Below are 251,123 nucleotides of genomic sequence, written 5' to 3' on the forward strand. Positions count from 1 at the left end.
GGATTCTTTGGGGCAGTCGTTCTTATCACAATATATGGCGAATGACATGAACTCAAAGAATGTTATATGAATCAACAAGAATCACATTTGTCGACACCTTGCTCAAAGAGTTCATCAGGGAACGGATAGTCCTAAAGCACTTTAATATATGGAATCACATCCTACCACCTTTTTAAGTTCTAAATCTAAAATAAATTTACTTATAAAGTTTTGGCATTTAAGAAAATGTGCCTGCTTAAAATTTTGTAGCAAAGCACTGTGTGTGTGTGTTTTAATGGCACACCTTAGTAAATTGGTGTAAAAAAGTTCTCTACTTCAGAAACTCTTAGTCTTTCCAGAAGTCTGGGCCCCATTTAAAGCCTGATGAAAAGTGTGGATCTTCCTCCCCCCTCCACACACACACAAACACAATAATTTAATTTAATTCCAGTATCTACAAACTCCAAGTCAAAGTCTAAAAGATGGTGCAGGCCTTACCTTGCATTGTTCTAGAGTTTTCCACAGTGTCCTGGAAACAAAAATGTGTCTGTGACCATATGACACCTTTGACAGCAACCTCATTTCTCTTGCTACAGAAACAATCCCAGCAACCCACTGAAAATCATGAACACTTTAAAAACTTTTACCATCACTGGCTAAAAAAGTGTTTTTTTTTTTTTTTTAAGATTTATTTATTTGAGAGTGTGCACACGCACATGCACATGAGTGGGGCCAGAGGCGAGGGAGAGGGAGAGAATCTCAAGCAGACTCCCAACTCAACAGGGAGCCTGAGGTCATGACCTGAGCCAAAACCAAGAGTTGGATGCTCAACTGACTGAGCCCCCCAGGTACCCCTAATAAAGTGTTTTAAATTCGGATTAATCCCACAGTTCCTATCTATGAGTCTAGAAGACAGGAAGTCAGCACTAGAATCACATTTGGGGCAGTCACAAAGGAGACACATGGGCCCCAGCAAGGAGTGAGTCCTGTCCTCAGTTGCCTGATCCAAACAGTATTTTATCAAGCAGCTTCCCCCCACCCCTTAAGACATGCACAAAGGTCCTTGGTAGCAATCAGAAGAGCACCCTTTGGGAATCTTTTAGTCTGTTTACAAGCACCCTCTAAGTACTACATGGTGTAAGCATAAAAAACATGTAATGCCCAAAGGAATCAAGAGATGGGAGGAGCCATCTGCCTAAGACTCCGGTGATGTAAGAAGTCCTGATCCTAAGGTTTAACTCCTCCAGGTTGGTGCTTATTTGCCTCAATGCCCAAGAGTGCAATGCCCACGCCTCTCGGTGAGTGGCCCTCAAGCCCTTGGGGAAGAGCACCACCTTCCAGAAGTACTCACTTCCCCTGACATTGAGCCTTTGTAGTAGAATAACAGTACTAATATGATAATGAGCATTTGCACTGTGTTCAGCTTTGCAAAGCTCTTTCACTTTGTGTCGGTCTAGCATTTTAATTCTGTTGCCAGAAAGAAAGAGGACCCTCTTTCTCCACTGAGGCCCTGGGCCCCCCTAACAAGCCGTTAGAGGAACCCCCAACCTGTGTGGCTCTAGATTAGTGCTGAGTCATGGGAGCCTAGGCTGTTTGTGGCCTTGTTTGTGTGGAGCTCTCAGATATTTGTGAAATGATTCCCTGGGGACATAAGTCAGCTCTTCCTAGAATCAGAGTGAGGTCAGAGGTTGATTGAAAAAGACAGAAATTTTTAAAAGATCAGAAATTTCAAGCAGGGAAGAATTCAGGAAAGAGGGTAGCCTTTCAGAAGAACAACCTTTCTCTCTGGGACTCATAATTAAAAAAATCTGGAAATAAAGTGAAACTTTGAGTAACATTTCATTTTGGATTTTGATTTACTGTAAGTATTGCATGGATGTTTTAAAAATAAGCCAACTTCGTCAAAATAATAGAGGTAAACTATGGTGGTGGAACTTGCTTTCACGTGTGGCCAGTTAACTAAATTCGTTGACACACGGGAGAGTCCATGCGGTCCTTTGTGGGTTATCTGGTTTCACCCTGTGTTATCCATCCCTCCACTCGCTATTCACTGAGCCCCTACCAGGCACAGAATATGAAGGATACACAGTTGGGTCTTCAGAGATTTCGAAGTCTCTGGGAGGAAGCCTATTTTAATACATGTAGGCTATTTATTTTCAGAGAGATAACGTAGGAGAATCATCAAAGGTAAATGAAAATCCATCATTTCTGCTAAAGGGGAACATGAATGATTGCATATCAATTGTTTGGCTATTGATCAAGAGGTATTCGACACAAATTCAGTTTCCAGGGAGGCAAGCATCAAGGATGTCTTACTGGGAATCCGAAGAACTGAGCCCTAGTCCCTGGCTGACGTCTGATGGACTCTTTGATTTAGGTCAAAGGATTCCATTTCTCTGGGGCCTCAGTTTTCTCTCCCAGAAGAGGAGGCTTCAGGTAGGTGACGAGAGGTTCCATTTACCTTCATTATCTGTTATCATTCAACAACTGTATTTCCTGCTTGAGAAAGGGAGCAGTCATATTTTGTTATCCTGCAAGCAAACCAGGTGTGGTGCATTAGCAAATCAGTAACAAGCCCAACCCGGAAGGAGCTGCTCCTTCCCCTCTTATATTTTGATCACCCACCAATGGTGGCCACCTACGGGCAGCTCTTGAAACAAATGAAAAGAATGTCCTCCTTGCCCTGGGCAAAAGTGCAAGTGGCTCTTTGCAAAGCTACATAGAGGCCTTAATTAGCGTGAGTTCACACTTGGGTCTACAGCAGAACAGCATCTCTTAGCAACAGAGAGCTTGAAACAGTGAAGCTCAATGCCAGTGTAGACACTTCCAGAAGGGAGTGAGGAATCAACGTTGAAGGGGAAAATGAGAGCCATCTGATGGAGTCCAGAAACCGTGGTAGCTAGAAGAGGAAGGGGGGCCACCTGAATCCTTTTCCCTAAATGGCCTAAGTAGCTGATCAGCATGCCACCCGGAACCAAGGATCCCTATCAAACTACGGATAAAGGTGAGTTGCTCTTGAAACTTGCCAGCTCACCATCAGGGAGCTTTCACACCCTGGGATTTCATTAGGTGGGAATGAATGTGAACCCATCACACGTTTACTCCTTTGAGAAGGGAAACATAAAAAAGGAAGAGAGAGTGCAGAGGGAGAGGACTTTGTATGCTAACCTTTCATCTTCCCTCAGTTAGAAAGCAAGGCCCATCCGATTAAAGGCAAATATCAAACATGCCTTTATATGGAGGACACATGGGCAAGGAAAGATTTAAATTCTTCACCAATTCCTCCTGGGGCTCAGACACTCCTCACTCTCGTTAAATGAAAATGTGAATGATAAACACTCGGCAAAGATCAAAAAGGGGTGGTATTGTGTAGTGGAGACGGAGAAGAAAGAAAGCTCTGGAGCAGCTAGCCGGAGCCTGATCTCAAATTGCCTTGTCACAGGGTGAGGGTTTCCCTCCCGAAAAGCTTTTGTGTGCCTCAGAAGAGAATCATTACCGTCAGAGCCACCGTAAGGACAACAAAAGACATTCTTCCTCTTTATTTTACACTCACACATCATTTTTAGCCTCAAATACTATTTTTCAGTTTAATAGGTAAACTTGGTTTCAATTGACTTTTAGCTACTTTTTCTTAAAGTCAAGAGCGTAAAAAAAAAAAAAAATCACAAGAGAGACTATTCAAAAGGTTGTGCCACAGACTCCAAATGCAATTTCCAGAAGAGAGGGCCAACAAACGTTTGAACAATGGCTGCACTTTTTTGTAAGACTATTGTCCTCCGTTGAAGAGGAGAGAGATTCGTATGTACACATTCAGGCCTGCTCATTGGAAAAATATCTATTTTTCTACGTCAAAGTCTCATCTGATGCAAGGCATTTTTAAATGAATGAGGTGGGGGGAAAGGGCAAAAACAAAAAATAGGTTCATTCGTCGTGGAATTTGGTTTCTCCTTTCTTGGATCTTTCCAGTAGGAAGCATCCCCCAGGATCTCGAGAGGTATCCTCGATGACTCAAACCAGCTCTGGCTCCAGCCTGAGGTGGTGAATCCCCAAGGCCTGGTGAGAAAGGTGAGGGATTGAGGTGCTACACCTGTGCTTCTGGTTAGTTCTGTTTGCAACAGTGGGATTTTCTGAGCATCTCACACAATGAAGACAGAGAGGGAGACACAGAATTTTGTATTCCAGAGTCTTTTCAGTGGGAGAATGTTCAGAATGTTTCTGAACCTGAAACAAAAGGGAATCAGGCAAATGTATAAGAAGCTCTCATTGCGTAGAGTTCTGTTTTGTTGACTGGCTAAAGGTTAATGCCGAAATCACCCCCTTGACTAGGTAAACAATTCCAGGAGAGCTCAAAGGGCTCAGAGATGTCTCCCGGGTGGGCAGTGGGTGACAGTAACGGCCTGAGGATCTATCTGTAAGTGGACATTTTCCTGTAGGGAAGCACTTTGGGGTTTCCCAAGGCCACTGGCGTTAGAGCAGAGAGGAAGCTGGTTCCAGAAGCAAGGGCACTCACAGGGGCCAAGGAAGCCCAGTAGGTGTGACTTGCTGCTGAGAGGATGCGGAGAGAGAGAGGGGCAGCAGCCTTCTGGCTGGGGATGAGCCCTGTGAGATCTGGACATTCATCCAATTGAATCGCAGAGACCTGGGGGTGGGGGAGCTCCCTCCTACCAAAGTTTGGGGCGGGGGCCTGTAGTGGACTAGGATCCTGAGCTCTGCCACAGGGCTGCTCTGAATTTCGGGCCTGAGTCCTGGTTCTGCTACTGTGTGACCTTGGGCAACTTACCTAACATCTTTAAAACCAGCCCTCCTCATTCCAAAATGGCCCAGTGGTGTGCACCTCCATAGACGTGCTGGGTCCTTTAAGTGAGGGAACACACGTGTGGTAGCTACGATCATTATTCAGGTTATTAGGAATGGCTCAGATTTCGGGTTCTGTCAAAGATGCAGAGCAATGCGTTTGCAGCAAGATAAGGCAAGCAGGATGAGGTAAGGCCAGGACCTAGTATCAGATCTGCCCCGTGGATAAAATCAGGGGCAGGGAGCCGGAAATGCTGGGCCGGATGGACGAGACACGGTGTCACGATTCTCCACCCTTCATGATGTTTATTTAGTCTAGAAGACAAGATGGAGGAGCGGCTCCTCTGCTGCTGGCCCAAGAGAGCCAACCGGGGATTCAGGACAATACACAAAGGTCTGGGCCAGCAAACGTTCGCTACCAGGAAGTCTGACCACAGGCAGCAAACTCAAGCTCTGTGTCTGTCTGACTCTCCCGTAGAATTATTTAGCAGAGCTAATGGAATGAAATGTCTGCTGGGGATTCCAACCTCCTTCTCTATTTGATTGCTATTGAAATCTGACCTTGGGCTTGTGGTGATGAAGCGTCAGATACACTCAGTAGAGCTATCTCAGGTGGTTGGGGTCAAGATGACTGCCTCTGATAGCACCTAAATAATGCTGGGCGTTTGTGCCACTGTTTACATTCGCAAGTCCCTTGGTTCACATGATCTCATTCGCTCCCACAGCAGCACTGCGTGATAGGCGGGCGAGGCAGATGTTACGATTGTTCCCATTTTACAGTTGAAGAACGTGATATGGCTTGTTCCAGCTCACATCACCAGACGGTTATGAGGTCTGGACAAACAGTCAGGAAGTCTGACTTCAGATGTTCTGTTTTCCTACCAAGCATTTCTTGGGCTTGAGACTTTTATCCTCACGTACTTGGGCTTTGATGACTAAAAGTCGACCCTGAAATGAGGCTTCTTGCACAAGGAAGCAAGCAAGGGAATTGGGGGTTTTGTTGTTCCACACTCACCTGTCACAGGTCAAGGGGGAACTAACTCCCAGAGACTTCCTCTTTCCTTGGCAAGTCAGCTTCAATAATCCAAGAGTGATGCTTTGCGGGGAAAAAAGTCTGAGTTGTGGGATGATGGAAGTAAAAGCCCCTGAAAGCTGGCCTCCCTCTCTCCAACCCCCAGACCTCCAAAAATAGTTGAGAGGTGCCTGAGGGATCCGAGCAAAGCTCTGACGTCATCCCCCATCGTCATCCTAGCCGGGAGGGCCTTGGAAGTCCCTTTCCATCCCTTTCACCTAACGATGGGCCGTGTTAATAGTGTTCTCATATTTGCTTTAGATGAAAGATAGGGTTTAACTTGGAGTCCTTGGGGTTTTTATGGTAACAGTTCCCTCTAATTTCTTCACTGTGTTATCCTGAAAAGGAGGATGCTTTCCTGACACAGTTTGTAACTAACAGCTCACCTACTTTCTGCTTTAGCCTGGAGGCCCACAATGATTTCTAAATATTTAGAAATCTAGAATTTGCACATAATCTCTAACAGGAACGATGGAAATGGCCATTGTTGTTTCTCCTTCCCGTACCGTGCCTGGGCTAGTCTACTATTCCACTTCAATCCTCATGGTTCGCACTAGGCTACGGCCACCTCTGTGACATGTTGGCTACGCCTGCCCAATCAGAGCATCGTAGGCTGGGGACCACAGTGATAGTGTCAAAAATAGTAATGACCCAACTAGCCATAAATCAGAGCTAATGAGATTGGCTGTGATATCGTTGGAGCTTTTAGGAGAGAGGCATTCTCTTCCTGTTGGAACTGCCAAGCGTGAGCAGGGGAAACGCAGCAGCGAGCCCAAGAATGAAGGTCACAGAGAAGAAAATAAATCCAAGAGGTGGAAACAGACCAGAACTCGGCCATGTCTAAAGCCACGCAAGCCTTGGTCTTCCCGGTTACATTAGCTAACGTGTTTGCCCTTTTTTACATAAGTCAGTTTGCCTTGGGTTTTCTATAGTTTGGGTATGAAAAAGAATACTAATACTTGTCCAGTATTGGTAATTTCCTATACATTGTTTTGCTATGTAAGAAAGTATGATGAGACCCCAGCATGCCACCTAAAAGAAATCAATTCTCAGATACTGACACGTGAAGAATTCACTTTAGCTTTAGACTCACTCGCCAGCATATCCTGTGGCATCTCTTCGTTGTTACTTGCGTCCTCAAAGAATACAAGCATTTTTCTGATTTCTTAGATGCGTAAGCTGTTCCATGCTGGCTCAGATGATGCCCTCGCCAGCCCTGGGTTCTTTGTTTAATAGTGGTCATAAGGACCGTTCTTGTGAGTTGGTGACCTCCCAGGTATCATTTTCAAAAAGTGAGATAGGACTTTCTATACAACGCACAGTCTTACTCCTGGATCTATGCCCAAGAGAAATTTAAATATATGCCTACATGAAGAATCACATACGAAGGTTCTTAGAAGCTTTATTCAAAGTGGCCCCAAACTGGAAACAACCCAAACATCCATTAACAAAATGGATAACAAGTTCTAGCATAGTCACGTGAAGGAACAATTCTCAGCAATGAATAAAAAAGAATAAAATACTGGAACATGCAACAACACGTAGGTGAATCCATAGGCGTCATGCTGAGTAAAAGAAGTAGACACAAGAGAGCACATGCTGCCCAGTTCCTCGTATTGTAAGTTCTAGAACAGGAAAAACTTATCTGTAGAGAGAGAAAGCAGATCAGTAGTTGCCTAAGGACGTGTGTGGGGTTGGGGAATTTGTTGCAAAGAAGCACAACAGAACTTTTTTGGGTGAGTGAAATATTTTATATCTTGATTGGGGTGATGGTCTCACAGGCGTGTACACACTATAAAACTGCACAGTTAAAATGTGTCTATGTAAAATCTAGCTCAACAAAATTTTTTTTAAAGTGAGGTATTTCCCTAGGATTTTCTTAACTTCAAGGCTCAAAATGTTTATGTTTAAAATAGTATCATCAAATTTCAGTCCATCAAGTATAACTAAATCATATTATAGAAATGCGTGAGGTCCATAAAATTTTCTAAACATGCAATTCTTGCTACTACTTTTGTATTTTTATTCCTGCTGTCCCTTCAACTTGGAATACACTGTTCCCTATTCTTTCCCTGACAAAATCTTTTTTTTTAAAGATTTTATTTATTTATTCATGAGACACAGAGAGGGGGGTGGTGGGGCAGAGACACAAGCAGAGGAAGAAGCAGGCTCCATGCAGGGAGCCCGACGTAGGACTCGATCCCAGGTCTCCAGGATCACACCCTGGGCTGAAGGCGGCGCTAAACCGCTGAGCCACCCGGGCTGCCCTCCCTGACAAAATCTTATCTATTATCCCATTCTTCATTTATTCATTCATTCATTCCCCAAATATTTATTGAGTGCCAGGCCCTGTGACAGGCAGTGGGGCTGTCGAGGCATATAAATCAGGGACCGGGACCTTTAGGGACATATACTAGAAAATGGAGTTTTACTTGAATGTCCTTAGATTTATATTCCCAGCATTTTCTGGCTGATAAAAAGACTTTGTCAAAGACCGTTAACCTGGAGGCCACAGGCTTCTCTATTACATTTCCTAAAAGTGTGCTGGTTATCCCATACCCACGTATTTTGCAGGCTCCCTTAATGTTCTATGTTAACTTTAAAGAAATGGAATCTTTGAGGAGGTTAACATGACAGGAGGAAAACATCTCTGAGAAGTTAAAGGGAAATTTGAGTGCATTTCTAGGTGTACGGAGAAAACATAGCAAACTATGGACGTGAACTCAAATGAAAGGGGAATCAAAACAAAATTATAGTTGTCGACTTTCTCAGATGGGGCTTGAGGCTCACCCCGGCTTGGTGGCCTTTCAGACAGACCAGAGCCTGGACCACAGCTGACAATGTTTTCTGGTAGCATCTTTTAACATTTTGGAGTATTTTTAAAAAATCAGTCACTATTACAAGACTTTATTAACATTTTTCAATTATTTACATTTTCTTCTGCTCCCCCATCAACTCTGGGTTACAAACCATTAGATGTTTACTCGATTCAAAAGATCATCACAAAAAAAAAAAAAAATCATCATAGGGCAAAATTACTGATTTACACTTAAATGAAATATTGATGCTTGAAAAGACTTAAATCCTCTTTAAAAAAAAAACCAGGTGTTTATTTCAGAATAGTTTTAGATTTATAGAAAAAGTTTCAAAGATAGGACAGGCAGTTCCTATATGCCACTTAACCTCATTTGCCCTATTGTCATCTTACATTTGTCACAACTAATGAGCCACCACTGATACATTTCTATTAACTAAAGTTTATAGTTCACTCAGATTTTCTTAGTGTTTACCTAATGTCCTCTTTCTGTTCCAGGATCTCATGCAGAAACCACTTGACACTTTGATCGTCTTGGCTGTGATAGTTTCTCAAACTCTCCTTGTTCTTTAGTACTGGTCATGGTCAGGTATTTTCTATAACATTCTGGATTTGGGACTCATCTGATGTTCTCGTGATTAAACTGCGGTTATGGGTTTCAGGAAGGAAGATCACAGAGGCAAAGAGCCATTCTCATCACATCATGTGGAAGCTACATGCTATCAACATGTCTTATCACTACTGATGTTGATCTTGCTCACCTGGCTCAGGTAGTGATTATCAGGTTTCTCCACTGAGCTTTTCTCTTTCCCGTCCCTCCCCTTCCATACTTTCTGCACTGGAAAGAAATACCCAGTACAGACCACACTTGAGAGTTATGTCTGACCTCCTCGAGGGCCATGCATCCACTCACATTATTTGGAACTCTTCTGCATGGGAAATATGTCTCCTCCTCCCATTTCTTTCTTTATTCAATCATTTATTTATATCCATATGGATTCATAGTAGTTGTTTTATACTTTGGGTTACTATACAACACTATTTTGTTGTTAAATTAGGAGCTCTTTTCCATAGGCTCCTGTGACACAACCCTGCCACAGTGGGGGATAGAGGGGAGCTCAGCAGTTTCTCACTTTGAGGCATCACCAGGTGCCCTGGGCTCAGCTTATATATTTCCCGGCCCAGTCCTAGAATCAACCATTTCTCTCAAGGAGCCTTGGTTCCTTTTATTGGAGAATGGTATTAGAAACCAAGAACCGGTACTAGGTATGCTCATTGCTACTGGGGTGTTTGACCTTTTGAAATAGCAAGGGTATTTTGCTCAAGTTTAAAAGCTTAGTTTCGTGTTTAAAATATTGTTAACAAAAAAGATGCTTCAGGGACTTTATATGTTTATATATTACTTTGCTCCAGAAGCACTACATTTCTATTCAAAGCTCTATTCGGTGGCCCACAATGTACAGTGACAATCCTACGCATATATGGCTAATTCTTTACAAACAAAGGTCCTTCAGGACCAGAGCCATAAATTCAAACTAATTCAATTCTAACCTTATTAGAGACAAAAAAAATTAATCTAAAAAAATTTTTTTTAGTCAAAAGCTCTTGCCTCAGAAAACATATTCTGGGTCTATAATTTACCCCATTTAGAATTATTCCTTACTCTCATACTCTTGTAGCCTCTAGTCATTGAAGGAAATAAGCTTAATAGATTTAGATTTGGCTAGAACACCTAAACCATGCAGTTGAGAATTTTTCTTCATCTTCATTTAGAATTAGTAGAGAAAGAGTTGTTGTTGTTGTTGTTGTTTTAAGATTTTATTTATTTATTCATGAGAGAGGGGCAGAGATACAGGCAGAAGGAGAAGCAGACTTCCTGCGGGGAGTCCAATGTGGGACTTGGACTCAATCACAGGATCCCGGGATCACATCCTGAGCCAAAGGCAGAAGCTCAACCACTGAGCCACCCAGGAGTCCCAAGGAAAGAGTTGTTTAAAGAGCATCATTTTACCTGTTTTAGGAAGTGGCAGTCTCTTTCTCTAAATCTTTGTTATTTGATTGTTCCCACACACCCTCCTGACAATGATGATCTTCAGATTGCCCCATTCATTGCTGAGAGCCCCAATCCATACTTGACAGCTGAAGTTCATTTGCAAATTTTGGGAGGATTCTCCCAAGCAACAGAGGCTGTTTCCATGCGGGAATGAAACATAATGCTCACCTGTCAGTCCTGCGTTCTATCCTTTTTCTGTGTGTGTGAGAGAGACAAAGAACATTGTGAAGTACAATAAAGCAAATGTAAAAAAAAAAAAAAAAAAAAGTAAAAATCTGTGATTTTTTAGCAAACAGAAGCCAACATCAAATTCTAGATCAATTTGTTATACTAATTGTTTTTTAACTCAATTAAAAGAGTTCAAACTTAAATTTTGACCAAGATTTTAAAAGTAATTTGGATTTATCAATCACATTTACAATTGAATAGCCTTTTGTGTGGAAGTCTTATCTTCATTTTGTTATTTATTTTACTTGGTCTTTTGATCAGGAAGGATGAATTTGGCTGTACTCACTGAGTAAGTTCTTAAGATATTACCTGTAGTTTTCTTTTGGATAGGTTATGTGACATTTTTATTACTTCTGCCACTGAACAAAAGTAGCTTTTTCATTTTCATTTATGATAGGTCTTGTAAATGTCAACTTCCTTGTTAGAAAGTCAGAGTTAACATTCCAAAAGTCAAAGGATGATATAAGTCATGTTCAACTACACACATGTAGAGTTTGAGGTAATTTCATACCACTTTTTCCTGCCCTCCCCCCCCCAAATCAAGATAACCCATTTTCAAACAATTATTTGAAAGCGAGAAATCAAACTGCAGTAAGAAAAAAGAAAGACACCTGATATTCCAGACTATGGTATCTATCTAAATTTCGAGTATAAATAAAAAACATGAACATACAGAGGTGCCTGGCCGGCTCAGTCAGAGGAGTGTGTGACTATTGATCTCAGGGTCATGCGTTCAACCCCTATGTTGGGTGTAGAGATTACATAAATAAATAAACTAAAAAAAAAGTGAACATACAAGTAAAACTAATGTGAAACCCATTTGCTATGACTAGTAGTATATATTCTAGGTTAATTAACCCTGACACCAACCCTTGGAACTAACTTTTACAGAATTATGGAGGACTTAAAATTAGATCTCTATCAACTTTAGAAGGAAGCTAATTTTTTTTCCCTGCCATCATCTCCAAGGAAATAAAATTGTTCAAGTTATATTCATGATTAGGTTGTATCTTTCCTTTATTTTCTCCATTTTTAGGAAATTGCAAACTGATAGATTATCTAACATGGTTCCGGTTCCAAAGCAAGAGAGAAATGGCTCAGCTTCTTTACAGTGTTAAATAACAAAAGTTCAACACAGTACATTTTATTTTATTTTATTTTATTTTAAGATTTTATTTATTTATTCTTCATAGAGACACACAGAGAGAGCAAGGCAGAGACACAGGCAGAGGGAGAAGCAGGCTCCATGCAGAGAGCCCGACGTGGGACTCGATCCAGGGTCTCCAGGATCACGCCCTGGGCTGGGGGGCGGTGCTAAACCGCTGTGCCACCAGGGCTGCCCCAACACAGTACATTTTAAAGATCAAACAGGCCTTCTTAATTCATTTATGAATTGGGCTACAGATTCATGCTCACAGATGAGAGCTCCAAAGGGCTATAGAAAGGAAAAGGTTTTCAGAGATGGCAATGAAGTCATAAAGAAGTTTCTTCCAGGTGAAGATACCTTCTTTCGGGGACAAAAAGTCTTCATGCATGGATTATCTCATCTACCTCTGGAGGATGGGAAGGGTCCATGTGACAGATGACCTGATTGGTATTGACCAGAAAATTCTTGAGTGACCAGCTAAGACTACATTTCTGGAGGAGGCTCTAAGTGCAGGTAGGTGAGATGTTAAGCCCCAGTGTGACGACATGCCCTAGCATAAGTGACTCCATTTGGGTCTGTGGTTTTCTTTTTCATAATGGAGATGAATGAGTTCAGGATATAATATACCCTAATAATATAATATAAATAATATTATAATATAATAATAATAATATAAATAATATATAAATAATATAAATAATATAATATAAATAATAATATAAATTATTATTTATAATAATATAAATTAGGGTCACAAACTCAGATGCTTTTGGGGGCCAGACAAAGGAAAAATGGGGTTTAACAAAGGGTGGTAAAATGAAATTCTATTTTAAGAAACACAACCCCCTTTAAAAAGGGGCCCCGGGCCAGGGTTTAAATTTTATTGTTTTTTTTTTTTTTTTTTGTTTTTTCTTTTTTTTAAAGGGTTTTTTTAAAGTTAAAATATTTTTTTTGGGAAACATTCTTGGCTTACCACCCACCCTTTTAAAATTAAAAGTGCAAAAACTTCATTCTGGGGGATCCTAAACCAAAACCCCTTTTTCCCCAATTTTTTTTTCCCGTCCCACCTGGCATCTGACCTTATTAAAAACCCAACAGATAGAAAAATTCTCCTGTTAAAATTTAAGTAAACGAGTTTTTTGGGGGAACTATAAGGAAAAATTAAATGCAAGAACCCAAATTGGTTGCGAGTGTGTTCTTTGAGGGAAGACTGTTTTTCACCAAAAACAGGCCCCCCCCCCATCTAGATTTGGAAAAAAAAACTAAAAAATAAAAAAAAACTCCTATAGTATTATAATCTGGCCCTGCATGTTAAAACAGAGACACCCTGGAATGTTCAGTTAGAAGCTCTGGGTTCCAAGTCCGTCATTTGGCTCTGCTGTAGGCCAGCTCTTTGATCTGATAGGCATTTAACCTCTGGAGCCTCATCTGGGAGACCACCTCTTGGGGGTTCCATGAGGACAGAATGAGATTGTGTATTTGAATACTAACCCTGCAGAGTTCAATATTGTTTATTATTATGATTGGAATGGCCATCACGATCACTGGCAATGCTTATTTTGTGATGAGTTCTAAGAAAACAAACAGGTCCTTGTGACTTTTGGGTACAGAGGTAGAGCCCAACACAAAATAGAAGTCTCCTATTCTAACCAGCCACCAAACAGGAAATAAATATCTGTAAAGTCATATTTAAATTCATAAATAGAATGTAGATTTTATAGAATAGTAACTGTGGCGGTAATAAGAAACAGCTAACATTTATTAAGCACTTTCTCTGTTCCAGGCATGGTAAACACTTTGCATTGATTTTTTTTTTTTTTTGCTTTTTTTCTTTTATCTAAGAGGGAGAGGGGAGAAAAGAAAAAAATCAAAGTAATAAATAATATGAATTTGGAATAGAAATCATTACAATGTGCCCTATCACCCCACCCCCACCCCCTCCCAAAGCTCTTTAAACATGTGCAGGTTTTCACATCCATTTCTCAGAGGTTTGGCATCTTCTGCAGCCCAGTGGGCCCCTTGCGGCCCACAGTTATCTAATCTCCCCTTGTCAGCCACTTGGGCAAGTCCATGACCTCCTCCCATCCCCAAGGCCCAACTCCCCTAACTGACTTCAGAAATAATCCTCCCCCATGTGCCAGTATTTTAGTAGTAAGCGCACGATGCCCACAAACAGGTTAAACATATAAGCAAATGATGGAAATGCACAGGAACGCGTTCAGCATTTGTAGCCCAGAGTGTGTTCCTTTGTAAAGCAAGAAGGAGCCTGTCTTCCACCCCCCCCCAGCCCCCCCCCCCCCCCCCCCCCCCCCCAGTCCTACTGGAAATGGATTGCCCTAAGACTCCCATCAATAAACTTCTCAGGATGTGAAAATGTCTCCAGCATGTGGGGCCGCCGGGGTGAGAGGTGCTGCACTCTCCTCGCTCCTGCAAAGGGGGAATATGCTAATGCAGCCGGGTGCCGCAGGCCTGGTGTTATTTATACAGCGCCGGCTGGGCAAGGTTCGAGCTGGAGCCCCGGAGAGGGGGGAGAGCCTCGGCTCCGTGCGCGCGCGCGCGCGTGTGTGTGTGAATGTGGATGTGCGCGCCTGTGCACTTGGCGTTGCGGACGGGAACTCGAGATGCGGGGGCGGGGGCGGGGGCGGGGGCGGGGGCGGCCACCCCGGCTCGCGGCCGGGTGCGCACCGTGTCGCTCGCGCTGGCGGGGCGCTTGCACCGCACGCGTTTGGGAGCGGGGGAGAAATGGCGATTTGGGGACCCGGGGACCGGCGGCCTGAAAACTGGCCAATGCGCATTCCTGCCACGGACACACACACACACACAAATTCAACCATCATCTGAATGTCCCCCCCCCCACCCAAAAAAAAAAAATTAAAAAAAAAAAGTGCGAGGGTGTTGCTCCGGCACGCCGGGCACTTGGGGCTCCGGGAGCAGGGCGTGGACCGCGGGGAGCGGGGGCCCCCCCTGGAGCGCGCAGAGGTCACCACCGGGACCCGGGGTGCAGGGTGCAGGGCGCAGAGCGGGGCCGAGGAGGCCCCCCCCCGTCTCCAGCGCTGCTCCCCCGCCTCGCCCTGCGCGAGCCCGGGATCCTCCAGCCCGGCAGGCGCCCCGCTTCCCCGCTTCCCCGCCCCCCCCGCCGCGGAGCCCGGCCCGGCCCGGCTGGAGGGGGCGCTCGCGCGCCGGAGCGGGGCGCAGCAGGTGCCGCGGTTACCTCCACGGCGGCGGGGGGAGAGGGGGCGGGCCGGGAGGAGGGGGAGGCGGAGGAGGGCGAGGCGGAGGGCCAGGAGGAGGAGGAGGAGGAGGCTCGCGGAGCCCGAGCGCGCGGCGGGCTGGGCAGCGGGGACCCGAGCCTGCGGCTTCCGGGAGCGCCCGAGGCCGGGCAGATCCGTCGCGGGCTCCCGGGGAGCGGCCGCCGCGCCGCGCCGCGCGCCCCCGCCCCCCCCCCCCCCCCCCCCCCGGAGCTCGCGGCCGATGAGCGGCGGCGGCTGAGGCCCGGGCCGCGTCCGCCCGAGCGGGGCCGCAGGGTCCGGGCCGCGGCATGGGGGCGCACTGAGGCCCCTCCCCCCGCGCGGGCGCGTCTATGCGCGTCTGCGGGCGCCCAGGGCCCGGGCCATGGCGCTAGAGCGGCGGCGGGACGCGGCGGGCGGCGGGCCCGGGCGGCAGGCGGCCCCGGCCGAGGAGGGCGGCTCGCGGCGGCCCGGGGACGCGGCGGCCTCGGCGGCGCGCGGGGGGCGCGCGGGCCCCGCCGGCGACCTGCAGCCGCTGCCCGCCCCGCACCCCGCGCCCCCGGGCTGCAGCGCGGCCGCGGCGCCCAGCCTCCTGCTGCTGGACTACGACGGCTCGGTGCTGCCGTTCCTGGGCGGCCTGGGCGGCGGCTACCAGAGGACCCTCGTGCTGCTCACCTGGATCCCCGCGCTCTTCATCGGCTTCAGCCAGTTCTCGGACTCCTTCCTCCTGGACCAGCCCGACTTCTGGTGCCGCGGGGCCGGCAAGGGCGCGGGGCCGGCGGGGGTCCCCGGCGCGGCCAACTGGACCGGGCCCGCGGCCTCGCCCCCCGCGCCCGCGCCCGCGCCCGCCCCGTGGGCGCCCCCGGGCAACGCGAGCCGCGGCGGGGCCGACGCGCCGCCCCTGCCGTCCCCCCCGGACAGGCCGGACAACGCCTCCCACTGCGACTGCCACGCGTGGGACTACGGCATCCGCACCGGCCTCGTGCAAAACGTGGTGAGCAAGGTAAGGGCTGCGCCCGGGGCTCGCGGGGCGCCCGAGGGGGGCGCCACCCACGGCCCGCGCGGGCTTGCACCTCGCCGAGGCTTGGCCCCTGGGTGGGGAGCGGGGCTGCTCGGCGCCCCCCGGACACCGCCTCCCAGCCCTGCACCGGGCTCCAGCGCCCTCGCCGGTGCGCACCCCAGCTCCGGCCCCCGTGCACGTCTGGAAGGCGGGCCCCCTCCCTCCAGCAGGACTCGAGCCCCCTTCCCCCTCCCCTGCGAGCTGTCACCCTGGCTCGCTCGCTGCCCCGGGTGAGGCCGCCGACCTGCCGAGCGCTCCCCTGGCTCAGGGTCCGACGGCCGCAGCCCGGGCCAGCCGCCTCCTGCACGCAGACACCTGCCCGGGACTGCCCTGCCGTGGCCCCAGGTGTGCTGCTCCCTGCGCGGCCTCTGCACCCAGGCTGCGCGTGCAGACTAAAGGCGGCCAAAGCCTCCCCCTAAGTTACAGCCGCAGAAGCAAAGAGCTTTTGCAAATTCTTGTTCCCTCCTCATCGGGCTCATTGCTCCCCAAGGATGGGTATTTATCGACTTCACATTTTGACACTCAAGGGGAGTGTGTCCCCTCAAATGTTTCCTCGCGACTTGAGCAGCGTCTCTCTAGAGGGCAGGAAGGAAACTAGGAATTTGTTTTGTCCTCCCTGACACCGAGGCTCTTACACAGCAGCTGCTTTTGTCTGAAACACTGAGCCCCTGGGAAGCTTCGGCTGAGCAGCGGCCGCCGTGCCCAGAGTCCAGAGGAGCCCCTCGGGCAGGGGTATCGCATTGTGTGAAGTGGAGCAGCAGTGTTTTTTGAGAGATGTGGGGCCCACAGGACAAATGGAGACTGGGCACTGTTAGACAGTCAATCCCTGACATGTCTATATTTCCCAATTTTTTTTTTTAAACGTGTGAGAGCCATTTGCTAAGCAATGTGTGTGTGTGTGTGTGTGTGTTTTTTTTTTTTTTTGCCCCTTCTGTGTTTTAAATGACTGATTTGCATTTCAAAGTAAGTGTAGACCTTCCCCCCTCCTTCTGGGCAGCTCCGGGCAGAGTTTTAAGTGCTTTGTTTAAATGTGAGACTGAAATTTGACAATGTGCGTGCGCTTCCCCCCCCCCCCCGCCCGCCCCACCGCCCCAAAATGAGTGTTAGTAAACAGTTGTAGCTCATGGATGTGTAAGATGAAACTCTTACATCATCATAATCACTGTTTTAATCTTGTACCAACCTGGCAAGAAATGATCTGTCCTGTGGGAACTGACAGGATTAGCTGTTAATGGGGAAGATCCTTCAGGCTTGGTTCACCTTGACACCCCCCACCCCTACCCCCACCCCCACCCCCACCCCCCAGCTCCAGAGCTTCTTTGCAAATGTGTTGCTGTGACTCTGTTTCCCATCCGTGCTGGGCAACATTTGTTTTTTGTTACCAGCATGGAAAAATTCAGAACAATGACTACAGTGACTATTTTAATACCCTTTGTATGTCTGTGAAAGTAAGGATTTGGCAACATTTTCAAATACTTTAAACCCCTTTTTAAAGGAGAGGAGGAATAATAGAGATCAAAGCCAATGTGTTTAGAGGGTGCTCTGTCCTGAGGTCAGAGGGGAAGGGAACTTGAAAGTTAGGAGGTGTGGGATAGAGCATCATTATCCTGGTGGTGGGGACCCAGGAGCAGCTATTCACACTCTGCCACGGATGGCAGGATGAGAGAACTAAAATAGTCCTTGAAAACAGGCTTTAAAGGCACAGTGGAGAGCTGGACAGTTTTTCTAAATTAGCTCTCAGGAGAGTCAAAGATGGCAGTAATGGGTGCACTATGTTTTGGGGCTGCTTCGTGGCTATGTCACCGTTACCTGCAGCTGGCGGGACAAAACTGGGAGCTGAAGACCCCGGCACAACAGTTAGAGACACATTTTCTTGCAAGATAAAGGCTAGAAAGGACATATTGATTTTCACGCACAAATAAGATCTAAATAAAGGACTGTCCTTCTACAATGTTCTATTCCGTAACAAATGCCTTGAGGAGCCCTTTAAGCGCATTTGGCAGGTACTGAGGCCCATATCGCTTCAGCTGGCTGTGGGCACTGGACGCTGTATCAGGTGTACAAATACGGAACGTGTACCGTGATGGGCGCGGTTCTAGAGGTCAGGTGCCCGTCAGCTTCGTTTCTAAGAGCAGAAGCAGAAAGGCTCACCTTCCGTCAGTGGATGAGAGTTCAGAGTCTGAGCCGTTGCCTTTTGTACCCTCTTTCCCCACTCCATACCACGATCGATCCACCTGCAGATAAACTCACGCAGTGTCCTTGTCATTAGGTGTCCCTCAGCCTGTATGTGCCACTCCAGTCTGGGTCCTGTTCCTTCTGTCCCTAAGTGTTCAGTGGGCAGGGGATACAGAAAAACTGCCGGGCGTACGTTACGTCGTATTGTGAGTGTGTGTTTTATTATGAGTCCGTGTCGTATTACAAAGAGAGCGTATTATAAATCCATATTATTAATGTATACGCGTGTCCTGCTACATAGCGTGTATATATATGTTGCATATTATACTTTTTACGGCCCATCACCTGTAGGCTGTAAGTAGCACCTGCACAGGTGGAACTGCCAAAGCCAGTTAGAATCTCCAGTTATGATAGTTCAAAGGGATCTTGGGGCCGACAAGCCTGTCTCCCCAACTGGTTACTATCCCTGACATGGGCACCCCCCTCCAGGCTGGGAGGAGAGGGCCCCGCTGGCTCGGCGGCTCACTCCGCGGTCGCTCTTGCTCGCAGGCAGGCGTGCTTTTGGGTGAATATAGCTCAGGTCACCTCACGCCTCTTTGTGTGGCTTGCTCCCCTGACGGGTTCTTTTTCCTCTACATAATACATGTTCAGCTATCTGAGAATACCCAGGTTTCTTTCCCGGCTAAAAAGTCTCCAGCTACTTCAGCCGTTGCACACATGACACAGTCGGCCATACAGATTGCTGCACTTGCCATATGCGTCTCTTTAACGGGACACTGAGAACACAGCCTGGAGGACGCCGTGTCTCTAATCAAGAGCGTGGACGGACACTCGGCTTCCCCTGACGAGGCCTGCAGCTGATGCATGAAGGCTTTCAGTAAACATGACAAGCTGCTTCTATCTGGAGACCACAGGCACCAAATCTTTATGGGATTGCATCGTCCAGGATTTCTCAGGCTACACCTCTGCGACGCGGCGCACGATTTAGGCCTCATCGTAACAGTTTTGGGTTATTAGATCTCTCCTGTTAGGATCTACTTTATTTCTGTCGTGTGCCTTGGTCTTCGGTATTTCTTATCTGTTCCAAACCTTTCAGTGCCTTCAAAATAATAATGATAATAATACCACCTTTCTTTCCGTGCGACCCTATAAAGTTTTCCAAATGTTTCCTTTTATTATGTTACTTCCTTTCGTTAAGAATGTTGAATAACCCAAGGCCGGTCTGCACACAGAGCATTATCTTGGATAATCAGTTAACACATGCCTGAGTGGGCCTGGTGCTGTGTACCTTGAGCCCTGTGTTCAGCTTCCTAGTGACATTCATACTTCCGCGGTTTATCTCCCTGCCGTGCCTTCCTGAAACAAATGCTAACGGAGCTCTGCAGTCAGTTAGAGGTCGGCTCTGGGAGGACCCAGGCTGGCCATGGCTCCCTGTCCCCGCACCAGCATCCGCTGGTGGCTTGGATTGTCAAAGATTTTACACGAGGTTAAAAAAAAAAAAAAAAATACCATGCTGCTGACCTTGCAATATTCCTCTTAGTAATTTGCATCATTACCCTGCGTTGTCCTGAGTGAACCCCCTCCTTGGTTTCCAGCGCTCACCACTTCCTTGAAGAGTCCTTGGAGTGTGGCCAAAAAAAATCAGTGTCCGCTGCTAAACTTTCTAAGGTCCACTCTCTTTCTGTATATATAAAGTTTGGGACGTTTGTCCCCAATCTTCTGTTCCTTCTTCTGTTCTCCATGAGGTCTCAAAGATTGCTGGCTTTCATCCTGTAAGTACATCTGAGGGTTGTTTAAATATCCTGGGAAGTAATTTGTATTCTTTTTCTGGGGCTCAAGTCTAAAAGTATTTAAAGCGATTCGGTACAATTTAATTAGGATTAAAAATAATTACAATTTCATTGCAATAGTAATATCTTAAAAATAACCCAGTGTCAGGTCATCCTAGGGGTGTTTTACTTATTTTGTCTGGTGTATACAACACGACGGTGAACATCTTTATGCCTGTCTGTTTTTAGAAACTAATAGAGAATGCATGCACGTGGTGCAGAAAGCAGACAGTAGAAGTAGCGTTGCCTGCCATCTCTGCCTCCGGCTTCCCTCTTGAGAAGCAACCATGGTTACCAGTTTCTTATGTATCCTTCTAGAAATAGCCCAAGTATATTTTCATTTGTATATTTTTCTCTCACAAACAATGACATGATCTGCGCATTGTTCTGTGCCTGTTGCCACCAGTGTTGGGGATGCGCACCTGTCACTACGTGGAGAGCCCCTCCGTCCGCGTCGGTGACACGGTGTCCGAGCAGCGGTCCTCCACGGCGTGGGCAGGCCGTAATTGACCCCATTAGGCACCTAATAAGGGGGCGCTGAGGTGGTTTCCCCCTCTTTGCCGTTGTGTACTGTATAATGAAATCTGGCATGCGTGAAATTCTTCGAAGTGGAGGGTCAAAGTTGCGACGTTTTAATTTTGATAGATGTTGTTCAGTGCTGTCCCTAGGGATCTTACCAATTTACACTTCCATCGGTAATCCTGGAGCTCCTGTTCCCCACACCCTCCCCAACCAAGGACTTAGCACACTTTTCAGCGTCTCCTAGTTTAACCTGGGAGGTGTGTTCCGTTGTTGTTATAATTTGCATTCCTCTTGCGAAGAAGGGGGTTAAACACGTCTCTGAAGTTTTTTGAGCCATTTGCTTCCATTTCTTTAAACTGGCTCCTGAGGTCCTTCGCCTGTGTATGGTTTTTTTGTTTGTTTGTTTTTTTGTGTTTTTTGTTTTTGGGCGGGGGAGGAGTATACAAACGTTTCTGTGGAAGTACTTCAGGCATAAAGTAAATTAACTCTCTGGATGTCTGGAAAATGTTTTTGCCCTGGCTTTTTGTTTGTCTTTTTATTTTATTTATGGTGGTGTTGTTACGCAGAAACTTTTGGTTTCTTTAGAGTCAAATGAATCTTATCCGTTTACAGTTTCTGGGTTTTGCGTTAGATGTAGGGCTTCCATAATCCTGGGATATTGGAGGGGGGGATCCCCTACTTTCTCCCAATACTTTTTGATCTTGGTATTTCTGTGATTTGGTGTTGCAGATGCCCATTTTGCTTTTATTGAGCTAGTAGGATAAATTGCTAGAAAGGGAAATAAATATTAGGTCCCTGGATATAACCAGCATTTCATGCAGCTTTTGACTTGCTACAACAATGTCCTCAGCGCTGCATTTGGCAGCGGCGCCAGTGGGAAGACCAGAAGCTAAATGGCTGTGAGGCAGCCCTTGTCATCTTTGGGAGCCAGCACAGCAGTCTTCCTGCCCAGGCAGCGGGGCTCACCTTTCTGCATCTTCTCATTCTGATCCAGCTGTGAAACCTCTTTTTTCTTCTTCTTCTTTTTTTTCTTTACCCCCTCTTTTGTCTGTAGCATTCTTTCGCAGGCCTCAATTCATTTTGGCCTTCAGTCCAAAGTAGGATTGAGTCAAAAGTTGATGTCATTTAAAAACATGATGGGCTTTCTGAATGTCAGCCGTGGCGTCACCACAAGCCAGCAGTGTGCTCGAGCCAGCTTGGCCTCTGCTGACTCGGAGCCAGTGCATCTCTATCCAACTGCGCACTCAGGGATGTCTCGTCGGTGGCTCCCGCTCCGCTGTGGTGGGAGCATTTACACCATGCAAGTGGCAAACGCTACACATCGAGGTTTTGCAGACAATCCAGTCGTTACAATGATTCTTATGCCACTAAGTGAGACCCAGGCCACTCCTTTCCTTTCCTTTCCATTTTTTTTAATAGACTTTTCCCTTTCCTTCCTTTCATAGATGAGTCCCTCTGTTGGGCCAAGCTTTGTGCTATGTGTTCGAGATACAATGATAGAGACAGCTCCACTCCCATAGAGCTTCTAGACTAATGAGGGGGGACACACCTTAACTAATTAATAATAATCCTTTAATTACACACAGAGTTAAGTATGTGGAAAGTAAGGAAATGAAGGAACAAAAAGCCCAGCCTACACCGCCTGGTCTCTGAGTACAACTGACATCTGAGTTGAGATCGGAGGGCTGAGCTGGAGAGAAAGGAGAGGGAATGGCAGTTGCAAGGGCCCTGTGGTATGTGAGAGCTTAGAACTGGTAGGAGGCAGTGAAGGTGGGAATGTGGGGAGGGTGGCCGGGAGTCACGTTCAGAACACCAGCCATGAGGTGAACCAACTCAGCTAGGAGGATGAGTCGGGATGGAGGGCCGCAAGGCAGACCAGGGAAGTGAGGAGGCCTAGGATGGGGAATGGGGCCCTGTGGAGAAGCAGAGGGCACGGGGGACAGAATTTGATGGGGAGATGCAGCCTCATCAAAGGTCCCGGGGAAACCGGGTGGTTGGGGCTGTGGGAAGCAGGCCGGCCAGCCCAAGGAGAGGTTCTGGGGGGGAGCTGTGGGAAATCACAAGGCAGCTGCAGGTCCAGGCCCGACCTGGGGTAAGTGGGCCTGGAGCATCTTTCCAGGGCTATCGAGAGGAAGCAGCACTGGCCCTTTGGAATGTTCTAGAATTTTCTCCTGCCCTCCTGTTCGAAGGGGGAGAGTGCTGATGGACTTTGCACCAGGCTGAAAGACCCTGATATGGGAAACCATCAGTCTAGAGTTTACTTTGATTCAACCAGCTTTCCCTGTACCGAATGCCAGGTGAAAAATCATCCCGGGCACGACTAGGGAATAATATTACCTCCTAGTCCAACGTCCTCAGCTTACAGATGAGACTGAGGCTGGAGTGAGTGTGGGGGGTGTCACTGACCCATCCAGAGCCACCAGCTCTGGGAGGGCTAGAACCTAGTTCCCCTCACCCTGCAGGGTCTTCTTGCCCAGGAGCAGCCCCCACAGGGACAGGGGCCGGGAAGTGCCGGTGGGTGCTCCTGCCCGTTCACTTGGGCTCGTTCCTTGTAACTGGTCTGTCCGGGAAGGTCTTCCTGTCGCCACCTAAGAAGGGTCACACCTGTTAGGAGCTGCCCAGCAGGGTGGGCTTGGCTATGCTGTGGCTTGTGCTGTGGCTTGTGCTGACGGCCTCTCTGGCCACCTTCCCTGACCTCTGCTGCATCTGCCTCATTGGCCCACTCACCTGGGACGCCCTTTCCTCCCTCCTCCAGCCAGCCGATCCCTGTTCCTCCTTCAGGTCTCTCATCCTCATTTCATGCCCCGAGCACGTGGCTGTGTCTCTGTCCTGACACGAGCTGTGTGGTGGCCAGAGTGGCACCTGCCCGTTTCCCCACTGGGGCTGTGTCGTCCTCGTCTTTGACCCACAAAAGCCTTCACCATAAATGTCTGAGCTCACCTGCATTTGATACCATTTAGAGAGGAGAAAGGGCTTTGCAGTTTGGCGGGAGTGGGTTCGGGTCTGGGACACTGCTTGGGACCAGCAGTCGGAGGTACAACTCCATCAGCTTTGTCTTTGGGAGCAGCAGGACGCTCATCAGGAAAGTGGGTCATCGCTCACCTGCCCTCCGGGGCCGTCGTGAGGCCAGAATGAGGACAGCTGGGGAGAGCCCACCACCCTCCCTCCTCCCAGGTGCCTGGGAAACCCTGAGGAGCCTGGGAATCTCGGGTCCCTCTGTCCCTCCTGTCTGCGGGGTGAGGACCAGCTGAGTGAGTCATCTGAGAAACACTTAGGTGGGGAGGAGCTGATAGGCCACACCTGAGGGTGATTTATTCCTTGGGCTCTCCAAGGCGCCTGTTCCCTCCTCTCGGCCCCGAAACTGATAACGTGGCCAGCCGAGTGTGCCCTTCACACAGGACACCGGAATCCAGTGTGGCCTCAGGAATCTGACCAAAGAGGACCTCCAGTCGGGTGAAAAAAAAAAAGACCATTTAATGGCTTGGTTTGTTTTCAGGTCATTGGTCACAGGGCTCCAGAGGACCTGAAAAGGAAAATGCTTTCCTGGCCGACCTCGAGGAACGGGGAGCAGGGCTCTGCTGGGGGCTTCACACCCCCACGGAGGCCTTGGCTCAGAAACCTGAGATGATGCCATTAAATGGAGAGCGAGCTAAACGTGTTAACAAGTCCGGGCTAGCCGTGCTGGTGAAAGCGGGTGGGAGAAACTGGAGCTTTAGGGGAGTGGATGGTAACTCTGGACCTCACGGCAGGGAGGTTGAGGCAAAGAGCCAACCCCAGGAGCAGGTGCCCCCGGAGGGCAGGTCCCCCCACCCCGAATGCTGTCCTTGCTGACTGCTCACGGGAGGGCTGGGACCGGCCTCAGCAGCCTTCAGACTTTGGTCATCTGTGACTTGGGGCTTGTCCCTTCATGTGCTCAAGGCTGCTCAGTGCTGCTCGTTACGTACGGGCAGACCTTCCTCCGGACAAGTGACCCGGAGATTGGCAAGGCCTGTATCTCTAGGAGAGAGAGGCGGTGGGTATTGACTGATTTAGCTGGATTTCCCCTAAAATACACCATTGCTGGAACAGAACACGGCCCGAGGGCTCTCCAGGCCGCTCTGTTTGCGTAGCTTTATATTCCGCAGGACCTCTTGTGTGACTCTTGGTTGCAAATAATGAAAAAAATTTCACATTACATTAAGAAAATAGGGAAAGATGCAGGAATGGCTCAAGGAAGCTAAGGTGGGATCTGACACGAGACAATTGGGGTGGGGGTGGGGGCTGCGTGTAAGTCTTCCGGGAACTCTGTTGCCACCGCCCTTCTGTCAGAAGCCACATGTGCTCCCAGCCCTTTCTCCAGAAGTCAGCTTGTTCCCCTACAGACTGACTTTGTCCATGCTTTTGCTTACCTGGTCGGGCAGCGGTCACCACAGAGGCCAGCATTCCTCTGTGAGTTCCAGATTCCTGGGGGCAAATCAGATGTCCAGGCAGGTTGCAGAGCAGGGGATGCAGTTACCCCGTGCTGGGGGTCTCCTCCAGACCATGTGACGGGGGGGGGGGGGGGTAGGAGCTATTCTTCACTGGCGTGGGAGGGATTAGAGACGAATCTTTTTGCCAATGAATCGAGAATAATCGAATCTCGAGAATTTAGCCATTAAATGCTTTAAACAAAGCATTCTTTTTCTTCCCAAAGACTCAGAATATAACTTAACTGGCCACTTAAGCTTAGTATGGAACTGGCAAGGATACTCTTTCTGAGGCTTCTTTTCTAGAAATAATGATAAACGGTCTCAGTTATTAGCTCCAGATCACAGAGAGAGCTTGGGCTGTCACTGCAGCAGGCTTACAAATCGTTGCCCCCACCCTCGCCCTACCCCACCCCCCCACCCTCAAAGAGTGAGTATCTTTGTTTTTCCAAACCTTCTGCTGGTCAGGACCAGCGACATAATTTGCAGGGCCCAGTGCAAAATGCAGAAAATGCAGAACCCCTTGTTCAAAAAATTATGAAGATCAACACATGACAGCCTAGCATTAGGCCAGACGTGGGCCCTTCTGAGTCGCGGTGCTTCTGGTGACCTCTAGCCTGTCATCTTTCACCAAGCCAGCTGTTATCTGCTGCAGAGCTAAGCAAGTATCCCCGAGCTCTTGCAAGTCTTTCTTCCTGATTTTTTTTTTCAGTGTCTTCTCTGCTTCTCTATTCTTAGGTTGTGCTTTGTATCTTTTTTCTAGATTTCTTGTAGTAAAAGTGCAACATACTTCTTGTGGGTCTCTTTTTCCCAGGGAACAGCTTCACAAAGCCCTAGCCAATTTAGTTTTGAACGTTTAGTTCGCTCAAGGTGTGCAACAGCAAGAAGGATCCATGGAGCCTTCTTATATTTGAAAACACTGCCCCAGAAGTGAGACAGTTGGTTTACTTATCTGAGCAGTGAACCAAACAGCTGAGTCATAGGAATGTGTGGTAAAGAATGTTAAGTCATAGGAATGCTAGTTAAGTGTCTATCGGCCATTTTTGTGTTTTTTGTTTTTTGTTTTTTTTAAGTGGAGAGGAAGGTCAGTCCTTCCTCTAATTCAATTCTGCTAGCTAACCGCCACACTTTATTTCTTAGTATCATTTAAACCAGAAGAGCAAAGAAGATGATGCTGGCGTACAAGAGCCACAAGCGTCCCAGTGGTCATATTAAATTATGGATGGGTTATGCACTCCGCATACTAATTTGCACTACAGAGTGTTTCCTCCCAGATTAGATTAAAAGCTGCTTTTTTTCTGTGTGTTTAAAAGATGCTTTACAAATTAGGCACCCTTGATTGTTACATACTGAGGAACTCCACGGTTCGCCAATGAATATACATGAGCGTTTGCAGTGAACACAAAGTTTCTGTCCTACTTTTTTAAAAGTTTTTTTTTTTTTAAATTGTGATAAAATACACGTAACATAAAACTTGGCATTTTAACCATGTTTAAGTGTACAGTTGAATGGTTTTACGTACAGTCACAGTGTGTACAACCATCACCATCATCCGTCTCCGGGACTTTGTCATCTTTCCAAACTGAAACTCTTCCTGCATTCACCACTAAGTGCCCTCCTCTTCCCCGGCCCCTGCCAACCACCACTCACTCCACTCTCTGTCTCTGGATCAGACCAGTCCAGGGACCTCACATAAGTGGAACCATTATAGTACTTGTTCTTTTGCGACTGGCTGATTTTACTTAGCGTAACGTTCTCAGCGTTCGTCTGCGCTGTAGCATGTGCCAGAATTTCCTTCCTTCTTAAGGCTGAACAATACTCCATTGTATATATAGACCACGTTTTGTTTATCCTTTCATCTACTGATGGACTCTTGGGTTGCTTCCACCTTTTGGCTCTTGGAAATAACATTGCTATGCACATAGGTATTGTCCTATTTTTGGAAGACAGTTACATACAACCTCTTCGTCCCTCCTCTCCCTGCTTTTAGAGGTGATTTCTGCAGCCACTTGTGTGGTGCCTGGCCCTGGTCCTTCGGCCAGAACATCTGCTCTGTAGGCAGGCCTCCTGCTCCGCCTTAGGTGGGTGACACAGATGGGCAGAAGATGGTCTCTGCCCTGGAACAGGAGCTCGTGGTGGAGCCAAGACACTTGGTATATGGAGGATTCTAGGCCCAGCATGGGACCAGCTGGGACAAGTATGTGAGGGCCAGGAGCTGAGGGTGTGTGATGCAGAGGTGAGCATGCCCGAGAAAGCCCTCAAGACATGTGCTTAGCCCTGGAAATGCCCATCATAGGCAGGGAGAGCCGGGTGCTGTGGAAGTTTAGCTGGGCCCTGAAGGAGGGCTGGGGTCTTGAAAGGGCCTCATCTGCAGAGGAGCTGACAAAGGCTAGGAAGAGAGTAGTGCAGGGCCGGGGCTGGGGGACACGTGCAGCAGAACATGGAGCCCAAGCGCACGGGCCCCTAGAATCAGTCCTTGGGGATTTGTTTGATTTTTCCCCCAGTAGACAGTGAGTTATCTGAGGTTGTGGAGAGACAGTAGAGACCCAGGGCAGAAGTATGCCCAGGCCCAGGGTGGGTCTGTGTGGCACCGTGCCCTCCTGGCCTCTGTCTGGCTGCCACATGCTACCCCTGTAGCACACATACTGGTTTGGGCCTCTGTGAAGAACCCTCACCAAGCCCCCATCACAGGTGTGGCCTCATCCTAGGGATTGGTGCTCTTGGAAAGTGCTGGCTTTGTCCAGCATCCCTGCCTTGCCCGCTGGCCCTCATGGTCTCTGTGGCACAGATACGGTCAGCTAGCAGCCTGCTTTGGTGATCTCCATCAGCCTCTTCATGGTATGGCCAGTGACTATTCAGTCCTTGATGCTCCCTCCTTATGATGGGGGAAGGCTGCTTGTCCTGATTTTTCTCCTCCACTGGCTGCTCTTCAACTTTGGGAATCCTTTTCACCACCCACTCCCTTCAGATGGTTCCCTAGAGTCTCAGTCAGCTCGGGCTGCATAACAAGTACCACAGACGGGGTGGTGGTGGTGGTGGGGCTTAACTAACAGACATTTAGTTCCTTTCAATCCCAAGGGCTGGAAGTCTGAGATCAAGTGTAGGCAGGGCTGGTTCCTTCTGAGGCCTCTCTCCTTGGCTTTTGCATGCCGTCTTCTCCCTGTGACCTTCCACGGACTTCCCTCTGTGTGCGTCTGTGTTTTAGTGTCTTTTTACAAGGACACCAGTCCTGTTGGATTAAGGCCAATCCCAATGACCTCATTTTAAGTTAATTACCCCTGTAAAGCTCCCATCTCCAACTACAGTCACATTCTGAGGTCCTCAGGGTCAGGACTCAACATTTGAGGGTTTGGAGGGGGTTTTTTGTTTATCTTGGGAGAATGGGCACAGGAGGATGTAGTTCAGCTCATACCATCCGAGTTCCAGCACACACCCTGAGTAGGGCAGCACCAGATCTTTATCTATAACCCAGATGTTTCCTCAGAGCCCTGGCTCTGTGTATTTGGTTACCCACCAGACTGGACTTCTCATCTGGCTCCTGATCTTATCTACCCCCCCCCCCAACCTTGCATCAAATCCCAGTGTTTTGGTCCTAAATTGATGATGATAAGCTGTTTTTACTTCTGTGCTTCAAATCCATGACCTTCAGGATGAGTTTGGGCTTGGTTGGCTGGTTTTCAAGGTCCTTGATTGTCTGTACCCTCCATGCTTCTCCTGTGCTGCCCTCATCATGGCCATGCAGGGACCCTGTTCCAGCCCTCAGTTTCTCAAGCAACCTGACCTTTGCAGGTGGAACTCCTTCAGTCCAGAATCCACCTCCCCTCCCCATCATACTCTCACCTTCTTAAAACCTTCCCTGGCTCCCTATTCCCATCCCCCTCCAGTTTTCTGCCCCTGCTTTCCTGGCCCAGATCTGTATCCCCAGAACCTGGACCTAGTAGGTGCTCAATTAACATTTGTTGAATGGCAAAGGTAAAGAGATAGTAGAGGGGTCCTTACTCTCATCTGGGCAAGGTAAGGTGATTTAATTCTAGGATGACAAGAAGAGGAAGAGGACAGGTGTCACATGGGTCAACTTAGACCTCAAGTCAAATTTCATAAGTTACTGAAAACTAAGAAACAGCAGCTAATCAAACTTGAATTCCTACTGGGCTGTGGAATGGGTTATTATGTTTACACCAAGTCACTGTTTTTCAGGACTAAGTTCCAGAGCCTTTTCTTCTCATGAAAGTGATATAGTGAACTGGTATGAGTCTAGGATCACAGTGGTGGTGGCTGGAGCTCTTAGAGTCACCTGGGAGCTTTTGGAACTACCCACGGGACCCAGGCATCGGTTGTTTTGAAAGTTCTCTGGATGATTTCCAAGTGGTAAAATCCCCACCCCCACCCCCGACTAGGGGACATTTGGCAGTGTCTGGAAACATCTGTGGTTGTCACAGCTGAGAAAGGGGATGCTACTGGCATCCAGCGGGTAGAGACCAGGGATGCTACTGAATATCCCACAATGCACAGGATGGCCCCCGCAGCAAAGAATGATCCAGTTAGGCGTGCCAAGTTTGAGAAACCCTGGTCTAGGCTAATACAAAAGTTCATTGTATTTCCTGACCTTACCCAACAGATGGCCGGGGTCAGCCCGGGTGAGACCTTGGCTCCTCTGTAACCCACAAGGGAAGCATTGGTATGAAGGCTCGGGAGCTATAGAAGGGCGATTCATCCCGCCAGGAATGATCACAGGGCAGCCAGGGCCCCTTCGCCCCTGCAAAGAGAGGGTTTGCTAAGTGGTGTAAACTGCGTGTCCGCGGGCAGGTGGAGCCTACCTAGGGAAGCACTTTATGAAACGCCGCCTTAGCGTATTTACGTACAAGTGAATGTTGCCAATGACCGAGTCACTCATTAAAGTAGGTCCTTTGAACCTCTGCTCGGAATAATGGTTAATTACTTGAAAAGGAAACATTTATTTGGAAGTAAAAGGTATTTATTTTCAAAATGTCTCTAATTCAGACTAGCCTTTTCCATAATTAATTCCCATTAAGGTGGTTTGATAATGTTTTCAGCAGCAGGAAACGAGAACTCCCCCAGGGGACACAGACACCAAGTACTAGAGTCCAGAGTCGAACACAAACGCTATTTACATTCCCTGAGTAACAGATCGGGCTTGACCTCTCCCTTGGGCACAGGCAGTGAACGTGAAGTGGTCCTGGCGTGACACCCACCTGTGCTCAGGGCCAGCACCTGTGAAAGTAAGAGTGAGAGGGGTCAGCCGGGGCTGCTGGGGAGATGCTCGCCTTCATTCGCCGAAGCCAACTGTCCCACGTCATGGAGGTCCAGACCCCGGCAGCCTCGGCACCTTCCCCAGCGAGATCTTTCCTTCCTTGGGTGCTCATGGTATCGTCTGTCTGTCCTGCTCATTTGTGTTACTTTTTGGGAGTTTGTGCTTGTGGTGCTGGGTATCCCTACTAAGGAACCGTCAAGGGCCACAGATGGTGAGACAGCTGAGTGCCCTGGGGCTGCACAGAGGGTCTGCTCCGGCTCTCAGAAGGAACTTGCAAGTAGTGAATCAAGATTCTTCAGCTAGAGGTCAGCCAGCAAGAGGTGGTAACGTGCAGGAGGCTGGTGTGGCTTCATAGGGGCCTGGTTGTCTCTGCAGCCAGATTGCTTGGTGAGTCATGAAACCTGTGTTCCCAGGTGGGGCTTTTATTATTTCATTTTAATAGAAGTTTTATGTTTAGTCTTTTGCTGGGCAGTCCCATAAGAAGCAGCTTTTTGAAATCTGCGTATCATCTAGGCGATGAGGGTGTTGGGGTTTGTTTTTGTTTTATTTTTGGTTTTGTGTATCTCCTGATAACACGTTTGAGTTGTGGTTTAAGTAGAAGCGGTGGTTTCGCTCTGTAATTCATTTCTCGTCTGCCGTCGGATTCTTCCCCATTTATGATTCTAGTTCTTTTTCGACAGAGTCTCAGATAAGCGACTGACGGGAGGGATGGTGAAAGGGAAAACCTCCATTATGAATCTCATCTCCAAAAGCAATTTTGGGAGAAACGGAAATGACCTTGAACAGGCAAGGAGGTTACCGGGGAATTTAGAGCCTCATAGTGTATCACACTGCAAAATCTGCAAAAGGCATTTTCTCCTTTCGTGTGGGGAGGCAGTGACACACGGTCACCTCTTCTTGAGTGATGCGTGTGAGTCTACAGGAGTCTATACAGTGGCCTAATCTCGTACAGTGCAAAGCAGATGCAGGGAAAATACTACACAAGGAAAGCCCGGAGTCGTGTGTGATGTCCAGGCTCTGGGGGCAGGAGCCTGCGAGTCGTGCCTTGAAGAGCGGCCGTCCCCGTGGGCAGAGGTGGGCAGCAGGGGAGCGGTCTGTGCGCAGGGAGGCGTGGAGCAAAAGAATGGTGAAGACGAGGGCGGCAATGAGTGGGGAATAACCAGAATGCGCGTCCCGTGGAAGGACGGGGAGGGAGCACTGCTCCCCTTCCGTTAGGAGGGGACACGTACAGTATTGACAAGGCCTTGGAAGCTTGGCGGGGCCATTAGGGTGCTGTCTGCTGCGTATCGCGGAAAACCTCAGATCAGACGGGCTTAAAACACATACAGAGAAACACCTGTGATGTTTCTAGAAGTCCAGAGATAGGAGAGGCTCCACTGCATGCTTCCAGGCCTTGTGCGGTCTAATGCTAGAGGGGTCTGTACCACAGACCGAGTGGCTTCAACAACAGAATTTATTCTTCATGGTTCCGGAGGCCGGGAGTCCAGGACCAGGGTGTTGGCAGGTTGGTTCGTTCGAAGGCCTCTGTCTTTGGCTTGCGGATGGCCTTCCCTCTGTGTCCTCACACGGGCCGTCCCTTGCATGTGTCTGTGTCCTAATCTCTTCTTATAAGGACGCTGGTCAGTGACCTCATTTTATCTTAAACCACAGTACAAGCCCTTTGTCCAAATGCAGCTACGTCCTGAGAAACCAGGGGGTTAGGACTTCAACAGATGTATTTTGAGGGGATGCAATGCTAAGCTCCTGGTAGTGGCAAGGTGGCTTCCCCTGGTGGCAGCTGATTTGATGCCTCACCACCCCCGCCCGTGACTTGGAAAAGAGGGAACAGCAGCCTTCTCCTCGAGCATTGAGCACGGTCCCGAATCCTTCTCTGTCGTCTGCCCTCTGTCACTGCATACCCGCCCCCAGAACCAGCACCGCTCACCGGGGGATGCCATCTGTGCCCTCGGATGGGCCACTCACCCCGAGTCACATGGGAAGAGGCTACCCATGCAGTTCGGTTCTGCAGAGAACGGCGCTGGCGGGAAGAGGCATGTAAATGACCACACAGCCCGTCGCTCTCTGCAGAGCAGTCCGGACTTGGGCAGGAGATGGAGGGCACGGAAGGACTTCGAGCAGGGCCACGGCGGTGCCCTTCCTCCCCCCGCCATGCGCTGGCTGCTGTGAGCAGGCCTCTTGTTTCCCCGTGAAACAAGCCAGTGGAGCAGCCCGTGCGCCGCATCTGCCAGGGGAGGACCCTGAGGTGGAGCCGTGAGGGAGCTCGGCCAGGGAACGCGTTAGCGAGAACTGGGGGTCATCACCCCGGCTCCAGCATCTACGTGCGCCTTCCAGCACCCCGGTGCCACGTTTTCAGAAGACAAGGCTGGCCACGCTGGGGAAGGCGAGGGGATGGTGGCAGCTGGTCCTGGAGACTCAGGCAGGTGCGCTGGAGAAGGAGGAGCCAGGCCCACTGGAGTATCAGCGAAGGCAGGGGCCGCACGAAGCATCCAGGGGCTGTGAAATCAAGGTGTCGGTGGTGTGTTATTTGTGCTGTTGGGACCCTGCTGGGGACAAGGGGGCAGGTACAGAGAAGGGGTGGCTGCAAACAGGGTGGGAGTGCCTGTGGAGCACCTCTCGGCAGGGGGGCATGCGGGGGAGGCCAGGGCAGGTTTCCTGGGCCGGGGGTCTTCCACATGTCACCACGGAGTCCTGACAGTAGCCCTCCTGAGAAGTGGGCCTGGCTCCCGCTTACTCGTAAGGAACTTGGGTCCAGGGAGGCTAGGAGCATGTGGCTAAGCAGCCCCGGCAGGCCAAGTGGCAGGGGCGGCCTTGGGTCCCGGAGCATCTGCGCTCCAGCTCCTGCCCGGGCCCACGGCCTGTGTGAGTGGGGTGGGCTCCGCGGCTCCTTCCTGGGGTGCCTCTAGGCCTGGGGCTCCAGGGAGCAGCGGACGCCCAGGGTAGGGCTCTGGATTTGCTTGCCTTTGATACGGTTACAATCACGCTCTTGTTTGGGACGGATGGACAACCCGTAACCGCGCTTGTTAAGAACCACAGGCCTTGAAAAAGCAACTGTGAGAGTCGTGCGCCCTCTGTTCCCCGAGTGCCCGGCCTGGGGACCTGCGGGGACAGAGGGAAAGTGCAAACAGATGCCTCCTCTCCTTGCGGTTAATCCAGCTCTTGGAGCTAATCTGGCAGCGAGCGGTCCACGCACCTGCAGCCCCTTGCCCTTTGCCGCCGCCTCCGAGAGCCGCCAAGGAGGGAGAAGCCGGGAGGCCCCAATCGGGTGGGTATTTCTGTGTCATCTTTGGGGACGCATTTAAGACAATTGCCCAGATTTTGGGAAATGGCAGTGTAATTCACATGCCGGTCAAAGGCACAGATTTTCAGTGTCTGGCGGCTTTCGCGCCTGTTCCACCCGTGAGCCCCCGGGGTGGGGGGAGATGGAGATCGTGGCCTCCAGCCCGGCGGAGGCCCCCACGGGCCGCTGCTGCTTCACGGGCCCGCAGCCGAGTCGAGCTGAGCCGAGCGTAGGGCATCGCAGAAGCGGAGCCACGCGGTGCGCAGGCCGCTGCATCTGCCCCTTGCTCCAGCGCCACCTCTGAGCATAGGGACACCAGTCACACTGGGTTGTGTGGTGGGAACCTGCAGCTGTCCCCTCCGCGGCCCAGCGGAGACCCTCCGCTTCTCGCCTCACCTGTTGGCGAACCCCGTGCATTGCCCCCCCCCCCCGCCGTCTGGGCTGTCACACGGGGATGCCGTGAGCACCGTGACCCGAATTCTGTACGTCCCTTCGGTCCTCACTACCTCTCAGCTCTCATGTTGGAAAGTCGATTGACAGAATCAGAGCAGCTAGTGAGAAATCTGGTTTATCATCGAGGTAAGTGTCCTCCTTTGTCTTTTCTTTTTAGGGGTAGACGCTGGAGTGACAGAGAACCTGGGCGGAGGTTCTCTGTGGGGCGGGGACCTCAGGACGGTTTCCCTGGCCCTTGAGAGCTGGGCCACCAGGGCTCCGGAGACTTGCTCCCCGGGTGGAGAAGGAGGCCCTAGGAATGAACGGGGAGGGGGGTGCGGTGACAGCCCAGGAGTCAGGGCAGGCGGGGTGAGGCCAGGCCGGGGAGTGATGTGGCCAGCCAGCTGCTGTCCTGTCACCCAAAGGGCGAGTTCCCGGCTCTTGTGACGCACGGCTGACCCGTGAGCAACAGAGCTTTGAGCTACAAGGGTCTCCTTGTATGTGGAGTGTTTTCAAGAAATACAGAACAGTGGGGCGCCAGGGTGGCTCAGCGGTTGAGCCTCTGCCTTTGGCCGGGCGTGACCCCGGGGTCCCGGGATCGAGTCCCGCGTCGGGCTCCCTGCATGGAGCCTGCTTCTCCCTCTGCCTGTGTCTCTGCCTCCCTCTCTGTCTCTCATGAATAAATAAATAAAATCTTAGGGAAAAAAAAGGAAACACAGAACAGTAGCCGTATTTTCCTTATGATTTCCCTCGCACTCCGTTCCCCTGGCTTGCTGAATTAGAAGAATGCGGCTCACGGTGTGTTTGCGAAGGACGGTCATCGGCCGTCGAATGCCCAAGCTTCTGGCCAGCAGTAGGGCTGGGGGAGTTAGAGGCGAGGCAAGGGTTTTCGGCTGCATGGGGAGGGGCGCGGTCAGTACCCCACGACCCTCGCGCTGTTCAAAGGTCGGCTGTGGTGTCGTCCTGTCCCCTGTGACACACACAGCCCTTCCGAGCAGCCGGGGCTCCCTGGCTGTTTCGGGGCCACCTCCTGCTGGTGGGGACCTTGCCGCCACCCCCTTCCCATCCGTGCACAGGGAGGGAGGCCCTGTAAGGCCCGTGAGGGCAGGTCGCTGCAGGGTCAGAGGACCTCGGGGCAAAGCCAGGCCCGGTGTGTGGGGACCTCAGCCAAGGGGATCCCCTCCCACAGAATCCTGTCGGCTCCCTTCCTCGGATCAAAGGGGGAGGGGGGGGGGTTCTCGGCGGCCTGAGGGAATGCGAGCAGGAGAATGGAGCCCCCCCAGCGGTCGCCGCCGTCTGCACCTTCCGGGAAGCCAGGACCTGTAGGCAGACACCCCCGCGCTTAAGCACACAACAGTGTGGCGGGTTCACAGGGTCTTCACGTCCTCTGTGTTCGCGAAGCGGCTGGCACGTGGTCGGGACGCCCTGTGGTGCTCGCACACCCGTGTCACCCACGTGCACCGCATTTGCTCGAGCAGGCAGGTGAGGCGACGTGGGGCTCCGGCCGCCCCCATCTCCCCAGGGCCGTGAGGCGGGAGCGCTGCGGCCCCACGCGGGCCCCAGGCCTCCTCGGGGGGCTGTGCGGGGGCCGGGGGGGCAGGTGGAGAGCTGACACTGCCTGTCCCCTGGGCCAAGTGCCAGGCTGGGGGGGACCGAGTCGCCGGGCAGAGAGGCCGCCCCGTGCGGGCCTTCAGTGCATCTCCGGCCCGTGGGCCTCGCGCCGCTCCCGCATGAAGCCCGCACTGCAGCCCAGGGGCCGGGCGGCCCGGCGGCCCACGGGGACCTGCACAGCCTCGAGCCGGCGTCCGGACAGCCAGCGGCCTCCGGGGCAGGGCCACCTGCTGTCTCGCCATGAGGGGCCTCTTGCCTCGCCCCGGGCCCCCCCTCTTGCTACCTGCCAAACTGTGCCGCTCTGTAGCAGGCACGGGAGCGCTGGTCACGCCACGGGGTAGATGACTGCTGGGGCTAGTCCTCCTCCTCTTGGGGCTCATCCACGCCTTTTTTTTTTTTTTTTTTAAGATTTTATGTATCTATTCCTGAGAGACACAGAGAGGGAGAGGCAGAGACCCAGGCCGAGGGAGAAGCAGGCCCCATGCAGGGAGCCCGACGCGGGACTCCATCCCGGGACCCCGGGGTCACACCCTGTTATTTCCCTGGGGTGTGGCACTCGGGAGATGAGTAATAAAGAGTCATTAACTACTGAGGCCATGCCACCCTCTGTGACCTGCCGAGGAGCTCCCCGTGGGCCTGGGCCAGCCACCGGCCGTGGGGCCGAGGCTCGAAAGGAGAAGGAAAACCAACTTGCGTGAGGACGGGACCCAAGCACTTGGGGTCACCTGCCTTGAATGTCCTGTGAGCTGAAGGCAAAGGTTGAGGGGCACGGGTGACTATATGACATAGGAAGGTACAGTCATGCTTCCTTTCCTGAGAGGGACTTTCCTTTCCACTCTTCCACTCACAGGCATGTTTGAGGAGAACGTCTGTCTCGCTATAAGGTTTGGTCACTCTGGTGGCAAGAGGATGCCACGCCGGGGGTCTGGACCTTGCAGATTTTCTTGCGATTATTACCCATAGGACTGAGAATATGCAGGAAGGAAGAGAGGGCACCGTTACTTCCTGCTAAGACCTTAATTTGGGGTTTTCTTGAAAGTGGTAGTGCCATCTGTGTCCGAGTGACGAGCCCGTCTCCCCTGTTGCACATCTTGGGTTTGTCATTGATGGAAGTGGAATACAGCTCAATGGTTCAAGCTAAGACTCGAAGATCCATTAAAAAAAAAAGTTTTTAAAAGTCGTGTTAAAATATACGTAAAATAAAAATTAGCATTTTAACCACGTTCAAGTATATGGGTCAGTGGCATTGTTCACGTCATTGTGCAGCCATTGCCACCACACTTCTCCAGAACTTTTGCATCTTGCCCGACTGAAACGCTGCTCCTTTGGGGGAACATAGACTCCTTTGTAAAGGACGAGGGAGGGTTTGTAGTTTCCTTGAGTACGCAAGTGCCGCTGACCCGGGCTGCTGCTGAAGCGGCCTCCTGCAAGAAAGGCAGAGATGTGCGGGGCAGTCACACTGCTTTTCGAGGAGGCTGAATTTTTACACAGCTGAGTGCCTCTTGTTGTGGTTGACCTTTTGCCTATCATTTCCTAAGAGTGTTTAATGTTTGTCCATCTGTTACCAATTAGCCTTTATAATCTCTTGCAAAGACAGAGGAAAATAGTTATCATTTTTATTTTCTCTAAAAAAAAATTTACTTATTTATTTGAGAGAGACAGAGCATGATGGGGAGTGCAGAGAGGCAGAGGGAGAAGCCGACTCCCCGCGGAGCAGGGAGCCATATGGGGGACTCGATCCCAGGACCCTGAGATCATGACCTGAGCCAAAGGCAGGCGCTTAACTGACTGAGCCACCCAGGCGCCCCTCCCCGTGCTTACTTGCAATGTCCTTGATTCCCCCCGGCTAGCACCCTGCCTCCCCTCGTGTGGATTGCCAGGGGTGACAGGACCGTCTCACTCCAGCCTTAAAAATCCCAGAATTGTCACGTGTTGTGATTTGCATTGCAATGAGATAGTAGGTCGTGAAGGGCAAACAAAATATACAATGCAATGTCTCTGAAATCCAACAATCCAAAAATATACCCTCTAAAGGACAAGAAGGTTTCCCAAGTCAAGTAAGTCGGGGAAGTGCCACCTTCGGATCCCCCCTCCGCAGAATTCATGAAGCATGTTACCAGAAGGCTCTGAGACCTGCAAACGAGACCCCCACTTCACCTTGTTTAGCTGGATGTCACATTATTTGGCCATCCCTTCGGGAAACGAACACCTGCTGGTGCCCTTTGAGGCATGCTGCCTCCAGAAGATGCTTCAGCTGCTGACTCAGAGGTGACTGTGCTTCAAAGATGCAGTTACACAGGGGAGCACGGTCCAGGGGCAGGGTTTCACTTACGAACCATTCACCCTGTCATCTTTTTCTTCCTATTTGCCGTGGAGAGAGGAAGAAGGAGGCACACCTAATAAGTGGACTTGGTTGACGTGTGACAAGTAGGTGCATGGCACAGCAAGCACAGAGCTGTAAAGGCAGCTCTGTTGCGTCAGCAGTTTGCGGAGGATATTAATTTGGGTTGTCGGAGTCGTGCCTTTTCAGAGCACACCGTAGGGGTGGGATGGAGTTCAGGTGCCCCGGCTTCAGGTAAGCAAGGCCACGTTCATGACACTGCAACCAGTGCTATCGCACAAGGACCACAGGGTCCCCAGAAGCAGAACAGCTGCTTATTGTGGTCACCGGAAGAGGCCTCTCATGACAAGCTCCTAGGTCCTGTCATTCCAGTCCATTAGCAGCAGGATGGTGACCTCTCTGCAGCTGGCCATCCCAGGCCTGCCGCCAGCCTTCAATCTTGCATAATTGTGACCTCGTGGCGGTGGGAAGACGGAAGAGGGCTGAGGACATCCAGCAAAGCCACACTGGGGCACCACTGGTCACTTCGCACAGCCCGGTCACAGTGCAGCTACCTTGGCGTGGAAGGGCCCCGGTGCCCTCTTTCTCCTCCTGCTGAGGTTCAGACTGTCTAGCACACTCTCCGTTTCCCTCTCCCACACACGTGGCCAGGCCCACATGGGCTTGTGCCAGGTGTCCTGGGGAGAATTGATCCACGGTGGGGAGCAGGACCCCCCGGGAGGTGAGCCCAGCTTGGACTTGAGGATGCTTTGGAGTTTTGTTTGAGGCCGGAGCTTGGAGAACCGCCTGCCCGGGGTATCCGAGGCCCCCACAGTGGAAGGCGAGGGATCCCTCGCTGGCTGCCCGTCCCCGCTGGTCCCCCTGGGCTCTATCTGCATGCTCGTGCTCCCCGCTGGGCTCCGGGCAGCTGAGGAGACAAACTGCACAGTCACACTGTGCTGTCACGTTGCCAGTTCGGCACAGTGGTTTTAGCAGATTAATAGTTCAAGGGGAAAAAAAATGTAAACACTGTTTTGGGTAGGATAGCATCGTCTGCTATCTTCCCCCCCCACCTTTGGTCAGAGGAACAGTGTATCTAATAAATGATCGTGGGGTCTGGGAACTGGAGTGGTGTTGCTGCGCCGCTGACAAGGTCAAAGTAAAGGGCACTGCGCCCTGAGGCCTGGTGCCCCCTGCACCCACGTGCCCCCCTGCACCCATCCCCTGGGGGCCCTGCCCGCCCCCTGGGGGCAGCTTCTACACCGGCCACTCCTACTTCGTGTGCAGGTGCCGCCTACGCAGATGGGACTGACACCCCTTCATGTGGATCGGGTGGGGAGAGGCTGCAGGATAAGCAGACGCGAAATATCGGAGCCCCTTGAGAAAGTAGCTGCTTGATTTCACCCACGTTCAGATGTTACTCGCCAACAGAGGGGGCCCCCAAGGAGCTGCCGGAATGACAGGCAAAATTAACGAGTGATGACCACCTTGTGCCCGTTACTGCACGAGGCCCGCTCTCTGTAGGAGTCTGGTTCCTAAGGAGGCTACGTTACAGGTCTTGTGACGCCCACATCACAGACACTGCAGCCCAGGCCCCAAGAGGTGAAAGGACCTACCCAGGGTCCCACGAATGTCAGAGGGCAAAACTGGAATCTCACCTCAGGTGCCCCTGACCCAGAATCTGGGCTGTCAGCCCCGCCGCCAGCTGCTGGCAGGCCCATTCGGGGCCTGGGCTCAGCCCCGCCGTTGGGTCCTAAGTCTCAACCTCCCTCCAAGGCTCTTCCTCTGATGCTCTTCCTCAGGGAGGATGGTGGCCGGCAGCCCTGCCCGAGTGCTGGGAAGACAAAGGTCAGATTGGTAAAAATTCAAAAAAGTCGCACTTTCCTCTCGTCAGACCATTTGTGGGTTCAGTAGGCTGGGCCAGGGCATGGGGCAGGTGCGGCCCCGACCTGTATGAGGTAGCTGGACATGGGAAAGGGGATCATGTAGATTCACAGCTGTCCTGCCTTCCAGTCTGAGTTGGACGAAGGAAAAACACCCTTGTTTGAAGAGACCTTTTCACCTAACGTTCATGTCCGCTCAAGATGGTGAGAGCAGTGTTGAAACAGGGGAAAGGCCGGGTTAGCTTCTCAACTCCTCTGATTCATATATTATGAAAACAGATGACTGTGACAGGAAGGACAAGATTTGGTCTCAGTTAAGATGTTGACCTTGGCTTTTCCTAGCATTTTGGTGCTAACATTTCCTAAGAAAAATAAAGACACCGGGATATTTTTATTTTTAACTGCTGCCGTTTATGAAACACCTGCTATTCACAGGCTCTTTACAGGTTATTTTTGTTTAGTCACCGTAATGATAGAATGACACCAAAGCCTGTCCTACTTCCGCTATGGTACCGTGCTTCCGTACGGCAAGTGGTGTAGCCCCGGCAAGACGAATGCTGTGTAACCCATGGCAATGTAATAGAAACCTGGGGATTGTTTGTATTTGCATGAACCAAAGCCATTTCTTTAAATTTATGGAGGGGAAAGAATGCGAGTTTTCATCAGACGAGGATTTGTAATCTCCTATGGGAGAGCCACTTGACCTTTTTGACTAGTTGCTTCACCTCTCTTGGCCTTGGTTTCTTCGTCTGTAAAATGGGCACACAGGTGATAGAATCATTTTGATGCCTGAATGTGAGAGTCTAGTCAGAGCAGCTAGCAGAATGCTAGACCATGGCAGGTACTTAACAAATGTTAGTTCCTTTCTTCTTAAAACAATGCTAACTTCATATAATAGATTAGTTCTATTAAGAGAACTATTCGTTGTTTTAAACAGATTTCTCACATACCCACTATTCTGTTGGCTTTTATAATAAAACTAGAACGATCTCTCTCCCTGGAGGAAAATCGCTAATAGTGGAAAGGTAAGTGGAAACGTTTAAAACAGTATTGCCTACTTAAATTTTGTATAATAATTATGTATTAATTATTTAAGCTATAGTCAAAGAAATAATCACAGGGGAAAAAAAGTAGGTGCATGGCACAGCGAGCACAAGCAAACACAAGGAATGTTTCGACTTCTGGGAGTGGGAGCTCCTACACAAGATACACCTTTGTACCTCCTGCCACATGAGCTTGGGGACTAGGGCCCCTTTCTTCCAGGGACTTACAGTCTAGTTCCAGGGTTTGCAAGATTTAACTGTGAAGGGCCAAATAATAAATACTTTAAGCTTTGCAGGCCATATGGTCCCTGTTGTAACTACTCAACTCTACACAAGCAGTGGTAGTGCCAGAGCAGCCAACGGCAATATGTAAATGAATGAGTGTGGCTGTGTTCCAATAAAACTTTATTTACAAAACAGGTGGTCTGGCCATATTGGGCCTGCAGGCTGTAGTTTGCTGACCACCCCCCCCTCCCCAAGCCAGCGAAGAGAAACTTATAAACAATAGGCAATTACAAGGTATCGTGATCCATATTCTGGGTCTTTATCATGATCCAGGATGCCATAGAAGTACAGAGGAGGGGTACCAGACCCCGTTTAGGAAGAAGACTCTCTCCGTTGAGTTTATTAAACTTGATAGAGATACGGAAATGTGTTCATTTGAATCTTTGTGACTTTGTACCCTTTTGCCTCTTCATTGTTTACAGAGGTAATATATGCTCATTGAAAGGAAAAAAATGCAAGCTGTACAGGGAGTCAGTGTACTATGACCCACAGGTGATCTACAATGTTAAATGATTTGGGTTGGAATGAGTCTTGTCCTTGGAATAGGCATTAAGCCAGAAAAATTGGGGTATATGTGGATATTGTGGGGCAGGTGCAGAAGAGCAATGCGGCAAAGAGCGTGAGGCTTTTTAGGGGCTGGAAGGGGCTTTGGTGTGGCCGGATCACGGCAAGGGTTGGCAAGCAGGTGGGGCAGGTACGTGAATCGGGGGTGGGGGCAACTTGGCTCATAAAGGGAACTTCAGGGGGCTGTGTCAAGTCAGAGCATAGCCCACCAGGCAGGGGGAAGGGATGGAGGCGTTTGTTCTCAGCCAGTGAAAGATGGTTTTCCTTCTGCCTCAGAATTCTTCTGTGATTGATCACCTGGTCATCAAATTCTTCTCATTCCAAAGCTTCCCTGGTCCCATGGTGCAAAGTTTCCCATGCTTGGCTCCTTCCAGAATTAGTGGCGCTATTTTCAATGTTAATGTTACAGTCCAGTTTTGCTCATGCATTAAGTAGCACCAAAAGATACCCTCTAGTAACATAGGAGGCAACTTTTTAATTTTGCAAGTCCAAGTTTTCCAGTTACTTAGTATAATTAGTGAGCTAGAAGCCCGTGTTGATTTCACTCGGGGCATTAATAGTTCCTCCTGTTTAGTGCTTAGGACTGCGGGGGCCTGCCTTCTTTCCTTCCTTCCGGCCTTCCTTCCTTCCTGGTTTTGCAACAGGCCTCTTTAATTTGTAGGGCTTACTCTTAATTTCCCTTTTTGGAGGTAGTTGGTGAGGGCCATTAGTAGAATATGCATTGCAGAATTTGGAAAGACTCTCCATGGTTTTGGATAATAGAAGGACATTACTTATTTATGATCTTTGCTGCCTTATGGGATATATTCAGTTTCCCCAAATGCCATAGGGGGCATTATACCAAATGAATAAGAACACTCAATCATGTAAACCTCCTCTTAGAATACATATCTTTATTTCCTTTAAGAAAAAGTCAAGGAGAAAGCATGTCTCCCGTAGATGATGCTGCATCAGTTAAAAAGGGCCTGTTCGGGTGGTTCTTTTTCTGGTTCCTTTTAAAATCCTCTTCGACAGAGATTTTATATTTCTAGCCCTTTAAAAATAGTTGAATTCAGGAAGAATTGGGGAAGTCCCCAGTATCAACAGCTGAAGCATCGTAGCTTTTGTTTCTCTTCCAGGGAAGGTGACAGCCAAAGGGCAGCCGGCAGTAACAGGTGTCATTAGAAAAAGCAAATAAACAAGACTGACATCACCGCATGAAAGATAAAATGAGTCTAAATTACTGTATTAGCCAGAAATGTGACTATGTCAAGTTTAAGAAGTGTAAGCAACTTCAGTGCTGTGGTTTGAGTTTCTTGCAAATAATTGGAAATGCGGGATTTCGAGGCAAAGTGTGCCTCACCTCTAGCATGAACGGGCTTGCAATCGATTTTCAGCGCAACTGTTTCCTTTCACAGGCCACATTTGGTTTTTCGGAATGAAAGTGAAGAAAAAAAGTTGAAGAGCAATTTGAGTAGGAATTAATGAAAAACAGAGAAACAAAACTAAAAAAAAAAAAAAAAAATTCTCCCAGAGTACCTGGCAAGGGCATCCATTATGTCATTTAAGGAAGTTTGCAAGGATGCCAGCTTTAATTGGCAGTGGTGTTGGCTACTGTTGACAGTGAATCTCCTAAAATTGGAGGATGAGCTTAGAGGCAAAAAGCAGAGAGCAGTTCGGGGTTTTCAAAACATGCAGTGTATCTTGAATTTTGCTGGAATCTTTTAGGAAAAAAAAAATCCACGTACTGCTAGATTAAAAAATATTTATGTTTAAAAACACAGGATGGCCTAGGCTGCCTAAACATGGAAAAGCTCATTGTAGCTGCTGTGCTTTATCAGTCTAGCTCACGCGGGCTGTTTTCTTCTGTCCATCCCTGCTAATCTTGCGAGTGGATGTGTGTGTGTGTGTGTGTGTGTGTGTGTGTGTACCATTTCTGTGGTTTCCAGTGAAGAAACGTGGAGATGGCCAGTCCGTGGTAGAGAAAACAGTGGTTCATGAGAGGCCGCTGAAATGCCACCTTGCAGGGAGCGACTGTGGCAGACGAATGCTCACCCTATATTTCTCTAATTCCTATAACTCAGGAGGTTTGTTTAAGCTTCTGAAATTTTAAGTGGCATTATCCCCTTTGCAGTGCTGAGCAGAAATGTTTCCTTTTATCTCAAATGACTGTCCTCAGGTTTAGAACAGAGGCCTGATGGGAGGATTGGTGAAAGCGTGTGGTTTCCAACAGAGTCAGCTCAAAGGGGGATCTCCACTACAAGAGATGACACTTGGGGGGAAATTTTCTTTTTTTCCCATTTCTAAGAAATGTTTTTTGCTTTAGTCAATGAGCGTTAACATGAGTAAACTTCAGAGTCTGAAGATCTGGTTTGCTTCAAGTCAGGTTCCAAACAAGCTTCCTCTAAGGCTTCAGTTCTTAGGTTGTGTTAAAATGCATATCCCTGAAAAGGTGGCAAGGTTTTTTGGGTGTTAATTTTAATCTTTAAAGATTTTTGTCTTACCCTCACTACCACCAGTTCCACTTTTCACCGTGGGAGTTTACGGCATATTTACCCATATCTTTTCTCTCATTATAAGATACATAGGTCAATTGTAGAAAATTTGAAAAAGTCCAGAAAAATATGAAATCAAAAGATAAAACTCCAGTCTTGGGGTGCCTGGGTAGCTCTGTCGGTTAGTGGCTGACTCTTGCTTTTGGTTCAGGTCATGATCTCAAGGTCATGAGCTCGAACCCCATGTCAGGCTCCTCGTTTAGTGGGGAGTCTGCTTGAGATTCTCTTTCCCTCTCCATCTGTCTCTCTCTCTCTCTCTCTCTCTGTCAAATAAATTAATTAAAAAGAAAAAGAAAATACCTCTCTTTAAAAAATAAATAAGTAAAAATAAAACTCAGTTTTAATTCAACCCTCCAGAAATGATCACTTTGAAGAGTTTGGAATACTTTCTAATAATTTCCCCTGTGTACCTAAATGTCTCTTCTATTCACTGGCAGTTTTTTAATTCTGAGGTTTTCTCATACCATTAACATCATGAGCGTTTTTCTCAGTCATTAATTTCCAAAGGCAAATTTTGCTTTAATTGAAGTATAGTTGACATACAGTGTTATATTGGCTTCAGAGTGCAACGTGGTGATTCAGCAAGTCTGTACATTACTCAGTGCTCATCACCATGAGTAAAGTTACCATCATCATACACCATTATTATGATATTATTGGCTCTATTCCTTATGCTGTACTTTTCCTTTACGTGATTTATTTATTGTCTACCTGGAGGTCTGTACCTCTGAATCCCCGTTCCGTAATTTTACCCATCCCCCCACCCACATCCCCTCTGGCAACCACCACTTTGTTCTCTGTACTTATGGGTCTGTTTTTGCATGTGTCTGTTTGTTCATTCATCTGTTTTGTATTTAGATTCCACATATAAGTGAAATTATATGATATTTGTCTTTCTTTGGTCTGACTTATTTCACTTGATATGAGATCCTCTAGGTCCATCTCTGTTGTCACAAATGGCAAGAGCTCATTCTTTTTTATAGTGGAGTAATATTTCATTGTGTATATCAAAAGCAAAAATTTTAATGGCTGTACAGTATCACTACACATTTAGTCAAATTCCTGCTTTTTATTCTTATAAGTTAACAACCAGTGAACATCATTGGCACTGGGATCTCTGTGGGGCATCTCTGATAATGTCCTTGGAGAAAGTTCCAAGAAAGGGAGTTGTTGGGATAAAGAGTGTACGCTGTTTGAAGTAATGTGATGTGTATTGTTAAATTGCCTTCCAGAAACACAGTGTCTAGTTTACACTCCCAGTACGGATTTGTGCCTCTGTGGGTCTCCTACATCTTTGGCCAATTTAGGAAAAAAAACTTTTTTTTTTTTTTGGAAAACAAAATATTGTGCTTTGATTTTCATTAGTAGAATTGAGTTAGACACTTCACCGACTGCGCCACTGACGTGTCCCTAACGCATGGAAGTCTTAAACAATAAGTTAAATAAATAGTTTAAGCAAAATTCACATAATTTAAATAATAATTTAAATGAATAGTCATTAAATAGTAAGAGGTAAACTGTTTCTCCCCTTAGTTCTTATCTTTAGGGATTTTATCTCTGCGTCAAAATTGGATAAGTTATCTGTTTTCTTCCAATATAGTTATGTTCCTGTTTTACATTTGCTTTATCGTAGGATTTATTACTGAAAATGGGATTGTTTTCCTTATGTCCCATTTATTTTGCATCTTCTTTAGAAATTTCATTAGTTTCCTTGAGGAGTATTTATCTACTCTGGCAAGTCAAGCAGTTAGATCATTCCTTGGAAAGTAATGTAAATTTTATTTCTTTTAGCTTATCCTTGAAATGTATAGGTAAAAAAAAAAAAAAAAAAAGTCTGCCAGATTTTCCATAACTTCTGCCCTTTTTTTTTTTTTTTTTTTTGGAAACAACATGTGCAGCTAAAATTGAGACCACTTTTTAGGGTCATCTGTCTCACCATTTAGTCATGGCTAGCAAGTGTCACGTGGCCTCACCATAGAATGTCGCTGGTCTTGGGACAATGGCAAAGAAAGCAAGCCTAAGATTATGAAATGGGGCCATGACTTTAGCACTTTTGTGGTTGTGTTAAACCTGCTGATGAAGTGTTAACATGTTTAATTAGAGGATTGTTTTCATTGTTCTGTGGGGAATGGATTTGAGGGAAGCCAGAGTTAATGCACAGAGATGCTTGTATTAGTTCTGGAAGAGAGGATGGTGGTGTGGCCTACATCCTGTTCTTACCCTGCAAACTCCATCCCAAGGAAGTTTCATCAGAAACTAGGGTTTAACTTGCAGACAACAGAAACTAAGTGTTTAAGGAGACAGGGATTGAATATGGGGAAACAGTATTCCCTGAAATGCAGGAGCAGCTGTAGGCTGGGCCTCCAGAAGATTTCCTAAAACAACTCCGTAGAACTAGCCTGCCCAGGGGGCCGGGTCACAGGGAGGAAGCTAGGGAGTCAGGAGGTCACCGTCCAACTGCTGGTTCAAGATCACACCTGAGCCTCCTCCAGACCAACCACCGCCAGCTCTGAACAGCAAAGTGGATGTCCCGTGTATTCCTCACTGAACACTGATTCAAGTCATCCCCAAAACTGAGATCTAGCTTGTGTACTACAAGTTATTTTGGGCTGTGCAACTGATTGACGGAACCTAAGTCACATTCAAATCCTTAGCTGGAAGGGAGTCCGGAAGTGGTTTGTTTTTAGCCTTCTAGCTCACCCTGTGGAACATGCACCAGGATGATGAGTGCCTCCCTGGCGTGTCCAGATAAGTCAGATCGCCTGTAGTCAAGATGGAGTATGGGGACAGGTGCAGGATATGTTTGAAAGGGAGAACCCTCTGGACTTGATGATTGATTTGATGGTGTGCAAAGGGTGGAGAGGCAGGCGTAGTGTCCTGGTTTTGTACACTTTAGATTTTTTTTAAGTCTCTCAGTCTTGCTTAGCAAAATGACCAGTAGCTGTATCTTATCAAGAGTGGCGGGAACAAATTTCAAGAGCGAGGGTGATCTCAAGGCTTCCTCATACTTCTGAAACTCTTTTGGAGATATTACCAGGTCTGAACATATTTTGTCTTCCCAGTTCATTTTTGATCAATACACGAAGTGGAAGTCAGAGGGATGTCATCACAGTGGATCGCTCTGGCCCCACTCTCCCCAGCTTCTAGAATGTGCCTCAAGGCACGTTGAGGGTGTACAATGTGTACCTTGGGTGTAACACCAAGGGTGGTGTTACAGACAGATCCCCAGGCACGAGGAACCTTATCTTGCGGAGTCTAGAGTTAGTTTGTTAGCTTGTTGAGTCAGAGATGTTTTCTCTTCTTGTGCCCGATTGAGACGCTGGAGCCCCCACTGGCTGCCCCGTCCTGGGCCCCCCTCCCCGCCAGCTGAGGACAACAGTGCCCGCAGATACTTCTGGCCCAGCTTCCTTTCCTCACCAGCCGTGGGAACAGTGCTGTCTGTCTCTCTCATCTGTTTTCTCAGCATTGTTATTTTTTTTTATTGGAGTTCAATTTGCCAACATATAGCATAACACCCAGTGCTCAGCATTGTTAATTGATAGAAGTTGTGCATTGAGGTGACCGCAGGACGTCGTATGAGGTAGCAACTAAATTGAGTCGTGGCTGCCCAAGGTCAGGTGTGGTTATCACTCACGTGGCTGAGTTCACAGCAGCATCAGCATTTCCCCGTCTCCCTGAATGCTTTTATTAAAATCTCTTTTGTCTCCTGGCCATCGAATCTCAGCATAATGTGCTCTTTTGCATCTCTTAACCTCAAATAAACTCATCAATGGGAAGTCTGGGTGGAGACGAGAGAGGGTGGTGGTTCGCCACCGCCACTGAGCCAGCAGCTGGTGCCCTCCTCCTCCGCAGCAGCCAGGGGACCAGGTCACTCTCCTGCCAAGAATGTGCCAGGCGGAGGCGCGGGACCGTGTGATGTGATTGGGGTCCTAATGATTACAGGTGTTGGTGTTGTCAGCACCTCTTCTTCAGATTAGCCAGATGCGCTTAGAGACGTAGCTCTTACTCTTGGAACTGATTACTTTGTGGGCAGGGTCCTGGGCTGGGCAGAGAGGAGAGAAATCGACTCAGAAATGGCTTCAGAATGTAGGAACCTGGCAGGGGAAGCAGAATATTGCACATGCAGTTAGTTCTGACGCTGTAACTCACACGAGAAAGCAGGACCTGCATTTCTGAAGCCGGGCTGTACCTCGCAGGGTGGTATTTTTTTATTATTAAAAATATATTTACTCCTAGAAAACAATATATACATGGATGTTGGTTTTCCAGAGTTGCCTCCAAAAGCGCACATACAGTCTGGTTTTTCAGTCCTGCCTCTGCAGTACAAAATAACGGACAGGCCTGTTGTGCATGCTTCGTGTAGCATCTGGCCGCTCCCGACTCTTGGTGGGTTGGTTGAACCCCAGCCCAGGACTGCAAAGCTCATTCATCGTCTTCAAAATGAGAGGGAAACGGCGGGACAGGGCTGGCCACTGGTTCTCAGACTTGAGCAGGCCTCAGAATGGCCTAGAAGGCTTGCAAATTACATTCACTTCAGCGGGTCTGGGACGCAGCCCAAGAAATTGTATTTCCGACCTGTTCCCAGGTGATGCCGAGGCTGCTGGCTGCTGGAGCACATTTTGAGAACCGCTGGAACAGACACAGGAGGATGTTCACCTCCTAAAGAGCTCCTGTCTCTGAATTCTTAACGATGAGATCTGTGACACCGGCAGCGCCCGTCCCCAAACACATGATCTTGACAAGAACCAAACCCAAACCGCCCATTGTTGACCAGGCCCCGTGGGGTCTGTGCTTCCCTTTCTTCCTGAGCCTGGCATTGGACATCACTCTGGAAGCAGATCAGTAGAGGAGTCATTTCCCCAAGTCTCTGGAATCTGGAAAGTCAAACGTGCCTTGGGGGCATCAGTGAGCAAATGTGTGTCCCGAGGAGTCCAGGGAACGGTGGGACAGGCGGCTGCCTTCCTGCTGCGCTCAGGCCAGGCACTTCAGTCCCCAACGGCAGGTGCAGAAGCCTGGTGTTTCCCAAAGCCCATGAAGTGGAGACCCACACACAGCTAAGGGCACCCCTTCCCAGGGTGGGGGGCTCCATCACCCTGACCAGAAGTTTGGAAATGGGGCAGGACCCGAGCTTCAATGCCTTGTAAGGACCCCCTTGCATTCTACTGTGGGTCCCAAGATGGGCAGACAAGGGCGCAGGGGGACATAGTAAGACAAAGCTAAGATCAGGTTTCACCCCAACAAATCCCGCTTCTGCTTCCAGAACTTCTGACATTTCCAACTCCCCTACCTCCTGGTGCGTCTCTCCACCTCCACTGACCTGAGGTTCTTTAGCCACTTCTTTCAGCCAGCAGGAGGGCGTCCAGCGGGGTGAGGTGGGGTGGGGGGTGCGGTCTTCATGGCATCACCGGCCGAGGCCCTGCCGGTTTGCTCCTGAAGCCCACATAGAAGCTGCGTGTAGACTTGAGCGCCACGTCCTCACATGTCTTCCACTTGGACACACATCGCTTCCAGGGAACAAACGTGGGTTTGTCTCCTGCTTCTGCAAAAGGACAAAAAAATTTGGAGACTTGTTTTATTTTTTTTTTTATTGAATAATAAAACGGAATTGTAAAAAGAGTCTCAGTGTTGTATTTACTAATCGATTGGCTTCCCCTCCAGGTGGAGCAGGTCCCTTTGGAACGGAATGGGGGACACAGAAGGGATATTTCCAAGGGGGAAAAAATCAGAATGCTTTATTAGGTGGCATTTCGACATTAACTATTAGCTCTATTTTTAAGACTACTTACGAAGCGCGGGGGAGGTCTTGGGGATGCAAACACAGAGGCTGCTTTGAATTGCCTCGTGTCATGGTGCCCTGTTTGAGGAGTTGGCGGGGCCTTCCCTTCTGCGGGCGCGTGACAGCTCCGCGGGTGGGACCGGGTGCCGGCGATGAGGACCGCCCGGCCTCCTTACGGTCCCCGTGGTGGCTGGTGCAGAGGGACACACGCCCCCACATTTCCTGGGCTACTCCCTCAGACTTTTATAAAACTGTCCCAGACTACAATGTTATGCTGCCTTTTGTGGGCAAATTCTCTCTCTCGTTGTTGGATTTCCAAACACACTGAAGGGAATCTTAATGGTGTGTGTGACTTGGTGCCACAGACGGCGTCCTGCACCTTACCGTAGTGACTGTATTATCCTTGTGATTAACTACAACTGGCATCTGTATATGTTTCTCTCTGATTTATTTTCTATTTGCCCCCTCTAGTGGGATCTTGTGTGTGATAATGCCTGGAAGGTCCATATCGCTAAGTTCTCCTTACTGGTTGGATTAATCTTTGGCTACCTAATAACTGGATGCATTGCCGACTGGTGAGTACCAACGTGCCCAGTGCACGAACCTTTGGAAGCCACAGCAAGCCTTTGCTGGCTGCAGAAGAGTGGCCAGTGTTAGCTTACTGTTACCGAGTCTTTTCTCAGCCCCGGTGTTGGTGCTGGCACAGAGGGCCGAAGCTGTCACCTGGACAATTCAGAACTAAAAGGATTGGCCAGTGCAGATGACAGAATAACAGAATATTTGAAGTGAGAATTTAAATTCATTGCAATGTTCCAGCTGCTAGAATCTAGCAAAACCTGCACGTGACCTACAGTCCCATCTGCTCCTGATGTTTGTTGTTTAGTCGGGAAGAGCTGGAGGGCAGAGGTTCAGGGCTCTGTGGGCTGGGCCCCAGGAGGTAGAGGTACGAGATGCATCCAAAATCAGGAAGAGGAGGAGCTAGGGATCCTACCCACACGAACTGAACGGGTAGGGCTGTGCCGATGGGCATCTCAGAACTCCACAGATTTCAGAGAGGCACAGTCCCGTAGCTGGCTTGGCCAGGAGATGCCTCTGCAGGGTCCGTGGGGAGCTAGACCTTGGCAAGTGGGCAGCATTTGCATAGCGGATGCTTACTGCAGGCAGAGGATGGGTGGTGGCCAGAGGGGAGAATGAAGACGCGGTGTTCAGACGTGGGTGGGTAAGGGGTTCCTAGTCCTTCGCTTCCTGGAGCGAAGTGTGTGGTTCATGATAAAGCCACAAGGTTAGAAAGACGGAGAGAGGCCCTGGAGAGAATCATAGTAATAATAATCATGATGGCAACGATATCAGCCCCTAACTCACACTGATGGACTGTGGTTGCCAAGCACCGTGCTGACCGCTGCCCCACATCAGCATGCCCCATCCTCCCAGCACCCCGTTAGGTAGGTACTGTTTAGTATCTGTTTACAGTGGAAAAGCAGAAGCCCAGATGTCTAAGTAAAATCCCCAGGTTGACTCAGCTTTACGTTGGTGAGTCCACATTTGAACCCAAGCCCAGTGGCTCCAGAGCCTGCCTCCTCACGAGTGACTGCGTCACAGCACTTTTATTCAAGGGGCCCTGTGGTCACAAGGTCACAGCTCACATCGGAGCAGGGAGCCCAGTGCCCCGGCGTGGACGTGGTTTTCTAGTACCAGGGCTGCCAAGTTGAGAGGTATGTGGGGTAGTTGTCCGCCCCTCCCCCCACACACACGCACACCTTGGTGTTCTTTTATCTTTAAGGAAACTTTTTGTGAATAAGAACATCTTGACCCAATGTCATAATAGCCAAGAGTGATATGGAGCAAACTCCTTCCATCGGTGGCTTTGCTCTGCGTTGCCCCCTGTCCCCTGGTTAGCTGACAAAGCTGGTCGAGGCACTCTGGCAAGAGCCTGGGGGCGGCAGGCAGGGGGGCCCAGAGGGGTTCTGAAACCACTTTCAAGTTCTGGAAATTTCTTCCCGAAAGCAAACATCTATTTGCGAGTTGCTTTGTATTCACGCGTAAGTGATTTCCTGCGTGTTCAGAATTTGCTTAATCATCCTTTGTAAATGCTTCTTCTTAAGGACACATTCCCTGGGAGCAGTGATGGAGAAGCTGTCAGTGACCCCTGAAAACCTATACCAGGGCCCCCTTGAGGGTTTTTTGTTGTTTGTTTTTGTTTTGTTTTGTTTTGTTTTTTGTTTTTTTTTTTTTTTTGGCAGGGAGCCAGGGAGTGAAGTGGGGAAGTAGGGAGAGTGTAGGGTTTTGTTTTTTTTTTTAACGAAATGCTTGAGCTTATATAGGTTTTCAGAGTAAACTACACTAATCTGAAATACCCAATATTCTACATTGGAATAGGTGGTAAGGATATAATCATATAATCCATGTCACTTCTTTCTTAAAAAAAAAAAAAAAAGGCAGACTTGGGTGAGGTTTTTAGGGTCCTTATTCAGAGACACAATCAGGAAAGTAAATCTGGCCTTCGGTGAATAGATCAGTCTGTAATGGTTTAAAGTGCTTAGAAGCTGCTTTTTGTAATTTCTTGCTTCTTGCACATACCTGGTCACCCCCCAGGCCTGGGGACAAAAGACAGAGGAGCTTGGAGGGCTTCCTCTGCAAGTGCCCAGAGTCTGGTGTTGGAAAGCCACAGCTCTGCGGCTGCTTTTCCACAGTCCGCAGTGCGTGGGCAGGGGCACCCAGGGAGGCAGGCCAGGCCGCCTTGTGCCTCGGTTTTTGAACCTCTTGAGTGGACCTCAGTTCTAGTTTGAAAGTTTGGTGTTTTCCACCCTGGATTTATTCCTTTATTTTTGGCCCTTTCTCCTTGCTAGAGCCTTGCTGAAAGGGAAATAAGCACATCTAGAGGGAACTCCAAACTTCACAGCTATTTGCACCCATTTCATGGCTGCATGGGGAAGTTGATCAAGTCACAGGTTGAGCTTTTTATTTTTTTAATATTATTTATTTATTTATTTATTTATTTATTCATTCATTCATTCATTCATTCATTCGAGGCAGAGACAGACACAGGAGGAGGGAGAAGCAGGTTCCATGCAGGGAGCCCGACGTGGGACTCGATCCCGGGTCTCCAGGATCAGGCCCTGGGCAGAAGGCAGGCGCTAAACTGCTGAGCCACCCAGGGATCCCCTAGGTTGAGCTTTTTAAAACCGAAGTCAGCATATAATGAAACTTTAGCAATAACACTTTTTTATTTAATTTTTAAAAACTAATGTCTGCACCAGCATGGGGCTCAAACTCATGGCCCTGAGATCCACATTCGTGCTCTATTGGCTGAGCCAGCCAGGTGCCCCAGGACACTTTTTTCTTTAAAAAAAATCACCTTTCTTCCACACAAGCCCTGTTTGGGGATATACTCCTGCCCTGTGACGTGTTAGTTGAGATGTTTGAGAGGGAGCAGCCCAGGGAGCGCTCTGGCGGGATGAGCTCCCTTGCCTCGGTGTTGGTTCTGTTCTGGATGGTGTGCGCTGCTCCCTCCAGAACCCCTCTGCATCCTCTCCAGCTGGCCCTGGGCCCTGGCCTTTCTAGACTGCCCCAGAGGACCCCTTGCCCTCTCGCTCCTGGCCAAGCCCGGGCCCAGGGACAGAGCACCAGCTGGAGGTCTAAGAGAGAGACCAGAGTAAGGGGGTCGGGGTTTTGCGCCAAACTGGGCTTCCACAGGGCCTGCAGGGGCTGGCTGCCTCCCTCTCGCTAGGGGCCCCTCCACACAGCACCTCTCTCCCTGGGTTCCCAGACCATCCTCCCCCCAACACCCCTCCTGTGGCCAGTCCCACGGTTTCTCTCACAGCTTGCCCAGCCTTTTGCAATCAATCCCTTTATTAAAATCTCCTCAAATCACTCTGAGTGGGCCATCTGTTTCCTGGTGAGACCCTGTGTTATTTCTCTACGGCTGCCGTGACGAATTAACACACACTCGGTGGCTTAAGTTAATGAACTTGCAGTTGTGCAGTTCACACTAGGCTAGAGTCAAGGTGCGGGCAGGGTGGTCTTTCTGGAGGCTTCAGGAAGGGATCCTTTCCTGTGCTATTTCCAGCTTCCAGCAACCGCCCGTATTCCTTGGCTCGCAGCCCCTCTCCTAGCCTCAAAGCCAGCAGTGGCATTTGGGTCCTGCTCACACCGCCTCTCTCTGCTCCCTGAAGTCAGAAGAGGGTCTCCAGGTACTGGAGATTGGATCCACCTGAATCATCACCTGGTCTCAGGGTCTTTAACCTTAATCGCATCTGCAGAGCCCCCTTTGCCCATAAAAGGTGACATACTCCCAGGTTCTGAGGAGTAGGACGTGGACAACCCTGAGGGCCACTACTCCACCCACTTTAGATCCAAGCTCTGTGTTACGGGTTTAGGAGTGTGGTTTTGTCAGTCATCTCCGAGGGCATTCTGCTCTGGAGGAAGCCAGTTCGCACTAAAACTCCGATGATCATCACACTGGTTGAACACTTGCTACATCACCTGCACATATTCACACCTGCCAACAACCCCGCTCGGCCAGCATTAGCCGGTCCTCCTCCAAAGAAGACTCCAGGCTCACCTGAACAAGCATACTCTTTCCCAAGAGCTTGCGTTCGAGACCAAGGTGTCCGCTCTTAAGTGGTGAGCCTGTATTCAAGACTGCGCTGGCTGCTTTTATTTTTTTTATTTTATTTTTTTAATTTTTATTTATTTATGATAGTCGCAGAGAGAGAGAGAGAGAGAGAGGCAGAGACACAGGCAGAGGGAGAAGCAGGCTCCATGCACTGGGAGCCCGATGTGGGATTTGATCCCGGGTCTCCAGGATCGCACCCTTGGCCAAAGGCAGGAGCCAAACCGCTGTGCCACCCAGGGATCCCCGCTGGCTGCTTTTAAAGGTCACATCTGCCCCATAGGGACTAAAAATAATTTTTACTTACTGATCTTAGCAGCCATTTGGGAGGGAGAGATTTAGAATAGTTTCTTCGAGTTAAAAATAAAAAATCAAGGATCTTTTCTAAAGTAGCAGAACAGGGCAAACCCTGCTTGGTGGGCATCCAAACTGTAGAGATGTAAGAAGGAATCATGCGAGCTAGACATTTAACCGTTTGCTCTGTGGCAGGCATCGTGCCCACATCCATCATCTCCCGTAGTGATCTCAGTAATGCTGTGAAGTCAGACAGTTATCCCCATTTTACAGATGAGGAATGGGAAATAACTGAGAAGTTAGATCTCATCTTTGCTTCTCCTCATTTCACGAGGCCAGCCAAGCCATATCCTAAATTTATTTCTTTATAAATTTTATAAATTTTTTTAAATTGATTTCTTTAAGTGAATTGGGTTCGGATGAAACTACCTATAGGGTCCTAAGTGACCAGGGCTTAATGGCCCCAGCACCAGTCAGGAGAAGCAGTGCCTAGTGAAAGCACAGATGAGAGTGGATTCGCATTGGCGTTGAGTTCATAGTCCTGGCCTCATTACATTAAACCAGCGTGACTAAGAATTTATGAAAGAAATTGTGCTCTGCAGTTTCCTCCCCCAAATTTTCTTGAAATTGCATCCATTCCTTTCACAGGACACAGAGATGCGTTACTAATTGCTTTTTTCTTAACAGCTTTATTGAGAGAGAATTCACATACCCTAAAGCTCACCCATTTCAAGCATGTAATTCAGTGAGTTTTAGTCTATTTACAGAGTCGTACGACCATCACCACACTCTACGTTTATAATATTTCCATCACCTGAAACGGAAGTCTCTCGTTCGCTTCCAGGCATTCTCTATTCTTATTCTCAGCCCTAGGCCACGAATCTACTTTCTGTTTTTGTCACGAGAATGTCACAAGGATGTCTGGGCCACTCTGAGCCATTGAGCTGCTCTGTAGGCATTTGGGGTACCAGGTGCAGAGGTTTTTCCCTTGGCAGAGAGTCCCCTGTTCCCATTTTTCTGTGAGCTATCCTTCCAGTTCAAACTGAATTTGTAATGTTAATTTGTGTGATGGAGAGTTGGGGTTGGTTTTTTTTTTGTTTGTTTTTTCCCTACTGAGTTGATGAAGCAAGAGATGACAAGATACCTCTGGAAGGATGGAGAACTAGTGACACCCCCTGCCCTGGGACCCCCCCCTTCTGTCCTGCCTGCCACACTCGAAGCGCATCGCCCCCTAACCATCACCAGTCTTGCACCAGCCCCTCTGTAACCCCCGCCAACCTAGCATGCGCGCTGCCCTTTCCAGAAACACAGTAGGCCGGGTCCTTTCCAACCCCGTGGCTACCTGCCGGGGCGGGGCAGGGGTGGGGGCTTCACTTTGAGGCCCATGCTCCTTAGTTATTGTTCAAACTCTCTGGGTTTAGTCTGCGATCCCTTAAAAAGTATTTCTCATCATGTAGTTGGAAGAGACCAGGAGCCATCAGGGCCCCGACTGACGGGCCGCACTGAGCTCAGGTAGGACTGGTTAGCGGCCCAGAGAAAGGACGCGAGGCGACTTGGCTCCCCGAGCTGACTCTGGAGCAGATTCCAAGGTCTGGGTGTGCCGAGGTCTGGGCTTGGGGAGCTGTTATGATGCTGTCACTCTTGCCTTGAATCACCCCCTTATCCACACTGTTTGACCTGTGCCCCCTTGAATGCAAAGCGAGGTTTTGGGGCTGAACCTGCTCCAAGGGCCCTTCCCGGGCTCCGCGTCGCTGGGCCTGGAGGCCGCAGAGCCTGCTGGGCTGCTCGTCCCGCGGGGTGGGCGCCGGGGCGAGCGTCTCCGCGGCGACCACCCCTAACTGTCGCCCTCTCCGTGTGCAGGGTCGGCCGGCGGCCTGTGCTGCTCTTCTCCATCATCTTCATTCTGATCTTTGGACTCACCGTGGCCCTGTCCGTGAACGTGACCATGTTCAGCACCCTCAGGTTCTTCGAAGGGTTCTGTCTGGCTGGAATAATCCTCACCTTGTACGCACTACGTAAGTCGGAGCCCCCCTGCAGGACGCTCCGGGCCGGAGGTCACGGGAGGGGCCGCGGGCTTTGGGAGGCGCCAGCTCCAGGGGCCCCGGGGCGCCACCCGCACCCCGGCCCAGGTGCAGCCTCTGCGTTCCCCGGGGTGCTCGGTGCTCCCCCCACTCCGCGCTTCCAGGCCCGGCTGCTGCGGCCTGGCCCAGCTCGGGGTCCACCGCTCCCACGGGTTGTCCTGTTTCCTTTGCCTGCGGTCACGCCGAGTCGAGTCCACGCTGGCTGCACTCACGTGCCACCTGCTGCGCTCTGCGCGGGAGCCTCTGCCCCGTTCCCGGAGAGCAGCGGGCAGCCTGCGTTAGCATCTGCCCTTTTTAGGGGAAAGAGAAGTTTCCTCCACTGATCGAACGTGTCTGTTGGCTGTATTAATGCCCTCATCAGGTGTGCTTGTATCTCATTTCCTGGTCGTTGGTGTTGACCAAAATAGCCACAAACCCACAGTGAAGACAGAGGTTTTAGGCTCTGATGTTTTACTGATTTTTCTGGGTTTTTTTATTTGTTTTTTTGGGGTTTTTTTTTTTCTAGATTTTTAAAAACCTATTTATTCATGAGAGAAGTTTTAGGCACTGAAGTTTTACTTATTTTCTGTTTATTTTTATTTTTTTATTTTTTTAGATTTTTTTTTAAACTCTATTTATTCATGAGAGATGCAGAGAGGGAGGCAGACACCCAGGCAGAGGGAGAAGCAGGCTCCATGCAATGAGCCCCAAGAGGGACTCGATCCCAGGACCCTGGGGTCACGCCCTGAGCCGAAGGTAGACACTCAACCATTGAGCCACCCAGCGTCCCTTAATTTCTGGTTTTATACTTTTTCACTACTGGGTGGAAATGTCTGTTAGGAATAACATAAAATGATTTATAATGTATTTTGCCTGCTTCTTCCTCTTTGACAACAGGGGTAGGAGTCACACACGGAGACAGTGCCCAGTCGCTCTGATTCTCAGACATGTGCCTGTTTGAGACTCAGAATCAATTTATAACATCGTTTCAGAGTCACAAAGCAGGAATGAGCTTGGGAAGGTGACAGATGTGTCCTTCCACATCTACAATTGGGGGTTGTGTCTTCTTCTTCCAACCTGGAACCGAATCGTACTTTCTTATAAATCACCATTTCCACTTTACTAGTGTTTATTTGAGGACCCTTGTGTCCAGCAGGGAGGGATTCCTGAGGATTATGTGAGTTCAAGGTCATCGGGTCCGGGTGATGGCTGTTTGCAGGCTTTGTTTCTCTGAACAAACAACACGGGCAGCGAGCTTGAAGGTCCCCAATGCCAGTGCCATTATTTGGCCTTGCCCTGTGTCCATGCGTGCAGAGGAGCAGCTTCCATGCTCTTTTCTGGAGGAGAGCTGACTTGCCCCACACATGTGCAAGGCCTGATGGGTTTGCCCCTCAGGCAGCTGTCCTCACGAGGCTCCTGGTTCCCACAGGATGGCAGGGGGCCAGCACATCCTTGCAGATGCCACTCGTGGAGATGGCTCTGCACATTGAATGAGTAGAAGAGCTGCGCTCAGGAATGTAGCAGGAGCATTACCTCCTTGTCACCAGCTCGGTGCTTCTCAGACTCAGGGTGTTGACGGAAAACTGCCTCAGAGCAGTCCTGCCTTGCATGCCAGCCGCTAGCGGTTGGCCACGGCTGCCAGAGAATGCAGAGAACACTAAGGAGGATGCTTCAGGGCTCCCTGGGAGAGGGCACCCAGAGTCCTTGGCCGTGTCTGCTCTGCGTAAAGGAGGGGGGTGATGGCACTTGCCACCTCTGCAACTCTCCCTGAATTAAGCCAGAGCTGGAGAGAATTGCCCCTCGCCTGTATTGTTCTAGCCTCACGTAGGGCTGTTTCGCTGGCAGGTGTTGTGACATCATGCCATCGGCCCCGTGAAACCCCTTGCTGGGTTGACTGCGGAAAACGAAGCTACAGATGTGTTTTCACGGGATTGCACAGCGAGTGCTTTATCCTAGAGCGTTCTCTGTCAAAGAGTGTGCTTATCCTCGGAAGGTGCTTTGCTCTGCTCCCGTGTGCACAGAATCACAGAACCTGGTCCTCTGCAAACGTTACTGCAAACTAAACACTTTAGACTTTGCAGGTCTCCGTAGCAGCCCTGGACTCCGCCGCCATATGGCAAAAGCAACCATAAGTCATACCTAAATGAACAGGCGTGGCTGTGTGCCAATAAAACTTTACTTAACCGAAACAGAAAGTGGGCCTGGTTTGACCTGTGAGCCATAATATTTCAGCCACTGAAAGGAGTGAGTCTCTGTCCTTCACTGGCCTCTAGGAAGCTCAAGAGCTTAGAATTTAATCCAGGCATGTGTGTGATGAGCCTGATGAGCTGAGCTTTAAATTCAGGCTTCTCTCCTAATTTCACCTGAACTTTCCTCCTTTCATTTTTCCTTTGTCCCATTTTCCTGTTTCCATAATGCAAGGGCTACTCTATCCCCCGTGTGTGTGCAAGGAGCCTTACGTTTCTTTCTGAAATAGACTAGGGCATAAATAAATAATTATGTTTTCTTAAGTTGGGGTTACCAGTCAACCATCGTGACCACCATCACGGCAACGAGGATTCCCGGGTACCAACCAGCAACCCACGGCCTGAGCGGATGCAGTATGTGATAGAGCAAAGTTAGAATAAAGCGAGAGGGAGCCAGTGAGGACTCGGGGTTCACTGAGGGGATACTGAAGCTCAAGTGTAAATTAGGGAGAGGTTGGCCAATGGCAGGAGAGCTGAGACTGGCAAGGGCAATCGAAACTGGAAATGAAGTCGTAGCGGGCACTGTGATTCGGGCAGGGTGCGGGGCGTGCTGGGCGAGAGGAGCCCACCTCTCTGGCAGCTTTAGGCAAAGACAGAGGCTGGTGCTGAGAAGCGAAGAGGCCGGCTCCCGGCCTAGGGCGCAGGCTGGGTCTGGATTTCCAAACTAGCGTGCACGCTGATGTTCCATACGCGGGTAGTATATGCGCTTAGTTAGAGCTCGGGAACTGGTTTGGCTTAAAGGAAATTACTGAGAACCCCGGTCACGGAGTCCAAGTATTTATTGACTCTAAAGAAAAGTTTTTTAAATTGGGGGCATTGATTATTTGGAAAATACATTTTTAATGGTCCTGCCGTTCCCCAACCCCTTCAACCATAAGGTTTTTTTGTTGCTGCTGTTGTTTTAATCTCACTTAATGCATCTGCTGGAAAGGCCTGTGTTTTCTCAGGAGAGAACTGAGTATCCTTCTTTAAGTCCTGCAGGTGCTTGGCAATGGAAGTAGGGGAAGTAATGATTTGTGCAGATTTTGTTTCTTGTGTAGCTTGCCGAGAGGGTGGACTCTTCGTCTTGCGAAATGCTGCTGACTTGTGAAAGTTTTCAGCTTTATGTGCAAGGCTGCCGGAGGGTTTTTTTTTTTTTTTTTCCTGCTTTGGAATTTTTCTAAGGTACATTGCAGTTAGATACGCTCTCCTTTAAACTTTTGTCTCCTTGGAGTCATCAAAGGGAGACATGGTCGTGTAATTAGGACATAAAATAGAGATTATTGGCATCTTCCCCAGGAGCCTTTACATGGGAGCAGGGTGCACACCGGCGTGAACAAGAAGAACCCGTGAAGGCGGATGGCGTGGTGTAGGGATGCCGTCGTGCTTCCCATCTGCCCGCGAGGCCGTCGGGAGACACCGAAATAATTAAACACACTCAGGCTACATCAGTGGCTTAATTGCATCCGTTTACCTTGGGACTAGGGGAAAAAAAAGTGGGGGAGAAAATGTTGACTCTGCTGGGCAAAAGGTGGGGAACCACAGGCGGAGAAAAGAAGCAGTGGGTCATGTCTCCTTATTTGTTTATGAAAAGGAAGCCTTATCAGCCACTAAAGAAATAGTCGCTTTTCGGTACAGGCTGACACGATACCTAACATCAGAGGGTATGTTCTTCTTCAAAAGAAGCACATGAGAGATTGTTGCCTTTTAAGTTAACTTGATGTTAGATGTACTAAGTCCTATGGGAGACCGATTTTTCCAATATAAATACTTTTTCTAGTTTCTCTCTTCATTTGATCTATCTTCCCCCTTCCCCATCATTGACAACCTCCCCTAGTCACTGCCCCCCTCTCCACTGCCACCCAAATTTGAAATAATGGACTCTGATCTACTTTTTGCTGGGGGCAGAGACCATATCTTAATTTGGGCAAATGAACAACCACTTCTTTTTTTTTTTTTTAAGAGAATTTTTTTTTAATTTTTATTTATTTATGATAGTCACACAGATAGAGAGAGAGAGGCAGAGACACAGGCAGAGGGAGAAGCAGGCTCCATGCACTGGGAGCCCGACGTGGGATTCAATCCCAGGTCTCCAGGATCGCGCCCTGGGCCAAAGGCAGGCACTAAACCGCTGCGCCACCCAGGGATCCCAACAATCACTTCTTTAATTTTGTTTTGGGACCCAACAACAGTGAACAACTGTTGTTGTTGTTGTTGTTTTTTAAACTTCTCTCAAAGCTTCATGTTCTCATTATAATGACCCTCCTTAAGCCCCCACTGGCTTCACTGGATGAATTTTCACACATAATCAAGCAGTGACCAGAAATGTCACCGATGACTAAGTCACTGAGTATTTTGCAAAATCAGAAGCCAAGTCTAATTGGCAACGAGACTCAGGAAGGTCTTGAGTTTGCTCTGGGCGGGGTGATGTTCTATGCCCCGCACGACACTGATGGCTTTAGCCTCTCACCCAAGTGGTTGAGTAATTCCTAATGTGCTGATGCAGGGTGACTCTTCCTCACTACTGCACGTATTTCTATGACTTGAAGTCTTTCTGAACTATTACTCCTCAGAACATATTTCCATCAACTGGGTTGTTAAGCATCAATGCCATGCTGTACAGTAAAAAAAAAAAAAAAAAAAGGACTGAACCAGAACTCTTCACATAGCGAGCAGCTGAGCTATGGAATGAATAGAATGGTGATTACCACCGTCAAGTACTAGTGGCTTCCAGTGGCTTCTGGTTCACTTCTTCTGAGGAATAAATATTTGCACTGCATTTGGGTGAAGGGACAGTTTTGCACAGAATGCGTGCTTGGCCTTCGTCTTTCCTCTCTCAGTCCTCCCCGTCTTCAGATTCCTGAGCCCTCCCCAGAGCAGCATGACGGAGCCAGAACCCCGTTCTTCTGGTGGGACCGGCTCTACTGACATGGCTTTTTTTCAACCAAGGAAATGAGTCAGAGTTTACCAAAAGCCTTTGACAAAGCCTCTTTTTTTTTTTTTTTTTTTTTTTTTTAAGATTCTATTTATTTACTCTTGGGAGACATAGAGAGGGAGGCAGAGACACAGGCAGAGGGAGAAGCAGGCTCTGTGTGGGGAGCCTGATGGCGGGTGTCGATCCCGGAACCCCGGGATCACGCCCTGGGCTGAAGGCAGATACTTAACCGCTGAGGACCCCCCACCCCCCGGCGTCAAGATGGAACATGGGGTCTCACTCAGAGGAAGAGTGAGGGGCACGGTGCCATCCTTGTAACCCATGCACCCCGTGTTCCTCCGTCCAGATGTTAGGGCAAGACAGCAGGTATACGTTGCCAACATGTATAAGTATGCTCAGAGCACTTTTTTTTTAATGTTTTAAATTTGCTGAAGATAATCCTGTCTCCAAATTGGAGGGAAAAACAACAGATACTTTGATATCTGGCATTTTGAAATGAGACTATTTGGATGCCTTTTCCACGTAGTGGAGGGTGTTACAAAAGCCATGCGCATCCTTCAGGACTGGGTTTTTCCCAGAATAGAATTTCAGTGGTGCTTCCTTTGAAACAAAGCAGTTCACCACACTAGCAGGAGAGGTAAAAAGATCTGGAAATCAGGAGATCTGAGCAACGGCGGACCATATGCCGTGGACCTACTCCACGTCAGTGACAAATTGCTTTATCTGAAAGCTTCTGTCTCCCTTGTCTCTTAAGTCAAGGCACATGGGCCTTCAAATTACATCCTATGGAGCTGTGAGATCCCTTCCTGGAACTGTTTGTGGGGAAGATGGATGGAAAGCAACAACAAAAACCCCCAATGGATCCTAAATGACAACATTTAATACTGCTGTAACAGTAAGGACAAAACCACATGGAAATCCACTGGTCTCTACTGCACCTTCTATGGCATTTTTATTTTTTTAAGATTTTATTCATTCATGAGAGACACAGAAAGAGGCAGAGGGAGAAGCAGGCTCCCTGCGGGGAGCCTGATGCGGGACTCGATCCCAGGACCCCGGGGTCATGCCCTGAGCCAAAGGCAGATGCTCAACTGCTGAGCCACCCAGGGGCCCCACTTATTTGGCTTTTGAGTTCTAAGCTTAACTTCAGCATTGGAGGGACATGAAACCAGGTGTACTCAGCCCTGAATCATGTGACTGTGCCATGCCAGATAAACTCTGCTTTAGATAGTTTATGTTTTGGGTTTTGGTGACGTTGATGGAAACACAAGACTGCTTTCTCCTTCACACATTCACTCGGGAGACATGCTAGGGCCTATTAGGTGCCAGGGGAGGAGAATGTCCTGAGCACTTACGGGGCACTGTCGGGTGCTGAGCACACAGAGGCACACATACTTCTTGCCCTCCAGGACACTCAGATGTTAGTGAGTAAAGATGCAGGGACAGGCCTGGTTGAAGGGAGAGTGTCAGAAGGCAGCCCCTGAGCTGTGAGCCTGGTGAGGTCAGGGAGAGTGGGTGTTTGCTATTTGCAGTGGGTGCTCAGAAGCCAAAGAGCCTAGTATATTCTGGGCCCCGTGCTTGGGGCAGAGGCTGGGACAGCGTGCAGAGGTCCTGTCCTCCACAACCCTGGGACAACACCAGGCTATCCAAGGGTCTCAAGCAAGACAGGCGAACTGTTGTGCGCCTTGGGGGATCACTCAGGCTGTGGCAGAGGAGAGCAGACCAAGGAGGAAGGCCAGGCTCAAGGCTGGGAGGCTGCTGCATGATGCAGGTGAGGGAGAAGAGCCTCACGACACCGTGGCCACAAGGAAGGAGAAATAAGGAGGCATGGCCACAGCCTAGCTGACCGAAGAACGGGGGTGGGGGGAGGGCAGGTGACCAGCTTGGACAGCTGGATGGATTCCCCTCCAACTGGAGGGCAAAGGGATGCAGCCCTGGCACTGATTCCAAATCCTGTAGATTTGGAAGCTCCTGACCACTGCCTTCCTCTGGCAGGCTTGGCGGGAGCAGATGACGGCTGCAGTTCAGATATGATGACTTGGTGGTGCCTTCAGGATATCCGAGGGCTGATTTAGCAAGTGGTTGGCTACTCAGAAGTTCAGGAGCAGGATCCGTGGGTCCTGAACATACAGGTAGCAGTCAAGGGCCGGGGAATAATAACTGACATCACCCAGGGACCGTGTAACACGAGGACTAAATGGGTGGAGGTAGAAGAACCAGTTGGGGAAGATGGGAGGCGATAGCCTGACTAGTCAGCGGAGAGTCCAAATAGGCTGGTACCTGGGGAGCTAGGGAAGGGCCTACAGGGTGGGACATGATGCAAGACCGGGCTTGGGAAACGCCCATTAGATGTAGCAATGACCGCCCGGTAGGTCGGAGGCGACTGGGCAAAGGCAAGCACCGCTCAATTTAGTGAGGAACCTAATCTAGTGACTCCAGTACAGGCTTCACTTTACATATTCTGCGCAGAATCCTGTCCTGCCCCCATGTCAAAAGAAAATGGCTTTTTTATTGTGGTTAAATGTATATAGCATACAATTTACCATTTTAGCCGTTGAGGGTCCCATTCAGTGGCTTAAGTACATCCTTGCTGTGCAAGAACACACCTTTTTAACAGTGGCAAATGTTCATTATAATTGGGTAGAAAAATTGAATCGGGGGGCAAATCTGTAATGACTATTCTTCCTTGAAGTCACCCAAAACAGTACATTTTCACGGCCCAACAACGGGGCCTTCTGAGCCACGGTGAATCAGAGATGCGGTCTTGCTCTCCCCGAGGTGTTTCGTGGCCCGCCCGGAAGGCCAGCTCGGAGGAGCGCACCCCAGCCTCTCAGCACCGACACACGTGTGCGCGAGCACGTGTCAGCAACGGAAAAGCTCCTGGGGGGGACCCCAGGGTGGGGGCGAGCCGTGCCCCCACTCACCCACTGTGGTCTTGGCCACAGGGGACCTCACAGCCCGATCCATTGTCTCACCCATGAAGGATCATGCACAGAAGGTGGATGTGATCACCACTGGCAAACCATGGTCCAGAGAAATGGGGGGCATGTTGCTTGGGTGTGAGCTTTTTTTTTTTTTTTAAGATTTTATTTATTCATGAGAGACACAGAAGACAGAGAGAGACAGAGACACAGGCAGAGGGAGATGCAAGCTTCATGTAGGGAGCCCAATGTGGGACTCGATCCCCTGACCCTGGGATCATGCCCTGAGCCAACGGCAGATGCTCCACTGCTGAGCCCCCAGGTGCCCCTAAACTTGTGACTTTTGAAAGTCTATCTGCCCTCCTCTATATCGGGACGATGGCAGCTCTTGTTCTTGATGTGATTGGTGTGAAAAACGTACGCACCCAGGACAGGGGTGAGTGGGGCATGAAGAGGAGCTTCACTTCGAAATGGCACAGGGTTTTCTGTTGTTCTTTTCAAATGACTCTTTGGGAGGAAAAGCTGTCCAGAGCCACCTTCCAGTCACTGGTCCAAGAGCGTGTAAGACCTGCCCTGTATTTGGGGTGAGATGATGGACGGCACCGTGTTTAATTTTGGTTTTGCTGCCCCGTCTGGAGAAGTGTTCCTTCCACAAGAGCTAGCCCCCCAGCCCAGCGTCCAGGCTCTCTTTTGGGTTGCGGGGACCCATTCAGCTCTTCTCCCTGGAGCCCCCCAAACCTGTGGCAGGTGGGCCCTCCCTTGGCCAGGTTTGCGGCTCCCGCTGGCCGTGACTGGATGTGGTGCTTCTCTGTGACATTGGACTCCCAGGGTCTCTGAGCATCATTAAAGCTGTGCCCTCGACCCTGAGAGAAACCAATCTCGGGGCATCCGAGGAGCCAGGAAGCATCACAGCTGGGTCTGGTGGCCCGAGGGGGACAGCTCAGAGGCCAGCTGTGGGGCTCCTCTGGGCCTCCTGCGTGGAACACGGTGCCCGGAGAGTCACGGGTCTCCCAACCGAGGCTGCTGTTCTGTTCAAGGTCCCTTCCTCCTACCCTGGGGCCTTTGATGATTCTTGGAGAAAGGGGTACTGTGTGTCCAACCAGAGCTGGCCTCGCCCGCCCTTCTTTGAAAGCTGAAAGGTGCCTGTGTCCCTCCCAACCTGTGCCTTTTGAAAGCCTCAGGGCTTGATCTTTTGTTTTGTGCAAGTTCTGGGAAAGGGCTCAGAACTCTCTGGAAACCTTTGTCAGAGTGGGGGCAGGGCAGGAATTAGGGCCCCTTCTTCCGCCCAGCCCACCACCCTTCTGCCATCGCAGCAGTTTTGCATAATAAAGAGAGGACGGTTGCAGATCCTGGTGTGACTTGGAATTTCTGACTATTCTTCCCTGACATCTCTGTCATTTGTCAAGCTGGCATTGCTGTCTGCACATATGAGGCCCTGGGCTGCAACCACAGAGGCTCCTGAGATGGAGCAGCAGGTGAGGGTACAAATGATTTGTCTTGTTGATATATATTATTGGCCTCTTTGTGGAGGGTGGCACCTGTGACTGCTTTTCCTTGGTATATGGGAGGTGGTGCCGGGAGGCCACCTGGCCCTCTGTCCCTGGTCACTGGCTCACTGTTTAGCTGGCCTCAATGCTTGAAGCATGATTTTGTCTGCTATCTCATGATACCTCACTTGGATGGATGGATGTATGGATGGACAGATGGACAGGTGGATGGATGGGTGGGTGGGTGAATGGATGGATGGGTGAATGGATGGATGGGTGGATGGATGATGGACGGACAGATGGACAGGTGGATGGATGGGTGGGTGGACGGATGGACGGATGGATGGGTGGATGGGTGGATGGATGGATGGATGGATGGACGGACAGATGGGTGGGTGGACAGATGGACGGATGGATGGGTGGGTGGATAGATGGGTGGATGGGTGAGTGGATGGTGGATGGATGGGTGGGTGGGTGGGTGGGTGGATGGGTCGATGGATGGATGGAGTGGAGGGTAGGTGAATGGATGGATGGGTGGATGGATGGACAGACAGATGGACAGGTGGATGGGTTGGTGGGTGAATGGATGGATGGGTGGGTGGGTAGAGAATCTCTCTTCTTTCCTTTTAGAAAGAATCACAGGCAGCCCTGACGAGCAAAGGTAAAACAGAATAGTTGAGGGAAACCTTGTGTGCTGACCTCCCTCCTCGTGTGCTCCAGCACATGCCTAGTGTGTATAGAGCACGGTGAGTAGGCCTCTGATGTGAAGGAATGAAAAGGAGAAACTGAAGAGTCATGACTATAGTTGTTTGGGGACAATCATAAGGTATTGAACGTTTTCTAATTTCAGATACTATGCCAAGTTACTCATTCATACACACACATACCCCTCCACACATATATTTTAAATTTCATAGCAACTGTATAAAGTAGAGCCTACTCATGGCCCCATTTTGCAGATAAGGAAACTGAAACCTCTAGTCCCTAGACCTTGTCTAGTTCACTAGGGGGTCCTTTAAGCAAGAGCTAATACTGGCCTTTACAATGCACACTGATGCTGTGCTAATGCAACATAAATCCTTCATTTCACCCACCCCACAAGTCTATGTGTGGGCACCATTACTTTCCCCATTTGACAAATGGAAACCTGACTTGTAGGTGAGGTAACCTGTCCAAGATCCTACACCAGAGTTAAAGGAACCAGAAGGGATCCCTGGTTTAGTGCCTGCCTTTGGCCCAGGGCGAATCCCACGTCGGGCTCCCAGTGCATGGAGCCTGCTTCTCCATCTGCCTATGTCTCTGCCTCTCTCTCTCTCTCTCTCTCTCTCTCTCTCTCTCTGTGGCTATCATAAATAAATTTTAAAAAATTAAAAAAAATTAAAATAAAGGAGCCAGAAGTGGAAGCCAGGTCTGTGTGGCTCCGGGGTCTGTGATCGTCGCTGTTGGGTTGTTTCCAACAGTCCTCTTTTTCTTCGTCTTAAAATATGTTATTATAAGCTTATTTAAATGTGTACAGAGTATCCCGTAAGGAGTTTGCGTTAGTGTCTATGACTTCTAACCAACTGTAACGTCAAAATGTTAACAACATCCAATTTGGAAGCCAATACAGTCCAAATTAATAGCAGTACTTTAATGTGATGGATGAAGGGCTTTCCATGAAACAGAATCACGGCTCGCCCTTGTTGGGTTAAATAGCGAAAGACCAAGCTTCAGATTCAATTCCGTATTTAATCTCCTTTGGCCTCTGGACTTGAAAAATTCCAGCGTACATGATGCCTCTCCACAGAATTTTGCTGTCTAAAGTGATGTTACCCGTTCTAAGGCTTTGCCGGCTCCCCCTGCTGCCCGATGCCTCACTCGCTCACACTGAAGGGGAGCCTCCTTGATGCTCTGCTAACCTGCCTCCTCCTCTTGAAGATAAAGGTAGATTCATCATTATTGAAACATTCATTAAATTGGTATTTAATCCATTTATGACTGGCATCGAGACTAGAAACCTTCACGCCTGCCTGTTCCTGGTACTCCAGTGCCGACGAAGTTGGCCTTCACAGAGACGGCAGGTGCAAAACTCACATCCTCTGCCTGACGCCAGGCCCCGCCGAGGTCCTTATGCCTGTCCCGTCGTACACGTGCGGCCACGCAGTTCTCCTGCCACTGTATGCAGACCACTTGCAGCCAGCGTTCATGCAGCCTTCGGGAGTGGACCTCTAGATGCGACGTGGGCTTGAGCATCTCAGGCCCACCCTGGGTTACAGGCAGCTCATCCGCATGAGCCAGGTTATACTTGATGTTAACATAGACTAACATTTTCACTGACAGTAGGACATAAAATTTAGAAATTCTTGTAGATTGCCAAGAATGCATCCACAGATGACCATGGTCTTCCCACCCCACTTCTGAAGTCGGTGTCCTCGAGGGTGGCCCCACCTGGGTGACCCACTCTCCCTGGTCCTCTCTCCTCCTGCTCCCTTTCCCACTTCATGATGGTGCAGACGACGTGCTCAGGTCTGCTCCGTGCTCCCCTGTCCCTTTCACAGGTCAGCTTCCGCCGTGGCTCTCTGGCCTTGCTCCCAACATGCTGAGGGGAAGGCACCTTCTCAACGCTGACCTCGCCCCTCTCACTGGGGAGCCTGGCCAGCCCGGATCTGCCCTCTTGACGGTGGGAGCCATGCAGAGATGCCACAGAGGAGGGGCTGGGAAGGCTTTCCCAGAGAGCTCAGGCCAAGGAAGCAAGATGTTTGGGCTTTCTCTGTGGGCAGTGGGGAGCCATCGCCAGGTTTTTGTTCTCTGTTTTGGGGAGAGAACTCTAGGGGTCCTTCCCTTCTTGTGCCACGGGCTGCCAGAAAGCAATACTAGTTTGTGCAGTTTAACAAGTTTGGCAGAACAATTTCCCCCTTTGAAGTCTATGGCATCCCGGGCGAAAGTTGACTGCAGAACACATCTTCTTAATCTGTGGTTCCCATAAACGAGATTTACCAAAACCACTCCTCTTCTTGACATTTTGTCACTGACTGGATGGTCTTTGGAATCATCATACAACTTCCTCATGTTCTAGGTGGTTTCTCGAGGCTCACACACTAGAGCCTGCTAGCCACATAGAAGGATTATTGTTAGAACGTTCACGTGAGCTCGGAATTGGCGGAGAGAAGCAAGTTACTCTACGATACGTGAATCTTGCTCTTTAAAAAGGTTTAATTGAATTACGGAAGGCGCCACCCAGGGAGTCCCAAGCTGAAGTCCCAGGGTATCACGGTGCCCAAATCCCGTTTTTCCCTTTGTAATCATTACCCAAGGACACAGTGGTGTTCTCTGACCTGTTCGTGGTTGGATCTTATTTTCCATTTCCTTTGTGAAGTCACTGGAGGGTCTTATTTCATGTTCTCTTCAGGGGATAATTGCTCTTTTGCTGTTTTTCCAGATTCTCCTTTTTGGCATATTTCCTTTTGGTCTTGTGACAGTGGAAGCAAATGTTTGCACAGTTGGCTCTTCCACTCCATCACGGCTGCTCTGGCGTCGGTGTGGAGTGCAGAGAGGGGGCCGTGAGGCCAGGCGAGGCCGCCTCCAGCACCCTACGGCAACTCAGAATGAAAGAACGAATGAAAACCTAAAGTTGTGCAGCCCTATGATTTCCTCAAATCTTGAAAATTATGACGAACAGTTTATAAAGCTGAACCAGAAGCATTTGGGCAAAAGAGGAGGAACGATAGCTGTTGCACGTCCGTTATAAAAGAAAAAGCCAAACGGGAAAATGTATGCTTCCTTTTTTTCTGTCTCATTCTCTTTCATACATAATCCCATGAGGCAAGGCAAATAGATCGGAATACTATTTCTTTCTTTCTTTCTTTTTTTTTTTTTTTTAAGATTTATTTTAGAGGAAGAGAGAAAGAGCGAGCAGGGGCAGGGCCAGTGGGAAAGGGAGAGCGAGTCCCAAGCAGACTCCAAGCTGAGCAGGAGCCTGATGCAGGGCCCGGTCTCATGATGCTGAAATCACAACCTGAGCGGAAACCAACAGTCGGGCGCTTAGCTGACTGAGCCACCCAGGCGCCCCATAAACTATCTCTAAAGAGGTTCGGACCAGCGCTTCCCAAACCAGCTTCTCGTTGCTGTAATGAGGGAAGCATTGTCTCTGTGCGCTGGCCAGGGCCGTAACCGCTGATCACCTTAGAGATGTGGCTCCTGCGACTGAAGAGCTGAGTCTATAATTGTTAATTAAAATCTTGTTCATTTTAATTAGTTAAATTTAAGTAGCTGCAAGTGGCTGGAGATCTACTCTATTGGTAGATCTGCTAGAAACACGACATTAAATCATCTCCGTATGATTTATATCATCTGTTTTGACCTCCCCACCAAGTTCTTTTTTTAAAAAAAAAGATTATTTATTTATTTATTTATGATAGGGAGAGAGAGAGAGCGAGAGAGAGGCAGAGACACAGGAGGAGGGAGAAGCAGGCTCCATGCCGGGAGCCCAAGGTGGGACTCGATCCCAGGACTCCAGGATTGTGCCCTGGGCCAAAGGCAGGCGCTAAACTGCTGAGCCACCCAGGGGTCCCTCCCCACCAATTTCTAAACTCACATATCCAGCTGCCTGGTGGCTATTCCAGAGGCATACGGTTCCACCGTGGCCAGCATAGTCCCCTCACCCTCCCACATCCTCGGGCCTCCTGCTGCCTGGTCTTTCCTCATCGCAGTGAGGAGACCCACCACCCACGCAGGTGCTCAGGCGGGGATGTTCGAGTCCCCCTTTCCTCCCTCTTCTGTGGTCAGCCTGTCCCCTGAGCTCTTCCTCCAGATTGTATTCTGAGTCTCTCGGTTTCTCTCCACCTCCACAGCAGCCCCCTGAGGCAAAGCCTTTCTTGCCTGGCGAATCACAGTAGCTTCCTGACCCATCTGCCTGCCTCCTGCCCGCACCTCTTCAATGGATTCTCCCCTTTGTCACCCAGGGTGACACTTCTACAGCGTGAATCACACCTCATGCTCGCCTGCTTCAAGCACTGCATGTTGGTTCGCAGTGGCTTCACGGTAAAAGACTGAAAACCAGAACAACGGGGATTTAAACAGAGTAGAAGTTTATTTCTGCCACCAACGTAGTCTGTCCGGGGCTTCCAGGGGGCATCTCGTGACACTAGGGCTGCAGACTCTCCTTGTTTGCTAATCCGGCCACCACGTGCATCCATGTCCAGGCAGCAGAGGAGTGGCCAAGAAGAGGAGGGAGCACTCCTTCCCATTAAGGTCACTTCCCAGAACTGGCAGGTGCCACTTCCTACATCCGTCTAGCCATAGCTCAGTGACCTGCCCAGGCCCAACTGCAAGCTGGAAAATGCTGTCTTGTTTTGTACAGACATATGCCTGCAGGAAGGGGGCAGGGGGGGTCAGGGATGGCTGGTGGTCTTTGCCACTCCCTCCAACAGCTTTTATCGTGCCGTGTAAACTCCGGACCATGGCCCGGAAGGTTTTGTGTGGTCTGACACCGGTTGCTCTCATACCATATTCCAAATTGGCCTTCTTTTGTTCCTTTACATGCTAGCTCTCACTTGTCCCCTAGGTCATTTATACAACCCTTTCCCTCTGCCAGAAATGCTGCCTCCCTGACCTCTGCGGGCCCAGCCATGTCTTGTCACCTTGATTCTGCTCATATGACATCTGCAGAGCTTTCTCAGACCATCTGTCCAATCAGCAGGCCACAGTTCCTTTAGAATCATCTGCCTTGTTCTCAACACCTACCACTCCTTGAAAATACACCTATTTATTTGCATTTCCACGCATACCGCTCGCCCACTCTAGAGTGAGCTGCACAAAAGCAGCCCCTCACCATTCTTTTTCTCTACTATGTCTTGTGTCTCTGGTACAGAAAGGTTATTTCAATATGAGTTGGATGCATTGAATGAATTCATGGAACATGATGGAAATCTATACGCAGTACAGAATAGATGTAGGTGTGTGATCGTAAAAAAGTAACGCCGGAAGGGCCGGAGCTTGTTAGTTCAATTCCCACGTAGTAAGCGTAAGGGTGAAGGACAACTGAAGTTGTCGTTTGGCGGTTGTAAATAGTAGAGATAACGTGCTCAGATTTCTCGTGACCCCCTCGTGTGCTAGATCGATTTGGGCAGGACACCAAAAGAGTTGGTTGGATTTAAAAATGAGCTCAGGGATCCCTGGGTGGTGCAGCGGTTTGGCGCCTGCCTTTGGCCCAGGGCGTGATCCTGGAGACCGGGGATCGAATCCCACGTCGGGCTCCCGGTGCATGGAGCCTGCTTCTCCCTCTGCCTGTGTCTCTGCCTCTCTCTCTCTCTGTGTGTGTGTGTGTGACTATCATAAATAATAAATAAAAAAAAAATTAAAAAAATTTAAAAAAAAAATGAGCTCAACCATGCCCCACCACCATTGATGAAGGAGCTGGTAGCAGTCACAATGAGGCCTCGGTGACTTGGTGAGGACATTGGTGTGCAGATAATGTTTTAACGGGCGTAAAACTTGGGGCTGGTCAAGAATGAGGATGTTGGGTCACCAATCATCCTTTCCTCACCGTTCTTAGTCGATTTCTCCGTGGTTCATTAGCAGTCTCTTCATCATTTTCCACAAGACGGGACAGAGCTGATCTCACATCCTCTATGTGTCCCATGGTGCCTGCCCAGTAGACCAATAACCCAACAAGAACTTTGGAGGGATGAGTAACACATCTCACTAAAAGATGGGAAAAGACATCTCATCGGGTTTCTCATAAGTTTGAGGAACTCTTCATCATAATAAAGAGTCAGGATATTGTTCCTCCATATTCCATCCATGCAGTTCAGCAAATTCATTTAAGGAGTGGAACCAACATCAACAGTAAGTATTCTGGTTCACTCGTACTGGCGTGTGGGGCTTTTAGGCAGGACTCCAGCTTCTTGGTTCTAATGTTGTCCAGCCAGTGGTTTGACCCACAGCCAGCATTTAATTTAAGCCCATAGAACCCGAAACTAATGTTTTGAAAATAAAGAAAGCAGAATTCTATATATCCTGCCTCAGGGTCCGGTGATGTATCCCAGACTTGGGAATGCCAAGTGTCCAGTGGGAGGGGGCACATGCCAGCTCCCTGGTTTTTATCCAGCCTTTCATATAGAACACAGGTTGATCATGAATTGGAGACAGGGTGGCTGCAGGGGGATGTCTCTTCGGCTAGGGCTCTCCTTTGCAGATATTTATACCTGCAGGTGAGCGTGAGGTAGACCCCATCACTCTGGCTCTGGGGGAGAAATAGGTTTGCTCTGGGCTCTGAGGACATTTCCTCATGGAGGAGCCTGTGGACTGAGGTCAGTGCAGATGTGAATGGGATTCTGGGCCTGCCCATGGAGGGTTGATTGGTTTGTTTGTTTTAAAGATTTTATTTATTTATTCATGAGAGACACACAGAGAGAGAGAGAGAGAGGCACAGACACAGGCAGAGGGAGAAGCAGGCTCCATGCAGGGAGCCCGATGCAGGACTCGATCGCAGGACCCCAGGATCAGGCCATGGGTCGAAGGCAGATGCTCAACCGCTGAGCCCCCCGGGTGTCCCCCATGTAGGGTTTGAATGGGGACTTGGCTAGGCTTCGGGCCTGGAGGAAAGAGGCAGCGAGGTGGATGGAGGAATGCAGGATGTGCCTCGATCCCTCTCCGCTCTCCTGGAGGGGAAGCTTTACAAGTCTGGTTAGTGCCTCCTGTGATTTGAAGCCAGTTGAGATGGCTGAGCGAGCGTGTGTGAATTTTCCAGGCAGTCACGGGTTTTCCTTCCAGGCCTCTTCTTCCTCAGTGTCCCTGGATGCAGGATTGAGTTTAGGCCAAGAGGTTGTGGAGGGAGCCCTATTCCCTGGTGCCTGGCTGTGGCTTCCAGGCTGGTACCCGTTCCAAGTGAGCCACCAGACAGACGGTGGTGGCTGGCCTGGTAATGCCATGCCAGCAGAAGCCGGATCATTTCATCCCAAACTGGGCACAAAATTACGACGTCACTCTCGTATATTAGCTCCCCCTTTGACTGGCTGAGTGTCCTCTTCTGAAGACAAGTGACCACAAGTTCACAGAGTTAGGAGGAAAAATGCCACCAGCAGGGCAGATCTCTGCCACCAGTTCTGGCGGGTACTTGTTCCTCGCAGCTGCTAATGGGGGGTTCCCAGCGGTGGCCAGGACTTCGGTGCACACCTTCCCGCGAGACTGGTGCACACGGCGTGTGCGACGCTGTCACCAGTCACCCCCCACCCCCACCCCGGGACCAGTGAGGTGCCTTAGCTCCATCACCCTGACGAGTTTTGTCCTTCCTGAGGTTGGAGGCGGAGGCGGTTGCCCGAAAACAGCCTGAAGAGGTAAACCTGTGGGGAGTGGCCGGGGAGTTGTGGAAACGAGAGGGGCCGGAGCCCTGCGTGGACACCTGCCCCCCCCCCCCCCGCAGGGAGGCCTTCCCTGAGGTCCACCCGGACGCCCCAGGTCGGTTCTCTGTTCGCACTCTCATTCTTTGCCTATACTCTAAAAAAATTTTTTTAATTGTGGTGGAAAAATGCGTACGATGGACGCTCTCAACCGTGTCTAAGTGTGTCACGTACGTTCACATTGTGCGACTGTCACCACCATCCATTTGCGACAGAGCCTCTGTCCCCGGCGGACAGGGACCCCCCCTGCTCGGCTGCCGCCCTTTTATTTCCCGTCCCCGTGACCCTGACGACCCGAGGGCCCTCCGGGGGGACTCCTCCAGCGAGCGGCCTTTGGTGACTGGCCTGTCGCACTCAGCACGACGTCCTCGGGGCTCCCCCGGGCCGCAGCCTGCGCCGCACCGTCCCTTTCCGGGCCTCGGCGGTGCTCCAGCACGTGTGCACACGGCCGCGTGTGTGCCCCGCCATCCGGCCCGGCCCCGGGGGCTGCACGCTCCGGGGTGAGTCACGCCGCGGTGAACGTGGCTGCACACGTTCTGGGGGTTTCGGTCCCTTGGCCTTCCCCCCAGAAGCGGGCTTGCTGGGTCCTGCGGACGCCCTTTCTTCACCTGAGCCCTGGGGCCGCCTCCAGCCACGCTTGGCCTGCCTGTGGGGGGCCCGGGCCGTGGGCTGGGGGGGGTGCTTGAGGCCCTGCCCCCTCTGGGGCCCTGAGAACGGGGCTCTCACATGGACCTCGAGCCTCCCACGCCTGCTCTGTCCTGAGCCCCTCCCCCGACCTTCCGAAGAAGCCAACTTTTCCTGGCGGAACAGGGAGAAAGCAGTTACAAGGGGCCCCTCGCAGAGTTCATACATGTTGGCCCTATTTATGGTTTCTGGGGAACAAGTGAGTTTTTCCTTTTTTCTTCTCTCTCTTCAGCTGGGAGGCCTGTCTGCCCCCTCCCTCCGAGGTGCCTGCGAGGGCCGCCTCCTCCAGGCAGCCCTTCCTGCCTCCCCCCTCACCTTCCTTCCAGCCCCTTTCTAAACCCCTACCATGCTTTCTGAGCCTTGGTGGCATCGGTGTCACACTTCCACCTAATGTTGAGTTGGGTCATTTAAGAATTCATCTTGCCAGTAATTACAGATCTAGGAAAGGTATTTTCCTTAAAGACTTTTTATTTATTCATTTGGGAGAGAACTAGAGGGGAAGTGAGAGCATGAGCAGGGGGCAGGGTTAGTGGGAGACGGAGAAGCAGACTCCGACTGAGCGGGGAGCCCGACAACGTGGGGCTCGACCCCAGGACCCTGGGATCAAGACCTAAACCCAAAGCAGATGCTCAACCGACTGGGCTGCCCAGGTAGCCCTAGGAAAGATACTTTTAAAAACGTATTGACCTCTCTTCTCCGTGTCCAGCAGGGACTGGTGTTTCGTGGGCAGCTTGCTTGCCGTGTCGGTGAGAGTGCGATGCGTTTAGTTTGGCAGCAGGCTGCTTGAGCTCAGAGCAGGGTCACTTGTTGCTGTGGTTTGGCAGCCTAGTGGATTCTTCTGTGGATGTTCTCTAGAGAAGAAATTAAAAAAAAAAAAAAATTGGCGACCAGATTTTGCCCTCACAACATCCCACCTCGAGTGCATCCTGGCAACTAAGTGTTCTTGGAAGACAGAGGTTTCTGTTTCCCATATGGGCCGGTAGCAGGTGTGCGTGTGGGAACCATCGCTAGGTGGATCGGGAGGCCCTGACCCCTGGCCGAGCCCTTGCCGTGACCTTGGGAGACTCCCCCGAGGAGCCCGCAGACCTCTAAGGGCACCAAGACAATGAGGTCCAGCAATGAGGGACGAGGCTAGCCTATAACAGCCTCAGCAGTTGTGTGGTTCATTCAGGCATCCGTATTTTGGAACTCTTTGCTTTATTGTGATAAAACACACATAACGTAAGATTTAGCACTCTCACCATTTTGAAGTGTACAGCTCGGTGACGTTAGGTGCGCTCTCACCGTTGTGCACCGTCACCACCATCTCTCTCCTACACCCACGAAACACTAACGCCCCCTCCGCGCCCACCCTGCCCCTGGTCTGATGACCACCCTTCTGCCTTCTGCATGAGCTTGACCAACCCTAGGGACCTCATGGAAGTGGAATCATCCAGCATTTGTCCTTTTGTGACTCACTTATTTCACTTGGCAAAATGTCTTCAGGGTCCACCCCGTGTGTGAAGTTCCTTCCTTGTTGAGGCTGAATAATGTTCCATTGTACGTCCACACCACGTTTTGTTTATCCGCTTACCTGTTGGCGGACACTTAGCGTTCGTCTGCCTCTTGGCTGTGATGAGTAACGCTGCCGTCAACGTGGCTGTCCAACTTGGAGGCCCTGCTCTCAGTTCTTTTGCATCCCCTGGACCAGAGTCGCCGGTCGTACAGTGTTGAGAACTCCTCTTCGGAGACGATCTTTGGAGACCCGGCCTAAAGTACTGTCTGCATTAACAAATAAAAGATGATTTTGACTTTTTTTTTTTCCAAATAGAAGTAACAGGAGGCAAAAAACACAGTCATTATTTAGTAATTAAAGTACAAGTTTGGACGGAGTGGTGTGATGATGAAACCAGGAGTCAGGGCTGGTCTTCTGTTTTGTTTTCTTTGTAGCATCCTGTATACCCATGTTTGTTCTTGCTGCTAGAGAACCGTGGCTGTTAACTGATTTTCCTTTGCTATGAGTTAAGAGCACTTGGAGTGCTTATAGTCTTCACTTAGCTATACTTTCAAAGAATCAAGCTTTTTAAAAATATTTATTTATTTACTTATTTATCAGAATTAGGCATTTTGAGACAGAATGCTTGTTAAAAATGAGAATGATAGGGACGCCTGGGGGGCTCAGCGGTTGAGCGTCTGTCTTTGGCTCAGGTCGTGACCCCGGGGTCCTGGGATCGAGTCCCCCGTCGGGCTCCCTGCATGGAGCCTGCTTCTCCCTCTGCCTGTGTCTCTGCCTCTCTCTCTCTCTCTCTGTGTGTCTCTCATGAATAAATTAAATCTTTAAAAAATAAATAAAATGAGAATGATAGATTTAAAAATCTATTATTATAAAGTTGACATATGGTAGGAGATTATTTTAGGGAGGGATCATCTGCTCTGAAAGAGATTCACCGTGGCGCTTCTTCACCATTGTAAGCTAGTTTACTGATACTTGCTTACCTATACTAGTGCACTAGTATTTATTTCAAAGTACAAAAAATTGGCCTACCCCAAACTTCTACATTTCTGCTTATCATGGTCTATAGTCAATAAGCATCTGCTATATTAATGAAGCACCTGGTCATTTTGGCCTTGACACTGTCTTGGTTTTGCTCATTTAAGTAGTAGGGGTGCAGGTCATTGCTACACACACACACATCCAGGAACGGGCATTGTCCTCAGCCCAGCAGACACCGGAGGGGACTTGAGGGTAGCAGAGTAACCTGATGGTGCCCCAGCAAGAACAGTCTTTTCAAAAGAACAGCTCTGATCATGTCTCTACACTCTCTGGCTTAAATCTTTCAAAGGTTCAAGTTGCTTTTGGAATAAAGTGCACACTTTTCCGCCGTGGCTGGCAAAGCTCACTAGCGTGGGCCCTGGGGACCCCTGCCAGCCTGCTTTCCCTACGCAGCACTTGGTTTGCTGGTTTCAGTTCCTTGAGAACTTTGTAATCTGTTGCATCTCTGGACTCTTGCACGGGCTAGTCTTTGCTAGAACATGCTTTCCAGACTTTTTCTCAGGGTGAAATTTGCTCCAGTCCTCAAGGGGCATGTATTGTTTTCTCTAGGGATTCCCCTACCAGCCACAGCATCCGAGTGAGTGGTCCCTCCTCTGTGTGCCCACAGCACTCCCCAGGGTCTTTCTTACCGAACGCTAGTGCTCATCACATTGATTCTCCTTGTAAAACTTAGTTCGCTTCAGTATCTAGAAGATACAAGAGAGCTAGCGAAATACAGATCAGACATGAAGGATCCTGACACCATGCACATTTGCTTGCTCATCACTCAGTTCTAGGAAAGGAATATGGTCGTGTCTTATGAAATACCCTGTATGCCCCTCCGGGCCACCTCTGTCTCCTTGCCACCCTCCCGCTAACCCTGAGCCTGGCTTTGGTGTTAACTCCTTACCTTGCTTTTCCTTACAATTTGCTTCATCTTTTAGGATCCATAAACAGTATATCATTTCATTTTGCATGGCTTGGGGCTTTTAGCAAGTCGAATCATACAGCACTGTTTTGCACTCTACATTATTCCCCAGATGCATGTGTGTTGACCTTTATAGCTACAATTCATTCGTTTCACTTCCCTGCGAATATACCAGCGTTATTTGGCCCGTAATTGCCTTTTTACATATTTCTGTGCCTTCTCTTTCCCTCATGCCCCATCTTTATCCTGACACACAATTTTAAATTCCTGAAGGGCAGAGATTGAGTTTATCTTGCCCGCTGTGATGTCCTAATAACTGGCATGGAAGAAACATTTGTTAAGTGAGCCCTGTGCCCTTTGGTCTGAGGGTTTGCCCATGAATGGTAATCAACGCAATCCCATCCTTTTGTTTTGTTTTATAGATATTTATTTATTTATTTATTTATTTATTTATTTATTTATTTAATTTTATTTGAAAGAGAAAGAGAGCATGGACACTCACACACACAAGAATAAGACAGGGGAGGGCAGAGGGGGAGGGAGAGAAAGAATCCCAGTCAGACTCCCTGCTGAGTGCTGAGCCTGATGTGAGGCTCCATCTCAGGATCCTGAGATCACGACCTGAGCCAAAACCAAGAGTCAGATGCGACCACCTGAGCCAGCCATGGGGGTGCCAGCACAACCCCATGCTTGCTTGGCAGAGGCTTTTGCTCCCTGCACCCTCCCTTACTGCAGCACTCTTTTTCTGTACCAGGCCAGGTGGTAACTGTTTTAGGCTTTGGGGCCGTATGGTTTCTCACATAACTAACTCAGCTCTGCCGTTGTAGCATGAAAGCAGCCACAGATGATACATAAACAGATGGGTGGTCCAGTAACACTGTATTTACAAAAATAAACATTGGACCGAATTTGGTCCACAGCCTATGGTGTGCCAACCTCTGCTCTAAAGGACTTCCCTGGTTCCATGTATCTAGTTCTGGCCCGTGAGTTGTGAGAAGTGACACATCGCTACTGGCCCGGAGCACTTAATTACCTATCGATCGGTACTGCTACTTGATCATCCTGTACCTTCCAGAGGGACCCTCCCCCCCAAGTCTGGTACAGAGAAGGACAAACAGAGTGGGCTTATGGCACCTTATCAGGCCCTAAGGCAAAGTGATATGGCTGTCGTCAAGGTGGAAAAGTAGCACCTTTCAGAGTAGAACCAAATGCCCCTTTTAGGTTGTCATGTGTGCGTATAACATATAGACTATGTACGTGCATAAGACATAGACTAAAGGCACGAATAAAAATACTCCTGTAATATTTGAGTTATAGGCTGGGACAGAGTTTGCATCTCTACGTTACCATCTTTCACCCCAACTCTCTCTTTCCTGGTTCATTGCTGGCGACTGAGGCTTGAGCCTGCCTGGCTCTGCACACAGAGAGTGAGTGTGGGTGTCCTAACTCTACCAAGCACACTGCATATAGCCTGATGGAGAAAATAGTGACTTCTGTTTGTTGGGTTGGGCAGAAAAGCTTCTTTGGGGAGGTCCAGGTACAAGTGGAGAAATAACACATGCTGGGTCATCTTCCATACCTTGACGTGGACGCCACGCCCTTGAGTTCATGATACGGGAGCAAACCAGGTAGGACATTGCAGTGAAACAAGGCAGCTTCAGACAGATTTGAAACCTGAGTCAGTTCTGGTTTTCTCATGATTTAAACGGGGCTACTTACACTGACCTCGCAGGATGATTGTGAGGAATGCAACTTGCTTGTTGTGGTAGCCAGTTATTTTGAAAGAAAGATGGCTGAAGGGAGGTGCAAATGATGAGGTTAAGAAAAAGAACAGGATTGACAAAAGCGAGTGCTTACCGTGCACTGCCAGGTACTGTTCTAGCTCTTGGCTCCTCATTCCACTCTTACATCGACCCTGGGAGGAAGGTACTATTACCCCCTTCACAGATGCTGAAGAAAGCACGGAGAAGGAAGGTCACTTGGCCAAGGTCGCTTGGCTAGTAAGCGGTAGAACCAGGATTGCTGTACATGTGTGTAGCTGGAGAGTCCCCACCCTTCGCCGGGACACTGCTTCTCCTGGTATTGGCACTGACCCTTTTTTTAAGTGTGGCTGTCGTTACCTTCTATTGGGGAATGCCCCTGAAGCCCCTCACCACCGAGGTGACTTGGTCAGCCCCGTTCTGCTCTCCTGTGTTGACACACAAAGTGGCCTAGAGACGCCAGCCATTTCTCTTAAGGACAGAACAGCCCCGAAATCGCCTCGGCGTCTTCACATACGATGTGTATATGAAACATCTTAAAAGAGTCAGCTGCACATAACAAAGTGTGGATGTCATTGGTGCCTTTTGGCAGAATTTCCCTTGAGATCAGTCAGGTCCGTGTGTCTGCTTCTGCCCAATGAGCTATAAGCAGAACTGACATGTCCCTTCTGGTCCGGAGCATTTAATTACCAATGAGACAGCCTCTAGGCCTGTAACACGTCAACCAGGAACATTCAAGATGGTCTGATCTTTGAACCCATGTCCCGAGTGACCGTGATCAGCAGAGCCCCCTACCAGCCCTCAGTGGGCATGTAGTGTGAGCAAGAAATAAACTAACGATGTTGGAAGCCTCTGAAATTGTTAAGAGCTGATTTTTGCTGCACCATGACATAGCCCGTGACTACTACACAAACCTGCTGCAGTTTTCTGTCCTGGCAAACAACTCGTTTGTACAATTTTTTAATTTTATTATTATTATTATTACTTGACGTGAGTTCGGACTAGCATGAAAGAGTATTAGCATTAACCTTGGGTGTATGGAATTTTATAGAGAGTAAATAAGTTCCAAAATTGGGGTCCAGCTCCATAAGACACTACAAAGTCTTATCCCAAAAGAGCTGACTTCCTGATAGGGTCAAGAAGTGTTTGTTTCATTGGCAGGCGGTCGTCCGGGGACTCCAGTGTATAGAAATACTGTTACCTGATATGTGCAAGTTATTCCCTTGATAGTCTTTCTATCCATTCCTTATTATTGTGGTTTGAGAATTATTTCAAACTGAAATAATTTTGAAATGATTCTCTGTAGGAAGACCTTCCACTCACCTCTCACCCAGCTGTGTCAGACAGTACAGGGTAGGCCGGCACAGGTGTGTGTTCAACAACATCACTTCCATTTGCCCAAACTGGGCAGCTTCCACCTAAATTCTTTTTTCATTTGCAACTCCCGCCTAAATATTTCCCAAACCTGCTTAACTTGTCAAGTTTGGGCAAACCATTCACCCCCGTTGGCCCTGTAGAGTTAGTACATTGTTGGCATATCAAGCATTGTCCCAGCCAGAACCTGTTTTCTTATCAACGGTGTCTTAGACATTTAGGATTTCTATGTCTCTCACCTTCTCTCCTCCTTCTCCATCATCATGTTCTTTATAGTCTTCTCTTTCTCTTGCTCACACACAGGCATTCTCTCTCCCTTTTGCTTGCCCCCTCCCCAAAGATTTAAATTGATCCTGTTCTAAGTTCCCTGGCCCTGGGGAAAGGTGTGCACGTTATTCATCAACCGTAATGAGCAAAACGGCAGGAACCCTCTGAAACCCGTCTGCTGGGAACTGGGGGAGGCTGGAGCAGTCATCAGTAATCCGAGCCCACCCGGCTGCATGACTTCAGGTGCGAATTGCATGAGTTTCTGCCTTAAACACAAACCCCAGAGATTTAGGTTTTCAACTTGTGTTCAAGGTGATACGTAGCAGGGGTAAAATTAGTGAGAGAAATTTAATATTGAGGGAAAAGAAACATGGCAGCGTTCCAGTCCCCACGAGGTATGTTTGCCTTTCTCTTTCACAGAAGCTAAAATTTCCAAAATAAGTAGAACTGCCGTCTGTCCTCCCCATCTCCCACCCCACGCCAAGCCAAATGGGACACCTTGAGCTTGGTGCACGGGGTCCTCGGCTTCCCTGACAGCGTCCCAGAGCAGGAGATAAAAATTTCATCCTTGAAAATGAGAAGCACCAGCCTGAGCTTCCTCAGAGAGCATCTGATGATCTTTTAAGATTTAGAGATTATCATTAAAAAGTGGGCCTTCCCCTCAGAGAGCTTCTAATCTAGCAGATTAGAAGACGTTTGTCCAGAGGAGAAAGAGCATCTCTGGGGGGAAAGATGCTCAGGCCCCTTGGGTAGAAGAGAAAGATGGTTTAGCTTTCTGCTCTAGTCTACACACAGCACTGGGGAGTGGAACTTGTCTCAGAGGCAGGCCAGGTACAGGACGGACTCTCCAGGGAGCTCATTAGGGGACTCAGACTTACATCATGGAGGAAACAGCGCAGTCAGGGGCGGGCTGGCGGGGAGGCCCAGGCCAGGCTGTCCTGTAAAGGCGGGCTTGCTGGAGCTGCAGCAGCGTGGGGCCAGACCGCAGCCCCGCTTGTCCTTCCTGCTAAAATCCAGCACCCCGAGAGCTTAAGAGAGGTACCCACGGCCCGAGTTAGAAGGGAGACCTCTGAGCAACTCTGATGGCCCCCCAGACGGTGAAGGGGGTTTGGAGCCGTCAGGGAGCGTGCAAAGGGGAGGAGCTGTCGGCTTCTCCAGGAGGATGGAGGCCTGCGGCCTGGGGGGTAATGACAGCAGTGGCAGTTTGTAGGAGGTCCTGTTCCAGTGCCCCTTGAGTCTTGCCGGATGCTGCTGCTCACGGGCTGAGGGGCTCATGTCCTGTCGGCCTCTAAGTCCTAGGAGAACTGCCCGGCTACTCCCTGTGCACAGTGATGCAGACAGACCCCGTGGTGGTGTCACCTAGCCCTGACCTGTGTGTGCTAACAGTGGCAGAGGCAGGCCATGTCCCCTGCTCTCCAAGTGGCCACCGGCCCGGGCCGCGGGAGGGCCCCACTGTGCTCTCAGAGCACGGGTTCCCTGGAGGAGACGGGACCCCAGCTGTGAGGCACCCACACCTCCGGCCCGCCTGTGGGAGGTTCCGCTCGCCTCCCTGGCCTCCTGACTCTTCCCCCGCCCCAGCCTCTTCCTTGGCCACTATGGCTCTGGGCGCCCGTGGTCTTTCTGGAGCACAGTGTGACTGACTGCTCCGACTCTGCAGCTGAACCAGTTTGCTGCAACCCACAGTTGGAGGAGCAGCCTGACCTCTGGTACTGTGGGCTGCCTTGAACGTGACCCACACGAGAGCCAGGGACGCTGGCACCTGCCCATCCTCGTGTTGCTTACAGACCAGAGGGAGGGAGAGGCATCCGCACCTGGTCTCTGCAAAGTTTGTACCCTGTGGGGGCAACTGGAGGAGGTGCCGTCTGAGCAGTGGGAGGGCCCTCTCACCCCATCCCCTCTCACCCCATCCCCGGGCTCTCCTTCCTGCGGACTCCCCCTCTACTCTGCTCCCCACCCTCTTCTCCACACCCTTATTTTTGTGCCCTTTCTTCTACCTGAAATGCTTTCTCCTTCATTTACCATTTGTATTTCAAAATCCTGCCAGTTTCTCATTGAGTCAAGTCAAAAGGCCTTTTTATCTTTTCCCTCTTTTAAAATATGGATTGCTTCGTGAATTTGCCTGTTATCTTGTGCAGGGGCTGTGCTAAACTTCTGCTCATCTTCTCTGTGCCACGGTTTTAGTACACATGCTGCCCGGGCGAGCACAAGACCCCCCCTTCCCAAACGAGTCCTCCATCTCCCCACCCCCCATGCCAGGGTGCAGTTCCCGGCTCTCGGAGCCCCTGCCCCACCTGACTTTGCCTTTTGCACCATCAGCGTCCCTTCCCTCTCCAGCCAGGCTGCAGGGTGAATGTGCGTCCCATCGGGTTTTGTCCGACGGACCCAACACGGTGTTTGCGCAGTGAACTGCACCTAAATACACTGAGCTGCATTTTGCAGACACTCGGATGTTTGTAATACAAGTGCATGAACTAAAGATTGATTCAGGGAGGCTAAAAGTCATTGGAAATTTAGGAGCAGGGAAGGACATGAGCGTTGAGGGCTGGGAAGGCCTTCCTGCGGGGGAAGGAGGGCTGGAGGTGTTTCATGGCAGGGACAAGAAGGCACATTCTAGAGCGAAAGAGGATGCATGGTGACAGTATCAAACGCAAGCTGGAGCGGGAGCACAGAGGCGGTGGCAGGTGGCGGGGCTCAGAGGGGCTCGTTCGTGGCTCAGAAGGGTCGGCCGAAGAGGAGAGCTCTGGGGGGATTCACTTAGCAGCACAATTTGGTGTTCGCCTCGTTTGGCCAGGGCACGGCAGTGCTGATATGAATTGCTCAGGTCGGGCCGTGGAAGGAAGAGGGAAGGGAGGAGGCTGGTGTCCAGTCTTTGGTCTGGCTTCTCGCTGGCGGGTGCCACTCTGAGAGGATCACACAGTAAGCATTTGTATTCTGAAGCCAGCCAGCAGTATTTACGGCTGTGCTCTTACTGGCACGATTGTTTAATGAAATCTGCAGCATCTTCAGTTCCCCAAATGCCGCGTGTTTCCCTAGAGAAACATATATGGCTATAAGGCATTCAAAGACAAAATATAGAAAAAAACTTCCTAATGTCTGCTAGAAATGGAATTGAAATACCAACAGCACCAAATGAAGTCATCTCCACTCTTAAAATTCCTAGTCTACCAACTACTTAAAGGGCAAATTCAAGTAGACAGAAGAGGCATGTGCTTTCCTCTAAGGGGAATATTATAATCAGAAGAGAGACATTGATAGACATTTATGTCTGGATCTCTTCTTTCTGCCCCAGGAAGCCAGAAATTGGTCTTTGCCAGTAGCGACCTACTGTGTGTGTACGGGGCAAGGTAATTAGTCGGCAGGGGGCCGTTGTGCAGAAATGCGCGTCCTGTCCTATTTAATGCCAGCCTTGTATATCGGATGCAGATGCACACATCAGAGGCTTTACGTGCCCTCCCCGGGGAGAGAGACCGTACGCGTGGCCGTAGCTACAAATGCCAACCGGTAATTGCACCGTAGGACGCAGCCGGTCCTGCCCTGAGCTCCTCTGTCTGCCACACTCGGGGCCTCAGCCCCGGCCCGCAGGGCCCGTGATGCTCCCCCCGCGATCAAGTTCACTATCGTGCAGCACCACCGTCGTGGCGAGTGGCTTAGCTGGATGCGTCACCGGGCAGGATATGTGGAAAAGCAATTAGCTTCCTGAGGGTCAGTAACTGATATTCTATTTCCAAACACAGAATGTGCTCAGATATAATCATGAGAATTAATCAGACCCAACTGCAGTTGTATAAGCAATATTTTGACAGGGGGTGGTTTGTTTTGAAGCTGGGCGTACTGGAGACGTGACATGATGAATAGGGGTGGATAAAGCAACTACCAACGAATACATTTCCTCTTGGGCTTGATTTTACATTTTTTTCTGCTTTTTTTCTTGAAGCTTATTGTCATTTAAAGTCTCACTTCTTACAGCTCTTAAGACGGTTCATATAAACATATTTTGTGTGTGCAATAGAGAACGTCTGTATTTTATTCCCAGGCTTCCCTACGGGTGTCCGTGTCACCATGACTCGCTCGGTTGCCCGCACCCACCTTTGACACCCCTGCCACTGTAATTAGCTATCAGAGTCCACCCATTCTCTCTTCAGAAACAGTCCTTAAAACCCCACAGTTCCCATCCTAATTCCAACCCAAATCGATTGGGATCCTAAAGGGTCAGAGCGGGAAGGAGTGTCTGAGATGGTCAAGGACCAGCAGGGCACGTTGTCCGGGACCCTGCTCGTCTTCCCAGCAGACCTGGCCCTGGCCCTGCCCTCGGGCTCAGGCTGCGCCTCCTGCGGGGTGGCATCACATCATCCCCAGAAGATTCTCGCCTCCTTACCTGGCTCCAGGGCCCTGGCCCATCAAGCCATCCATCTCTTCTTCCCCAGCTTTGTCTTACCAAATGGCCCCTTTGAACGCTGTCGCTCTCTTCCTCACTGGCTGCCTGTAGGTTTGCATCTCCAACTTCTCATACAAGGTTGTCATCACTGGATTTCACTCTGTTTTACCAAGGCACACCCCTCACTCCAGCCAGTCTTCTCTTGGTCCTTGCACTATGCCCTGGTCATTGCTGGGTCCACCTCTCTGCTCACACTGCTACCGCCACGTGGATTACCTGTTTTCTCTTCTGACTCTTCAGAGCTCACCTTTGAGCCTCCCTCAGTGCTCCCTGAGACCTAGCTCTAGGCTGTGCTGACCCCGCACTCCTGAAGGGTTGTCCTCTACCTTCTGTGTGCCCCTGAGTGCTTACCATATGCCAGGTGTGGTGCCGTGGAAGAAACCCAGACGTGCACCAGGCAGGAGCCCAGCCACGCAGCTTGGAGTCTAGCACAGGCATTAACACATGCATACAGATAATTTTACTACTGAGGAGTATATAGTAAACACTATGGTTGTTAAAGATGTAGGTACAACTGAGCCTGTTTATGTTCAGATTTCTCTCGTGTCCAGGGAGCAAGACGGTGCAGCATAATAGTTAAGTCAGATTCTGAAGCCAGAGGATGTGTTGCCAGTGACTAGCTGTGGGACCTGGGGCGGTGCTTCCCCTCTATGTGCTCGGCTTCCTCATCTGTAAGGATGGAGGTAGTAGGAGCACCCAGCTCCCGGGGCTGCTGTCAGAATTATGTGAGTTGACACTGAAAGTGCTCAGCAAAGGGCCTGGCATGTGGTAAGCACCAGGGAAGCATTAGCTGTCACCTCCCCCACCTACCATCACCCTCATCCTCGTCGTCCTCCCCATTGTCATCTCTTACACTTGACTGCAGATTTCAAGGGCAGGGATCACAAGGTTAGTATCTCCCTGAGCATGTGATGGGTGCTTGGCCAACACTGAATGGGACAGGAGGTCATCTGATACCTGGTTTCTCATGCCTCGTGCTTCAAGATCAGGAGAGTAAGTGGCTGTGTCCCTCCCCCAGGCCTTCCTGTGCCTGGCACAGCACCATTGCTTCAATGAATTGGCTGAGGACGGTTGTGTCCAGAGTCCCCAGGACCACCCCTGGGATTGATGGGGGAGTGAGTAGACCTCACAGGACTCAGCATCTCAGCATCTCGTTTGGCTGTGATTTATCACAGCAAAGGGGTACAGAGCAAAATCAGCAAAGGGAAAAAGTGCAGGGAGCAGAGTCTGGAGGAAACCAGGCTCAAGCCTTCCGGAGGCCCCCGGAGGCCGAGTCAGGCAGGATGCACTTCATTGCTCGCGCCATGAATTGTGACAGCACGTGATAAATGCTCGTCTAGCGGGGAAGCTCATCAGAGACCAGCACCCAAGGTCTTTGCTGGAGGCCGGTCACACCAGCACCCTCTGCTCAGCACGTCCCAGATCCCAGACTTGCAGAAGGCAAGCAAGTGGTCAGCAGAGAGCACACCGTCTGCACGCCCGGCACGGCTGCAGCGAGGCACGCTCAGCAGTTAGGGAACGGTGGGACCCCTCCCGTCCAGGTTCCCAGACGCCGTCCAAGGGCCAGCCACGCGAGGAGCCGTTCCTAGGCAGAGCGGCGTCAGGTCTGCTGTGCGGACTCCTTTGTGCACAGCAAGTCGGACTGAAGGTACGTGTTGGGCAGGCTTTTGACTAATTGGAATTTTACAGAAGAAAGAGAAATCGCATCCCCTTGAGCATATTTTAAGCACTTCATTAATACTTGGTGATGAAATAATAATAGGGAGAAAGAGATGTAAAGCTCAAATGCGGAGAGGAAAAACAATTCACAACTTGAAAGAGAATTTTGGCCTAAGTTGTTCGTAATTTCTGCGCCCCCCAGACGTGCACCTGTGTCGTGCTTCCAGCGACCAGCGGAGGTGGGAGGCCCGCACGCCCCGAGCACACCCCCAAAGGCTGGTCCTCCTCCCAGGAGAGCCGCTGTCTGGCCTTCAGGCTCCACCCCCAAGCATTCCTTCCACGCAGGAAAACACAACCAAGGGTAGGAAATGTGTCCCCGTCCTCCTCTGCCCTGCTCCGTCCATGACCTGGACAGGATTCCCATTACGCAAGCTCAGATGCTGGCCTGCCTTGCCACTTTATTCTGCATTTCAGGGGCCCTGTTTCCTGTCACCTCCTGCTGCATTAACACCCTACTCTGGGATACCGGATGGATGTGACTGACTGGCCTGATCAGTGTCCCCTCACCGAGGAGAGAGTTCAATTGTGCCATAGTCCTCAACCTGGATTTCATATTTATTTTTCTTTAAGATTTTATGTATTTATTCACGAGAGATAGAGAGAGAGAGACAGAGACACAGGCAGAGGGAGAAGCAGGCTCCATGCAGGGAGCCTGACGACGTGGGACTCGATCCCAGGACCCCGGGGTCATGCCCCAAGCCGAAGGTGGTGGTAAACCGCTGAGCCACCCGACCTGCCCTGGATTTCATATTTAAAGTGCCAGCTGTCTTCCTCCGCCTTCTTCCCTGTGTTCAGGCCCACACAGCGGAGCTTCCAGCTCTGGGCCAGCAGAGACCAAAACCGTTTCTCCGTCTCCCCGATAGGAACAGTAGCAGTGCCCGCCTAGGTCCTGGGTCGTACCTGGCCCGCCAGATAGTTTGGGGCTGAACAGAGATGCTGTTGTTATTGGTTCTAAAATGCATCCCGCTCCGCGCTGCATACACACACGTGGGCATGGGTGAAGCCAGAGCGCATCACATTCTCGGTGCTGTGTCAGAGGTTCGCCGGCAGCTTTTCCTTTCTTGGTAGGACATTGGGTAAGGGATGGCACCGCAGAGGAGATGAAACGCTCTGCAAGCTGGTAGCACTTAACACATGCCTCGCAGGAAACAAATGTTCAGGGTCGTTCGTTGTTGTTGCCATGGTCAGTGTCATTGTCGTCATCAAACAGGACACCCCTCCAGGAGGGAGATCAGTTTTTTCTGTTCAGGTATCTGATTTTTTTTTTTTAGGATTTGTATTTATTTATTCATGAGAGACAGAGAGAGAGGCAGAGACACAGGCAGAGGGAGAAGCAGGCTCCATGCAGGGAGCCTGACATGGGACTCGAACCGAGGTCTCCAGGATCAGGCCTCGGGCTGAAGGCAGTGCTAAACCGCTGAGCCACCCAGGCTGCCTGGTATCTGATTTTTTAATACTCACAAGACAAAGACTCTTATCCCCACTTGGCAGATGAGCAGAGTGAGGCTCAGGAAGTCCGGGCAACGTTCCTCCCCCCCACAGAGCTGGCCAGGCGCAGACCTGGAGTCTGCAAGCCATAGGCCCGCCAGCCAGCTCTGGCCAGCTGCCTTCTCAATGTGGCCTGTGAGCCGTGAGTGGCTTTTACATTTTTTATGAGTTGTAAAACATCAGAAGAAGGTGAATATTTTGTGACACATGGAAATTATGAGAAGCTTAAGTTTCAGGGTCTGTTCAATAAAGTTTTATCGGAACACAGCCCTGCTCATACGTTTATCATCTGCAGTGGCCTTTGCACGAAAGTGGCCAAGGGGATGCATCAGAAACCGCATGGCCACACGACACCTGAAATAGTTGGCTTTTTAAGGGGAAAATCTGCCAGCTCCCTGTCTAGCCCTTTGCACTCTGATGCGTGTCCGTTGTGGGAAGAGAGTGCCTCGTCGCTGTGTCTTGCACACTTGGTAGGCACTCGGTAAGTGCTTGCTACGCTGACTTTCTGTAATCGGTCCCCGGTCTAGGAAGTAAACCTCCAGACACGCCGGTTACCACGGCACCAGATAAGCATCAAAATAAAATGCTCATAAGCTCAAGGAGAGGAAAACCAGTTACAGAGATGCTCCCAGACACCTTTTCCAACTTTCATATTGTGTTTCATATTCGTGCAGCATCTCCGAGAGAATAAATAAAATCAAGTGATTTCCTAAGAACGAGGCCACATTCCAGGAGCAGCTGAGCAGGTAAATAAGTCTCAGGTAGGAGGTATTTTCAGAAAACTGAGCGCTTAGCAGTTGGCTGCTTGTCAGCCCTCGGAAGGCCTACTGCACAGCTGCCCCAGGACCAAGTGCGGACCTCAGGGGGTTCGGCGGTCAGGAGACCCCTCCGCAGGCGCGTGGAGGAGTGAATCTGTGCCTCCTGGCTTTGAAGGCCCTGTTGATTTCAGGAGATCAATCAGATTATTGAAACTAAACCAGGATCGATGTCCCCTCCTCATTAAATGTTGACAGGGTAGGTGAGCATCTGCACAGATCATGGTCCGGGCTTGCTCAACTTGGACTTTGAGTCAACTGTTAGGCACATGGATGCACAGTCAGGTGATAGGTGCCGAGGTGAGCGAGGGGCTCCACTGCCTCTGACTATGAACAGCAAGAGGCACAGGGCACCCCGGGAGCTTTCCCTGGCCGCAGGGGCAGCAGCCGTGGGCCGGTACAGGGGCCGATGCCCCGAGCACCTCCACCAGGTACGGCCCTCCTTCCCCGGCCACTGGACACTCATCTCCGGAGCTCAGGGGTCTTAGGAGAGAGCATCAGTCTTTACACCTGCGTGGAGAAAGCGCCCTACCGAGTCAGAACCAAGAGCCAGGGCCACCTGCCCTCGGAAGTCTGCGAGGACGCCCCACCCCCGGGGCCCCCGGGAAGACTTGAAGCTCCTCCAGGACCAATTCAAGAGCCTTCACAACTTGTTTTAAGGATTTACAATTGTTTATTAAAATAATTTTCCTTCAAGTCGTTTCTTCCCCCAAAACATAATTTTTTAAAGAATTTTTGTGCCTAAGCACCTTTACTTTTGTATAGAAGATAAATGGAAAAATAAGCTTAGGAGGAAAAAAAAAAAACCAAGGCTTTTTTTTTTTTTTTAATGGAAGCATGCATTCCATTAAGTGAGGTTCAGCGCACCGTAATCCACCTCGAACCATCGTCCTCGCAAAACCGAATCTATTTTCGTATCATTTGCCCCTTTCTCCTAAAAGAAAAGTGGGATGCACCACACCTATCCATTGTAGTTGTGGTGTACTGAGTTTTTCTTTTTCTTTTTTCTCTTGAATATGGAAGTGTCCCTGGGTGGAAGGGAAATTTTCACAGGAAAAGAGTTGCACTTAAGATACATTGAAAACCAGTTCTGGGGATCTCTGGGTGGCGCAGCAGTTTGGCACCTGCCTTTGGCCCAGGGCGTGATCCTGGAGAACTGGGATCGAATCCCGCGTCGGGCTCCCGGTGCATGGAGCCTGCTTCTCCCTCTGCCTATGTCTCTGCCTCTCTCTCTCTCTCTGTGTGACTATCATAAATAAATAAAATTTTTTAAAAAAATTTAAGAAGGTATTTAAAAAAAAAAAAGAAAACCAGGTCTGATATTGAAGCCGTGTGGTTTCAACACATACGCATATGGAGGATGAGGCATTTCGGCAGTCTGTGTATTAAAATCTTCCTGTGGGCTAGGCCAGGGCCTCTAAAAAAAGCACATCACATTGGGAACCTAAACACACGTTATTATTACATCGTTCTTTCTAATAAGCAAGTTACACGTGAACTTTGGGGAAGCATTGGCAAGGTGGAGACTGCCTTGAATGTAGGGTTGGAGGAGAATTAGGGGGAGCTGATGACTCTTGTCCTTGCTTGTGGTGATTTTTTGGTCCTTGTATTTTTTTTTTAATGATTTTATTTGTTTATTCATGAGACACAGAGGAGAGGCAGAGACCCAGGCAGAGGGAGAAGCAGGCTCACATGCAGGGAGCCCGATGCAGGACTCAATCTGGGGACCCCGGGATCACACCCTGGGCCGAAGGCAGACACTCAACCGCTGAGCCACCCGGGTGTCCCTGGTCCTTGTATTTGTAATGACAGGTCGTGCGGGGTGGGACACGAGATCCAGCTGCTGTCATTAGCCCCCTTCTGGCTGGAGTGTCCCTTTCTGTCTTGTGAAGAAATGCTTGAGGGAGTCGGGAGGAATGATCAGCTAAGCTAAATGATTCATGGGAATATTAAGAAGGGAAAAAGAAAGTATTTTCTTAAAAAAAAAAGTAAACCTCACACTTCAAGTGACAGAATTAGGTCAAAAATAGAGCCATCTCTGGGAAAGACCATAGAATGTTAATTAGCTCATCACTCGGAGCCATCCTGACGTGTCAGCAGCGTGGGCCTGGAGGGATGCCAGGACTGGTGTGCTGTATACACATTTTTGTTTCAGTACGTGTAAGTAAAAATAGGAGCGCACCCTCATCGCACCACCCGAGGGCCCACCTGAGGAGCTGCACGCATCTTAGGCCACCGTGGAGCCCTGCGCAGAGCTTCCTCTCCGTCTGCTGTTGCCGCTGCTCCTGGCTCCCCTTGCCTGGCTCCTGTTCTTGTGCCGCCCGTGGCTCCCCTTTCTCTCGGAATCCTTTTGCCTCAATCCTAGCATCGGAGGGCTTGTTTTAATTTCCCCACAATCTTACAGATTGAATCGCCCATCTTTGACTTTCTTCAGCTTTTAATCGCTCTGACCCACTTTATGTTGAAATTTGGCCAATTTGATGGAAACGAAAGCTCCTTTTAAAGCAGTGCTTTTGAGGCCTCTGAATATTTTTGGGGTCAGAGACCCCTATGAGAACTTGATGAAAACTGTGAGCCCTTCCCCTGGAAAAATGCTTATCACACAGACCCACACACCCATGTTGTCTTACATAAAAGTACAGAATATTCATGGGTATCCCTGAAACACATCTCTGGGTCCTATGATGAAAAGTGCGTGGCTCTGGTTGAGCGCCAGGGCCAGGGCCAGGCATAGGGTGGGGAGCCTGACCTGTGTCCCAAATGCCGGGATCATGTGAAGGTGCATTAGGTGAAGGACCACAGCAGGAAGCAGATTTCCAAGAGGGACGTGCTCTCAAGTATTTTTATCACATAGAACCAAGGAGTCAAAGTTTGGTTGAAAACCCCGGTACCAGAAAACACCTTTTGTCCTTTTGAAGACCTAGTGGTCGTGACTTCCTGCCCCTTCTCCATATTCTCAGTCTCCTTGACCTCTCTGGAACCCAGTGCTGGGCTGTCCACGTGATGAATACTGATGTTTTCCTGTCCAGGTGGTACTTAAGCCATGTAGTGACTACCTGGCTCCTCCTCTCACTCTCCGTGACCCAGATGGGGCTCAGTTCTGGCTGGGGTGGCCGTGGACCTGCGCTGCTTTGGGGACATGCATAGGGAGTGAGATGACCACAGAGCTCTCGGCAAGTGCTGCTGAGGCCTGGACAGGGGGCCCCAGAATGGCCCTGCAGGTGCCATCAGGCCTGGCTCACTAATGCCTGTGGTGACAGCGTAGAGAAATAGACATTTTCAATGATGACCAAAGGACAGGCTTTGAGTAGCCAACCAACTGCACCTGCCTGGACCCTCCTCCTGCCTCAAAAGTTTGATTTCCAGACTACGTAAAAAATGTGCTTGGAATTTCCGAAACCTCTGAGAATAATGCAGCTGTGACCTCCAAGAAGCCCGGGAAAGCAGGAAGCTCCGTGGAAAAGAGCATTTCCCTCGAGCTACACGTGCACTTTCTCTAAAGGTTTGTGGACACCAGCATCTGGTGAGGGAAAACAGGTCGTATCAAGGTCCGTGGATTGAAAGGATTGAACGGCTTGACCGAGACTGTGTCTGCGTGGACTTAGGACCCTCCCGTGTGCTCACTGCCTGAGACTTGAGACCATCGCCTGCCCTTTCCTTCCACAGGAAATACCTGGGACGATTGCTGCAACATTGACAAATCTCAATGAAATTGTGTTTTTAAGTAGAGGACAGGGCGGGGGGGACCAGAGGCCGCTTGCTCAGGCTAGATTTGGCTGCCAGGGGTGCTCTGGGGTTTAGTGCTCTTCTACGACGGATATTCTGGGCAGGCGTTTCGCTTGTGGAGCAGGTCGAAGTGAGTCTGGTGGCCTTCAGCTTAATGCTTGTCTTATGGTAACAACAGAAAACAAGTTTTTTTTTAACAGACATATTCTAGAAAACCCATAATGGATGGTTTCTATAATTATAGGTTTAGTCTGTATTCTTTAGTGTTGAGTTCTTTGCCAGCAAACACTCTCAGATAGAAAGTGGGTGTGCTCCAGGGGCAGGCCTCCCTGCCAGCTTTGTTCCCCGCTGCAGCTGCGGGACGGGCACACGGTGGGGGCTCAGTGAAGACTTGGTGACTGGCTGGGCTGGTCAGAAGCCGGTATGTCAGGTAGTCCTACCCCTTCTCCAAGCTTTGTACCGAGCGAGGACAATTTTGCAGCATCTTCCCGTGTCTTCCCAGCCCAGAGTACAGGACGGGGGACCGGTGCATGTGCACCACAGCCGTTTACCACCTTAGCGATGCAGCCGACCCCCCCCCCTTTTTTCTCGTTCCTTTCATCTCCTCTTGGCTCCCAAGGACTCAGAGCAGCTTCACCCTCCTTCGGATCCACTCTCCGCTCCACAGCCAGTGACCACTCTGAATCCATCCCATCACCCGTGAGGCTGAGAATCCTTTCAGCCACCTGAGCCCCAGGCTTATCGGCCACGCATCTCCTGCCACCCCCTGCGCTGGACTTCCCAGCTGGGCGCATCCCGAGCGGCAGGCCCAGGGATGGGTACGGGGCATGTGTCCTCCTGCCCTGGTGGTTTCCGTGGCCTGGAGAACTTCTCCCTCTCCCGCTGCTCCTTCACATACGCACTTCGTGAACTGACCCTGAAATGTGGCAGTGGGGACACCGTCCCCTAGGTCTGTGTTGAGTTAAGGCCCTGTAGGACCTCATCCCATGGTGTGAGCAGGGCACATGGGACAGGTGTGGCCTCATCCTGTAGTATGACAAGCTGCCTAGACCCAGGCGTGTCCTCACACAGTGTGAGCAGAGCATGTGAGACAGGTGTAGCTTCATCCCACGGCGCTTTACCAGCTCTGACCCCGACTATTATTTGTTTGTTTGTTGTTGTTCTTTAAAGATTTTACTTATTTATTCATGAGAGACACAGTAGCAGAGACACAGACAGAGGGAGAAGCAGGCTCCCTGTGAGGAGCCCGATGTGGGACTCGATCCCGGGTCTCCAGGATCATGACCTGAGCCAAAGGCAGATGCTCAACCGCTGAGCCACCAGGTGCCCCTTGTTTCTTGTTTTCAGAAGGGAATTAAATATGAAAAAGTCTTAACCTAGGAGTCTGAAAACATGGATTCTGGTCCTCAAGTGAGGACTTCATTCACTCTGTGCCCAGGCAGCTTACTTCAGAGAGCTGACCCTCAGATTGGTAAAACATAAAATGAGAATTGTACGTGTTTCACCTCCCCCCGTGATGCAGGATCAAATGCGCTCGTGTATGTGGAAAGGCTCTTCCAGACCAGGAAACTGTGCAGGTGTTCAGTGGCCTTGTCAAGACACTTTGTTGCTCATCTTCAAGTGAGATCATATTGCACGTTTGTTTGCAGATTGGCTGGTGGGCTTTTCCCCTCTGTATATGCTTTACCTCCTCTATCCTGAAGGGACTGAGAAAAGCACCCCGGGAGAGCTGGACGTTGGAGGCCTGATGTGGTAAGTTGCGTGCATGTTGGGCCACGCCGCGGTCCTGTGCCTCCTGGGCCCGCAGGTCAGGCCAGGTGAGGTCGGCACCCATCTGTGCCACCAACTAGACTAGACTCAGGTCTTGTAGCCTAAAGTTTACACGTGCCCTTTGGCTGCGCCTAGTAGGTGGCTGATGACTCATGGGGTTGAACAGGCTGTGGCTCTATCCCATGTCCCTGTGTCGTCTCGGGAATGTAAAGCTAGTGCCCCTGAGTGTGCCAGGATAAGAGGGGCGGGGGGCGGGTGGGAGTGGGCGACAGATTACCTGCTGCCGTGCAGCCTGAGCAGAGGCTGAGATGGGCTTCCCCCCACCCCTGCCCCTGGAAAAGCCTATTTCTTTCTCCCCAGGGCAGGGCAGTGCTGGAGCAAGGAGGGGCCAGGCGCAGTGCTAGGTTTGAATTTCAGAGTGCCGCTGGCCTGGGAGAGTCGTCGGCAGGCCCCTCCACGCTGGGTGCTGAGGCCTAGTCTAGGTGTGGCTGCTGGGCCCCTGATGAGACCATCCAGGTGACCCCTGGACAGCCAGACAGTGAGTGAGGAAGCGAGCCCATGAGCCACGATCTGACCTCCTCCCTCTTCCTGACCACCCCCCTCCGCTGCCCCCCTACTTCCCTCCCAGCCTCTCTTCAGTCTCTGCCCCCTAGGGCATCACTGTTCTCTGCTGAGACTGCAGCATCCCAGTGGGGCCATGTCTTATGTCCTGTTTTGGCTGGTGGCCTGGCCCCTGGGACAGAGCCCCACAGGCCCCTGCTGGCCATCAGCCCGACGTGACATGGCTCTCTGTGCTGTCTGAGCGTCTCCCCTGCTGCTGTGCGTGGGGACAGACGAGCCAGGGCTACAGGAAGAAGCACCTGACTGGTGGAGGCGAGAACCAACTGCTCGTGGTTGTTTATTCATTTTAAAACAATGTGAAGCTGAGTCACAGGAGAAAACTGCCACTACTTAGGTGGTCACAGTCATTTAAAAAAAAAAAGACAAAAACAAAGAGAAAGGGTCCTAAAGGAGAAAAAAAAAAAAAAACAACTGAGGTCCAGTTGTTAGATTTCAAATACTGAAATTGCAATTCTAATGATCCCATCTTAGAAGAACTGCAGAAGTTAAGGTTCTCCTGGTCTGGCCCAACCATCAGCTCATGGTAATGTGAAACAAAATAAATATTCTCTGAACAACGCCTTCCAAATTGAAAAAGAATGTGGCGTTCTGGCCTCTATTTGCAGCCCCTGAATCGGGTCCTCATCTCGCCATCTCCCACCACCCACCACACCCTGTTCCCTGCAATTGTCTGCTAACAATGACCCCATTCACTGCTGCCTCTGGAGCAGAGCTCGGCAAACTATGGCCCATCACTTGTTTTTGTAAATAAAGTTTTATTGGAGCACGGCCACAAAAAAAAAAAAAGATACCTCTTGTCTTCAGCTGAGTGGAAAGCTCCATTTCTGACCTTTCCAGAAGTTGTGGGCGGGCAAGCCCTGGGGTAGTGGTGAAAGGCCCTCGTTAGGCTTCTTCGGGCAGGAACGGCACCTGCTTTAAACACCGGGACCAGGCTGCCGGGGCTGGCCCTGCCCTTCCAGAAGCCGTGGTGGGCACAGGTCCCACCGAGTGCTGCCAGCTTGGTGGGAAGGGGGGGTGAGCAGAATGCTAACAGCAGAACAGGAGACTGCTTCCGGCCGAGTGCTGAGCCATCAAGTGCAAATGTGGATCAAAACTCAGTTCCTCAGCCTCTGAGCATCCATCATTGAAAGGCCGTTAATTGGCTGAGCCCGTTTAATATTTCATTCACACCCGTGGCAATGGAGAGGCCGGCCCGTGGCAGAGGCTGGCACAGAGCTTCCCCGCCACCCTGCTCCCTTTGCCCTCAGAAATCTTGATCTGACCGTACTCTGACATCTACACTTAATTAAGATTTCCTCTCCTGGTTAACGGGAGTGCTGCAGGCTCCTGGGACCTACAGTTGGGCCACCGTTTTCTGCGGCTCAGTGTGAGCACTGGAGAGACAGACCACGTTCGTGGACGACAGACTGAGGATCTCCTCCTGGTCCCGGAGCTCTGGCCCTGCACTATCTTCTTTAAAAAGATGGGTCTGGAGCTTTGTGAGGCTCATCAGTCCTGATCCTACAGAGTCTGGCTCCATGGGGAGACCCTACGAGCGAGCACCCCAGCAGGCCCTTGCCCCTGGAACACCCGTTAGGGTCAAGGAGGGCTTCCCCCAGTAGGTGTTTCAATGCCTGGTTGAAATGTGCGCTAATGGTCTTTGTACCTTACAATGATGATGTGTGTGTGCGTGCGTGTGTGCGCACATGCATACCTGATAAGGGTTCGCAGAGCCTTTGATTCACTCATACCCATATGAGCCTCTGAAGAACGTGAACCAAATTTCCTCTGTGTTTTATGGTCTCTGCGTGGCAGCCCGAGGCAGCGCGATATTGGGATTTGGGGTGTGTTCTGGATCTGATTGTAGTTCCCCCAGGGTAGGGACTGCGTCCACATGCTCCTAACTGTTAGCGTGGGAATTGGCTCCTGTGTCACACTTCGCTAGCGTTTACCGCACGGATGGCTTGTGCGTCCACTGAGGTCCTTGTGTTTCTTACTGTCCAACGCGATTCAACAGAAAGCATGTTGGCGAAGAACGCTGTTGTTGGCAAGCCTGTGCTTCACAGAGACGATGTTCCCGGCCCTTCCAGAGGAGAGTGAGGGATTGGTGGTACGGAGAGACCTCGCCAGGGCATCAGCCCTGGCCCTGGCCCTCTAGGAAACTGGGGTCGGAAGTACAAACCTGGAGACCCAAACCCCAGAATTTTGGAGATGGAACTGGTAACAGGTAGGGTCCCCGTTCCCTCTCAGGATCTTGGCCCCCAGCTGCTACCTTTTAGACGTCTCCATCACCGCGACGGGCTGGTCCTTACCTGGCCAACAGTGATGCTGTTTGAGGTGACACAAGGCGCTTGAGGTTATGACAGAGAAGGACAGGGTGTGGGCTAACGCACCCATTGGCCAGATTTAATTCATCCTAGTTTTTTTTTTTTTTTAAGATGAAAAGTGATGAGGGAACCATCGTAAAACTTGTTTTAAAAAGGGAGGGCTTGGGGGACCCAGCGTCCTCCCTCTCAAGGTGCCGTTTGGTTGTGGGTCGTTGTTTTGGTAGAAAGGCGATGCAGAGGGTACGTACGCCTTGTGAGGTGCAGCTCCGGGGCTTCTCGAGGGGAAGGAAGCCCTGGTCTGAGTCCCAGCTGGTCCAGGTCCTACGTCAGCTGAGCCATTTCACTTGGGGGCAAGCCTAAAATACATAGAAACAGAAAATACGTGAACCGTGGACGTGTAAAACGTGGGGTGCTCTCTGTAGCCCGGACGTGGGGTCCCTCCGGCCTTGCGCTCCTCTTCCTGACCCCCGTGCACCCCCCGCATCCATCCCGGGGAAGCCCCCCTCAGCTCGCCCTCCCCGGCCTGCTCTTGGCCCAGGCAGGATGCCCACCTCCCTGGCGTCTGTCTGGGGGAGCCTCCGTGGCACAGAGGGCTCAGCTCCAGCCTTCCGTTCCCTGACGACCTGGGACAGCGTCCGAGGCTCAGGTGAGCAAGCAGGTCCGGACAAGCCAAGCACAGGGATGCGTGGAGTGAGATTGTCAGGGCCGACCCCCGGGGTCAAAAGGCCCCAAACCAACCGCCCCCTGCGCCTGGGCCCGTGCCAAAAGCTGACCACTCGAAGGTAATCCTCTGTTTTAAGCCACACCGGACTGAGCGCAGCAGGCTCTGTGGATCGTTCCACCTCGTGGTGATTGAGTTTTTCCGATCCTCCCGAAGGAGAAGAGGGGCCTGCGTGAGGATCCTTCTTGCGAGGGTAGCATAGGGCTGGGCCGGGCACAGACCGCGGGGGGCCCAGTTCCCAAGGGCAAATACACCTACTTTACATTTTGGTCTTTTGTTTGTTGGAGGGGAGGATTTTTTATTATTATTATTATTATTATTATTATTATTATTATTGTGGTAAAATATACGTAACATAAAATTTACCATTTCAACCATTCTAGAGTGCTTCACGTTGTTGGACTGCCCTTCATCTCCAGAACCTTTTCATCTTGCAACACTGAACTTGTACCCATTAAACCGACCTCTTGCGCCTCTGTGCCCCCGGCCCCGGGCAGCCGCCCTTGTGCTTTCTGTCTCTGCGATTTGGGTGACTCTGGGGACCTCCTGTAAGCGGGATCATACGGCATTAATCCTTTTCGTGACTGGCTTATTCCTCTGAGCCTAACTTCCTTTTTAAGACGGAACGCTGTCCTGTTCCAGGCGTGTACCCCGTTTTATCTAACATGCGTTCGTGGGTGGACATTCGGGTTGTCCCCACATCTTGGCCACCGTGAGTAATGCTGTTTGTGCCGAACATGAGTACACAAGTATCTTTTGGAGTCCAGGCTCCCGGTTATTTGGGGTATGTTTCCAGGACCCACAGAATTGCTGGATCGTATGGTAATCCTGCGTTTAACTTGCTGAGGCTCCAGCCTTCTGTTTTCCGCCGCCGCTGTGCCATGTCGCGTTGCCACCAGCGGTGCCCAGAGGCTCCAACTTCCCCACCTTGGTGCCATCCTAGCAGGTGCGAAGTGGTGTCTCCTGGCGGACTGGCTCCTGCCGCAGAGGCATCTCCCCTAGGGAGGGCCTTGTCTCCCGGCCCTGAGCCGCCTCCATCCGACTGCCAGCCCCCGAGGCCAGGGGCTTACTCCTCCTGCCTCTCCCCTGCACGGCACTGCTGCGTCCTCCTGGCTCCGCAAGCAGACGGAATGCACTTATTATGCACAGCTGTCATTCCGTTTTCCCTTATTCACCATTATTCAGTGTTTTCTCCGGGTCAGGAGCTGGGCATGGGGCGTCCAATGGTCTTTAACCGAAGGAGATTTTAATTTGATCTAAAAGAAAAAAACAAAGACAGCAAGAATGACTGTCCATTTCTACTTATGACATGCTTTTAATTATTATTATTATTTTTTTCATATTTAGAAAGGCATCACCAGCACAGTATATGGAGCTGAGTTTTTGAAAGAGTTGGGACCCGTGGCTAGCGCAGCGTGTGACGAGCTAGGGAACGCGAACGTGCGCCTGCCGTGTGCCCGAAGTCCCTGCTTCCTGCTGCTTTATGAGGGACTGACGCGGGGCCCACGGCCGGGCCGCCCATGTTCGCAGGTGAAAGCCGCCGGTGGTCATTAGCAAAGACTTGCCCGGGCCCTGACCGGTCCTGCAGCTGGTTGTTGGCAGTGGCGGTTTTACGGTGCATGTGACCTTTGTTTGAGGCAAGGGAGGGTTTATTTGGCCAAAGCCATGATCAGCGCTCCCGTGGCATTTCGGTGCTGCTGGATCTTTGACGCGGGCATGTTCTGTGGGCGCTGCCCGACGTGTGAGCGCTTCCTCGGTGCCTGCGCTGCCGCCTGTTCTGCGTGGCTTCCTCTTCTGGGCCGCAGTCCTGGGTTGTGCGCTGCGCCTGCCCCGCCGCGTGGTCTGGGCTGCCGCGGCCCGAGGCTGGCGTCCCGAACCCGCACCCCTCGGAGGTGCCGCCTGGCATCGCTGTGCCCGCGCCCTGACCTTCCAGGGGGCCACTCCCCATGTCGGAGGTGGGGGTGATGTTCGTAGTCCTATTTATAGGACGGAGAGGGCTCTGCAGGGCTCAGGCGTAACCGGACACCCGCCGTATTTGGGGGGGTGGTTGCTCTGCAGAGCCCGCGGCCGCGCCACCGGCGGGAGGGCCTGCGTGGCCCCAGCTGCCCCAGCTGCTCCTGGCTCGGGAAACCCAGCCCGGGGGGCCGAACCGGCCAAGGGGGAGGCGCTGCGGGGACCCCCGCCCGGAGGCCGGCCCTGCCCGCGGCCTGGCTCCCACACCCCGTGGGCCGCCCGCCTCCGGCCTGGCAGCTGGGCCAGAGGCGCATGTGGGCTTGGGTTTCTCCCTTACGATGACTGTGGAGCCGGGCAGGCGTCGGAGACCGCGCACCCACCTCCCGGACCCAGAAATGAGGCATTTGTAGTTCAGTCCTCCTCCTCCCGCTGTCCCCGGAAGGTTCGCGTTGCCGGCTCCCGTCCCCGGGAATCCCCTTCGGTTTTGCCACGTCTCTCCTCATCCCTCGCTGGTGTCTCGAACCCGTGGGTGCCGTTTCACCTGTTTAAAAGGCTCAAAATAAGTGGCACCCTACTTTGTTTTTCTTGAACTTCCTTTCTTCTTCTTTCTCCCCCTCCTCTCCCTTCTCCCCCCCTCCACCTCTTCCTCCTCCCTCTCCACCTCCTCCCCCTCCTTCTCCTCCTCCTCCTTCCTCTCCTTCTCCTTCTTCACGTCTTTCTTCTTCTTCTCTCTCCTCCTCCTCCTCCTCTTTCTCCCCCTCCCCCCCCTCCCCCCCCCCTCCTCCTCCTCCTTTTCCTCCTTCCTCTCCTTCTTCTCCTCCTTCTTCTTTCTCCATCTTTCTTCTTCTTTCTCCTCCTCCTCCTCCTCCTTTCTTAAAACTCAGCTTCATGTCCGGGAGGTCCCTACATGTTACAGGTATAGAAGGAATGAACCGGAATGACGTCAGTCTTGATCGTTAGGGTTTGCTCAGGATCGAACAACGTGGGTCTATTTCGTCTGTGTTAAAGTTTGGAAATTTGTCTTCTCCGGTTTTTTATTTTAAGTTCAAAGGCTTAAACCGTACGGAACACATTCATCTCTTTCCTCTGGTGCTCTCACTTCAGATTTTCAGCGTGGAGATAAGGAAACGGATGGTGATGAGCGGCCTCCCCGGTTCATCTTATTTCACAATATAAAGATGAAGAGATTCCACCCGGTATCGGGGAGTGAGATTATTCTGTTGATTGGCGAGGGCAGTGACCACGAAGGGAGGAGACCATTTCCAAGCTGCTGGAGGATAAGAACCCGAAGATAAGGATTTAAATACTAACATGCTGTATAGGCAGAGGCAGTGTTTTGTTTCGGGCTCTTTGTTATGTTGTTTTGTTTTCATTTTTGTGAGCTCAATAACAGAAGCCTGGGTATTTTTCCCGTTTCCAATTTAAATGAAAACGTGCAGCCCGGATGCACGCAAACGCATCGTGCTTTTAGAGACAGAATCAACGCTCTAACCCCTCCGGCCCTCAGATCGTTACTTTTTCTACTACGCTATCTTGCCTACCCATGAACCGACAAAGCTACCCTCTTAATTGATGTGGAAGGACGAGTATTAATTGAAGAAGATGACATTGAATTATGAGATTCAGCAACCAATTACATGGTAACATGGCCCAGCACAGTACCTTCCCCATTGTAGACATTCACTAATTATTTGATTGATTAGTAGGAAATTAGAGGTGGTGTGAATAATTGAAATCTGAGCAACCCCTCCAACTCCTTGTCTTTCCCCTAAGACTCTGAATGGGCATCTCCTAAAACCCAGAGACCGTGTTTTGATTTATGGATGTAGTTCATCCACTAACAAATGGTGTGTCACCATTTATTGAGCGCTGGCTGGATGCTGGGGCTCTAAAGATAGAAAGACATTGTCCTGCCATTGAGGCACAGGTTCTAGTCGGACGCTAGCATCTGACCGCACTACGGTATTCACTACGATGGAGGCACACACTGAATGCAGTGGGGACAGGGGAGGAGGAGAATGTCAAGCTTTCTGGGATTTTTCTTTCCTTCACCTTTAGGTAAAGGTGCCATCAAACAAAGGCAGGAGAAGGGACAGTGTCAGAGTGCCCTTATTTCCTGGCTTCTTGGCAAATGTACATCTTCTGTTGAATCTACCACTAAGTCCTCTTGAAAGGAGTATCTGTGCCTCTAGGGGGAAAGGATCGGTTCCATCCTGTCACGCTAAGCGGTCTGTGTGTTTCTCGGTTGGAAGTTTTCCCTGACCCTTTCATGGGCCTCTTGCCTTGGACTTGCCAACTCTGAGGAATAAATAGGTGTGATTATCATTGAAATCCCCACGAGCCATTCAAGTCGGCCAACGAGCTTTACCTGATCGGAAGATGCTTTTGCCGCTTGTCACTCTAGGGAACACATTCGAGGAGTCAGGCTGCCCAAGGAATGGTATTTTTCACCCTTGTCTTCTTAGAAAAAGCAAAACAGTCCACGCACAGGAGATCTAGAAAAATCACTGGCTAGGATGTGCAAGGAGTCCCTGCGTGTGGTTTCTTCGGTGCTGTTGTGCTCGGGGCCAGAGCTGGGATCCTGGAGACGTTCACTGGTGGAGAAGAGGGGTCCACCCCTACTAAGAAAGGAGCTGCAGGGGCTCCCTGCATCCGGGCCCTTGGGGACAGCAGTCCTGGGAGCAGGACTGACATGAGCGCATTGGGGTGGCAGTTGGAGGAACAGAAGGAACTTGTCAGAAGCTTCCATAAGAAGGAGGCCACCCCTGCCCTGGGAGAGCAACACTTGACCCACTTGGTGATTTGAGGACCAAAATCCTAGTAGTTCTAGGGGTGCCTGGGTGGCTCAGTAAGCATCGGCCTCTTGACTTTAGCTCATGTCATGATCTCAGGGTCGTGACATCAAGTCCCACATGGGGTCCTCACTGGGGGGGGGGGTCTGCTTAACATTCTCTCCCTCACCACCACCCCCCAAATCTCAGCACTTCTAGTCTTTATGTTTTCAGCTGGACTTTTTTTCTGGTAACTATATCTATGTGATTCTTTTTTTTTAAGGGTAGCAAGACACCTCAATCAGAGCAGTAGGATGCCTCAAAGCCCAGGGTCTCTGCATTCTCGGTTGGGGACAATCCAGGCTGCTTTGGCCACGTGACCTGACAGATTCTGAGGTTCTGAGGAGATGCAGGCAGTTGTTTAAACTAAAACAGCCACAGGGGCACCTGGATGGCCCAGCGGTGGAGCACCTGCCTTCAGCTCAGGTCATGACCCCGGGGTCCCGGGATCGAGTCCCACATCAGGCTCCCCGCAGGGAGCCTGCTTCTCCCTCTGCCTGGGTCTCTGCTACTCTCTGTGTCTCTGATGAATAAATAAATAAAATCTTAAAGAAAAAAAAAGCAGACTAAAACAGCCGCAGAGAAGGGTGAATTTGGCAACTGGGGGGCTCAGGGGCGGAAGCCCCTCGTAATTGGAGTTCTGGCTGTGGTGTGGGGAATCTAACAGAGCTTCTCTGTTTCTGTGCACTTATTGGAGAACCAGGTTTCAATGCAGGCAGCCAGGGGAAGCCCCCAGTCATGTGTGCTTGGCCACCCTCTGCCATCCCTTCTTCCAGGAGATAAAGGTTATTCCTTTGGACCTTAGCAAGTCTTGTCTGATTTTAGATTAAGCAGAGTGTTGGCAAGTCTTAGCTCCGTCCAATGTGTTGTGGGACAGTCAATATTTGTACAGTAATTATATTTACTTACCGCCTTCACTTTTAAGTAAGACTTTCCGCCCTGTTCCCAGCAACAGAGTTCTGTTGAAGCACAGCCGGCGGGCGGCGGTTGGTTGGCAGCAGCAGGGAGGTCGGGGGGCTATCTGATACCCGCGCAGATGTTTGCAGTGCTCTCAACTTGTGTGCCTGGCGAACCCGGGGGTGTTTCCAAACTCTTGTGCAAACTGGGCTTTCACTACATGCTTTCCCGTCTCAGCAAAAAGCCCTCCCTGAGATTCATAACAGAATTGCAGTCCTTTTAAAAATAAAAATACTGGTAAGCAGCACTAATCGTTCTTAGAACTCCAACTTGCTGCTGAGACATTGGCAATTTTCACATGATGTGAGAAAGTGATTTAAGGACCCAAGTGATTCCGTTTTCCATGATTCGGGGGAGTCCTGGTGGAGGTTTCTGATACCCAGGTGGAGAAATGAGGCTGAGGTGGAGACAAAGAGCAGGACCTGGAGAGATTGGACCCTTGCGATGAGCTTTCTTTCCCTTTTGTCGTAGACCGCTGTTAAGAGTTGAAGCTTGGCGTGCCCACCGTGTCACTGTGCGTGTGCGCGCTTCCCTGTCAGAACAGGACAAGAGGCACCTGCACTTCTCCTTTCATGACCTACCCTTCCCTGCGGTCCCCATAGGCCCAGGTTTGCTCTCCGCCTCTGTGGCCCACCTTCCAGCAACGGGGGGGCTTGGGAAAGCTTTTATCTCAACTCTCGTCTCACATATGTCGAGAGAAGCAGCAGCCCTGCCAGTTGGGCCTTGGGCGAGCATCAACTCCGAGCGCTCCTTCCTGCTCTCCTCCTTGCTGCCGCCCCAAGGGAACTAGGGCTGCCTCAGGGGGGTCCCACCATATGCAGAAAGCGACACAGGCCTTGGCATTGTCTTCCTTCACCCTGCCTGTGTGGGGGTAAGCATATCTGATGAGAATATCTTAGAGACTTGGCCTCCTGACTGCCCACAAGGAAGCACCAAGACTCCTTGGCTACCACTTCGGTACCAAACAACGAATTATGGCCTCCATAAGGCCAACTGCGGGGGGTGGGGAGGACTTGGGGGGCTACGTGGGGAGTCTTCCAAGTAGCCAGTGGCACATTCCTGAGCTGAAGCTGGGGCAGGCAAAGAGGAGAGGTTCCTAGAGCTGCTGGGGTTGGGTGGCAATGGAGGTGGGGGAAGAAAGGGCCATTTATCCCGCCACAGTGACTGCTCCTTAGTTCGGACCGTGCACAGGCGGTGACTGCTCCGCCTGGCGCGGCATTCCCAGACGGAACCCTGGGTGAGGAGCCCCGGGCCCGCGCGGCCCACCCACCCCCGTAAACCTTGAGATTTGTCTTTCTGCCAGCGTGAGCCATAACATCAGATTACTTTTCCCCTTACCTTTTCCTTCTCCCCTCCTTCCCCCCCCCCCCCCCAGAGGCTAAATCCCCCGCATTTTCCACCGTACTCCGATTACACTGCACAAAGAACTCTGGGCTGCGATGCTAACAGGGAGATTGCTTTTCTATGCAGTGTGAGCCTCACAAAAGCCGGGCTTTAGCTGCGGGGCCTCTCGGGCTCTCACTTTCTTTCCTGAAATTCTATACAAATGGCATTAGCCTTTTCCGAGGCCTTTGTTTGCAGCCACTCTGAGAGTACTTTTCAGCTGATGTTGGTTCCTTGAATTTTAAGTGAAATTCGTTCTGATCCGCCTGGTGTAACTTCTTGTAGAGGAAATGCAGGCTCAGGATTGCCAGTTACTAAACGCAAAAGGGATGGTTTTTTAAAAATCTTCCTCTTCCACCCGACGAATCGAATGCCTCAGAAAGAGAAGAGCGTGAAAAATTAAAATGCCCTTTGCCGATGCTAACTGACGGCCCTCGAGCTCCTGAGTGAGAAGGGCTGTCTCCCCGAGGCCCTGAGAAATTCCACTTGCGTCCTCTTCCCGATAGGAAGGTGGCTCAGCCCCCTTGAGGGCTCTGCTCCCCAACTAAAAATCATGATTTGCTTTCTTTAAGTGATACCACTGATTTTGCTGTTACAAACTGGAGTAGAACCGTGACCTCCTAGGTCTGGCAACCGATTTGACGAATTACCCAGATAATCCCGTCTGCACCTGGCCTAGCCTTAGAGCACACGCCGGCGCGCTTCTTCCGTAAAGGGTCAGAAACTCCGTGTTTCAGGCCACGTGGGCCACGCAGCTGGTGTCACACGACTCGGCACCGGCATTCAGGGCGCACGGCAGCCGCGCACAATCTGGAGTGAATGAGCGTGGCCGAGTTCCAGTGAAACGTTGTTGGCAGACGCTGAAATGTGAATTTCACATAAATTTCACACAAGAAATATTATTCTTCTTTGGGTTGTTTGGAGCCATTTAAAAATGTAAAAACCACTCTTAGCTCACATGCCAAATAAAAATAGGCAGCAGGAGGTGCAAAACAGGCCTCGGGTGGGGGCCCGCGGGTCATAGTTTTCTGAGCTCTGCATTACCCTTGCTCTCAGCCAAAAAGGCTGAGAAATTATTCCAAACTTGATCGTAAAGCAGCATTTTCAAGCCGCACTTCTTAACACATTAGTCAGTAATAAGACCCATTTGGGGGATCCTTCTTAGCATCTTAAAAGAAAAAAATAGAATTTAGTATATGGCACATAGTAAGAGTGTCAGGTGTTGTATCGTGAAACTTTTGTTGCTGGAATGTGTGTACTGGGTCCCCATGTGGAGTACTTGGAAAAAATGTCATGTCAGCCGTGGCCCTCCCCGGGCTTTTGTCTACCCCAGGGAACACGGACTCAGAATCAACGGAGTGTTAGGGTGGTTAGCCGACGAGGAGGGTCGGAGGTGAGTGTGCTGTCTTCTGGCATGTGTCAGAGGTGTCAAGACTCAGCACAGGTTGACTCTCCTCGGTCTATAGCTGGAGAGAAGTGGGAGCAACAAGCAAATATGTGTCCTGGTGGTATTAGGTTGTTTGGGGCACTGCCCACTGAAAATGAGTTTCCTACTTCCATGTTCTGCTCATTTCTAAGTAGTTCTAAGAATCCATCTTCCATCTCTGTCCTCTTCTGCCTCCCCAGACTCAGGGATATTTAAAGTACTTGGTTCAGTATTCTTCACCAAACAGAAGCACAATTGTGTGTGGGAAGAGGGATGATGCATTTTAATCTGATACAAACACCTTATGTCAACCATAACTGTTAGCCTAACTGCAAGCCAGGCTGTGAGGAGGTGGAGGAGGAGGAAGGAAGGAATATTTGGGCCCTATAATAATTCAGGGCCCACGGGGGATGCCTTGTAGGCCATCCACATCCTAGAGAGGGTTCCAGGGCTCTCCTGCGGCTTTGGCTTTGTGTTCTGGTGCTCAGAGTCAGTTGGGCTGAAGAGTGTTCCAGTAGGTAGGATAGGGAGGGAGGAGGCGGGGAGACAGATCCTCAGTTTCCTGCCTTGGGCCAGTTCTAGAAAATGGGAATGGGGAGGAAGAAGGAAAAGCGAGGGATAGAAACCTGTTTGGAGGTTCCCACTGAACAGTGTGAAGCTCCAACTCGGCCCTGTGCTTCCTGGTGCTTGCGGGCAGCCTCCCTGGAGGGCTCTGGGCTTCCTCAGCTCTGAAGGCCTCCACTGAGAGGAAGAAAGGAGCAGAGAGTAGCCCTGAGGACAGCTGGATGCTAGTGCCCGAGAAGTGGGGAATGTTCCACGTAAGAGCCATGGGGAGAAAAGGAGCGCTGGCAGAGCCAGAGGGAGCGTCGTGCTTCCGTGTCTCTGGCTCAGATGTTGCTTTGTGGCTTACGTGTTTACGCAGAGGGAGAAATGTTTACTCTTCTGAAGGGATAATGAAAGATTAGCTTCTATTTCCAGGGTGGTGATGAAGGTTGAAGTGAAGGGTGGAAGGGAAGAGAGCATTAGTGGCTTCCCCTCCAGAACAAAGAATCTAAGGGACACCAGACATCCTCTCCCCTGCCCTGGTCCTGACCTAACTGCTTCTGCCCTGGCTGGTTGGGAGGTCCGCATGGTCAAGGACCCTGACTCAGTGACCCTTTATGCAGGTGGAAGATTGGGAGCCCTATTTCCCCCGGGGCAGGTGCTCAGTTGGTTTTGGAGGGGACATTGTGGTGAGGTGCCTAGCCTCAGGGGTTTGGCAGGTGGGTCCTGGAGGTAGAGAAAGCACCACACCCAGCTCAGTCTCTGAAACAAGGTGGACACTCAAGGAATTGCTGAGCTGGTAAATGCACAATGGCAGGATGCGTCTTCTGTCAACAGGGCCAGTGCCCTATGTGTGTACTCACTTAGATGCACAGATGGGAGCCAGGAACCAGGCAGTGGCCTAGCGAAATACAGAATCGTGAGAGGAAAATGAGTAAGATACAGACTGCTGTTGTCATTCTAAGCCAATGGCCACAAGTCCACCAGAGCACAGCCTTGCAGATGCAAGAGGGTAAAACAGAAGCTCGCGGAAAATGTGGCCTCTGCTCCAGGGAAGATGGTAGTTGGGCTTGGATGTAAAGTTAGGGCTCCACCCCATAAATGGGAGTCGTAGGAAGCAGCTCTGTCCCTCCCTTCTCCACTTCCTTCCTGCCTTCCGCAAGCACAGAACACCTACGTGGTACAGGCACTGAGGCTCAGAGACACGGTATTGAAGATGTAGGACGGTGTCCCCGTAGGTCTAGGGCAGAAGAGCTACGTCCCATTACGCGGATAATCAGTTCGTCCCCCAGGTGTGACAGGTGCTATGTATGAAAGAATGTGGGAAGACCTGATCTAGATAATGAGGCAGAGAGAAAAAGGCTACGGGGACGTGGAGGGTTAGCGATGGGGAAGGACAGGAGAAGCGCATCTGGGCAGAGGCTTCGGCCGCAAACGTCCTGAGGCTGGGCGAGCAGACCAGCTCAGCATGGGGACAGGCAGAGAGGGAGAGGACATGGACCAGGGATGGCTTGGGAAGAAGAAGACAGGGTCCGGAAGAATCACTAGGTGTCCAGCATGAGCTGTGAGTGGGAGCAGGTGCTTCTTACTAAGGAGGGGGAGCTGGAAGAGAAACAGTGTGAGAGCTCCAAGAGACCCAAACAGAGATCCAAGCCGCTGGGAAATTCATGGGGTGGTTGGGTCCGGCTTCCGGTTCCCCAGGGAAATGAGCAGGTGTTTCTGTTGCAGTTGGATTCCATACTCTACGTCCAGCTCTGCTATTAGACATAAGCTCTGGGGCAGCTCACGAGTTAGCAGGTACAATCCTCAAGTCCCTCATCCAGCTGGCATGTACCCAGGGGCCCATTCTGGGTCGGTTTTACCTAGATCTTGGGGCCCTCCTGGGAGGACCTGACCCTGAAGCAAGTCAGGGTTCATCTGAGGAGATAAATACCTACGCATATTAGATAAAGTGACTGTACACAATGGGAAGATGCCAGATGTGTGGCAGTGATGAAGGGGGGAGTGTAGCTATGAGTGTAGCTATGAGTCCCACCTCATGCCCTCGAGAAACATCACAGTTTAAAGGTTTTATTTATTTGTGTTAGAAAGAATGTGAGTGGAGGGAGGGGCAGAGGGAGAGAGAGAGACTCTCACGCAGGCTCCGACGTGGGGCTCGATCCTTTGATCCTGAGATCGTGACCTGAGCCAAAATCAGAGTTGGTCGCTCAACAGACTGAGCCACCCAGATGCCCCAAAACATCACGTTTTAAGAGCATATTTAATGCTTGAGGAAATGTTTGCAGTGTCGTGCTAAATAAGGAGAGCAAGCTGATAACCTGTTGTTTTTTAAATAACTCTTTAACAGATCAGGAGGGAATACTCTAGAATATGAACACTGGGCATTTGGATTATTGGCGATTCACTTAATGTAGACTTACCTGTATTTCCAAATGTCCTACAGTGCTGTGTGCCTTAATGTTTAAAGTTAAAATGTGTGTGTTGCTCTTTAAATGCTACAAGGGGGTGGACGCTGTATGTCAGATGAGTGTCCTGACCCCAATCAGTTGTACCAGGTCCTAGGATTCCTCAGCTGGATGTTGCAAGGTGGGTAACATTTGTTACCAGGAGGATTAGGATTAGCAAAGGCATCACAGAAATTACACGGGAAGGCAGTCGGCAGGATGGCAAGGGAAGGAGCGCAGCTCGGGTGCAGCACCTGGGTGGTGGTGGGAAGGTGGAGCGAGAAGAGTCGCTGCAGACGCTGGAATTCTAGTGACTGTGGGAGTGAGATGCCAGGCTGAATAGCAACCTCATCGTTGAGGAATGATCTTGTAAGCTCTGTGACAAAAGATTTGGATGGGGTGAAGGACCCCACCTGAGCTGGAGCCGTATGATAGAAATAAGGTGGATCTAAGAGGATCTGTAGGGAGAAAGCTTGTGGGATCTAAAGACTGGGTCCAGGTAGGGAGAGGAAGAGGCCCCAGCTCTTACCTGGGGTCATTAAGCGGTGCACATGCCATCAACACACAGAAGAGGTCAGGAGAGTGGCTGACTTCTGTGCCGGGGGGGCAGCGGGGAGGGTGGCCATGGTGCATTTAGTTCCAGACATTCAGTACTGGGTTTTCAGTGTGGTGGAGACTTACAAGCAGAGATGCAGAGCTGGAGACAGTTGTGACCTACTGGCAGGGCAAGGCGGCCTCACTCACATACCAGAGGGGAGCCCGTACCTCTAAGCGGGAGCAGCCCGTCTCTGGCTTCGAGCAGGTAATAGTGGGGAAGAGGTTCAGCGGGACCAGGGTGAACTGGTTATAAATGGAATTTTTTAATTTAATTTAATTTTATTTTATTTTTTATTTTATTTTATTTTATTTTATTTTATTTTATTTTATTTTATTTTATTTTATTTTATTTAAGATTTTATTAAGTAATCTCTACACCCAGCGCGGGGCTTGAATGTACAACCCTTGAAGATCAAGGGTCCCATGTTCTACCGACTGAGCCAGCCCGGCGCCCCTGGAACATTTTAACTACTGGCATGGAAGCTCCCTGGTAGCGTAGGACAGCTGACAGTGAGCGTCGGTTCCATGTCACTTCTGGGTCACGTGGTGTATTCTCCAAAATCAAAGAAGCGTATAGCAAACTACATGCTGTAGAGACTAGGAAACCCCCAAGTAAGGGAGAGGCCCAGCAGGTTATACGTGTAAAAGCAAGAACTGAAATCTGTTTAGCATCAGGGAGGCCGGTTCTGTTACAGTGATCATCTGGGGCAGAACTGTTCCTAAACAATGGAAGGGTATTACCGTCGTCAGCTGCTCTGACCGTGTGGACCATGCCGCCTCGCATCTGTGTGCGTACAAGTCCCACTCCCCATCCTGGGAAAGACGGCGTGTACGTGTGCTTTCTTTATGAGTTAGAAGTGAGTGGCGTCCTGCTAAGGAACTATTTTCCCGGGATGAGTGAAGATGGATTGCATGAAACCCAAACATGTGTCTTCGCTTTCGTTTCTCAAACGCTGCAATCTCTGTGGCCATTGAAACACCTCTGTGCTCATTCCCCAAATGCTGATGCCTGGACTCTTCTGGATTTGAGAGCATAATAGAAGTGACATTAACGTGGAAGAGAATAAAGAATTCTGACACAGCCATAGATTCTTCACATTTGGATTGGGTCATATTTATTACAGACTTAGCAATGGATCTTTTGTCAGGCATTGGGTGATAAATAGCCATTTTCTTTGTATAATGGAAGCTTGCTCAGGGAGGGGTCCCCTTGTTTCCTGACACTTAAAACATATTGAATGATTTACCGAGAGTAGAGAGATGGTTGCCTCAGCCCAGGTTCCCAGAGCTGCCAGAAAAACTCATGTTTCCTGTGCATTTGCTTCAAGCTACCCAAGCCCCTTTATTCTGTTCTAAGGAGGCAGCCGGCTGATAGCTTGCAAGAAGCTTGTTCCTGAAGCTAGAAAGACCGAAGGTTGTGATATTGCAGGAGTGTGTCCAATTACTTTAATACGCTTTAAGTTTGAAATTGGTTCTTCTAAGATGTGTGGTCCATTTCTACCTCTAGAAGAAGGATCTTTCTGAATCACTCTTCGGCATCCAAATTAGTTTTGCTTTAACCTTCAATGGAACTCCAAACATTCTAGGATTGTTCTTGGTTGTCCAGGGAACTTAGAACCCATGCTGTCTGCTTCCAGAGCCCAGGATCTTAACCACATGGTTTGGTTGAACACCATTGCTTATAGGCTTTGGACTTCTCAGTAGAGCATTTATTGGATTCATTAAAATGGGGGCTTCTATATATATGTTGTTTTTATTTCTTGCCCTCACTGAAAGCAAAGGCAGAGAGAGAAAAGATGGCAAATGGAAAGATTTGACCAAGCCCAGGGTTGGGGACCCACATGTTTTCTGTTATTTTTTACACTTTTTTACTGTTCAGTTGATCCTTGAACAACACAGGTTGGAACTGCATCAGTCTACCTATACATGGTTGTTGGTTTTTTTTTTTTTAAGAAAATACAGAGCACTATTATAAATGTATTTTCTCTTATGATTTTTAATAACACTCTTTCTCTATACTTTATTGTAAGAAAACAACGTATAAAACATATACAAAATGTGAATGCGAATTTACCATTTATGTTACCAGTCAGCAGTAAGCTATTGGTAGTTAAGTTTGGCGGAGAAAGTCAAGAATTGTATCTGGATTTTCAACTGCATTGGAGTGTCCGTGCCCCTTAACGCCTCATTGTTCTAGAGTCAACAGTACTTGAAATATTTCATGATTTAAAAAAAAATTTTGAGTTCAATTTTAACCTCCTTTGTATTTACATTTTCTCAAGAATGTTTGCAAAGTGTCCTTATTTCAACACTTTAACATCAGAGTTTAGATCAGTGCTTCCGATAGAACATTTGGAATGTGACTAGTGCCACCGAGCCACTACATTTTTAAAAATTTTATTTAATTTTAATTAAGTTAAAATTTAAATAGTCGTATGTGGTCGCCATATTGGACAGGTGCAATTCTGGAAGAAAAAGCTGCAGCAACTAGGCTATTTCTTCAATGCTATCAGACACCAGGCTGTATATTCTAATTTGTGTGTCATTCCTCAGCAAAAAAAAAAAAAAAAAAAAAATCCTCTTAAAAGATTGTAGGAATTAACGAACCAAGTCTAAAATGTACTAACGGAAATAATGTCCTAAATATTTATAGAGTATGAGTTCCTTCCTGCTCCCTCTTGTATTTCTACTTGTCTTTTTCCAAACGAAACCTTTTTCTCCCTTCCTGTGTAAGAGCTGCTCGCTTAGCAGATACTAGTGTTTGACAATGATTAGCTCTTCACTAGGTTTAACGACATCCTAGTCCCTGTGGTCATCAGTCAGTGTCATTAGGTTTGGAAGCAGATGGACAATTCAAGAGCAACCTATGGTCCTTAGACATCTGGGTGGTTGCTGAGTGTGTAATTATGTCTCAGCAAACACTGGATAGAGGCCTCGTCGATAAGTGTAGTTTACTAAGGGCTGATCTCGTTAACAGTCATGGTGATAACTTGTGCTAGTCTTACTGAAAAGAGATGACTAAAAGGAAGCTAGTGTGTTTGGAGGGTGGGGTTGTTTGCTTTGTTGTTAAAGGATAAATATGGTGTTTAAAATCAAAAGGTGTGAGTTCAAGTTCTAAATATTATAAACCATATGACTGGAGCCTATTTGATAACCAGCCTCCTGGGGGCCACCCTGTGAAATGAGAACGACTCTTGTTTCTGTGACAAGAATGTAGTTAGTTAGGCATAAATGCAGTGATGCAGGTGACTGCATTTGCTAATGAAGGATCCAGACTATACCACTGTGGCATAAGGATTATTTTGTGATGAAGGCATTTGAGAATGGACAGATGCAGGAAGAAGCTTTCTCCGCACTCTGCTGACAGCCTCAAAGCAGATCCTTCCAAAAGAATTCAATGGTCAGAAATCCTCCTTTAAGAGAAGCTTCCCTTCCAGACAAAAAGCATGACTCCTGTCCCCCGAGATGAGAAATTGCTCAGACTTTACTAAGATAAACCTTACATTCCAGTACTTTCACTCATCTATCTTGCGGTCATTTCCTACCATTTATCGTTCCTTAAAACCCTAACTCCCTCCCCACGTTAAGATGGTATATAATCCCTAAATTCTAACCACTTCTCTAAGCCACCTTCTTTACGAGCCCTTGCATACTCACCTTCACCAGTAAACTTTGTCTTTTCTCTTGCTAACCCATTGTTAGTTTAATTCACCAGCCCTGATGATTGAACCTAAGAGGATATAGAAAAGTTTTTCCTCCCCAACAGTAACAGGTGTTCCTCATGCAGTAGTGGTTTGAGGTAGATGGAAAATCCCAGCAATTTTGCTGACACTTAAGGACAAAAGTTCTTAACCTTGAGGGTACATCAGAATCTCTCGGATCCCCCTGTTAAACTCTGGCCTCATGGGGCTCTATCCTATAAGTGTCTTGGTTCCATAGGTCTGGGCATAGGGCCCCAGGGAAATCTGATGCAGATGGTTAAAGAAGCCGCACTTGGAGAAGTACTGCTTTCAGGGACCTCTGCACATAGGAAGATCAGAAAGTATAGGGGATGACCTGGGGTGGCCTCCCTTGCATGGCTCCTGAGGCCCATTGTACTTCATTCTGCATTTCAAGTTTAGTATTCGGTTGCCTAAATGAAATGAGATATTCTTTTTAGTTTTGCTTTATCTCCATTTGTTAGCTACTGTGAAATAACAAAAATTCAACTGCGTAGGTTTTAAAGATCTAAGTGGCCTTATTGATTGATTCACGATGCAGGCAGCACCCATGTAGCAAGTACCGGGGAGCTTCAAGGAGTTGGACACAAATAAAGGTTTTGTAGGAAGGAAGACAGGACAGGGAAGTAATTGGCAAAACAAAGGACGGTTTTAGGCCAGGTCACCTCCTTTAGGGGAAGGAGCAAGGGGTCTTATTAGTAGATTACTTCAGCCTCCTTTGGGGGGACAGAGAGGGCCCTGGAGACAGATGACCTGATTGGTAGTGACCAGAAAATTCCTGACTGGCTGGTGAGGAACCACATTCCTGGGAGAGGTTGAAACTACAATCAGATTAGATACTAAGCCCCAGTTTGGTGACGTGGCAAGAGTGACTCCATTTTGGGCCTCTGGTTTTCTCTCCAACAGTACACAAAGGCTTCTTGAAAGAGCGATGTTATGTTAAGGAGACATATATCCGTAAAATATCAAGCCGTAACAGGTTTGATCTGAAATTCAAGTTCCACTGGAACCGGGACGCAGGGATGCAAGGGCTCCTGGCTCCGAGGTCCCCAGCAGGCCGCCAACAAAATCCAAAATCCACAGGCAGAGAGATGAGGGTATGTCCCAGAGAAAACTTAGTTTTTGTCAGCATTTTGTTTTAAGCTGGTGAATCAGGACCTCAGCTCCCTGCATTTTGACCTCAGTCTGTGCTTTCCAATTAAGTTCTTCTCTCTGATGTTAGGCAGAGGACCAGGACTCATCTAGAATTTAAACCAATACCCTCTACCTAGAAGGACAAAAGGCTCCTAGCGTAGGAGTTTTTGAGCTTAGATTATCTTCCTAACTCTGCAAGGCACATTGCGTCCTCTCCCCGAGAACTGAAATACGTTTAATCACTTGAGCCCTAGGAGTTGTTAGTAAATGACAGAAGGGCATGGAGCTTGGTTATATGGCTTTGCAAAAAAAAAAAAAAAACAACTGTTAACTTTTCTTTTTAAAGACTTGACTTGGGTGGTTTATTTGCATAACGCACATCACACAGGTTGGATTTGGTTCTTCCAAGACCAGATGCGGGGGAGGCAAGGCCTGGGCTGGGAGGTTTCTCCCCTTGTGCTTTCCCCTCGGCTTCTTCTCTTCTCGCCCCCTGCCCCCACCCCGCCCCACCCCCAATGCAGGCGGGAAAGCTTTGGTCACACATGGAGATGATAAATGAATTGTTCATTTGGTTTCTGCTCTTTTGCCTCCTCCTCTTCTGTCAACTTGGTCAAAGGCAACCCAGCGTGAATCAGAAGTGCTGGCTGAACATTTACCCCCAGACGTCTGGGATCGTTTTGTGTGACAACATTTACATTTGAATGTCGCCTGATACCACAGAAATGATTAACCAGTGCCCACTGCACTCCCATCCAAAGTGCAGTAATGGAATGGCTTTTTCTGTGTTTTTATGTTCTGGACCAAAGAGAGAGGGGGCGAGAGGACAAAACAAATCCACTTAGAAATTTTCCAGTGAGGCCTGACAGTTGTCTTGCTAAACATGAGCTTCACGTGTGCCCTCAAGACTTCGTCTTGCATCATGTGAGAAGTAGGCTTTTAGAATAAAATCTTTTGAACAAAAAAAAAATTCTGTGGCATAACTTTTCTAGACTTTAAATCCTTTGTGTTGACTATTTTCCTCTCAACTTGATAGGAAAGAATGGTTTCTGGGAGGCTCTTTCCACTGTGCCTCGTCAGGGCATCTATGAGTCGGGTCAGCCTGTCCGCGGCCTTGGCGTATACTTCACAAAGTACTGTGTGTTCTCAACATTTTTTTCCTTCAGAACCAAGAACTCGAAGGAGCCGTATAACCCCTGACTTCACAGCAGGCCATTTTTAATAGTATGAACCGATCGGAAGGCATCGTTGCATGCAAAATGTGATGTTAATGACCGTGTGCCTACAGAACATGAAAGATGGGGCTCCTTACCCTTCAGCTTTCTCCCTAAAGAAGGAATGCGGTGTGAAAACACTACTCTTTTAAACATAAATACTCTAAACTTAAATGACTTCCATTCTCCAAATGCTAAATGTGTCCATTCCAAATGGATCTCCATCAAAATCCACAGATACCTTGGGAAGGTCTCTGTGCTCTCCTGTGTTCGGTACATTGTGGGGCTGTGCTTTCCCCATCAACCCCGTCTGTTTTCCATAAGAATTGTGCTCTGTTGCTCTGTAAATTTGCTATGGCGATTGTCCCATCCTTTTTCACAAGAGACCTTGGAAATCTCCCCCCCCCCCCCTCCCCTTTGCACAGTAGGTCATTCAGCAAGGCCTTTATACTGTGGTTAGAAATCCAGTCATTTTGGAAGTTGCCATTCTTATGCAAAAAGTCCCCAAGTTTTGCAAGAGTTAGAAACTTCTACAGAAGTTCTTTTGTGTCATGGTTACCTGGAACTAAAGGGGCATTTTGGTCACAGCCTCTGTTATGGTTGTGAGTGGGGGCCCCTGGCCAGCACACAGTTGGTTAGTGTCCTTGAATTACACTGATGTGCTGTTTCAAGGCGTTAGAGCGGACATTCCAGGCATGCTGCCGAATGTCATCATTTTCTTTCATTCCTGCTCTAGTTCTTGCAGACAGTACCTACGATCCTTTTATAGAGAGACATGCGTATGTTAAGTACCCTGCTTAATGCCATGTACCTGTTACTTGGAAGATGGAAAGTCCAACCAGCTTCAAAGCTTCCATTCTCTCCACTGCCTTCCCCACCCAGCCTGTCTCTCTTGGATAAAACTCTTTTTGTAGGCGAGCCTGTGGGAAAGCAAGAGAAAGAAGGTAGCTTCTCGTGGATATAGTCATATTTAATCCTGTACATCTGCATCAGGAACCTGGCCTTTGGGCAGATGCTCTGAGGCATGATGAGTTGGAAAGCTGAGGCTCTCACCCCAGGAGGGATGGGGCCAGGGCTGGGAACTCAGCTGCACCTGGGGAGTGGGCAGGAAACACAAAGCTTTATAGCGAAGCTTGACACAGTCTTTGAAGATAGACCATCATCTGTCTCCGTCAAAGGCCTCTGTGCATGGTGCTCGGTTATTGGAGTGGGGGTAGGGTGGGAGGCCAGGGGAAAGCCTACCAGTTTTACTTCTAATCAGAATTGGCGGGGAGTTTTAAGGGATGTGAAACCCCGATTGGCAGGCAGCAAGCTGGCGTGGATTTTAGTTGTGGTGGGAATAATAGCCGCAAAGCCATCATGTGGGCTAAGGAATGACTGCCTACCCTCTCCTTTGACCCCGCTGTTCTCTCTTGTGTTCTCTCCCCAGCCCACCATCTGGCGCCACCACCACCGTCTCTTAGATTTCAGCTTAGGGATTTCTGTTCTCTGTTAAGCCCTCCTGGATCCCCCAATCCGCTTCCTGAGGCCCGTTCCTTGGTATCTCTGTTGCCTCTTATTCTCCATCTCAGCATTCTTAATGGCGTAGCACTCTGGGCTGGAAAGAGCCAACATTCTCAGACAAAAGGAAGAAATCCAAAAGTCTACCGTCTTCTCATATAACTGAGCACTTTTGACTTTGCACAGGCTTTTCTTGCTCGAACAGCATTGTTCCTTTTCAGTAAAAATCACCAAAAATTATCACACAATTTAAAAAATAAAAGTTCCGATTTTAGGAGTGCAACTGTAGGGGAGGAAAGATCTTTTTCCTCTACCCTCTTAGGTCCAGTGTCTGGGGCCGTGTAAGTTAAACTGACAAAAGGCATACAGATTTTATTTGATGGTAATATTTTAATTTTCGTGTGTACACAAAGTCTCACAGAAAAGAAAGTAAAACCCCAAAGAAGGGGTTAGCCTTCTCACTTAGGCCTGGGAGCTTTTTATATAATTTTAACAAAGAGCGGTAATATATGGGGAGGCTGCCTTCAAAAGGAAAGAGGTTCAGACCTCTAGGGCTGGCACTTTGTGGAGATGTAACTCTGTAGGGGAAGTAGTAGGAGATAAGGCCGTGTTATGAGGACTCAAGTCGGTGTCACCTCCGGTGACAAGAGTCATCTCGTTTCCTCTTCCTGGGGACAAGAGAGGGAAAGGGACACCTTCACAAAGAAAAATGTATCGCCCTGCCTTTAGGCAGAAAGGAGGAGGAGGGCAGAGACGCTTTGCCTGTATCTGCTGTTTCTCAGCTGCTTGAGCTCAAAACCAGTCCTTTTACCAAAGTGGCATGTCTTGGGGTGGCATCCTCACATCGCCAACCTTCCTCTTCCAGATGAGAAAACTTAGTCCCCGGGGGAGTTGCTCGCGGGTCACCAAGGCTGAGCCCGCGGCCTCACTGGGCCTCTCCCATGCTGGCTGTCTACACCCTTCACACACCCCATGCACAGCAGCACGCAGGGAGTACGGACCCAGGTTGTCCTGCCTTCCCTCCTGCGACCTCCCCCGCGGGGCTCACAGAGACCTGGGCTTCAAATCTGCCCCTTCCCTCTAGCAGCTGCCATGTGAGAGCCCTTCAGGGGTCTTTGCTGGACTTCACGTGAGGACATTCCTGCCCAAAGGGAGGGGGGTCCTACAGATGCCGTGTAAGCAGGACGTGGGTGAGGTCCCTCGCCCCGCTGCACATGAACCTGGCTGCGTCACTGAGCCTGGCCAAGCCCGCTTCATCCCATCCATACAGAACAGACCTAATAGCTGCCCTGCAGGAGTGAAGAGAAAAGAATAAAAAGAAAAGGGGCCGTGCGCAGTGACTGACAGGTGCCTGCCCTGAGTAAGGGCCAGGTGCCATCACCGCGGCCCAGCCCCACTGGAGCAGCTCTGTGAACGCTCCACCTTAAGCAGCAGATACCGCGGGGGGGGGGGGGCCCGAGTGGGGGCCGAGGTACCCTCTAACGATGGGCCCACGGCCTCTTAGGTTGTAGAGGGGCTTTGGGGAGCTCGCTGCATTCGTGTCCGGTGCAGAGAGCCCTCAGAGGTTCCATTCACGACAGATGCCGGTGGCCTCACGTCAACCTGCTTAATGCGACCTGCCGTCCTTTCTCAATTAACCAGATTTTCTGGCTCCCGTGGAAAATCGTGCCTCTCTCACTTTTGCTGTTTGCATTCAGCAAACATTTGTGGAGCATCTGGCAGCTGCTGAGCGCACCGCTAGGCAGTACGAAGGACGCAGAGAAGAGCGAGCAGGGCTCTCGTGGTCGCGGAGGCCCCGGCTGCACGGGCCAAGGCAGAGGAAGAGGTTCCGGAACGCGCGCGGCGCCGCCCCTGGGGTCCAGAGGGAGGGGGTCACATCTGGCGTGGTGGCCTGGGAATTGGCAAGGGAAGTGCAGGGACAGCTGGGCCGTGGGGGCTGGGAGGGGATTTGAGGGGGCAGGGGACTGGGAGCGGCGGGGACCGGTGTCGTGGGAGAGCCACGGGCTGGGCAGGCGGGGTGCGGAGGCCGCGCTTGGGGTGGACGTGACCCGGCCTCGCAAGCGACCCTGCGGTGTAACAGCTGTGCGCAGCTGTGCGGTGGGGTCCGCGATCCGCCGCGGGCTCGGACATGTCCCGGGTCCAGCTCCTTGGGGAGCTCGGGGAGGGGCCCAGGTAAGCGGCCACACCCCGGAGGAGGAAGCGTGCCAGCACGCGCAGCGCGCACACACACAGGCACACACACAGGCACACACACACACACACACACACACACACACACGCACGCACACAGCGCTCTGCTTCCAGCAAGGGGCGGGTGACCGGGAGCACCTTCAGGGCAGGGCTGAGGGCCCAGGGCCCGGGCGCCCCAGCAGCCGCCTCCGGGGGCAGCAGAGCAGCACCTGAGCTTGGTGCCCCAGGGTCAGGACCTGAGCCTGCAGCCGGAGGGCGCGGAGCCCCCAGCAGAGAAGGGCGCGCTCCCCACTGGGAAGGCCAGGCCCCTGCTCGGCTGGGCCGGACAGACGGCTGCCTCGAGGCCACACTGCAGTGCGTCACCGTAGGCTTCGCCCGGTGGTCTGCGCTGCAGCCCGGCAGAGCAGGAGCTTGGCAAACACGGGGCCCTCGGCTGAGGAGGGCCCTAAGCCTCACTTGAAGCTTATAACGGGCCACTCAGCCTGTACCGGCCGAGCCCACGCTGTACGAGCCGCAGGGCGTGACTGTGACCAACACGGTACGGCCTGTGCAGGTCCCCAGGGGCGACCTCAGAGCTGTGCCCGCGGAGGCCCTTCTCCCACTTGGGAGGAGACACTTGGCCACGGAGGACGTCGTCTCCTCGTCTCCCCACCCGCACCCCACGCGCAGGAAGTTCAAAGTCAAGCAGCAAGTCAGACAAACTGGAAACAAGACGGCCCCGCGGGCGAGACGGCGCCGGATGCAAGGGCCTCTCGGAACCTCCTGCTCACTTCTGCGGAGAACCCTCCATTTCACTTGGATTGAGAGGAAACCACTCGTGCTCCTTCTGGCCCGCGGATCCCCTCCCCGCAGACCTAGTTCTCATGAATCCCTCCCCAGCTGTTGGCCTGATGTGACCTTTTCTTTATTGGGTGATGCTCTTAAGGCTAAATATAGCGCCAAGGGGTTTTCCACTCTGGTGGAGGAGGAGAGAACTCATTTTAATGGACGTATGTCACATCAAGTTTGATCTTTGCTTTTATTGCAATCTCCATTTAAAAGTAAACCAGAAGCAATCCAGGGGACTGGTGTTGTCCAGAGGCCACGTAGTAAAGCCCAGCGAGCCCCGGGCTTGGAACCCCCGCTTGCTTTTGCTGCTGCCAAGTAACCCCGCGACCTTACGTTCCCCTTGAGTGGAATGAGCAGTTTGGGCGAGGCTCAGTGGCTGCAGGCCGGCAACGCGTGGCCGGACCCTGACCCTGGGCATGTTTTGTGTGACCCAGACAGTGTTGTCTTGTCTAATGGAATTTAAAGGTCTGTAATCCAGGCAAGCACTGGGTGGTTCGCCTCAGGCCCCACCCCTCACGCCAGGTTCTTACCCGCAGGGCATTTGACTCCACCAGCCCGGTGGGTGTTCTCTGAGTTTCCTTTCCTGTGAGATAGACAGAGAAAATAGATTTCTTTGCAACCCCAGGTCTTTTATGCCCCTGCCTGCCTTGCCCATCAGGCAGTTTTCCTATCTTAGTGATAGGGAAAAAAAGCAGGCATCCAGCCCCTCCAAGGCCAGTCAGCCAACAGGTGTTAGGAGCTCTAACGTAGCTTTGTTTTGTTTTATTATCCATATGCTAATGCTTTGGAGGGAGAGTTAATCCTGGTGTATACAACTGCCTGCAGGGTTCAGAGCAGTGATTTTCAAAGTGCGGCCCCTGAACCTGCAGCATCTGCATCACCCAGGAACTTGTTAGAAATGCAGATTCTGAGACCCTGCCTTGGGGCCCCCCTGAATCCAAATCCCCACAGGCCTAGGGCCGGGAAACTTATGTATCGTCACCTTGAAAATGCAGCGATGAACCGTACCTACCTCATAGGGTGAGAGGATGATGAAGTGATCCAATATGGGTAAAGCCCACTGCAGTGGGTCTGAACGTTGAGGATCATCGGAATCACTGCGGGGCTGGCTAACACACCTTGCTGGACTCAACCCCAGATGTGATTTGGTAGATCTGGAGAAAGGCCCTCAAATTTGTGTTTCCATCATGCTCCCGGGTGATGCCTATGCTGCTGGTGTTGGTGGTCCACGCTTGAGAAGCAGTGTTCTAAGAACACCCGTGTGATACGTCATCAGGGGAAACTCAGGGAGTGAGAAGGGGTAAGGATTACTCTTCGGCATAGACTGAGCTTCCCTGATGCAGTGCCACTTGGGCAAAGACCCTACGGAAGGGAAGAGAGACCCATGTGACTCCGGGGACGGTGTCCCAGGCACAGGGATGGCCAATAAGGGCAGCAAGGAGGCCACTGTAGCCAGAGTGGCCTGAAGGAGGGGTAGGGAGGCAGATGACGATGTCGGAGCAGGGGGTTGGGGGTGGAGATCACCTGAGGTCTTGAGTAATCGCAGAAGGCTCTGTTTTGCTGAGTGCAGTGGAAGGGTGACGTGACATGTGAAATTATCCATCACCCGGAGTGATCATGATTATATACTGCGGCCTCTTCCAAATTAACTACGTTTCTAGGTAAAAAAAAAAAAAAAAAAAAATCACCCTCGTTGGTGAATAAAAGTCCTTTACAAGATAATTCAGGGTGAGAAAATGAATACGGGAATCGGAAAACCAAATCAGCATTTCGAGGCCCCCAATGAAATCACGGATGTGGGCACTGATCATCAGAGGATCAAAACCAGCAAGAATGTTATTAGCGAATGATTCCAGGACGGGAGGCTGAGGTGCACCCCCGCCCCCCATGGCTGATTAATCTTCACATCATTTGAAGCAGGTGTGCCTCCTGGGTGCTGTGACAGGAAGTGCAGGCCCACCCAGGAACCCTTCTTACCTAAAACGTTGAACTGGAGTCCAACCAGATCTTTAGGTCTAGCCTCCAGTTTCGAGTATGAAAGAACCACGGGAAGGTAATCCCATAAACCCAGAACCCGTCTGGCTTCTTTGACAGGACAGTGCCATGGGGGAGAAGGAGATGGGGAGAGGCTTCCCTAGCTTGAAAGAAGCCTAAGAGATGTGCAACATGTAGACCCGACTTGGAGTACAACCAGATGGAGACTTTTTTGAGGAAATTGAATAATGTGGACACAGACTGGATATGAAATAACATTAAAGAATTATGGTTGATTTTGTTGGATGTGATGATGTCTTTATGTAAGGAAATGTCCCCTTTTTATAAAGAGCCATCCATACATTCGTATTTAGAAATGGAAAGACCTGATATCAAGCGTTTGATTTAAAATATTTTTTTAAAGACTTTATTTATTTATTCATGAGAGAGATACACAGAGAGGTCTAGAGACACAGGCAGAGGGAGCAGCAGGCTCCATGCAGGGAGCCTGACATGGGACTCGATCCCGGGTCTCCAGGATCACACCCTGGGCTGAAGGCGGCGCTAAACCGCTGCCCTTGATTTAAAATATTACAGGAAAGAGTGAAAGAGAGAAAAGAAATGGAAGAACCAAGAGAAGCAAAACATTGATCGTTGCTGACCCTAGCAGATGGTATATGGGGATTGATTACACTCTTCTCTCTTCTTCTCGAATATGCAAACCTTCAAAAGTTTTTTTTTTACAAAGTACAGATACAAGAGAAGATGGGAAGATGAGAAAATAAGGAAAGAGGAACGCCTCGTTTAGAAGGACTAAGTTACTAATAATTCTTCCCTATTTAGGAATGTTATTCCAAAGAATGAAATGCATTTACTGTGGCTACATGTTGCGAGTGATGATCCTATGAACTCATATCGAGATATATTCTAGTCGTCATAAACTCAGCCCCAAGTTCTTGATTGCTTGCTGGTCTCCTAAAATAACGACACTATTGGCAATGATGGTGGTGAGGAGAAATGAAAATTGGGTAATCTCTGCCCTCTGACGTTTGGGGAGCTCAGTGCATGCTGCTGGAAGTCAGGGCTGGAACTAATTTAGGACTCTTTTATTTGGCCACACCTGCTGTTTCAAATCCCAAGGCCTGGGAGGCTTCCTTTGGCCCCCGTGCATAATCTAATTATGCAAACAGGATCAATCAGCAAGTGTGTTCTTGATCCATAGCATGGACCCTACCAGGGAAAATGAGGACTGAGGATGGTTACTTTGGAACTGGCAGCTGCAAAACCTGGACAGTAATTTCTAAAGTGTGTTCTTGACCCTAAAATCACCCACTCTCTGTCTCTGTGAGTTCGCTGAGCTTGAAAAGGAGCCGCAGATCTGAACTGCAGGGATTTCAGTGGGCTTGAGGCTGTTCTGGTGTTTGAAGTCATTTCTCTCCTTGGATTTTTCTTCTCATTAAATGCCAGGACACACAAAAAAAAAGAAAAACAGCGGTATTCATTTAAATTCTTAAGGATGTGCTGCCGAACATCAGTAGCTGTTTTTAAATAGTGTTTCTGAGCAGAAACAGTGAGCATTTAAATCCCCATTCCTTATTTTGAGGAATTATAATGTTATTTAAAAAAAAACAGTGAAGTAATAGAAATAATTTTATTATTAGGAAGGAAACTGAACTTTATGGTTCACATTGGGCAGCTGGGGTTTACGGTTGATGTTTCCCCAAATGTTTTTTTTTTTTTTAATTTTTATTTATTTATGATAGTCACACAGAGAGAGAGAGAGAGGCAGAGACACAGGCAGAGGGAGAAGCAGGCTCCATGCACCGGGAGCCCGACGTGGGATTCGATCCCGGGTCTCCAGGATCGCGCCCTGGGCCAAAGGCAGGCGCCAAACCGCTGCGCCACCCAGGGATCCCTGTTTCCCCAAATGTTGATCAGCCTACTGGTGTGGACCATCCTGGACTCACATGGAAGATGAGCTTCTACAGATTTACTGTGCCACGCAATGTCCTAGGCCCTTGGGAGGGCGGTGAGTGAAGGCGGAGGAGCCTCTGGCAGGAACGCAGCACTGAGGCCACAGCCACCGGGGCTCTGTTGGGAGACAGCTCCTGCCTGCTGCAGGTGGAGGAAGGGTGCGCAGGGGGGCACCTGGCTTCACCGCCTCCCTAGTGCCTTCCCCAGCTCTGTGATCTTCCATGAGTCACATAATCCCTCTGAGCTTCAGGGGCCTCTTGTGTCAAATGAGCTTCAAAAAATAATAATAATAATAATACTTAGATCATAGAGTCGTGCAGGTTGAGTTTAACGTGTGACAAATGCCACCCGAAGTGTTTGACCCCCGATACGTGGGAGTTGTCACCCAGGCCGGCAGTAGGCACCACAGTAGGTCGCCCAACTGGTAATTAATGCAGCACTTCCACACGGGCTTCAGATGCTCTGTCCGCATGTCTGGCAGACGCGGGAGCGCGATCTGGAGGCAATAGCTCCATCTCTGTGTTTGTTTCCTCTGTCTCTAAATAGAGCCAACAGCCTTCCAGACTCTCGCGACCACTCCTCTGTGTTGGCAGGTCCTAAATGAAGAGGAAAAGGGAGCTTTGCACGGGGAAGGGAGGACTTGCAGCCCTTCCGTCTGATAACAGCCGTTTACAGTCTTACCCTTGAAGGCTCTTGGAGTCCACCCGACCGGCAGTCCCGGGCCCTGTCGCTATGATAGGGAACTCCACAATCACAGGCCCGGAGGTCTGGTTTTCGGGATCCCGGGGGCCCTGTGTCCCCCACCAGGGCTCTAATTACGGAGTGGCACGTGGGCAAGCGGCCGGAAGGGTGGCTGAGGGGAAGCGGGGAGGGACTCACAGGTGCCAGGACGGCAAGAGGCCGGGAGAGATTGGACGGGAGTGCTCCTAGCTGGCAGGGAAGTGAGGGGGAGCCCACAGGGACACGGGAGCTGCTTAGGGGGGGCCCTGGGGGCCTGCGGCTGGGCCGAGCCTGAGCGCAGCAGGTGGTGTGGCCGACGCCTGGTCTCCCCGAGGAGGTGGGAGGACGGCCTGGGGAAAGCAGGGCCTCCCCCTACAGCTTGTGGTGCTTCCGAGCTCCTGGATTGACCTGGAGGAAGGTTGGCAGAGGAGAGAGAGAGCGGGCGCCCTCCGTGAGGACCGCGAGTCTGGACACGCGGCCTGTGTGAAGGGCATGTGTCCTTGCCGTGCGGTGTGGACGCACGGGCCCAGGCGCCGTTATGTGGGCTCGCCCCCCGTGCTTCCGTGGGTCTCTCCATCCCCCCAGCACCCCAGGCATCATGTTTTGGTCCTTGACTGAGGTTTGGGGAGGCACTGTCCTTCCCTGAGTGGGCCTTGCCTCCCTCTCCCGAGACTTGTGAGGTCTCAGCCTGTGTGCACGGGTGTTTTGGGTCTAGTCCGAGTGACCCGGGGCAGGGCAGCAAGGGCAGCTGCAAGGGCCACTTGTCTCGTAAGGTAGGGCGTACACTGAAAGCGCGCTGAACCCGTTAGGAGGAGGGTGTGCTTTTTTATAAAACTTAAACATTAAAAAAAGAAAAAAACTTAAACATTTTTATTTATCTGAGAGAAAGAGCGAGCATGAGTGGCGGGCAGGGGCAGAGGGAGAAGCAGATGTCCTGCTGAGTGGGGAGCTGGATACGGGACTCGAACCCAGGACCCCAGGATCACACCTCGAGCCGAAGGCAGACGCTCACCCACTGAGCCACCCAGGCGTCCCCCGTAGACTCATTTTAGAAGAGGCCAGGAGCATTGGACAATCCCAAGAACATAGAGCCGTCCAAGCATACACAGAGTTTTTGAAATATGTATTTTGAGAAGGAATTAGGACTATGTTTCATTCACTTAGATATTCTAGAAGGATGGGACGTGTCTTTTTAAGCCTGGTTCCACTTTTTTTAAACCAAACCATCGTAATTCCTGAATCCAGTGAACAGTTAGGTAATCCAGCGGGGGTGGGGAAGGTGGGAGGAGAATATTTCCTGCTGGCAGATCCCTTAGACACCGAAGCACAGATGAGCTCCGTGTGATGCTGGTGCAGAGCTTTGTCTCTCACCCAGTGCTCCTTGCATGGAAGCTTCTCGGCCCGCGGAGCGCTGCTGGTCCGACACCCACAGAGGGGGCCCGAGCGGGGGTCAGGTGCACCTGCTGGTGCTGAGGGTGCAGATCTGCAGACACTCTGCTCTGTCTGAACAGGGCATCTTTTTTTTTTTTTTCCTAATTAAATTGTATCAGCAAGGAGCTTCCAAAGTTACTATTTGGCGTTGAATACCAGCTAACCCGTAGGCTTTTAAAACCCATTAGGCTAAACGTGATGACGCAGAGTGCATAAACGAGAAGCCAGAGCCTTTGGTGTGAGCTAAGGATGTTCCACAGGGTGAGGTTCTTGGTGGACATTCAGGGGGTTCTCTGGGGGAACTTCACTTTTCTCTGTAACTGTCCCCTAACTCCTAGGCTCTGCCTGTAGCACCTCCAAGTGGGCCAGGTTCCCCCAGAGGTGCCCTGTCACCAGCCGTAGAGAGAGCCCCTGGGTCGGAGGTCACCATGGAGCTGGATGTGACTGTTGGAGCCACCTGGACCCACCTGGGGGGCTCTGCACCCTTAACGCCATTCAGACCTTGGGGCTGATTTCATCTGGTTCTGCTAGCCTCGTGGGGGCTCTGTGTGACCCCCCATGTGGTGTAAGAAGCCTGACCTCTCTATCGAGGCTCAACCAGAGAAACAGAACCTGGAGGGGACATAGAGGAAGAGATCTTCCACAAGGAACGGGCTTCCGCAGCTATGGGGGCAGGTTAGGCAGGTCTGAAATCCGGAGGGCAGGCGGGCAGGAAGGACAGGCTGGACCTCGGGCGTGGGGTCCATGGGCAGGATGCTCTGTTTTTCCTTGGGGAAGCCTCAGCTCTGTTTTGTAAGGCCTTGCTACCGAGCCGAGTCAGGCTCACCCGGATTCTTCTGGATAATCGCTCTTACTTCAGGCCAACTGATTATGGACTTCAATCACATCTATTAAAAATGCCTTGATAGCAACACCTAGAGGACGGTTGATTGAATTCCCTGAGAACCTAGCCTCATCACGTTGACCCATCACACTGACCCTCACAGCCTCCTCCCAAGGAGGAGCCAGGTGGGCCGGCTCGTGACCCCCTCACACTTCGAGGACCAGCTCCATCACCTAGACCAACTGATCTGGGTAGCACACTTCTTGTCCTCCAGGAAATTTGTAGGAACCCAAAGGCTTCTAAAAAGCAAAGCTCCCCAGGGTTACAGCCCCGGAAAGATCTCCCGCCCCAGAGCCATGCTTCTGCACACGTCCCCAGAGGAGCGTGGGGCTGCCCCTGTACCCGGCATGCTCAGACTGCTGTGGTTGTGATCCCTCGTTCTTCTACAGGCCGAATGCCTCCACTAAGATGCAATCCCACGCTGCTTGATTCTCATAAGGTTCTGCGATTCCTCTGCCTACCGTCAGTCTGTCAAGCTTGGAAGAGTAGCTTTTCAGCCTTCTGTTACGGCGTTAGGGGAAGAGTAATTTAACAGTAGAGGTTTCTGATACGGTTTTCTTGGATTCATTTGGTTCTGTTTTTTAATTGATGGATTGTTGCTGGGCCTGAACAGTGAAATAAAATACGTGGAGAAGAACAAGTGTAGACTGTCATTGTAGGTTCTCTTGTTGAGTCTCCTTGAACAAAATTTAGTCCAACCGTGAATTGATCCATCCATTCATTCGTTCATTTATATTTTTCTAAGTAACCTTTGCACCCAGTGTGGGGCTCGAACTCATAACCCCAAGATGAAGGGTTGTGTGCTCTACCAACTGAGCCAGCCCGGTGCCCCTTCCATCCTACCCTGAAGTTCACCAGATCAGGTGAATAATAAAAAGATCTAATGAGACCAAAGAGCGACTTGGCAATAATTATCTTATTACGTGTGGTCATAATCCATAGGATTGCTAGGAAAAGCCACCATACCACATTTTCTTTTTTTTTTTTAATTTTTTTTATTTATTTATGATAGTCACAGAGAGAGAGAGAGGCAGAGACATAGGCAGAGGGAGAAGCAGGCTCCATGCACCAGGAGCCTGATGTGGGACTCGATCCTGGGTCTCCTGGATCACGCCCTGGGCCAAAGGCAGGCGCTAAACCACTGCGCCACCCAGGGATCCCTTTTTTTTTTTTTTTTTTAATTTTTTCGTACTACATTTTCTATACGCAGGCACTCTATGCTTATTTAGTGCTCGCAATAGCCCATATTGCAGATGACCAGCCTGAGGCACGGAGCTCGCAGATGGCTGATCCAAGCTCTAAAGTCCCAAGCTCTAAGTGCTGAGCACGGATTCCAGCCCAGGCTGTCTGGCGCCAGAATCTGGGCTTTTTATACTTGAATCTGCAGTCCCTCACCTAAGATGATTTTTGTGCGTGTGACCTTTATTATTTTACATATTGAAGGGGGACGGTTGCTACCCGTAAGTGAAACCCTGCTAAGATGACTTCGGGGCCGACATATCACCCAGGTGCTGCCGGTGGCCTGTTCTCCACGATCCCCGGGTCCTGGGGAGGCGGGGGCACAGGAGACGCCAGTCCCTGCTGCTGGCAGGTTTCCCTGCCTTTCAAACCCAAGACCCGTGGCCCTGGCCTGGTGTCTCCAAGGTGTCTCCAAGGTGTGTCAGCCTCTGCGCCAAGTGCTCCTGTCACCAGAGCTGGGAGCAGACCCTTGGTGGGCAGGAACCATCCACCGGCCTTCCGTGCCCCCTGCTGCCAATGCCATGACCTAAGGCGTTAATGCCCTGATGTATTTCTTCCTCTCTTCCACTTCAGGAAAACTGATTTCTCATCATCCAAAAGGAACCTGTGATTAATGGCAACCCCGAAGCGCCTGTGGTTCTTTGATAATTGCTTTTTTTTTTTTTTAACATCTTTATAGCCACCTTCAGAACACAGTTGATCTCAGGCATTTTGGAAAGAATTCCTGGTGAGCCAAGGCAGAGAGGTCATTATGTGCAAGTGTCATACCTGCGTCCTTACATCAGATTGTCGTGTTTCTCCGTTGCCCTGGCAGGAATGCTAAAGTGCACGTATCAGCTAGGGTGCTCTTCCATTTTCCTACCTGGCGAAATAGAGCATGAGGTCTCTGCTAAGATTCCTTGCAAAAACAGGAGCAGAGAGGTCAGCAAAGGATGCTGCTTACTCATCTCTGTGACGCTGCGTCTGGGAGGCAAGAACTCCTGCCGCGCTGTGGGGGAGGGTAACCGTGTTTGGGGGAAGTGCGGTTAGCCTCTTGCTAAAATGCAGACGCTGATTCTGGAGGTCTGGGTGGGCCCTGAGGTCTGCATCTCCGGGGAGCTCTTGGGTGGTGTAGATCCTTCGGGACCTCCTGAGGAGTAAGAGCATCCATTCGCAGCCCACCTGCGGAGGACGGATGTGAGACAACCCTACGGGAGAGAGGCTATGCGGGTTAGTCATTGTCATGTGAACAGTAAGGCTCACGTATGGGCCAGTCACAGCGTGACATTTGCCGCGGGGGGTGGGGCATCACTTGCCCACCAAGGGGCAGACTTCCTTGGGCCGCCACAAGCCTGCGCCCTAGTCAGGGAAGCTGCCTTGTGATCCTCGGTGCGATAGCCGGAGTGTAGACGGGCGTGTGGGATTGCACGTGCTGCAGCTGCCGGAGCTGCGGACAGGGTCAGACCCGCCCCGTGCACGCAGCCCTGGAGGGAGCGCAGCGAGAGAACGCGCAGGCCCTGTGCCGTGCCCGCTGCACCAGCACGCTCCGGGCATGGAGCCACGTGCGGTTGCGACGGCGTCTCCGACTTCGACGCTCACCCGAGGGGCCAAGGGCCAAGTCCCCTTATCTGAGATGAGCCTGCACGGAGCCCGGAGCGGGTCCACTGCTCACGCCTGCGAAGTGCGAGCTGGCACCTGCACTGGTGTGGCTTTTCTGGAAAGACCCCGATCCGTTACTTTCAGGAGCAGAAACGCCAGGTCTGGGGTGAAAACCCCAGTCCCCCTAGAAGTGATCATTTAAAGGAACCCCGCCCGTGCCTATTGAACAGCATCTCTGTAAGTGGCCGGGAGAGGGCTGCTGAGTCCTGTGTCCTCAGTTAACTGGTAGAAAGTCCCGGATAGGCTCTGTGCAGCGAGGCCCGCTCCCCCTGGCTGTGAGGATCATCTGTATGTCTGTGGCAATGTAGCAGGGACGTTTCGGTGACTTTATTATCCTTTCCCTGCAGTCGAGCCGGGGTAGACCCCAGCCGGCTTGGTGCCCTCTCCTTATTAGGGCCGACGGTGGCCTTGTGGCCAAGTGCAGTTCGTCTGTCCCCTCCGCCCGGCCCCCAAACCTGCTCCCCTCCGACCTGCTACCTCTGCTCCATCCCTGCACAACCAGCAGATGGACTAGAGCCGCGGATCTGCAGTCTCTGGTAACAGGGGCAGAAAAAGTATTGTCTCCCAAGGGTCTCTCCTCTTTTTTTTTTTTTTTCTCCTCTTTTTTTAAACAGTCATTTTAACTATACTTTGAAAAAAAAAAAAAAATCCCCGCTAGCATTAGAGAATACTGCGTGCTGTAGAAGGAGACCGGCCAACAAACGACGGGCTCCATGTGAGGGGAAACACATAAAGCGAGCTTGTGTTCCAGTGCCTGGGGACCTTGATTCCAGGACTTCACATCCTGGATGTGCCCTGGCTGCCACACAGGGGCTCCAGCCGAAGGCTCTGTGACCATCTTTTTTACTCGAGGTCAAATCAAAAGTTTAGATTCTTGCCAACAAGGGGGCCCGTGGTGTCCCTCCATTCAGGGGACATTCTTCCAGGGCAGACAGTGGTGTTGTTCTGAAGCCCTGCAGATGAATCAGGCGTGGCTCTGCCAGAGGAGCTGTCTGTCCATCTAGTAGGGACAGAGAAAGGGCCGCGTGACACCCCCGTTCGCAGTGGCCCGCAGAGTCCCAGCATGGAGGAGGAGTTCACCACACAGTCCACATCTGCTTTACTGATTGTTTTCTGCAGGGTTTGGGTTTTTCTTTTTTTTTTTTGTCTTATCCAGCTAGATTACCTGGGATGCCCTTGGTCTTAGTCTCACAGTGTAAAATAGGTTGCCTGGAACTTGGTTCCAAAGGAGCACCGGCATCGGGACCAGGAGGAGGGAGAGCAGATGGGCGCTCCTGGTGCTCCATCCGGGGGTTCTGGGGGCCCCTAGTACAGCATCGTCATGGGAAGGAATGCACACGGGCATGAGAGAGATCCTGCCCTACAGCAAGCTCAGGAACATCCCGAAAGCAGAGGAAGAGCAATTGCGTGGTGCAGATACTATGTATCCCTGCACAAAGCAGCGCTTCTTAGTTTCTGGGCTCGGCAACTCTGAATCACAATGTTCTTTTGCCACTGACTTGCTCTGTGACCCTGAGCAACCGACGATCCGATCGCTCCCTTCCCAGTTCAGGCCTCGGCCCATCCAGCTGTAAAAACAAGGATTTCAACATTGACGTACGATGTAGGGCTCTCGTGGCAGCCGGCAAATAAATGTGATTTTATGGTTCTCGGGGTTGCTTGAGAAGTGCACTGACCCTGGTGTACCCGTGGCCCCTCCGGGCTATGGGGCAGGGCGCTCACGTCTCTCTTGTCCCTTCTGTGTTCCAGGAATAGAGCTGTGCCCCCCTGGGAAACGGTTCATGATCACGATGGTGGCGAGCTTCGTGGCCATGGCGGGGCAGTTCCTCATGCCGGGGCTGGCCGCCCTGTGCCGGGACTGGCAGGTCCTGCAGGCCCTCATCATCTGCCCCTTCCTGCTCATGCTGCTCTATTGGTCGTGAGTATCGGTCCCCACAGGCTTCACCGCCTGTGCATCTGCCAACGCTTTCTGCAGGGTGCATCCCCCCGGGAGGAGACGCGTGACATCGCCGACTTGGGTCCCAGGTCCCCCAGCTTCTTGCTGGCTTCTGCTTGTGCTTTTTGTGTGTGTGTGAAGGGATTTCCCTCTTCTATAAAATTTCATGTTTTAAACCTTGTATCTTGGAAAGTGTTGAAACATGCCTGGGGTGAGCCCCTGAGTGCCCTGCATCCAACTCCAGGAACCTGCCCCCGCCCATCTGGTTGGACACCTGCCTGCTGGCTCATTTTGATATGAATTTTATGAATGGATTTGCAAAAGGAGAGTTCTTGCGTTGGGAGGGGGAAATACAGAGGTGTTCAAGGAGTGACTTAGGAAAGCCCCCCCTTCTCTCCTCTAGGGTAGGGATGGGCAGGGACTATAGTCCACGGACCAAATCCCGTCACCATCTGTTGGGGTAAATAAAGTTTTATTGCAGCACAGCCATGCCCATGTGTTTACATAGGTGTCACCTCTGGCTGTTTTCACGCTACAGTTGTACACGTAGAACAGTCCCATTGGCCTACAAAGCTGAATATTTACTCTCCGGTCCTTTACAGGAAAAGTTTGTCCACCCCCGCTCCTGACGAGTCCGCCAGGACTTTGAGAACCATGTGTAACTTTGGCTTTCGGCTAGTTGACTATAGGGAAAAAACAACTGAACACACTGGGCTGGGCCATGTGACCTGGGCAACCAGATGGCGACCAGACTTTTTTTTTTTAACTCCCCAGAGGATTTAATGCTTAGCCAAGGTTGAAAAACCCTGCTCCTGGATAGAGAGATGTTTAGGGAAATAAACGAGTGTTTGACCTTTTTTATAAATAAGTTCTTTCTTTCTTTCCCTGCCCCTCCCCGCCCCTCTTTGTGCCAGCACTCATGTCACACGTGAGTGTGAGACACTGTAGTGTGGATAATACATACTACGCTGTGTTGCTTTTATTCGGTCACTAATGAAAACCAAATTTCTGGCGAGAGGTCAGGTCTGTCGTAGCTTTTAGCATCCACTGGCGCAGAGAGGGCTATTCATTGGGCTTTTGAGGTGCCAGGGAGGAGGAATGAGGCCCCGCCTCGTAGCTTCATGATGCTGGGCCCCGGCCCCACCCTGGCAGGAGGTCCTCCAGCAGAGAGGCAGCAGTGCACGAGGGTGCAGGTGTGTCCTGCTCCAGCGCTGCTATCACCCCCCTCCTGCGGGAGCCATGCATATGTCGGGACATCCTGCTCCCTCCTGCAGGGTCTTAAGAGGCAAAGAATGAAACCATTTCCCAAAGGGGGGTGGGATGGGCAGCTCTTCCTTCTGTCTTCCAGGCAACTCCCTCCTTTTCCTTCACTTGCTGCACCTCGAGCTGGGCCCTGCTTGTTTCAGAATTCAAGGGCATTTATTTATTCAACAAATCCTTATTCTGCGTTTATGTCAAACACAAGTTGCAAGCACTGTGCAAATAGGAGATTATTCAAATCTTTGTATTTCGTCACCCCACTGTACGGATGACAAAACTGAGGCCGTCAGCTGGCCCTTGAACCCGGGCCACTCTTACCATACGCAGTGCTGTCTCCTGCCTTCCCTGAGCAGCTGAGTCTTGTCTCTGACCACTGGAGACCCTTGTCCTGGGAGAAGAGCACTGTCGACCTGGAGGAGCCTCTGTGAGGCCTGGCATCCTCACCACTTCAGTGTCCAAGGGCCCCCAGGGCTGTCCACTGGCCCCTGGGGTAGGGGATGCTGGAGGCCTGGGGAGGGAGTGGCACAGCCTCCGAGAGGCTCATACTCCTATAAGAACAAGACTTCAAAGCTCAGCTGGGCGCTGTTCCCACCTGCCCCAAGTAGGAGGACACCTGGCAGGGAGAGACCTCAGGGAAGGGTTTGGGGTGGCTCTGGGGGACTGGCCCACATGGTTAAAGGACTGGGGTTTTTGTTAATCTTATTTCATTTTCTTATTTAAACTTAAAAAGTATATCAGACTTTGTCTATCAGGGTTTCGTGGCAGGTAAGACATTCGTGCATTTAAATATATCATAAGGGGTCCCCGGGTGGTGCAGCGGTTTAGCGCCTGCCTTTAGCCCAGGGCATGATCCTGGAGACCCAGGATCGAATCCCACGTCAGGCTCCCGGTGCGTGGGGCCTGCTTCTCTCTCTGCCTATGTCTCTGCCTCTCTCTCTCTCTCTGTGTGACTATCATAAATAAATAAAAAATTAAAAAAAAACATTAAAAAAATAAAGATTTTAAAAATAAATAAATAAATAAATAAAAATTCCTTGAAATTCCTAAAAGTAAAATCAGAACTTTCTAGTACAAAAGGGCACTCGGGTACTTTGATACGTAAGACTCGTACGCAGACGAACAGATGGACGGCCGTTCCACGTCACTGACACCGTGTGGTCACAGCTCTGGCGCTGCCCAAATATGGCAACTGCTGTGATCATCGTGGTAATTATTTATTATTTATGTTATTCTCTAAGGCACTTGACACGTGTCTGACCTATAAGGGCTGGCAAAGGTTAGCGGCTTTATGGCTACGATTGTGTCGCCCCTTAACACGCGTGGGAACCGGGGTGAAGCTGGGGGCCGGCTAAAGAAATCAGTGCTGAGAGATGCATTCCACCTTTGCCCAGGAATCCTGGGCTTTTTCTCAGCCGCCACCCCTCCTCCCATCTGCTGCAGTAGGAAGTTCCTCCCTCCTGCAGGCTCCATAGTTTGCCAGGATGAGGGGGCGGGGATGCCCTAGGCCAGCTGTGGATGACAAAATACTGAAACTCTCTTTCCTTTAATGAGCAAGTACTTGTGGTGGGTGCCCAGGGTGCCGGCAGTGGACTTTGTACTTTGGAGCACCTCTGAGAGTGGACGCGGAAGCAGGTGTGTTGACAAGGACCAAAGGCCAAACTGCACAATGCAAACTCCCCAGCCTGTAGGGTCTTGGCAGGGGGGCAATAAGACAAAGGGTGGAGACTGACCCGGAGGGATTCTCTGGTCCAGATGGTGGGCTGCACACCCAGTGCTGGAGGAGATATCGCGTCAACCAGATATGTACACAATGCTCAGCTCCAGTGCCAGACGGGGGCACGCGAGGGCCGGGACCAAGGAGAACGTTCAAGCAGGAGTGGACGCGGGAGCGGCCTGCGGGGCATCTGAACGGAGCTGGAGTCTCAACACCTGCACCGAGGGCTGGAGCTAAGATCCCAGGCCCTTCGTGCACTTCTAACTGAGCTCCGTGCATGACGCCAGGACTCTGATAACTGCTCTAATAACAGGATTAGAAAACCTTTGCCAAAAAAAGAAAAAAAAAAAAGAAAACCTTTGCCCACCGCCCGGACCCACCTCCAAAGCTGGCTGATGCCTCAGACTGTGGGCGAAATGATCCACCCTGGAGACAGTGGAGCTGTGAAGTCTGCACCGCACGTGGCCGTGTATTCCACGTTCCAACTGCTTTGTGAGGCTTCCTAAGTACAGGAAATTATTATAAGAGCCAGAGGAGCTCGTTGGACCCTCAGGGTCAAGAAGGAAACCCCAGGGGAGGGTTGCTGGAGCCAGACCCTCGAGACTCGCGGGGAAGCAAGTTCTCACCAAAGATGAACTCAGAGCCAAAATTCACAGAGTCCGTGGGAATCCATGGTGGCGAGGGCCTGAGACTATAAATTGAGAAATTTGCGTCTCGGGAACTCTAGAAAGTAGAGCAACCTGAAAAAGAAGGTGGTTCAAACAGTTTGTTAAGGTAGTTACCACAACCGCGTGCCGAGTGCCGTCCTTGACACCAAGTATCCCGGACACCGCACAGGCGCGTGGGCGAAAATCTCTCCACATTTGGGACCTACGTGGGCCAAAATGGGCATGTGGGGCCGGGGGGCCCAGAGACCGTGATCTCCTAAGGGAGCAAATATTCTTCCGAATAACCAGCACTAGGAAGACATGGAATCAAGCGGTGGGACCGAGAACGACGGGGCGCTCAGGAAAGGCATCTCTGCGGGACTGGTGTTCAGGCTGATGCCTCAAGGAATGACCAAAAAGATGTCACACAAAGTTCTGGGTGAAAAAGTAAGCAAAGGGGACCGAAGGTGGCCTCCCCATGGCTGCTCCTGGAGGAGGACGACGACCAGCGGGGCCGAGGGCCAAGGACACGCTCAGATGCCCAGGTGGGTCGGACCCCGAGGGCCTCAGCGCCACGAGCTGGTCCTAAAAGCCCCGAAAACACCCGGAGGCTGGAGCAGGGGAGGAATGTGCCCTGGGGCGCTCTGACTAGGTGGCTGGGTGCTGGAGCGGCCCCAGGGTGGCCCGGGGTGGGCCCAGAGGCGGGGTGGATGCTCACCTGCGGAGGCCCGGCCCAGGTGCGCGGGGAGCCAGGACCCAGAGTCTCCTGGGGCAGCAGGACTGGGCCATCGGGGGCCCGGAGCATCGAGTCCTGACCTGGGGGAAGCCCGAAGAGTAGCAGAAAGGGGGTGACTGGCGGGGAGAGGGAGGGTCCGATTACATGGGCAACAGAGGCGCCCCTGCCGAGCCAGGAGCCCTGAGGACAGCCCAGCTCATTTGGAAGCGTAGACGGGTGAGGCCAGAGGGTCAGGGGATGCTGGCCACCGGCTGTGGAGAAGACAGGGTGCTGCTCTCAGTCCCCAAGAGAAGGGGGCGCATCACATCCCAGGGGCCTCCCCGCAGGGAAGCATCAGCTCGTCCACAGGCAGGAGGAGGAGGAGGGAGGGGAACGGGGCAAGAGCCCTCACTGCAGTTCTGGCTGGAAATAAACGGGGTGAGGCCGGGTAAGCCGGCTCCGGGTTGGCGAGGGTGAGTAATTTCTGCAGATTCTGGGGCCCAGGGGCCGTCCCTGCTGTCTGGCACCTGGTCCTGGGGTGCTGAGAGCAGGTACCCAGTGGCTGGACCGTGAGAGCCCGCGGAGGAGGTGGGCAGTTGGGGTGCGGGCACTGATTGGTCGGTTTGTACTCGAAAGGTGAAGTTGTAAAAGAGAAAATAAAAGAAAGGTGAACTGTTGCCTGTCCCCAAGAATTGGCTAACCGGAGGTGGGGGCAGTCTTCCAGAAACATCGGGAAGTACAGGAAATAAGGCACGATTAATACGCAGCCCCGCAGCAGCTCCCAGGGTTGCAGAATGCTCTGGAATGAAGAGGCCAGTCAGGGAAGGGGCATGAGGGGCCCACGGACTGGACGGGGTTTGACGGGGGGTGTGGTGAGTACAGGTGCATCCCGGGGAGGACGTAGCTTGTGAACAACGAGGGGGACGCTTCTCCCTCCCGGGGCCCGGCAGGAGCAGCTGCTGTTGTCCAGCGGGGCCGGAGGGAAGGACGAGCCGCAGAGGCCGAGCGGCCCAGCAGAACCCGAGGCTGTGCTTGCTTGGGAGCTGGATGCTTCTCGGAGTCCAATTCAGGCACCGCGTCACGAGGCAGGAACAGGAGGAGAGATTCCCACCCACCCCCACCCCCCGCACGGAAATCCTGGCGAGGCCGTGGGTGATCCCCGGCTGTGCCCACAGCCGCGGGCCGCACTCTCTTTGGGACACCAGAACCTAACAGAAGCACTCGCTTAGTCATCTTGCCCAGGTCTGCATTATCACTTAAGAAAAGGCAGCGGAGCATCCGGAATGATCTAGAAGGAACTCCCACTGACTTTTTTTCCAGAATAAATGTGGATTTCTTCCAGGGCCGCAGAAAACAAGTGGGGTTGGGTGGGGGGCGCGCAGATTCAGAATCCCGAATACAGGTGAAGGGAGACTGGAAGGGAACCTCTGCTCAGACGTGCTGCTACCTGCTACGTGCGGATGAGCCCAGATGGAAGAAGGAAGAAGCGGTGGTTGGAGGGCTGCTGCTCTCCAGTTGCGCAGAGTGCGGAGCCGGTGTCCCTTCCCGCTGCAGCCGCTGCAGGGCGTGGCTCGGCGACACTGTGCCCTTCTCGGCCAGGAGCCCTCGTGCAAGGCACAGCCCGGGCCGGTGTGTTTGGGGATCCAGGTCTGTGCCGAGGGAGAGCATCTTAGAGAACCGCCGGCTGGAGCATCGGGAGGCTGACCCCCAGACCGGGCGGCGCCGGGTCAGCTCTCCGGGCGGATCTCCCTGCTGAAGGATGAGAGGGTGAGAGGCTGTGGGGGAGGCACCCACAGGGCATCTCCTTAAAGCGTTTGCAGGGAGCAATGCAGAGCAGGACTCGCAAGACATGAAGGTGGCAGTGCCACTCTTCCAAAACGTTGGCGCGTGACATCACCATGCCTTAACATGTGAATTAATGACACTGAGTACAGGTGATCATTCCTAAATCCCAAGTGCATGTGTGTGTCAGCTCCGGGCCTGGCGTGGGCTGGGGGACCACTACAGCGTCGATCCCGTAAGGTCCTCAACGAACGCTGTCACTGCGACATGAGAACACCCGGCCTCCATCAGCAGCGTGTGCCCGGCGTCGGGGTGTCATCGTGGCACAGCTCGGCGAGGAAGGGAAGCATCACGCGCCTCACATCTTGTGCCTCCTTCGGGGCAAAGGCCCTGTAGCATATGCTGGTTTAAACGTGCCTGAAAATTTTAGAGACCCGCTTTCCCCGAGATCAGCTGCTAGCCTCCATGTGTGACGCTCTACCGGCCACTAACCCCTGGATCAGGCTGGTGGGACTAGTGCTGTTTTTAGCTGGGAAACCAGGGCATCTGGAAGCTTCCCCAGGACACTCAAGCGTGAGGAAGTCACCGGAAGCTGCTTTTCGGACATCAGTAGTTCTCCTTGTGGGGTCCCTGGACCCGCAGCCCCATTCCCACCTGGGAACTGGTCAGAAAAACACATTCCCAGGGTCCACCCCAAGCCCCTGCCCTGGGAGCAGCTCTGGGGCGTCAGAGGCCCTCCCGGGGGTGCTGATCGCTCAAGTTCGAGAAGGAGGATGGGTACAGAGGAAAAAGCCAGAAGTCCTGGCGTGGACCGAGGGACCGAAACCCCCGCCCCAAATAGAAGATGGTGTCCAGGCCCGAGGGAAGATCCGAGTCAGCTGGGAGGAGCCACGCTTCTCACAGGAAGACAGTTCTCGGTTTTTTGTTTTTTTTTTTTAAGATTTTATTTATTTATTCATGAGAGACACAGAGAGAGGCAGAGACACAGGCAGAGGGAGAAGCAGGCTCCCTGCGGGACTTGATCCTGGGACCCCGGGGTCACACCCTGAGCCAAAGGCAGATGCTCATCCCCGAGCCCCCCGGGTGCCCCGGTTTCTCAGTTCTGTAGGGAAAGGAGGCAGATGCCAAGCTTGAGGAGGGGCGAGCTGTCCCGCAAGGCCCGGCTGTGCGACCCAGATCCGTGCAGAGAGCGAGTGTGACTTATCCTCACAGAGCAGCAGAGGCCATAGGTATTCTCCGCACTGATGAAAGAAGGCAAAAAAAAAAAAAAAAAATCCAGATTCTGGGTCTAACAATTTTATCCGCACTATGAGGACTTGAACCTCCACGCGCCCGTGGTTCGGAGTCTCAGATCGCAGCCTGTGATGAAGGGTCACGAGGGCCAGGTTTCTCCCCCTGGCTCCCCTGTCCTCTGAGCACCGCCTGCCACCCCCACGGAGATCGCTGGCCACAGTTTTCCTCCAACGCCTTTAGCCAAGGACCCAGCCAGGGAGGCCTCTCATCGCGGACTCCCCTATCGTGTGGTCTGCGTGCGCTGCTTCGAGAGACCACAGGCCTGGTGGAGATCTGGGAAGATGGTGAATCATGAACCGCACTTTGTTCAGTTGCAGTTTCATCCTGACGAGAGAAAAAGTGCTGCTGGCGGGCAGCGAGATCGTCAGAAGCATCTGGGGAGGCAGTAAGAAGGAGATAATAAACCGTATGGGAAATAATGAGGAAATTAGAGGAAGATCAAGCTGCGCTGCATAGCACCGAGAATAAGTAATAGTATCAGTTCCCCGAATGAAAGCAAACCCTTGAAACGGGGGAAATAAGAGCGCGCTGTCGTAAGAAGCTCACGGGGTGGAGGAGTGAAACCATTAAAACCCTTAGGGAAAAGGTATGTGCTGAAAGGGATTTTTAATTTTTAAAAATTTCAAGGAAAAAAAAGCCTTTGTAAAACACTTAAATGGCCTCAGATTAGATAAATATCTAGCATAAAAATATTACCAACAGTTCCAACATGTAAATGGTCCAATGTAACACTGGCTCTTTTTTATGTATCAGCAGAAATATTTTAGCCAGAATAATACTAATTTTTCACATTTCTGGAGGGTTTGCCCTGAGCCGGGCACCGCCAAGCACTTTCAATAATTTGGCCCCTTGGATCCTCCCAGTGACCCTCTGAAGTAGGTACTAGGAAGGCCTCTAGTACAGAGGGGGAAACTGAGGCACGGGGGTATTTGACAGCTTGCTTTGCCGTCCTAGACCTGGTACTTGGAGCCGAGGCGTGAAAACCAGCAGGGAATGAGGACTGCCCGCCTCTGGGCTCTGCCCCACGGGGAGTGGTGCTGCTGGGCGCCGGGGGCAGGAGCCAGCGCCCCAGGCAGGTGCGGAGGGCTCTGGCCCGCCAAGAGCAACCCTGTGCCGGCACAGAGCGATGCTTCTCACCAGTGCCCTCTCTTCCAGTTCCCTTTTTTATTTTATTTTATTTTATTTTATTTTATTTTATTTTATTTTATTTATTCATGAGACACACACAGAGAGAGAGAGAGAGAGAGAGAGAGAGAAGCAGGCTCCATGCAGGGAGCCGGATGTGGGACTTGGACATGGGACTTGATCCCGGGACTCCAGGATCACGCCCTGGGCTGCAGGCAGCGCTAAACTGCTGAGCCACCCAGGCTGCCCCTAGTTCCTCTTTTGATTCAGCGTTCGCTTAACATTTACAAAAACATTTCTTTAAAAAAAAAAAAAAAAAAAATTTCTTAAAATCACTGAGTTTTCAGTACCTTCCCTAATGGGGGCTCAATTAAAAAAAATTTGTTAAATGGATGAATTAATTTTGCTTTTGTCATTGTTGTAATGGTTTTAAAAGACCCTTTAAAACGTTATATATATGTGTGTGTGTGTGTATTATCAGTTTTTTTTTTTTCTGCCCACACACCACTGAGGGACATAATACCTTCTTCCATCAAAAATGGTTTTATTTCAGAAGCAGGTCAAAGTACCACATGCTGCAAAGTCTATTACTGGTCCAAGAAGGGCTGCAGGAGCTCCCAGCACAGCAGGAGGGAGACTCAATTCACTTAGACCAACAGTAAAGTCACAGGAGAAAATGTTTTCCTCAAAGGAAAGTAGAAGAGGTGAATCATAAAAAGCATATAGTCTCCGGGAGCCAGAAAATCTGCAATAATTATTTTTACAGGTTATCCGACGGGTAATTTGGAAAGACTTCTAGGAAATTTAAAGCTAAAAAAAAAAAAAAACTTTACTCAAATCCTATTTGTCTGCCAATTATCTACATGGCGTTTGGGGGGCGGTGGGGGGAGGTTAATACTGACCAAGGCAAATGTATAAAATAAAAACGGCAGCCCACGTTTCAGTCGGAACAATTGAATGAGCAATTAAAAGTGAGATCAAAATGTTCTCTGACTTGGTGGTTGGGGATTTGCTAGCGGCATGGAATTTGAGGGAATCCTCGGGCAGGAGGCTGCCCCATTTTTGACTTCTGCGTCGGCAGAGATTATGTAAGATGACAGGAACCCCTGCAGCCCACAAGACTGCTTCCAAATCGAAGTGGAGAAAGACCCGCGAAGGTAGGAGCACGTGGCCCTTATATACCTTGTAGCCTCTGCTCTAAAGGCCGGCATCACCGTCCCCCCTGTCCTCACTGTCCCCACGCCTAGGCTGCGCCCCAACATTCCACTCACTACTCCCCTGTGGAAACTGGGGATGCTTCAGGCCACGTGCAGGATCACGGAGTCTTGAAACCAGGCCGAGCTCAGGGGCCAGTGTGCGCACACGTGTGCAAGTGTGCACCTGTGTCCGGTGGGAGCGGTGGGGATGGGCTGCCGGAAAGCAGGTATATGGCCCTCTGGTGACAGGTGTCTAGCGATAGCTGCTGAGTGGATGCCCCGCTGGCCGCTGGCGAAAGTCCACGCGGATGGAAACAGGGAGGCCAAGGGCGCCCAGCCCCGTCAGCTGGGGACCCTGGCACGTGCTCGTCTGGTGCTACGAGAAGCGGGGGTCCTGGATGAGACGGGGCTGACCTCGCTCCGTCAAGTTCCTGTTGAGGTTGGGAGGGGTGGGCGTGCCAATGGCAAGAAGCTGCTTCCCAGAGCCAGGTCCGAGGTCAGGGTGGAAGCAGCAGGGGCCCCTCGGGGACAAATCGGTGAATTTGTGGCCTCCGTGGGCTCCTTTATCATCAAGACGGGAGCCAACGGGTCCGGAGAAGCTGGCTCCCCCGACAACCTGCTAATACAGAGGCGCCGATACCATTCCAGCCAGAGGCAGAAGCGGCGCAAAGCCTGCATTTCCTTCTGCCCACTTCTCCCCTCCAGTTCTTTTTCAACATTACTTTTTTTTTTTTTATTTATCAGCTGCAAAAATGCCTGCCAAAGTAATTCCCCCCACAGCATTATTGTTTGAATGCCCTGGGTGCCTTATACTTTCTGCAGCCTGATAATTGCTTACGGGGATTAACTAGTAAGAGGAGCAGGAGAAAGAGGATGTAAAGAGAAGGGGGAGAAAACGAACCCAGGGACACTCAAGGCTACAGGACATTTTGGGGCAAATTCGAAGCCTTCATGTTTAGCATGGGAACTGAGGAAGATTTTAAATTTATCCCAATTGTTAAATGTTCCGGGTTGCTTATCTAAAAGGCTGGCTTCTAGAGACATTTTCGGTACTGACTTCTCTCTGCCTGGCAAAGACCTAAAGCAGCGTTAGAATATTCCTACAGTGCGCTGCTGTGATCAGCATCTTTTTTACCTTTCAGAAGAAGGCAACAGTTACCATTAGCTTCTCGGTAGAAGTCTACGTGGAGAATGTTGGTGCCGGGTGAGGTGCCTTCCACACCCCATACCCTGTCCTATGGATGTGGGGAAACTGAGTCCCAGTGGGTTAAGTGATTAGCTCAAGGTCACAAAACTGGTGTACAAAGCCGGGCCCCCAGGTGCATTCCCTGTATAATTTTTCTACGATGGAAGAATTGTGGCAGTTAGGTGTATACCATTTTGGGAAACATCAGAGACACAAAGTTTTGAGTTTATGTGACAAATAAATAAATGGATGGCCATTTAATTAGGAAAGTACTTTATATTCTATAAAGAAATTTGCAAAAAGAGTTCATTTGCCTCAGAAAAACTTTGGGGCGTAACTATCCCAAAAGCCAATTTTTATTTGATCCTATGATACTCATCCCTTCCCCCTAAATTACTAAGTTTAGCCCAAACCGTGAATTTGAATTTTTGCTAAAAAAAAAAAAAAGACCTAATTTATATTCACTTGCTCTCCCCTGAACTAAACCGCCGTACCTTTTTTTTTTTTCGTACCTTTTTTTTATAGATATGCCAGACAGAACTAAAGTTTAACAAGAATCCAGGTGAAAGCTTATCTATGGGAACCAAGCCTATATTTTTGTAAGAGCTTTGGGCCAGAAACTTAAGACATCCTCCCAACTTGTATTTCATTCGATTCTAGGCGTTGATTTCATTTTTTTTAACCTTGAGACCCTTTTCAGAATTTCATAGCATTGTGATACTTGGTAATAACCTGAAGTATCAACAGCTACAACCAGAAAGACCCTCAGAGTGGCCAGAGATTTTTTTTCCCCATATACATATTCAGGGAAGCTTCACTTCTACAAAGTCTTTCATGAGTCTACTCCACCAACACCCCACCCCCCACCCCCGTGTCCTTCCCTCTACATTGGATGACCTCCTTGAGGAAGGCTCTTACCCTGTAAAAAGCATCAATTAATTATGTTTTTCTCTGCTGGCAGGTTGATCCATGCCCCATATACATTTATTCCATGAACGATGTAATGGTGCATTGATAGCATGAAGGCATATCTGTCCACACACAGATCCCCCTAAAATTAATACTTCAGAAAAACAAATGAGGATGAAATGAATAGAGTATTAGCTGTTCATCTTAACTTCCTTTCTGTTTTTTTCTTTATGAATAAATATTCTGCAACAGTAATTTAAAGAGTACAGACATGCTTTTAATGTAGAGAATTGCCAAGTTGGCATCTTATCAGAGCAGGTGTTAAATGAATTAGCAGGAAGACAGCCCAGATAGTATTCTTGTCTGTGTCTAGTTCTCCAGTTGAGTAGAAGGAGTACTTGATTTTTATCTTTAAATGTCAAGGAAAAAATACTGACTTCATAGTATCATGAAAGGGTCACAGTATTGAGGGGTTTTTTGTTTTTGTTTTTGTTTGTTTGTTTTTTAGTATTGAGTTTTAATTCCTCATTCTACTGAGTGACTACATAGGTTTTAGACCCCAAGGTGTGAAACGGATCCATGGATGGAAATGACATGGGCTTAAGACTTAGTCAAGTAACAGAAAAAGCAGGAATGAAGGCAAAGACAGGGAAGAGTATTAGAAGCAACACATTACTATCAAATCATAGAGTGTTGTGATCTGAAAAGCAGGTGGTGGTGGTAAATCAGGGAGCACTGGAGAGGAGGAGCAGACGTGTTCACCTTGTCTGAATGGCACCCAGACACGCAGCTTTGAAGGACAACCATCAAGTGGTAGCAATTAGGAGAACGCGGAAGACTTATCAGCCCTGACGTGGTAGCATCATTTACATGATACCATTGGGAAAATGGTTCCATGTAAATAAATTTTCCACATCACCCTTTAAGAGTCAGCATTTTATTGTAGCTATTTGGTGGGCGTCTTTCTAAAATAGACTGTCCTGCTTTTTAAGCAATGCTATAAACAGAGTGCAACATGGAGAAAATTCTATGGTCTAGAGGTCTAGAGGAAGACCGAGGTCCAGGTGTGACCCTGCCGCTGGTACCCCCCACCATGAGAGGCATTGGGGGGGGGGCCCGGCCCGTGTGCTTTCCCCTGTGATGCTGGCCTAAGTGCAAATCAGACACCACTCTTGACTCTGAAGTTCATTTTTGTAACTTTGCCTTTTCTGGTGGGTGATTAGAGGGTTTGCACTATGGTGTGAGGCGCGTGTGTTCTAGTAGTGTGAGCCTTCGTGATGTGTGAAGCCCTGTGCCACCTGATGGAGGTTGGAACATCAGTGCTTCCCCACATTGGCGGCTGGCCTGCTGTCCGCCCGAGCCGGTGTGCCCCCTCTGCTCCAAACAGCCTCTCCCCTGCTCCTGTTTGGCCTGGGGCCTTCAAACCTAGAACACGGCTGTCCGAGCAGGAACCTCGCTCTGCCTTCTGGAGGATGGCCTTTGAAGGCTCCATGGGATTGATGAGTCAGAGGCCCTTTTCACTTGATTGCGGGTTCTTGGCTTTTCATAGAGTAATTGAAGCCACGGGGTAAGTGACCTCTATAGATTGGTGGTTTTATGATGCTCCAAGTGCATGCTGGGAAATGATGCTGCTCAGGTGGTTCTGAAGTTGGGTGAGCCTTGTGTCAGGTGTTCCCAGCTCACAAGTAGGAAGTTAGTGTGGGTTTTATCCAGGACCTCAAGAGAGAAGCCCCCGTGCACACATTTATGAGTCATGGTCTCTGGTCCACCAGTGGGCAGACATGCGCCAGTCTGGAAAGAAGGGAATTTTTGAGGACGAAACTGGCATTTTGCACTGAAAGTGGGGGCAGTGCCATGCAGCAAAAGAAGCACCAAGATATGTAAGAGTACAATGCCCACAGCGGGATTGGAAGGATCGCCGCCACCAGGCAGGTGTTAGCCCCTAGAAGGAGGACGGGGGCCATGTAAGGACACCGGGATTGGGGCAAGGGGTCTGAGAGGGCTGAAATATTTTTTATTTTTTTAAAAAAAGATTTTATTTATTTATTCATGAGAGACACAGAGAGAGAGAGAAACAGAGACACAGACAGAGGGGGAAGCAGGCTCCATGGAGGGAGCCTGATGTGGGACTCGATCCCGGGTCTCCAGGATCAAGCCCTGGGCTGAAGGCGGCACTAAACTGCTGAGCCATCTGGGCTGCCCTATTTTGATTTTTTTTAAGATTTTATTTATTTACTTGAGAGAGAGAGAGCAGGGAGGGGCAGAGGAAGAGAGAGAAAGAATCTGAAGCAGACTCCACACTGAGCACAGAGCCTGACATGGGGCTCCGTCCCACAACTGCGGGATCACAACCTGAACTGAAACCAAGAGTCGGACGCTTAACGGCCTGAGCTACACAGGCGCCCTTATTTTAATTTTTAAGTAGAGACTGGATTTATCTGTGATTTGCTAATGAAAAATTAATTTCATGGCTGCTTCAGCCCGGTGTCCCGGACGTAGCTCGGTGCAGGTGGTGGCTCGCCTCTGAGCGCTGCCGGGAGGCCGTCGGGGAGCCAGACAGGACGCCGCCTGCCCCGCAGATGCCCCCTGCGCCATCCGCGTGCAGCTCCACCCTCTCCTGCCCCAAATTCTGAGGTGTCCAGCCCGCATCACGCCCTCAGCTACTCCGCACCAGAGTCAGTACTGCAGGGAAGTGTCTGCACTGAGGAGGAGCGGAGCCTGAAGACGCGGGTGCTCACGAACAGGAGGTCTGGCTCTGCCTCCGGTGAGGTCAGGCCACTTCCCGTCTCATTGCCAAGCAAGTTAAACAGTAAGGTTTTGGGATTTCGGAACCTTTTGGATTCTGGAATTATGACGACGGGATCATGGACCTTCTGACCATCCCCAGCGTAGCTTGGAGAAGGCCTCGGAACAACCCACCATTTGCGTTGGAGCAAGAGGCACATCCAACCCGCGATCATGGGCGGAGGAGAGACGGGGCACCTGCCTGCCAGTGCTCCTCGTCCACCCTTGCTGTGCTCTGTGCTCGCTCTCTGTGGGGGGGGGTGGGACCAGAGCAGATGGAGCACAGTTGTGCCCGCATCCTTCTGGCAGAAGCCCTGGGGCTCATGGAACCACCTGGCCTGAAAATCTCCGTAGTCACGGGTTCAAATCCAGCTCTGCCACTTACTAGCTGTGTCATCTGGGCCAGGTACTCGTACTTTCTTTGCCTCAGTTTCCCCATCTGAAAAAGTGGGATAATAATAATACCGCCACATAATGAGCTTGAAAGAATTAAATAGTTCCAGCTTTTGAGACTTGCTCCTGTGGGTTGAGGCGAGCCATTGGCTCCGAGGACACTCCCTTTTCCCGGAGCCACGGCCGCTTTCAGCAGCCCACTGCAGAGCTACCTCCCAGAGAAGCCGCTGTGGCTCCTACGCCCGGGTCCCTGTCAAGGTCACTGGAAGTCCCCCTCAAGGTCACTTTGCTACCATCCGCCCGGGAGGCTGCGCCAGGCGGACACGGCCTCCCGCTGCCCACCACGCTCTTTTATTTTCGCTGAAAATGATCGATTTCTCAGAGGTTCAGCTACGTTTCTCCTGCTTCCTGGCTGTCGGCCGGCTTTTTAATTTGCATGGTGTTAGTATTCCATTCGGCACTTGCCGGAAGAGGTTTCATTAAGCTCCCGTAACGTGGCCCCACTGCACAGTATCCAAAGTAGAAAGCCAAAAAAAAAAAAAAAAAAACAAAGTAGAAAGCCGCCTCTGGGCGTTCTCATAGTCCAGCGAGTTCTTATGACTTTGCAGTAAATTTAAGGATGTGGTGGGCATCCTAGAACCCCACCTTTCCGTGCCTGCACCCTCTGGGCTCTCGGCGCCCTGGAACACCTGGGGAAGCCGCGCTGGAGCAGCGCCTCCCGAGCCCCGTCACCAGTGCACCATCTGGGCATGTGGGCTCCTTTGCCACTTCCACCCAAGTGAAGGAGGTCGGCTCCTGAATCACCGCCTGGGTGCAGATCAAGCTGTGCCCCTCACCAGCTCTGGAGTCTAGGCGGTGAACTCGAACCTTCTGTGCCTGTTCTCATCGGTGAAAGGAGGGTAATGTTGCTGTTGCTGCCCCATCACAAGCTTGAAAGCGTTCAGGATGTGGGAACCGTGCGGAAGAGTGCCCGCTGGTTGTAAGTGCAGTCCTAGGGCAGGCGGCTGGCGCTGCCGTTGGCCACCAGAAGCGGGGTTGGGTGGCTAAGGGGGCTCGGCCCTGCTCTCATGTCCCCATCTTCTGAGAGGCACCGTTTCTTCATTTCATTTCCTTCTGGCCAGATGGCTGCCACCCATGAGACACCGTGGCGCTCAGGCCTCCGCTGCCTGGGTCCTGCCCCTCTCCGCCTCCTCATCCTTCTCATCTGACACCCAACGTTCCTGTTTTGTGAGCTTGCAGCCCCCCTTGGCCCTGCACCTCTTCTCGGGATCCTGCCCCCACACATGGCCGCAGCATGCTGCACCTGCTCGTCTCCCTGGGAGCCCAACGCAGTGCACCCTGCAAAGCCTTCCCCACACCCGCTTCTGTAACTGCCCACCCTCATCCTCGGCCCCAGCTGTGCCCCATACACAGACTTCTGTCCGCACCACTTGTAAATCGTGTGTGTGTGTGTCTATGTGTGTTTACTTACTTTGTCTATCTACCTATTTATTTATAGAGTCCTCCTTCTATAGGACCCTTAGGTTGAGGCCAGAGATGTCTCCGTTTGGGATGTATCAACACATATCAGAAAAAAATAACTCGGTGACTGAATGTTTGAGCTCCAAGAGAGGCCCACACCCACTTTTTTAAAAATTATTTATTTAAAAATAAATAAAATTATTTATTCATGAGAGACACACACACACAGAGAGGCAGAAGGAGACGCAGGCTCCACACAGGGAGCCAGATGCGGGACTCAATCCCGAGTCCCCAGGATCACACCCTGGGCTGAAGGCAGATGCTCAACCGCTGAGCCACACAGCTGCCCCCACACGCACTTCTTTAAATCGGAAGACCATGCCATGCATTTGCAAATGGTGCTATCCTTGAAACCTCTTCTATAAGCTTCGGGATTCTCAAAGATTCTCTAGGAAGAAACTTGCTCACTGTCATTTCCCGTAAGGGCATTTTTTTTTTCTTATCAATTTTAGCTATCCAAAGTTGGTTGCCTTTAGGCATGATTTAGGGGTGATAAAAATGAGTGATAGAGGGTGACCGGGCAGTCAGGAGTAGCGCAGCATCCCTGAGACCCCTGAGTCCATGCACCACCAGAGCGCACATGAGGCCTCCCTCTCACCCCCCCCCCCCCCACCACCACCAGGACCCTGGCCTCTGCAGCTTTGCAACCCGGGAAGAGGAGCCTCTTCCCCTGAAGGGCCAGGGCTCTGTGGGTCCTGGTAAGAGGTGGGCATCTGCCCTCACTGGGGTTTAATGCCTCGACTGATGGAAATGTTGGCTCTTTATGCATAATCCAGGGCTTTCCCTGGAAGACAAGCGACATCAAATAGACGTCGTTTTGTAGTGTCCTGCGGCTGTCACTCACCTCCCATTCAGGGATCAGAACTGCTGACAGTGAACATCTCACGAGGGTTCTCCCCACCTGTCGGCAAAGCCTTAGGGCAAACGGGAAGAGGGCCCCAGCGCGCTGGGTGGGTGCTTCCGTTGCTTGTTTACTTGCAGCCTCTGGGCCTGGGGATCCCGGCCTCCCCTCCCCGGGGAGGGCTGAGCTGTGCTCCTCCCCCTGCCTCCTCCTCCACTCTGGGCCTTGTTCTTGATTTTCAAATTCCGTTCCCTGCTGCGGAGTTTGTTTCATCAACATTTGATGTAAATTACTTTGAATTATTTTAAAAGGACTCGAAACTTTCTCATTTTGTTGTAGACCATATTTCACACTTCAGAGCCCACCCGCAAAGCAACTTGTGATGTCAGAGCAATCTGTGAGCTGGTTTTCTGAGATGCCTTATATTTTGTTGTGGTGGCGGTGGTGGTTTTTAAAGATTTATTTATTGATTCGTGAGACACAGAGAGAGAGAGGCAGAGACGCAGGCAGCGGGAGGAGCAGGCTCCCTGCGGGGAGCCTGGTGCGGGACTCGATCCAGGGACCCTGGGATCACACCCTGGACCGAAGGCAGATGCTCAACCGCTGAGCCACCAGGTGCCCCTGAGATGCCTTGTACGACGATTCTCCCGAAGCAGTTGAGCAGATTGCAGCAGGTGTACACCTGCCTGGCGAGGATGGCAGCAGGGGCCTGCACCCCCACCCTGCCGAGCCGCACCCTGCAGTCCAAGTGGCTCCGGGTCCCGGGTCTGGGGAGTCCCTGCTCTATCCCTGTGCCCAGCGCCAAGTGCCAGGGCAGGTGGTGGGCCGCTGTCCGGGGCACCTGGAGCCCGGGAGGCCTCAGGCTGTCCATCCAGCCTCCCCAGGGTTGCTTCCAGAAGCACCTGCGATCCATGCAGCCCCCCTGCCCCCCAGGAAGGGCTCTACCCAAACCAGGAGCCGAGATTTACACTCAGAGGAGCTGCTTAGTGCTTCCCTGGGCGCTACGGCTTGACCAGACACATGGGAGAAAGTACAACACAGAAAACACGCTTGATTCAATGGGATCCGGTGCGAACAAATGGCAGCTTCGCCACCCGGCCCTGGTTTGCTCCAGGGAGCGGCTCCTCCGAGCTCGCGTGGCCCGGGGAGCAGGTGCAGCCGTGACTTGGTAGCGACAGCAGCCCCGGGCGCCATAGGACGAACCACGGCGGGAGCCGGAGCCCGGGCCCCATTTCCAGCTTTTGCTTTTTGTCCTTCGCTTCTCTCCCGGGTAGAGATGCCCCGTGTTCCGCAGTCAAGTCCCGAGGGCACGCGGCCACACCTCTTCCTGCGCGTGACGTCGTGGCCGCATGCCCTCGTGGCAGAGTCGAGGGCTTAACCGCGGGACCGCGTCGGCCCACAAAGCCTAGAATAGCACCTAATTTGTACAGAAAAAGTGAGCTGACCCCTGTTCCAAACAGGCGCCCCGTTCTCTTTGATCGACGTGCAAATACTGTCGCAAAAGTAAACTTACAAAATGCATCGACAGTAAAACACTAGTGGGGTTTTGGGTTTTTTTGTTTTTTGGGGACTCCTCACAAGGTCTCAGCCTAAAAACAAACAAGGAATCTGTTGCTGATGAAACCCGAAGCTCAGCGCCACCGCAGCGAGATGCAAGCAGTCGTCTAGGGACGCCCGGTGGCAGCCTTCCAGTGCTCAAACCTGAGAACTGTCCGGGGGGCTCACGTGGTGCATTTTGTGAGACGTAAAGCCGTTCCGTTCATATTTGGGTTTTGTGACAAAATACAACAAAGGCAGCCCTTCCATGAACCGTTTAAACCTGCTCTAGAAATCCATAGTTATTTTTGAAAAGTTTACACTTGTTTCTTGTTCTTGTCTGCCACACCTTAAAAATCGTAATTCTTACACCTGCTCAAAAAAAAACAAAAACAAACAAACAAAAAAAACACGTAGATACCTTTCCCTGCCCACGGTGTCCGCTTCCCTGACTCGGCTCCTGAGAGTCCCGAGCATTCACGGCCTCGGGTGCGGGTGGGTGGGAAGTGAGTGCCGCCCACCCGTGAGGCCTATGGGCTCAGGGCGGAGGCTGCAGGGGGTATGCCCCACCCCCAGAACTGAAGACCTTCACTGGTTCCCTTTGTCTCTTTGAAGGATATTCCCCGAGTCCCTGCGGTGGCTGATGGCCACCCAGCAGTTTGAGTCTGCAAAGAAGCTGATCCTGCACTTCACGCAGAAGAACTGCATGAACCCCGAGAGTGACATCAAAGGTGTGATGCCCGGTGAGTACTGCTCAGGTCAGCCGGCAGCCCCACCCGGACCCGGAGGGGCGCCCCCCGACCTGGGCCCAGACTCCCCGCCGTCTTACCAAGCCGCCGTCTTCCCCGTGTCGTTTCCCAACCACGTTGGTGGGTCTGCAACTAGACTAGGAATGCAAGTGGATCGAAATCCTCTCCACCTCCTAGGTGTTGGCTTCTTTCCTGAGCGAGTCCGGTGCCCTGCGGCATCCCCACAGGGCCTGTCCTGACCCAGAAGTGAGGCATGAGCCCAATGCGCACCCAGTCATCCAGGAGTACTTGCGGGGGGTGCAACCCGAGCCTGGGACACAGCCTTGCCTGCCACCCAGGTGTATACACCTGCAGAGCCCCGGCGTGGGGTGGCGCTGGTCCACGCTGCCTCTCTCCCCGAGTATCACCTTCGTGGATGCCACTGTCTGTTTCTGACCTATTTGTTGGGCATCTGAAGTAGAGAAGCGAAGTCTTTTCATTTAGTAGTTCGGATCCATAGAATTTTTTTTTAACATTTTCTTTATATCCAAGTTAGTTGACATATAGTGTATTATTAGGTTCGGGGGTCAGATCTTTTTTTTTTTTTAAGTTCTTTTTTTTTTTTTTTTAATTCATTCATGAGAGATGTAGAGAGAGGGGCAGAGACACAGGCAGAGGGAGAAGCAGGCTCCATGCAGGGAGCCCGACATGGGACTTGATCCCGGGTCTCCAGGATCAGGCCCTGGGCTGAAGGCGGCGCTAAACCGCTGAGCCACCCGGGCGTCCCTCGGGGGTCAGATCTATAGATGTGTGTATCAGGAGCATCACGACGCACTAGATCGCGGTTTTCAGGCTGGGGAATCCATAAGTGCCACCAGGGAATTGTTAAAAGTCCATGTTCCTGGTTCCCTGCCTTGTACTCAGAGGTTCTGACCCAGCAGAAGAACTTCTGAGAAGTTGCATTTTTAATAAGCACTGGAAGATACTCTGGTGTACACGATGCACAGACCCTCTGAGAGTCCCAACAAAACCGATGCCAAGCTCCGGCCCCTGCAACAACCTGACGACCTGAAGCAGGTGGTACTGTCGTTATAGATTTCCCAGGAGAATAGCCTGCAGGCTCTAATCCCCCTCCCCGTGATGTGAAGTTCTGTCCATCGGGTACGTACCAAGTGCCCGCTGTGGACCAGGCACTGTTCTAGAACAGGGGGAACGAGGCAAAGCCTTGCCGTGTTGGTGGAGCTTACAGGCGAGCAGGGGATGGCCTAGCAACAGTGCAAGGTGTGACGCATCAGGACGCTGTATGCTGTCAGAAAACTCCACGGGGCAGAGAGGCACAGGGTGTGATGAAGGGTCGCAGGTGTGTGGGGGAGCCTGGCTCCAAGGGAGCAGGGGAGCAGAGACCTAAGCGAGGTAGGAGAATGTTGGCTTCACGTCTCTTTTCACAATGAGGAAGGAACACGTGAGAAATTGGCGTCTCACTGGCCAGGAAGGGCTTCTGGAAGCGTCTACCCCGTGGTTCCTAGGCGGGCTTTTGGTTAGACTCCTGATTCAGACGTAGGGTTTCCGGTCAGTAGAAGTCCCCCAGATGCTGCTGCTTGAGCGGGATGACGTCCATGCCTTGGCCTGTCCCCTGACCTGGGAGGGGGGCTGCGTCCCTCCGCGGGGCTGCCTGGGTCGGCCTGGCGATCCAGCACAAGCAGCGGGGTTCCCGAAGCCTGCGGCCCTTGCTTCAGCGGCACAGACAAGGACACGAGGAGCCAGGTCTGCTTCACACGGACGGGACGCAGTCCTGATGCTTTGCCGAGGCTCGTCCTCGGCCCCTTCCTAGCCCGTGACGACGACGATGACGTCGTCAGAGCACTTGTCCGTCAGATTTCCGAACGGTTTGCAAGTACTGACGTCCGCTGAAGTGCTCCCCACGCCCGGCCATAGAGTCCCTGGCGCGGTCCTGTGGGAAGGTACGGGCCCCGACGGCAGATGAGGACGCCGAGGCGCAGAGGCCAAGCGTCGCGCCGGAGGTCGCCCAGCCTCGCTCTGCTGCCTCCCAGGGGTGACCACGCACGAGTGCCGCGCTGACTTGCCCTCGGGGCCACATCTGCTCGTTCAGGATGCCCGAGCCGTCTCCCTGAGCTCACTAGCAGCCGCTGCCCTTGGGTCCCGCGGTATAATCTGCTTCTGGCGTCTCCCTGACGAAACCACCGCATCCCATTTCTTTCCGGGTAAAATACTGTCTGGGAAAAGCTTGTTTTCTCAATCCTAATTATACTGATTCATTCTCCTTCTATTTTTAGAAAGCGGTGTTCAATCCTTTTTTTCCTTTCTTTGCTTATGAGTTTTGCCGTCGCCCCTGTAGGAGGCTGGTGAGGGGGAGGGGGCGACCCACGTGACCTTGGCGATCTCGGCTATCCCCCCCCATTCTTACCTGTGTGCCCCATGCTCACCGGGACGTTACCCCCCCTCCGCCGTTCTTACCTGCATGCCCCACGCTCATCTGGCTGTCCCCACCCTGGTTCTTCCCTGCATGCCCCACGCTCACCTGGCCATCCCCACACCCTGATTCCTACCTGCATGCCCCATGCTCACCTGGCCAGCTCCTCAGGGGCCCAGTCACCCTCCAGTTAGGACAGTAGCTCACCTGTCGCTGTGGCAGGGTTGATGTGGCGCCTTATTAGGCTTGTCGCCCTGCCCTGCCCCGAGGCCTGGCGTGGCAGGCCGTGTGTGCGGAGCTGCGTCCCTCCACATCCCAGCCCCAGGGGACACCTGCTGCAGAGCAGGCTTTCCCTGTTACCTGTTGAATGAGTGCATGAGGTGTCCCCAGGCCAGACGGGGGTTGGGCAGCGTCTCATGGGACCAGCAGGGTGGCTGGGAATTAGAATCTCGGGCCTGGAGGCGTCTGGGGGGCCGGGCGGGGCCCGCACCCCGGCCGTTGCCTCCTCCCCTTGCGTTCGCGCCAGGAAACCTGATGTTCCTACCCGTCCCGTCCTTTCCTCTGTGGGCGCCGTCTCGGGTGGATCTCTGAGCGCGCCAGGTTTCCCCTTCGGAGCCTCTAGCCAAGCGCGGGTAGGTGTTGGGATGCGCTCGGAGCGGCGGCACCGCCAGCAGCGCCTCCTGCAGGAGAACAGGCCTGCGGGCCCCACGGTGGCCGTGCCCCTGCGGCCCACCCCAGAGGACCCTGTGTCAGGGCCCGTACACGCCCTGCCTGAGCCGTGGTGCGCTGGGCAGTCACCGGGCAGTGGCTGCAGGCGGGGGTGACACACGTCACCTGCGTTTGCTTCTTGCCAGAGCCTCAGCGAGGTCCGTCATCGCATCACCCCCACCCCCCACTTGACACATGGGGAAGCGGGGCCGCAGAGGCTAAGCGTTGGGGGCCCCGCAGCCCATGGCCCATGGCCCCCCAGTGTGGCAGCAGCAAGCCCCGCACAGGGGCGGGTGTCCTCTGTCCTCCCGCGTCAGGCCGTCCCTGCAGCGTGCCCTCGGAGACTGGCCCCCGGACGGTGGGCGAGTCCTGGCTTCAGGCCCAGGTGGGCCTTCCCCGGCCCTTTGCGGCGTCGAGCCTCGGTTCTGCGCCCTCCTGGCCGCTCCGGCTCACCTGTCTTGTCTTGTCGGTTCAGAGTGAGGTGCGGTGCTCGGCGTCCCCGGGGCCAGGTCCCCTGCCCAGAGTCCCAGCAGAGCAAGCGAGGAGCCTGCAGCTGGCCCCCACTAGCGCCCCGCCCTCGGCACCCTAGGGGACACCTCCTCCTCCTCCAGGCCGGGACCTGGGCAGCCACGTGCCCTGAGGGGGAGTCACAGGGGTCAGCGTGCCGGCCACTTGTCCCACCCGTGGGTAAATGTTGGGAGTGGGCTCTGCCCCGGGACCTCGCGGAGATCCCTGCAGCCTTCCCACCCGCTTGCTTCTGAAGCGCTTGTTCAAATGGCCACGTGCCATCCTGCCGAGCCCTTACCTGAGGCCTGAGGGGCGCGTGGAACACACGGCACGTGCTTCCTCCGCTTCCAGCCTCGGCCTCGGGCCCTCGGAGCCTCTGCCCAGAGCTTTTATTTTATTTTTTTTTAAGATTTATTTATTTATTTATTTATTTATTTATTTATTTATTTATTTATGAGAGAGAGAGAGAGAGAGAGGCAGAGACACAGGCAGAGGGAGAAGCAGGCTCCCTGCGGGGAGCCCAATGTGAGACTTGATCCCAGCACCCCAGGATCATGCCCTGGAGCCAGCGCTAAATCGCTGAACCACCCAGGGATCCCCTGCCCGGAGCTTTTATGCACACGTTTTACAGTGGCTCCCAGTAGGGGTGGCTGCTGCTGCTCCTCCTGCTGCCGCTGCTCCTCCTGCTGCTGCTCCTCCTCCTCCTGCTGCTGCTGCTGCTCCTCCTGCTGCTCCTTCTCCTCCTCCTCCTGCTCCTTCTCCTGCTGCTCCTTCTCCTGCTTTTCCTGCTCCTCCTCCTCTTCCTGCTGCTCCTCCTCCTGTTCCTCCTCCTCTTCCTGCTACTCTTCCTCCTGCTGCTCCTCCTCCTCCTGCTCCTCCACCTGCTTTTCCTGCTCCTCCTCCTCCTCCTCCTGCTCCTCCTCCTCTTCCTGCTGCTCCTCCTCCTCCTCCTACTGCTCTTCCTCCTTCTGCTCCTGCTGCTCCTCTACCTGCTGTTCCTCCTCCTCCTGCTACTCTTCCTCCTGCTGATCCTTCTCCTCCTCCTGCTGCTGCTCCTCCTCCTGCTGCTGCTCCTCTTCCCACCTCCTTTCCCCCCCCCCCATTTCTTTTTGTCTCTTTTTTCCCATTTCTATAACTGATGCTTTTCCAGTTTCACCAGGAATACGTTAGCAGTGTACACGAGTATAAAAGCAAGGCCAGTTAATCCACCCATTACATCCAAACAAATGCAAGTTATCATCTGTGTGTTTCCCCACAGGCGTGAGCCTTGAGTGCCCTGCCACCACCTTGTCCCTGTGCTGTCCCGGGGAAGCGTGCTTTGGCTCCTCACCTGGACCTCTTCGCCATGCAGAGGCCGTGCCGCCTGCTGTGTGTCTGCAGGGACACCCCTCCGTTCTGCAGCTGGCGGGGGAGGCCAGCGCAGTCTTGGCCAGCCAAAGCACTGGCTAGGAAGGCACCTGCTCACTGAGGCCCACGTGGGGCTTCTTTGGCTTCCTTCCTTTGGGCCTCGTAGCAATGCTCCAAGAGAGGGGCACTGTCCCACTTAACAGCTGAGAAACTGAGGCACAGAGCAGCTTTCCCAAGGAAGCTCAACAAAAAGAATGACGACTGGGGTTCTGCTAGGTCTGTGGGACCCTTCGTGTCAAGTTAGGTTGTGACCTGACGAGGATCAGCGGAAATGCAGAGGAGAGGGGATGGGGCCGGGGGGCTACAGGATGGAGCCGGCTAGCCAAAACTCAGGAAGCCCGGCTTGGTTTTATTTTGAAATATTTCTAATGGCAGTAAATCCAGAGGGTGGGAGAGCTTGGGAGGAGGGACAGGGAGAGGAAATGCCTTTAACAGTCATTTCCTCGGTGCTCAGGCTCTGATCAGCTCACACGGCCCCTCCGTACCGCCACGCAGCCATGTGCAAGGGCTTGAGGATGTCCTGGGTTTCCCTCTGATGACAAGAGACGTATTCGGTTCCCTTAGGGTGTCTCAAAAACCGTATAAGATGGTTCTTATAGCTCAGAGCTGGGAGATTTTTGTCCCAGAGAAATAGACCTAGTGCTGAGGACGGTTTGTATTGTTGTTAATAGGCTGGTGATGTGTGTAATAGAGACAACATATCAATAGCCCCAGACAGGTTAATTTAATTCTGTTTAGAATAATGCAGTTACCTCTGTAGACTACAGTCAGTTCCTTAGACCTTGGGCTCTACAGTTTCATGTTATTAAAAAAAAAAAAAATCACTCAGGTCACAATTGCAAGTGCTGCAGCTTCTTTATAAACATCTGTTTCATATACAATAATATGTTAACAGGTAGGGTTTGGGCCACATTACAAAAAAAATTAAACTTATATAAACATTCTAATAGCCATTTTCTTCTTGGATGATTTCCATGGTGAGTAAATGCGACTGCTATAGTTGATTCCTGATGAGTTTTATTTTATTTTTTTAAGATTTTATTAATTTATTTTAGAGAGAGCCAGAGAGAGCGTGAGCTGGGGTGGGGGGAGGGGGAGAGGGAGAAGCAGGCTCCCCGCTGAGGAAGGAGCTGGACATGGGGCTCCATCCCGGGACCCTGGGATCATGACCTGAGCCGAAGGCAGAGGCTTGACCAACTCAGCCACCCAGGTGTTCCCTCCTGATGAATTTTGTAACAATGAAGATACTCAGTATTGGATCCAGTAGTATCTATTAACCATAATATTTCCATGTTCTTTAAAAGGTTTTTCGTGTTTTAACCAAGGGAAAAGGATGTTTGTAAATTAAATTAGCTTATGTTTGCAGAGGGGAAAATAAAGGTTCAGAAGACCCCGGGAGTTGGGGGAATCCGTGGATAGACAGCCGAAGTGCTAGCTGTTTGGACTTGTGCATAAACCTCAATTTTGCACCTAAATATGGGAAAGATGAAAGTTCTGGAAATGCAGGTGGCATGGCATGCCTCAGACATTGGAAAGACCTCTCCTTCACCCTTCAATGCCCAAACTGGTGACATTGATCCAAAAAAAAAAATTGTTTAAATAAGGAACTCCTAAACCCTTATGGTTAAGCAACATATTTTCTTTTTTTTTAGTAATAAATTTATTTTTTTTTTTTGGTGTTCAATTTACCAACATACAGAATAACATCCAGGGCTCATCCTGTCAAGTGCCCCCCTCAGTGCCCGTCACCCATTCACCCCCACCCCCCGCCCTCCTCCCCTTCCCCCACCCCTAGTTCGTTTCCCAGAGTTAGGAGTCTCTATGCTCTGTCTCCCTTTCTGATATTTCCCACACATTTCTTCTCCCTTCCCTTCTATTCCCTTTCACTATTATTTATATTCCCCAAATGAATGAGAACATACACTGTTTGTCCTTCTCCGATTGACTTACTTCACTCAACATAATACCCTCCAGGTCCATCCACGAAGCAACATATTTTCTTTCAAACTATAACTAATAAGGTTTGTGACCCTCCTGCCATAGGTGGCAGGAAGGAGAGAGGAGAGGAGAGCTGAACTGGGGACGTCCGGGGTGGGAACGGCCCAGAATACCAGAAAGCATCTCGGTAGCACAGTCTGCTCAGTAGGTGGCCGCTCTGGAGTCCCTCCTGAGGAAATTCTCTTTCTTCCAAGCTCCGAAGCCTTTCTCAGTACCCTGGGCCTCCCCACCCATGTTGCTTGCTTTTGTTTGTTTGTTTTGTTTTGTTTTTTAACAAACTTATTTTGGAATAATTTTTGGTTTACAGAAAAGTTGCAAACTAATACATAATTTCCGAGGACCCTGCCCTCTGTCTCCCCCTTGTTAACATATGACCGCAGGACCTTTGTCACAGTCAAGATGCTGCCACGGGTGCAGTACTGTTAACCGAACCCCGGCCTGCACCCGGATGTCACCAGGCTCTCCAGTAGTGACTGCCTGTCTCGGGACCCCATCCGGGATTGCGCCTAGTTGTCGCACCTCCCTCACTTCCTCTGACCCGTGGCCTCATGTCTCATGGCCTGGACGGCCCTGGGGAGCCCCGGCTGCCCACTCGATGGGTTAGGTCCTTTGCCTTTGGGAGCGCGTGGGCAGAGTCGCTCCCCGGAGCCGTGCTTGGCCAGAGGAGCAGGGAGGGACCGAGGAGGCTGAAGGTGGGACATCGTGCCCCCAAAACGCATGGGGAGGCCCCGAAGGCTGGGGCACTCCCTGTTGGGACCTCCCCGTCCCCTGTGCCAGCTGCACCGGTGGCCTCCGGCCGATGCCTCCCCTGTGCCCGGCGGTCAGAGGCCCCTGTGCCCTGGAGGGCGACAGCACAAGGGGCACTGCGGCTGCACTTGCTGCCCACGAACCCGAGGAGCACAGGAGCAGGTGCTTCTCCCGCCCTGAGCCAGCGGCCGTGCAGCCGGATGGGACTCTCTGTGGGAGAGACCGCTGGCTCCTGCCATGGCCTGGGCCTGAGCCTGGTCAGCGCCTCCGTAACCCAGAGTGGCGTTTAGCTTTGTTCTCGCACAACGTGGAGCGAGTCCCTGCTGATGGCTTCTCTGTGGGTAACCTGCCTCACTGGTGAGAAAGGCTTCTGGGTGGCAGGGTGCCCTGGCACCTGCCCTGCCTCCCTCCAGGCCCCACGGGGACGTTTGAGCTGCAAAGCTAGTGTCTCTATGGACACGTTTCTATCCTGAGAGCCAGATTCTATCCCGAGGCTTAAAGAAAAAAAAAAAAAAAAAGCTTCCCTTGTCGTGATGCCCAGACTGGGGAGCGCGTGTGAGGCCGCGTGTCCGGGGCCTTGCCGGGAGGTCACAGGCTCTCTTTCCCTGCAGAGCTGGAGAAGGAGCTTTCCCGGAGGCCCAAGAAGGTCTGCATCGTCAAAGTGGTGGGGACTCGGAACCTGTGGAAAAACATCGTGGTCCTGTGTGTGAACTCGTGAGTCGCAAGAGGGCGTAGAGGGCGGGAAGAGGCTGGAAAAGAGAGGGGGTAGAGGAGAGGCCCGCGGGGGCCGCTGGCCAGAGCTTCGCCCTCGGCCAAGGGGCCCTGGGTTAGGGCCCAGCACCCCGTTACCAGGGAGGTCCTTCTGATCTTCACTCATAGTCCTGCCCTCCCCTGACCGCACAGGTGACCTCCGCTCAGGGAAGGGGTGGGGGCGGGGGGAGAGCTTACACCCCTCTGGGAAGGGCCTCAGGACTGCTGTCTTGGAAGGAGAGAGGCCCAGGCCCTGGGCTCTGGCCCACCGTGCCCCACAGCTGCACCGAAGCAGCTCTAGATACTGGGGTCCTCTTTACACCCTTGTCCTATACACGAGGACAGGGAGGCCCGAACCCTCAGGCCTCAGCCTCCCGACCCAGCTGTGGCCCTGGGCCCGGCCACCACACCGCGGTCCAGTCTCAGATGCAAGCCAGGCTGATGGGACCATTAAAAATGGAATGACAAAAAAAAAAAAATGGAATGACTTTTCCAACGTTTACTTCTGGGGAAGAAAGAAACAAACTGTGACATGGAAGAGATGCCAAGTTTCCATTTGAGTGCTGCTTGTTTGCGGGGAGGGAATCCATCCCTCTGACCTCGGTACCTGTGGCGCTCGGACTTCCTGCCTAACGGAACACAGAGGGAGGAGATTTTCCTGAGAGCCCAGTAGGCTGAGAAACAGGGACAGTCATTTGGGGTCCCCAGAGACGGACCGAATCTCACCAGTTGCCGAGGATTTCCCGAGTGGAAATGAGTTCATTTGGCAAAGGGCAGCTTCCTCCTGCGGGGACAGGGGTCTCCTGCCGGGACAGGGGTCTCCTGCCATTGACCTTGACGCATCCTCGCGGGTGACAGAAGCCCTCTGATTTCCCCAAAGCAGGGAGGGGCGCGGAGGGGCGGGTGGAGAGAAGGAAATTTATAGCTGCGAATGAGCTCTCCGAGCACCGCCCTCGTGGTGCACGTGCACCTGCATCCTCCCTCGGGGGCCCGGGTGCATTTGTGTCCCCAGTTCCCAGACTGGACATCTGTCTCCAGCGGTTGGGACACACGTTTCCCAGCGGGTTTCTGTGATTCTCTGGGGGAGGCAGGAAAGAGCCTGGCCCCGGGGCAAAGGGAGGGAAACCGTGGTAAGCTTTAGGAATTGAAACAAAGGGTCCAAGGCCAGATGACCTCACTTGGCCTGACGTCCTAGGCTTCCCCAGGGGTGTTTGTCAATAGCAGCAGGAATGGGGGAGGTAGGGAGTTCTCTGGAAGGACCCCCGTGTTTCCAGAATCCTGAGCGCGGGAGGAAGAGGGAGAGGCCCAGGTAGGGAGCCTGTGTAAGTAACCGGTGCAGGCCGCTTAGCCTCCTGGAGCCTCCTGAAGCCCGTCTGTAAAATGGGTCTGACGGGAGCTCTTAGGGTGCGGACGTGGGATTAGGTGAGTCGATGCGTGGAGAGTGCTTTTCACAGCAGGCCTCCTGCTTCTAGGCTCCCACTCTTCTGCTAAGGCTGGAGGAGAGCAGAGCGAGCACCCCGGGGGCCGGGGCGGGGGCGGGGGCATGCGCCCTCGCTGCCCTGAGGTCTCCCTCCACGCACTGCACCCACCCCGCAGGCTCACGGCAAGGCCCCCTGTGATGGCTGAGCTGCCCGTGTGCATCCCGGGCACGGACCCCTCCTGCCTTTGCACCCCTGCCCACTGCCCCCCGCCCCGGGTCCTGTCTCCCACAGGCTGACCGGCTACGGGATTCACCACTGCTTTGCGAGGAGCATGATGGGCCACGAGGTGAAGGTGCCGCTCCTCGAGAACTTCTATGCCGACTACTACACGGTGGCCAGCATCGCCCTGGCGTCCTGCCTGGCCATGTGCGTCGTGGTCAGGTTCCTGGGGCGCAGGGGCGGGCTGCTGCTCTTCATGATCCTCACCGCCCTGGCCTCGCTCCTGCAGCTCGGCCTCCTCAACCGTGAGTGGGGCCCGGGGAGCGGACGGGCCGCGGGGGGCGGGGGGTGCAGAGCCCAGGGGACGTGAGCTGGCCTTGCACCAAAGGCTGTTGGACAAGAGCTGGGTGAGACTTTAGGGTACAGTTCCCTGCGACCTGCGCTGTTATCCCAAAAGCCACAGCCTGAGGAAGGTGCCCTGGGAAGCACGGGTTTTAACTGCAAGGTCCACGGGGGCTACCCTGGGCGGAGGGCGTCGTGCCTGCCCCCATCCCCCACCCCGTACCCCCCACCCGCACCCAGTGCTGGGGCCTTCCTGGCCACACCGTCATCCCCCGCACGTGAGGCCCCGGCCCCACGGACGTGACCTCCCCGAGGGCCACACTGTTTCTTTGTGCTGCAATCACGTGACCAGAAGAACAAAGCGCCCTTTCATGGGAAATACGGGGAAACTTTGACACCCTTGTATTGGGACACTGCTCTCCGGCAGCTGTTCCCAAGTTCATCAGCTTGTCTTTGGGCCAAAGAGTTCCTCAGTGAATGTTAAAAATAATTCACGGACGAACTAGAGCATCCGCACGGCCCCTGCAGCTGTAAGGGTGCAGGCTGGACACAGCTCCGCGGGCGTGGAGGGAGCGCCAGGCATCCCCCCCCCGCGCCCCTGCACCCAGAGCGGGAGGTGAGAAAGCTCGGGGCCCCCCAGGACGGGCTCGGGGCCACAGGACACAGGTGCCCCCGCCGCTCCCCTCCTCCACAAGGGGAGCCCCTGAGGGCAGGACCGGGGCTCTGGGCCGGTGCAGGTGCGGCGGGGGTCAGAGCGGCGGGGGACGGAAAGCCCGCCGTCGTCGGGGGGCGAGCGTCTGCCTCGGAGCAGAAGGAAAAGGGAAGAACTGGGAACCGCCTGGCCTTGTGGCGCACGCCGATCCCGGATTCCGGCCCGACCACTGCTGAGCTGCCGCCTTCCTGTGCCTTCCGGGCCTTGGGGGAAGCGGCCTTGCATTCCGCTGTGACAGATCGGGGAACAGAGGAGGGGTGTCTGTCCCCGGGCCCTCCCGCCGCCCAGCCTACCCTTCCAGGGAGCCTCGGGCGGACCTGCAGGGAGGCAGTGGTCCCTGGGGGTGTCACAGGGCCGCTCTGACCCCGGGCGCATGGTGCACACGAGTGGCCGGGCACCCCCGGGCTCAGAGCCCGCAGACACGCCGCCGGCCGGCTGCCCCCCCACCCCCGCAGCACCTGCTGCTCCCTCCAGCACAGACCTGCAGTGGCTCCCGAAGGATTTTATTCAGGAGGAAATTAACCCTTCAGCGTGAGGTCTAGAAGTGGTGCTGGGGCCTCCGCTCTGCAGGGGTCCGTGCTCTCCCCGCCCAGCAGAAAGCTGCGTCGAGGGGGGGGCCAATCCCGTGTCCCGGGTCGCCCTCACCCACAGGCGTCTGCTTCCCTGTAGCACCCGGCCCCCCGGCAGGTGTCGATCCTGCTCCCCCAGGGGCCCAGCCCCGGGCTGGCGGGGAGGTGGCTTGGGAGCCAGTCTCATGCAAGAGCCCTGTAGTGGCTCCTCCCTAACGTGCTTCCTCTCTCCCCTCTTTACCTACCGTCTCCGTCCTCGTCCACGTGGGGGCCGTCATTTCCGGGGGCCCAGTGATCGGGAAATACAGCCAGCATCCTGACTCAGGTGAGCCCCCAGTGCCCGTGCGGTGCACCCAGCCACTGTTTGTTGCACCCCAATGGGCGTTTTCATGAAGACTCACAGACCTGTGGTTTCCCTCCCTGTCTCTCTCCTCCTCTCTCCTCTTATCCTTCAAGAGTTGCAGCTGAAGTTGGCCGTAGGTTGGACACTATGAGCTACATTTGTATTCTCTACTTCCTCTCACCTCTAGAAAGAGCACCTCGTTGCCCCGTCTGTGCCCGCCTTGCACGCATGGCCTCACCTCCTCCCCTGGCATCGGCAGTCAGCCCGGGGCCCTGCTGGCGCCAGGACGCCGCTGCAGCGTGTCTCGGGGGCAGCGCCTGGGTGACACCAGAAGCCCCCGGGGAACCCCCGGGGAGCACTGGAGGCCGGCTGACCGTGCTGCCAGGGGAGGCCGCTGTCCGCCTTTGTCCGTGGCCGCGGGGACAGCAGAGCTGCTGCTGCACCCACTGGCCACACACGCCTGGCCTGACCCGCCCCCGTGCTGTCGAGACGCCCTGCAGTGGCATCCCTGCATTCAGGATGCAGCTTTGCAGGCAACTGAGCCGTGCCCCGAATGTGTGACCCCAGCAGCATGCCAGTGCTCTGTGCTAGACCTGCCTGGGTGTGCAGTCAGACTCTGCTGCCGTTTGCAAGGTGCTTGGACCGGTCGAGCACTGTCCCTCCAGGCCATAAAGTCTTCTGCTTGGGTTACTTGAGTTTTTGTTCCCTTAAATGCAACCTGGCATACCCTGTCCTGTGTGCTGGACGGGTCACACCTGAGCCCGGAAGAGCCAGGGCTCTCTGGGGTGCAGAGGCCTTGTTTCTCTGAAGGCTGGGGTAGGAGGGACACTGCTAGGACCCCCGGGGGGGGCCACCAGCCTTCCCCCCGGCCCAGGCCAGGCTTGTGGCCTCAGGAATCTGGCAGTCAGCATGGGCTCCAGCATCAAGCCCACGGGGAGTCACGGGAACCCTAACAAAGTCTGCTGCCCAGAGGGTCTGACCTAGTACACCCAGAGGTGCTCCTCGGTCTCCAGACGGAACTGAGCGTGCCAGGCTGCGCCCCCACCTGGGGAGGGGGAAGGGGAAGGCGCCCCGTGTCCCCCATCCCCTGCCCGGCTGCTGTCTTGCACGGCCCCCCACCTGCCTGGCCAGCCTCCTTTCCCTTCCCTCTGGCCCCCCCTCACCACCCCCCTCTGATTCTCCTTCAGGTATGAGCGATAGCGTCAAGGACAAATTCTCCATCGCGTTTTCCATCGTGGGCATGTTTGCCTCCCACGCCGTGGGAAGCCTGAGCGTGTTCTTCTGTGCGGAGATCACCCCCACGGTAATCAGGTAGGTCCCAGGAGGCGCCCCACCTGGCGGCCTCTTCCTAGGACTTTGGGGGTCCGGGGGGCACAGCAAGGCTCCCACAGAATGAACCCGAGTGTCCCTTGTCCCACCCCGGCCTCCAGGCGGGGGTGCAGCGTGCGTCCTGAGCCGTCAGGGCTTCAGATGAGGGGAGCTTGGCCCTGACTCCCAGGCCCACAAGGGTCCGCTGGCACCTGACCCGGGCATCCTTCCAGGCGTGAGCCCGGGGAGCGGGGAGCGGGGCACTCTCCGAGGTGCAGGACACTCTGCGCCGTTCCCCTGGAGGGCCATTGGCTGGGGTTTCAGTTCCTGAGGGAAGGTTGGCTCCGTCCTTGCCAGTCCGGAGAGTGGCACCGGGTGCCACGCGCCCTCCGATGCTGTGACGATAACAGCGTAATAGAAGGGTTTGCCTCCATGGAGAAGGGCGGCCCCCACCGCAGGACCGGGCCCCTTCCCTGGCGATCGCTGTTGCGGCTCAGGGCAGGGCTCATCCCGGCTGGCGCCACACTGGACCTCGCCTGGGCACTGCCGACCCACGGGCTTCTCGAGCGTAGACATTGTGGGTCCGGGTGCTGCGGAGGACCTGGGCGGGGGCAGGCGGGGACTTGCCTCCGCACCTCTGGAATCATGCCCACGAGGGGAGTGTCACGTGACCTCATTTTGCTCCATTCTCCCGGACTTTCACAATACACGCCAAGTCTGGGCGCCCGTGGGACCTGATGGCACGGGATTGTCGGTGTAGGAGGGAAAAAGCAATTAGATGCCCGGTGACGCACCGTGTCCCGACCTCCCACGGCCAAGTGAAGAGGACGCCTGAGCTTAGTTCACGCTGAGGTTGCAAGATGCCCCAGGCGGACAGCATCTCCCTCCGTGTCTTTCCTTTGCTGGTGAAAATCTCCTTCCCTGACCAAGGCACACGGCGAGGAGGGCCCTCCCGTAGAGCAGAGGTCACGCACGGCCCGCTGGCCTCTCCGCAGCGCCGAGGGACCGGGGGCCGCCACCCCGTGACTGCCGCTGCTGGGCCTGGTCCGTCACCGTGAGACTCGCTTAACAAGCTCCGCTGAAGGCGGTCCTGTAGCCTCTTCCTCTCTGAGGCAGACCCGCAGGGATTGTCTGGCGCTAGGAATTCAACAAATGCGCTCTTGGATCCGGCCCGCCACGATGAGCCGCTAGAAGAAATATTTGACCTTTGGTGCCGTTTTTGTTCTTGCAGAGGGATGAAAGGAAGTCGCGTCCAAAGGGGGTCTCTGGCCGGGACGCAAGGGGTCCTGGTGTCACCCTCGCGCCCCTCCCCGTCAGAGGGAGGCTCTTTCTCGCGTCCACGCCTGGGACAATTCCCACCGAGTCCCTGGGACAGAAATTGACCTCCCCCCGCCCCCCGCCGCCGCCCTCACCACCCCACTTCACGCGTCACACAGCCAAATCCCAGATAAACTAGGGTGGGTGCCTTGGGGCCGGTGAGCTTTCTCTTTTACTCATTGAAGGATAGTCGACCGACGGTGTTACAGGCGCTTCATTTTCCTGAATACAGAACGGACCTTTTTCTGCAAGGCTGATCGTACCCAGCACGGCAGCGGGGGTTAAGATGCCAGGATTAACTCGCTAGACGCCAACTGGAGGACAAGAAGGGTTTTGCACAGAGGCTTGTAGAAACCCTTCGTCCAAGAATGAGAGACTCACTGGAGTCTAAGGAACTTAGGATTTACTGTTGTTGCATGAGACCCCACCCAGACTTTACATTGCAGAGAAGCGCTTCCCTCCCGCCGGGGCCTGGCCTAGATGCTGTCCACCTGCGCACACTCTTCCTCGGTTCGCTTCGTGGCCCCAGGAGCCGGGCGCCTGCCGGGCGCCTCCTCAGGCACATGGGGAAGGCCCATGTCTGCAGCACCCTCTCCCCTTTGGCTTGGTGACGAGTGGCCCGGGGACTGGTTGACCTGCAAGCAGTTGGTGGCTTTTTGGTGCAGGATCATCTTCTCTATGCCGTGTCCATCTGGGAGCCCCTGAGGCCTTTCACTGTCATCCTCACCCCTCACCGAAGGGGTCACTCAGAGAGGAGGCAGGCCCTGGTCACGATAAGCCCATCACATTTTCTAGAGCCCCTGGGCCTTGGCTGTTAGTTCTCTGTTCTACATGAGCTCAGCCGCTCCTTCCTGGTACCTTCTGCTTTCCTCCCCTTCGGGCTGACCCACCCCTTTTTCTAGAAGCTTCTTTCTTGGAACTGGCCCTCTCTCAGAAATTCCTTCGGAGTAACTCCTCCCTGTTCCCACCTCCGGACTGAGAACCTGATGCCTGATGTCTTCTGCTCTGAACCTGTCTCAAAAAGAGGCACCAAGGACAGGGATGGAGTTGTGTAATGGGACACCTGGAGTCTGTTTAACATCTTTTAAAAATTCATGTCTTAATGAATGCGTGTCTCAGTGAGTGCACGTACCTACACATGCAGAGGACGGATGCTAAAGGCCAAGGAGCCAAGGCATGCAGGCCAGGAGTTCGGCAGCAGGATGAACAACCAAAGTGCACATGCTGTGGCCCAGAGCCCCAGATTCGGAGCTTCGGCATGAGAGCGCGGATGGAGGTGTGGGTGGTGCCAGAGGCCACGTTTCTCCGTGTGGCCTCAGGCAAGTCCTATTGCCAGCCTGCATCTCTTTGCCCTAAAACGAGACTAGTTATGACTGTCTTGTTCTATGGAAGTGATATTGAGGGAAGAACAAGTAGATATATATATATATATATGTATGTATGTATATGTAAGGGTGCAGCCTCAGTAGATGACAACTGATATTATTCATGGTTCCTACCCGAATATTTTTGGCAGTTATATTGATTTCTGTAAAACCGGCACAAATATTTGCTTATCCTTGACTTCAAAGAAATGTAGTCAAGACAAATTAAGCAATACAAAAGAGGAAGTGAGAAATAGGAGGTTTGCTTGTTCTGTTTAAACAGAAGATGCTTGGTATTCACGTGTTTAAAAGAATGATTTGAAGATCCTGGATTTTTTTTCCTGTTTTAGATTTTTTTTTTTTTTAATTTATTCATTGGAGACACAGAGAGAGGCGAAGACACAGGCAGAGGGAAACGCAGGCTCCCTGCAGGGAGCCTGATGCGGGACTCGATCCCAGGACCCCGGGATCATGCCCTGGGCCGAAGGCAGACGCTCAACTGCTGAGCCACCCTGGCGTCCCAAATTCTAGAATTCTTAGTTTTATGCTCTCTACTCTAATAGTAAGCAGCCTGTGTATCAGTCTTTATATCCTCAATTTAGATATTATTACTAGTGAAATAACAATATCCAGTCGAGGTATTAAAAACTTTTGTGCCCCTAAAGCACAGGGAGACAAAAATTCTCCCCCTGGTTATTTGGTCTGTGAATTGAGGCGGCTGGGGCTCTGATATTCAAACATGGGCATATGCTGCCGTCTAGTGACGACCTGAAGAAAAGCAGAAATGCACCAAGTCCACATTTTAGGGGAGGAAAATGAAGGTAAAGCACCTGGAAGCCACGCCTGTAATAATGGCCCCATTCTCTAAACCAAGATTTCAAAAAGACAACACAAAGCCAAGAATGGTATACCGAATTCAGAAGTGTTCCCAAACTAATCCTGAATGATTGCAAGATATCCTTGATAGAAAAGCAAACAGAAAAGAAAAAAAAAAAAAGAAAAGCAAACAGAAAATTGCTTTCACGGAAAAAAAAAGTACATAAAAATATGTATAATATCACATACGATACATGCACGTGGACATAGTCTGCATTTTATATATATGCACACGCACATAGACGTGGCTACTTGAGCGAGCTGTCCAATCCTACCGTAAACCAAATATACTTGACATGATTTATTTTATTTTTTTTAAAGATTTTATTTATTTATTCATGATAGACACAGAGAGAGAGAGAGAGCCAGAGGCACAGGCAGAGGGAGAAGCGGGCTCCATATGCAGGGAGCCTGATGTGGGACTCGATCCCCAGACTCCAGGATCAGGCCCTGGGTCAAAAGCAGGCGCTAAACCGCTGAGCCACCCAAGGATTCCCCCTTGACATGATTTATTAACGTCAGATATCAATATGTGTTTTGGCACATGTAGCAAGCTTGTCGCACGTGGACCTCTGCCCCCTCGACAGCGGGTCTGTGTGCAGCTTTCCCTGCGGTTCAGGGTGCTCTACCTCCTGTGGCGTAACGCACACGTGGACTTGTAAGCACTGAGCAAGCTACGTCTCCCCGCTCGTCAGGGCCATCCATGCTTTGTGACAAGGAGGTCCACAGAAACCCAGACGGTCTCAGGGAAAGCGATGTCTTACTGGTCCTGAAGACCCCGAGGAAACACATCCATTCTCCCCGGCGCCCCTCTGTCCCTTGCAACATCCTGGGGCTTCCAGAGTGGCCCGGAACCCCCAGAAAGACTAACCGGCTATTGTAGGTGTTTGTGTTCATCTTAGACGGGACTCCCATCACAGTGCTCTTCCCCGGGGGTCATCTGTTTTTAACCCGCCCCATCCATCTGGGCGAGCTGACCTTCCCACCCAGGAAGCCAGTGTAATCCGCAAGCATCCAGTATTTATTGAGCATAAATAACACGTGCCAGCTGACACCCTAGAAAATAATCCTTGCCCTTGACAAGCTCACAGAGCAAACAGAGACGCCAGGCATCTGAAGAAATGCCAACAGAGGGGCGCAGAGTGTCTGTAAAAGGTGGTCCGGGACCCTGTGCCTGGGAAGGGGGCTGGTATCTCTGGAAGATGCCCCCCCCCCCAAATATTGCTATTCCTGATTTGTGTCTCCTTGGGGGCCCACTAGCACGATGGCGTGACTCTTCCCCCCACACTTTGTCTCTGCCTTGGTGAAAGGCTTTCTAACACCAGGTACTGGCGATGCATCACCGCCTGGGCGAGAGGCCGTGACGGTCTCTCTTCTTGCATAGCTAAAGCCAGGAAATTCCGTCGCTCACTGAGCGTACCAGTTACCTGTTGCCGTGTAACAAATTATCCCGCAAAGTCAGTGGTTTAAAACGGCGCAGGTTGGTTGTCTCGCGGGGTCTGTGGGCAGGACTTGGCGAGGCCGTGCTGGGCCCCCTGCTTCAGGGTCTCCCACAGGCTACAATCCACGGCCTTCACGCTCACCCCGTGGTTGCTGGCTGCCTCGGGTGTCCGTGCCGCTGTAGCAGAACAGCACAGGCTGCATGGCTCGTAAACAACAGTGGCTTATTTCTTAGCGTCTCGGAGGATGGAAGTCTCAGATCCAGGTGTCCACAGACTTGGGGTTTGGCTAGTCTGCTTCCCGGCTTGCTGGCAGCCGTCTTCCCTCTGTGTCCTCACATGCGGAGGGGTGAGGGAGCTCTCCGGGGTGCCTCTTCCATTCAGGAGTGCCCCTCCCTCAGGACCCAATCACCCGGGGATCCCTGGGTGGCTCAGCGGTTTAGCGCCTGCCTTTGGCCGAGGGCGCGATCCTGGGGTCCCGGGCTCGAGTCCCACGTCGGGCTCCTGGCATTGAGCCTGCTTCTCCCTCCTCCTGTGTCTCTAACTCTCTCTCTCTCTATGTCTATCATGAATAAATTTTTTAAAAAATCAAAAAAAAAAAAGGGACCTAATCACCCCAGGTGAGGCATGTGTGTATAGACGGAGCCTGAGCCGGGGTCCCTGGAAGGAAGAGGGCGGGCGGTGGACGTGAGGCAGCTTCAGAGGCATCCTGCCCTGTATGGGCTGCAGGTGGCAGGACGAAGGAGCAGAGTGGTGCCAGCACGCTCCGCCAACCGACTTTGGGTCTACGTCCTCCCGGGAGGCTCTGGACTCGCGGGAAGGGCTCATCTGCTCTTCATCCTCTTAGTTCTCGAACTTGCTCGGCCCCGGGCCCTGCCATCAGGCTTCTCCCCAGCAACCTCGAAGGGACACCACCCCCCCCCACCCCAAGCCAGTCCATGGACCTGCCTGCTGTCCCTTCCTGCTCTGTCACTCGTTCCGTATTAGTGCAGCAACCAGGACGTTAGAAATCCAGCAGCGTTTCTGCCGGGTGAGACCAAGGACGGAGGGAGAAGGAGCGAGATCAGTGGAAAGAGCAGCAGCCCCGGCCCCGGGGACCCCGGTGTCCCAGATCCTCCCTGAGGCTCCCAGGGCTCTCACCCAGGCCGCTGGCTCCCAAGCTGTGCTCGGAGCCCGTCGCCGAGGAGCAGGAAGCGGGCGTCGGGGCCGCCGCTGGGCCAGGCCTCCCCGCCCAGCAAACCCCAGCGGGCCTCCCTGCTGGGCTGAGCAGAGGCCAGAGCCTCGCCGAGGGGCCAGGGCCGAGGGTCTGGGTGCGGGGTGCACGTGGGGGGGGGGCGGGTGCAGGTGCAGGGCCGGGCAGGGGCCCTCGGGAGACTGAGAAGGGGAGGGGTATGCTCCACTCCACCTTCTAGAAAAGTCTCTTCGTCAGCGGTGAGGAAAGGGCCCGAGGGACGCGGGCTGCAGGCTAGGCCCGTGCGGGGAGGGCGGCCCGGAGGAGCTTGAGTGGGAGCCGGCTGGGCCTTGGTCACGGGTGGGGCAGAGGAGGCTGCGGGACGCAGGAGTCTGGCAACTGCCCGGCGGCGACCCTGTCCCGAGGGCCCTGTGCCTGGTGGGCCTGCGGGCCGTGCCCTCCACACCACCCCCCACACACACACCAGGGCTGTGAGGAGCCCCCTCCTATGGCAGAGAAAGGCCTTCTCCTTTGGGGCTGAGAGAAAGGGGGAGTGTCTTGCTGTTGTCCTGAAACAGGACAGGGGCACCCGGGGGCTCAGGGGGTAGGCGGCTGCCTCAGCTCAGGTCATGACCCCGGGGCCCTGCATCATCGGGCTCCCTGCTCAGGGGGGAGCCTGCTTCTCCCCCAGCCCCGCTAATGGGCTCTCGCTCTCTCTCACTCGCTCTCAAATTAAAAAAAAAAAAAAAAAAATGACAGAATGAGGAAGGGAGGCCCCCCACGTTGTCCACCCACGCGCCCACGATTGTCGTTCTGTTCCATCCTTTGTGAGAAAGCGTTTCTTCCCTGTGCCCCCCTCTGTCTTGACCATGAACCCTCTGTGTCCACGTTAAGGTGGCCCTAAGGTACCCCTGTCCCCCTGGGGAGCCCCCACTCCTGTCACACCTGTCCACCTAGGACCGGCAGGCCAGAGGGCCGGCTCTCTGGTCAGTGCTGACAGCAGAGCCCCAGGAAGGCCCCCCCGCCCCCCACAGGGAGCCGCTGCTCAGCCACAAGGGGGGCAAAGCAAAGCAGAAGCGGGGTGAGCAGCTCGGGGTGACAGGAGGAGGCCTGGGGTTCGTGTCAGCAGGAGGCCCCAGTCCCTGGGCTGGCACAGTTCTGGGGCTTGTAACAGCTTTACCAAGCTCTGATTCACATACCGTCTAATACACGCATTTTAAAACTACAATCCAGTCATCTTTAGTGTAATCGCCACCATAGATCCAGCTCCAGGACATTCCCACTCAGAAAGCTCCGTCCTGGCCATCTGCATCCGCGTCTGTCCCCGTTCGCAGCCCCCAGCCATCACGGTCTCTGTAGATTTGCTAATCCCCTGCTTTTCCAAAATTTTATTTGAATAGAGTCACACAGGGACACCTGGGTGGCTCAGCGGTTGAGCGTCTCCCTTCCACCCAGGGCGTGACCCTGGAGTCCCAGGATCGAGTCCCACGTTGGGCTCCCCGCGCGGAGCCGGCTTCTCCTTCTGCCCGTGTCTCTGCCTCTCTCTGTGCCTTTCATGAATAAATACATAAAATCCTTTAAAAAAAAAGAAAATAGAGTCACACAGTCACGTAGTGTAGTATCTTAAACTGCCCCACGTCCCGGCCTGTGTCAGCGCTCCACTCTCTTCCGACTGCAGAATGCTGTCCCATTGGACGTGATGTGCCTTGTTTGCTGTATCCATCACCAGGTGACGGGCTTCGAGGTCCTTTCGGAGGTTTGGCTGTTAGGAATAATGCTGCAGCGAACACTGGCTTCTGAGTCTTCATGGGGTCTGTGTCTCCTGTGTCTCCAAGAGTGGAGTCGCTGGGTCACACACAAGTTTGCATGTCACTACTTCAGAAACTGCCAGGCTTTTCCACGGCCGCTCCCACTTTTCCTTCCCAGCTGCGGTGGTTGTGGTGTTCTCAGCTCAGCCTCACCAACAGCTGCCACTCTCTACCTTTTTTTATAAAAGATTTATTTATTTATCTATTTGAGAGCAAGAGCATACAAGCAGGGGGAGCGGCAGAGGGAGAGGGAGAAGCAGGCTCCCCGCTGAGCAGGGAGCATGATGCAGGGCTCGGTCCCAGGGCCCCAGGATCATGACCTGAGCCGAAGACAAAGCCCAGGCTCCCGGTCACTCTCTGCCTTTTTGACTGTTGCTGTCCGAGCGCGTGTGAGGCAGCACCTTACTGCGGCTGGGCACGCATCTCTCCGATGGCCAGTGTCACTACTGTACATCTGCTTGGCTGCTTTGAATGTTGTGCAGTTTGTACAGTGTCTTTGAAGTAATGTCTACTCAGATGTCTGGCTCATATTTTAAATTGCTTGTCTTCTTACTAAGTGTTCTTTATATACTCTGGATACAAGTCCTTTATCAGACGTGCTCCAGTATCCATGTTCTCCCAGTGTGTGGCTTCGCTTTTGATTTTCTTGAGAAATTAAAAAAAAGAAAAAACCTTCTGCCCTTCACAAGGGGCGAGGAAGTCCTAGTGATCATCTTCTCTTCTAGATCCTGCTTTTAGTGTCATACATAGGAAATCTTTGCCTCACCTAAGATCACAACAATTTCCCCTTATGTTTTCTTCTTAAAAGCGTTACAGGTTCAGCACTTACGTTTTGAGTCCGTAATCCATTCTCGGTTCACTTTCCTGGGTGATGTTACCCAACTTCGTTCTTTTAAATGTTGCATTTCATTTCTGTCTCGGAACTTTGGAACCCTCGTAGGTTCCCTCAAATGGCAGAGGAGTGGCGATACACGGCACCTGCTCCAGGCTCGCACTTCGTACTTCCTGAACTCAGTGTGCTGTGACTTTCAGTCACCAGGCACAGCTTCTGGCATGACAGCTCTCAGACACAGGGCAGCTTGCTTTCAGGAATGACACGGGGCACAGCAATAAACAGGAACTCACAGTGAGAAACACGGTTGTGTTTTAAAGTATCTTCCAGCCTCTCTAGTCATGGCCAGAGAAAAATCTGTTAGTGCTGGTATGTCCGTAAGACCGTCTATGACCCCTGTTAACCCACCCCCACCGCCCCGCTAACCCGTTTCTAAGCAGAGAGCGAACCTTGGGAGATAGCATAATTTAATAATACTTTGCCGTTGCCTGTCTACGGCGAGTTCTGCTGCTTTTCCATTCACGGCAGTATTATAAAATTGCCCTTCTAAAATAAAGTAAAAAAAAAAAATTCTGAGCTGGGGAGAAAAAGTGCTAATCAGAGGTGGTACAAAGACGCCCAAGGTGAGGGTGGTCTGGGGGATCCCACACGCGGATGCACTGGGGTGATGCCTGGGATCCTGCTCAAGCGTGTCCCTACCCCGGAGTCACCGTGGCCCCCCGTGGCACCCGGGCTCTGACGGCAGATGCTAACCATGTGCGCTCGTGCTCTCCCGCAGGTGCGGCGGGCTGGGGCTGGTGCTGGCCAGCGCGGGCTTCGGCATGCTGACGGCGCCCATCATCGACCTGCACAACCAGAAAGGCTACTTCCTGCACCACATCATCTTCGCCTGCTGCACGCTCATCTGCATCATCTGCATCCTCCTGCTGCCCGAGAGCAGGAACCAGAACCTGCCCGAGAACATCTCCAATGGGGAGCACTACACTCGGCAGCCGCTCCTGTCGCACAAGAAGGGGGAGCAGCCCCTCCTGCTCACCAACGCCGAGCTCAAGGACTACTCCGGCCTCCACGACGCGGCCACCGCAGGGGACGGGCTGCCCGAGAATGCTACGGCCAACGGCATGAAGTCCATGTAGCTCTGGGCACAGGCGTCCCCGAAGGGGGTACTGTGGGCCGCCCGGCCCGGGGCTTTGGGGGCTGCTTGGGCGCAGGCCTACAGACCAGGGACCCGACGTGGGGCTGGGGGGCGGGGGGCAGGAGAACCCAGTTCTCTGCTGCTGCAGCCCTGCGGATGCCAAGACTGTCAGCGGTGTGGGGAAATTCTTTCCAAAACTCTGAGGATCGTGTGTTGTGTTGGGGAAGCCAATTCTTGGAAGATAACCCTTCAGACTTTCTTTTCTGCCATGAGATGTTTGTATTTATTTTGGTCATTTTTACGAGAAGCACTTTATTCCCTTTCCTCTAACTGATCTCGAAACAGAACCACCTCCTTCGGAAGTGGGTCGCGGCTGCGAGGAGGACGCTGTGGGGCGGCAGCGGCCCCGAAGGTCACGGCCACGGAGGTGGCACCGCGCAGGGACCGGGCCCTGCTCTGGGCCCCACCTGCCAGCGGTGCTCAGACCTGTCCCCGTGACCGCCTTGCAGACAGAGTGAAATGTAAACGACTAGGTTTTTGCGAGGGAGTCTGTGTCTGGTTTTTAAAGGGGTTTCTGTGTGCGTGTCTGTGAGGGGAGCGCTTGTGCTCCGCGCTGGGGGAAAGCAGCTCCCAAATACCATTAAAACCAGCTCCGTCTTCTCCTCCGAGAGCATCCATTCGTACTTGAGGCTGGAAGCTCCTGGGGGAACTGCCCATACCTTCCACCGAAGTCCTGAGTGGCCAGTGGTCCTGGTTGGCGAGCTGCCCGGAGCCCAGCCCCTGCCCTGCCTCGGCTCCCACAGGGTCACACCCTCACCACGAGCCGCTGTGCCACCAAAAGCCCTCGGGACCCAGCCAACCGGCCCGTGGGGTCCCCAGGTGCCCAGCCTGGACGATCATCCCCTGCTGACTCGGCCCAACGGCAGTGCCTAGGGGAGCCGCATCCCCCCTCCCCGCCACCTCTGGCTGCACAGGGGCCCCTGGGCCAGGAGTGGGGCTCTGGAGTGTGTCCCCCTGGGCCCTGGACCCCAGACTCTGCAAGCACCAGGACTGGGGCTCTTGGGTGAGACCCCCAGGACCCCGGCCTCTGCAAGCATCAGAACCTAGGCTCTTGGGTGAGCCCCCCCGGCCTCTGCAAGCACCAGGACCCGGGCTCTCAGGCAAGCCCCCCCCACCTCTGCAAGCACCAGGATGGGGCTCTCAGGCGAGACCCCTGGCCTCTGCAAGCACCAGGACGGGGCTCTTGGGTGAGCCCCCACCCACCTCTGCAAGCACCAGGACCTGGGCTCTTGGGCGAGCCCCCCCAGCCTCTGCAAGCACCAGGACCCGTGCTCTCAGGCAAGCCCCCCTGCAACCTCTGCAAGCACCAGGACCTGGGCTCTCGGGTGAGCCCCCCCAAGTCTGCAAGCACCAGGACCCGGGCTCTCAGGCAAGCCCCCCCCCAACCTCTGCAAGCACCAGGACCCGGGCTCTCAGGCGAGCCCCCCCAAGTCTGCAAGCACCAGGACCCGGGCTCTCGGGGGAGGCCCCCAAGTCTGCAAGCACCAGGACCCGGGCTCTCGGGCGAGCCCTCCAGCCTCCGCAAGCACCAGGGCCGGGTCTCCCGGGCGAGCCCCCGCACCCCGCCTCCGCAAGCACCAGGAGCGGTTGCGAGACAGCAATAAGTCACCCACGTTCCGCAGCCACCGCCCGCCCGGGAGCCCGGGGCTCTCCCCGCGCCCCTCCCGGCGCCCCCACGCCGTCGCGGGGACCGACCAGGACGGCCCCCTCGGGGCCCCGCGCCACCAGCCAGAGCTCCGAGCTCCGAGGTGCGGGCGGACAGCCTGGTTTTTCCTCCCCCCGCCCCCGCACCTCCCCGCCCCCCCCGCACTTTGCGACGCGCCTTCGCCGTGAGCCACGTTCCTCCAGGGCCACCGCGGCCTCGAGCCGGGAGAGCGGGAGCTGCTGGGCCGGGCGGGGAGATGCGCGGGGCCCGGGACCCCCGCGGCGGCCGGTGCGCGCCAGGCACGAGGGGCGGCCCGGGCCGGGGAAGGCCGCGCTGGGCCCAGCTCGCCCCGCCGGGACCCCCTTGTCTGTGCCCACCTCGCCGGAGGCCTTTAGCCCGTGCGCACCCCCGGCGGCGGGGCGGGACAGAGGGACGGCCCGGGACAGACGGACAGACGGACGGCCCGGGACAGAGGGACAGAGGGACGGCCCGGGACAGACGGACAGACGGGCAGACGGACGGCCCGGGACAGACGGACAGACGGGCAGACGGACGGCCGCACGGGCTCCATAAGGCAAGCCGGCTCCGAGGAGGAAGGCGCAAGGCCCGGGGGCTCTGGCCGGTGTCCGGGACAGCACAGCCCCGAGCGGCGCAGCGGACCCGCGGCCGGGCCCGGAGAGAAGCGAGCGCAGGCCTGGCCCCCGGGACCGCGCCCCGCCCCGCCCCAGCCCACCCCTTCCCCCGCCCCGCCCTGCCTCGCCCTGCCCTGCTCCCTGGTCTAACCCCGCCCTGCCCCCGCCCCCTGCCTCGCCCTGCCTCGCCCTGCCCTGCTCCCCGGCACCCCCTGCCCAGCTCAGCCCTGCCCAGCCCCGCCCTCCCTGCCCCGCCCTGCCCCGCCCTGCCCCTCCCTACCCCGCCCCGGGCCCGCCCCGCCCCTCCCTACCCCGCCCCTGCCAGGCCCGGCCCCTGCCCCGCCCTGCCCCGCCCTACCCCGCCCCTGCCCCGCCCTGCCCCGCCCCGCGTGGGAGGCGGCTGCGGCCTCCAGCGCCCTGGCAGGGCCGCAGCACTCGGACTCCCGGTGCCGTCCGCCCCGCGGCCAGGGAGCACACACTTCTCAGGCACCTGCTCTCCCAAGTCCGCCTTCCCCGCCGCACGCCCCAACCCCCCATCCCGCCGCCCGGGGAGACGCCCCAGGACGAGCCCAGCAGCCCCCTCGGGCACCCCCGTATCCCGCTGGCCTCCCGGGGAGCTGCGAGCCCCTTCCAACAACAGTCATGCACAAATGTGAACCCCTGAGACAGGGCTGGACACCTCTGCGTTTATTTTTTGTCCTTTTCCAGAAATCAGCGGTTCAGGCCGCATCCCCCGAGCGTCCGCGCCCGAGACCCCGGGAAGGTTTCAGGGCTGTTTTCTGGAACCGTAGATGCCCTCGCAAGCAGCGGGGAGGGAGGGGCTGGTAAGTTGGTTTGGCCACAGAACAGAAAAAGAGCGAAACTCCACCTCGTAAAGGAAGTCATTGCACTCAAACATTATTACCGCTTCCTAGAGCCAAACAAGTGACTGAAGTGCCATTAAATGACCCGTGTGACCATCGCATCGCCAGCCCCTCGGTGGCGGTGCACGCTCGTGCTGGGGGAGCCCACGCTTCGACTCTTTTAAAGAACACCTCACGTTAATGTATTGTGTGTTTTGGAAAAGCAGTACAGTGTGTTATGTCTCGTGGGGGACACCTCCCTCCCTCTGTCCTTTCTGCGAACCCCAACACTGGAGGTCTCTGTGTACCAACCGTGTTACTGTACGCGTCGACCGGGATGACTCTGGAGGTGCTCGTTCACAGCACAAGCCTCAGCTGAGTTCTGAGCTGTCGTTCAAAGCTAAACGTCTGCATGATGTCACATCTGTTGTACCTTTGGGGGGAAATTTGTATGTAAATGTACAGAAATAAAAGATGTTGCCCCATTAACAAATTTCCACTGGAATGTCTTCCCTACCTCATCCGATGGTATCCACTGAAGGGCATTTCACGACCATTGACTACAAGTAATAAAAACTCTACCTGTCGATGCGGCTCTCGCTGTCCGTACTTCAGCGCCTGGGTAAAGCGAGTCTGCTCTCACCCCGCGGGGACGGCGGGGCTCTAGGCCTCCAGGCCTCCAGGCAGGCAGAGGCAGAGAGTGGATCGAACAGACTGTCCACTCAGTGATGCTCTCGGACCCCCGACGGGTGCGGGCCGGCGGCCAACTGCAGTGCTTTCCGCGTGTGTACTGGTGTCCTGCTGAGCCATGGCCCGGCGGTTCCGAGAGCTCAACAGATGACGCTACTACACTGTGACTCTGTGAGGAAGGTCTGATAACCCCAAACTCGCTTCTTTAATGTAGTATTTTTTAACAAGAAAACACTATTTCTTTAATAAAGTATTTATACCAAACTCTTCTCTCCATAGCCCTGGTTTTGTGTCACTTGCTCTTCTTAGAGAGGCGCCCACCACACTTCCACGCTATGATTGTGGTGGCCGCAGCCTCGGAGGTTAGCACAGGAAGTCTGCAAGGGAGGCAAGTTCTTGAGCCCCAGGCCTGATCCTCTCTGTCTTGGCCAGGGCGTAGCCACCCCTGGTTGCCACTCCACTGCATGAAACGTGTTACAGGGCCATGGACCATCCGCCTCTGGCAACAAAAGGGGTCCAGGTGGACCCTGAGGACTGGAAGGTTCTTTGCCAGTGGTCCCCAGCCTTGCCCGTATGGAGCAGCAAACAGAGAGCTTTTCGCATCCGCCAGAGCCTGAGTCCCGGGGCCTCTGCGCCTCTGGGGAAGGGCCAGGCCTGGGCCATGGGGGAGGGCCACCCGCGGGGATTCGGATGTGAAGCTGCAGTTAGGAGCCCCTGGCCCACCAAATACTGGCTTTTGGAAAAGGGTGTGAACGGAAACGTGTAGCATGTGGAACTAGAGAGATTGGAATCCAGTGCAAGTGGCAGGCGGGAAGAGGCTAAGCGTTAAAGTAACCAAAGCAGGTGCTTGGGACTTGGGGGAAAAGACAGACAATGGGAACCGGAAGAGCAAGGAGGAGCTAAATAAAGCATCTGGATACATAAAAACAAAGTAGGTAAATACGGTCACTGACCGAATTACCATGACGCTTACGTGATCTGCGGAGTGTGTGTGTTTAGTCCTAACAATAACCCAGCCAGGTAGAGATTATTCCCGATTTGCGGGTGAGGAAACCGGGCTCAGCGAACTTACAGACTTCACCGAGTCCGTAAATCCAGCGAGCGGCGTGGAGCAGGAGTCGAACCCAGGCCCGAGGGAGAACACGGCGGGGACAGCCGAGCCAGGGAAGGGCTCAGCCGGAGCGGGACGGAAGGAGATAACCCAGCACGTGTTTTATAAAGACTTGTTGCCTGAATTCTAATTGGGAGCGGCCACGGCAGGGTCCTGAGGATTTACTTCCTCCCGTCGGATCAAGGCAGCCTCCTCTGAGCCCCTGCCCCTCTTCCTGAGGGGCCGCTCGGGGACTCGTGCCGCCCCTCCGCTCCTCTCCTCCCCCAGGCCGACCAGCCGCGGCCTCGGGCCCACGCTCTGCTGAGCGAAGAGGCGAAGTCAGGAAGACGAAGGCTTAGAAACAACATCAACACTAACCCAGCGGCAGGGAAACGCCATCCGTTTATTTAAACGTGTATCCTACAAAAGTTACAAATCCTCACTGCGGCCACTCTGCGTTCTAGAACTTCTCCGGAAAAGCGTCCATTTCTTCCTTGATCCTGTTTTCTACCAGTAACGCGAAGTTACTGTCCGTGTTTTGAAGGTTATAGCTGACAAACACCTGTTTGTTGGTCTTCCGGGCTAAAAAGAGAAGACACATCAGCGCCGCGTGACCGAAAGGCCCGGAGGCCGTGGGTGCCTCTGCGGAGCGCACGGGGGAGACCAGTGGGGTCGTGGGAGAGAACAGGGCGCTCGGGGCAGGCCCCCCCACTCCACGACACTGGTTCTGCCACCGGGCCCCCCAGGCAGCCCCTGCACCTTCGCAGGCCCCACCCGGACCACCCGAGCCAGAGCTGCGGGGTGGGGGCGGCAGGGGAGCTACAGTCACAAGCCCCCCCCCGGGGGATCCAAGCACTAATGGTCAAATGTCACCATTCTACCTAAAAAGCTGGGGTTTTTTTTCTTCCTTTTTTAAAATATTTAGGTGAAGTATTTAAGTTCTCCTTCAGTACCACCCTCTCTGCCGACCGCACTCCCTTCCCGGAGATGATCCTACAACACAACATCTACATTTCTATGACACACAAACCCACACAGATGTGTATGTCTGTGCATACACACAAGTGTACGACTTTCAATGACACTGGAGACACGCGTGAGCCCCTTCCCGCACAACCTGTAACAGCTGAAGCAGACGCTGCAGCACCAACCACACGGGTGCTGGGGCCTCCCCCAAAGAGGGCAAGTGCAAACTCCGACCCCCCACGGGGCCCCCCGCCCCAGCCCACACACATCAGAGGACCGTGCCAGCCTTGCCACGCGGAGAGGACAGGGGAGGTGGCACCTGTCACGCTACAGCCCGCCTGGCCTCCTGCTGTTCAGTGGCAGGAAATTCCTCGCCCCCACTCTGACTCCCATGTACTTGCAAGACAGGGCCCTACAGGGAGCGCAACTGTGCCCGGCCTCACCGTCCACCCGCAGACCCAGCTCTGCCCTCTGGTCTGTGGAGAAAGGGCGTCCCCGTGCACCCAAAGCCCTCCAATGCTGCCGGGGTTACTCTGAACCCACTAGATGGTCTCTGCCCCTACTTCCTTTCATCCTCCATAGACCATCCTGTCTTGGGACTCTGCTCTCTTCCCGTTACCCCTCTAGGCAAGTCATGCATTTCCAGCTGCAGGGTCAAGACCTAAGCTCAAGAGGACCAGCACAGGACAGGGTGGCGCTGGGCAGCCCCCCCACCATCCCAGCACCCGCACATTACCAGTCCCTTGGTGCTGCCAGCAGCTACATCACACCTCTGACTTTTCCGCCTTTTCTGTGTGCCCGTCCTTGCTGGGCAATGGCTAAGGGCTGCTGGGTTTGGTTGTTACAGGCAGGAGGCGACCCTCTGCTAATCCCTGAGTTTAATAAGCTGGTGAAGATGTATTTGTCTATGTTCTGTTTCAATTTATACAGATTATGATAAACTGATATAAACCACAAGAGAAGAAACATTAATTTAAAAAAACATCCTTTGCATAAAACTAAACACACACACACACAAACTAGCACGTTGCACGCAAAAGGCTACTCGGCTTCCATTGCTAGGACTCCCCTGAGCCCATCTGACTTTATTGGCATGAACGACTTATTGGTGGCACAGCGAACAAGCTCCCACCAGCCTTCTCTAGCGGGAGCCGTCCCCCCAGTTCCCCGGCTCTATAAACGCAAGCACACCCACGGCTCCCCCGGGCCAGGCAGGGCAGGGCGCAGGGAGGAGCAAAGGGGCATCTTGTCTTCCACTCACTTTCACATGGTTCAGAACAAATCAAGAGTATCAACGCAGGGAGTGGGAACAACCAGGAATGCAGGTGAAGGCAAAGGCAGGAATTCCTGTATCTGTGCCACAAGTTTCCTTTAAATCTAAAATTACTTCCTAGGAAGAGGTTACCAAGTACCTATTAGGGGGGTAACTAGTGCACACTAGAGACCAGCCAGGTTTCTGTCACCGGAGGTTAGGTTCCTGCACCACCGCGGCCACCCGCGTGGTCTCTGCCCTGCTCACACCCAGGGCTCAGGGTGACACGTCCAGGGCGCCCGGCCCTCACCTTGCCCACCACACGCCATCCCTGCTCCACCGTGTGGCCGTGTTCCCGCGGGTGCTCCCCGGAGTCACTGGCACACAAATGCCCACCTGGCCAGGATCAGGTTGACAGAACTGACCGGCACGCGCACGTGCAGGGAGCCAGCAGGGACCCCCGGTGAGTACGGAGACCCAGGGGGAGGCCCAGGCTGGCCTGCTGTCCCGAGTCTCCGAGCGCCCCGTGGCACTGGCGGAGGGCAGCACACACCACATCCGTCCCTGGACTACCCAGGTGGTTACAGACAGTATGTGTGTGAGGCACGTCCTTCCTCACAGTGCTGCTCACCACCGTCCACACCGCACTCACGTCAGGCCAGTCTCCTCTCCCGCAAGCTCTGAACAACACCACACGGAGAGCAGAGGACAGTCCCTCCTGCACGGTACAGGCACCCTGCTCCACGGGCTCCCCCGATCACGCGGAGGTGACCCGGAGCCACCGCCCGATGGGCACCGTGGGCATCACTCACTCTCCTCCCATGCGGAGTCACCTTGTCACTTACCGACCTGGACAGCAGCCAAGGCATGACACGGGAGTCCCCTGGAACATGCCGGCCCTGACACAGTGCTCAGGGACGTGGGCACGGATAAGCCCTCCTTAGAGGAGGCCCAACATACAGAGGTCTACACTCCTCTCTCAGGAGGATTCTCTCCTTCCGAAGTGACCAGCCTCGTGGTTCCATCGAACAGTAAGGTCCCTCCCCATCGGGCTGCGTCTGCAGCACCGGCCACGGGTACATACCTAAGCGCTGCGCAAGGCCAGTGGAGGTCGTGTCAGAAGTGTCTCCGAGGAGGGAGGTAGACACGGGGATGGAATCCTAAAGGGAAAACAGAGAACACAATGCTGCTTCTCCATCAGCCAAGCTTCTGCGGCTTCTGATTCTTCATGAGGGTGGGCAAGCGGCAGGTTCCGGGAGGTCAGACATTCACCACGAGGTCTGGCACCTGTGCCAACAGCCAGGTGGGCTGACCCTCTACCGCAAGAGAACAGACAGCCGGGACGGATGAAGACGGTCACTGAAGCTGGCATCACAGTGCTGACAGTAAATTGGAAGGTTTGTTTTACATAAAAGGCTTCTTTGAGTGTTGGAAACTCCAAAGCAATACTGTAGGGCAACATTACAACTAAGACGGGAGCAAACAAGATCATTAAGGGCACAGCCTGAAGAAAGCTCATCACAGAGTCTGGGTGCCAGGTGCCTCCAGGTCCCTCTGGCCGCCAAGTTAGCCATCAGCCGAGAAGGCAGGGTGCCTATCTCCTTGTCTCCCCTGAAGGTGTCTGGGCCCTTCAAGGTCAACAAGGGCCCTAGGACTCCGCAAAAGGGCATCAGCCATCAGCGTCCAAATAATGAAAATAGAAAGCTCAGAGTGTGTCAGACCAATCCTCATTTCAGGTAAGAAGCAGTAAAACTAAAGAAATAAATGTGGCCCTTCTAAAATATAGAACTCTAACCTCCAATTACTATGGAAGTAATCCCCCTTACCATTAAAATTCCTAGCTTAAAAGAAAAAAACTAACTTATAATATGGTCAAAATTACCTTTATCAAAATACTAGTCTTCTAAAAGAAACAGCCTCAGCAAAGATTTTTTCTTTTTGCCTTTTTCTCTCCTTTTTAATTTTTAGTTAACACACAGTGCAATACGGGTTTCAGGAACAGAATTTGGTGACTCATCACTTACGTGCAACACCCAGTTGCTCATCACATGCACCCTCCTTAATCCCCATCCCCCCACCCACCTCCCTGCATCAACCCTGTTAGTTCTCTATCTTTAAGACTCTTTCATGGTTTGTTTCCTCCCCTTCTTTTCCCCACTTCCCATAATGTATATTCCTCTGTTTTCTTTCACATATTCCACCTATAAGTAAGATCATATGGCATTTGCCTTTCTCTGACTTATTTCACTTAGCATAATATACTCTAGCTCAATCCACGTTGTTGCAAATGGTAAGATTTCATTCTTTTTGATGGCTGAGTAATATTCCATTGTATACATACCACATCTTCTTTATGCAGTCATCTGTTGACGGACATTCGGGCTCTCTCTATAGTTTGGCTGTTGATGATGCTGCTGTGAACCTCGGGGTGCATGTATCACTTCAGATCAGTATTTTTGTATCCTTTGGGTAAATACCTAGTATTGCAATCGCTGGCTCCGAGGGTATTTTGAACTTCTTGGGGAACCCCCACACTGTTTTCCACACTGGCTGCACCAGTTTGCATTCCCACCAACAGGGTAAGAGGGTTCCCCCTTCTCCGCAGCCTCACCAACATGTAGCATTTCCTGTGTTGTTATCTTTAGCCATTCTGACTGATGTGAGGCGGTATCTCATCATGGTTCTGATTTGTATTTCCCTGATGATGAGTAATGCTGAGCATCCTTTCACAGGTCTGTTGGCCTTCTGGATGTCTTCTTTGGTAAAATGTCTGTTCATGTCTTCTGCTCATTTCTTAACTGGATTATTTGTTTTTTAGGTGTTGAGTTTAATAAGTTCTTTCTAGAATTTGGATACTAACCCTTTATCGGATCAAATACCTTGTCCCATTCCACAGGCTGCCTTTTAGTTTTGCTGTTTCCTTCACTGTGTAAAAGCTTTTTATCTTGATGAGGTCCCAATAGTTCATTTTTGCTTGTTTCACTGGCCTCCAGCAATGTGTCTACTAAAAAGTTGCTGCGGCCAAGGTCAAAGAGGTTACCGCCTGTGTTCTCCTCTAGGATGTTGATGGTTGCCTGTCTCACATTTAGGTCTTTCATCCATTTTGACTTTGTGTGTCTGGTTTAAGAAAGTGGTCCAGCTTCATCCTTCCAGCTGTTTTTTTCAGGATTCCTTTCGCTATTTGGGGTCTTTTGTACTTCCATACAAATTTTAGTATTACATGTTCTAGCTCTGTGAATAATGCTTGTCATATTTTGACACAGACTACATAAAATGTGTAGATTGCTTTGGGTGGTATAGACTTTTTAACAATGTTTGCTCTTCCAATCCATGAGCATGGAATGCTTTTCCATTTCTTTGTCTCCTCTTTCAATTTCTTTCATAAGTGTTCTACAGTTTCCACAGTACAGATCTTTTACCTCTTAAGTTAGGTTTATTCCTAGGCATCTTATTGTTTTTGATGCATTTGCAAATCGGATAACATCTTTTATTTCTTTTGCTGCTGTTTCAACGTTGGTATATAGAAATGCAACAGATTTCTCCACACTGATTTTATATCCTGCAACTTTGCTGAATTCACACATCACTTCTAGCAATTTTTTGATGGAATTGTTTGCATCTTCTAGAGTATCATGCTCTCTGCAAATAGTGACAGTTTAACTTCTTCCTTGCCGATCTGGATACCTTTATTTTTGTTGTCTGATTGCTGAGGCTAAGACTTCCAGTACTATATTAAATAGTAATGGTGAGAGTGGACTGGCTGCTCCTTTTCTAGCTCCTTTAGGTATAAGGTTAAGTTTTGTATTTGAGACTTTTGTTGTTTCTTGAAGTAGGCCTTGCTGTATCCCAAAGGTTTGTGACCACTGTGTATTCATTTCCATTTGCTTCCTTATTTTTTTTTTAATTTCTTCTTTAATTTCCTGGCTGACCCATTCATTCTTTAGTAGGCTATTCTTTAACCTCCATGTATTTGAGGTCTTTCCAAATTTTTTCTTGTGGTTGACTTCAAGTTTCAGAGTTGTGGTCTGAAAACACACATGGTATGATCTTGATCTTTTTGTACTTGTTGAGGGTTGTTTCTGACCCGGTACATGATCTATTCTGGAGAATGTTCCATTTTTACTATGAATCCTATTTTGCATGCTAATCATAAAAAGATGTTAGATCAAGAGTCTGATAGTGCACTTGAAAGCATGTATTCTGCTGCTTTATGATGAAATGTTCTGAATATATCTGGTAAGTCCATCTAGCCCAGTGTATCATTCAAAGCCATTACTTTCTTGTTGACTTTCTGTCCATTGCTGTGAGTGGGATGTTAAAGTCCCCTACTATTATTAAAGACCTTATGTTTATTATTAATTGATTTACATATTTGGGCGCTCCCAAGATGGGGGTATAAATACTTAGTTATTAGGTCTTCTTGATGGACAGACCCCTTAATTATGATATAATGCCCTTCTTTTATCTCTTATTACAGTCTTTGTTTTAAAATCTAGTTTTTCTGATATTAAGTATGGCTACCCTGGCTTTCTTTTGATATCCATTAGCATGATAGATGGTTCTCCATCCCCTCACTTTTTATCTGAGCTGTCTTTAGATCTAAAATGAGTGTCTTTTAGTCAACATATGGATGGGGATCTTGTTTTTTAATCCATTGATACCCTGTATCTTTTGATTGGAGCATTTAGTCTATTTACATTCAGAGTGATTCCTGAAAGACATTAATTTAGTGCCATTGCCTTACTTGTAAAGTTGATGTTCCTGGTGAGGTTCTCTGTCCTTTCTAGTCTTTGTTGCTTTTGATTTTTTTTTCTCCACTTGAAGAGTCCCCCTTAAAATTTCATGCAGGGCTGGTTTAGTGGGCATGAACTCTTTAGTTTTTGTTTGTCTGGGACTCTTTGTCTCTCCTCCTGTTCTGAATGACTGCCTTGCTGCATAAAAAATTCTTGGCTGCATAGTTTTCCCATTCAATACATTGAATATAACCTGCCACTACTTTCCGGCCTGTCAAGTTTCTGTGGATAGATCTGCTGCGAACCTTGTCTGTCTTCCTTTGCAGGTTAAGGACTTTTCCCTTGTTGCTTTAAGGATTCTTTCCTTATCTGTGTATTTTCTGAATTTGACTGATATCCCTTGGCAATGGACAGCTTTTGCTGAATTTACTGGCAGTTCTTTGTGCTTCTTGGATTTTGAGGTCTGTGTCCTTCCCCAGATTAGGAAAGTTTTTAGCTATAATTTATTCAAATAAACCTTCTGACTCTTTCTCTTCATCTTCTGAACTCCTATGATATGAATATTATATTTTAGTAAGTCGCTGAGTTCCCTAAGTCTACCTTCATGATCCATTACCTTTTTTCCCTCTTCTTTTCAACTTCATTATTTTCCATAATTTTATCTTCTATATCACTGATTCACTCCTCTGATTCATTCATCCTCATTTTTATGGCTTCCACTTGGGATTTCATTTCGGTTATAGCATTTTTAGTTTCACCCTGACTAAATTTTAGTTCTTTTATCTCTGTAGTAAGGGATTCTCTAGTGTCTTCTATGCTTTTTTCAAGCCCCACTAGTCTCCTTATCATTGTTTGAAATTTAGTTCAGCGACAGCTAGGTGGCTCAGTCGGTTAACCATCTGCCTTTGGCTCAGGTCATGATCTCATGGTCCTGGGATCAAGCCCTACGTTGGGCTCCCTGCTCAGTGGGAAGTCTATGTTTTCTTCTCCCTCTGCCCACCACCCCTCCCCAGCTAGTGCACTTGCTCCTTCTCTCTTTCTCTCCCAAATATATAAATAAAATTTTTTTAGAAATAAATAAGTATATTCTAGTTCAGACATCTTACTTTTAATGGTATTGATTAAATCCCTGGCCATGAGTTCTACTTCTTGTTCTTTCTTTCAGGGTGAATTTCTGTATCTCATCATTTTGTCCAGAAAAGAAGACAGAAAACAAACAAAAAACACACTCAAAAAAAGAAAAAGTACCAAAAAACACACACAAAAAAACTAGATACTGGTGTGTTTTGGTCTGCTTGTTAAAGGAAAATTTTAAAAAATAGGGACTCCTGGGTGGCTCAGCGGTTGAGCCTCTGCTTTTGGCTCAGGGCATGATCCTGGTGTCCCAGGATCAAGTCTCACATTGGGCTCCCTGCATGAAGCCTGTTTCTACCTCTGCCTGTGTCTCTGCTTCTCTCTTTCTGTGTCTTTCAAGAATAAATAAAATCTTTAAAAATAAATAAATAAATACAATGAAAATAAACCAAAAAATAAAAAATATGTAAAATACATAAATAAAATTCTAAAATATTAAAAAAGGAATTGATAAAAGAGAATGAATAATAATAAATAAAGAATACAAACAAAAAGGAAGCTAGATCCTATTTCCCCTAGAGATGAAACTTTGTAGCACTCTATGATTAGTAGACTTGGTGCCAGCCAGTTGTGTGTGCTGGTCTTCTATGCATAGGGGCCTGCTGGGCTGATTCGCAGGTGGACTGGCCCTAGTGGAAACAGGCCTCCTGGACACCAGGGAGCATGGCTTGTTGTAAGGGACCGGCCTCCACTAGGTGGTGCTGTTTTGTTCCCTGAAGGCCTTGGGTGCTGACGGACAGGATACCGCCACCCCAGGCTCTCCAGCCCTGGAGGGGAAAGTTCACTACCCCCAACTCTTCACTGAGCCCTCATGGAAGAGCAATCAATCACCCCTCCAGTTCCCAGTTTCCATCAGAAACTGATGTTCCTGAGTTTTTTTTATCTCAGGCACATGACTTAGTTTCAAAACTACAAATTTTAGGGACTCCCACAGCATGGACCCATATTGTTCCTCCGGGAGAGGGTCTCTCTGCACTTCTGCCATTTTCTGTCCATCCCAGGAAAGCAGTCTCACCACCACACAGCAGTTCACAGTTACAGCAGGTCAGAGCAGAAAGCCAGCACCAAGACCCACTGCTCTCAGCCAGCATCCCCACTCCTATGCCTGGGAACAGCCCAGCACCTTGGTGCCACCCATTCTTCCTGCGACCCAGGGAATCCTTAGACCACCCTGTCACTCCTGACACTCTGCCCTGCTTCACCACCTAAGCACCTTCAAGCCAGGCACAACCCCCATGGCAGTAGACTGCTACAAGTTCAGATTTTGCACTCCATTGCTCAGATACTTTGTGGCAGCCTCCATAAGCAGGCCCCCTCCCCACCTCTGTACCCACAGCTTTATCTCCCCTAAGTCAACTCTACATACCTCCCACCATCCAAAAGGTGGTCACTTTTCTACTGGTAGACTTGCAGTTTTTGTTCTCTGAGACCTATTATTGATTCTTTTAGTGTTCAGAATGATTTGATCACTAACTGTGTTCAAGGGATGAGACAAGCTTAGGGTCCCCCTACTCCTCCACCATCTTAACTCCTCCCCCGCCACAGGGCAAGATTTTTGGAGGAACTAGCCTGTGCAACCAGAGGCTCTGGGGTGGGCACCCATCCCCCCACACTGTCCAGGTAGAGACAAGTAAACTGAATAAACACCTACTATGTGCCAGATACTGTGAGCAGGGCACAGATCAGAGACTGCTCCTTGTCTCCTAGGGGTTCAAAGTCACTTCAAAAGGAGAAAGAACTTGTTGAGGTCTATAAGAGATGATCAAAAAACACAGGATAAGAATGAAAGCATTTACTGCAAGCTTTTTTGTTGAAAAGATAACAAAAACGTGAACTCAATTAATGAATTTGCTGTTTACAAGTTTCGAGTTCAATATTCAGCTGTATGCTAACAGTATTTACAGTTAAACTTTTAGAAACAGAAAATATACCTTAAGGTGATCGTTTCCCACCAAAAGCAAAACTAAAAACCACATATTGTTACCCTACTCAGTACTTTATTATTTTCAAAATCATACTATGCCCAGCTGGTCTCCCAGGCACATACATGCTCAGATAGTTTTACTATGGCTGGAGCACCACTGTCCACTCAAAGTGTGCTCACCACATCCTAAATCATCTGAGCAGATAGGGCCCCAATGTCCCTTCTTCCCAGGTCACGGGCCTCCACCATGTTGAGGGACTCTATATCATCCTTGTTCTAACGCCTCTCAGTGCCGTAAACAGACCACTCGATGCAAGGCAGGCTAGCTGGAAGAGCAGCAGAGTAGTATGGTTTTGTTCTACATGGTCTTACATGTGGGGATCGAGGGGGAAGGGAGGAGGAAGAGGAGGAAACGTCACTGACCCTTTGGTCTCACCCTCCATGCATGGTCCAAAACCCTTTTTCTAAGAAGGGCCAGAGGATAAATCACTTAGTTTTTATTTTAACTGTTCGACTCTGCCATCAATATACAAAAGCTGCAACAGACATTATGGAATAGATGAGCAGAACTATGTTCCAAAAACTTGGTTATAAAAGTAGAAGGCAGGCCATCCCCTAAGCAATGGTTTGCCAAGCCCTGTTCCACAGGAATCTTGTGTTTCCTGCCTTAAGTTATGGTTTATACCTCTTCTCTCCAGCTGGAGAGTGGGTGCTCTGCCCCAGAAGACAACATACAAGTACACAACGAGGCCAATGAGTAGGACTGAAGTTCTGACAAGTCTGGTAATGGAGACTGGCCCCTTTTCCTTTTCCTACCTGATCTTGGTTTAGTGTGACCTTCCAGTTGAGAAAATAAACCCTAGTAGGAGCTATAACTCCCAAATGGTCAGATTGCTAAAGTGTGCCAAAACAGCCCACAGGAGGAATCTTGAAACTGATTCAAGGAAGCAATGCCTGGTCTTACCAATGAGCAGTCCTGGGCCCCATGTGACCCACAGCCTTACCCACTGTCTATCACTACAGTCTAAGGACTAGAAAAGAGAGATGGTGAGGTGGCTCCAGGGCACCACAACCTCCAAACACACAACCCCACCCATCACCCCATGCCCCTGCAGGCCCTTTACCTCTCCTCCAATGAAAGAAGGAATTGCCAGCTGCCCAAAGGCCCAGCTGCCGGTACCCACTAGAAAAGAAATAAAAGAAAACCTGCCCAGGAAAAAGAACAGCAAGAAGGACAAAGGCAGAAGAGGGATATTGTATGATGCCATCCACAAGTCCCACTCAGGGGCTATCTCCTTCCCGAAACTTTGTCCAGGTCCTGCCTGATGGCTCACTCCTCTGATTTCCCACCACCCCAAGGCCCCTCAGAGATTACAATCCCTACTGCCTACCAGGATGCAGGTTACTGGTAGCCTTCCCTAGCAAACCTGGAGTTCCCCGAGGGGGGCCTCATTCATTCCTTCAAAAACAATTTAATGAGTGGCTTGTCAAGCAAATTCAGGTTACAAAGACCATAAAAAGACAAACCTCACCACCACCACTATGGATACTGGTGACAATCTGCAGAGGGAGCAATACCTGGGGACAAGCCCATGCGCTAGAGCAGCCAAGAGGCCTGTGAGTGGGCCGGGAGGAGGGCAAGGGCGGGAGCAGGGGAGCCCTGCCAGGTAACAGAGCCTAAGGGTTACTGTCAAGTCTCTGAACTGTGCTCCGAGCGTACCTCCTGAAAGGCCTGGAGCCAGGGAATGACAATATCTGATTGCTGTCTGCTGCCCTATAAATGGCCATAAGGCAGCACTGTGGGCTGAATCGTGTCCCCCAAAAAGACAAGCGCACATCCTAACCCCTAGCACCTGTGAATGTGACTTTTTTAAATTGGAAATAGGGTCTCTGCAGATGTAATTAAGCTGTCATTGAAGATGCCGTCGTACTGGAATAGGGTAGACTCTCAATTTATTATGACTGGTGTCTTTACATGAAAAGACACACAGAAAAGAAGGCCAGTGGCACTGCAGAGTCTTGAGTGGTGAAGCTGCAAGCCAAGGAATGCCAAGGACTGCCAGCACCCCCAAAAGATGGGAGAGTCACGGGAAGAGTTCTCCCTCCGAGCCTCCCGAAGGACCAGCCCTGCCGACACCTCGATTTCAGACTTCTAGCCTTCTAACCCGCGAGAGGATCAATCTTGGTTGGTTTAAACCACCCAGCTTGTGGCACTTGGCTGCAGCAGCTCTAAGACATTAATAGGGGCAGCAAAGGGGGAATCAGGCCAGGAGCCAAGGGGATGCTGCAGGCTTGGCCCAGGGGACAAGCCCAAAAGGAGGTGATGGGTGTGCAGAGATCCCTTTAAGGTCAACTTGAACACTGGAAACCTAAGTAAGGTAGAAGGGCCCACAGTGACCTCCAGCCCCAAACAGGCCCCTGAGGTGACCTGCCTAAGCCCTGGCTAACCCATGGCTCACTCACACCCCAACACAGGTACCAGAGAAGGAGAACGCCTTATGTTCCCATACCTCCTCCCCTGCCACCTTAACTACGGTTCCTCCAATGCCACCACTGCCTCCCGGCCTCCAGGCCTCTACCCTTTGGGGTCGCCCCACTGGCTGGATGGACTCCCCCTCAGGTCTGATGGAAGGCAGGGCCCACAGATGCGGGGACACAGGCCACGCGGAGCTCGGAAGAGAGAGTAGCCAAGGTTCAGGTGGGGCTTCCGCGACTCACACGGCTGCCTGTGTAAGCAGCGGGTCGGGAAGGCCAGGCCATCGGACCCCAGTGTCTCTAGTGGGAGGTGCCCACGGGCTTCCAGGCCGGGACACAGGAGTCCACAATTGGGCAAAGAGGGCTGTCCTGGAAACACACGCAAAATTCCGTGTGGTCAGTATAGAGGAGGCATGAAAACCAAGAGGTGGGTGCCATCGCCCAGGGCGAGAGTGTGACGGGAGAGCAGGGGCCCCACGATGAGGCCGAGCACCCCAACCACAGAGAGGGGCGCCCTTGAAGGGGGGCAGGGGGGCAGGGGGGCAGGCGGCCGCCTGGGGCCTGATCTCACTGCGCCCTCGGGTGCTGCAGGCCCAGCCCGACCCGTTCCCGAAGGCATCACAGGGAGGGGTCCCAGGAGCCCCGAGGCCCCCCGGGCCCAGAGAGACCCGAGGGCAGCCCGCGGACCCAGGGGGCCGGCACCCCTGACACCCCACCTGCGCCGGCACCGCGGCTACTCTCCCTCCCGGCTCGGCCCGGCCCGGCCCCACACCCGCCTGACCCCGGGGACCCCGCCTTCCACCAACCGCCGCCCCCGCCGCGACCCTGACCCCCTCCGCACCCCCCGCCCGGTCCCCAGGACCCCGCCCCCACCCTGACCTCCTCTGACCCCGCCCCGCCCGGTCCCCAGGACCCCGCCCCCACCCTGACCTCCTCTGACCCCGCCGCGACCCTGACCCCCTCCGCACCCCCCGCCCGGTCCCCAGGACCCCGCCCCCACCCTGACCCCCTCCGACCCCGCCCCCACCCTGACCCCCTCCGACCCCGCCCCGCCCGGTCCCCAGGACCCCGCCCCCACCCTGACCTCCTCTGACCCCGCCGCGACCCTGACCCCCTCCGCACCCCCCGCCCGGTCCCCAGGACCCCGCCCCCACCCTGACCCCCTCCGACCCCGCCCCGCCCGGTCCCCAGGACCCCGCCCCCACCCTGACCTCCTCCGACCCTGCCCCGCCCCCACCCTGACCCCCTCCGACCCCGCCCCCCCGCCCGCACTCACGTAGCGGTTGCACATGGCCACGGCGAGGTTGCGCAGGTGCGGCGTGGCCCCCACCCACAGGAAGAGCGAGTCGGTCAGCCGCATGACGTGGAAGTGCACGAGCTGCTCCCACAGCCTCGCGCTGAAGTTGTGCAGGGAGACGTCCCCGCCCGCCGCGGCCCGCGGCCCCTCCATGCGCCCGGCCGCCCGCACCCCAGGCCGCGAGTCCTGCCAAGGCCCGGCCGAGGCCCCGCCGAGGCCCCGCCCCGCCCCGCCGCCCCGCCCCCCCCCAGACGCGAGCAAGCGAGCGCCGAGAGGCCGAGCGCGCCTTCGCTTCCCCGGGGCTCCGGCGGGGCAGGGCCGGGAGGAGGGGCGGGGCGGGGCCGGGAGGAGGGGCGGGGCCTGGAAGAGGGGGCGGGGCCGGGAGGCGAAGGGGCGGGGCCGGGGAGGGACGTGGACGGGAGGAGGGGCTGGGGTGGGGCCGGGAGAATGAGGGGCGGGGCCGGGCGAGAGGAGGGCGGGGCCGGGAGGCGGAGGGGCGGGGCTAGGGGCGGGGCCGGGAGGGAGAGTCGCTGCCCTTCCGTGCTGGGCTTTGCTGAGAACCTGCGGGGTCAGCGGTCAGCGTCAGGGGCAGGGCAGTGACCTCAGGGGCTCTTCTCCTCAAGCCCTGACCCTCCCCAAGCTCAAGCTCACCACATAAGGTGCTTCTAATTTTACAAACAAAATGGAAGTTATTAGGCTTGATTTCCCCGACACCTTGTCCCTCTGCTCAAACCCTTGTCTTCATCTGACCCCATTCTCACCACCTTCTCCTCCCCCATCAGGGTGAGTTTCCCTCCGCTTGCTGAAGGTTAATCTGTCCACCTGAGCTCTGCCCCTGTCCGCCTCTACATCCTCAAGAGCCTGTCAACTTTGGTGGCTTCTCAGAAGACTGTGTGCTGGGCTCTGAGATGGGCCGCCTAGACCTGCCTTCCAGAAGGACTTGTCCCGGCTGCTAGAAATGCTGTCAGCAGAAAGGCTTCTACTGTCACTTCCTTTGGAGTCTGTCTACACAGCCTGCCCAGGGCAGCTCGCACCTGGTGCTGGATGCAGGTGGCATTACGGGGGCCAGGCCATGCAGGCCCAATGCAGGTCAACTGTGATGGGCCATTTTTGCATCAAAGTGCCCATGGATTCCGACGGCTACAGTTGATTCACCTTACACCATCAGGAGACACTGGGGATGGATGATCAGGAGGCTGAGTGCAGTCACGCCAGTGAAATCTTATGGTCCCTTGTTCAGTGCCTGGACCTGGAACCCAGTAACTAAAGACATGCCCAGGTTGCCTGCGACACCCTATTAAGTATACACACTATGACCTCCTGATCCCTCCTCAAAGAGACCAAAGATCGTTTACTCAGGTAGCACTACACAAGGGAAAGAGGAAGACCCGAACACCTCAAGAGTCGGAGTTGGAATTGAGATATGGAGATCTGGAGCGTCATCAAGGTCCTCCTGCCACAGTAGGGGCAGACAGGAACCAGACAATACGTAGAGTCCTGGCTAGGGGTCCATTTGGTCTGCACACCCGCCCAGGATCATTTGCCTAGTCCCTGAATATATAATTGGGATAGGCGTACTTGGAAGTTGGCACAATCCCCACCGTGGGTCCTTGGCCTGTGAGGTGAGAGCTGTCATAGCAGAGAAGGCTATGTGGGAGCCTAAGAAACTGCCCCTTCCCCAGCCAAGCAACACTGCATCAAGGGGAGGATGGTGGAAATTAGTGCCGCCGTGAGGATCCAAAGGATGTGGTGGTGGTGGTCTTCATCATATTCCTACGTGACCAGGTGAATCCTGGAAGATGACGTTAGACTACAACAAACTCAACCAAGAAGCAGCCCCAGTTGCAGCTGATGTGGTATCTGCAAGAGCAGTATAATAAGGCCTCATAAGGGACCTGTCAAAAGGGACATAACATGTGGCCAATGATTTGGGAAATACATTTTCTTTTCCAGTCAGAAAAAGAGGACAAAAACAGCTTGCATCTACACGGGATGGACCACAATATTCACAGATAGTCTTGCCCAGGACCACGTTAATAATCCACTCTCTACCAGAATGTCATCTGAAGAGATGTAGACTGTCCAGACATCCCACAGAATATCACACTGATGCGCTACAGCGCTGTCACCTCTGTGTCACCCAGGCCCCGTCTTAGTTCACACCTCTGGCTGTAAGGGGGATCCCACAGAATTGGCTAACGGATGAGGTGAAAGCCTGAGCCTGGTTTTTGGATGGGTCAGTGTAGGGGTACATGTTACACCAGGTGCAGTTGTCCTGCAGCCTTACTCAGACAGGGTACCTGGTCATCCACGTGGTGTGGGCAGAGCAGTGGCCTGAGGTTAGAGTACTCGTAGACCAATGGGCAGAGGGCCAGGCATTGGCCGGTCTGATCGGGGAAACTCTGGGGAGAAAGATGGGAAGACAGAGGACAGGACAGGGAGGTCAGGGGAAGAGGTTGTGGCTAGAATGTCCTCGAAGCGTGAAGATCATTGTGCAACCTGTTATCCAGCAGAGAACATGAGGAGACAAAATGACTTGGCCAGTTGATGCTGCCCAGCCCGTCTCCTACCAGCCAGGGCTGGGCCACCAACGGAGGAACCCTGGTAGCAGAGGTGGTGGTTCCAAGGGGCCCACAGCATCGAATTCCACTTGCCAAAGTGGTTCTTGCTGCTGCTGTCAGCAGACATCCTACCTACCAACCGAAGCCCGGGCTGAGGCTGATACGGCACCATAACCTAGCGAGCTGGAGAGGCTGGGCTCTTTCCACCCAGAAGAGCCAACAGTTTGTTCTGATGGAACACATTCCAGCTGTGGCTTTGCCCTTCCTGTCCGCAGAGCCCTCAGGCCATTACCCGAGTGCTGGGCGTGCGATCCATCGCGCAGCATGGTATTGCACACGTCGCAAGAGACAGCCAAGAAGGCGGGGGAGCGGGCCCAGAACCATGGGAGCCACAGGCCACATCACACCGTCTGCGTCACCCACAAGCTGCCCACGCAGGCCGAAAAGCTCAGACGTGGTAATTCACGAGGATGGAGAATCATCCTCCAAAATGCTTTATGAAGCTTGAACCAAAGTGCTGTGTATGGTGCTGCGTTCCCAGTAGGAAGACCAGGTAAGTCAGGGATCCAAGAGGGGGGCAGGAGCAGCCCCTCTTATCACACCTGAACCGGAATAGAGGATTATCCCTCCCAAACCTGCACTTAGGGACGGCGGCAGTAGAGGTTCTGCTTTGCAAACGGAGGACACTTCCTCCAGGGGACACGGCAAGAGTTCTGTTGGGTTTCAGGCTTCTTGTGTCCAGAGCCCAGCAACTCCTAAACAGTCACCATCCTGGCAGAGGAACTCCACCCTTATCAGAAGGACGAGATGGGCAGCCCGGGTGGCTCAGCGGTTAGCGCCGCCTCCAGCCCAGGGCGTGATCCTGGAGACCTGGGATCGAGTCCCACGTCGGGCTCCCTGCACGGAGCCTGCTTCTCCCTCTGCCTGTGTCTCTGCCTCTCTCTCTCTCTCTCTCTCTCTCTGTCTCTCATGAATAAATAAGTAAAATCTTAAAAGAAAAATACACGGACTAAACTTTCTGACATTGCCTTCTGGCGAGCCCTACCCGGGACAGGCTCCTTCTGTAGCCTGCTCTCCTCTCACCTGGCGCATACCCTGGGCAGCTCATCATGGCCATGAATCTGCTTGTCACCGAATCTCAAATGTATGACTGTATGGCCGTCAGGGCTCTTCCCGGAGGCACACACAGGTCCACTGCCTACAGGCCGTCATTTCCTAACTGTCCCCCGAGGCGCCTGGACCCTCAGTGTGTCTGCACCCAATGCACCCTCTCCCTCCTGCCCCCCCCCAGCCCTCTGCTTCCTGCATTCCCTCCGATGGTGAATGCTCCCTCCCCCAACCAGGTTCCCCAACTACAACTGAAGACCCTGCTCTATCACTGCAAACAGTGCTGCTTGTGGATCTCACCACCACCTGCTTGCCCTGGGCACCCTGGTCCATGCCCCCTGCCTGGGCCTGCCCCTGACACAGCTGCTGGAGAAGCCCCTCGTCCTGAAGGAGCGCCCCGCTGGAAGCCGGGCCACAACTCCCCCGGCCCTGGGCCCTGCGTGTACCGACCGCAGAGCAATCCTTTTCTTTGCTGGCCTGTCTGCGTGCTCATCGTCCTTCTCAGGAAGCTCCTCGAGGGCAGCTACGGGGTCTCCCACCTGCAGCCCCCTGCCCAGCACGGGCCCTGCACCTGGTAAAGCACAAAACAAATATTGACTGATGCTTGAGTGAGTAAACGAATAAATGCTGGAAGGAGAAGGGCCTCCCAGGCCCGGGCTCGGGTCTGGCTCCACCGCTAACCAGCTAGGTCTCTGTTACTTGGCTGCAACCCGAGGAGGTTGGCTCAGGTTGGCTCTGAGGCGCCTTCCCAGGCCACTGCCCCCTGAAGATCAGGTGCGGATGCGGAATGGTAACCAGATCCTTGAGGCGCCGGGCACCAGGGTGCAGATGCCGCAGGGACCCACTAGGTGGCAGGTGGGAAGGAAGGGGTCCAAGTGCCGCGCAGCTTTGGCTTTCAGAGAGTGGGGTGGGTCCCCGGTCCCAACTCTGAGCTCGCGACCTGTGTCCCGGGGGCCTTGTCTCCTGGCTCTGCAGTCTGAGAACGCTCGGGGGGACTGGGGGGGACAAGCAGGTCCTGTTTCTCGCCGGCCACACCCGCAGATGCAAAAGCCCCGGGCAGCACAGCTACACCGAGGAGCCTCCCAGCTTCTGCTTGAGAAGAAGGGGCGGGGCGGGGGGCACCGATGCTTTCATTCATCCCTGTCCTCTTTCCGCCACCAGCTGGGGTGATGAGACTTGGTCTGGCATGAATTTCAGTAGGAACCAAGAATGACGGGATTCTTTTAGAGGAGAAATAAGGAAACGGCTCTCTGGTCCCTCCCTTCCAGTTGAAGAAAGGTGAGTCAAACGCTGCCACATGCCGTGACTGGTGATGTGGTGCGTGGTTTCGTCACAGGCTAGGCGAGGCTATAGTGACACTTCGATCCTGCAAGGGCAATGGTATGGGGGAGGGGAGGATGTAAGGTGGGAGGACTCGGCTCCACACAGTCCTCGGGAACCCAGATGACACCTCGGGTCACGGCAGCAGAAGAGGGGCCTGCGTGACGGGTCAGGCCCTTTGATGCTCTGACCCAGAAGCGACACATCAAAGCTTCTTGTTGCCCATAGCCAGAAATGGTCCCCTGCTGCTGCCTCCCTGTGACAGGAGGAGGGATCGTGTGCAAAATTTGGAAAGCAGACACAGCACTTGATGGGCACCAAATGTCCCTGCTCTAGGGGCTGCAGGCAACAGGCTTGAGCAATGAAAACTAGAGCAAGGCCCAAGGACCCCAGCGACTGCTCAGCTGCCGCAAAGGGCTCCTTAAGTGACCCACCTTGAAATGGCCACAGGCCCTAACTGACCAACGGGCTACTTACTACCAGGCACAGTGACCAACAAAGGGACAATCCCATGGGTTCCCCTGCCTTCTCACTCCACGCCACACGACAGCCCCCGCGCCGCCTCCTGGCAGCCGCCTCTCCTCTGCTGACCTGCCCACTGCTCCCCGGCAATGTATTCAAAAAGCTTTGATCTCCTCTGACCTGGCTTGGGTAAATTCTTTCACCACCCGTGCCGATCAGAATGCCCTACACCTGCCACACTGGCAAATATATATAGGATTTATTGAGAGTCCCTACACCTGCCAGTCAGGGTTTGCCCAGGTTCTCCACTAAGGTGCCCCAGGGACCTGGGGTCAACAGGTGTAGCCTGGGGCAGCCCGGGTGGCTCATGGGCGACCTGGGTGGCTCAGCAGTTTAGCGTCACCTTCAGCCTGGGGCATGATCCTGGAGACCCAGGATCGAGTCCCACGTTGGGCTCCCTGCATGGAGCCTGCTTCTCCCTCTGCATGGGTCTCTGCCTTTTCTCTCTGTATCTCCCATGAATAAATAAATAAGATCTTAAAAAAAAAAAAAAAAGAGGTGTAGCCTGTGCCTGCCCTCCCAAGTGGCCTTTCTCTAATCTAAAGAACGTAGAATAATTCACATTCTGCTCCAAATCTGTTCCTCCCACTAAACCCAACAAACTGTCTACAACTGAGCCCATGAAGCCTGCTTCTGTCCCAGTTACTGCGGATGAGCCTGCTGTTGCCACCTGAAGCTGGCCCTCCACCTGTGCACCTGCACTCCTGCCTCCTTCACCGGCTCAGACACAGCACAGGTGCGATCCGTACCTGTCTCTTCTGCATCACGGATTTTCTCCCCTGTGCTAGATGAGTGTCATCAACATACAGACATGATCTTACGAGATATCTTTCTTTGTGTCATGTCATTCCGACTCCCGCCCCATGTCTCGGCCTCCTTGTCAGCCAAACCCCTGGGAAGTGACCCTGTGATTGTCTCCAGATCCTCTTTCTCCCTCCCTGCCCCAGCCTCACTCCTGTCAGGCTGTCCTCCCTTCACTACATGGCTCTTGCCAAGGTCGCTGAAGAGCTCTAGGTGGCAAGGCCTAGAGCTTCCATCAGTATCTCCCTCGCGCTGGGGCGCCGACTGCCCCCTCCAGGCCCCAGCCTCCAGCTCCTCTGCGGGTTCTCACTCAGAGTCCCATCCGGCCCCGTGGAAGTTTCCCGGTGGCTGCTGTCCTCTCCAGCTGCTCTCCCTATCAGGGACCCTCCTCCATCCCTTCTACATGCTGCTGACTCCCCATTTGTGTCTCTGAGCTTTCCTGAGCCCCCCGTCCCAGCGTCAGCTGTCCAACCAGCACCCCCAATTGAACGTGTATTGGAAACTCAACAAAGGTCCCCAACAAAGTCCGCCTTTCCCACAGTCCTCCTCGTCTCAGAAAACGGCACCTGTGTTCTTCCAGTCGGGTCAAACACTTTGGCATCCTCCCTGGGACCCCCTCATCCTCCCCCAGCTCACGCCCGTTCCTCAGCAAATCCCACTGGCCCCCCAAGATCCTGACAGCCCCAGCCCTTCCACCCCGACTCTCCTCTGTACTCCCTGGGCACCTGCCTCCACCCTCATCCCCTTGCCACCTCCTCCCCACATGACAGTCAAAGTGATTCCTTCAAAGCAGTTTTCCTCATGCCTCATTTTTGAAATAGGAGGATTAGGTTCGCATCCCCAAATCATCAAATACGAGCAGCCTGTTTCCACGGAAGATTTCTAGAATGGTAGACTTTCTCGGTGTTGTTAAGAACTGCTTATGTCTTTAAAAATTTCCCCTGTCAGGGATCCCTGGGTGGCGCAGCGGTTTGGCGCCTGCCTTTGGCCCAGGGCGCGATCCTGGAGACCCGGGATCGAATCCCACATCGGGCTTCCGGTGCATGGAGCCTGCTTCTCCCTCTGCCTGTGTCTCTGCCTCTCTCTCTCTCTGTATGACTATCATAAATAAATAATAATAAAAAAAAATTAAAAAAAAAAAATTTCCCCTGTCAGTCCTTGAATCCCCCCTCCAAGGCCAGTATTCTCAAGCACATCCACCTCTTCCCTGCCCTGCACCCCAGGCCCGCCTGCCCTGCTCGGCTTCCCCCACACGCTCTTCCTAAGTGCAGACAAAATATTTTTGCTGGCAGCAGCTGTCCCACGCCGTTTCCTAGCACACAGAAGAAAAACCCTTGCCCAAGTTCTGATGTCATCAGGCTCTGGCACAAAAGGAAAATAAGATAATCCTGACACTTTGCTCCAGAGGAGGAAAGAAGCAGATTTTATAGCTCAGAGTGGATTGGCCACAAGCTAAATGGTGTCACTGTGAGTCACAGGCGGAGTCAACCCCAAAGAAATTCCTGTAACTCTTTGAAAAATGTCAAATGGTGCCCTTAAGCACCTGCGCCTCGGTGTCCAGCTCTGCCCCCCCCCCTCAGAGGACGGCTGGGAAGTCAGCACGGCCTCCACCGTCAGACTGGGCAGCCCGCCAAGGCCCGAGCGGCCGCCCCCTCTTCCCTGCAGCCACCCCGCAGCCCCGCAGGCTCCCCGGGCACCGCACACCTGCCGGCAGCCCTGAGTGCCGAGTCACAGGGCTCCTGCCCCGCGGGCCGAGGCTGCCGCCTTGTCTGGGGAAGGCCACATAGCGGGGCTGCAGGAGAACGGGGGCGGGTCGGCGGCCAGGCGGTCGGCCTCACCCTGCTGACCTCTGCTCCTCTCGGCGCCCTTTACGATCCTGAGCTCTGGGCAACGGAGACCTGGCCTCCGCGCCTCCGGCACAGACGGACCGTCGCAGGACGACCAACAACTAACAACGTGGGCAGGCCGCGGGCAGGCCGGCCGGAGCAGGGCCCGCTGAGGCTGGGCGGTGGGGCACCTGCCCCGGGGGTGGGGGCTTAGGCCTGCCAGGCTGAGAGGAGAGAGGAGGGTGCAGGGCCACGGGAGACGGGTGTTAGAGAGCCTCCGGCGGCAGCGCGGCGCAGGGCCTGGGGAGGCCAGTGGCCCAATGGGACAGGAGCAATGACCTGGTGCCTCACAAAATCCTGCGAGGCGAGTGCTCTGGTTCCCAAGGAAGTGGACCCTCAGGGAATAGACCAGGTGCACAGAGGTCCTTGGGCCCTGTGGTGGGGCTGGGCCTTGGATCCTGCACCCGCCCCAGAAACTCATCTCTCCCCAGCCCAGCCAGACCTGAGGAAGCTGAGGACGAAAGGGATGGGGGGAGGGGTTGGGGGGATGGGGACCAGGCCAGGGAGCCACAGGCTTCTGGACAAGGGGCCTCCCCACACCAGCTCCCAAGGGCTGTTCATCCACAACAAGCCATGGAGGTGGACAGCGGCCCTGGGGCCGTGTCACCGACACCAGTGGAACCTGTGTGCTGCCTTTTGCTCTAAGTGTCTTCTCCAAATCCTGGAATTCTCCCCACACAAACAAACCTGATTTTTAATATTTCAATCAAGTATAGGCCTCAATATGATTTCATCATGTATCTCAATTCTTTTTAGATGAGCAAACTCACGCACAGGGAGGCATTCTTTCCATGCACAGTGTGTACCCTCATTTGGGTGGGGACATAGGGGATCGTCCATATGTGTGACGACTGTGCTGGGGAAATAGGGGATGGCCCATATGTGTGACGACTGTGCTGGGGAAATAGGGGATGGCCCATATGTGTGATGACTGTGCTGGGGAAATAGGGGATCGTCCATATGTGTGACCGTGCTGGGAGGTTACTTTCAGGCTCTGGAACACATGTAGGGTTAATAAGACACAATAAGACTCACCAGGAAGCAGAGACAGCCCTGGGGTCCCAGGAAGAGGGAACCTGTACCCATCGTCCAAATCAGCACCGAGGGAAAGCCCGTACTGTCTGCCGGCTGCACCTGGCGCTGCGGTACTAGAAGGTACTAGAATCCTCGGCCTGACTTGGGAGCCCTGAGGCAGAGACAAACGCTCATGGAGGAAGGGAGAACAAAAGACGGCTTCTCTCCATCTCTCTCTCCTCCCTCACCCGGTCCCCCTCCCTCCTGCTGAAGCAGGTCACGTGATGCTGAAGCAGCCTCTTTCTGCAGGGCCTGCGGGCTGGGAAGGGGGGGCTGGCTGGGTGGCCGGCAGAGGGGTGGGGGCTTCCGAGAACATTGAAAGCCTTTGCCTGCAGCATCACAGCATCGGTGCCGCGGCCCTGGGTGAGTCAGGGCCTATCTGCCAGCCGGGTCACTCTGCCCTTCCAATTCCCCAGTCATGGCCCTCTGAGTCCCCGGGGACTCTAAACACCCATCCCGTCCTTACATGGTTCTGTTCTTGGTACAAAGGAGATCTCCTCTGCGGAGAATGCGGTGGCCCGGGAGGGCCCATTTCTGCACTTGTTCTTTCCTCTTGGCACCGCACACAGGCCCGACTACCCAATAAATAAAGCGGCAGCCCATGAAAGCAGCTGTTGCGAGGGGAGTCAGGGAATGCGCCAAGGGGTAAGTGAAAAGATCCAGTGACAAAATGTCCATTCATCGGGTTCACTCAGCAAACATTTACTGAAGCCATCTGTGCTCCAGGCACCGCACTGAGTGCTGGACGGACACAAAGACGCCCTTGAAAACTGGGGCCACACGTCCTGGGGGCCATCGGCTCCCCGCAGCTCCCCGCAGGCGCCCGCGGAGGGGGAGACACCAGGCTGGGCGACACTCGCCATCCAGGGCACCTGCGCACCCTCTGATGAGCCGGCAGGAGGGGAGGGAGGGGGGGACTGTGCCTGAGGTGAAGGATCTCAGGAGGGAGGCAAGGCAAAGAGCACTGGGGTCCCAGTCCGTTTGGAGCCCGGGGGGCTAGAGGTCAGGGCAGCAGCTACACTCCGCAGGAGGAGGGAGAGGGAAGGCCCCCGGCTTCTGGACGCCGGCGGGGTTCACCGGACACGCACCGAGCTGCACACCTGTGACCCGAAAGGCGCTTTGAATCCAGCCTTCGGAGCTTGAGCATCTCCTTACGCTCAACCTCACATGCTCATGCTCGTGCGCTGACCCGGGGAGCGGGAGGCCCTCAAAGGCACCTGTTCTACGGACTCCCTTCGCTCAAGGCCGTAGCTCGTTCTGGCGCCTTCAGTCTTCACCCCAAACTTTAATATGCCTCCCCCTGAAAGGTCTTCTTTATGGCCAATCTCAGCCCAGAAAACACAGCCGTCGAGCCCACTGATCACAGGGATGGCCTCTGCTTGGCACAGAAGGTCAGCCTTCTTAGCCGAGTCCCCAAGCAGCTTCTCGTTTATTCATACACGGTTATCCTCCCAATGTTGCTGAGTTCCCACTGTGTGCCAGGCACCAAGAGTAGCAAAAAATGAAGACAAAGCTCTTTTTTTTTAAAGATTTTATTTATTTTTTCATGAGAGACACAGAGAGAAAGAGGCAGAGACACAGGCAGAGGGAGAAGCAGGCTCCGTGCGGGGAGCCTGATGCAGAGCTTGATCCCAGCCCCCCGGGGTCACGCCCTGAGCCAAAGGCAGATGCTCAACCACTGAGCCACGCAGCCATCCCGAAATAGCTCTTTCTAGTGATAGAAATGAACCAACAAAAACTCAACACAGCACAGGAAATGCTGCGCTAAAAATAAACAGAGTGACCAAACCCAGGTGGGGCCCACGGGAGAGCTTCCTGGAGGAGGTGAGAGCAGAGCAGAAGGGGAGGAGGAGCGGGAGGAGGAGGAGTCAGATGGACCAGGTTGGAGAGGCAGGCAGGGCAGTGAGGCCCCAGGCCTGAGAGGGGGAGGAAGGCAGATGGAGGTGGGGACAAGGTGATCAGAAGATGGGGACACTGTGGGAACCAAGGTGGGGCCACAGGACACAGCCGCCCAGAAAGCTGTTACTAAATTAGGGAGAGAGCTAAGAGGGGGCAGCCTATGGAAGAGAAGAACAGATCTGCGTTCAGCAAAACGCCCCCAGTCAATATGACGCCGTGGAAACCCCTCAGCTGAATGTCTGGGCACCACTGAGAGGGGCGACCGTGTGTCAAACAGGAGGGGGATTCTGACTCGGGCTACATCACGGAGGGACCGCGAGGACATTACTTGAAGCGAAATGAGCCAGTTATGCCATGTGAAAGGGGTTCCTGCTGCAGTCACGGTCTCAGATTCAGAGAGGAGAGTAGGGGGGCTGCCAGCAGGCGGGGCCGGAGGAGTCAGTGTTTAATGGGGACAGAGATTAATTCTGCGACATGAGACAAGTCTGCAGTGGAAGGTGGCAATGGTCGCACAGCATTAAGTAGTGCACTTAATGCCACTGAACCAGGCCCCTAAAAACAATGAAGATGGTACATTTCTATTATGTGTGTCTTAACACAATTAAAAAGAAAAAAAAGGAAAAAAGGAAAACTCCTGGCTTGGAGTATCAGCCATCTTCTGAGCCAATGTCACCAAGCACCACCGCCCTATGGGGCTTCTGTGTGCTTGGCTGTCCCAAGGATGACAGGTCCTCCTCCAACAACCAGAACAGACCACAAATGACTCTTGACTCCAACATGACCCTACTTTAAGTCCTCCTAGCTTCTGAATCGACAGCGTTTCTGAGAGCCCCATGGGGCCAAAGCCCACTTTCTGGACACCACTCCCTGGAAGCCGTCCCACCTTGCACAGCTTCTCAGGACAGTAGAAGCACGGCTGAGGACCCCTCACTACCCCCCACCCCACCCGGGCCGGCTCTGGCCCCCATGCTGGCACCACGAGGAGACCTCACGTCTCATTGGGAGACTGACAAAGCCAAGGGGCGGGCGGTGAATAACTGGCTCACGGGCCCACAGCCCCCGGGCTGAGACAAGAGGCCAGCCTGCGTCTTCCCCACTACCCCACGTGCCCAGCCGAACTCCCTCGTCCTGCCTCTCCTGCCAACAGCACTGAAACACGCATCCTGGGCCCAGATTTCGTCCCCAAGCGCCTGGCACATCAGAGGACCTTCCACCTGTAACAGAACGACCAGGAGGGTAGTTACCCATCATGAGCACCCGCCCCACGTTGGGAACTGCGCTCTGAGAGTCAAGGGCTCCCTCAAGCAAAAGGGGGAGGTGCTAATCTTCCTCAGTTTCACCATGGAGCTTGCTGTTCCGTTCCAGACCCGGTGCTTCGCCCCCTCTGCTCTTCTGCTGCACTCCTGCCATCTGGGCTCCCCTTGGCACTGGACGTAAGGCTGCCCCCCAGGTGAAAGACAACGTAACTTTGTCACAGACTCCTAGACCTTTTGCTTCTCTCGTATCCTGCCCAGCCTGCCCCTTCCCTCTGGGCCTCCAACTGGGCCTGATTTCTTTTTTTTTTTTTTTAATTTTTACTTATTTATGATAGTCACACACACAGAGAGAGAGAGGCAGAGACACAGGCAGAGGGAGAAGCAGGCTCCATGCACCGGGAGCCCGACGTGGGACTTGATCTCGGGTCTCCAGGATCGTGCCCTGGGCCAAAGGCAGGCGCCAAACCGCTGCACCACCCAGGGATCCCTGGGCCTGATTTCTAGGCCAACAACCACATCAACAGCAATGAAACTTCTGTGCATGGCACGCGTACCCGATGCACCTGCTGACCGGCCCATGGGAAAGAGGTCCGTACCCTCTGGGATGGACGCTGCACCGTTCCTGGATCAAGGTCCACCTGAGGCTGAAGGATGGGCCAGCTGCTCCGGAATCCCGCCCTCCTGCAGATCTGTTCTGCCCAAATGCACGCCACGGACATTCTTGCAGTGGGTGGGAGATGAGTCTAGGGCGGAGGAAGCACCTTCTCTGGCTCCTCTCTCATCTTTCCGAACTTTGTAGCTAAGGTAGGGCTCAGAGCAGAGGATGGGGCCCGTTGTACAGGCCTAGGTCTTGGTAAAACCTTCAAACTCTAATAGCTGGTAAAGGCATAAGCTATCGGATGCACGATCCAGCTTACATGACAGGGTGGTGTCTACTCACGGCTACCAGCACCCGCCCCGCTGCACCCCAGTGCACACTCTTATGGAGAAGTCCACCCCTACCCCCAGCTCACGGGTACGTCGGTGGGCTCCTCCGCATGCTCGCTCTCGCTCACCCTCGCTCTCTCTCTCTCTAGCTGTCTCTCTGGGTGGCTGGAATGTGGCAAAGAGGACTTCAAAGGGGAATCTGCAAACCTTGAGCAGGGAGCGCGGAGGCTTGCTGGGCGTGCAGAGTGGCGGAGAGCTCTAAGGCCTCATTACAGATGGAGGCCTCGCACTCGCGTCTTTTCTATCAGTGTCTGCCTGCGGTCGTCTGTGTTCTGAGGGCTCAGCTTCTCCAACCAGGCTTTCATACTCGCCGGTCTGGGACTTCACAGAAGACTAGCACACTTCTCCCATCGGGGATCTTGCCACGGGCGTTGCTCCAGGGACGGAAAACTCTAAATTGCTGCTGAGTCCCGGGCAGAGCGAGACAGAGAGCTTAGTGAGTGGTGTGGAGGCGGCCTGGCCTGATTTCATCCCGGAGTCAAACTCAGGGCAAGCCTGCACACCCAAACAATCCATCTCTGAGAGAGAGAGAGAGAGAGAGAGAGAGAGAGAGAGATTACCCTTTATGGATGGAAGAACTTGGGGTTTGAGCAGAACAGGAGTCTGAAAATAGCATAAAGAAGTGCCGCGTACTGGGATTACAGGGAAAAGGTGTACATACTAAACGGGAAGAAAATAAAGCTCAGTCGGTAGAGACCTGAAAAAGGTAGAAGTCATAAAGTCACGTGTTAACACAGGTTTGAGTTGAATTATGAGTAAAAACGTGGCAGGGCAATGGTAGCACGTTTTGCATTTACTTACAGCAATGTGGCTTGAGGAGACAGTTCATTAAAAGGAAAGACGCTGCAAACATTTCACACACGCAAGATTAGAGAAGCATCGCCGGTGCAGAGAACAGTCCCGAAGGTCATCAGGCAGAACTGAGGTTAGGCATGTGCGGCTCGCTTGTGAACACACACGCCTGCGTGCGTTAAAATTGCAGATTTGCTCAAACAGCATAGCCACCCTCTCTCCGCAACAGCGCTCGCTCAGTAATTCAAGACTGACAATCGTGGGGGAACAAAGGAAAAAAAAAAAAAAGCAAAGTTCAGTGAAGCTAAATGAACAATTTCCGATTGAATTTATGTTCCACTTGTGCAGGCCAAGGGTATAAAAGAATATAGACTAAAAAACACAAAATCAAAGAATATAGACTGTCGACAAAGGTACATTGCAGCGTGCAGCCCCCCAGGCCATGTCCATCCAACGGTGATGTGTCACCTCGGTGGCTGAAATGACACACCGGGACCCTGTGGGGCCAACCTGGGAAGAGTTCAAAGCACGTGGCAACCTTATCTCACCTCAGGAAAGCACATTACCTCTCTGGCTACTCCATCTACGGAGGAAGGATGCACTGGAGGCGCACGCCGGCTCGCTCCAGCTTTGCCAGCGGCCGGTGAAAGGCTGAGGAAGCGACGTCGGATGGGCAAGCCTCCTTCCTGGCGAGCGAGCGGCCTCACGTTGTGTTCCGAATCAATTTGCCATTATGAAAATAGCTGCCTGAGAAGAGGCCCTACCTTCCAAGCCTTCCCCTGGCTAAGCTGGCAGGGAGCGAGCAAGTCTGGGAAAGGAGACTCGCGGGTCCTCTGTGCCCCCTGACCCACGGAGGAGCCCCGCAGGGGAGTTCATTTAGCACTGAGACCTCAGTCTACTGGGTGGCGGTGGGAGCGCGGTTAGGCTGGAGCTCTCCAACACGACTTTCTCAGACACTTAGAAGTCACCTTAGCGATGATTCCATAATAAGTAAAGACGCCAATTTTTAGGCTGAGGATTTGTTTCTTTGTTTTCAATGAAATCCCAGGATCAGTCACTTATTTTCCTTGACCAGGTAATCTGAGGCCGTTTAGATGGAGGAAAGGGGGGCAGAAAACAGAGCAGTGAGGGTGCAGGAGGAGGAAGGGAAGCCGGATCGGAGGCTGGACCGGCGTCCTTACTGGGAGCAGCAGCGAGCTGGCATGGGCCAACTGCACCTGTGCCCTAAGCCGTCCCAGGCACCGTGGTGTTACAGTGCCACCTGCGTCCTTCGTGACCTTTAGTTACTCCCTCTCATCATTCACGTTAAGTAACGTGCAAAGAATGAGGTATGGAAAAGAATCAAAACAGGATGAAAAAAAAAAACTTATGAAGGGGTAAAGAAATAAGCCGGGCAGCCCCGGTGGCTCAGCGGTTTAGCGCCGCCTTCAGCCCAAGGCGTGATCCTGGAGACTCGGGATCGAGTCCCACGACGTCGGGCTCCCGGCATGGAGCCTGCTTCTCCCTCTGCCTGTGTCTCTGCCTCTCTCTCAATGTGTCTCTCATGAATAAATAAATAAAATCTTAAAAAAAAAAAAAAAGAAAGAAGAAACCCAGTTGGCAAGGGCAGCAAAGTGCTAGTCCCAGGAGGGCGGGCATTTAAGCCTGATTCTTGCACTACTGCCCTGCTGGTGCCCAGAACAGTGCTTGGCTCACAGTAAATATTTGTTGGATGAACTCGATGGCCTGTAACGACATTGTTTTAAAGATGGGCTGGGTGTGCCAGGGCCACAAGACGGTGCAGTTGGCCCTTGAGCAACACAGGGCTTAGGGAGTCCCCCCCAAAAACTTAACTACTAGTAGCTACTTGGAAGCCTTAGCGATATCAGAAATAATCGATCAGCCTGTATTTTGTGCCGCATGTATTATACATTGCATTCTTACAATAAAGTCAGCTAGAGAAAAGAAAATGTTATTTAGAAAATTATGAGGAAGAGAAAACAGATCGACTGTCCTGCATTGTATAGATTGGGGAAAAAATCCACATATAAGTGACCCACACAGTTCAAACCCGTGATATAGTGCTCAAGGGTCAGCTGTGCTTCCAAAAGCCCGAAGCGTCTCACCACGGGCTTCCTAGTTCTCCCACAAAAGGAGGCCAGCACCATCACATTTTCCTTGGAAAGGCTACCAGGCCTTTTCCTCTGCCCACCGAGGAACAGCGCCAGTACATCACCCTTGCTGCTACACCTAGACCCAAGGTGGCTTTGGGAAGCACCACGAGGCAAGCACTGTTTGCCCTACCTCACCTCCCACTGTGGCACTACTCACCCTCCCTGGTTCTTCTGATCCTGAGAAAACCTGGTCACACAAGTCCTACCCCCTTTAAAATGGCAGCATGCTACCACTGTTAGGAGCACATATGATTTCAAACCACTTCTAGAATAAAGCCAACTACCAGTACAAAGGAACGAGTCATGAGTGGTTGCACTCCAGGCCACTTGTTTTCTGGGTAAGGATGTTAGTGGAGGCGCGGACCTCCTCACCACACTTCAAATTACAGTAAGGTGGGTTTTTCTCCATTTTCGAGTACCTTGACATTTCTAAACTTTAAAAATATTTATTAAAGATATTTCAGGGGTGCCAGGGTGGCTCAGAGGGTCAAGCACCTGCCCTTGGCTCAGGTCATGATCTCAGGGTCCTGGGATCGAGCCCCAAGTCAGGCTCCCCGCTCAGTAGGGAGTCTGCTCCTCCCTCTCCGCCTCTCCCTCCTGCTCATACTCTCTCTCTCTCTCTCTCAAATAAATAAATCTTTTTTAAAAGGTATTTCATTTTCATGATGTTTTCCTAATGTTTAAACTAATTTGCTAGTTAGTCAAATTAGAGAAACCAAAACGAAACGATTGGGTCATGTCGCAGGCAGCTTTATTGTCAGAGCCTACTTTATTTGTGGCTCACAATGCATGATTTGTTTCGATCAGCCTAAGCAAATAAGAAATTCAATAAAAACAGTACAATGGAAATGGGTTGCAGGATAGAGGATGTTCCAACAACCTGTTTGTTGTCACAAGGAAGGTCTGAGAGAGAGGCCTGTGAGCTGTCCTGTGACCAGCCAGGAGGGGACGGTGAGGTCGGGAGGCTGAGGACATTCCTAATCTTGCAAAAGGTGGAAACCGATAGTCCCTAGTCCTGGGATGGCCTGCGGGTGGAGTGGTCTTCTCAGGTCAGAAGGAGAGTGTATGGGGGCCTCAGTTCTCAAAGCTGGACTGTCTTCAGGGCCAGAAGACATGTCCCCGAGTCCATGGGGAAACCTGCCATACGTGTGCAATATTCCCTAAGTCTTGATGAGAAGCCCCATAGGAATGAAATGTGAAAGAAGGTCCAGAGGCCCAGAAGCCACCTGCAGGGTCAAGGTGTCCAAGTGGACTCTGTGGGCATCTTCTGTTGAAAACCCAGGTTCTCTGATACCAGCATTGCCTTTGATACTCCTCACTGTAAAAAAGAGGTTTCTTGCGTTTATTGATGAAGATTCCTGGAGCCCACATCCTAGGAAATTTTGTTCTAGAAACCTCATATGACACCCCGCCACCCCAGGACAACTCATTTGGGGGCATATCTCTTCCATGAGAGAAGAGAAATTCAGAGCTATGGTTACATGATCCATGTGAGTCCTGGGTGGGCCTCAGTTCAGTGCGTGCAGCAGAGGAGCACGACGACGAGGATTTCGCTCTCGGAGGCCTGGTTTAGCTGCATGAATTTCTGTCTCGGGCTGGCATATTTCCCCTTCCAGCGAGGACAGGGGACTAGCTGTCATGAGCTTTGTCACCATGAAGAGCAGTCTGGGGTTTTATCAGATATCTCTGTTGGCCATAATTCAGTCAACGTGTCTGCATTCCCCTTTGTAAGTTTTCACTTCTTCTGCAGCTGGTAACTTCCATTGTTTCTTTTTCCTATTTATCCCAATAATGAGTCAGCTTCTTTTTCAGAACCAAGGATTTCTCTAGCTAGAGGTCATTAAAGGTCTGTAATGTCCACTGCTGTACTTTGTTTCCCAACAGAATTGTGGCCAAACAGCATGCCTAAATGATCTGTCACCAGTCAGCTCATGTTAGAAACAAGGACTTAGCAAAGATTTGTCTATGAGCCCTTTATCTTCCTCCTTCTCTAATTCAAAAAAAAAAAAAATCCCATTCCAATAATCTGCCTCGGTTTCAACTGCAAAATGTAATGATTTAAAGTTTTAATTTCCTTCCCTCTGCAAGCAAGTCTTCTTAGACATCTTTCTAAGGGTTCCTGTTATAATTTTGTTAGTCCGCGGAGCTCAGAGTGCTCCTTATTCCGGTCATCTTTCCGTAATAACTGTTCCAGATTTCTCTTAAATTTGGTCATTCGCTTCTTAAGCCTGGTGTTTGGACATCAGCTTCTCTTCGCTGGCTTAGCTTCATTACAGCATACTTTTGCCTCCGAAAGTTTTACAAAATTCCTTATAAAAAAGTGATCTTTGTTGGGGGCACTGGGTGGCTCACTCAGTTGAATGGTCTGGCTCAGGTCGTGATCTCATCGGCTGTGGAATCAAGCTCTGCATCAGGCTCCACACCCAGCGAGGAGACTGCTTGAAGATTCGCTCCCTTTGCCTATCCTCCACTCTCTCTCTCTCTCAAATAAATAAATATTTTAAAAAGTGATATTTTTATAGACTTTTGACACCCTGATAGCTTGTCCTGTTTCTTTACGTGGCATTTGTCTTTAGTTGTCAAAGAAGTCGATTCTTTGCTGCAGTGTGTTCCTTTCTTCAAGCCCTCTGACTGTGTCACTAAAGCCGCTCACCTCAGACAGACTCTCATTTGCCTACTGAGTTCCCCAAAAGGTGCCTTTGTTGCTCTGATCTTGTGTCTGAAATCCTACGACTTGTTAATGATTTATTTTATCATGTGACCTTTCTGACCCTCTCTGCAGTCTGCTGTTCCATCACCCGACATCTGCTCTTTGCGGCAGAAGTAGCTTCCAGAATAAACTGGCCAACGGCCAATTAATTCCCAGTTTGCAGGGGACTCGAAGGTCTGGCAGCCTCAGGTCCTCGGCCAGGGTCGTCACCAGCATCACAGAATAGCATTTCCAACATCCTTTGCTGAAGGATCAGAACTTCCTCCACCTGAAGGGTTGCCATACTTGTTTCTAGGCTTTATTCAGAGGCCCCATTCATTATCTCTTGGGTCACAAGCTATCAAAAAGCCAACCTTTCTAAGGTCTATTTCTACATTCTCTGGGATACCTTTTGTTCCCCCCAAAAATGACTCAGAGATACTATGTTTCCTTAGTTCTTCTATGTTCAAAAATACTTGTTGACTTTAAAATTAAAAAGCAGTATAACTGGATGTACAAATATCGGGACTTACTGTCTTTGAAAATTTTATGAGAATTTGAAAAGTCATGAGAAGTTAGCACTGAATATTGTTTGGAAAAGTCTGGAACAACTGTGATTTTTTTTCCCCACCTTTATGAATGACTTGATCTTTTCTTCTGGGTTGCCCAGAGGATTCTTTCTTTACCAGTGAGGTCCAGAAAATTGATACTGACTGTTTCATCTTTCCCCTAGATTCATGAAAGGTGGGATTTGCATTTTTGGTTTTCCTCCTCTTTTCAGAAGGGGTAAAATCCATTTTGTTCTGTCATCTCCAAACCTGCTCATGAACTAAGTCCTCTGATGATGAGAAAGAGGACACCATCAATTAGTCAGTTGATGCCAATTTCTAGGGCTAATATCCTTCTCTCCTTCCCTTCTGCTCTATTAGGTAGTCTTCACCAGGAATATCAGTCAGGCGTTACCAACGTGAGTAAGAGAGGGCACAAATGCAAGGGGAGGGCTGGACAGCTGCTTGGAGGGATTCAAAAGATCATTCCAGAGAAGGCCCCCTTTTGTGGAACCTACAGTATCCGCCATCCTGCTGGAGCAGCAGAGTCTGGGAAGGATGGGACTCAGCCTGGCTGGGCTGGAAGATAATGGTAAAGGAGAAAGACAGTTTCTTACTACCTACCTGCAGAATAACCTGCTCCAGCTTCAGATTAGAAATAGCTAGATTTTTTTTTATGGTTGCCCCATATTTGAGATATTTCATTTACTCAGAGACTAGTTGTTGTTTGCCTATACTTAGGCAAATTCCAGGCAACATGGGAGATATGAAGGCTAATATGACATGGTGTGGTCCCTGCTATCAAGAAGTCACAAACCAGCGGGAAACTGAGGCATCTATGGAACTAACTCTAATCTGATCTGAAGGTCTCAGATGGGGGAAGGCAAGAGCATCCTTTGTAGCATGAAAACAAACTATGAGAACTCCTTTTCAGACTTATTTCCTAGCAAAACAAGTTACTCTTTAAATAATGTTCCAAATGGCTAGTGTCCTCACAGGATGCTTATGTCTTCAGGGCACCTGTCATGAATCATTCCTTGTAAAGGGAGGTCCATGAAGGAGAAATTGACAGTGGGTTTGCTGATCATATCAGCTCGATTTTGCTCCGCTGATCCTCTCAACTGGGCCAGAGGCTTAAAACACTACAGCAAAGAAGTAGCAAGGTGAAGCCGATTTTAGTGATGTAAACACATAAGGAAATGGCAGAGCTGACACTCTGCTGCTCTTACAAGCTCTTAGGCCCACTGCCAGGTAAGAAAACCACGAGGAACTCAAGCATAGCAAGATGTTGACCAAAATAATATTAAAAGTTCTAGAAACGTTATTTGAAAATATTAACACCCAATATCATTAACAATGTATCTCATACTAAGTATCCACACCTTGAAATGCTGGCTTACAACAATAAGCATATATGGTTTGTGGATAAATAAATATGCATATATTGGGAATGTGCGCTCAACTCTTCTTTTTTCACTGGAAAAGTGTGGTGACCACTGCTTTAACGTAATAAATGCAGAACCCGTAGTAGGTGTAGGAAGAAACTTCTGGGTGTGCATAACGTAGGCAGTTCACTGTTCCTGGTGACCAGGGAGATAGATCACAGATAGTTGAGCTGTGTCATGAAGAATGCATGAAACGTCACTGGAGGAAGAAGAGAAGAGGTTCACTCCAGGTTGAGGGAGCAGTGTGAACACAGACTCAGAGGCTCAGAAAACATGACCTAGAGGGGATCCCTGGATGGCTCAGCGGTTTAGTGCCTGCCTTCAGCCCAGGGTGTGGTCCTGGAGTCCCGGGATTGAGTCCCACATTGGGCTCCCTGTGGGGAGCCTGCTTCTCCCTCTGCCTGTGTCTCTCTGTGTCTCTGCCTCCCCCTCTCTCTGTGTCTCTCATGAATAATAATAATAATAATAATAAAGAACATGACCTAGAAAACAGAGCAATGGGCAAGTCCAAGTCTCCTGGAATGTACCGTGTCTAGGCAGAAGGGTGGCTGGTAACCCTGGAAAGGTAGATCACATCCAGATTCAAAGGATCTGAACTCTATGCTAAGAATTTGGACCATACACAATGAGGTATAGTGAGTCAGCGGAGATACATGAGCAAGGAAATGCTATGGCCCAATGAGTAGGTTAGTTGTCTCTGACATCACTTTCAGTGGTAAATTGGCCCAGGGTAGTGTTAGAGTAGGCAGTTATACAGGCTCTAACAGGATAGGATAGCGGGAGGTCAGCAGGGAGGAAGTCATGACCAGCTGTTGGGTCGGTTGAGGCCCGTCAGCCCTCCACGGGAAGCCAATCAAACCAGACAGGCCCAAGATGGCAGGTGCATTGACAGGAAATCCCTTGCCAAAATAGGAAGTAAAATCATGAAACTCTGCTTCCTGCCCAAGTGAATATTCTGTCCCCTGGTTAACAACTATCAATAAAAGATAGGAAACCAACCCCCAGGGCAAACAACTTTCTCTCTGAAGAGCTGGAGCTCGCCCATGCCCACTTCCGTATCTTGAGAGTACACCTTTGCTCCAATAGATTTCCCTGCTTCTCTTCATCCGCTGTGCTGTGTGTCTGTCCTTGAATTCATTCTTGTAACAAGACTAAAAAGCTTCCATTACTCCTTCCAGTCTGGCTGGGTCCAGGCCCCCAGGGCCCAGGGCCTCCCCAGTTCACCTGTAACAGAAGGAGCAATAAATGGTGATGCTGACATTGGTTTTAAGAATATCTATCTATCTATCAATCATCATCTATCTTTCATTGAGAAACTTAGAGCACTATATTAGCACCAAGACAAAAATGCTGCTTAATATTTAGGAGATGCTAAGAAACTAATCCTGAGAGGGTTTTTTTTTTCATTTTTAATTGTGATAAAGTGCACAGAACACAAAACTTGCCATCATAGCAATTATTAAGTGTAAATTCAGTGGCATCAAGTATATTCTCTAATGCTGTGCAACCATCACCACCATCCATCCCCCGGAACTCTTTTCATCTTGCAAAACTGAAACTCTGCTCCATTCATCAGGAACTTCCCATTGTCTCCCCTCCCAGCCCCTGGCAGTCACCATTCTTTTTTTTTTTTTTTTCTCACCATTCTTTCTGACTCTGAATTTGACTATTCTGGGGACCTCATATACATGAAATCATACAGCATTTGTCTTCTGATACCTGGTTTATTTCCCTAGCTTAATCTCTTCAAAGTTCATGTTGTAGCATGTGTCAGGATTTCCTTTTTTTTTTATTTATTCATGACACACACACACACAGAGAGAGAGAGAGAGAGAGAGAGAGAGGCAGAGACACAGAGGGAGAAGCAGGCTCCATGCAAGGAGCCCGAGGCGGGACTCGATCCAGGGTCTCCAGGATCACACCCAGGGTGGACGGTGGCGCTAAACCGCTGAGCCACCTGGGCTGCCCAGGATTTCCTTTTTTAAAAGGCTGAGTAATATTTCATTGTATGTATATGCCACATTCTATTCATCTGTTGATAACACTTAAGTTCTTCCACCTTTTTGCTGGGTATAACGTTGCTGTGAACATGAGTGTACAAATATCTCTTTGAAATTCTGTTTTTCAGGGTGCCTGGGTTGTTTAAGGGTCTGCCTTGGGCTCAGGTCATGATCCCAGAGTCCTGGGACCAAGCCTTTGCTCAGCAGGGAGTCTGTTTCTCCCTCTACCTCTCCGTTGCTTATTCTCTCTCTCTCTCTCTCCTCTCTCTCTCTTTTAAATTAATTAATTAATTAATTAAATATTTAAAAAAGAAATTCTGCTTTCAATTCTTTTGGGCATATATGAAAAGCAGTATCTTTTAATAAGTTTCCTTTCTACGGAGTTATTTTGAAAGAGGCAGTGAGTTTTCCTGGAGATTCCCTTAATGCATCATTTTCTTGAAAATGTGTCACAAATATGTGGTGGCTCTCAAAAGTAGGCTGGCCATATCAAGCCCTTAAAGGTTCCTGTTCCGAAGCTGACCAGTTTCTCTTCCGTGAAGACATAGATAATACCCACCAGGTAGCTAAATCCAAGAGGCAAAGGGTGTTACCCTATGTATGTGTGTGCCTAGCCATCTGAATACACAGGGCTATTTTGTGTTGTTTCGTTTGAAGTAGGCTCCATGCCCAACCTGGAGCGGGACTCAGGGATTGCACTCATGACCCTGAGACCAAGGTCTGAGCTGAGATCAAGAGTGGGAGGCTTACCTGTGGCCCCCAAGGGACTCAATACACAGTTTTAATTTTAAGTGGCAAGCAGAGGGCTAGGGGCAGATGTAGAAGAGCCGGGGTGAGCTGCCCAGACCCTCCTGAGCAGCAGGTGCCGGGAAGCGCCTCTCGGGTGGTGGCAGGCCTCAGGCCTAGTACCCGCAGCCCACCCCACGGCCACCGGGAATGGCTCCGGAACCCGATCTGCGGGTGTGCCCTGGGCTCGCTTCACAGGGATTCGTGTAGAAATGTGTCCATTGCACCCACTGCACCTTGCAAGGGGCCCGCCGCCAGTAGGCATTTTCTCTGGTCCCCCCTAAGAGCCCCTTCTACCCCTCGACCTCCGTCCCGGACAACCTGGTTCTGCTCGGTGAAGTCCAGGGACCTGGAGCCCGCTTCTCGGGCCTGCCCTCCCCCAGCCCAGGAAGCTTCGGGATGGGATGCGGTGCGGAGGAGAGGCTGCTGGCAACAGAGAGGCGCTGCCCGGGAAGCCCGGGTTCTAGGCCTCTGCCCATTTGTATGACAAAGAAGGCAGATCTGGCGCCTGAAAGCTCAGCACTCTTCTTTGGATTGAGGCCATTTTAACCCAAATTCGAATGCAGGCAACAGGACAGCAGCCGGCCTTACCCAGGAACAAAAGTAAGTATTTCCGCGCTGCCCTGCGTTCACGGTCTCAGACTTTTCCCTGCTCGTTCTGGTCTTTTGTTACCTGGGCCGGCTGCCCCGCACGGGCCCCAGGACTGCCAAGGACCAGGCCCCTGAGGCAGGAGCCGGGGCTCCTCATCGGGGGAGGGGAAGGCCTGGGAGAGGAGGGGGAGGACGGTGGGACCGGGGCAGGGAGGCTGACAAAGCTGAGGAAGCGGAGCCCTCGGCGGGGCCCACGCAGCCCAGCACCGCTTCCTCCCACAGTCACAAAGTGGGGCTGCGACCCCTCCCTCCGGGCATTTGACTCCTTCACACAGAGATGGCAGGATTGGGAGCTTTCCAGTACTTCTAGCTGGAGAGTATTGAGAAGAGCAAAAAAAAAAAAAAAAAAAAGGAATAAGGATGGATTTGCAGTCTCTTTCAATTCCTCTTCATTCATTGGCCAAGTGTCGGTTGCCTAGGAAACCTGCGGAGCAGCCGGTCAGGCTCCCGGGGCTGAGCTGCGTATCAAGCGGTGGATGCAGGCAGGCAGCAGGGAAGTCCGCAAGCTAGCTGTCCTGTAGTCTCAAGAAGTGTATTTAAAAACAAAAAAATTAAAAATAAATAAATAAATAAATAAATAAATAAATAAATAAATAAATACCTGCTTTTAAGGAAACAATGCTTTAAAAATGTACTTCCAAATCAGCAATACAGTGCTCTCCGCCAGACTTCAGTTAATTAAAACAATGGCTCTACGTGTAATAGCAGAGACATGCAAAATCACTTGAAAATTTGCCATTGAAAACACTCCGAAAAAGAGGGAAAAAATACTCTTCATGTGCTGAGAGCACGTACAACTTTCGTAGCTTAAGGGGTGTCTCACTCACCTCAGCCACCCAGTCTCTTTTGCATAAAATATATGCTGAATTTTATTTTACGCTGCCTTTATTTCTACGACTGTCCGGGGAAGGGGAAATTGAGAAATACTGGTCCACCGTTAAAGCTAATAGCTGCCATGGTGAAATACATTGTCCTGACACCTTCGGCGTCTGATAGAAGATGACCCAGGTGGAGAGAATTGGGTATAATTCACAAAAAGAAATGCAGGAGCACCCAACGGAGCCCGGATCTGTTTGTGCTTTGGAGGCGCCGTCCCAGCCTCTCCTCCCGAGCAGCGGGAACAGGGACGATAAGGATCAGCACATAAATGGACAGAGCGGGAGGCGTTTGGCTGTGATCGGCCTGCAGCCTCCCCGCACAAAATCAGCTTCTCGTGAGGCTGTAAGTGTGCAGCATCCTAATTCCAAATTGGGAAGGGGAGGGCACGGGGAGGTGTAAAGCCCTTAGCAGGAATGCGGCTGGGCAGGGCCGGCAGGTGCATGAGAGCGGGGGGCATCGGGGTTTTCAGAAGACGTTGTTCCAGCCTCACCCCATCCCAGGCCTTTTCCCCTAATATAAACCCGAGGGGAAAGGGTCCTCCTTTCACGCGCATCCCCTCCAACTCGCGTTTTCACCTTACACCCCGCGGAAATCTGGCTCTTAAACCGAAGCCGAGAAAATAAACCGTTAGGTGAGGGGGGCTGGGCCCGGCTGCCACCTCCGGGCCCCCAGCAGATGCCCTGGGGCGCGCGTCTACACGGGTGCCTCCCCGCGTTGCCCGCTCCCACCGGAGCCGGATCCCCAGGTCCCGGTGTCCCCACCAGCCACAGCTCGGGTCCCCCTCCCCGAGCGCTGGGGCGCCTGCAGGACAGGACTGCAGCCTGAGCCCCGTTAACCTGCAGGGTGACCTTGGGAACCGTTCACCCTCCACGTTTCTGCATCTCAGGGGCCTGGGTCCCTGGAGGCCTCAAGGGGCATGTGGGCGCCCCCCGCCCCCGCTCCGCGGCCTCCCGCCCGACCCCATCCCAACCCCGAGGAGGGAAGCGGGGTCTGGGGAAGTGGGGCCCCCCGGAGGTTCAGTCTGGGCGCCTTGGGCGCTGGGGGGGTGAGTGGGGGGGAGCTGGGCTTTTGTTCTCTCGGTCTCCCTTTGTGCTCCGGAATTGGGCTGAAGCCCCCCTCCCACCTCCCCGCGGGAGAGGCGGTGACAGCTTGCTGATGGGTCTGGGAGGCTCTCAACAGCTGCAGGCTCGGCTCCCCCCGCGGGAACGCGGGCCCTTCGGCCCCTCTCGCCCGAGGATGGAGAGGGGTCCTGTCACCTCGCAGGCGACCCGTCCCCAGCCGACGGGGAGGGGCGCATCCCCCGTGGAATTGCAGGGGCGCGGCCCCAGCTCTGCAAGAACATTCCTCCCCCCGCGGCCCCCCTCCGCGGCCACCCTCCAACGCAGGCAGGTTTAAGGGTGTTCCCACCCCCACCCCCAGACACGCGGAAAGCAACAAAGAGATCCTCTTCTTCGACCCCCCAGAAGCTGGGGACTTGGAGGTGTCCGCGCTCCGAGTCCGCGCACGCGCGCCTTGCGCCTCGGGGTCTCGGGTGCCGCAGTTTTTAGGCGTGTCCCTCACCCCATCCGCAGCACGGAGCTGGGGGACCCCGTGGCCGCCGCGGGGTCAGGCTGTAGCCGACGACCGCCCGTCGAACCCATTTCCTTCCCGGACAATGGGTGAACCCGACCCAGAGCCGGAGGGCGCCGGGGTGTGCTACCCAGTTGTGGGAGGGACCCCACACTTTAGCGAGCCCTTTGTTCCGCCGCAGCCCCGCCCCCCGGGCCCCACCCTCCCTCCGACCGCCGGACAGGACCCGGAGCGCGGACAGCCACACCCACCCTGTCCACTCCCCGGGAACAAAAGCCAGCCCGGGAGGTGGAGGGGTCCTCGGTGCCCGCCGAGGAGCTGGCGACTCTTGGAGAGGCTCGGGTGGGGCTGCAGGGGGCGAGGCGCTCGCCCCACCCCTTGGATGCAGCAACCGCAGGAGAGGGAGCCCGGAGCCCTTGACAAAGGCGAGGGCGGGCGATGCTGGGGGCAGGGCGGAGGGCCCCCCCCCCGGGGCTCCGGGGCTCGGGGGTCCGGGGGCACGGCCCTTCAGCCCCCAACGCCCTGACCCCACGCGATCTTCTCCCGGGCTCGCCCGTGCTCCGAAAGCTCCGTGTGGCCAGGGCTCCGCCTCGGGACAGTGTGGCTTCTAGGGCTGGGCAGGAGGCAGCGGTGTCCGGGGTGGGGGGGTGCAGCTTAGGGACCTCCGGGCGGGGGTGGGGGGGCGAGGAGGCGCCTCCCTAAGCGCTGGCTGTGCAGTGAGACCCACCCGACCCTCCGCGCTTGCACCTGCCGCACCCGCAGCGCGGCGCACCTGAGGGCCTCTGCACCTGCCCCGGTCGGTCCCCTGCCCGCCCCCCGCCATCCAGAGCCAGCAATGCCCCCACCTGCGGCCTGCCACGGGGCTCGCCCTCTCTTCGCCACCCCCACCCCCACCCCCAGTTCGCTCACCGACCCCCAATTCTCAGCACCCGGCTCTCCCGCCTCCCCCCGCCCCAAGTCCTAGACAATGCCCACGCCCCCCCCTGCTCCCCCAAGCCCCCGCTCCTCGCCCGGTCCGCAGGCCGGTGCTGATTGGCTGCGGGCCCAGGGTCCGGCCCCCAGGACGGTCCTCGGGGCGCCGAGCATTACGTCAGCGAGGCCTGGAGAGCTCCAGCGCGCAGGGGACTGGGGGGGGCTCGGGCTGGGGGCGCGGCCTGCGCGGGGCGCCCCGCCCTCTCTGCATAAAAGGCCGAGTCCGCGGGGCCGGCGCTCTCAGCCAGTCGGTCCCCGAGCCCGTTCCCGGTGGCCCCGCAGTGGGTGTTTAAGGGCGGACGGACAGACTGACCAGACGCCGACCAGGGCCAGAAGCAGCTCGCCAGCACCATGCGTGAGATCGTGCACATCCAGGCCGGCCAGTGCGGCAACCAGATCGGCGCCAAGGTGGGCGCGCCCCGGGGGGGTGGGGGGGTGCCCGGCCCGAAGCCCTCGGCGCCCTGGGGCGCGAGCCTCGACCCGAGCGTGCCCCGGGGTCCCGGCCCCCGACCCTGCGGGCAGCTTCGTGCGGCGGTGTGGGGCGTGGGCTCGGAGGCGGGGGGTGGGGTCGGGGTGGAGCTCGCTTTCCTTTCTGCTGTAACCCAGCGGGAATCCCGGCCCCGCTGCGCGCCCGCGGCCTCTGCGCTCCTCGCTGGGCCGGGCGGGTCCGCGGGGCTAAGGGCCAGGGGCGCAGTGGGGCCAGGGGGCGCAGTGGGGCCGTGGGGGAGGGGAGGACAGCGAGTGTCTGGAGGCCCCTGGACGTGCTCCGCATGCAAACCGCTCCCCTTCGTTCCCTCCGGGCCCTGCTTCCCAGCCCACCCCCTGCGCGCCGCCTGCAGTCCCCGCCCCCTCCCCCGGCCCCCCCGCGCCCCCCCTCCGCCTCCTGCAGCCGGCAGCTGTTCGCCGGGGAAACGCCCAATTTCAACTTTCTGACCCTGAAAAATACAAGCCTTTTGCGGCCGAGCCCCCGGGTCGCGCAGCCTGAGGGTTAGGGTTTTTGGAACTGAGTCTAGGGCTTTCCATTGTGAGACCCGGTCTCTCTCTCTCTCTCTCTCTCTCTCTCTCTCTCTCTCTCTCTCTCTCTCTCTCTGCGAGGGGATGGGCACCGCTAAATGCAAACCTGTTCTGTGTCTTAGTTTTGGGAGGTCATCAGTGACGAGCACGGGATCGACCCCACCGGCAGTTACCATGGAGACAGTGACTTGCAGCTGGAGAGAATCAATGTGTACTACAATGAAGCTACTGGTAATTACCCTGCCGCCCCGCCCCCCCCACCACCATTTTTTTGCTGTCCCCTCCCCAGGACTAACTCCAGGAGTGCAGCCCCAGGGGAGAGGAGGCTAGTGGATTTAGGATTCCCACTGTTTCACTGCAGGATTTCAGTGGGCGGTTCACAACCAAAGCCTTTGAGAATCTGGTGGTTGTGCGTCCTTCTTTGTTTGGGGACAGCAGCTGTGCCTGCAAAAGGGAGGCAAGCCTTTCTCCTTAGAGCTCTCTGCCTGCACATCTAAGTCCAGCTGTGTTCCCCGCAGGTAACAAATACGTGCCTCGGGCCATCCTGGTGGATCTCGAGCCGGGCACCATGGACTCGGTCAGGTCTGGGCCATTTGGCCAGATCTTCAGGCCCGACAACTTCGTGTTTGGTGAGTGACCGGCACAGCCGATGGCAGGGGAGGCTCATTTGACACTGTACAGCTCCGGGTGGAGGGCAGGACTGCCGGAGGGAACGCCCTGCATGAGGAACACCCTATTGTGTGCCCGAGCAAGACTGATAAGCTAAAGCAAATTTGCCTTTCAAGGGACGCCTGGGTGGCTCAGCAGCTGAGCGTCTGCCTTCTGCTCAGGGCGCGATCCTGGGCCAGGGATCCAACACCAGCTCCCTGCGGGGAGCCTGCTTCTCCCTCTGCCTGTGTCTCCGCCTCTCTCTGTGTCTCTCATGATTAAATACATACATAAATCTTTAAAAAAAAACAAACAAACATGCCTTTCAACCTTTAATAGCCAGGTATTCCTAGTCTTCCTCATTTGTAATTATATCCATAACCAAGTATTTTAGCGTCTGGCCATTTGGGTGGTCATCTGGAACGATCTTATCTGAATACTGACTCACTGATCTATATTAAAGGGCTTAAGGGAAGAGAGAATGTAATCCAGTCATCAGTGATTTTATGACATCTCTCCCCCCGGCAGGCCAGAGCGGTGCCGGGAACAACTGGGCCAAGGGCCACTACACGGAGGGCGCCGAGCTGGTGGACTCGGTGCTGGACGTGGTGAGGAAGGAGTCGGAGAGCTGTGACTGCCTGCAGGGCTTCCAGCTGACGCACTCGCTGGGCGGCGGCACGGGCTCGGGCATGGGCACGCTGCTCATCAGCAAGATCCGCGAGGAGTACCCCGACCGCATCATGAACACCTTCAGCGTCATGCCCTCGCCCAAGGTGTCGGACACGGTGGTGGAGCCCTACAACGCCACCCTGTCGGTGCACCAGCTGGTGGAGAACACCGATGAGACCTACTGCATCGACAACGAGGCCCTGTACGACATCTGCTTCCGCACCCTGAAGCTGACCACCCCCACCTACGGCGACCTCAACCACCTGGTGTCGGCCACCATGAGCGGGGTCACCACCTGCCTGCGCTTCCCGGGCCAGCTCAACGCCGACCTGCGCAAGCTGGCCGTGAACATGGTGCCCTTCCCGCGCCTGCACTTCTTCATGCCCGGCTTCGCCCCGCTCACCAGCCGCGGCAGCCAGCAGTACCGGGCGCTCACGGTGCCCGAGCTCACCCAGCAGATGTTCGACTCCAAGAACATGATGGCCGCGTGCGACCCGCGCCACGGCCGCTACCTGACGGTGGCCGCTATCTTCCGCGGCCGCATGTCCATGAAGGAGGTGGACGAGCAGATGCTCAACGTGCAGAACAAGAACAGCAGCTACTTCGTCGAGTGGATCCCCAACAACGTCAAGACGGCCGTGTGCGACATCCCGCCGCGCGGCCTGAAGATGTCGGCCACCTTCATCGGCAACAGCACGGCCATCCAGGAGCTGTTCAAGCGCATCTCGGAGCAGTTCACGGCCATGTTCCGGCGCAAGGCCTTCCTGCACTGGTACACGGGCGAGGGCATGGACGAGATGGAGTTCACCGAGGCCGAGAGCAACATGAACGACCTGGTGTCCGAGTACCAGCAGTACCAGGACGCCACGGCCGACGAACAGGGGGAGTTCGAGGAGGAGGAGGGCGAGGACGAGGCCTAGGGAGGCCTGAGGTCCCCGGGTGGCCCAGGGTGGCCCAGGGCGCGGGCCTGCAGGAGGCAAGCGCGGGGGAGGGGGGCTTAGTGCGGAGAATCTCTGGGCAGTGGAAGGCAAGAAGCATGGTCTTCTCTAGGTGTGTGCGCTGGTTCTCTGGTGCTCTTCACTGTTGCCTGTCATTTTGGTTTGTTTCTGTTTCTTTCTTTTTGTAATATTGACCACATCAATGTAACATTTGAGATATTTCTGAACTACTGTTGTAATGGCTAAAATCACATAAACGTTTGTGTCCTAACGGTGTCCTCTCTTCTGTCTCCTTCTCTTTATTGACTTCTTTCTTTCTTTCTTTCTTTCTTTCTTTCTTTCTTTCTTTCTTTTTAGGATCTTATTTATTTATTAGAGAGCACAAGCAGAGGGAGAAGCAGATTCCACCCCCACGCCCACCCCCAACCCACTCCCCAGAGCAGGGAGGCCTATGCAGGGCTGGAATCCTAAGGACCCTGAGATGGTGACCCAAGCCAAACCCACGGACTCACCCAGACCTCCCTCTGTATTGCCCGTCAACTTTCAGAACAAAATTTATATTAAACTTATATTAAATTCTCCCCCTAGAAAACAGAAGGGATAGGTAAAAGTTCAAATGAATTTACTCTGTCGGTGTGGTAAAACTCAACCAGCCACAATCATACCCAATTTGAGATGTGACATCAAACGAATTTGCAAATGCCCTTAAACAGTTTATCAATTGGAAAGATGCCTACTTGGAAGCAGACTAAGTGAATATTCATGAGGAAATCCCATTATGACTTTTCTTTAAAAAAAATTTTTTTTTTTGAATAGTTACTACTTGCATAGAGCACACAATTCTAAAGGATAAGAGAGTGGGAAATCCGGCTCGTCCTCCCGTGTCCCTTGCTACGGTTTTCTTCCCTGGAAACATTCTTATCACTGATCTCTCTGCAGCATCCTTGCAGAAATATTCCACATATCTTCAAATGCGTGAGACGATTCCCTTTTTTTTCTTTCTTCACACATTTTATGATAGTAACACTGCTGTGCCTCTTTTCTTCACTGAACAGTATGTTTAAAATGCAGACCTTCCCTCCTCGAGATGGATACAGTATCCGTTATGTAACTGTGCCATGCTTCATTTCATCCCTCCCTACCAATGGCCCTGTAGGTTGTTCATGCTTCTTTCTCATAGTGCCCCAAAGAATAAATTTGTGCATATATCATTGTATATGAGGAAGACTATCCTGCAAACTTCTCTGGAGATGTTTGCCAAATGGTGCCGTGTTTTGCCTTACATTGGGCCAGCTTCCCATTTGGGGAACAGAAGTAGAGGGTTAAGTTACAAACAAGTGCACAAAACCTATTTACATACCCCTTCAGAAAGAAGAAATAAATAAGAGCATAGCCTTATGATTTTTCTGATTTGTAGACAAATGCAAAACTAGGAAAAAAATGTTACTTTGAATCTGACCCTGAATTTATTTCATTCTACTTGGATCTACTCCTACATAAATATTTTTTCTAAAAGAAGGAGGAGGAGAAAAGGTGAGGGGTGCATCGGGAATTTCCACATTAAAGAGGCCGAAGTATATATAAGAACAGATCCAAGGAAGAGTGTGAACAGGGTCTAAGTAGTGAGAAAATGGACAAGAACAGCAGCTTACAAGTATTACATATTATAAAACTAGACCTAGTGATGAGTAGGGCCAAACGGGTCGGTGTTCAGTGACTTCCCCGATTCTCTAGAACAGTGAACTGGCTGGTGCCAGTCCTGCTAAGCTGGTGTAAAGCTTCCAGCAACTTAATTGAAGGGTAACATTGGTTTTAAATGCCCTGGACACTTGGGTCAGCTGCGCAGACCCCCTGGATCCTTGGCCCGCATTCCCCACCACCTGTCAGCCACATGAATCAGTGGCTTTGGAGAAGACAGGGATTGCTGCCAGGTGCTCCTTGGCGTGCTCTAAGATCCTGCTTCCCTTTCTCACCTGGTGAGAAGGGGACAGGCAGGCGCCCAGCAGGCCAGCCTGCCAGCCGCCAGCATGTGCACGTCTGCGTGCTGCTAGAGCTTACTTCAGCGTGATTGGAACCGTGGGTGCCAGACTGGCCAGTCAAGCGGATGCTCTGGGGCAAAGCTTTCAAAGCACAGTTGTACCAGATGACTTGAAATCCATACTTAGGAAAACAGTTCAAAAGCAAGAAGATGCACACTAACCCCTAAAAGATACTCTTTGAAACTCTGAGTTTCCTTTGTTACATGACCATGTGTGTGATGGGATTTGTATTCGAGGTGACAGTCGTGGCAGCGGTGACGGTAGGGATGGTGGTGGTGGTGGTGTGTGTGTGTGTGTGTGTGTGTGTTCAACTCTCTACAAAGGAAATGTGCTATTACTCCCCAATGTGCCACCAAGAGGATATTCACTTCTAGGCAGACACAGGATCCATATTATAACACCTACTGGGATGTGATGCACCTTGCAAAGGTTGGGGTGAGGACGGAGGAGCTGGACCCTGAGGTCCTCCCAGGAGTCTTAGAAGGAATAGGAACCTTAGAAGGAATAGGAATGTTCCAAATTTGCCTGCACCTCTACATCAGCCCCAAAGGTGATCTTCGACTATGTTAGATTTCCCATTTCATTACAAGTATGCTAGATTAATAGAAATTTGACCCAAAAGTAACCTTAAGAGATCCTCTAGTCTGACCTCCTTATTTTGTAAGGAAAGAGACTGAGGCTCAGAGACCTAACATCACTGAAATCTTTCTGTGCAAATCAGATCTTGGACTCAGTGTTCTTCTCTTTACAGCTCCATCTCTCAGGCCCTGTTATGTATAAGGCCACATGAAGGAGGGAAAGAGAAATTTCCTGGCTTCCAGAAAAAACCCAAAGCTGTCCCTTAGTCTGTAGCTCAACCTCCTTGGATGGGCTGGGCACAGATGAAGCGCTGCGGGGCTTTGGTCTCCCATGGGGTCACTGGTGGATGAAGCTGAAACTCCTGGTTCTAAAACACCACATACACGATGTCCTAATGTAATCATGGTTGCAAGAATATTCTATCGGGGCACAGTTATTGTGAAAATGAGTGGGAAGTTAATGAGTAGAAAGTGGCACTTTACACGCCCCCATTTTAGTTAAGATGTGGCATATACTGGACAAAGCTATTTGACGACTATTATAATGCTGATTTATTCCCATTGTTTAAGAGCTAGCCTACTGTGTGGTCAGGCTTTTTTTTTTTTTTTTTTTTGGTCAGGCTTTTCTATGCGTGTCTGAGTTGGTTATTTACTTGAAAAACTGACTCACTCATACCTTTGCTTCTCAGAGGCTTTCCCCTGTCTACCCTAGTCATCATGTGGTTTTGTTTTGTTTGAGAGAGAGAGAGAGAGAGAGAGAGAGAGCTCAGACACTTGCATGCTGGGGTGAGGGGAGGAAGAAGGAGAGAGAGAAAATCCTAAACAGACTCTCTGCTGAGTGCACGAAACCCAATACTGGGCTCCCCTCTCAAGACACCTAAGATCACAACCTGGGCCGAAATCAAGAGTCAGACGCGTAACTGCAGGAGCCACCCAGGCGCCCCTTTTCTCACGTTCTTCTGAAAGCACCCTGGCCAACCCATACCCAGAGGAGTTGGTTTGGGCGCAGTCTACTTCACTCAAAATGTTTCATAGCCCTATTTTTCTTTTAACCGAGATAGAACTTACATGCCGTACGATTCACCACGCAAAAGAGTACAAGTGAACGAGCGTAGGTGTATTCACGGGGTCGTGCCACTATTACCAGCATGTAACAGCAGAGCATTCTCATCACCCAAAAAACCAAACCACATGCCCAGTGGCAGTTCCTCTCCATCCCCTCTCCCTCCAAGCCCTGGCAACCACCCATCTTCCTGTCATTATGGATTTACCTATTCTGGACATTTCATAAAAATGGAATCATATAGTATATGTGGGGATTTTTTGTGTCCAGGTTTTTGGTTTTGGTTTTGGTTTTTATTTAGCACAATGTTTCCAAGGGTCATCCGTGTTGTCGAATGTCTCAGGACCTCGTTCCCGTTTATGGATGAATATTATTCCATTGTATGGATATGCCATATTTTGTTTATCCATTCATCAACTGGTGGACACTTAGGTTGTTTCCACTTTCTAGCTATTAAGAATAATGCTGCTATGAACATACATCTACTAGCTTGCACGTGTGTGTCTGTTTTCATTTCTCCTGGATATGTGTCCAGGAGCAGAATTGTTGGGTCACATGGTGGTAACTCTAATGTTCATAATTATTTTGACTTCCATCTAAGGATATAAATGCTTTCAAATTTGCCTGGAAGGCCAAGATGGAATAGAGACCTGGCATGCCCTGGCTTTTGTACTTGTGCACCTCTGTAGAGTCTTAAAATTGTAGTTACAGAAATGGAGGGTCCTATAGGGATCTCATGTGATTCCATCATTTTGCAAACAAGGAAATGAAGCTTCATTGCTTAATTAGCATTGTCCCAGGTCATTGTATCAGTTAGGGCTGATATTTGGCTTCTAGCAACAATGACTTTGAATTATTTTTTTTTTCCTCTCACTTTAAGAGTCTAGAGACACACAGACTAGGGCATGTGGCTACACAATATCCTCTTTCTGCTCTGATCATTGTCACTGGCTTTCAACTTCGTGTTCTCCTATTGCAGCTCTGGCCATGATACCTGGATTCTAAGCAAGAAAGAGAAGGAAGTAGAAGGATAAAATGGTACTTTCCAGCTAAGTAAGCAACTTTAAAGGTCATGTCAGGAGTCCCCTGAATGACTTGTACTTGCATTTCCTTTTCTGCAAGGAAGGTTGCACAAAGTAGGCATTTAGATGGGCACATTATCCCCCCTCCCTAACAATTGGAAGGAAGGAAGGAAGGAAGGAAGGAAGGAAGGAAGGAAGGAAAGAAGGGTTGAATGGACACTGTATGGGAAACTGATAGTTTCTTCCATAATTAAAGAGTGGCTAAGAAATGACACTGACCCAGATCTCTCTGCTCCTCTTCCAGTGCTCTCCATAGACATAAGTTTGCAAAGTGCTTCATGCTAAGAATCCCCATTTTCTGAAACAGAGAGCCGAAGACTGAATGAAAGATGATTTCTTGATTCAAATTTCTGAATCAAAATGTCCAAAATGTTTCAGCACTTCTAACTCATAGTCAAATGATGACGGCACACGTCCAAGATTCTGGAGAAATTCCTTCCAACGACCTATAGTGAAATGTTCATATTAGGTTGTGCTGATCATGAACATTTATCGGCTAAAGCGTGGGATCTGTGTGTGTGTGTGAATATATTTCACTGTGATTCACAAACCTGATCGCTGAGGAGAAAGAACCAAGACTACTTCCCTGAAATGGGTGGGAGGAGAGGGCACCAGGGAGCACACCGGGGATGAGCAGCTGTAGGATCACGTGGGTCACATGGAGGAAATTATGGGACACACCTGCTCGGGAGGATGTTGGTAGGCATCAGTGATGCATGCAGTCAATGCACCAGAGGCCCAGCCCATGCCAGGGACTCTATGGAATGCCCACATCCAGAGGTAGCTGGGAATCTGGGAGGTCAGCTGAGGGGGATGAGCTTCCAGAGGTTAAGACAGAAGGAGTCAAGCATTAAGTAGGTAAGATCAGTCAGAGTTAATGCAAACTATACCTAAGCGAGCCAGATCCAGAGAAGCAACTTTGCAGGTTCTGCTTTCCTTTAGATCTCTGAGCGGATAGGCATGATTTTAGGATCTCATGTGCAGGAAAGAGGAAGAGTATCAACATCTCCCTGCCATGTGCTAGGAATGTCACTGCAGACACTGTTGTGTAGAATGGAGAGAGAGCTCAATTAGGTCATTTGTTAACTTTGAGACCTTGACAAGTTAACTGCCCTCTCTAAATCCTCCTATGAAAAAAATAAATAAATAAATAAATCCTCCTATGAAATCAAGTTCTTACTATCTACGTGTTCAGAGTTTTAAATGTCATTATAACAATAAGAAAATGATAATGGCCAGGATTAATCAAATGTGTGCTGTTTGTCACACGTTTATCTTATTTCATCCTACAGAAATCCTGTATAGGTGAAGTGCTTTTAGAATTTTTTCTTTTTTTAAAGACTTGTTTATTTGAGAAAGAGAGAGAGAGCAAGAAAGGGTGCAGGGAAGGGCAAAGGGAGAGGGAGAGAATCCTAAGCAGACTCCCCGCCTAGCTCAGGGCCTCAGGCGGGGCAGGGTCACCACCCTGAGATCATGACCTGAGCCAAAATCGAGAGTTGGATACTTGACCAACTGAGCCACCCAGGCAACCCTAGTTTAGGTGCTTTCGATGGTGTCCAAAATCATTTAAAAATTTGCTTATAAAAGAGTAAGTTTGGGAAATTGTTGAATCACATAATCAAAAAGTCCAGGGGCAGATCTTTCAAGTCCAACCTCGACCACATCTGCAGCCTCTAAATATGTTACCAGAACTTTATCCTTTATCACTCTCTGAGCTCTGCATTCCTCTGTTTTGGCTTCACTCTTTGGCAGGCTCTCCCCACATTGTGGCTACTTTAAGCTCATACCCTATTGCTAGAGACCCAGAGAAAAGAACCCAGACTGGCCAGACCCGTGTCCTGTGCCCATCCCCGAATCAGTAATCCGGGCAGGGGGAAGGGGACACTGATCCACTGCCACGTGGCAGGCGTGCGGTGGACAGGGAAGGGCCATGTGACTGGCAGTCTCATCTTTTAGGGAACTGACAGTTTTGAAAACAGTTCCGATTAAATAATTTGCCCCCAAATCAGTCAGCCCTAAGTGGAGGACCTGGATTTAAACCCCGGGGATTTCTGGCCCCAGAGTGCATGGTATTTGCGATACAACACCAAAAAACTGGATTGCAGCCCGTCTAACCAGGGTGTCCAGGGTGGCAGCCAGGGATGGGTGCCCGATTCAGAGATGAGCAAACCTTCAGAGGCTCCGTCTCGCCGACTGGCCCAAGTCTGCATTCAAAGCACTGGACCGTCTGGCAAAGCTCTGTACCTCCCGTCACTTTTCCATAATCTCTGCTACTCTCCCACGAACCCTTTCCCGGCTGAACTTCTCCAACTAAAACTGTCGTACTTCCTCTTCTCGTACCTTCATCATTGCACGTACCATTCTCCCTCCCAAGAGTAGCTCCCTTTACTTCTCTTCCCCAAATGCTTTCAGCTCTTAGAGTTTTGCTAAAGTTCCATTTTTTTCTCAGAAACCTATTACACCGATGCCTCACGTGGCACAGTCTTTGCATGTTTGAAATATGAAGAGCACAGCTGTGGGGGCCAGGTAATCTCAGGCTGGTCCTGACACTTTCAATTTCAATTTTGGTTATTGTTCGTTGGTTCTCTATTATGAGCGGAGCTTTTTTTTTTTAATATTTTATTTACTTATTCATGAGAGACACAGAGAGAGAGGCAGAGACACAGGCAGAGGGAGAAGCAGGCTCCATGCAGGGAGCCCGATGCGGGACTCGATCCCAGGACCCCGGGATCAGGCTCTGGGCCGAAGGCAGCACCACCTGGGCTGCCCAAGTGGGGCTTTTTTTATCCCATTTTCATCTCCACTATTGGTTTAGTTGTGTGTGTGCTTTTAGTGGTTACTCCAGGGACTCTAAACAGGAATCTTCAACTTACCATCATCTACCCTCAAATAATGCTGCCTCACTTCATGCATAGGGTGAGATTCCTACAGGCAGCATGCTCCCACTTGCCCTCCTGTCTTCTGTAGTCGTATCTTATTTTCACATATTTGAAAACCCCACCATACACCGTCATTGCTTCTGCTTCAAAGAGTTATCATTAGAAGACATTAAAAACGAAGGGGAAAAAAAACCCAAGGAGAACATATTTATCCACATATTTACAATTCAGGTCTCTTCACCTGTTTGGGCAGGTCACATTTCCTGCCACCTGAAAAACTTCCATCAATATGATTTTGTAGTGCACATCTGCTGACGATGAATCTCTCGGCTTTTGTTTGGCTGAAAAAGTCTTCATTCTGCTCCATATTTGACAGATATTTTTGCTGGGTATAGAATTTTACGTAGACGCCTTGTTTCCCGCCAGCACTTGTGAGGATGCCATTCTATTGTCTCCAGACTTGTGCTGTATTAGCAGTCACTAGTCATTTCCAACTTCATTTCCCCAGACATAATGTTCCATTCTTATGTCTAGCTGCTTTTATTAAGATGATCTCTTTTTAAAAAAATTTTTTTTTTAATTTAAGAATAGTGGCAGACGGTGTTATATTAGTTTCAGGTGCACAGCATAGTGATTCAACACTTCTATATATTATTCAATTCTCACCGCTTAGGTGTAATTACCATTTATCACATTTCAACATCTTTTTTTTTTTTATGATAGTCACAGAGAGAGAGAGAGGCAGAGACATAGGCAGAGGGAGAAGCAGGCTCCATGCACCGGGAGCCCGATGTGGGATTCAATCCCGGGTCTCCAGGATCGCGCCCTGGGCCAAAGGCAGGTGCTAAACCACTGCGCCACCCAGGGATCCCACATTTCAACATCTTTAATATGATGTGCCTTCGTATGGTTTCCTATTCTACCTGATTTTATTTTGCTTGGGATTCATTGAACTTCCTGAATCTATGAGCTTATAGATTTCATCAAAATCATAAAACTTTCCACCATAATTTTTTCAAATATTATTCCATCCCCTACCTCATTCTGGGATTCTACTGATACGTATTTTAGACTTCTCTGACATCGTCTCATAGTCTACTGATGATCTGTTTTTTGTTGCTTTCTTTTTTTTAAGGTTTATTTATTTATTTTGAACAGAGTGAGAGCAGGAGCAGGAAGGTCACAGGGAGAGGGAATCTCAAGCAGACTCCTCAATGAAGGTGGAGCCCAAGGCGAGGCTCGATCTCATAACCCTGGGATCAGGACCTGAGCCGAAACCAAGAGTCTGATGCTTCACCAACTGAGCCACTCAGGTGCTCCAGATCTGTCCATCTTTTGGTTCAGACTTTTCTCTCTGTGCTTCGGTTTTGACGGCCGTGCCTTCCGTTCACTGATCTTTTCTGCAGTGTCTAATCTGCTGCTAAGTTCATACAAGTATTTGTCTTTTTGTTCTTTCTTTTTTTAAGATTTTATTTATTTATTCATGAGAGACACACAGAGAGAGAAGCAGAGACACAGGCAGAGGGAGAAGCAGGCTCCCTACAAGGAGCCTGATTTGGGACTCGATCCCGGGACCCCAGGTTCACACCCTGAGCCGAAGGCAGACGCTCAACCGCTGCGCCACCAGGCACCCCCGTACAAGTATTTTTCATTTCAGATATTATATTTTAAATTTCTAGTTCTATTTTTGTCTTTAATTTTTTTTTTCATTGCTTGGTACACCTAGGTGTTTAAGTGTCTGCCTTTGGCTCAGATCATGACCTCGGGGTCCTGGGATCCAGTCCATTTTTCTCTTTGTGTCCTCCTCTACCTTCTTGAATGAGTGGCACATGTTTATACCAGCTGCTTTATGGTCTTTGTCTTTCTCATCTTTGTCATTTTTCTTCTATTTCTATGATTCATTTTCTCCATGGTTATGGACCATATTTTTCTGCTTCTTTGTAACTTTTGATCAAGTGGCAGACACTGTGAGTCTTCTGTTGTTGAGTGCTGGATAAGTTGTAGTCCTTTAACGTAGCTGGACTTCATCCTGGCACACAATGACCTTACTTGGAATCAGTTAGATCTTCTCAAAACTTGCTTTTACGCTCTCCTAGGGCAGATCCAGAGTACTCTTTGGTCTAGGGATAATTTAACCCCACTATTAAGGCAATGCCCATGAGGCATTTCCGTTGCAGCCAACAGGAACACAAATCATTCCTAGCCCTGTGTGAGTTCAACGAATTGTTTGGTCTGCTGCTTTCCATTTGTTCCTTCCCTATTCTCCAGTAATTTCCAATTTTCCAGGTGTGTATCAGTTCTTAGCTCAAGACCAGGGAGGGCCTCTGCAGATCTCCAGAGCTCTCTCGGGGAAGTTCCTCCCCTGTCTGTATTCTGACTTGTACTCCCCCTTCCCCCCGACTTGGGTGCTCTGAATTCTGCTTTCTCTCACTCAACTCAGCGTGCCCACCAGGCTCTGTTTGGTGCCCCTCCCAGGATCGCAGCCTCCAGATCTGCTGGGGCAATCATATGCTGCCTTCACGTGCTTCCCTTTTCTCAGGCGGCACTGGCCTGCCTTGCCTGTTGTCCAATGTCCTGAGAACCATTGTTTTCTATATGTTGCCCACTTTTTAATTTATTGTGGTCAGGAGGATAAATCCAACTCTTACTGCTCCATCTCAGCCAAAAGTAGAATTCCTCTCTTCATTTTCTTTTGTTTAAAATGTGTTTTCTTTCCTTCTATCTACTAATTCTTTTAGTGTCTGTCCTATTGATTTGCTCTTGCATTCCTTTTTTTTAAAAGATTTTATTTATTTATTCATGAGAGACACACAGAGAGAGGCAGAGGCACAGAGACACAGGCAGAGGGAGAAGCAGGCTCCATGCAGGGATCCCAGTGGGGGATTCAATCCCAGGACCCTGGATCATGCCCTGGGCCAAAGGCAGGTGCTAAACCACTGAGCCATCCAGGCCAGGTGTCCCATCTTGTATTCCTTTTCATTTAGATTTCATTTATAATTTTTTCTTTATTTTAATCTTTTCTCTCTGGTCTTTTACTTATTTACAAATATTTCTTTTCTCCAAGAATCTCATTTCAGAGAGATTCTCATTTTTTTTCTTGTTATCCTTTGCTTAATAACAACAACTTCTTCTTCTTCTTCTTCTTCTTCTTCTTCTTCTTCTTCTTCTTCTTCTTCTTCTTTTTATATTTTAGCTAATTTGAAATTTTAGGTTACAGTTGTCACCAGTTTGTATCTGTTGTCTTTCTAGCATACTCTCATCATCTGCAGAGACATTATTCTGCTCCTAAGTCTTCTTGATTTTATTAATAATTTTGTAATCCATTTGATCATGATCCTTTTCTGTTGCCCATGTTTAAGTGAAATGGGTCTTATTGTAGTTTTAGGAGTAAGAGAAAGGCCAGGATAGCTTTAGGAGCTGTGTAGCTCTATAGCTCCCCCTTCTGTTGTTTTCAGAAACCACAGTTACTTTAGAGATCTTTAATGCTCCCTCCTTTTTTTTTACTGGGATTCTTCTTTTTCCTTCCCTGCTATTAATCCTATCCTCCATATTATGGAGTCCGCTGCCAGCCGTTTTCACTCACTGTACAGCTTGTTCTGAAAGGGAGCTTTGATTTTTTTAGTTTGAGAGTTCATTTAGTATAGCCCCTTTGTCTGTTTTTTGATGGGGGCTGGGAGAGGCAGATGGTCAAGGGAGATTGAAAACTATGGCCCACCTCCACCATCTTCCACATCTCTCAGAACCCAGTCATTTCTAAAGTCTTGTAGTTCTGACTGTCACATCTCTATTTCATTACCCATTTACTTCAACAAATATGTATTGGGCACCCACTATGTGCGACACTGTGCGAAAATTACAAATATGAATGAATATACTCCAGCCTTAGTTTAGAAGTTAGTCAGGAAGGCAAATACAAGCACAATTAAGTACGACCAGGCTACGGTGACTGCTGTGAAGATGCTATGGAATAGCCTCAAGGCCCACAGTAGCCAAACTATGGTCAGAGCCCAGACATCCATGGACAGATGAATACATAAAGAAGATGGGGCATGTGTATGCAATGGAATATCACTCAGCCATCAAAAAGAATGACATCTTGCCATTTGCAATGACGTGGTTGGAACTAGGGGTATAATGCTAAGAAAAAAATAAGCCAATTAGAGAAAGACAAATACCATATGATTTTACTCATGTGGGATTTAAGAAACAAAACAAGATAAACATAGGAGAAGGGAAGGAAAACCTAAGATGAGGGGGGCAAACCATAAGAGACTCTTAATTCTAGGAAACAAACTGAGAGTTGCTGGAGGAGAGGTGGGTGGGGGGTGGGGTACCTGGGTGGTGGGCTTGAAGGAGGGCACTCGTGATGAGCACTGGGTGTTGTACGCAACTGATGTATCACTCACTTCTACCTCTGAAACAAAAACAAAAATATGGAAACCTCGAGATGACATTGACTAGTTCTTACTGGCCTGAGACTAGGGCGATTTTCCGAAAGAAGCAACACTTACAATCCCCAAACTAGAAAGTCTGATGTGATCCACATAATCATAGGAACCAGGGTTCTGGTAGGAGGGTGGACTCATTTAAACAGCAGCTTTTGAAACAGCCACGCTGTGTTATTAGAGAACACGCGGAGAGGTAATTAGCGGTGTCTCCTCGGCAGAGCTGCGTGCTTCTCAACACCGTCATCCCGGCCTCCTCTTCTTTTATCTGTTTTTCCTCTTCCCCTGGCAATGTTGCCAGGTCTCTGGGAGGAAGACAGGATGGCTGCTGCTTGCTGTAGATCCTATCTGTTTCTCTTCATGGGAGACCCAGCAGATTATAGCTCTTCTGCTGGAAGAGGAGTCCTGTAGTGAGCATTCCTGCACCCCCGACCTGTGATGTTCACCCCCAGCCCTGCATCACCTGGGTGGACTTGGGCTGTGGAGGAGCCAGGCTGGCATGTCACAGAATCAAGCTCCTTTGTTTGGATATGTTCATAAAGCCAATGGGTTGATGTGTGTGCTGGCACAGACAGACGGCAGGCTGCCATCTACCCGGCTCTTACCCAGAGCAGTCTTGTGGGCGGACCTTCGTTATGCAGTTCCAATGTGTGTGTCTCACTTCTATTCATAAGAATGGTTTGGTTTGGTTTTTTTAAGTGTTGAGTCCTGTATTCAATTATGCAAGGTTTCAACTGGAATTTTTTTAAAAAACATAAAAGATGTAGTTATTTTTTGCAGCTTTTTCATGGTCTGTGATGCTGTTGCTTCCTACAGAACCAGAAGCTCGGAAGTAACCGCAAGGCCAGGCAGGAGGTAGGAGAAAGGAGGATGTGCACTAAAGAAGGCCTTCCCTTTGTGAGCCCCAAGAATGACCTTCCAGAAAGGGGAACCTGCTGAGAGTAAACGCAGCCTGAAGCTCTTGACCAAAGAAGGAGGAAGAGGAAGAGAATTCAAAGTCCAGGAGGACTAGCAGCCTTCGCAGCTGCCTCTCACCCTGGCCTTTCTGGGGATCCTGCTGACCCTGTGCCAGCTCCCATGCCCAGGCCTTCTGGCAGGCCACTGCAGGTCACCTCTGCTCCTGCAATCCACGTGTCCACTGACACCCCTCCATTCCTCACCAGGTGGGGAGCCCTTTCACAAGATAGTTCCATAAGATGAGCTTAGAAACTTCACGGAAGAAATTAGAAACTCTAAAGCTTGGGAGCAAAGGACTTCCAAGTTACAGGATTCTTTTCTTGTCAGATTCCATCTATGTCCTGGTATTAACTCATTTTAAACTGTTCACCAAGTCCCTAGCTCCTGCTGAGGAGTTTCTCTAGCTTTTAGCTCTTATGGCCAGCAATAAGTGAAGAAGATCTTTTGCTAAAGGTTCTGTCCACTAGGGCATCAAGCAGCTCTGCCCCAGGGGCCCAAGTGATAATCAGGCATCATTCTGATTACCAGCTGTGTGACTTGGGCAGGGTACTTCACGTCTCTGGGTTTTCATTTCTGCGTCAGTGAAATAGGAACAGTCCTTAAGCCTGCTCCATAAGGTTAAATACACACAGAGCACCTAGAACAGCACTTGGTACATGGCAGTGCTTGGTATCATTCCTGACTGTGGTCACGACTATGGACAGCTTTAAAGATGGTACAGGAGAGCTGTCACCTCTTAAACGGAGTGCCGTTCCAGGCAAGCCTCCCGCCTGTCTCTCCTCTGGAGGCATGGCTGGCACTCAGGTCAGGGAGCAGGAGGGTGGTGACATCACATGCTCGTACACACACACACACATACACACACGGTAGCTGAGCGAAGAGAAGTCAGGGACACAGGGGACTCATCCTGGGTGCTCCCAAAGTATGAGGTGAGCTCTTTTGCTCAGGCCTGTGGTGCTGGCAGGACGGACAAGGGTTGCAGGCTTCATACACCAGGAAGCTCTGTAGCCACCGTCTGGATCAGAAGCGGCGTCATGAGCAGTACAAGAGAGCCCATGTGGGCACAGACCTGAAGGCCAACTCTTTTGGAGGCGCTTCCCATGCAAAGGGAATTGTGCTGGAAAAAGGGGGCATCGAAGCCAAACAGCCCAATTCTGCACGTCAGGGTCCAGCTGATCAAGAATGACAAAAAAAAAAAAAAAAGAAAGAAAGAAAAGAAAAGAAATGAAATCGTATCAAAGCCTGTGTACCCAATGATGGTTGTTCGAATTTTATTGAGGAAAATGATCAAGTTCTGGTTGCTGGATTTGGTTGGAAAGGTCATGCTGTCACTTACATCCCTGGGGACGTTAAGGATGTCAAAGTAGTCAATGTCTTACTTTTGGAAAAGGCGAGAAGGAAAGCCCAAGATCATAGGTTTCATGGTGCACGCATGACAGGAATAAATTTTCATATGCTAAAAACAAAAACAAAAACAAAAACAAACAAAAAAAGCAAATATGAGGTTGAACTGGGTGGAATTACTAGGGTTTGAGGAGCAAACCATAGATTCCTGTTTGGTTCCACTTTTAGCCTCAGAACTACGGAAGTGGGAGTTTCTAGCTCTTCCCAGCGCTCCCCGGTTCTCCCAAGGGCTCCCCACGCAGGGTAGAGCTTCTGCCCCCAGACTGGCACCTCCAACTGGAAGCTGTCTACTCCTGGCCCGGGAGGGAACCCATTAGAATGCAGATTCTGACTCAGTCGGCTGGGGGGGCGCTGGGATCCTGCGCCTGACAGGCACCCAGCGGCAGGGGGTGCTCCCGCCAGTCCTCCCTGGGCGTGCAGAGCTCTAGAAGCCGCCGGCAGAATAAAGCGCTCTCGCTCTGAGGATGGCAAGGTGACTCTTCCCCAAGCAACATTAGCGAGTGAAAACAAAATAAAACAAAGCTGCAGCCGGTTGTGCCTGTCACATCTGTGTCGCATTCCCCCACCCACAAACCACCTGCCTGCAGTTTCATGATCTTTTTTTTTCCTGCAAACCCATGAAGCCTATTAGAAAGGAATTTTTTCTTTCCTTTCTTCACTGATCTTTCATTCGACAGGTATTTACTGAGCACCTACCATGTGAGAGGCCCTGTGCAATGAAGAAAAATCTCAACCCATACTTCATGCTGTGGCAGGAGTGATTATTGGAAATGAAATCCGACCCTGTTATTTCTCTTTTTACAATTCTGTTTCTGGGCAGCCCGGGTGGCTCAGCGGTTTAGCGCCACCTTCAGCCCAGGGCCTGATCCTGGAGTCCCGGGGTAGAGTCCCATGTCCGGCTCCCTGCATGGAGCCTGCTTCTCCCTCTGCCTGTGTCTCCGCCTCTCTTTCAGTCTGTGTCTCTCATGAATAAATAAAAAAAAAAAAAAAAACTACAATTCTGTTTCTGCAAACATAAAGGGCAAGTGCCCTAACCTGGCCCTTCTGATACCTTCTGGAAGCAGACTTCTCCTCTCAAGGACAGCTCGGCTACCTCATGCCCTGCCCAGTGCCAGAAACCTGTCCCCCCAGTCTCCTGCTCGGCGGCTCTGAGCTTTGGCACCTGCTCCCTCCCGCTTGCTATAGACATTCATTGCTCACCTCCACATGTGGCTCCCCGCCACTCCTTTCAGGAATTCTTTTCTGAACACCCAGGTGGATTCCCTGCACCTCCTCAGTTCTGACAATTTTACATTGAAATTCTGATTCTCTCTCTGCTAAACTTTAAGTCTCTAAAGCGTAGACAAATGTCCAACCATTTCCCCATCAGCCAGTTTGTGCTGAACTGCATTCTGGTACAAGTACCGCGGCTCCTGGTAAGAACTCCTGCCTGCAGAGCTTCCCATCTGAGATGCCCATGGACTTCGACCCGCTTCCAAGTCATTAGTTTTGGCCTCACAGCAGCTGGGGAATAACCGGCCTCAGACCGCTGAGGAATGAGAAATGTTCAGGGTGAACGTGCGTCAGCCGTGCTATGTGACATTTTACAGCCCAGCTGTCAAGACAGAATCAATAAAACGCCTGTCAGCACAGGGTAAGGAGAAGACAAAGTAGGCAAGCGAAGGACCGGAGGGCATGGCACTGATGTCTACTGCCAAGCACTGCGAGACAGAGCGGGTCACGCATCTTAGCTCTGCTCCTACCCTGGAAATTTCTCAACTTTGGATATAATGTGATGACAGAAGAATCCAAACACTTTGTACCTTCTAAAACTAGTTCTATCTTGCTTCACCTAGTGTTTGGCATGGCTACCCTGCCCTCATTTGACAAGTTTTGTGACCATTTCACTTTGCGTCATTGGATTGCTAAAAGCCCGTTCTTCCTTTTTATGGAGAAAGGGTTTTGGAAAATAATTTTCTTGCTCCTGTCTTGAAATCACAACCCCCATTCAAAAATCATACACACACATACCCCAACAATAACACAAAATAAAGACTTCTTTTTTTTTTTTTTTATGATAGTCACACAGAGAGAGAGAGAGAGAGAGGCAGAGACACAGGCAGAGGGAGAAGCAGGCTCCATGCACCGGGAGCCTGACGTGGGACTTGATCCCGGGTCTCCAGGATCGCGCCCTGGGCCAAAGGCAGGCGCCAAACCGCTGCGCCACCCAGGGATCCCTTCTTTTTCCTTTATTAGACACGTTTCACCTGTTTTTATTGTAGAAAGACATACATGTATAAGTGAGAAGATCATTTCTCTTGGTCCCACCATTTGTAGGGTAACCAGTTCACACCTACTGCATATCTTTCCAGATTTACTTCTGTGCACATACACACAAATAAATATTTTTATGAAAATATGATCATATTATGACTCCTATTCATAATGGCACCTTGGTGTCAATGTAGATCCATCTCTTATTCGGTGTCCATACAGGTCTGTAAAGACTGCATAGCCTTGCAATGCATGGATATGCCAGAAGTTATTTAATTCCCTGTCACTGGAAATTTTTGTTTCACTAATATTTAGGCAATGCCTAAGACAACATTTTTGAACTTGGTTCTCTGGCATAATTATTCCTGAGGATAAAGTCCAAGACATGGAATTGCAAAGTTTAGGAGATTAGCAGCATGTTAAAGGCTTTTCGATGATGTCTTTGAGATGTACCTGCCACATCTTGCTTCGTACAAGTTCCTCCGTGTAGCCAGTGCCCAGTCTCAGCTCTGAGTACCGGGGAGGCCAGCAGGTCTGCTTCGAGCAGCTGAGCAGATGGGCACGGCCTGGAATTCAAACTCTCTTGGCACTCCAGGCGCAATCTGGAATATCCTTTTCTTGAGGGATATTTTCATCAGGAATCCTGATGAGGACAATCCCTCTGCCAATCTCTGAGAATTTGTCCTGATTGAAAAGCTATTTTAGGTTTAAACGTCTCCATTTTATCTTCCCTGGATTCATCTTTCGCTGTGGAATCCAATTCCCTTCCAGGCACTTCTCCCACGCTTCCCCTAATCTCTGCGACATCACCCTTTTCTACAATTTAGGTGTAATCCCACCTTCGTGTACAAGCCTGCTTGCGTCCCCGTCTCCAGTCTGGAGTTGGATGGTACCCACTGCGGGAATGTGCCTTGTGACGTTTGGAGCAGGTGTGAGGGCCCAGGTAGCCGCGGCCGCAGAGAGGAGCACGGGAGCACTCCAGGGAGGCACGAGGCTATTCCCGCCTGTGGGGGAGTCTCAGAAGGTGGCTCAGGTGAGTAAAATTGTTGCTGGGTAGCTGATTCCTAAAACCTCACAGGCGGCTCAGCCCCGTAGGTCTGGGTAGCAGAGGCCTCGGTGCAAGGCGTCACGGGGGCCAGGGGGCGGGGGCAGGTCGGGCAGGGACTCCTGTACTCGCAGCGTAGAGTGATGAAGCAGCGGTACCCAGCGCACAGGCCCGCGGTGCCCCCCAGCCTCGTCTCCACCCCCAGCCCCGCCCCACCCGGGGCCCCGCCCCTCTCCCTGTGGCCCCACCCTCCAGTCACGCCCCCACGACCCTCCGACCACGCCCCTATCCATATGGCCCCACCCCTGCGGCCACGCCCCCAAGCCCCTGCGGCCACGCCACGCCCATCGGGCCCCGCCCCTCGGGTCCCGCCCCTTCCCCCACGGCCCCGCCCCTCTTCCTAGGGCCCCGCCCCACCTCCTCCGGCCCCGCCCTACCCCACCCCTATGGCCCGCCCCTCTCCCTATGGACCCGTCCCACCAACTCAGGCCCCGCCTCGTCTCTTCCGGCTCCGCCCCAACACCCCCTCGGGTCCCACCCCACCGCCCTCGCCCCGTCCCCATGACCCTCCGGCCCCGCCCCTCTCTCTATGGGCCGCCCCACCCCCTACAGCCCCGCCCCACGCCCCTACAGCCCCCCCTCTCCCTACGGCCCCGCCCCCTCGGGCCCCGCCCCTCTCCCTACAGCCCCACCCCCATGCCCCTACGGCCCCGCCCCTCTCTGCGACCCCGCCCCTCGGGCCCGCCTCTTTCCCATGGCCCGCCCCACCCCCTATGGCCCCGCCCCCACACCCCACAGCCCCGCCCCTCTCTACGGCCCCGCCCCTCGGGCCCGCCCCCTCTCCCTAGGGCCCCGCCCCTCGGGCCCCGCCCCCTCGGGCCCCGCCCCTCTCCCTCGGGCCCCGCCCCGCCCCACAGCCCCGCCCAGCCCACTTCAGGAAGACCCGCTCCCCACGGGCTGCCAGGCCAGCACCCCCTCTCCAAGCCCCGCTTCACCGACCGCTTAGATCCCCCAGTGTATTCGGCACACACAGCTGTTTTTGAATCCTTGTCTTATACTGACATTTAAAAAATCTGTCCTTCCTGGCTCCCTTTCTGTTGCTTGGATTTTCCCCCTGGTTATGGGTTACATTTCCCTACCTCCTTTCCTGTCTAGCGTCTTCTAATTGAATTGAGGACACTGCAAATGTCTTATTTTTAAGCATTTGGATTGTGTTGCGTTCTTTTAAAGAGTGTTGGGCTTTGTGCTTGCCCTGGGCAACTTGTACACCAGCCTGGTCCTTCCCCGGCTTGTTTCCAGGCTCTGTCGGGTGGCTCTGGAGTAGCCTGTGCTACTTACGTTCTGTTCCTAAGGTGGGACCCATCTGGGAATCCTACTGGAAATCCTCTGGGTTTTTTGAAATATCTCCATGTGGCTGCTCAGAACTCACCTGTCTCCAGCCCCCTGCAAGCTATAATTACCAGACATTTGCTCTTCTCCCTGGTGGTTGTGCTTTGCTTGGCCTTGTGGAATCTCACCTGTACATCACAAAGCCGGCCTCTGCCTGAACCTTCAAAGGTGCCATGCAGATTTATGGGGCTATTTCCTTGCGTGGCTTTGCAGCTTTGACCTCCCGCAGCATTCCAAACATCCATCCCTGTCTTCCCAGCTCAGCAAGGCTGCTGCGTTCCGCCTGGATTCCTTCTCTCTGTACTATGGTTTAGAAGGTTCTTTAGGCAGAAAGCACAAGGAAATGATTGTTGGGTTCACCTCATTTGTTCCTCTTTTTTCAGAAGCTACCGTCCCCATGGGTCTGTTTTCCAAGGAGTGAAAATGGCTGTTTCACAGATTTTGGTGCTGTTGTTGTTTATGGCACAAGGGTTGGTCTGGAATCAATGTACTTTCCATATACTCCTTTTAATGAGGCTTTTTTTTGAGGGGGGGTGTTAATATGTGGTTTTAAAAAAAAAAGAATACTCTGGTTCTAAGGGAGGTTTTCCTTGCTCTTAAAAAATAGTTGGGCAAAAATAAGTCGTGCCTTTTCTGCCTCTCAAAACATGTGATGCCACAAAGGGTTGCCATAGCACCCGTGAGGGAAGCCAATCTAAGGGGAAGGCCAACAATGTGTTGAGAATAACAGTCTAGAAAAAACCTGGGTCTGTGGGAACGTCAGTGAGATGATGGAGTAACCAATCCTGGACCTGCCCTAGCTCTAACCTAGCTGTTCTCAAACAGGTCTGCCTCGGGGCCCCTTCACACTCCTAATAATCATGGAAGATCCCAACAAGCTTTTGTGTGTGGGGGTGATAGTCATCAAAGTTTACCATATTATTAACTGAAATTGAAAACATTTTAAAATGCATAATTATTAACTTAAATAGTCTATTACAGAATCGAAAACCCATTACATATTACCATAACTAACATTTTTGTGAAAAATAATATTTTATAAAACAAAAAATAACTTCAAGATATGAGTGGCATTGTTTTACATTTTTGCAAATCCCTTTGCTGTCTGGCTTCATACAGGACGACTGGGTTTTCATAACTGCTTATGCATTCAGTCTGTTAGTATCTATTGTGTTGGTTGAAAAACAAACAAAAGTGGCCTCACTCAGATCTGCAGTGGAGAAAAGGAGGAGTATTTTTATTCATGTTCGGATAATTGTGGGTATTCTTTGGTAGACACCAAAAACTTAACAAGTTCTAATTCCTTAAGGGTTATTTATAATGTGAACTGTGAAATGATCTCCAAAAATACTTATACTTTATTACAGGGCTCAGTAAATTTTTTCCCTAAAGAGCCGGAGAGTAAATGTCTCCCACTCTGCAGGACTTGAAGTTTCTGTTATAACTGCGAAGTCAGCCCATGTAGCTCAACAGCACCCACAGTGATACAGAAGCACAGGAGTGTGGTTGTATTTCAATAAAACCCATACCTTTTTTTGAAATAAACCTTTTGTAAATAGCTGCTAACTTCTGCTTTATTACAATTAAAATCTGTTGGTCTGTCCTGCGCTTGGAATGGTGTTGACCATACAGAGGCCCTGAAAAGGCCTTCAGGGACCTCCAGGGGTCACTAGACCACACTCTGAGCTACTGCTGTAATATTTTTGTCCTGTGAGATATTGCATTCCTTACTGTTAAAGGCATTTTCGGTTGGATCTTCTGTTCCTCGCAGCCAAAAGCCTCCTCGCTGATCAAGTCCTAGGTAGTTTCTCAAGCCAGAAATCTGCATACCAGTTTCTATTTTGGATATTTGGATTATATTTTGGTTTGGAACCGAACCGCGTTCCCTCCCAGCTCTTGATGTGCCAGCAGTAGAGTAGACATCACAGGTTGCATGTCCGGGCCAAGCGGTCCTGAAGCAGCCCCCCAGGAGCCCTGCGGGACCCCAGAACATTGCAAAAGAGCTACGGAAAGTTTCGTGTTTTCATGGGAAGAACGGAGGTAGCCAAAGAGTCATTTTCCAGACAAGGGGTATGTTCATCACGGGTCTCCAGAGAAACAGAATCAATAGGGTATATACATACAAAGACATTTATTATTTAAAAATTTAGCTCACACGATTACGGAGACTGAGAAGTCCTGTGGTCTGGCATCCGCAAACTGGAGATTCCAGAGAGCGAGTGGAGCAGTTCCAGTGTGAGTCCAAAGGCCTGAGAATCCCGGGAGCCAACGGGTGAGTCCATGTCTGAGAGCAGGAGGCAGACATCCCGCCCCGACAGTCTGGTAGGAAGCAAATGCTCCCGTCCTAGGCACCATCCTCTTGGGGCCTCCAGTGCATTGGCTAATGCCTGCCCACGCTGGCGAGAGCTAGCTGCTCTCCCAGTTAGAGTTTCAAATGCTAACCTCATCCGGAACCACCCTTCAGAAATCATGTTTAGCCATATATCTGGGCACCCCGTGGTCCAGACCGATGACACATAAAATCAACCATCACAAGGGGACAAGGCCGGAGAGGTCAGCGTGGACTTTATAACGTGAGCCTACAGGGGCGGGGGTCTGAAATGTGTGAGCCTGGAGGGCGGGACACCCTGGCCCGCACCAAACCCCCCCCCCCGGGGCGGGCCAGGGGGGACCTGAGACCCGAGGGTCTCCTGACCCGACCCACGCCAACCCACGCTGACTACGTTGAAGCTGTTGTTTCTGCCAAACGCAACAGCGGCTCTGGAGATGGAAATGAAGACCAATTTCAGGAAGACTGAACATTTGTTATATGCCCATGTTGGTGCCCTATACATTCATATTTTCCAGCAATGGACATAATCGTATTCGAAAACGGAGCCACCCTGATGAAAAGCACCTCACTCTCATTTTGTTCCTATTTGGTTCTTGGTTCTTGGTGAGGATGAGCCCTCTCCGAGGCTGCTGGGGTGTTATTTTGAAGCCCCCCTGCGTGCGGTCCACGCGGTCAACACGTTCGCAGCTTCGGGTCTGCAGTTGAACCTGTCGCGCAGAACGAGGGGTCGCCGCTTTCACCTTTGCAGTGAAGAGACCTAGAGTTTGTCAAGCCTTAACCAGGCCACTTACGAGACGTCCTCCTCCTCTTGAGGCTCACCCCCTGCCCTTCCGCAGGCTGCGGCTGTTTGTCGCCGAAGTCACATTTCGTTTTCATGTGTGCACTGCCCTGCCCGGGCCTTCCAATCCACGCCGCCCACCGACTTGTGGAAACAGGGCCAGGGCCCTAGGCTCTGGGTGATTCAGGATTTTGTTACTTCCCCAGGCTCTCTTCTCCTTCCCCATATCCTAATAACAACAAACGTGTACTTGGAATCTATGTTTCTCGTGACAGAGGCAAATAATTTTCCACGTGTGCAGTTTTCTTATATATTAAACAGCCTGCGTTCGCCTGCCTGCACGGGCCATGCCCCTTTATAAATTACTCTGATTAAAAACCAAATGGTACACACGCTAAGGAAGCCTACCTGAAATCCCAGTGCTCCAACACAGCAGTTAGCCTCGTTTTTTTTACGTTAGCTTGAATCATTGTTTAACTACACAGTTATTTTACTTGCGTATCGTGCTGTGTCATTAACTAAGCATTTCTCCTGTGGGCATAGCACACCGGTCTGTTATATTTATTCTACAGACGTGATAAAACATAAAAAACAATTGTATTGTGGATTTGCACAATCCTTGGCTGTTGTGAAATTCAAATATCGTCACATCTCTTTATTCTAGATTTTTCGTTTATTGATTGACCCATTTACTCAACAAATATTTATGGAGCTAGGCAATGGGAAAACAAATATAAACAGGAGAGACACTGCTCCTGCCCGTAAGGATATTAGTCTAGGAGGGGAGATAGATATGATCATGTGATTTTCATGCATTTACCCATCTGAGCCATGTATTCATGTTCTATTTGCACGAGCATCTAAATAGCAATGCCCTCCCCTTTTTAATAATCTTGCTAATTATGTACAAGTGGCCCCAAGTGTGGCAGCTCTGTGTGTTTTGGTTGATCGAGTTATTGCCTCAGGGCTACAAAAGCAGAACCATGACCGGGATCTAGAAGACTTGCCGTCCACTTTTGTGGTTTAATCTCCAGACAGCACTCCCTT

General features: G+C 51.7%; 3 protein-coding genes, 2 long non-coding RNA genes and 1 pseudogene across 12 annotated transcripts; 3 read left to right on the forward strand and 3 right to left on the reverse strand.

The window, feature by feature from the left end:
- The first annotated feature begins 15,361 nt into the window (after positions 1-15,361).
- SLC22A23 (solute carrier family 22 member 23) lies at positions 15,362-178,469 on the forward strand. 7 transcript variants are annotated; one of them, XM_041771623.1, is made up of 11 exons: positions 15,559-16,318; positions 50,815-50,918; positions 57,110-57,264; positions 134,706-134,874; positions 154,410-154,537; positions 162,932-163,034; positions 164,783-165,015; positions 166,626-166,658; positions 166,790-166,813; positions 167,864-167,987; positions 177,570-178,469. In XM_041771623.1, exons 1-11 carry the CDS (start codon positions 15,701-15,703, stop codon positions 177,925-177,927), a joined length of 2,049 nt encoding a protein of 682 aa, XP_041627557.1. In that variant the 5' UTR covers positions 15,559-15,700; the 3' UTR covers positions 177,928-178,469. The 7 variants fall into 7 exon arrangements, with proteins under 7 accessions (XP_041627559.1, XP_041627560.1, XP_041627561.1 ...); XM_041771624.1 differs by lacking the exon at positions 166,790-166,813; XM_041771628.1 differs by lacking the exons at positions 134,706-134,874; positions 154,410-154,537; positions 162,932-163,034; ... (3 more) ...; positions 167,864-167,987; positions 177,570-178,469 and adding exons at positions 66,797-66,865; positions 70,296-70,426 and having other exon boundaries at positions 15,371-16,318.
- On the reverse strand, positions 85,208-88,858 carry LOC121500151. Of its 2 annotated transcripts, none has more exons than XR_005990312.1 (2): positions 87,216-88,858; positions 85,208-85,809 (listed from the first exon to the last, which is right to left on the reverse strand). It is a non-coding gene; the product is annotated as an uncharacterized LOC121500151 (long non-coding RNA). The 2 variants fall into 2 exon arrangements; XR_005990313.1 differs by having other exon boundaries at positions 87,156-88,858.
- A 4,800-nt stretch (positions 178,470-183,269) lies between the features above and the next one.
- PSMG4 (proteasome assembly chaperone 4) lies at positions 183,270-196,887 on the reverse strand. The gene is made up of 3 exons (XM_041772072.1): positions 196,646-196,887; positions 186,188-186,263; positions 183,270-183,467 (listed from the first exon to the last, which is right to left on the reverse strand). The coding sequence occupies exons 1-3, from the start codon at positions 196,817-196,819 to the stop codon at positions 183,346-183,348; spliced, it is 372 nt and encodes a 123-aa protein (XP_041628006.1). The 5' UTR covers positions 196,820-196,887; the 3' UTR covers positions 183,270-183,345.
- Positions 192,641-195,613, reverse strand: LOC121500391. The gene is made up of 3 exons (XR_005990378.1): positions 195,474-195,613; positions 194,019-194,077; positions 192,641-192,719 (listed from the first exon to the last, which is right to left on the reverse strand). It is a non-coding gene; the product is annotated as an uncharacterized LOC121500391 (long non-coding RNA).
- A 27,901-nt stretch (positions 196,888-224,788) lies between the features above and the next one.
- On the forward strand, positions 224,789-228,103 carry TUBB2B (tubulin beta 2B class IIb). The gene is made up of 4 exons (XM_041771825.1): positions 224,789-224,971; positions 225,700-225,808; positions 226,096-226,206; positions 226,754-228,103. The coding sequence occupies exons 1-4, from the start codon at positions 224,915-224,917 to the stop codon at positions 227,812-227,814; spliced, it is 1,338 nt and encodes a 445-aa protein (XP_041627759.1). The 5' UTR covers positions 224,789-224,914; the 3' UTR covers positions 227,815-228,103.
- A 13,468-nt stretch (positions 228,104-241,571) lies between these two features.
- Positions 241,572-242,291, forward strand: LOC121500848 (annotated as a pseudogene).
- The last annotated feature ends 8,832 nt before the right edge of the window (positions 242,292-251,123 follow it).

This window comes from Vulpes lagopus, chromosome 10 (assembly GCF_018345385.1).
Source record: "Vulpes lagopus strain Blue_001 chromosome 10, ASM1834538v1, whole genome shotgun sequence".
Classification (NCBI taxonomy): Eukaryota; Metazoa; Chordata; class Mammalia; order Carnivora; family Canidae; genus Vulpes; species Vulpes lagopus.

What these genes read in the sequence shown, in the direction of transcription:
- SLC22A23 (XM_041771623.1), top strand. Translation starts at nt 15,701, where the DNA reads ATGGCGCTAGAGCGGCGGCGGGACGCGGCGGGCGGCGGGCCCGGGCGG. An exon ending in CATCAAAGGTGTGATGCCCG is followed by an intron (nt 154,538 to 162,931) that starts GTGAGTACTGCT and finishes CTTTCCCTGCAG; the next exon opens with AGCTGGAGAAGGAGCTTTCC. An exon ending in GCAGCTGAAGTTGGCCGTAG is followed by an intron (nt 166,814 to 167,863) that starts GTTGGACACTAT and finishes ATTCTCCTTCAG; the next exon opens with GTATGAGCGATAGCGTCAAG.
- PSMG4 (XM_041772072.1), bottom strand. Translation starts at nt 196,819, where the DNA reads ATGGAGGGGCCGCGGGCCGCGGCGGGCGGGGACGTCTCCCTGCACAAC. An exon ending in TGGCCATGTGCAACCGCTAC is followed by an intron (nt 186,264 to 196,645) that starts GTGAGTGCGGGC and finishes TTTTCCCTTTAG; the next exon opens with GATTCCATCCCCGTGTCTAC. An exon ending in TGGCCTTGCGCAGCGCTTAG is followed by an intron (nt 183,468 to 186,187) that starts GTATGTACCCGT and finishes TTCTCTTTTTAG; the next exon opens with CCCGGAAGACCAACAAACAG.
- TUBB2B (XM_041771825.1), top strand. Translation starts at nt 224,915, where the DNA reads ATGCGTGAGATCGTGCACATCCAGGCCGGCCAGTGCGGCAACCAGATC. An exon ending in GTACTACAATGAAGCTACTG is followed by an intron (nt 225,809 to 226,095) that starts GTAATTACCCTG and finishes TGTTCCCCGCAG; the next exon opens with GTAACAAATACGTGCCTCGG. An exon ending in GCCCGACAACTTCGTGTTTG is followed by an intron (nt 226,207 to 226,753) that starts GTGAGTGACCGG and finishes TCCCCCCGGCAG; the next exon opens with GCCAGAGCGGTGCCGGGAAC.